Source organism: Thunnus albacares, chromosome 18, assembly GCF_914725855.1.
Source record: "Thunnus albacares chromosome 18, fThuAlb1.1, whole genome shotgun sequence".
In the NCBI taxonomy this organism is placed as follows: domain Eukaryota; kingdom Metazoa; phylum Chordata; class Actinopteri; order Scombriformes; family Scombridae; genus Thunnus; species Thunnus albacares.
In genome coordinates, this window is record NC_058123.1 from 19,232,588 (window position 1) to 19,461,436 (window position 228,849).

At 39.2% G+C, this 228,849-nt stretch overlaps 5 protein-coding genes and 1 long non-coding RNA gene across 9 annotated transcripts; 4 read left to right on the forward strand and 2 right to left on the reverse strand.

The window, feature by feature from the left end:
* The first annotated feature begins 58,358 nt into the window (after positions 1-58,358).
* Positions 58,359-152,433, forward strand: mmp17a (matrix metallopeptidase 17a). The gene is made up of 10 exons (XM_044334634.1): positions 58,359-58,879; positions 104,857-104,989; positions 108,065-108,200; positions 128,564-128,850; positions 136,476-136,652; positions 137,282-137,384; positions 138,895-138,977; positions 139,710-139,862; positions 140,095-140,352; positions 150,581-152,433. Exons 1-10 carry the CDS (start codon positions 58,745-58,747, stop codon positions 150,904-150,906), a joined length of 1,791 nt encoding a protein of 596 aa, XP_044190569.1. The 5' UTR covers positions 58,359-58,744; the 3' UTR covers positions 150,907-152,433.
* A 7,747-nt stretch (positions 152,434-160,180) lies between these two features.
* ulk1b (unc-51 like autophagy activating kinase 1) lies at positions 160,181-187,612 on the forward strand. Of its 2 annotated transcripts, none has more exons than XM_044333548.1 (27): positions 160,181-160,844; positions 161,871-161,963; positions 162,483-162,524; positions 165,542-165,574; positions 168,079-168,115; positions 170,056-170,229; positions 172,598-172,671; positions 173,087-173,188; positions 174,330-174,388; positions 175,057-175,139; positions 175,484-175,534; positions 175,994-176,085; positions 176,268-176,433; positions 176,542-176,593; positions 176,800-176,886; positions 178,237-178,380; positions 178,484-178,632; positions 179,806-180,065; positions 180,208-180,413; positions 180,748-180,869; positions 181,161-181,286; positions 181,858-182,042; positions 182,422-182,606; positions 183,214-183,332; positions 183,492-183,649; positions 184,095-184,230; positions 184,500-187,612. In XM_044333548.1, the coding sequence occupies exons 1-27, from the start codon at positions 160,755-160,757 to the stop codon at positions 184,553-184,555; spliced, it is 3,081 nt and encodes a 1,026-aa protein (XP_044189483.1). In that variant the 5' UTR covers positions 160,181-160,754; the 3' UTR covers positions 184,556-187,612. The 2 variants fall into 2 exon arrangements, with proteins under 2 accessions (XP_044189483.1, XP_044189482.1); XM_044333547.1 differs by having other exon boundaries at positions 160,182-160,844; positions 176,539-176,593.
* An 839-nt stretch (positions 187,613-188,451) lies between these two features.
* Positions 188,452-193,651, forward strand: si:ch211-222n4.2 (uncharacterized protein LOC101885505 homolog). 2 transcript variants are annotated; one of them, XM_044334611.1, is made up of 7 exons: positions 188,452-189,063; positions 189,985-190,032; positions 190,404-190,521; positions 191,384-191,579; positions 191,707-191,800; positions 191,914-191,973; positions 192,222-192,360. In XM_044334611.1, the coding sequence occupies exons 1-7, from the start codon at positions 188,772-188,774 to the stop codon at positions 192,245-192,247; spliced, it is 834 nt and encodes a 277-aa protein (XP_044190546.1). In that variant the 5' UTR covers positions 188,452-188,771; the 3' UTR covers positions 192,248-192,360. The 2 variants fall into 2 exon arrangements, with proteins under 2 accessions (XP_044190546.1, XP_044190545.1); XM_044334610.1 differs by having other exon boundaries at positions 188,455-189,063; positions 191,707-191,807; positions 192,222-193,651.
* Positions 193,652-197,212: 3,561 nt separating this feature from the next.
* Positions 197,213-209,751, forward strand: crkl (v-crk avian sarcoma virus CT10 oncogene homolog-like). Of its 2 annotated transcripts, XM_044334151.1 has the most exons (4): positions 197,213-197,919; positions 198,149-198,461; positions 199,272-199,746; positions 207,220-209,751. In XM_044334151.1, exons 2-4 carry the CDS (start codon positions 198,151-198,153, stop codon positions 207,352-207,354), a joined length of 921 nt encoding a protein of 306 aa, XP_044190086.1. In that variant the 5' UTR covers positions 197,213-197,919; positions 198,149-198,150; the 3' UTR covers positions 207,355-209,751. The 2 variants fall into 2 exon arrangements, with proteins under 2 accessions (XP_044190086.1, XP_044190084.1); XM_044334149.1 differs by having other exon boundaries at positions 197,214-198,461.
* A 3,549-nt stretch (positions 209,752-213,300) lies between these two features.
* LOC122968773 (T-box-containing protein TBX6L-like) lies at positions 213,301-216,740 on the reverse strand. Its single transcript, XM_044334248.1, has 8 exons — positions 216,595-216,740; positions 216,226-216,328; positions 215,499-215,663; positions 215,240-215,386; positions 215,021-215,097; positions 214,819-214,892; positions 214,364-214,577; positions 213,301-214,145 (listed from the first exon to the last, which is right to left on the reverse strand). The coding sequence occupies exons 1-8, from the start codon at positions 216,720-216,722 to the stop codon at positions 213,953-213,955; spliced, it is 1,101 nt and encodes a 366-aa protein (XP_044190183.1). The 5' UTR covers positions 216,723-216,740; the 3' UTR covers positions 213,301-213,952.
* A 2,967-nt stretch (positions 216,741-219,707) lies between these two features.
* On the reverse strand, positions 219,708-220,772 carry LOC122967895. The gene is made up of 2 exons (XR_006398706.1): positions 220,689-220,772; positions 219,708-220,140 (listed from the first exon to the last, which is right to left on the reverse strand). It is a non-coding gene; the product is annotated as an uncharacterized LOC122967895 (long non-coding RNA).
* Positions 220,773-228,849: the final 8,077 nt, after the last annotated feature.

Consider the following 228,849-nt stretch of genomic DNA (forward strand, 5'->3'; position numbering starts at 1 on the left):
TCAGATTAAGTCTCAAGTGAAGTCCTCAAGGGCAAGTCACTAGTCAAGTCTGAGGGTCCTCATACAGAGAGCAAAGCATGTCCCAGATTAAAAAAAAGAAAATGAAAAGTTGGTATGATATCAAGTGTTAATACATCTTCAGGATGACTTAAGTCCTGAAGGATATTATTATTAGTAATTTTTGCACACTGCTATTATCATTAGTCATATTGCTATTATTGTTGTTGTTGCTGTGCTTTTCTGTCTCTTTCCCCCTCCCTCTTTCTCTCTCAACCCAACCGGTCAAGGCAGATGGCCGACCACCTAGAGCCTGGTTCTGCTTGAGGTTTCTTCCTGTTAAGTGGAGTTTTTCCTTGCTGCTGTCATCAAGTGCTTGCTCATGGGGGAATGTTGGGTCTCTGTAAATTGAAGAGTACGGTCAAGACCTGCTCTATGTGAAAAGTGCCAACAGAAGATAACTTCTGTTGTGATTTGGCACTATATAAATAAAATTGCCTTAACTTGACGATCTTAGATTACGATTTGAATCATTCAATCATACAATTTTTAAACATGTAAGCTTATCCACTATTGGTTAAAAGATAAGGCTGGTAATTTTCTATATTTTTCTTGTCAACTACAGTATTAAAAATACATCAGTGATTTAAACTGCTGCACTGGGTGACATGTTCCTTCACCACGAAGAGTTTGGGCACATTAGTTTGTTTAGAAACAGCTCCAGTGACTAATAACAGTGATCATGTTTTCAGTCTCCACAGAGTAGTAGTAGTGTATGTTCCGTTTACAGAGCTTCATTAGCTTGTTGTGCTACATATCACAACCTCTTGACTTTATACTGAATTTACTTGAGAAATTTACGATGTACAATGTAGTACGAAAGCAGCATAGTCCCTGAAAACATGCTAAATATAAGAAGGGAAGAAAACTGTTAAGCTTTTCATTTTATTTAGCTCATTGATTTCCAGAAATCAGCCACAGTCTTGGATAATAGGCCTAATGAACAAACACACAAGATTCTCTCATGCACACCCTTAAAAATTAAGGCTCAAATAAGTGTTGTGGATTTTCGGAGCTGATGCACTGGCAGTTGTCAGTTTTAAGAAGAGAAGACCAAACCAAACTTCGTATGATGATTCTGGGAAAACTTTAATGAAGAACCTTGCAAGGGAGAGCGACTCAAGGGACACCTCCTGTTCGTACGGTGTCCCCAAACTCGTCTGACCCTCACAGTCCAAAACCAGCCTTTAAGCCAATCATAGAAACTAGTTCGTCAGTTCCGAATCATAAACCTATGACCTAAATCTGTATCTTTGGTTTGTCTTGTTGCGTCTGATGATGACCTGCATTCTGGCCTTGGTTCGCCTGTGAGGCTCCTGGTTTATTAAACAACATGTGTTATCTTCTGTTTGAGAGAACAGAAGAGTACAGCTTGACATTCTGTTGTCCTGGTCAGTTATGGACTATCCATAACAATAAGAACTTAAAGTGGTCTCTCATAGCCATATGATACTGTTTTTAAGTACTCATTCATAGCCCATTGGTTTTTCAAGGAATGTTTTGTATTTAGAGCTTTAAAGAATTTTATAAGCAGGTGTTTTCTACCAGCTGTCATCAACAAAACACCTGTTTTCACATCACTGAGTGTTGTGTGCTTACATTTCCAACAACCTTGAACGTTTCAGTGGAGAATGTTGCATAGTTGCATAGCTGTGTATGATTTAATGTGGCTTGTCTGACAGCTCTTAATCAAATTTTCTCTAAAGACCCATTGATAGGCTAAAAGGTTCCATGTCTTTTTGTTTGTTTTTAGAAGGGTGTGTGCATGCACTATCACAGACGGATCATTTTAGCACATTTAGGCAAAGGCCATGGATGATAAAGTTTCTTATCATTCCCGGGTATAATATACAGATGAAAGGGCAGTAATGGTAATCTTCAACATTTTTCAGAGATAAAAATAACAGTTCTATGAATAACAAAAAGGGGAATTTAGCACATAAATAAGAAATCTGTGTGCCATTATTAGATTAATTTATCTGTCAAACTCTGGCACACTGTCTGAAGTTGGTCAAGTTTTACAGCAGAAGTCCAAGTCAAGTCTAAACTGTACAGCTTGGGGAAGGTAGACAGACAACTGGACAGGATGCATTATGTTCTTTCTCACAAGACAAATTGCAAGAATAACAGAAAAAAAAGTTTCTAACATGAATTATTTGGCATCCTGGATCAATTCGCCTGGGATCCCCACCAGCAGTGGAAATGATTAAGTACCTTCCATGTTAGTTTTATTTCGGCTTGACGTTGTGCTACATGGATGACTGAGATTAATCAACACATGTTTCTCCACATAATTAAACATTTGGAACAGATAGTCAAAGCTGCTTTATAAATGAATCCATCTTTTGGCATATGAGTGCACAAATTGTTAGATGAGGCATCTCCATAATAAGTTCATGAGTTCATAAAAAAATATACCAGATTTTTGGCATTCCTTTTTTCCTATCGGCAAGTGTCTTGCCTACTGTAGGTACTGTACAACACATCTAGGCAAGACCCATGCGTATGACACATGGGTCATAAATTCAGTAAGCAGGACATTTTTTTTTGCCCTTTATCTGTGTGTACAGCTGCACTGGCTTTGATAAGGCAGGCGAGTGATGCCTTATGCAGCATTTTTCAACGGGTAATTGTGTGTTACCACTGAGGAATAGATAAGTATGAGTCAAACAGAGTCTAGTGAGGAAGATTTATATGAGGGATGAGTCCATGTCCCTTTATTACTAAAGCAGATACTCTTATACTCTCTAAGCATGTATGAAGTTTATGTTAACATTCAGCACTTATGGCCCATATTCCAGATGTCAAAAGGAGGTGAAAGAAAGGTCGTTGATACAGTAGACTGGGGTATGCCTCAGCTTATCATTACCTTACTCGTTTACTCATTTGACATGTTTAGCATAGTTGGCAAATAACACAGTACTGATTATTCTGTTGTAGCTGTCACTACAAATCAGAGGTAATGGCCTACAAGGTTAAGACATGCTTGTAGAGTTAATTGCCATATGCTGGCAAAAGGCTGTAGAAACTGAAGAGAGTAGATTGTAGCAATGCACAAACAGGGTCAGCCTGATCTGTTCTTCTCTTTAGGACAATTAGTGCCATTTTAGCTCCTTTTAGCATTTCTAATTAAAGTGTACAGCAAAGATGATAGGATCGTATGCTTTGTTTTTTTCTGAGATGAGGTAGCTGAGGATGATTGTTTGGTTTGTTGCTAAATGGGTTGAGCAGCATGCTGCATGTAATGCTTAGCAGTGGTAAGACTAGGGGAACAGATGAACAGTGATTGTGGTTGGACAACAGAGCAGGCAGTGGGATTCAGATGAAGCTGCCCATCAAGCTAGTTGGGCTGGCCACTGTAGCTTAGCCTTGCGTTTCACTTTGATGAAGGTAAGGACCATTTAAAGGTGCATTTCTTCAGAGAATGATGTGGAAGGTTTTCTGATATAATATCTATTTGTAAGACAAGTGGAACTTGATAAGAGGGGATGACAGCTGGACAAGCAGGCAATGGATTTCAGATGAAACTGTTCCTCAAGACAGTAGGGCCATCCAATGTAGGTTAGCTTAATCAGATACAGTGTAGACATTAGGTCGGGTCAAGTATCGAGTATCTGCTTTTTGCTTGAATGAGAGCAGGATTAAAAGACAGCAAGCAGCTGCTGAAGCTCTAAAAACCCAATAAATGCTACATGCCCAGCACCCAATAGCAGAAAGACAAAGTAAGTGACTAGCTGGTGAACATATGAAGCATTTAGCCACTAAAGAGCCAGTTATGTCCCTCAGGAGTTTGTGGACACCAACACAGAGTTATAAGGTGAGTAAATATTGGACTAACATTCATCAAGTAGCCAAAAACATAACTCCAGATGAAGGCTAATGTTGCCTGTTGGATGTATAATAAGAAACATAATAAGAAACTGTTACGATGGATGATGTTTTGAGCACAGCTTCTTTGTTTTTCTTTTGGCAAGTGGCACATTGTATAATACACTCTGACCTGTCCTATCATAAAAAAATATCAGATTCACCTCCTTCTTATCCAGTATTTTTATATATCAGAACACCTCATCAGCTATTATTACTTACAAAAATACTGAAAACATACATAAAATGATCCAAACCAATTACTGCAATCAAGTTGACACTGAAACCCATAGGAACTGGTTATCTCTTCTACAGCAGAAGTTCGGTAAAAATATGCAGATCACTATGAAAACACAAAAAAACATTCTGAAACAAATGTTGATAGAAGACAGTTTAAGAGTTGGTGTTGAAACATAATGAACTAAACTAAGTTCATACTATTTTTTTTTTGTTATCTGACAAATTTAGAAGACAATATCATAGTTCCAAAAGTCTTCAGACCATATAAAGATCTTTAAAATCTTTATATACAGTGTATGCTTTAGACTCACAATAGTCTAAACACTATATACTTATTACACTGACACATTATGGGAATAACCCATCAAAAGAACAAATAAATCACATGAATAGCTAACTTGTCTTGCCTGTTCATTCCCCCATCAATGGTGACTATAACCACAAGGCCCCAGCTGAACATTAAATCAAAATTGTATATGTAATCAAATCAAGCTCATCACATCTGCACTGATTGATTCTAGACTAAATTGCTGCCTGGCATTTGCAATTTCATTAACTCATACTGGCAGAGAGAGATTGTGTGCGTGTGAGTAAGACATTGAAAGCATAACGGAAGAGCGGGCAGCGCATGGGAAAGTGACTCAGGAAAGTAGTTAGAGAGAAACATGGGGGCGGGAGGGTGATTTGTTTGTTTTACGGGACCTGAATGCAGTGTAATTCAGTGCGACAGCAGAGGAGATGGCAGTAGGAATAAAAGAAGTTCACTGTAAAGAGGAAGGGCTCCATTGCAAAATGCATTTAATGTTTATTAAATATAATACTACTCTGTATTTATGGCTTTATAGCCAAACATTAAGATGATTCAAACCTCAGTCTAATCCTTTTGTGGGCAAGTACTGAGCTTATACTGCTAATTTAATTTAAATGACACAACCATGATGGGATTTGACATGAAGCTGATCTACCATATGATTTCCTGTGTGTGGCTATTAGATGTTTCATTTCAAAGAAATATTGCTGTACCTTAGTGTAATCATGGTTCACGGCTCCAACATATTTCAAGGGGTACTGAAGTGGCTTTGACAGATGTGGTCTGACCGCCAACCAGAACAGCTACTGCACATGGAGTGAGGACTCAGGGCACCTTGGCCAAAGACCCAAGCAGAGACACAGTGGTCTAATTAAGACATATGGCAAAAAGAAAGAGAGGAGACTGGCAGAAGTCCCAATGGTAAAGTGGTGTCTATCTATCTATCTATCTATCCATCCACCCATCTATCCATATACCTACGTACCTACCTACCCACCCACCCAAATAAACCCTCTGCCTGATCCTACGCTCTGTTTACCACCATCTCGCCAGTGCGACTTCTTTTACATTCCTGTCTGCGTTGTTGCCACCGGTCTTAATTAGACCACTATCTCTTTGTCCGGGACAAAGGTGCCCTCGCTTTTCACTTCATGTAGCTGTTATAGTTAGTGGCTCAAAGTCAGTCCCACTCACTCTGAACAGAGGAGACGATCTGCTTCATGGCCCCCGTCAGACCCAGTTAATGTGATTACTGCCCTTAATGCTCTCCCTGTATTCAGCACGGTACCCTGGATATTCTTCTCCATGATGGGTTGAGCTGAAAGGAACGTTTTATTTTAATACGCGTTGACCTGCTGCATAGTGTCAATGTTTTGTCATCATAAAGATTTATTAAAACTCCACCTGACCACGTTTGCCCTTTGGAAAAACAGAATAAAGTATTCAGAGGTCACAGGTGTCTTTATCTGCATCCCATTGGGACTTTTCAGAGAGTCCCAGTGGGACTTGGAGGATTTGTATTTATTTCTTCAAAATTTGGCTTTTGATATCAACTTTTTTGTTTATTTGTTGCTGGCACAAGGGTGTAGAAGTGCTGCACATACTGGTGGACTGTCTGCTCTTTTATTTTTTTAGTTTTGTAGTCTACAGTATCTGTTCCTGCCTTTACACAGACCTGCATGCTTTAAGATTGATGGAGTGGCAGAGCTGACAGCATGTCAAAGCACATCGAGTGAGGCAGAGCAATTTTGGCATCTATTTTGGCATTTCATCTGTTTCACACCAGAATTTTTATGCTTACAGAACACTTCTTGCTTTACTTCGGCATCAGTGTCACCCATGAGATTTGTCACTCTTTGCTGGAGTTTTGGTGGCTTTTTGCCCACCAATTTTTTTCTCTTCATTTTTCAACTAGGTAGCAGTGTTTATTTGTGTGTTGGGTGAGGGAATGAATAAAGACAGAGAAATATCATCCCTGAAAAAACACATACATGATTTTAACAAGCATGTGGACCTGAAAATGAACATCTGCCCAAGTTTTTTAGTTATTCTGTTTTAGTCTATTACTTGTTGCCTGTCTGAAATCTGTTTTTTTCGGTTTTGATGCCTGGCTTACTTGCAGATACTCTTGACAAAAATTCTACATTTGAATCCCAATTCAAAACTTGTCCTGCAGGGCTTCAGTGCATCGTTCAATATTGCACGTTCACCACACATGACTGCTGCCAGGACTGCACCTCTGTGGGAGCTATTGAAAAAGAAGGGCTCAGGAGTAAATGGTGTATTGTTGTGATGGATAGGGAGTACATTCTGCTTTTCCCAGCCAGATTTTCTGGCCCACTGCTACTGCTAGAAGTTTAACTTTGGGACTTAAAATAAAACAGGCTCATCTTCAGTCTAAACCCTAGATTTGTGGCACTTGTAGGATATTCCTGTTTCTACAAAGGTTATTGTAAAATATATATACATATATGTTTTCTTTTTCTGATAAGAATATCAGCAATCGCAAATTTGTAAAATACACTTTAGATTTGTGGGATGTGAGTATGCAATGGTGTTAATATGCAAAACCCTGAATTGACCACTTTGTACTGTATTTGTCAGAAATATTTTAAATATGAAATATATTAAATATCTGTTAGAAATAATTCACTCAAAGATGTGTAGAGACACTGACTTTTGTGCACAATATGTATTTCGTACATCAGCAGAGTGACAAACAGTGCAACACTCACGAACACACCTGTTGTTATTCCATGTGTATTTAGTCACATCACATCACTGTCTCTCAGGATAATAGCCCCTGGGATCTGAAAGTCAACAGATCTTTTCTTTTATTTCAGATGGAAGAGCCTGAAAATACAGAGAAAACCATAATGTAGAGGGAAAAAAAGTGTGTGCGCCAAGAATCTTAGTCAAAACTATTCTTATCTTTGAATAGGGGATTTGGAGGACTGTCATCACTGACATACTTGATTGTGCATGGTAATTACTATAACTTGAGTCGTGTTGTGAATCCCGTGATCTAATCTTGGCTCCATTGGTGCTGTAGAGTTAGCAGCTATTGTCAGCTGTGACAACTGTTATCATTACAACTCACTTGTCTGTCTTGTCAAGGGACTGAAAGCAAACTGGAGCTGTACCCAAAAACAAGTCATCAACCAGGTTTATGCTGTTACCTCAAATTATGATTTACTGGTTTTATTGCATGCGTGTCATGGTAAATAGGTGAGTAGTATTAAGCTAGATGTTACAGATACCTACTGTATACACCGTAAATGAAGATAAAACCTTCTTTGTCCTTTATTTTCTTTATTCATCTCATTTATTTGCCTGATGCAATGCATAAAATTCCCTCTACCTCAACATTTGTGCAATTCAAAGTGCTTCACAGATGACTGACAAGCCGATAAGACAGAACATATGTAAACAGTGAACAGTAAAACAACAATACTAATGCACACAAGAAATAAAAATTATGAAAATGTAATAAAAATCAATAAAATAGATAAAAAATCTTAGAGTAAAATAAAAACTAGATAAAAAGCAATGACAAAATATAGCTGCAAACGGCAATTCGCGGGTTCCAACCTTTTGCACTCTACAGAAGGAACCTACAGAGCCCCTAAAGTCCCAAAAGGTGATATTTTTTTTATCTTATATATATATTATATTATATCTAATATATTATCTTGTGCGTACAGGATAATTATTTTGTGGTAACAAGTTATTATAATAAAGGCATGATGGGCCAATGCTTTGAAGACCATGGGGGGTATGTTGCATTTATATCTATTAATAGTTTGTTGATTTCTCAAGTATGTTAGAAACATGACGGCGTTCATTGCTTTATTTGAATAGTCAATTTGTTATGTTTTTTACAGAGCCCCTAAAGTCCCAAAGGGTGGATTTTTTTTATCTTGTGCGCACAAGTTAATATCATGTGGGAACAAGTTATTATAAAAAAAATATCACCTTTTGGGACTTTAGGGGCTCAGTAGGAAGCCACTCAATCATCCAAAATTAAAGCTGTGAGCAGCAACAAGCGGGCTTCAGGCTTCACAAAGGTGAGTAGAGTCACTTCAGTTAATTTAATTCTTTTTAAAGGAGGAGTGAGACCAAACACATACTTGTTTCTTCATTATGATACATGCAGCATTTGAATGATTGCACACTCAGAGTTCTATCATTCATCCTCCCATCATCAGATGTGAATGAAACTCGGTGTGTGTGTGTGTTCAGGAAATAGCGCAGGATGTCTCAAGTGAGTTCAATCAGGATTGCTCAAAGGCATCTTGAGTAATGTGCAAATATGTGACAGGCCACGCCCACTTGCACCGATCAGTATGACCCTTTTTGGTTAATACTTGTCCCCAGAGCATGAACACCAATGATGGTGAAATTCTGTCCACCGGGTTTTCAGAATCACATTTGTGGCTACAAGTGACTTTGCATACATTCTCCATATAGTGAGATATTTATTTTTAAATCAATGTTCTGATATTAATCAAATTCACTTCAACATTCATCCCATGTTTGACCTATTCACACCAGACTGCTGTCACAGGCTTATTACCAGTGGCCAACAAGACATTGACTGTTTTGCTGCATTTCGTGTCCAAGGTCAACAATGGACTTTCAATCTGTCTCTGAAAAATGAAAATTGAAACATATATGACAACTGGAAAAAACTAAATTTGCGGAGGAAGATTGTGTGCTATAACTGAAATTGCCAGAAACGTTTCTGTTGAGTTTTTAGTTTTAGAGACCATGTAGTAGTTCTGTAGTTATAATAGAAACATGTGATATCCATTCCATGCCAAAGCGGAGCAGATCTGTGTAAAATCCCAGTTGGTAGCAGTATGAAAAGAACTCTACCCCAGGTCACTCTGTGAGTGCTAATGACAGATGTAATGAAAAATGTGACTTTTAGTGATTTTTTTTTTTGTTGAAAGGACCTGGTCAATCAACAGCTTTTTTTGTTTTCAGTGCCAAATTTACATTTCAATGGGTCTGGCAGAGGTCCTAGTTTCAGAAAGGTGAGACAGTGTTCAGGGTCGATGAGCAGGAAGAACACTATAGATTAGCTTCTTCTGGTTTTTGCCTACATTTTATTGACAGCAAGCCAGAAACCTAGCACAGGATTAATTTTGTTACACCACTGTTTGAACTTTTTGTGATTTAATTGAAGTCTACGAAGAAGTATCCTTTTTCAGATACACTCTCCTGACCAACACTTACTCCCTACCTGCCACAGAAAAATTTAAAAAAATAGCAGAGATACTGCAGAGAATTTCAGTCCCGTTCACTGCTGAAAGGTGTTGGTATAGAAGTCAGAGAGAATACTACTGTAGTGTTTACCGTGGAGAATGTTTGGTGTTGGTAATGATGCTTGTAGGGAGAAGATGAAGGGAATTCTTGTCTACCTTTCATTGCTGAGAGCTGCTGTTGTTTAAAGCTGTCAATGAATATATAGCAGTCTACCATTTGGAAGCTGAGGATAGCACAATAAAGGGCGTTTGAAGTTGGTCGGTTTCTTATTTTCTTGCTGTTACTGCTGGAATTACTGTATGGATTTTGCCATGAAATATCTTTTTTTTTTGTCAGTGCTTTCTTTGAAAGTTGGTGCAAGTATTGACAATAAGATTACCATCCAATGGACTCACATTCTTACCTTCCTTTTGAATTGTGCTCTGATCTGGGTCGTGTCCACACACTAATGTGAATAGAGTTCAAAACACTGTTGTCAATGGTTTTCCGGCCACACCAGATATTTCAGACTGTCACTCTGTTTACACCGAAAGCCCAAACTAATACCACCCAATACTGTCTGCTATGGAGTGGATTGACATTGTTGATTACTGTATGTATTGGTCTGTGTATGACAGCATTTTCAAAAAGATCCATTTTCCACATCAATGTTGTTGGGAGTGTGTATGCACACTCGAGACTCAGTTTTCTATTGTATTGTGATATCAAAAATATGTAAAAATAATGCTGTAAAATATGCTGTAATATGTATAATTAATTTACCCTGTATGCATGTTTTTTTTTTCTTACTTACTACTTACTAGTACTTTGACCCCTTTAGTACAGATACAACTGTGTGCTCATATTATACTGTATGTCTGGTAGCACATGAATGTTTTGTGTATTTAGGTCATAACATATTAGTATGTTGGAGTGTCATTATGAGCTCTTGTTTACTTACATATAATTACAAAGAATAATGTAGTCTGAAATGTTTTTTGCTATTTCTTCAAATGGGTTGAATGATAATGTTGCTATTCCAACAGACAGACACTGTGGACATGAGTCAGTTCCACTAAATACACACACTCACTTAATGCAGTCTTGTGTGTCTACAAAGATTCTCAGTAACCCAGGTCTTCTCAGTAAACATTATTCCTAAGGTAGAAATATCTAATATAAACTGTCCATCCCACTACATTAGGGACCCAGCCCTCTCATCTGTCTTAGTCTCTCACCCAGACACATGCACACATTCTCGTACATACTACGTGCAGACAACAATCATTTTCAACAACACTGAGTAGGAAATTGAGCAAGCAGCATTCCTGTGCCAATTTTAGCCCTTATTTCAGAAAGGTCCATTGAGAATGCATAAAATTGTGTTTTTTGGCATTTATTTTCATCACAAGCAAAGACAAAGACAAAGATCAGAAAGACAAGGAGAAAGTACATAGGTAATAAGAAAAGATGGCTGGAATGAAATTTTCCAGATATGGGAGGAAGACATAAAGACAATCTATAACTCATCAGAGTTAGTTTATATACTCATTAGTCAGAATCTGCTTAATGTCCAGCAGGTACACAGGAATTTTTAATTTTGATGCCACTGGTGCTGTGATACTGACCATTAGGCCAGTACTGCAATAGGCTTTCAGGGGAAAAAATCGGGGCCATATATACAGTATATAGCCTACAGTAAAAAACAAGAACACCTCACAATATAATGCAATCCAATCCAGCAACACTACAAATAACAGCATCAAAAATGACCAGAATAAACCTCTGTCTGACACGAGTAAGCACTGTGAGTTTCACAAAGTCTTTACTGCATTACATAATAGACAGATGGTATCTACAGTACTTACATAAATCCAACTGAAATCATATACAATCATCACTTTTTGCAGTAAAAAAAAAAGATGTCAACATGTTTTTAAAATGCATTGTTAATAGTTTTGTATTGTAGAATGAAGAAAAAAGGTCTTCAGAAAAATATCAGAAAAATTCCTTTTTTTTCCCAGCCAGTTTTCAGAGGTTTGTTTGATGATATTAGCTGGCAGGCTTCTGGTGTTACATCATACAGAACAGAGACAAAGTGAACTGTTGTAGCTACAAGTAGCAGGAAAGCTAATGTGGGTTGTTGTTCAGAGTCTGTGGCTCTTGTGTAGCAGGATGCTATCAGGCTCAGTGTGACTGTCTGCTCTGCCTATGATCGAATGCCACATTATGGCTTTACTAGAGATTTGATTTGCTGTATCAAATAAAGACTCACAGGGGGGCACAAGAAATCAAATATTTTAAAATATACATTTCCCCATTTGGTTTTTTATTTTTTTCTCAAAGGACAATACAGAAAAAGTGATTTACAGAGCAAATATTTATACTGTAGTAGACAAAAAAGGCAATTTAATTTCAGTTGGATTTCTTTTTTTTTTTCAACTTAGGCCTAGTCGTTTGAATTATTAAATTTAATGTTGAACTTTGGACAATCCCAGACTAGCTGTTTCCCTTGTGTCCAATTTTTATGCTAAGCGAAGCTAACCGGCTGGTCATGGTGTCGATCTACTCAATGCTCGACAAGAAAGCGAATAAACTCATTTCCCAAAAAGTCTAATTATTTCTTAAAAATTACCAATGTTTACCTTTTCTTTACCGGACACTTTTGGCAGTTGTGGATATACTGACTGTCCTCTCTAAGTTGTAAAGGAGGAAGTAGCATCCTATTGTTATACTGCCAAAAACCTCTTTTGGACAGTGATAGCCTGGCTTACAAAGTATGACTTACAAAGTGTGAAACACCACAGATTGCAATTTGTGCCCTGTTTTCTATCAATAGTCCATATGGGTATCTTTAAACCATGAATTTATCTTTTAATCATTAATTTATATGCTCTGTCCAATGAGTAATTTTTGGGAAGGTCATGTGGGTTGTTTTAGAAGGAAACAACAAAAATAGAGAAGTATTTTTGTTGTTTGGTTGTTAAGGACTTGTTGGATATATCCAGGTTCGGTCTGACTCTGGCAGTTTTAAACTAAGGGGATGTGTACAGCTGCCAGGACATCTGCCTTACCTGCTCTTCTTTTTGCTTACACTTGTTCCAAGGCTTGACATCTTTACCTGCCCCCCATCCGAAACACCTCGGCTCTCTTCCCACTGCTTGACGCTTTGCCAAATAATTACCACTAAGAAATTCCAGCTAACAAATTGACATCAGAAAAGGTGTTGACACAGCTGCCAGCAGAAAAATTAGAGTTCTGGGTAAATACACTGTTGTGTTAAAAACAATGTTGAATCAGTTTAGAATATTGTCTATTCTAAATATTTTCCCAAGGTGTTTTAATACAGTATGACTTTTCAAAAACTGTGTAATCATATTTTGAAATGTTCTGGCCTCATCAGGATATCATATAAACCTAAACTATTGGGCTTTTCACCGCTTCCTGCTGTTCACTATGTATCAAATCCTCATGGGTAAAATGCACTGCAAACACTCATACACTGAGATGCTGTCATAAAATGTACTAAACATAGTCACACATACACACTCTATTGCACATGCGGACCCTGATACACGTATTCATGTAAGCACAGCTCTTTTTTTCCCTTTGCCTTTCTATTTCTTCAGTATCTATTTTACAGCCAGCCAGAAAATGTCTGAGTGCCTTTAAGTGCATGCTTCAATTGTTTCATTCCTCTTAGTGGAGCAACACAGCAGGGAGACGTCTTCCCTGGTGCTTTTAAAACCTCTTACCAACTTGTGCACTGTGCACACATGAGTGTAGAACTTGGATAGCCATTAGTTTTAGTCCGTATTTAGTTTGTATAGCTCTTATTATGAATGAACTTCTCCGTCTAATCATCTTTTGTCTCATTTTTTGGTTTCTTTTTGTCTTTCTGATTATTTGTTTCTCTGTGGCAATTTGGCTTCCTTGTTTTCTCTCGTCACTCACTCTGTCTGTTTGTGTGTCTTTTCTCCTTTTGTATTCCAAAGGAAGATGCAGCCCAATCCATCTATGTGATTCTCTTTTGCTGCAGTGCTTTTTTTTTGTTTGTTTTTTTTTTTAATCTGAAAGTGTCTCAGCAAGATGTGATCCTGCTATGTATCCCTTTTTTGGAGGGCTGTTGTACTCCATTTCTTTTTTCCCTTTCCATGGTGCACGTGAGACGGCCAATCAGACTATGGGACAACACAAGGGGAACACTTTGGCTTTTGCCTGAGTGAGAGAACAACAGCAACAACAACAACAACAACAACAACAACAACAACAACAACAGTGCTGTTCCTGTTTTTAGCCCACTTCTATCCTCTCCTGGTGTCTGTTGCAGTCTCTTGGCCTGTTCTCATAGACAAACAGCCCTGCTTCTCTGGACCCCACTCAGTGTAGGACAGCCATTGTTCCCATAAAAACATAAACTCCTTCATATCCATCCTCTTAGGCACCAAACTCTGGAACATGGGCAGAGCTCTTCACACAATGGCCCCTGAATAACCGTGACGCTGGAAATGCAGACAGCTCTACTGTAATTGGAAAAGACCTCTAATGAGTAAGGCTGAATGCCTGACCGTGGGCCACCAAGCCTGAAGCCTGGGAGTTTGCATTGTCTTTGGATGGGACCGTTTTGGCATTGCCTGTGCATGTCTGCTCGCATGTGAGGATTTTCTGTGAGAATATTCATTTGGGGGAACGGGTCATTCCCACACTGCACATCTTTGGTCTTGCCCGATTTGCATTCACACTAAAGGCTATACTCCTATTCAATGATCCGATCACAGGTCTCTGTGAATCTTAATTACCTTTCTGGGAACGCACATGCAAATCCTTTTTTTTTTTTAAACATTTTATCAAAGACTTTTTATATTCTCCTTCCACGAATAGATGTGGTTAAGGACAGCTTGCTGAGGTAATGCAGTTTTTTTGATAATGAGCTTCCAGTCAGTGGAACTGCCCAGTCACATCTAATATCTCCTAATAAAAGGTGAGTGGTTGCTTCCCTCTGCAGGGAGTGCTATTCAGCTCAAACTTGTCGGTGTGGTGGGAGAGGAATGCCTGTTAATTAGGGGCATTATTGCTCCAGAGGGAACACTAAGAAGCCTGCGGGTGCCATATAGCCATGTTTCTTGTTGACCTCTGACCTTTAATATTGTATCATCCCGTAGACTTTTTGTTGGCTGCCAAAGGATTATGGTGAGACACCAACCTTTTCTCTTCCTTGTAACAGAATTTCATACTCTCTGTGTCCCAGCTTCTTTCTTTCACAGTGGAGTAGCAGATGTGTCCTGCTTACTCTGATATTACACACCAGCCTCTCCACATTCAACAAAGAGTGAGGTCACAACCTGTCTGAGCCTCATTCTGACTGGCAGTCATGATGGCCCCAGTGGGCTGCGTCTTAATAGTAGTAACGTGCATTTGATCTGGCTTTTGACCAACCAGCCATGTGTGTATCTATAACAGCATAACCCCTACCACCTACGTAGCAACAAAGCAATAACAGAGCTGTGACACTGAGCCCCTCTGTGTTTTCTACAGAGAAAGGATTTTCTGTTTTTTCTTTTCAATCTGATGACTGCTGTATTGACCTGTTCCCCTGCTGCACTTCCTTTATATTATTATTGTATAAACACCCCATGTTGTTCACTGTTAAAATATTGTGGTTGTAGGAGCTCCTCTTGACAAATCCTCAGCAAGTGAGACGAGCTAAAATCAGCATCCCATAGCAAGAGAAGTGTTTCTGCAACCAGCTGTGGTCTCCGGCAGGCAGGACCACTGAGAGTTTAACAGCCGTGTCAGTGCTTAATTAGAGAGCCAGACCAAAGGAAACAGCTCATGTTCCTTGTTAAACATGCTGAAGGCCATAAGCTCAGTGCGCAGACTGTCTGGGGGTCAGTGGGTCAGACTGGGATGATGAAGTTTCCTGTACGTGTTTCCTGAGTTCGACTGAGGTAAGTGTCTGTAGAATGTGTTATTATTCACTGACTGAGATTTGGCCTGCATAGACTGAGTGGAGGATCAATGAGACAAAATCATCATAGACACTTCGAGTTCTACTTTTGGTTGGTTAACCACTTTGGTCCAGGCTGCAGTATCACAACAACAATTCTATGGTTTGACATGAAATTTTGTACAGACATTCATGGTAGCCAAGGGGCAAATGTTACCAACTTTAATGATACCTTGAATTTTCCTGTAGCACCATCAGCACATCAAAGTTCTCACTTATCCTGAGAAATATCTTAACATATCTAAGATGGATTGACATGAAATTTGGTAGTTATTCATGACCCTCAGGATGGATTGTAATCAAATTAGTGCTAATCAGAAAATTAACCTACTAAGAGTCAGCATGTGAGCACTGTCATTGCGAGCATGTTGCAATCCTAGCTTTAGCATTTAGCTCAAAGCTAGCAAATATTTTTTTAATATAGTGAATCAAGTGTGTCTGGTTTTTCATACTTTTCATATGTATCTAAAGTTAGCTTAAAAGTTTTTCAACTACATATTCCAATGATATCTGCATGTAGCATTTGCAGTAAGTTCAGTTGAAGTTTCATTATTTATTCAAAACCAGAGGATCAAGTTTAGCAAGACTTCAGGGTCATAAATAATAAAAGTGTCTGTATTGACTGTTATAAGACTGTTACTGTTAGTGTCAAAGGCAAAGTGCTTGTATCCAGTGTGCAGACTTCCATGCACTTACTTTTCGCTGTATTATGTGAACATCAAACTACTTTTTGTGGTGCCACTACACAAAGATAAACTGGCCCACAACATGTGTTTACAGTGGCTATTTATGCAGGAGAAATGTTAATATTTCAGTTTTAGCTGCATTTAGTAAGCAGTACAGTTTGAACCCAGAGTAGAGTTCATGCAGAGTTCATTAAGTTTGGGCAATGACAAAGAAACATGTGCCAACAGGCGATTATGATGCACATATTTTTGCTAATAAGTAGCCATACTACATACACTGTCATGCACACATTTACCTTTTCAGTAGCACTCCCACACTGTAGCTCCATGGCCCACAAGACAATTGTTGTGTGTAATGACCCGCTGTCCTGTTACTCTTGGCTGATCCCTTTCTACCATCCCTGGGGTGTTTTATTTTGCCAGCCTGATCGAGTCTGTGCAGTCAGTTGGATGTACCAGACAAAGAATCATAAAACTTGGATGAATTGTCATCTTGGTTCTCCTCCAAAACTACAGTTTTACAGTTGGTACAGATAAATCATATTTAACTGCTAAACAAAGGAAGGTTTTGAAATTATATCAGATCTATCTATCTATCTATCTATCTATCTATCTATCTATCTATCTATCTATCTATCTATCTATCTATCTATCTATCTATCTATGTCTGTCTGTCTGTCTGTCTGCCTGTCTGTCTAGATTGTCTTTTAGGATAATCAGTGGCAGTGCCATGGACATTTCGAAAATTATTCTGCCCTAAAACCTAATGTCCCTAATTGTGTTGAACTAACAAGGGACATTTTGTCTGCCAAAAATTCCCTTAATTACTTAATTCCCAAATGACAAATTACTTAAATGATGTTCCTCGTAGGATTTAGCGCACATACCCTCCAAACAGTTATGATGGATGGCTCTTAGCTGTTTTAATTCATTTTGGGTCCTTGATGGACAGGTGGGCATTTCAAAATGTAATTACTGTGCAGCTGTGAACCAGACTACACTTGCACTAGACTCATAAACTATACATTTTTATATATTTATATCTTTAGCATCCAAGTGATTCTCTTGGCTAAAGCAATTTTAAATGAGTGAAATGATAGAATAAGCTAAAACTGATAGAATACCAACTTCAGTTCCCAATCATGGAAAGATCATCTATGGGGTAAAATGAATTAAAGAGCGATGTAGAGGGGAGTTTTACAGCAATTAGATTTTATTTGATTCAGTAGCTAAAGAAATGCATGGACTTTAATAAAAATGTTTTCAGCTTGTAAGGAAAGATGAGGAGTGAATGTGCTGCTGTGAATAGAGTGAAAAGGTCACTTATCTACTGGGGAGTCAGGGGGGACATCGCAGGGGAAGAAGAGACAAGGGGCTGAAAGCAGCACAATGTTGGTGTTTAAGACTGCACCGTGGCCTGGAGGTTTGGGAATGTGTGCCAGCACCAGAGGTACGAACTTGACATATAAGAAGCCAGTGGGGAGGGGGTATAGTAGTAACACATGGGAGGGTACAAGAGGCTGACACGTTGCAGTGCTCCCAGGGAATAGAAGGGGCTGATTGGAGTTCAGGAAGTCAGCTAGGAGAGGGTTTTCTGTACAAATGGGAGATTACTCAATGAGGCAGCATCCCTCCTGAGTAAGGATGTTATTTAATCTGTGGCACAGAGTGCAAACACACAGTAATGGATCAGATTTTAGCTGAAATGTGGGGCTGGCGTTATGCTTCAACATCTAGAATCATACTGAGAGGATATTTAGGGGTTTTTGAGATTGAATATGGGATCTATATTTTTGTTATTGTCAACAAATCCCATGAATGGACCAAAAGCAACAATGCATTAGTCCGTCTCTCAAAACTTCCCTATCCTGTCTATGGCACTCAGTCCTAAGCCCATTTTTTTATACTGAAATCTGTAAATCTTTAAAACCGGTCACAAATATAGAATTCCAACTAAAACAGCTTATCACCAGCACAGAATATCACTAGCCTTATCTTTTATGGTAATGTACCACTGAGCATAGCATTGTAATAGTACATAAAGTTGTGAGACATAATGACAGAACCAAGTACTGTAGTTTAGATAAGAGGTCAAGGAATGAACCATGTGGTTGCCTAGCTCAAGGGGTACATACAGCAGTAAAGAGAAGACCTGACAAACACAGGAAATCACATGAGAGCACAGGTATCCTCACCAATAGCACTGTACTGTATAAATGGAAATTACTGGTTACTACCCTGTCTAGAAATTGGTTAAAATTCCCTGGACATCTGCTTGATTGGCTTTGCAACAACTACAGCAGATTGAGAAAAGGAGGACATAGTAACTGAAATAAATCAAAGTAACTGAACTGAATGTATATCATATTTTTTCATATTTTGAACAGGTTTTCTAATTTGATGAATTTTCACATATCTTTATTCAAGTGCAAAGTTCAGTTCGAGGTAAGACCAGTGAATAGACATTTGGAGATGATGTATCATTAAACTAAATGTTGGATTTACAAAACTGCCACACAGTAAATTATTCATTTTGTTTGGTTTGTGAGGTAGACGGGAGAGTGCGTCATGGAGGAGTTGTGTCTTAAAATAATAATTCTTCATTAAGTCAAGTGAGGTCAAGCTTGTTTAAGAACATAATTCCTAACATTCATGGTACAATGTAAGATGCCTCATTCAAAATGTTATTTCCATAAGACTATATTACTGCTTAACCTTAACCTTACTCAACCTGCGTGAAAGGGATAAAGAAAAGCATCCTTTTTCATCTCAGAGCACCAGAAACAATAAGCCGCCTCCTTACTATAATATGGTGTGACTGTAACAGGAAAATTGGAAGGAAAGTTGATGTATTATAAATGCATAAATTAATACATAATACATTTGAGATGTTATATAAAGTTATTGGATTTTTACCATGATCTGACAGGATGAAGGAGATTATTTTACGACTGGTCAAAGGACCAGCGTGTGAGATTTAGTGGCATCTAATGGAACGGATATGGCAGAAATGGAATATAATATTCATAAGTATGTTTTAATTAGTGTATAATCCCGTGAAATTAAGAATCATTGTGTTTTTGTTACCTTACAATGAGTCCTTTGTATCTACATAGGGAGCGGGTCCTCTTCCACGGAGGGTCCCTTGTTGCACCGCCATGTTTCTACAGTAGCCCAGAATGGACAAACCAAACACTGGCTCGCAGCCAACATTGGTTCTCCTACATGCTTGGAGGAGGAGGGGGAGGAGAGGGGTATTTAGTTGGTTGCAATCTCACCACTAGATACCACTAAATCTTACATACTGGTCCTTCAAAAAGTTGTCACACATTTCATGTAATAATTTTTTTTTCATGTTATAAAATTATGTACAGCGGGAATTCTTTTACATATCAGCCATACGTATTTACATATCTAATCTCCCATTTTCCACTCCTTATTTTGTCTCTATCCTAAAACTAAACTCTCTTCTCTTCATGCCCCCCTTGTTCTCCTTGTGCAGGGGCCTCATGCGACCCTGATGAAGTTTTAAGCCTCAAAAGGCGGTTTCCCCCTTGAGGATCCTTGATTTGTTCGACCGTTCCAGCCACTGACTTCCATACTCCACAGTCATCTCAGTAAATGATTGTGCAAGCATTTCCTATCTGAAGAGTGGCCTCTGTAAATCAACAGATCTAAGATTCTACAGCCAAGCTAGTGGCTCTGTGTGGCTGTACTAGCTGTGCTTTGAGATAAATACTAACATCAGCACAACCACATTGCTGAGGTTTAGCAATTATGTTTATCATGTTCACCATCTTAGTTTAGCATCTTAGCATGTTTATATTTGTTAATTAGCACTAAACACAAAATATAGATGGGGCTGATGGAAATATTATTGGTCTTGCAGATATTTGGTCAAAACCGATGTATTGAACGAAGTATGATGATAGCACCAGATGAAAAGTCAGGGGCCAATAGTTGTTGAGATATTTCATTCAAAATCACAAATTTCTACTTCATGGTGGTGCTAGAGAAAAAGTCAGGGGATCACCAAAGTAATAAGAGACATACATCATCTGTAAAACATGAATATCTCAAAATTTGGTGCCAATCTATCTGGTAGATGTAGAGATATTTCATTAGATATGTGAAAATGTTGACCTTCTGATGGTGCTCAATGAAAAGTAAAGGGATCAAAATCATTGTCTGTGGATCAGGAAGGCTGGTACAAAATTTGATGACAAGCAATCCAATGGTTGTTGAGATATTTCAGTTTTCACCATTATGGACAGACCATCTGTCTGACTTAGCCATCCTTTGCTAAAAACTGTAACTGTATATCTCTCCTGATATCCCCATCCAAACACAAAGAACAAAATGTTTGGTACAGAAACTGAAAATGCATTACCAGTATCCATGGAACAGGCTGCATTATGTTGCCTGGCTTGAGGGAACTACCCCAGATCTGGCTTTTGTTGTGGTCGCTGGCAGGCAAGAGGGTATAATCATTTTCAATTCTAAATGGAAATGTAATCAAAAGATAATGAAAGCATCACAAGTCTTTGTATGAATCAATCTGCATTTCAAACCTGCATTCATGGTGCATTGGTTTAACAGCACACTGAGGATAAAAATATTGTTCAACTTGACTTAAAAGCAGGTTCTATGAGAACAGGAAGCTGTTTGCTCTAAGAACTGTGCCTCAATTAAAGCATTCTGAGTCACTTAAATAGTTGTTTCAGAATGTTAAGTGCAAAGCCTGGGGCGGAAATGAATACCTTGTTTTAATGCTGACAGATAAGTGCATCTTTACACAGGGTAGCCCTTGGAATGTCCTTGCAGATGTATGAGACCAATGAATAGCCTTTACTACAATGGCTCTTATCTGCTCTGTGAAACAGGGCTGCATGCAGAAGTTGGCTGCTTCAAGAACATCCCAAATGAACGGAGGGAAGGGAGAAGAGCCGTCAAATCCTCTCCTCTGATCCCATTGATGTCTGAGCTTAACTCTAATTGAGGAGGTGCTCACTTGACAGAGCATGAGTCCCTCCTAAATTACTCACTTAAGCAGCTCTCCTTGAGCTGGAAAAGATGTCCTTTACTCCCTGGTGTCTCGCAGTTAACTTTTAAAAGATCAATTGTAATTTGGGCTGAATAACCTCAATGATTTCTGATGGATTGCTCACATGGGCTCATGGGGATCAAGGGATCAATACATTTTAGAAAATGAAATAGGTGAATGAGTGTTCTATGTTTACTAGGCTACTATCAGAGTGAAACACATACTCTATTTAGCTAGATCCCTACTGAGGCTGGCTTTGAGTTACAGATGAATGAGTTCACTAATAACACGTTGGTGTAACAGCACGGCTGTCTCATGTGGGGCTGTGGGAGTCTGTGCTGCTATTTGTTGATTTGGAGGTGCTGCCTGTTGACATTCATTGTGATTTGGTTTGGTTAGTAACAAAGACCAGTAGAGTGTGTGGAGCTTGACAGGGTTTTGTTGCTGTTTTTGATTTTTAGTGCTTGTAGGTTTAAATTTATGATGGTTTGATACCTAGCTGAATGGAGAAAGAGAGATGCTTTTCCCATGTTAAAGGCTCCTGAGAGAGGACCAAATTACTCTGGTTAAATAGATGGGCTGACTCAGCAAAAGATTAAAAAATTGTGTACGTGAAGGTTCTGTTAATAATTCTACATGCATTGACCTATACCATGATTAAAGACAAATATGAAAGGCAAGGTAACTTCTAATTCATTTGGTGAATAAAAAAACAGTATCAGAGTGCAGAAAACTAACACAAAAAACCCACAACATCTCTGTAAAGAGAGACTCAGTGGGACATTGTTATAGTGCTGCCAAAGTGTCACCATAGACTGAATTTCGCATATCATGTACAACAGCCAATTGGTTTCGTTTGACAATGACAACAATAATTCCTTAAAACCTGCAATATATTCACAGGTGGTGCAACAAGCTGTAAACACAACATTGATATTATCACCAATGTTAAAGGCATACTATGCAGGATTTGTCAGTTGGTGTTTGTAAACACAGCATTTAAAGTTGGCCCCTTCCTCCCCAGCTTAACGAGCGAGAGAGAGAGAGAAAGAGCAGCAGTGGTCGAGCAAGCTAGAGAGTGAATGCAGAGAGGGAGCAGCACTGGCAAGAACAAAGCTGTGAAATAAAAAGTTGTTTTCTTATTGTTTCATGGCGGTTATGTTCTAAAGCACAAATAAACACACCCCCACCTCCGCACAATCCTGAGGGGCGTATTTTGTGTGAATGCAGCTGAAGCGCAGATTCATCCTGTCCACTGTGGCCTCGCTGCTCTGCAAGTCTGTGTGTGTGTGTGTGTGTGTGTGTAGCTCAACCTCGCCCTTGATCAAGCAGACACACAGACCTGCAGCTCGTTAAACATCCGTGACACAGAGAACAGAGCGGAGCAGAGGAGAGAGATGGAGACAGCGATGTAACCTGGTCACTATGCTATGAGTCCCGAGCTCACACCTCCACGCTGTTATTGGCTGGGGGCTACACACTGCCCAAAGGTTGATGCCCAGAAACATCCCGAATACAGCAAAATAATAAGAAAATAGAGGCAGGGTCTTTGTAGATATATACACTGCCACACACTTCTAGTGGGTCACAAGTGATGATTGAGAGGGATTATTTTTGTCTGAGTCTTTTATCTTTTTGTCTTTTGTCTTTACATTGTTTTTTTTGTTGTTGTTGTTTTTTTTTAGGAAAACCCTGCATAGTATGCCTTTAAATTTAAATTAAATTAAATTAAACACGTACTCTTAAATTGCTCCTTTGCTGTGACTATGTCTCCAGCCATCAAGGAGATTCTTTCTACTGGGACGCTAGTACCTGGGGTACAAAGGTATCTTTTCCCCAGCTTGGCCAGGAAAGGATAGACTTGCTCATGTGCTTGCCACCAGCTTAGTGGGTCTTCTGTGAGTGCCAGTGGTATGACCTGGTATCTTTTCACCTCCTCCTCAGCTATGGCTGATAATGATTTTGGTTGGGCTCCATAATCACCATAAGTCCGGTAGCCCTCATGACTTCCTCATCTTGGCTGGTATGACAGGTTGTCCAGGATCCTCTTCAGTGTAACCAGGTTCCTCCTGATGTTCCTGGGCTTCTGGCTCAGAGATGAACTGCTGCCTCATTTCTTTCTGTAGAATACACATGCACGCACACACACAAAATCAGAGAGAGAGAGAGAGAGGGAGAGAATAAATATGTTTAATACATCTTTAATTAAGTATTCAGCAAATATCGTTTCTCTTTGGTAAAGTGATAGCTAAATAATATTATAGTTCATTTGTCTTTAAGTTTTAAATAAATATTTACCACTATGACTACAATATTAGTAGAGCAACGACATTTCTTAAGTGGATTAGAATACATTCTACCATTATTATTTAAATGTTTGTGTACCTGAAGGCTTATAACCTCAGCAACCACTCTGGCACAGGTTTCCTGTCTCTCCTCTTGGGACAGGAATGGCACGGCTTTAAACGTGGGAGATGATTTGTAGAGGGTGTTCTTCTCTGCTGCACTGGCATATCACTTCTTAAGATCTTGACTGATGCTTCGTTTGTGGTCTCTTACCAGCACTGTGTCAACAGTGTTGTCCTCTGTGTCATGCAACAGCTGTGCAAGCAGCATGTGATAAATACTGCTTAACCTTTGGGGGCACGGTTTAGTTAGTTACCTGCTGAATGACCTGTAATAATGACAGCATTCAGCATTCAGTTCAAACCCTGCTTATTTGACCTGTTACTCCATGACTGAGCAAAACGATTTTAAAGAAACCAAAGCTTTATTTCTTAAAAAAATAAACCTTTTCAAAAAACAAATGAAAATACATTGGCAACAAATTAATGAACAGGATCTTAAACTGGTGGTCTGGGACTGGCCACGGGAGGGTCCAGGAGCAGTAGGGGCCAGTGAGTTGTTTACGGATCGTGTGCTTTCACTTTGCACACAAGCAGATCCGTTTCCTCTGCAGAGAAATGTCCCTTCATTGCATGGACGCAGGTCTTTGCACATGATGTAGGTGATGGAGTTTGTCAAGCTATGTGTGTCCAGTGTTGGTTGATTTAACATTGGCTTTGCCAGTTAATACAATCTCTGGATGGTGGCATGTGAGGTGAGCCCTCATGTTTGTAGTATTCCTAGTCATTTATTTTCATACAACAGTCCTTGTAAATCGCATGTTATATCCATGTCCTTCTTCCCTACCTTGTTAAAAAATCCAAAATAAGTTTGACTTAAACATGGACGACTCGTTTCTGATTTCTTTCTCCAATGTCTCCATCTTTGTTTTGACGAACTTCCTACCAATTCTACCTAACCTCTACTGACCTCACCAGAAAAAACTCAGCATCCCCTAGTGGACTGAAAAAGCAATTGATTTTATTATTCTAGTACCTAAAAGTTCAATTTGTATTTGCAATATTAATCATTTATATAAACAATACTTGGCGTCTGTGTATCAAAACAATATTGTCAATATTGCAAAATATCACAATCCTATGCTGTATCTCTTTTTTCCCCCACCCCTATTATTTACACTTCCAGCAGACACGGAGAACATTAGCATTCATTTTGGGTTGTGTGTCTGGCCACCTGATGAATACAAGTCCAATATTCACTCAAACTCTTGAGAGAAAAATATGGCTATTTAGCTGCTTGATGTTCCATTTTCTTATAGTCGCTAACTTTGTCTGTCATTTATTGCTGGGCGGGTAGTGTACAGGTAATTTGAGCTTTTTGCTGCCTGCTGCAATTGAAAATAACACTGATGAGTGAGGTGAGACTGAACCAAAACAAGTTGCACCAATGAGTTTGAAAGATGATCTTGGGTTTTATTTTTGTACCTTGGACCTTCAGTTCCGCCGGTTATGATAATATTGTACTCAGCAAAGTAACTACTGACATCTGGGAACACCAGAGCATTGATTAAAAAATGATCCAAGGGAGTAAAAAGTGGTCAGATGAAAAGACAGGCTTTCAGCAAACTCTCTGGTTTGTCAAACTTATTTGGAAAAGAAAACAAAGGCAGTGAAAACTAAGTAAAGTTATTACCTGAACTGTTTTTTGTAAACATCCATCACAGATTACAGACCAACTACTTGGAGCAACTTTGACCTGCCCTACCTGCACTCAATGCTGTCTTGTGCAGTGAGGGATCATTACAAAGGTTGTTGGTGCGCTTACTTTTGTTTTACCCTCAAGTAAAGTTGTATGAAAAAATCAGCCAAACTCTGGCCTATTTACAACCTGCATGAGTCACTCTGAGATCTCAACAGTTACCTTGGAGAATACAATGTTATCATAACCCATGATAACCAACAGAACTGTTAAACCCAGATTGTAATAAAACATAGTTGTCCTTTAACCTTGAGAGGTGACAGATTGTTTAGATATACCTGTTCACACATACATATTTTATTTATAGACTCATTCTGGTCCAAATACTGTTACAAAGTCAGGATGAATCAAAATTCTCTGAACTTGTAATTTTTTCCTGTCATTTTATTACCTTTATACTGCTCATCATGACAACAACTGCCTGAAAAATAAATAGATACAAACGAAAATAAATAATAAAAATTGTAAAGCCAAATCAGTATGACAGTGCTAAGCAGGAGAACATTTCGAACTCTTTAACACATACTTTGAAAAATGACACATTGACAAAGCAACCGACAGTTAGAGCACCCCTCTGTTCCCTCGTTTGAACATGAATATGTGCAACACAGGAACACTCAGTTCACCCCACATAAGCCAGTTATTACAAAGAAATATCTTTTGCTCCACAGGTACATAATAGAATGAGCTTCATTTAACAACTTCTCACCGGTAAGGGATTTTCATTGTTGCCTTCAGCTGGAGAAAGAACTCTTGTACACAGTATACAAAAAGACACTTAATCACAGGGACTAGATTAGTGGATATGGAGTGACTTTGTGTGCTGCCAGCAGAGCCAGCAATGGGGAATGGGATAAAAGATGATGTATTCCTTTTACAGCCTGTGAGCAACTGATCCTTCCAAGAGGAAAGTACAGATGCAATCATGAGCTTGCTTATTTCCAGATAAAGTCACAGTAATAGGCTACACATGCAATCAAACACAACATGACACTTTCTACAAATCAAGGAGCTTTTACAGTGAACCAGGCTACAACTCATCTCAGGATTAAGGGATTAAGGGATCAAAGGTTGTGTGTGCACATGTGAGATAGCATGATCTCTGTATGTGTCAGTAGGGTATGAGTATGTAGCGACATCACACTCCTCAGTCCTCAGACCTGACATATCTTACTGCCACAGAATAGGAACAAAGAAGAGCGGACTCTTTGAGCATCTGTAGAACAACAATCACTCTTCTTCTCTACTTTAGCTCTCTGCAGATGCACCACGTAGTTGTTATCGTATCTCTGATCCATTCCATCCATGGCCAGTGATGCTAGACTAGTGGTGGAGCCACCGGCCCATCACATCTATTATTCAAAAAACCATGTGTTAGCAGCTGTTTCCAGCCTCATTAGACAGAGATCATACTGAGACTGATGATACAATTTTAGTTGTGATCTGACTTTTGCTTTCTGTCAGACTGTAAGGATGCGATAGAGCTCATCATAACCACCATGAAACAGGGACTGAGAGGAAAGGATATCAACAGATGTAGCCATTTGCAGATATTGTCGTGTTTTGTCACTTGCCAGAATAATCTTAATTTGAAATCATTTTATGAATGACAAATGATCAATCTGCAGTATTTGCACAATATGAATTTTATTTGTTACATTCTGGCTGAGGGTGTTAATTTAGAAAATTCAATTTGGAGGTGAGCAGATGCTACAGGAACATAAGGCTTTTTGGTGCAAGTTATTTTGTAAATTTGGAGTGCATTGTGATATGTAAGATAATCTTTTTTTGTAGTTTTATAATCAAACCATGTCTTGCAGGATCCCACATGAGGTTGCAGGAAGATATTCAAATTTAAATCAACCACAGACATTTATTGATGTCTTTATTAATACTTTGCTTAGCTGCCATTTTACTAATGCTTACCTAAGCTAAACCTCTGCTGACTAGATCATGCTCTACAAACTTGAAGGGGATGTATCATGCGGATTTTCAGGTCTGTGTTCATATTCTGGGATACTACTGGAATATCTTTGCATGATTTACAGTTCAAAAAACTCCATCTTTGTCTTATACTGCCTCTTTATGCAACACCCTCAGTTCAACCTCTGTCTGAAACAGGCCATTTTATCTCCTGTCTCTTTAAAGGATAGGTTCACAGTTTTTCAAGTCTGCCTTTTAACAAGTCACAAGCCCATATGAGCACTGAAAGAGGTTTTCCTCACCGTAATCATTCCTCCTGTTCATACTAGCTATTAAAAGATCTGCTTCAACTGCACTTTCAATGTAAGTGATGGGGGCCAAAATCTACACATCAATCCAGATAGAGCAGCTGCAGTTTGTTAATGGTGCTACTGCTCTGATGGATTGCTCATAAACTCAGAAAAACAACTTGATGTCAAGATTGTGTTATGCAAAAAAATAAAACTAAATACCAAGAATGTGCTTCCTTGAACATCTCAAGCTGGATCCATCACACAAGAGACAACCCTGCGATCGTAAAGAGGACCATATGTTTCCATACAGAGACTGGGACATTCAGCTGAAAAATCTGCCCTGCTGGTGTTACTGAGTCAAAATTCCTATGCAATGTCTTCAGCATTTTGTTGAATCTATGCCTCGCAGAAGGAAAAATGAGGTCCTATCATGGATATCTCTGACTGTTCTACCAATGAGATATTTATTTACTTTGTGATGCATTATGTGCCACAAATGAATTAAATTATCACAAAACAATACACATAAAACTAGAATACATATTTATGATATGAAAAGATTGGGAACAGAACAGAAACGGGAATCTGCATTTTAATTGGTTGACATCTTGGGAGAGGACCCCCTTGGGCAGGGGTATCCAATGTGCAGAAAAACCTCAAAATCAAGTTTGAGGATTTAAATTCTATAAAAGGGTATAGTGTGGTATGTGCTCATTTTTTTCATGTTTGTTTTACTTCCAATGACTATGGTCGGGCTCACTGAGGGGCTTCCCACGCCTCACACTCAGGTTCTTCTGTTGATTTGAAGGTCAAACAACATCCAGTTGTCGAAACTCAAGCCCCTAGATGTTTGACTGTAAATATTCAAGATGTCTAGGTTACATATTTAATGTTCTTTCAACAGAATTCCACTGAAATGATAGAGCTAATGATATACTGTGTGAAACCTAGCCCATAGCCTGTATGAAGTTGTTATTTTACGCATAAATATTTTACTGAATAACCTAGTGCATGATGTGCTCATAAAATATGATGCATTGCAGAGATAGAATCACTCACAGGGTATTTTTCTGCACAGTCTTTTTACTTTTCATATTGAATAACATTCTACTAATAATACTTATGTACTTTTACTTAGAGTAAGATTTTGAATTCAGAATTTTTACTTGTAAGTAATTTATTTTACAATGTGGCTTTGCTATTTTTACTTAGTTTTTCGTTAAAACCAGGCAAAATCTGGCTGTCTTCCATACATCGAAATTACATATATGTAAGCTAGATGCCCAGAAAACGTTCACTCTTCTGCCAAATATAGCTTTAACCTTCCTTGACACCAACAAAATCATTAAGTGAGTGCCTTCATGTTAGAAAATCCATGCTCACTGTGTGTTGAGCTTTTTGCGGGGCATTTGGCAGTATTTTCAATCCAACGTTCTGGGAGACATAGCGTCTTCCCTGGAGGTAGCCCCAGCTTTTCAAAGCCTCTGCTGACAATGGGTGGTTGGACAGTGGGGAGGACTTGGTCCCACCCTTAAGCCAGAAGGTCGATAGGTGCTGCTGTGCAGAGGTAAGCCACTGTGACGTTCCTCTGGAGCCTCAGTGGCTGCCGATGGCTGTGTGTGATGTTGACAAGCCAGTCTCCATGCCTCCAGGAAGCAAACTCACCTGCTCTCCTTCTCCTCTGCATATTTGAAAAGGGTTGTTTGTGTTTTTTAAAGTCCAATAATCATGAATTAGTCCATATGCAAAAATATTGTCTCTTTCCCAATGAAAAGCCTTCAATGAAATCCTAAAATGGGCTTTATAGATTTAAATAATTAATAATGGTAATTCATTTTGTGCGTGAAGTTATCATGACTTTGGAGAGGTCTGAGTATGCGCTTTTGCCAGAGTTTGTCTGAGCGGAGGGAAACACAAGTGACCATAATCTATTGAAAACATGGAGGCTGCTTCTGCCTCCGCAATTTGCATTGCACATGTCACTATTGTTTGTTTTTTACCATTTATTTCCCTTGCCATTGTACACCCCTGTACCCTGTGATTACAGGTCAGGTCAGGTCTTACTACACATTATTACTGTAATGGGTCAAGTCAGGTTCATACTAGAGTTGGAGATAATTGCGATAATGGATTGGTTCATGTTTGTTGTGTTGAGGTGTGTGGGTGCGAGAACAGGCACAGGTTTGTAAACTGGACTTGCGCAGAGCTCTAGTCAGGAGATAAAAACATCCTCACATGCTTGAACTTTCAAAGTGTTATACAATATATACGATGGATAATAGTGAGTTAGCTTCTTGAAGTGTGTGGCTGATGCAAGTCTACTCTGGTTAGAAGTACCACACGCAGCAGAGAGCACACGGGGGATATCATGACATCAAGTGACTTTACTTATCTATTGGTAGGGAGGGGACATCTCTTACCCACCTTTATTCTCATCCATTCACACTCTCAGCGGTCCTTCAGGGCCTTGGTTTTTCCCTCATTTACCCAAAAATGACTGATGTAGGCAAGTTCATTGCAAGTGTGTAGTGGCTTGTATGGAATGAAAAACAGGAGAAATGGAATGAAGGACTACGAATATTCAAAAAGGCTCAAGCACATAATAAAATAATTTCTTTTAATTTAAAACTGTATTAAGGCACAGGAGCATCTGTTACACTGCTGAGAGACACAAAAGCTGCAGAAAAGATACAAATGATGAATAAATCCTCTGCTTGCTTGGTTGGGTTGTGTGGGTTATGGACTTTATTACACATGCTCTTTGATGCACCTCCTGTCTCCTCAGACGCCAGAGTTAGTGGGGTAATTAAGAGAAAAGCCCTAACCCCCCACTAGTCCTTTCTGCTACGCTCCGCCCTACCACTTACCTACTAATTAATGAAGTGCTATGAAAGGGTTACCCAATCAAATCACTGGACAAATAAATCAAGGACTTTTTCTTTTCCAGCAGTATCATCAGAATGACTATTTATATTAAATTTATGTTTATTTTATAATGTTGAATGACTGCACCTACATGTGTTTGAATGTTTCTGGGAATATGCATGAGTACAAGAACATTTCTATTTGCCACGCATGCATGCATATGTTAGTGCAGAGGTGTAGGTTTGTGCATATTTTTGTTTGCAGGGCGGTACGTACACATTTCAGTGGCAGTTGCTCTGCTCTGTTGCACAACGGCTGGGCCCATTAACCAGATTAATTTGAGAGATTGGATGAATGTGAAAGGATGGATGAAGGGAGAGGGGACAGAAACAATGACAGCAAAGAGGGAGAGGGAAGATGAGAAAGGCAAAAAGAATGATAGACAGCTGTGTGGGACAGCAAAGAGGCCCGAGAGGAAGAGAGAAACAGAAAAAGAAAAAAAATAAAGAGAGATGAAGTGAAATGGCTAGAGAGGAGGGCAGATTCGTGGGAGAAAGAGACAGAAAAGAGAGAGCGAAAACAGGTAGGCGGCAGAGGAAGATTAAAAAGTGAGACAAAAGGAAGAGGAAGGGGATATGGATGTGCGATCTTCTTGTGGAGGATAATGGCTCCCCTCTCCTCTCTCCTCTATTGCTCATGGAAGGGCACATAAGTGTCTGTGGGCAAATGTGTATCAGAGTCTGGGTAGCTTAGGCAATTTCATGGAGCTAAAGAAGATGATGATAATCCAGTTAAATTGAAAAATGGGAATGTCTATGGATCCTCGTTCATCCTGTAATTAATCCTTTCTTACATTCATGCACCCAGATACTTTATATGATTAGGATTGACTGGAGATAATACCTCCCTCAGTGCTGCCCTGCTGAAATACTCCTCGCTGCCCTGTGATGAACAAATGAACGTTTATTTCAAGCTGTACATTTAACAAAATAGGCCTGTATTTGTATAGCAGACTTTTAAGTGCGCTTCAGTGATGCTTTGCCATAAATAAATCACTACATTTTATAGGCCCTCTAGTGTTTAATGGAGTAGTTAAATGGAGTGTGTATATGTGTGTGTGTGTGTGTGTTTTGTCTGTTCTGGGTCACATTTAAGGACCAATTTTACATCCTAAACCAGTTGATTGAGGAAAGTGTAATTAGGGAGTAAAACCGGTGTTCCCATTTTGTTTCCACTGCACTTGAATTCAGCATACAGTTGTTTGTGTCTTCACTGAGGTGAAGATAGGGTAAGGAGAAATGTAAAAATACCCAAAGAAAAAGTATTTGTAGTAAAAATGTTGTCATCCAAGCATAATGCAATTGCTTTTGTAAACAGATGTCCCACGCTTCATTTGTTGCCTTGTGAGCCTTGATTAGCATTAGCAAGTTTACCTTTTTGCAAGTTGACTTCTCTGTTTTTCACACACACACACACACACACACACACACACACACACACACACACACACACACACACACACACACACTAGTGTCAGCATTGTGCTCTCGTCTAGTCAACCACAATCATCTACAGACCTTCAATCAACCACATCACACAAGCAAGTTGACTTAAAGAAATAGTTTAACATTTTGGGAAACGCTTAGAAGCCTCCCTAAATTCCCAACACGTAACACTTTCATGATTCCTGTTGTTTGTTGTTTTTACCCTGCAATGCACCTTGAAAACCTTGTTTTGGAGTTTATTATTTACAAGACAGTGACTTGGAAAGTCTGTTCTCATGCGCCTTTGAGGTGAGTTTTGCTTTAAGCATTCATGTTTGTGGTGTATTCGACTTGATTTACTAGCTTCTGTTGTAAGCTTGCATTCAGGGTGAACATGAAGCAAATTTTAGAGGTGGTGTGCTAGCAAAAGGAAAACATTGGACATCAAAAGACGCTAGTTTGCTCTAAGCACCAGGAGGTTGAGGCAAAGACATGTTTTAACTAACTTAAACCTTAATTTGGGCCAATCTCGAACCTGTAGGACTCACCTTTATGAATAAACAGAGACAAGATGGTAACGGAACATTTCAGGGGGAAATAACTCTCAGAATAGGAGTTTTCCACGTCCATGAGCGTTATGCTAACTAGGGGCTAACTACATATTAGCCATAACTAGCAAGAGCTAGTAACTGTACAGTCAGTGCATTTGGCTGTTTGTGGCGTATAAACATGAACCATAAAAGCACCCCAGGGTTAAAATTCACTCCAATCAAGAGACAATTAACTCTACTTTCAATGTGAATATAAATTCAAGAATAAATGTGATGTGTGTGTTTTCGACTGATTAAATGTACAGACATTTTTTCTTGGCGACACTGACATAGAGACCATAACAACATAATGGATTTCACAAATAAACAAACATAAAAAAGGCTGATGAGCATTACATAAAATCCTTATGGACTATCCTCATGAATGGACTGATTCATCATCTTGAAAAAAAAAAAAAAGAAATATGTACTCAGAAAAATACTATTTGATGTTTTTTAAAAAGCCCAGATCTTCTAAATGATGTAGGCAACATTAAGGCAGCTCCCTTTTAGAGGTTATGCAATAAAGTAGCTTAAGGTGATGAGCTGTATGTCAACAGAAACCTTTGCCTTAGTCTCACTACACTCATTTGTGCCTCAAAGAAAGCACAGAGGACATTTTCTAGATTTATGAGGGACAACAACTTCTTAGAGAAGCAGCTTAAGGATTGCCAGTGGGTTATGCTTCACTAAATCTAACTGACATTTTGAAGGTCTGACCCTTCTGAAGGGTACATTTATCTTTTCAAGAACATCAGATGCTATTGTGGGGCCACTCTCCTCTCTATCTCAAGTCAGGTAATAATTGTAGCCCATTGAAATTTTAGGTGTTTTAGACAAAGAAATGGCAATTTAGTTTGAGTGACTCATAATTTATATATAGTGGCCTCAGATACCACTCAGAATTTACTGTAATTTTTGTTTTAGACCTTATCAAAAATGCATTATTTGCCAGCAATTTGCTCCTCTCAAACAAAGAGAATAAATAAATTCATACAACATTAAAGGTTCGCAGGAGCACAGCAGACTTGATTATTGTAATGATATTAATGATGTAAAAAGTGTGGAACCACCAAAACTCTTTGCCAGGGCTGGCTGACAGGCTCCGACAAGAAGAGTGTTGGTCAGAGAAGTAACTGAGAACTCACCACTCTAACAGGGCTTCAGGGCTCCTTGGAAACACTGCAACAATCAAGAATTTGCAGTAGAGGGGCAAGATTTTGAACACTAAATCGCACCTGACAGCACAACTGGGATTTGTAAGGCACTTCAGGGCTTGGAGCATGAGGAAAATGATTTCTGGGTTGAATGCAAAGCTCTACATTTGGGGAATGTCATGGACCATGCATCATTGAATTTTACAATCCCTATGGTGGATGTACTGTATCATATAGCAGAGGTGGGTGATTACATGTTATGGAGGACCCAGAGTCTGCTGGTTTTACTTGATTTGAGCAAAGGCAACAGGAAGGAGGACATTAACTATGAATTCAGCAGGTGGAGTGCCTTTTAGCACTACAACAACAATACTTGTGTGGCTTAGGGGCAGGTCTCTGAAAATCCTTGAGTGAGACTGTCAAAGTCTGGACTCTATAGCCTTTCTGACAAAGGTTAAGAGGATCCGTACAGAAGAATGAGAGATTACCACAGTCACAAAGTTGTTTGAGGCAGACTGGTTTTTGCTGTAACAACATTGTTGCTTATGGTACCTACTGAATAAGCACACAAAATATATTTATTTATAAAAAGAACATTTCATTATTAAAGCATTTTTTAAAATTGCACAAAAAACACAAAACCATTCATTTAGTTTCTTTCCTGTCATTCCAAGAACATTGTGTTTTTGAAGGATTTTAAACAAACAACTGTGTAAACACAACACAATGCAGAAAAAGGTAAAAGGATCGAAATATTTTCAAAAGCTGCTGTGGATGTGGTTGATGCTGCTTGAGCGACCGAATCCACAAAGCAGTCTCTCTAGGCTCCAGGATGATTTCTCTCTTGCTACAATTGACTGAAACAGCCAAAAATATTACTTCTTTGCTCTTCATTTATTCCCCTGAGCAGCCTGAAACAAACACTTGCATCCATTGAACACGCACACAAACACATAAACAAGCAGAATTTATAAGCTGGACTGGGGAGAGATGAGGATGGGGTGAGGAATAACATTATTTATTTATCAAGCCGAATGGAATTTCAATATGCGGAGCTGTGTGGATGGCTGGTCAGTGCTCCACATGTCGAAAAATAAAATAAGATTATAAATTCTCATCAAATAAAGTCAGTTGTTTAGCTTAAAAACACCCTGGACAGTAAGATGATGGATAAACAGAAGAAAGACTGGGAACAGAGCTGTGTTCACTCGAGCAGCACAGAAACGCTGCACTCTGTTTATTTGCACTCTGATGATTCCATTAATGTTAATTTAAGGGAGGAATCAAAAGAGGAAATGGAATATTTTAGAAAGCCCAGAGCTGAGCACATTTATCTGAACTGTGTTCATATGAATAAGTAATCAGGAAAAAGGTTAAGACAGGTTATTATTGTATGCATGGGATGAATCTCCAACACCAGAATCACAGATTTTGAAACTATCGTATTAATGATATAGGAACCACTGTTGCTGGGAGAGTGCCTTGGATCTCCAATGAGCATGCCTTTTTATAAATATGTGTAACTTTTCTTTTCTAATAAATAAGTAAGTAGGAACAAGGTTAAAACATGGTTTTAATTCATTCATGGGCTCGCTCTGAAACTCCAGATTGACAGACTGAATAATGATCGTTGTACAGATTCTGACAACCTGTCTAAACCCCACTGCTAACAGACAAATCTATAAAAGATATAACTGTGCAGAATGATGTTCAACTTGTTTTCTATGCACAAGTAATCAGTAATACAATGGTTAAACAATGGAATAAGGAAATATAATGCATTAAAGCAGCATTAAGTACAGCTACCAGTGAACAAGGAACTGCAACATTTTCTGACTCAAAGGAGCTTCTAACACAACAGCAGCGTGTAATTACATGCATAATGAATTCATTTTCTGGAGTTTGAATGTTTTTCCCATGCCTGCATGGGTTCTTTCCGGGGGCTCTGGCTTCCTCCCACAGACCAAACACCTGCAGGTTAGGTTAATTGGTGACTTTAAATTGCCCATAGCTGTGATTGTGAATGGTTGTCTGTCTCTATGTGTCAGCCTTGTGATTGATTAGTGACCTGTCCAGGATATACTCCACCTCTCGCCCAGTGTCAGCTGAGATTTGCTCCAGCTTCCCCTTCAGAGCAGTGACTCTAAACCGGGGACGGTAGAGCCCCCCCAGTGGGTGTTAAGGGAATGTCAGGGGGCAGTGGAAGTCTGGCAGTGGTGAGGGAGGCGTATGGATGCTAATGGTTGGTGCTGGCAAAGCGGAGGTGTGTGTTAAGCGGTTTTGTGCCTGTGAATGCCTGGTTACTGTGCCTGGGAAAATAATGGCACAGACAAAGAAACAGTGACGCCAGTACAGTGTGAATTATCTTCACTTCAGTAATCTGAAGTTAACATCCCTCTGTCCACCCATAAAGAAATTAGCAGCAAATCACCAGGCACTAGGCTCCCACTAATGTGCCTACACACTGAACACTCTCCTCTGGGCAATATTAATCCTGGCAGGCATTGATTTTTTTTTTTTTTAAGTATTAATTTTGAGTGTTATATTTGTTCAAAATGTAATGCAGATGATGCTGATTTTCATTTTATATATGTATGTTGATTCTTAAAGAATATAACTTATGTTATATTATTTATGAATTTATGTTTGAGGTTGACAAAATACATTTCAAAGTGACTCTTCAGTGTCGTCTGTGTGATTTCTACAATGCAAGTTTTAGTTGTAGCAACATATACATTGTGTGTGTGTGTGTGTGTGTGGGAGTGGGAGTGGGGGCGGCTAGAGGTTTAAACCTGATTTAAGGGGGAGTTCACCCAAAATATGTTGAGAACCACTACTCTAGAGGATAAGCAGTATAGAAAATGGATGGATAGATTAATTAATTTTCTCATTTTCATTTTTTTCATTAGAAGGTTTAACCTAACTAACTAGAACAGTGGCCCAATAGAGTATCCTGTAGAGAATGTATCACATTGTGCAAAAATACTGCCTTTTAATTTGACTAAACAAGAAAACTTTAAGTGTGGCGTGATTGATACTGACCAATGTGATGGCTCCAGCATCTCAGACCATACTGCATTACCAGGATTTTTCATGAACCACATTATCTAGAAATTACAGAGAACAACACTGTAAATATGTCATCTAGAAATTTCATTTATATAATACTAATTTGTTTCCTGCCTGGATTGTGTACATGGGAAACTTGTGTAAGAAGTGTTACATTTTTGTAGCACTCACAAGTTGAGGGTAATACAAAGCTCAGCCAGTGGTTAAGATTATTATGATTTGGAATTAATCCTTTACATCCATTAACAATGTTTAATGGATGCATTGATACTAATTTAAAAAAAAAAACATTTCAAGAGTTCATTTGCAAAAACATATCTCCATTTTTAGTAATTTTCATAAATCATGTTTTTTTTTATTGTGTATTCCAGGTACTATCAATCAAACTGCAGTTGGGTTTGATAGTGTAGTGTTGTAGTATTGACTAAGTGAAACTACCTAATAAAGGTAACTTACAAAATTAGACTTTATTGATTTTTTTTCCACTTTAAAGTTTTTTTGGCAAAAGCAGATAAATCCAGGTCTTTTTTTTTTTTTTTTGCAACTAAATTGCAACAAAAACATCCCTGTAATGGGCAATATTACACATTTACAGGATTATACCTTGAAAAATCCCAGCCAGACTACAAAACCCCTGAGCATGAACTTGCCAATGTGTCTGCTGAGTGTCTTTAAAGACCACAGCTGTCCTTTTTTAAACTGCGACCGCAGTGGTGATCAGAAAAGCTTATTGCAGAACTGACTCATTAAGCCTAAAGTTTGCCACAGTTTTGTGTCTAAAATCAATTCTTTGGGAACTACAGTAAATTGGAAAAAATATACAGTGACTATTTTACAGTATTACATTTAGTATTCAGTGTAAGTCCATATTCCATGTTACTTATTGTTACTCAGGATTTCAGTAGGGGAGAACGTTGTAACATGAGCCACTTTTTGAGGTAATTTTGAACTTTATTAATGCCATCAATTTAACAAAGGCAAAAACTCATACTTTTCAGTAAAATTATATGTTTGTGTCCTGTTGTTCAACATGTTACTTAAACATTTTCAGTAAAGATTAAACTGTGATCATTGTGTGTTAGCCACAAAAAGAATGTGTGTGTAAATGTGCTTTTGTGTATACAGACAGGTGACAAATTAAAGGAAAAACTGGTCCAGGTCTGAATGCTTGACCCCTACAGTGAGGGGATCTGGTGGCTCTGTTATACTTTGGGGGCCATTTTTCTGGCATGGTTTGGGTCCACTTGTCCCCTTAGAGGGAAGGGTCACTGTGAATCAATACAAAGTAGTTCTGAGTGATCACCTTTAACATTTCTACCTTAATGGGAGTTGTTTCTCCCAGGATGACTGTAGTAGAAATTTAAGATGAATTCACAGAGAGCAAGTTGTCTTTCAGAGTTTTATTGCAATATCCAGAATACATATTTGCAAGTCCAGATCTCCAAGTTTGCTAGGCTGAAGAGATATTAAATGAAGTTCAGTGTTAGTACTTGCATATACAGCCACATTCATCACAATCATCCCATATTCATCACCAAACAGTTATTTTTAATTAATTCACTATATCTCTAGGGAATTTCTTTCGGTCTCTGCTGAGAATTAAGAGTAGAGGGCCAAATCCTTATCAGCCTTTCCTCCCTGGACATTCCCTCTAAAATTACAGTGACCGAGTCCCACACCTCACCTTTGACAGTACCTGTTAGGAACATTTTCATATGGGAAGCAGATCATACAGTCTATGTATATGTTTCCATTTCAATGGCAATGCCCCCATTCAAAGGGCACAAAGGGTCACTGAATGGTTTGATGAATATGAAAATGATGTGAATCATATGCTATGGCCTTCACAGTCACCAGATCTCAACCTATTTGAACACCTATGGGAGATTTTGAACCGATGTGTTAGACAGCATTCTGCACTACCATCATCAAAACACCAAATGAGGGAATATCTTTTGGATGAATGGTGTTCATCCCTCTGGAGTGAGAGGGACTTGTAGAATCAATGCCAAGGTGTATTGAAGCTGTTCTGGTGGCCCAACACATTACTAAGACACTTTATGTTGGCTTTTCCTTTAACTTGCCACCCATCTGTATATACAGCATGTTTGTGTGTGGCTTAAATTTATCATCAGTCAACAATTAGGTATTTATTCATCAACATTGTAACAATTGTAACAGTGATCAAACATTAACATGAACAGGGTCTCTAGTCTCTAGAATATCAGAAAATAATTTTGGGGGGTCAATTGAGCCATTGACTCAACTTGCCGCAATGTCACTGGCACGTTTTACCCCACTACTTCCATTTTGACAAAACTGTTTCATACAGTGGCTCAGATCCACAGTAATGCTAAGTTTATGACCTTGTTTTGTAGCTTACACTGACTTAAAATAACATGTAATAATGTCCAAAACTTATCTTTATTAATTAAGATACAAGACTGATAACTTTAGTAACATGATGAATTCACTTGGCATGACAAAAATCTTTTTTGCTCTGTTTTGCTGACCACTCTCTCCATGTGCTTGAGTCCAAGATGGATTGAGTAATGTGAACTATACTTTCTTAATTTGTGATCACATGATTACTTTTGCTTATGGTTACCCAGATAAAGGGGGTGGCTCATTTTACCCTGTTCTCCCCTATTCAGTTTAACTCAGTATTCGGTGTTACTCAGTGTTTCACAGTATTCAGTGTTTCACAGTTTTGAGTATTTCACAGTATTTAGTTTAACTCAGTCCTCCATGTTACTCAGTGTAATTCAGTAATCGATTTCAACCTCACTCAGACCATCACCATGGTCTCTACCTTGAATGATGCCTTAGGAGGCTTGGCTAACCGCCAATAAGAGCATCCAGGTGAACATGCCTCCTCCTCTTTGCTTTAATTGCCTAATCCAAGACCTGTAGGTAAGATGTGTACATTTGGGACTCCACTATCAACATTCTGTCACTGTGGTTCAGGTGCCTGGTGTCCCTGTGGATTGCACATGTGTTTTTCCCTTTCTATGTTCCACTATTGTTGATAATAATTCATTGGTGAGCCTTTTGTCATTTTCACTGCTTGTTGTAACCTCTTCGTTTCATTTCAGGGAGCCTAATTTGTTGCACCTGGCGCTAAGTAATTACTGTAGCTTGCAGCTTTGGGTAAGTGCTGTTTGTCTTATACTGCTTATTTCATAGAGTTTTTCCCTCAGAAGTAAGTTAAAGAAAAAGTTTGGGCGTGATTACTAAGTAATCTCTTCCTATATTAATTTGAGCTGGGTTCACTTATTCTCCTCGTTTACTCACTGTTCGCAGTGGGTGGTTTTTTTTTGGGTTACCCACCCTTGTGTGTTTGTGCACAATGAGTGGGGGAGGTGAGTTTTGATAAACTGTTCCTTTATAATTAATTCACTATTGCTAATTTCCATTTTTTACCTCTGTGCGCAGCAGGTGGGATAGTTTACTTTCTTCTCCCTGTATATGAAATACATTGGGATTTAAGTTGGTTATTATTATTTTTGTTAAGTGCTGATTATATTGCCCTTTGCCCCTGTTCGCAATGGGTAGGCTTCTAATTGCTACAGTGAGTGTTTTCAGATTAATTACATTTATTTCACCTTTTATTTTACAGTAAGTGATTGTGGCCAGCTGTGAGTGGCCTGATTATTGGTTCCCCTTTTTCAGCTATCTATAGCTGTTTGGTACTGCTGTTACATTTCAGTTCACATAAAAAATTACAAAAAATTGCAAAAAAAAAAAAATGGTCATGATGGCCATAGTGAATGCCCTTCTTGTTTGGGCATGGTACATTTATTGGAGGATATCGAGAACTCGTGTGGGGCAGCAGTTGAACTGCCTGTGGTGAAGTGCATTCAAAGAGCCAGATGGGTGGAACAGTCTATTCGTGCTGGGGCAGTGCAGCCTCCACCCACCCAGCTCAGTGAAGGGGGACATGTTTCTAGGAAACACTCACGGAAACACAGACATGAGCACACCCCTGATTGTTGGTAGGGGCAGGGCCCAGGTAAATTGCATGCTCCCCAGCCTTCACATAGACCTGCTGGTGCTCTGGGAGACCAGGGTCAGCAGGATGACACTCAGCTTCAAATCCTAGTTGCCATATGTGGTCTTTCAGAGAGATTGGGTAGAGTTGAGGCCCAAGTGTCCTGCTGCAAGAACCACATCAGAGCCAGTAGACTTGAAGGGATACTCCCCTGACAGGTTATCTTCTTATCAGGAGGGGAATATTGATCAACCTGATGTTCTCTCTCCAGTGACGGACTGGGATCAAAATACGGCCCTGGCATTTACAACAGACAGGCCCTATTTTCAAACCCAACACCAACCCCACCAAAATGTCAACTTAAAAAGCTTGAGATAAAACCATACAGACTGACTAGAATGCAGAAATTTGCCACAGAGAACACACACTCAAACGACACACACCACTATAATTGCTACAGTCGCTGATGGATGCTGACAACAATTGAACACAATCTGAGAGTGGCATAGCACTAGGTGCTACAACATGATACGCTCCACTAAAGGCACATTCAGCACAAATACATAGGCTTGACATTAAGGCACAGTACATAATAATACAATAGCTCCACAAAATCATGATAAGAGCAATGCACACCCACAGTGCATATTACAATAGCGTCACCAGAATATGAAAAGAGCAATGCACAGCCACAGTATATGATAATAAATGAATGTGTCTTACTTTCATGTAGTTAACAAGCTATGAAGGAGTTTGCTTTTCTCCACAACCTTGTCAACCACATCATCAGAGTCCAGCTTCATTAGGATTGCTTTTTCTGTTGCCATCAGCTAGAAGGCCTCCAAATTGTCTTGTGACGTTCTGCTCCAGATGCGACGCTTGATAAACTTCAGTGTGAAGAAACTTTCACTTGCCACTTGTGTGCAGGAGAGATTCATCAAAAATTTGTGTGATACGCATCAGTGAACAAGTTCAACTGTTACAGGAGCAAATAGCAGCACAGTGTACTGTTCTTGCACGTTGCACATCTTTTGCTCACCAGATCACTTTCTCCTTGATCTATCTCCATCTGATTGTCCTCTACCTCCATCTCTGAGGCAACAGGCTGTGACAATCTGACTGTGAATTCATTCATTGGAGACTTTTTCAGAGTGTCCCAGTGTGTGGCAAGGTTTGACAACTCGGACCGTAAATTCTCAAGTGTGTGTGAAACTTGAAAAACAATTCTAGTGTGTTGTAATTTGGGTGCCTGAAAAAATCATATTTAGCATCCTCTGATGCCACACTTGTAGCTGCTGCCCCGCTCCACCACCCCTTTTTTGATTGTTCAGTGCCTGGATTCATTTTCTCTTAGCCTGGCGTAAATTTCATACCCACTCGATTTCCAGTTTCTGCCCTCACCTGACCTTTCCACTAGCTACGTTGGAGGGATCATGGGAGAATGTGTTTAATTAAAGTTACAATTGGGCCAAACTCAAATGTTTTGGGCTGCATGCATAAAATAACTTTTTGAATCAAAATCATCAAAGAGAAAATCATTATATATATACATATATTTTATTATTATTATTTTAATCAATGCAATGACCCTGAGTGGCCCAGGTGGCTATTCTGGCATTTGCCCAATTTCCAGATGGCCAGTCTGTCACTGTCTCTCTCTCTATGCTTGAAATTCCCCTTTTGGAAGTGATTAGCAGTCTGATTGCACTGCTGGGTCAGAACTTCTCAAATCCTTGCAATTTGAAAGGGTGTCCAACCTTAGCAACATGGGTGACAGTGAGCCCTCAGCCATGGACATCATCTCAATGTTCAAGTTGAGGCTCCTGCTCCAGCAGATGAAGTTTGGGCAGGCATATCTCAGTCCCAGCAATCAGTTTCTGTTCCTGTGGCTGGAGATAGATGCAGGTTGCCGGAGACTGACTAAGGTCCAGTATGCTCCCAAGACTGGAATGGAGGATATGCCTCCAGGTGAGCAGGAGATGGCAGCCTTAACATCTCTGAGTTAGGAGTGTGTGACTGCTAATCTACGCTGTCCAATGAAAGAGTGCGATAAAACTGACTGACTGGTGTGTCGGACTTACAGTGCAGCCACATGAGCAGCCTGGTCAGGCAATGCACTCGCCATTTTATTTGCAGCTAACAGGAGAACGGCCAATCCACAGGACCAAGACACCATGAACCTGATAGACTCTGCCCTTGTCACTCATTCCTAGCTTACAAGGGACATTGGTGTAGCTATGTCATTTGCCATGATGTCAAGATAAAATAGGTTAGCGCAGACATCTCTGCCAGATAATATTAGGAAAGAGCTTACCAACATGCCGATGATGCCAGCAACACTGTTTCACTGTGAGTCCCAGGGTGTGTTGGATAAGGCTAAACAGTGTCCGCATGCACCCCAGAGGAAGCCCCCCCACAAAGGTTCAGGGCCTCAGGGGGGTGCCACTTAAGGTTGGGGGAGCCAAAGCTCATCCCAACTATGCCTGGACAGCTGGGATGAAAAAGTGTCAGACCTGTGGGTACTGGATACAGTGTCAAAAAGGTACAAAATTCAGCTTTGGTGGCATCCCCCTCCTTTCTCTGGGGTGCATATGACAATGGTCAGGGACCCAGTCCAGGCTCAGGTCATAGCTGAGGAGATTTTATCCCTTCTGCAGAAGGATGCAATCATGAAAGAAGGTCCTGATGAACAGCTCGCTGGCTTTTATTCCATGTATATCCTTGTGCTGAAAAAGAAGGTGGTTTACGTCCCATCTTAGACCTAAGGCAGTTAAACACCTTCATAAAGATACTGCCTTTCAAGATGCTGAACACAGGTCAGATCTATGGAAAAAGGGGAGTGGTTCCATAGATCCCACTTCCATAGATCTAAAAGATGTGTACTTCCATGTGCCCATCTATCTAGACCACAGACCTTTTCTTTATTTGGTTCAAGGTCCTGCCCTTCAGCCTTTCTCTCTCATTGAGGGTATTTAACAGGGTTGTGGGGGCTGTCTTGTCTCCTCTCCAGATGTCAGGGATAAAAATCCTTCCGTCTTTGGACAACTGGCATGATTTGTGCTCCATCTCTCAGCCAAGTCATAGAGGACACAAAGACAGTGATCTGACATATATAGTCCTTAGGTTTCAATGTGAATGTAAAAAAAAAGCAATCTCGAGCAGGCGGTTTTTGTGGGACTCTGCCTGAATTCCCTCACAATGTTGGCATCACTCACCCCTCAGTGGGTGATAAAAAATCCTAGCCCTCCTGGACCAATTCTGTCTTGGCAGGAAGTTAGAGATGATCCAGTTTCAGAGCCTGTTGGGCATGATTTCAGCCACAGTGGCTGTTGTTCCTTTGGGTCTCCTCAGGGCTTGGCCGCTGCAGAGGTGGCTGAATGCCTTCAACCTCCATCCGAGGTGGGACGGACACAGATGACACATACATGTCTTCAAGTTTTACACCCATGGAGGAACAAGGCGCTTTTGCTCCAAGGAGTCCCTCTCAAGAACATTCCATTGAGAATGACAATGGCAACCACAGACGCTCCCCGGACAGGTTGGGGAGCAGTCTGGGAAGGCAAGGTGCGGCGCCGTGTATAGAAACCCCCTTGGAGTGGCAAACACATCGATGTCTTAGAATTGAGAGCAGTTCACCTTGCTCTGAAGGCTCTCCTCTCCTCCATTCAGAGCAGGCCTGTCTTAATGAGAACAGACAGTTCCTCCACTGTGTATCACATAAATCACCAGGGAGGCACCAGATCCCCGTGCTGCCTCCAGGTGGCACAGAATCTCCTGTTTTTCAGCATCTTGCTTCATCCAGGTAGCTCTCTTATGGAGTGAGTTTGGCATGGCTCAGACTGACCTATTTGCATCAGCAGAGACAACCCATTGCAGGATGTGGTTCTCCCTGAAGGGTCATGGAGGGCCCCTGGGTTTAGATGCGCTGTCTAAACAGTGGCTAGAGGAGTTGTTGTATGGGTTTCCTCCATTTCCTCTGATTCCCCAGGTACTCAACAGGATCACCCTGGACCATTACAAGGTGCTGCTAATAGCTCTCCAGTGGACAAGGAGGCACTGGTTTCCAACGCTCCTTCACTTGGTTCACAGTCAACTTTGGGCCCTGCCAGTCAGGGTGGACCTTCTCTCCCAGGTAAAGGGTCAGATATGGCACCCCAAACCAGCCGTTCTGCTGCTCTGGGCTTTAGGCTGTCCTGAAGATCAGAGGTAATGCCAGGGCTCTCTCCATTCATGTTAACTATGACCAGAAGTGGAGGGTGTTCTCTGCATGGTGTCACAATAGGCAGGAAGATCCAGCTGCCTCATCCACTTGCCACATCCAGCTGGTTCTCTGCTTTCTTCAGCCACTCTTCAACTCAGAAAGGGCAAATAGCACTATTAAGGTGTACACTGCCACTACATCTCTCTTCCATGAGGCAATAGGGTGTGTTACAGCGGGGAGACATCACTTAGTGTTTCTATTCAGTTTCTGTCCCACAAAACAGCTTTCCTCTTGGCTATATATTCTGCCAAGAGAGTGAGTGAGTTACATGCTCTGTCTGACGGTCATTGTTTGGTCTCATAAATCCATAGTTTTAGTCATAACTTACATTCAGTATGTCACTATATTTAGTCTAAATTCAGTATTCAATGTGACTCAGTATCTCATTTTTAGTATTTCACAGTCTTCTGTGTTTCACAGTTTAATATTTCACAGTTTTTAGTACTCCAGTGTTTAACATTTCAGCACTTTCTGGATTCATTATAATTCGGTTTTACTTCACTTATTTTTATGCACTGAAGATAACATCACAGGCTCTTCAGTTTCATCCATATTACTCATTTTTAAAGATGACTTTGAGCCCATGTTACACTGAAATTCATTTTCAGACAGCACATCTCCAGATGAACATAGTCGCTGCCATATTGCGTCACAGGACCTGAATGCTGTGTGCTGACATGCTAAACGGATTTATCGAGTTCTGTTCAAGAACAGCACTGGCGTTTAACGTTCTCTACTGTAAAAGATGAACTTGCAATGCAGTGACAATGGACCATAATGGTTTTTTGACAAAATATATTGAGGATTTAGAATGTGCTATGTGTGAAGAATAACTCACGACAGTCAATTCATTTTTTTTTAACAAATGGCGTTTATCAGTTTTTGCAAATTAACTTTTCATTTGCAGTTGCAAATTAACTCAATTTCTAGGAGACAGGGTTGCTGTGCAACAGCAGTGTGCACAAAGTCATCTCAGAATGCATAACTCAACTCAATGAAATTTGAAGTGGAAATACTGCAGCAGGAGAAGAACATGCACTCCACTCTTGGCAGCTAAGAACCTTGCCTGAAAAATGTTACATTTTGTAGGTTTAGAATATGGTGTGAACATGAATCCATCCGACTTTGTGATGGAGTGGGAGTGTTTCTTGGCATAGTGGACTCTTTAACACCTGGTGAGGATCATTTAAATGCCACGGCTTACCTCAGCATTGTAGATTAGGTTTATCCCTCCATGGTCACAGTGTTCCTTTTGAATGCTTCTAGCCGAATAATGCACCATGTCGCATTCATCATTTCAAGGTGTTGCAGTGGCATGCACAGGCTCAAGGTCTCAACCAACACAGCACTTTGAGATATAGGTGGATTAAGAAGTTTGTACTGTAGCATGAGTGCAAAACTGAAAAATATGCAGAAACTGCATAATGCTATAAGACAGCATAGAGCAAACATCAAGTACAGTAAACTGCCGTACCTCTTTGAATCCATTCCTTAAAAAACTGGCTTTTCTAGAGGCAAAGAAGTTCAACCCAGTCACATTTTCCCTGAATGGCATTTGCACCTAATGTGCATTTCATCTCAGCCCAGATGTGGTGTTGAGTTCGTGGAATGTCTTGCACCTTTCTCCGATATTTTGTCATCAAAGCCAAGAGATCTTATCATGCAAATTTTCAATTGTGATTACCACATTGTGAGTCAGTGGCTGTCTTTCAATTAGTTAGTAATTGGCTGATTTTCAGGTGGGAGCAGGTAACAGAACATGTAATATTCATTAGCTTTGTTCAACTGTACTCCAAATGACTTCAAATAACCTTGATTACCAAAATTTACAAGAGATAAATAAATGTGTATTCTCACTGAATGCCTTTAATCTTTATTCAGTAAAATTGTATAACATTACTGTAAACTAATTGAAGGGGTGTGGGCTGATTAATTGTTTCCCTCTTTAATAAATTTTAATTAATTAACACAAGGTGGCATGAATGTTTTATACACTTATGATCTTGGTGGTTGATTTCTCTGTGTTTATATGCCTAAAATAAGCTGGCCAGGGTAATAAGTCTTCCATGGGGTGGCTGTGACTCAGGAGGTAGAGTGGGTCGTCTCACTAATCACAAGGTTGGTTGTTCGATCAACGGCTCCTCCATTCTGCAAGGACAAGATACTGAATCCTAAATTGCTCCTGATGGCTGTGCCACTGATGTGTGAGTGTGTGTGTGAATGGGTGAGTAAGCATTGGAAACACTGTAAAGCGCTTTGGATAAAAAAGCACTATATCCCTCTTGACGAGCAGGTTGGCACCTTGCACGGCAGCCTCTGCCATCAGTGTATGAATGTGTTGTGAATGGGTGAATGTTGGCATGTTTTGCAAAGGTCGGCAAGACTAGAAAAGCGCTATATAAATGCAAATGTAGTCTAACTACATGTCCAAATGCAGTCCATGAAATCAAGGGGTAATGACTGCAACACAAAATAGCCTTTTTTCAACACCTTTTCTTGAGAGATTTTTCATATTTATTTTATTATTCTTCAAGGATGTCACTTCCAGATTTGGATGAGGACACATACAGTAGCAGAGCACCGGCAGCCAATGTGGTGAAGTCAGAACTTCTTGCTGTTTTTTCCCTTATCAGCATTTGCTAAGCTGCCAAAGGACATATCAAGCCTTTAATATGGCCTGCAAAATTGTCAAACCCAAAACATTTGGCACTGTAAACACCTCCTTCAAATAATGGGCAATGCCTTATGGACAAAAACAATAATCTCTAATGTATTTTGTCTCATTATCTTTCCCTCTCTGTCTCCGTTTAGTATTTCACTCTCTTTTCTTATTGTGTCACATTGTTTCCCTTCTATTCTCCATAATTAGTTTCAAGATAGTCATTAAATTATTTTGAGGATATTTTTAATATTAGGTCAAATCTGCATCCCCTGCACTCTTTGCCAGTATAAGAGATAATACTTGATAGAATGGCAGGTCTTTCAGCTCACAGTGCAAATCTGGGCTCTGTAGGACTCGCAGGAGGCTGCAGGCTGGTAATTAAGCTGGATAACTAAATAGCTATTAACCCCACTGTTTTTACTGTTACTTGCTAATATTGGAGCCTTTAATTGGACTCCTAAGGGTGTTTCCATGCCCTAATTCTGTCTGTTCCATAGAAAGTGAGAGGGCACTTTAGTGTAGAGAGTCTACCGAGCTAACATAATACATTATAAGCAAGTCTTTAAGGGGACCATATATTTAGTTTTCTGTTTATAATAATAATAATAATAATAATAATAATAATAATAATAATAATAATAATAATAATAATAATAATAATAATAATAATTATTATTATTATTATTATTATTATTATTATTATTATTATTATTATTATTATTATTATTATTATCTCATTAAAACACTGGGTTTTTTTTTATTTGCAATGTATTTTTTTCTGTTGCTTAAAAAATCCCTTAAGTGATTACTCTTGTACCGATGTCGCCTGGATAAATTCCCAATAATTATTCTTGTTCCTCTAACTACATGTACTTTTCAGGGCACCATAACTCCTCTGGTTGTAGAATAGCATATAACCTTGTAGCACTTAGGCACTGCCTCACATACAAAGGCTATGCAAATGAGGTAGGATTGATCTTTTCTTTGAACTGCTCTACTTGCTAAATACTAGTTACTGATGTTTTTTATTGTCTTGCAAGCGAGACGCAGCAGGCCCTCAAAGGCAAGCTGCTCACACTGACAAATACAAATTATGGGAATGACATGGGCAATGGAAGAGCGGGATGTGTGAAGAGCAGATGAAAGGGGAATATAGAGAAAGAGGAAGGAGGGCAGGGTGACTAGACCATTTCTTCCATGATGCATTGCTTTGCCGCATCCCCTATGGTGCAGCTGTTTGTTATCTGTCAGAGTTGCAACACCATCGAACTGAGAGAGCACTAGCAATGCTAACTAGTCCTCCCTGTGTTGACACTTATTGACACTGAAGAAAAGAAGCTAAATAGACCACCTAACACATCAATATATACACAGGAAAACAAGCAATATTAACTGCTACAATATATAGGCCTTAAACGCAGTTTTCTTGCCCTCCATGCAATTTGGGAGGAGGCCCTGGAACAAAGTTTCTAGTTGATACTAAATCCAACCATTTGTGATGTTTGTGAAATACATTCGAAACACTAAGAAGAACCTAGTGCCAAAGCCTCTCAGGTCTTTAAAAGTTGTGGAAAGTCTCCAACCTCAAGTTGTTTCCTGTAGTGGAAAACTAAACAAGGTTCTCCTGGGTGGAACAAACACATTGATTTTTAGCCAAATACCAACAAGAATCACTTACAGTGTGCCATGTCCACTTGTGTGTGTGTGTCTTCTCTCAGTGTGTCAACCTGCAAATCACTATCACAGAGCCTCTGGGCATGAGTACCCCTTGGGACTACACTTGAGTCCGATTAACATGGAAAGATGAGAGATGCATATCCACAGCTTACAGGTCTACAACCTCTTGACCACTCATGTTTAAGTATCTCAGGAAGTAGATGTGACCCTACATGCAGGCCTCTTTCAGTCAGGATGTCCAATTTCATTACGCTGAGAATGGGCCATAGACACAGATTTAATCAAGCATGTAATCTTACTATTGCCACTAACAACAGATGGAAATGCATTCTGTGATCAATATGCATGTCATGAAAGCAAAATAATGTAGGCACACACTGTAACACTCGTTCTATGATCACCCTCTTACCGGCCCTCTTAAAGCTTGCCCACTCATCTCCTCATCGCTACACTGTGAAAATTTACATGTAGATGCTTTGACTCTCTAACCAAATCGAAGTCTCTCTTAGCTAGTGGAATAGCAGAGAAGTTAAGTAGAGGGGTCCAGAGAGGTCCAGGTGTTCAGAGAACTAGAGTTGCACTGCATAACTTGTGTGCTTCTTAGGCTTGGAGGGCAAAAACTGGTAACTGTCTCCTCTGCAGCTAAACTAAATCCCATCATTTAACTTTAAAAAACAATGTTCTTTCCAGGACAATGCAGATATATATTGTGTACTCATTGTGCAATCTGTAAACATCCCAAACATTTCCACGGCTTACACCGAAACAGTATTTCAATGGATTAACAGCATGTCACTTCTCTCTCTTTTCCTGAAATACAAACAGGAACAGAATATGAAGATTTTAGATCATGGAAGATGATGCATTTTGGCATTTAATGAAGCCAGCATACTCCCACTCTTTATTAACCAGCCTGTGAGTCCTCTATGTGTAAATATAAAATATACTATAGTTAGAAAAAAGATCTGAAGTATTAAATAGGAGCAAGATAGACATACATTGCCTATAAGTGCCCAGTGTTGGAATAAACAAGAATCTAACCAATCCTCATTATCAAAAGAAAAATCCTTTTAATCACAGCTCATTAATTACATTTGTTTCACCACAGTAGTTTGTCAAGTGGACAGTATGATTAATAAAAAATGATGTTACACATTGTTAGGGAAACAGGGGGAGAGTGAAGGACTGTTGCCTGTAGTGCCACTGTAGGAAAATGGAGAAGAGCTGATCATGTTTCAGTGATGAATGATTGTGCCAGCACACCTGCGGATCCTGCTGAGGAGCGAAGAGAGTGCTGTTGATCTAAATCATTGATGGCTCTCACTGATGGCTCACGCTGAGGTCCTACCGATGAGACGAACAAGTTCTTAACACAGAGCACGTTTTCTATTAGAGCAGTCACTGTAGCAAGGTGGGAGCAGGTGTGGGGCTCTTTCCGTTGCTTTGCCCGCTGTAACACTGACAGTTACAGACACCATCTTTAGAGGACAAGGAGGGAGACGTGTTCTGGGGATACTAGCGTTGTTTCTCATACCTCATGTATTTCCTCCTCTCTGGCTATACATTATGCCCACAAGCCAAATTGTTATTTATTTATTTTGTACTGTAATCTAACATTGGCGGCATGTCTTTGCAGTGAAGCTTAATTGTCAGTGTATCTTGGTTTCATGGAGGTATAAACCTGTATTAACCATTTTTTTGGGCTACTTGAGGGCAGCAGAAACAAGCTGTAAACACAACACTGACATATATGTATATCATCTTTTCAGGTGATATGGTGAATTTGTTAGCAAACAGTTCCCTGTATAACATCTAGAAGATACAGAGCAACACAAGCATTCATTTGGATTTGTGTTTCTGGCCACCTGATGAATGTAGGTCCAATATTCTTTTTAGTTCTATTTTTGGTCTCCACCAACCCCTGAGGAAAATATCTGGATTTGTAGCTTCTAAATAATCCACTTTGTTTACTAGTTAGTCCTTAACTTTGTCAGTGTGCTGTTTGGTTCTGAGCCGGTAGCTCAGAAAGTAGCTCCCTGCCATGACCAAAAATGATGTTGATGAAAGCTGTGAGTGTGAACCAAAACATAAAGTTGTGTGCCAGAAAGCCAAAATAATGAGCTGAGAGACTCATAAAGCACTTTAGAGCTGAACTGCAGAGTTGGGTGATAATTCTCCCTAAGTTCATGTGATTCATTCTTAATATAAAAATGTTGATAACAGCCACTTTAAACAAATAGTTTTATGTTTTTGGAAACACATTTGCTTTCTTGCTGAGAGATAGATAACAAGATCAATACCGCTCTTATATCTTTCCATTAAATATCAAGCTACAGCCAGCAACTGGTTTAGCTTATCTTACCATAAAGACTGAAAACAGGGAGAAACAGCTTTAAAAATGTATCTAAAAAAAGAAGATATAACGTGTTAATGGTTTTTTTTTTTAACTATAATATATTTTATATTTACACTTTAACGGCACTAGCAGGCAGATTTTGTTACTGTTGGACAGAGCCAGGCTAGCTGTTTCCCCTTGTTTACAGTCTTTATGGTAGGCTAAGTTAATTGTCTCCTGTCTATAGCTTCATATCTAATGTACAGACATGACAGTGGTATCAAATCTTCTCATCTAACTCTCTGCAAGTAAATGAATGAGTGTATTTCCCATAATGTCAAATTATTCCTTTAATTTAACTAAGCTCAAAAATGTGTAGTTAATAAAGGAATCTCTAGAAAAGCAAAGCAGACAAGTCCCTCTCACCTTGACTCTCGCTTCAGTTTGGTCTGTCCTTTGTCTTTGGAACAGGAGCAGCTAGGGCAATGAAAAATTTCAACAGTCTTGCCCCCTGTTCAGTATGAGATACATTTTATTGATACCACAAGGATGAATTTTGAAAATGATCCTCATGTAGGACTTGAATGGATCTTAGTATTTGCATGGGACAATGCTATAGATGGACAGATAACTATTTGTCTATATATAGATACCTTGTGTATTGGTGCAGAATAAGGATGATGATTCATCATCATGGTACTGGATATACAGCAGCTACAATTGTTAAATGTAGCTTGAATCTTACTGTTGGAAAACACACACGAATACACTTTCTCTATGTAAAACAATCCTGTGGTGGAACGCAGCTCTAGAGCAGCTATTAAAATGAGGCCCCGATGGTATGAGCAGTACAGTACTTCACATACTGAAGTGGCACTTCTCTAGCCCTGAATAATTTCAGCTTTTCTGTCTCAAAAGGGCAGTTTTTTTTTTCTGACTACCAACAACAAGTACTGACCACTGAAGTCGTACAATCAAAGATTCTCTTAGCCACTGATTTCCTGTCTGGTTTTGCACCATGTAACATTTATCACTTATCTATTGCTACCATTGATTCTGAAACACTTTAAACTGAAGGTAAAAAAGTAAAATCCAACATTTTTTTACAGAATGCATTTGCAGAATGGCAGACTACAAAAAAGTCTTTCACATTCAAACGTCCCCCAGGGTGATAGATATTGGATTTGCATTTATCAAAACTGAATTCTTCTCGACCCACAATACACTGGTGACCTCTCCATGGTGTTTCCTTGAATTTTACCCAATGCATGCTGGGATGAATAGATGGAATTATTTTTTTCTAATGCCCTGTGCTCTCTCTGTAGAGGACAGGAGAAAAACCGCATTATGAATAACTTAAGAGTCTTTTGTATAAGAACAACCTGTATTTTTTCTTTGCTGCTGCTGCACCTAAATGACTGAGAAAGGAGCAGTAGAATCTGCACAGAAATGTGACAAAAATGCACAATCGTTTGTATGAAAAAGTTGTATAGGACTTTAGATAATATGACTTGGTCTCTGAGGATCAGTGTGGAAGAAGCCTTTTAATAAATTCTTTGTCACTTCCGCAAAACAAACCAACGAAAAGATTGTTTCTTATTTGCTTTGACTGATACATTTTGTGCCAGGAGACCTAAGGTGAGTTTAGTCAGTTATGGATTGTCATGGAAACTTTCTGAATCACATTTTTTGCAACATACATGCATACACATGCGCACCACAGTGTTTGCATGTACATTATGTTGAATTGTAGTATGTTGTACTGTATTCCTTCTTTATACAATATGTTTATTTACAGTTGAATGATTATGGGCTTGAATAAATTGTACGTTTATTAAAAAAAATATTTTTACATCAAGTTGAGGTGAGTCAGTGCTACTGTACAATGAACTACTGTACAATCACCCATAAATAGATACTTCAAAGCTCATGACAGTCACTGTGAGACACACAATACATCACATGTTATGACAGATGTCCAAAAACATACTGACAAATTCAAAGATGTTCTTCAAGAGCCAATAGACTATTTCAGGAAACCTGTCCTACTGCATTTATAGCAAACTGAAAACCTTGCAACAACAAAAGACCAATGTGAATCTTTTTTTTAATTTAATTTACCACAATTAATAATGCTGCTGTTATCATTTTACATCTGCCAATAATGTTTTCCCTCTCATTTCCCAAAAGGGTTCAGTTAGAGCCCTTAATCCTTGGAAGAGTCTGCATCTCTTAGAGCCAAATCTGAGATCTTAAAACCAAATCAGATTTTACTTATAAATCCCATTTAAAAACCTTCCTCTGGATGCACAGGTGGTGCAGGGGGAAAGTTCCTATCCATCACCACAGAGACTTAGGGTACAAATCTTGGTACCTTCAAGTCGGCTGTGCAGAAACAAGTTCTTGTTACTGCATAAACATCCTTCCACCTATTTACTGTTTACTGAATTATTTTTGATGCTCAGTTATTGTGTGATTTCTTTTGTTTTATCACGACTAAAACTATCAGGATTATTAATATTTGAAACACCACTGACACTAATTTCTAGGTACCATTTAATAGAAAAGAAATATGATTGGCACACGACATATTTCATGGGTTGTTTCATCATTCAAATTATTGATTACATTGGTTAGGCAAGTTTTTTTATTTTTTTATTTTTTTTAGGCTACAGTCATTTACATACACAATGAGGTCAGGTGAGACTTCATCATAATCATGATATTGGAAGCTCTGCCATCTAGAGCGAACATCACTTCAGTTAACCTCTTACTAATAAAACAAGGGAAGTTATGGATTTCAACTGATAATTCGACTTTTGAAAAATATGTTTCCTCTATTCAACTCATTATGTAGTATTGTGCGATTATAACTAAAAAAATATAAACTACAACTAACACCCCTCTCTCCCGCCCCCCCAAACACACACACACACAGATAAAACAAAGAGATTAATGAATGCAATAGCGGTTTTTAACATGACAATGTTAACTTGACTAATGGGAAAGCCCATTAAGTAGAGCTGACAGTGTGAATGCAGAATACATTAGGTATGAATTATGTTATTAACAATTACAATCAAGCACTGTCTCCATAATCAAACAACATCTCAATAAGCCACACAAAATACGTTCACATCAATCATCTTTGATACTACATGACATGATGCGATTGATATATCTGACAATATTGATTAATTTTCAGCATTTTAACCTCAGCAACACAAGAGGTCTGTAGTCAAACTTGGCGCAACAAGCTACAACAAATAGTAAAATTCATGTATTCAGTCTTCAATTTGGTCCACGTCCACACTGGGCAATGGGTTTTCCCTGAATGATACATTCTGACCAAAGAAAATTAGCTACATTTCTCTGCCAAATAGTCTGAAGATGGTGAAAAACTTCAGGTGAGATGTGCAGAGCAGACCAAGAAGTGAAAATGGATGTTTTAACCTTCTGTTAATATAAAACTCAACGACTGAAGCCTCTTTTTGCCTGCAGACATGCTGTGAGACACAATATTCAGATGCTACAATTATCATAGTGTTGTGACTACGACATGTCTGACTGGGACTGGAAGCAGTAAAGTAAAGCAGTTGAAAAGTTTTAAGCCTTAAGCACTAATACAGAAGACCTTAATGATACTTCAGTCAGGAGGAAAAAAAAACATATTTTTCATGTCTTTCTTGTCTGGACCGGTGAGGAATGACTGCTGTAATGGATCTGAATAAGAAATGGGACCAGCAGAGGAAGTATGAATGTGTGTATTTTTGTGAATTGACTGAGTGATTAGTTGATTGTTCATAAAATGTTCCAGGATTAGCCAGCAACTGTTGATGATTATTAACATAGAATATATAAATAAATACATTTATCTCTTCTCAGCGGAAGCAAAGAGAGAGCTGATGGGGTTGTATTAACTGCCAGTGTGTTCCTCACTGCACTCTTTTCAAGCAGATTATCTCTGCAGTTCAGCAAATTTTGCGCATTCTGGTGATGTGTTCTCAGAAATGGTGAAAATAGAAGTGTAATGAGGGGTACAAAATCTATGCATTTCAGAGACATACTGTATGCACTTTTTTCCACGTGAAGGAGCGAGCTTCTGCTGATATATGGATTTAATTGGGTGTCAATTCATTCCTAAGTGTAATTCGGTATATTTTGGGGCTCCTGGACTTTAATGCCACAAACAGCCACATCCTGTAGTGCCCGTTGTCTAGACCTGCTAGTGGGAAATAATGATAAAACTATTAGATATTAGATAGTAAAGTATTTGAAATGGAAATGTAATAGTCACAGCAGTAGATCAACTGGATAACCCTAATTTGTGTGTGTGGGTGCTCGTGTCCATGCACTCATTACGCATTTCTTTGCAGTCGAGTCATGAGGCTGTGGTACAATAAAGGAGAGCTGTGAATCATTAGTGACAGTGCAGTGAGGTTAAGGAGACTGTCTATCAAAGTAGACATAGAATAGTTAAGATGCATGTATGTGTGTGCCTGCGTGTGGGTGGGCACCGAGGTGTGTGCGTGCATCTGCATCATGATTCAAGATTTAAATGGATAATTCACCTTGATGTTGTGGAGGCGGTAAACGGTGATTCTCGACAGCACTAACAATAATGTTTTACTGTTTAAAATTCCTACTGGAAAATGTTCTTTTTACATGCACCCTCCACGGAGAGGTCTGAGTGCAGTGGTGCAAGGTCATCCTCAGGTCAGCACTGCTAGAACTAATAAAGATTCAGAGTCTGGCTCGAGGACATTTGAGGAGCGTAGATAATTGCCATATTGGGGGCTTGAACTTGGTTCCTCCAGTTGAAGGAGCTTGCTTGTCATTAAGCTACCATGATGTCCTATGTTTCAAATAGAGAGAATAAAGTGTAATTGCTTGTTGTTCAAGTACTTCCAACTAAAGACTGTTAATTGACATCAGACTTTATTTATTTTAAATGAGGATTTTATGATATTAACCTTGGGCGTGGCAATCATCCTTGTCATTGAGTCATCTCTAGGGAACAAAACTCCACTCAAACTATTTAGCAAAATCATTTGGCTCTGGAGAAAATGGTAATAGTAGTAATTATTATGATAGCCCTACCAATATTATTATTCAGCAGTGGCAGCAGTTATTAATCACGATGTGTCATCTATTTTCCAGCATCATCTTACATTAAATTATTACTGTAACAACATGATAATCCTTTAGTTATCTACTTCAGAACATTAACTGTTTTATCTTTTTGATGAATCATGATTAAAAGGCCAACGGGATTCAATGAAAGGCACCTCAGGGCGAATTCAAATTCTCTCACAGCTGTTTAAATAAAGTCAGAAAAAAACTCAATAACAGCCTACTGGAAGTTGGAAAACCAAATTTCAAAATAAAAGCAGAAGCTAAAACGTGCAGGTGGAGGGTGGTAAATATGTTGTGTAACAACATGAAATTTTCTTTATTATATCAGAGGAGAGATGATTTGTAAACACATGTAGGAAAAGTTGGTTACATTCTGCAACCTCACCATTAGATGCCACTAAATCTTACACACTGGCCCTTTAATGTCCACCTGCAACAAATGATTAGTTTCAACATCTTATATCTAATATAATTTCACTGATTGATTACAGTGATCACATAACACCAGTATTGGCCTCTCTCCACTGGCTTCCTGTTCGTTTCAGGATTGATTTTAAGATTTTATTGCTTGCTTTTAAGGTTTTAAATGGGCTGGCACCACCTTATGTAGCAGAACTGCATCATCATACTCCAGTTAGAGCACTGAGGTCAGCCAACCAGATGCTCTTGGATGTTTCGAGATCCAGGCATAAAAATAAAGGCGATCAAGCCTTTGCGGTGGCTGCTCCAAATCTCTGAAACAGCTTACCTATTCATATAAGAACTGTTCAGACCCTAGAAACTTTTAAGTCGCTGCTGAGGACCCACCTCTTCTTGGCATTCAGTTCGAGTTCAGCTTGACACTGTGACTCCATCTTCTGTTGTGTCACATTCTTTTATTATTATTATGTCCATTGTTTTCTTTTATTCTTATGTATTATTTACTTTTATATTCATTTATTTTGATATTTTAAGCCTGTTCAGAACTTTGGTCAACTGTGGTTGTTTGAAATGTGCTGTACAAATAAATTTTGATTTGAGTTGATTGAAGTTATCACATATTGTGATCAAATTGTTCAAACTGAGAGCCATTTACATAAATTCAACAGGTTATTTTTCATGAATCATTTCAGCACTGTTATCTTTAATATTACTATGGTCAAAAAATGTTATCATCTGAGCATCCCACGTCATATAATCATGCTTAGAAGCTTAATCTTTATATTTTAGATGTAGGGATTTAAGTCCTAGAGTTGAAGTGAAAATAAATGACGCATCTGTCATGTCATTATCGAGTCCAACAACGAGGAATATTATTTTGAGCACTGTGTCCGGAAGTTGAACAGGTGATTGCGTCTGACTTGAAGCTGATCTCTGCTCCTCGCGACACAACCGCACGCAGCTGCTTTCATCTTCCAGAGCTGGAGACGCAACGACCGAGAGGGGAGCTCGCGCTTCTTGCTCCAGGGATATTACCTTTGATGGACTTGATATAAGACAAGAATATGCAGTTTATCTCTTATTATGACCACTTAGGTGTTAGTTCCAAGTGCAGTTTTGTTGGAAATAAATTGCTCTGATGCTTTTAAGTGTTTTCAGCTGCGCCGGTTTTAATGTGTTTTATGTGTTTGCGCTCAACAGTGAGGTAGACTTATCTGGCCAAATTTTACAGGAGGGTCGGTGTGTGATTTATCCCGCGGATGCGGCTGTCGGGGTCGATGTTTAAGCCCTGCAGGATCAGCCTGTCATAGGGCATCATGCTTTCCCCGGTTCTTCACAAGTGGATGAGGAATATTTCTCCGGAGATGCTGCTGCTGGTGCCGATTTTGTGGTTTTTACCTCTGACAGGAGCGGCTCCTTCTCTGACTACCGAGCAGCTGGACATGGGGGTGGTAAGTTTTCTACCTTTTCTACCTACTTATGCACGAAGGGGAGTCGGAAGTTTTTCCACCTGCTGGCACCAGTAAAGGTGGGAAGGTGTGTGTTTTTTTTTCGTCTTCAAGTATACCACTACTACACTGTGGGGCACTGTTATGTCATGTTTTATCTCCTCTCCTACTTGTGGGCTACTCTTGAACGTCCAGGAAAGAGCAAGCGCTGTCTTCTCCAGATACTTGCTCTGAATTTTAACAGCGCTCTGCAGTCCAATGCTCGGGTCAGAGTCGCTGTACAGGCTGTGTGATGATGACAAATAAAAACGTGTATATGGAGCTTATTCTCCAGAGCAGGAGTCACCTCATTCAAACAAGGGAGGGGGGGGGGGGGGGGGGGGGGGGAGTCAGTGTTCCTCAAGTTCATTGTAAAACATAAATATTTGTTAAGGGGCGCCTTGGATCTCTTCCACAGTATGTATGCTGACATTGTACATATCCTGAGCTAACAAGACGACTGGAGCTCACTAAACCCATAAGTAATTACAGGTTATTTTATCAAGGCTTTGCCTCAGAAAGCCAAGTTCAGACAATCGCTGTATTTCAACTAAAGGATAGGGGACTCCACCGTTTGAAGGGTATAAACGAATCGATTTGTACTGTGACTGCTTATGAAAAGAAATATCAGCCGATTGTGGCGAGTCTAAGGCATCACTGATAGCCTTGGGATTTTGTGTGTGTGTGTGTGTGTGTTCAGAAGCTTTTCAGCTTATTAATTGTCACAGTCACCACTAAACATGTAATAAACAGCTCACTGAAATGTATTTCCTTGTGTCTGCTCTGCTCATGAGTGATGAAGGAAGCCACACAGATTATAAAGTAGGCAGTGGCTGTACATCATCATCACAGACTCGCAGCATGTGTGGCGTATAGTACAATCAAGACAGGGGTTAAAAGAGCAAAGCACTTGCAAATAGGAAGAGTATATCCTGTATGTGTGTTCATATTCTATCCATTCATCCAGATAAACGGAGAGCGCTGTACGTAAAATATTGAGTATTCAGCATTTTGTTTGAAAAGGTTTTAGTTCTTGACTTTTAATCCTTCATCCATCATCATTTCATTCCCATTAAAGATGCATTTTTCCTCTGGGCAACATCAGTTTATGTTGCTGCTTTTCCCTACTTCTGTCTCTCTCTCTGTCTCTTTTCTTTCAGCGCTCAAAGTCCTCTTTCTGAAACCTACGCTTGGGGATTAAGTTCTTAACAAAGACCAGAACAAGAGCTCTAAAATAGATCATTTCTATTTGTTTACTTTTTTTTTTTGCTTTAAGTTGTGTGTTTAAGTGTCCTTTTTTTTGAGTCGCTATGTTCTGAAACATTTAACACTTTATTTGCGAGGTCGTGTTGTCCATCATTTTAAATCTAGCTAAGGCTGCGTGTGGGCGAGACAAAGATCATTTAAATGTGAACAATAAAAAGTAGGTAGGCTACCTGAATTTCAACTGAAGTCACATAATCTAAGAAATTGTTCTTAAGAGAAGGCAGCACACACATTATGCCCAGTAATCTTACGGTATCCACATTTTCTATCTGTGTGAAATACTGTGAATCAGTGCTGAGGTGAATGCCAACAGCTCTGACATCAGGACACGGTCTGTTGCACTTAGCTCCGCATCAATGTTTTTCTGGTTTTCCAAAAGGTCAGTTTGGCCACGTCTGACAGGGTGTTCATCAGGACTTGTACAGGCTTATTCTGTGCTGTGTAGTTCTGGCCAAAAACAACCAAAACATTGAAACGGGCTATTACATTAACAGAATAGCCCTCCTAACCTTGGACTTCAACTTCTTGTTTAGTTTTTTTTTTCTTCTGAGTTAAAACTTATTCATCTTTGGTATACTATCTGTCACTTCTTTCTTTCTTTCTTTCTTTCTTTCTTTCTTTCTTTCTTTCTTTCCTTCTTTCTCATAGCGTACACATAAATTTAAACCAGTCAGTCAGATCATCGGTTGAAAAATAGACAAAGGGAAATGATGGTGCTCCAGTTGCAAAGCAGATTGAAAACACTGAGGACTGTCATTAAGTGAAAATGAGAAAATCTGTTTTTTTGCACAGTCGGACCTGTGACTGACAATCAGTGTGTCAGCGTCTGTCTGTTCCCTAAACATTTAGAGCAATCGTTGTTATCGAACATTAATACCTTTCTCATTAATTGCCTTCACATCATTCATTTACAGCTTTGATGTGCTGACATACTGGGTACACAAAAAAAAAGTATTTTACTGATTGAAGCTATAGTAACTTGCAAAAACATAGAGGACTACACATAGGGCCAAATCCACAAAGTGCCCGCTATTAGCACAGTGAATTACGCAGCATTTGCACCCGCAATCTTCCCCGTTTTGAGGTCCTATTCAGAAAAGATTTTGCGCAAATGATATGCCGACACAAACACGCCCATAAAGTTTTGCAGCTGAATGCAATTTGCCCTCATTTTGCATCTGGTTAGTGAGCGAGTACGAGTAAACGGAGCTGTTTCCAGTATTTCAAGCTTTTCTCCACATTTCAGCACACAGATTGGTCCATAATGAAAACTGCAGAGAGCACAAAAGCCTCAAATTGCGTGTCTTTAATTAACAGAGGTGCACACACACTAGCGCTCTCTACAATCACAAACAAATTTTCATGTATTTGTACTTCTCTAGTATTTTGCATCTATAACATAATCTACTGAGATTTACATCAAAATACAGCTATTAATATGGCTCAGGTAGGTCTGAAACGTGTTACAAATCTTACAATAATGTTGTTCAGGTGTCGTTGAATGCATGGACCACGGAATACATCTGAACAAGGGGGGGGGGGGGCATAATTTCAAGGCACGAGGAAGGGGGTGGTGGGCACAGCCTATGCACTGACACAGACATAGGCCTATATTACTAATTTATGAGTATTGAGTAACGTTACAGAACGCTTTTTTAGCCCAACACCACATATCGCCACATCTACATACAGTACATGATGAACACGCACAACAGGCCAAGCCTATTTACACATAAATGTACAGATGAAACAATATCGAACAACAAACATCCACTCCACAACCGAACGCATCCTGCAGCAAGTCTAAATCAACATCACATTCATTATCATCACGAGTCAGCACTCAGGAGATAAATATCTTATACACACAGAGACAAGCAGTGTGTGCAGAGTCATCCACGCACCCACACACTTGAGACAGGCGCAATGAAATTAAAAGTAACCGACACAAGAGCCACACCATAGAAAATGACTATGACAGTAATATGATGGTTAAAAAACTGACTTACTTTAGTGTTCCTTGAGCTTACCAAAGACCAGTCTGCGTCGCTTATTTTGCTTATCAAATTCTCTTGAGACAGCAGTCAGGTCCGCTTGTGCAGTGCCAGGTTGTCCCAATGTATATGGCTGCCCATCACACTTTTGGGTTTAAAAGGAATTATGGAACCGCTTTTGTCAACGTTCATAACCCCTTTTTGGTGTAATGAATTATTCAAATATCAGCAAGTTGCGTTTGGAGTGTGTTTTGAAAACCACCACAGATGGATGCGTGACATATGGTCAGGATATTCTTGTAATTAACAATCTGTGTTTTGCTTCACACCTACAAGTCAACTGTTAGACACACGTTCCAAGTTTATATGGTGGAATCCTTTGTATAAAGCAGCCCCTTACTGTATGGATGAATCCTGACCTTTGTCAGCGCTGTTATTTTTATTTTTAAATCCGAGATAAGCCCGCAAACCCACTTGATCCCCCCATGTCTGACTAGTAGATTTTGCCTTTAATATCATTGAATATCAATTCAATATCATTCAAGCCTCACAAGCTTGAAGATTTGAAGAGAGAGAGTGAGTGAAGAGTGAGTGTGCATGCAGTTAACACCAACTTTCTGAAGACACTAACAACTCCACCCTAATTGCGAGTGGCAATTATCGCTGGTCTTTGTTAGTAAGACTGTTTTTGCAATGAGGCTAATTTGCATAGAAAGGGGCCAATTTTGCACCAAATGTATGAATATGACCTAATTTACATACATGCAAATGGCACAGGTGCACCATGACGCTATGTGCTTGGCAGCACAGTTTGCGGTGCATTTCACCCTTTGCAGGTGCTTTGTGAATTACACGCTATCTTTTTCGTCTCTTGCACAGGTTTAGCAGCCGCAAAATCCGCACAATCCTTTTGTGGTTTTGGCCCTTTTTTTTTCTTTTTTCTTTTCATTAGGTGAACCATGACACTACAAACACAGCGATGTCACCAGATAAAAAGCTGTGGTAACAGCAGCGATTTTCCTCCATTTACCATGGTAGAGAAAATGCTACTCAAGATAGAAGCTTTCTGCGTTTCTAGATAGAGCTGTGTGATACGCTCAGTCCAAAGTGGTACTGCACTGCAGCCTCCACACAGCCTGTATCTGAGAGCCATTACTCTTTTTGTGATGTCTGAGATGCCTTGCCCCACTTCATGTGCCAGTAAATGCAAAGAAACTGCCAGTCCACTGATGGGTACCGACCTGAAAATGTCCATATTTGTTCTGTGGACTTGCACTTAGTATTCTTCTTGGTGGAGGTAAGACAGTTCATGCAGTAAAAGTTATCATTGCCTCAATTTTTACTCTTTTCCCTGCTTATTTTTGATGAGAAACCCTTTCAAACAATAATTTCACTTGACACTTTGGCTGTCAAACTCCTAAATAAAGTCTGAGCATTAATTTGCTAGAAGCCCCGATGTGAATGACTTTAGAATCTGTGCCAATGCACAAAAAATATTGAATCTTTGGTACATCTATATTTAAAAGTATTTTTCCAGTTTGACAACTCCACACTCTTAGAGTCTGATACTCTTTTGAATATCAGACTCTGTAATCTTGAAGTAATACCCAAACCAAAATCTTTTGAGTATCAAGCACTCACACTCTGTAGGCTGGCATGGTGACCGTATTCTGTTTGTAGTTTCCTTCTTCTAGAAGAAGAGCAGCTGTGGTGACACATTTTCACTATAGAAATAATGATATAAGAAATAGAAATAGAAATTGCCATAGAAATTGTTCAAACCACCCTTTTAGCATATTCCATTTCTCAGCTCTCCCTTGGTATATTAAGTAAGACACAAACAATCATTGCTTCACCAAAATATGGCTTAATACACTGCTTCCGTCAGAGTTTATAGGACAAAAATGACATCCATTCCCACCATAGTGTATATATCACTTTGTCCACATACTTTGAAAAAGGAGCAACTGAGAAGTAACTTGCTGTACTCTTAAGGTCCACCCTAAAAAGTAAAATGTAGGATCTTCCTGTGCCAAGAAACCACAAAGACATGAAAGTGCCTTTCAAGTTTATCGTTTTGAACCAGTCACACAGCTTGACCAGTTCTTATGAGTAAGCATGTGAAAGGATCTTTGGACAGTTCCTGCAGGTCAGAATAGGTCTTATATTTTTTTTTTGGGGGGGGGGCGGGGGGGGGGTCAGATATGGATTCTTTCCTCTGTCCTTTAGAGAAGGCACAGAAATAAATTCTTTTTGTAGAAGCTCTTGAACCTCCAAGGGCCTGCTTCAGATAGCAAAGTTCATAGTTTTAACTCTGTTACTAAAGTAAGTGATCACGCCACTGCAAATATTACCATACCAGCAAGCTGAGGTAGCAGATCTCCTTGAAGCATTTTGACCAGAAGATGATGGTAACCCTGTATCATTGATATGTTGATTTTGAGGAGGATACACCTTATTAAGTTAAAAAAAAGTTAACTCAAGAGTATGCTGTTCTCAGTTATTCGTTTTTGCTTTATTTGTGGTAAAAACAGAGATTCTCATGTTTGATCACTGATCCTGAAGACAAGACCTAGACAACATATCTAACTTCAGCTCCTAGTTCATAATGAAAGACAGCGAGAGAAAGAGTATTAATGTGAACAGCTCCATTGAAGAGTAGTTGGCCAATGACTGATTTCTTGTCACTGAGGTGCAGCAGGGAGCGAGAGGACACACAGAGAGCATCATTCTGCACCACTGGAAGAGCTGTAAAGTACAGATATGATCAGATGATTGTATACATAATTCTTTCTCTACAGTTGATATGTGTGTTTGTGTGTGTGTGTGTGTGTGTGTGTGTGTGTGTGTGTGTGTGTGTGTGTCCATGCTTGTAATGGTGGTGTGTTTGTCAGCATGAGTCTTAAAACTGCTATTCACTCAGGACTTTAAACAAAAAGACTACCATCTAACCATAAAACAGTCCTCTGATCTGTATCATTGATCCTATCCCATCCTTTCCTATCCTGTCCTATCCTATCCTATCCTATCCTGTCCTGTCCTGTCCTATCCTATCTTATCCAATCCTATCCTATCTTGTCCTATCCTGTCCTTATCCTATCCTGTCCTATCCTATCCTATCCTGTCTTGTCCTATCCTATCCTATTCTATCCTATCCTATCCTTTCCTACCCTGTCCTATCTTGTCCTATCCTATCCTATCCTGTCCTATCCTGTCCTATCCTATCCTATCATTTCCTATCTTATCCTATCCTATCCATTCCTATCCTATCCTATCCAGTCCCATTACACTTCATTGCTGTGATGCTCCATCACTTGGCATTTAGTTATGGTTGTGAATCTTATGTATGGTATGTGTCCTCAGTTAAATAACTGGACCATACACTCAAGCACAGATCAGAGGTATTCATTTTATAGCTTTGCTGCTCTCCAGCTTGATATATCACTGCACAGCGCCAATTTGCAATTTCAGCACTTGAGGGAACTGACTCATAACAACTGAAATGTAATACGCTCTATGTTTTCTACTCATCATATTATGTTCCTTGTGAGGAGTACTTTCTCAACTGAAACAAAACTGCCAAACCTCCCAAAGGAGCCATTTACCTGAGCACACAGGGCTTTCCCTTTTGATAAGCAAGAGTGAGCTGACCAGATTAGCAGTTGATAAAATAGCTAAATTGCGGTACATTCAGCCACCTGTAGAGATTTATTCATTAAAGAAACATGGACATTACGCATTTGAGTAAGGATCCTAAAATCTTAAAACTATGCAAGTGTGTGTGCCTATGAGGAAAACCACCATCAGTCCATTTCTCACTCTCATTTTGCTGTTAAATTTCTTCACCATCTGACCTCAATTCCTCCTTATAGAATCATAATGATTTGAAACAAAGTCCCTGAAAAACAAACATGTAAATAATACTGGTTTAACTTCTAAACCAAACCTAAGAGCTTTCAGCGCCAAATTTAAATCTGATCTTCAAACTTTGGATCCCAACTAATTTTCCTCATGTACCATTAGTCTAACAATGGGTGAATAGTTCAGAAATCTTGAGTGTGAAGCTGGAGCGCAAGATGGAAAATGTTCATTTTAATAATTCAGTTTTTGTTCAGAAGGGAATAATAGGGAAATCATTTCATTCCCAAGCCCCGTTTCTCATACAGCCAGCTTGGCTGCCAACAGTACCACCGCCCTCATTAGCACTGCGTTTCCCTCAAATTTGTATACATTTCACCAGCATTATATTCAGTCCCCTCACTCTCTCAGTCTCTCTCCTTCAATCTTCCTCCTGCTCCTCACGTAGGAGGCTTTCTTCTATCAGCACATCATGGTTTTTCTGATTATACCCAGGGGCCTAGAGAGAGAAGGAACTCAAAGAGAAAACTGGATATGGTGACAGTCAAGGGGGTGGAGCTGCACTGAAATACTAAGGGTCAAGAGAAGAAGATATATGTTGAATAAAGAGGAAGAGGATTATTCCACCAAGAAATGGAAAACATAAAAAAAAAGAAATATTTCTCATTTCTTCAGTCCGTTAGATATTCTACAAGTGAGATATTTATTGATCATTTGGTTGTATGCAACAGCTAAGCGGGTGAGGAGTTATGAAGGGATATTAAACCAAACAAGAAAAGCACTCCGGATGCTAGTTTCCATGTAAATCTGTTATTACACTCTCAGCCTGGATCATTAGGATACTTTTAGCACTGCTGTCCCACTTCCATCAAGCAGTGTGACCTTCTGTCTGTAGAAACGCACCATGGGACTCATATTCAGGGCGAGGAAATTATTTCAGGAACAATGTCATGTGGGAAAGAACTCGAATGTTAGAGAGAGTATATTTCTCCAAAAAGATTGACAGAGAGTGAATGTCCAGCATGTAATATATAGCACATTCTCAGCTTCTCAGGAAGAGGGAAATCAGTCCTTCAATCTGCTCTCTATCCAATCTGTCACCTCAGAATTGTTGAGTGTAAAAGTTCTCCAGAGACTTGCAAGTTTTTTTTTTTTTTAGGATATTGTCAGCATTACTGAGGAGTTTATGATTTCCTTGGAAACCAATTCAATAAGGGTCTCAAGACACCTCATTGGTTTCACTGTAGCATGACGGTGTGGGACTAATCTGTGGAAGCTGCAAGACTTCTGTCTGATGCCTTCCGTCAATGACAACATATTTATCTCAATATAAAATTTGACAGCATGAAACCAGAACTTAAATTTACTGTAGCTGATCCTCATGTTGATTTGTGAATAGAAAAGAATTGTAAAATAAGAGACCTTTGGCCATATACTCTTTACTTTAAGGTACTAAACTTTATTTACTTTCAACTTTAAAGTATAATAGTATGAGTAGGAGAGACGTTGCCTCAAAGATTCATTAGCAGTCATGGGGCAAAGGTAATATTTTTGGTAAAGGACAGAAACCAGATGAAGACAGTGCATATCCACAAAAAACATGCATACGCCATGTTCTGCACACAAAATAGTATTAATAGAAGAAGAGCATGGCATCACAATTTGTACAGGCATACTTCAAGTCATATGTATGCACAGTTGAAAAATTATTTGAAAGATGGCATCTAATATTCAAAGTAATTCTTTGAGGCTATTAGTCAGTCAGTTTCACTGTTTAGGCATATTACTATTCACCTATTCATTTAAACTGTGCTAGTTAAAGGCACATTATAAAGTTCATTCTTAGGGATGTGGTACACTCAACTCATTACCTTTCCAACATTTGATGACGTTGACGACAGTTGATGATGACAATGAAAATACATTATTTCCGCCAGTGATGGCATGGCATGTCAGATTATAGGTGCTATTACATCAGGCCTGTGCACATGTGCCCAGTTTGACCTTGAGTGAGATTTATAAAACAGAATGATGTATACACACATTTTTATTTGTATATACAGAGTTTTCATCTTGTTTGCACAGGCTTAACCTAATGCCAGGTTAAGTGAGTTTACAGTTGTAATGGACAAAACTGTGAAGCAGGGGTAACTTTCTTTGGCTGCATATGATTCTTCCAGTCTCCCATTGACTCTTACCGGTTTCATGACTTACTGTGAGGGTTGGAAGCAAGCTGCTTCACTCCCAGGCTCCCCACGCAGCAAACCCCAAATCAACTCCATGTGGTCGTCCTATTTTAACCAGGCATCCCACCCCCTTTCAGTCATATACTAGATCAAGGTTTTGGTTGCCAATGCTATTCAAAGGACTGACTCGATCTTGTAATTATGGTGGTTTCTAGAGTTCTGCTGCTTGCATGTTAAAGTTAAAATAATCCAGAGACCCACCAACTGAACTGGAGGAAACCCCAAAGTATCAACTAAGCTCCTCTGAAGTTTGCCCTTTGAAACTGACAGAATTGTAATAAATGCAGTATGTATGCGTGTTTGTATGTGTGTGAGGATAAAGAAAAAGGCTGTTGCTCTACGGAGCAAGAGGCATACTGATTTTCATCATACAGGAGTGATGGGCACTTCTGGCCGCTAGTTTATTTCTTGCCAAACTGAAGGACAGCTCCCAACCCCCCTCCACCCCCCCAAAAAAGGAGTAAGCAAAGGAAATGCAAAACAGTCTCTGAGGGAGCATTTGATGCTTGCTTTGGAGTTAACTTTCAGTGTATGCTCTCAAAATTAGGGCACGTTTGTACTGTATGTCTTAAGTGAAATAAAGAAAGAGAGAGACAGACAGAGACAGATTGCACATTTGGGAGACATTGGGTGTTTGCCTATTAGTTCAGCAATTATTCATTGGCAAATTAGGTATTTGCAGATTTTTTTTCTCTCTGCAGCCCATGGCAGACAAACAAAAAAGGGTTATTTCTCAGCAGGCCTCTCCCTAAGTGGCAATTAAACTAATTACATATCCTTCACAAAAGGAACAAGTAATTTAATGATCAGGCTGTTTTTCCAAATACTGTAAACTATACTTGAATTACCTAGAAATGACCTCAAAGTTCAGGATCATGACAGAAGTTGTTTGGTGCAGGTAGCCAGTATATACACTACTTGCATATAAAGATACACTGAGCATAATCAAAAGAAATTCCTGTTTGACCTTGATCAGTTATTAATAAACTGATTATTACATTGGAATAAAGACAGCAAAACCGGAAGCGATCTAAGAGTCTCCTTATGAGCTTGAGCCTGGACGAGAGGTGTTCACAGGTCCTGGATTTTGGACCCAATCTGAATCTCACTGGTAGAAAACCTACCTGAACCTAATGTATATTCATTCATTTTCAAAAGAAAAAAAACCCCACATGATCCGAAAGGGACCTGAGGATAACTAGACCTGACCTAGACCTCAAAAATTTGGTCTACCTGAACAGACCCAAATACTGTAGAGAGACACCAACACCGGTAACAGTGTGATACTGCACCAATTAACGAACACTGGTAGTTGAAAAGAAAAGCAAGACATGTCATTTTCCCTGCAGTTTACAGTTAACACTCCATCTCAGGTCAAAAAACTTTATCTCCATGGTGATTATTATGCACCACATGATCAGAGCTGATAGTATCCATTCAGGTATTAGACATATTACCACATACTGTACGAGACCCACTGCAATGTACATGCACTGCACACAACCCGATTAGATGGATTTGGATCCTTCCCGCCTTGGGGTCTAGGTCAGGTCTCACACACGGGGAACGCAGTAGCACTCCTCAAAGTTTCATATTTTTCATGGAAAAAACTGATTCCTGAATCCTTGTGATTCTGTCTTGATCGATTGGTGCATCGGTGCAGAAAACTCGTCAATGTGAATTCAAAGAGTTCCCCAAGCACCGGCTGCCAGCTTAACGGCCAACAACTCACCTCAGTCTGTCGGTTTATTTTAATACACCATGATAAAGTCATGTTTTGTGGGAGGACGCGGGATTCTAACAAGGTTATTAACTGATGGTGATGGATGTAATATTAATAAGGGACATCCATTCTACTTCTTGATCTTGTTTAGTTTAGCCAAGTTTAATTAACTCATCCCGATAAGCAGCTCTTCCAAAGACTTTATTCTTTACCCTTACTGACAAAGACGTCACCCTGTGCATGATAAAGGATGTGAATATGTGTAATGAATACAGTTTGATTCAGCTAATGATATTAACTATCTAGATAATTTAACACTTAATTGTTCATTTTTTTTGTTGTCACTTTGACAAAACCTATTCGTTCACACACAGACTGACGCTGCAGCTGTTGTTTCCTATTTCTCACACTGATGAGTTTTTGAATGTATTTGTTCTTTAAATGAAAGCCAATTCCGGAAAAGAGTCTACAGCTGTTTCTTTCTGGCTGAGACTGAGCTGTTTTCTTGGATTTTTCATCAATTCAAATTGACACATTTCAGATTTTTACGAATTGGAGGGAGAAAGAGAGCTGGATAAGAGCCATACTTTATGCAAACTGGGTCATGAAAGGATGAAATATTTCAGCAATACAACTAACATTGACGTTACACATTTCCACCTGGAGTTTGAGGAGTTGTCGATGCCAAGCAGAGAGGCCTCGAGCAAGTGTCAAAGCAGAACACACTTCTTTCTCTGTTGAATATGTACATTGTTGATGATACACTGATGTGAAACCTTATCCACAAGTTTCAAGTAGGCTTTTACTGTGTTTTTAGATGATAATGGAAGTTAATTCATGTGATTTCATCATGTTATTATGAATGTGGTCAAAGCAAAAGGGTTTTTTGTTATAGAATCGCAGCCTTGTTAATTGAAACTAAATCTTAAGGTCACATATTATATACAGAAATAGACGCTGTAGTTCACTGTCTGAACATTTAACAGACGCTGTGACTGTGTATTGATTTTATTTCAGATGCTGACATTTATTTAACTTAGAGGTGCAAAACAAATCCTCAGTTCTGACAGCATGTCTGTAATCCATGGTTGCTTTGACGCTCACTTTTATTAATATGGGCATAGAACTGAAGCTACACTCAGTGAGACACACGCTTTTTGAGTGAACCCTGACAGAAACTATTTGTGATTTTACAGATTTTACATTTTTTCATATTCATTAGCCGAAAAAAGATGTATGTTGATTTTGATGGGTAGACTTTGCAGGCAGCTTTGTGAATGCGGGATCACAAAGCTACGGTAAGCAGTAGCTATTTGATCACACTGACTGACCAGATCTAACTCAATCAAAGACAACTAGGGCTGCAAACTAATGATTGTTCCATCATCAATTAAATCTATTTATTTTTCATCCAATTTAAATGATTAAATGTTCATTCTATGATTTATCAAAAAAAAAAAAATGACAAATGGTCATTGTGCATTCCTGAAGCCTAAAAACCTCAAAGATTGTTTTTAATGATCTAAGATAAAGAGAGGATGGAAATGCTTTCATTGATTGGATTCTATAAATGCTGAGCATTTTTGCTGATAATCTTCTACAAATGACTGATTATTTAAAATGTTAGTTTTCCCTCAGTCAACTAATTGCTTAATCAGTCATTTCAACATCAAAGACGCCATTATGAACCCTGTGTTTCTGTGTGTGCTAGAAGCTCTTGTCTATTGGTGCATCTCAAATCTCTGACCTTTCTTCGCTCCTCAATCCTCGCGTTGAACCGGAAGTTGTTCTGGTCAGCCATTTTGAAGGCCCTCTCAAAGCTCTTATTTCTGATCTGAGGAGTGAGGAGGGACCTCTGAGGACCCTTGAGCGAAGATACATGAGAACAGCCTTCACAGAGGTCTTTTACCAGCCAACATGCCCCCCTTATTGGAAGGCAGAGATCTGATACATCACAGCGTCACCGCAGTTTCATACTGGAGTGGAGACAGATAAACTCAAGTGTATCACTCCCAAGTTTTATATTTTATTTGTTTTCTGATTCACCGTCTAGTTAAACATCTTTTAATTGTTTTTCTAATCAACAAAAGAACCATAAACATCTTTCTTCATTTATTAGAAAGATGGTCTGTTCATGATCTGTTATTTCCCCCATTAAATTTTATTATGAATAAATTAAAGTCAAGGAGAGTCTGTCTGGCAAGAAAGACTTTTTAAACACATTTATATTTTACATCATTTATCCTCATTTCCATTCAGTCACAGGTGAGGCTGAAAATTCCTGAGGGTTTGATATGAGTTACATCATTTCCATTTTCCCTGAAATATTTAGTCTAATAAATAATTTCCAGTGTTCAAAAGACACCCTTATCACATTCTGGGTTTTTAAACAATGGATTCACAGTGAGAATATCAATAAATACAGACGCAAATAATTAATTAATAATATAAAGTGTAATAATAAATAATATAAAGTAGAAATGACTCATGTGTCTCTGATCAGGACACAGAACACAGTATAAATACAGAATGCAGGTTTTTATTCATGTGCAGGCATTTGTTAAACAGGTAACAGGCTACAGAGAGAAAACAGCTGCTCTGACAGTGATAACTGCGCCTTTATTAGTAATAACACAGCGCACATGTGTGCAGACACAAACTCCATCAGAAGTCTCTTCAACTGTTAAAGCCGACTGACAGCTGATCCAGCTGTGATCAGCTGCCGCCTTCATCAGAAACGGACGTCACTGCACGTGAAGCTTTAGAGGAAAGGACATTTCATTTCTCTAAAAACATATTTACTCATCTCTTCTCTCCTCGAATGGTTTCTTTGTGTCTCTCCATGCATCTTCAGCGGGAGGGACTAAGATGCAAGTGAGGGAACCGTTGAAGCATTAAGAGACTTGAGATGTACCTTAAATCAAAGGGATTAATGCTTTGCAGTTTTAATGCATTTATATTGAATGTGAAATTAGAATAAAGGTGCATTTTTACATCACTTTGCAGAACCAACCAAGTACTCTTTGTAACTGTGCTTACTTAAAACTGTTCCATTGTTTGAAGTACTGCTGAGGTAGACGAAAACCCAGTAGCTCCACAAACTAAGCTATACTTCTTAGACTTCTATGTTTCTCCGAACTCTTATCTAGTGGTCTTATCTGATTTTGTCAGCAGGATACAAAACATACTCATTATATTCTGGGACTGTGGGGCTCTCTCTATTCTTTATCTGGCTTTCTCTATTTTTGTTCCTTGAACACAGGCTTTAGTCTTAAATCTTTACTTTTTTCCCAAGCTGATGTCAAGCAGATTTGGATAGATAAGGAGTTTCTGCCTGAGGTGACAACAGCAAACTGTTCTGTAGTTTCTATGCATACATGTTTATGTACTTGCTTATGCATGTATGCAAGTACAGTGTGTACTCTCTTGTGATTGTTGATAGGTTGGTTGGATGTTTAGTTGTTTTTGTTGTCACTCATTTGCTTTGGTTAATTTGATATTTGTTGATTATTGTAATGTGGCAGCCTTTTACTATGGCAACCAGTTTTATTATGCCATCTTTAGCATCCTCCATCGTCCTATCACTTAGCGGCCTTCCCACAACTGACAAGAATCAGAGGGGACCTCCCCACAAGATAATGAATTATTAAGAAGCCAATGTTATTATGTATTCTTGTATGTATAAGTAATACAGCTCTATATTTTTGCAGTACTTTATTATGATTGTTTTTGGGGGATTTCTGGTTATGTTTTTAATACTGGACTCAATCAATACAGGGTATAAGTAGATGTTTGGTATATAATTTTGTATTTGTTTGTATGTATTGTGCTTATAGTTTAAATGTTCATGGTTTTATATTTAATTGGTGACTGGAAGGAAACGCAAAGTAAGAATTTCATTGTACAGTGCAACTGACTGTTCTCTGCGCATATAAATATAGACAATAAAGATTTGATTTGATGTTTAATATGTAGAATTGAGCAGCACCTGCATGTTGGTTCCTGAAGCAGTGATTTTGCTATGACTGTGAAATATCAAATAGTGCCAGAACTTTGATTTAACCAGGACAGGTGCTGCATAAAGTTAAATCTCCGTAGGTATATTGTATCCTCCAGTATTGTTTTCTGTTTCCTTCCTGTGTACCACCTGTGCAAACAACAATTATGAAAACAGAATAGATTTTTTCCCCATCTCTATTTCCTACCATACTCTGGCTGTCATGAGTGTAACATGAGCTCCGCTTGGATCTCACTCCGACTACTGTCTAAAATTCTCTGAGTATACAGTTTCACACTTAGCTATGCAGCTGGGCTGTACTCTGTAAGACAAGCATCGTATTACCATATAGCATCACAGCTTTATCCACAGGAGGTGAGTTGAAAACACACACACACACACACCGCTCCCATGACATTCAACACGTAGAGAGAGATGCATCGGAATGGAGATGTAGAAGGGTAACAGATAGGCCACAATATAAACTGGTTCATACACATGCCTGCTCGTACACACATGGACAAGCCGCCTGTGTCAGTCTAGAGGTGTGGCTATGTGTGGCTCATAACACCCTGTTTCATTCCCTGACCAGATGTATTGCTGAAGTTTGAACTTTGACCCCATTTCCCAGACTACAGCTGTATCAGATAACAAAGCAAGCAAACTCCCTCTGCACCTCATTTTGTCATGTTCAACTGTCCATTCTTCAGTCTTGAAGTTAGACTTTCTTGTGGTATGAACTCACTACTGCAGGTTTCTGTGTCTGGTTGTGAAGGAATCAGCTGATCCACAGCAGGGCTGTCATTTCTTTGCAGCGGTTTTATTGCTGTAGGTCCAGCTCCTCTCAGTTTCTCTTGCTAATGAAACTGCACATATCGAGACAGCTCATGTCTTACTGCAGGTGTAACACGCACACACACATACACACCAGCATCCCACCTGTTCTTCCCTTCTGGTACGGTTCCTCTTTTCTCAGATAACCCCTCAGTGGTGTCACAATAACTGCTCATCACCTAGTAGTTTGTGTTGTACTTTTCACAGCTGCAGCAGAGCTTTGGGGGTTTCTAAATAAAAACCTGACTTCTTTTCTTTGTTTGATGACATTTTGGGGGAAAGCTACATTATAGCATGTGATGAAGTTTTTGTGTGCTAGAGGGTGAAACAGCTTGCGTGTGAAAATGAACCAACTAAAGTTTGAAGCCTTGAAGGGATGAGAAGTTTGTCTGACAGGTGAGGAGGTGTTTTGCTTTTGTTGTCAGACTAGCACACATGAGGTATCACACATATGCTCATAGACAGACGGCATACACGGATGCACCCTGTAAGGCTGCATTCAGAGCGACAATATCTCTGAGTGCAGCCTGAAACAGACTTCAAGCGAAAAAGCTCAAGATTGTCTGGCTAAAAATGTAACTTTTGTCTGTTCACCATCACTGGGCAGCGTGCTGCATTTGCAAATCAAATGCATGCAAGTGCACATTTCAGGTAGTTAACTTAGTGGCATGCACCATGTAGGATTGTGCTAATTCTACTGTTTGCCAGGCAAGCTTTGGGACGGATCAGCAAATTATTGCTGCCATTGTAACTTTCCAGAATGGCAAAACCTTGCCTCATGGGAATATGTCCCTGCATTCACACCAAAGGCAAAAGTGCGACATTGCACAAAGCAAAGTCAGTAGTTTCACTGGAAAGTGGGGCCACGCTCTCCTGAGCAGCTGTGTGAACGTACTGTAGATGCGTACTCAGCTAGTTTCGACCTGACTTTGTGGTCAAAGTTGAACTTAAATGAGCAAGGTTCAACAGAATTTGAGAACCCAAGAAGTACTACATTAAACTTCGATCCCAAATATGCTGACCCCCATGATGTGCATGCAATCGCATTCCAGCATCAACAGGAGGCTGGTGTTATGTCGTCATATAGTTATGGTGCCAGTTTCACTGTTGAGAAAAATGGGGAAGAAGTTAGTTATGGAACTCTTAGTCGATCAACAGAAAATTAATTGCCAACTATTTTTATAAGTAATTATTTTGAGTAATTTAAAAAATGACTTAATTATCTGATTCTAGCTTCTCAAATGTGAACACTTTTTGGTGTATTTAGTCTTCTATGATAGTAAACTGAATATCTTTGGATTATGGACTGCTGGACGGGACAAAACAAGATATTTGAGGATGTCACCTCGAGCTTTGGGAAACAGTGATTGTCAGTTTTTCCCATTCTTGCACATTTTATATGCTTAATCTCTATTATTCGAGAAAATAAGAAAGCAATTAACAGATTAATCATTAATAAATTGTTAGTTGTTGTTTTGCAGAATTGAAATGCTTTAAGTTATACTTGTTATTCTAAGCGCTACCTCACATAAACTATATCTAAACCAGTGTAAACCACTGTTCATTGCCTTGCTTTACTGACTTTCAGGTTCATATTATAACTTCTCATCGGTACCCATAGCAACATGAACTTTCACTAATTTGATGCACATCTTATTTGCTGTGGACAGCTGTGACTCAGGAGGTAGAGCGGATGGAGCGCGTCGTCCACTAAACGGAAGATTTGTGGTTCGATTCCCGGCTCCTCCACTCCACATGTCGAATTGTTCTTGGGCAAGATACTGAACCCCAAATTGCTCCCGATGGCTGCGCCAGCACCCTGCATGGTAGCTTGCCACCATCAGTGTGTGAGTGTGTGTGTGAATGGGTAAATGTGGCTTGTAGTGTAAAAAAGTGCTTTGAGTGGTCGAAAGACTAGAATGGTGCTATATAAGTGCAGTCCATTTACCATTTGTTCTTAATATTTTATGTTTTTTTTAATGGTGAAGCAAATCCAGCATTGGAAAAGGTCTGGATAGTGTGTGTGTGTGTCTGTATGTCTAAGACCAGTTGCCACCAGTTCTCAGTGTGTGTTGTCATTCACTGGCCCCTTAGCTAAACCCCCCTGGCCTATAAAGATCCATAAATACACCCATATATATTCTTACAGCTTGTTTGAACTTGAGGCCGACAGAGAAACCGTCTCTCATAACTTCACATGCAAAATGAGCCAATAAACCGATAAACTAGAAAAGAAACACATCTGTCTTAATTCAAAGGATTTATTTTGACTGTCACACATTAAACTTTTTGCATACTGAAATCAGAAATCCACCCTCTCAGACACCCACTTAAAAGTTAAGGATTATTTCTGGGAGAGGATTGCATATGGGACCGTTGAGCAGATCTGTCATGCAATCAAGTGCGCGTGTGTGAGTATGCATGTGTACGTGCGTTTGCATGCATATCTGTAGGTGTGTGTGACTTTGCATATTTCTTCTTTATTGTGGCATATGGGATATATAACACAGCAGGGACACTGGGCAGGCGTTATTCAATCCTTGTGTTTGTGGGCTTTGGGTGGTTGCCATGCCACATTACCGCCCACCGAGAGACGAACTTCAAAGAGGGTTTGGGGGGCTTTTTCCCCTTAGTGGAGCCACTGAACCTTCTGCCTGTTAAAATAAACTCCAGTTATAGGGGCATGTCCTAATTGGCTCCAATAGCCATCAGTTTGTTTATCTTTAAACCTGGGCTGACTTATTTTTTACTGTGTGAATCCCCTCTGGAGCTAATATAAAATATGCCATTTGGTGGATAATTTTGTCCAAAGTTCCTCAGAAGTCCACAACACTCTGACAGCTGTGGAAAAACAACTTTGCAGTGTTAGTGCAGGTCTCTACATTTCGATGAGACCAAAAGAACAATTCATAAACCCACTCATAGCAGCTCAGACATAAAAACACTGAACTCTACTTTGTTACTCACTTCAATTGCTACTTAATGTTGCATTGAAATAATATACATGGAGAATTTAATTTTGCAAGTAATACAGATATCTATTCTTTTCACTATGGTGACTGTGCCCTTTCTTTTTAAATTACTTCACAGTATTGTGTATCCACCACTAAAAAGCTAGTGACGTCACGGAGGGCAAAGAGGGACATCCTATTTGCTACAGAAACAAATGGAATTCATGGAAAAGTGGTTTTGAAAGTTATAATTAGAAATCTACATGTACCACATCTTAGGGTTTGTGTTACTGAATGTAAATTGTAAAAGTGGAAAAAGTCCAGACATCAGATTTCCCAATAAAATCAGACTAAATTTAAACCACTGCCTTGTGGAAACATGTGGCAGTGGTCTTGGCCTGCATTATGAAGTACTTTATGGCAGTTTACAAAACAGTTGTTTACAATACACATTTGGTAACATTTATACCTGGCATCAACACACTGAATGTAATGCAATGGCACTTTTATGAGCTAGATGGCATTTATGCTTGATAATGTTGATAGCGCTGCCACATGGCACTGCCTAGACAAGCTTGTCTTTCTCTTTGTTGCATTTCATCACTGGATTCTAGCTCATACTTTTTTTTTTTTTTAAAAAAAGAAAAATATTCAGATTTTTTTTTTTTTCACAACTCAGAAAGGCTAATGCGTTGAACAAGTTCAGCTGTAGTGACAATCTCAGAAGAAGAGGGGACGACCGATCTCCTTGTAGTTCCTCACCCTTCCACTGACATCAGAAACATCAGTGAAGGGTGGATATAAACTCCTAAAGCTGGTGACAGGGTTGGCTGTGGGCAGCTGTTGCTCAGGTGCAAGGTCAAAATGTCCTTGAATATGAAGCTGAACACCAAATTGCAGAACAAGCTAGCAGCTCTTCCGCCATTAGTGTGTGACTGTGAGTAAAGGAAAGGCGCTGGGAAGCAGTTTATCCTGCTCACCATGAAAACGTTATGTAAGTGCAGTCCATTTACATGAGTACGTATGGGTATGATATGAGTATGACTACTACATGGAAGTAGAGTTTAAAACCGGTAAAATGTTCAGCAGAACCGATATGTGTCAAAGGATACATGCAGTGTTGTGCAGCTCTTTATGTCACAAGACGTTGTCTGTAACCACTAGGTCACTCTGCCCTGTGTGCACAGCTTGAGAGTCATTACATTACATCGGTGTCTCTCTCAGTTACATCCAGCACTGCAGCCTTTTAGATCAATTCCTTTCATTACCAACTCTCTCTCAATCCCTCCATCCTTCCCTCTTTCACTGCTCCATATTTAACAGGATTGAACAAATGGCAGCCTCCATTAACCAGATGTGTCTAGGTCACTTAGCGTTGAGGATCAAGGAGAGAGAGGTACCTTTTCTTTTTAGATCTCTCCCTCCTTCTCCTTCGCTATCTGTCTCTCTCTCTCTTCTTCTCTCCTCCACTGCCTCAGTCAACAGACAGGAGTTGTGTCTCAGCTCTCTGTAGAACCAGCTGTCTCTAAGCCAGGGATTAAATGATTCACTTACCAGCCGCATTTTAATCCTCGCTGTCACACTCTTGCTCTCAAGCAGACACACGCACACTTGGTTGCTTCACGTGGGTCCACTAAATTGAATTATATTTGAATTATATCCGAGAGTTAGATATATGTAATTAAACATTGACATTTGGCTCTGAGTGGAAACTGGGTGTTAAAGCAAGCACATCTAGCAGAATGTATCCTTACAACAAGACAGCCATGTGTTCCATTATAAGCACATTAGATGGAAGTACTTGTCTAATGAGGTGATTGAGTGCTTCAGCAGGCTGGGGTGTGTGCCATCTGCTTGCTGCATAGTGGTTTTCAATCCAGCAGATGACTATTATTGTATGTCACTCCTTGTCTGTCTTTATCACTTCAGTCCACTGCCTGTGTGACAGTGTAGTGTGGAAATGAATTTATGTCATTGTAAATTTTATATATTTGGGTTTTTGTTCCATTAAAACAAGCAGTTTGAAGAGATCTGGGAAAAGGTGACATTTTACAGACCAAATACTGGACTAATTTATCTAAGACTAATTGAAAAATCACTTATTAAAGGGGACAGATTATCTATATTTCCAGGTCTATATTTTTAAACAGGGGCTCTACTGGAATATCTTTGCATGATTTATAGTTCAAAAAACTCATATTTATCTTGTACTGGCCTTTTATGCAGCCCCTCAGTTCAGTCTCTGTCTGAAACAGGCCATTTTAGCATCTGTCTCTTTAAGGCCCCCCTCCCGATGAGCCCACTCTGTTCTGATTGGTCAGCTTCCAGAAGCTGTCCCTTGGCAGACTTACATTTATGGGCATAAGTGACGATCTAACAGCTTGTCAGCTTGTCAGCAAGGTAGAAAAAAATGTTGCAATGTTGCAAACGCAGCGTTCAGAGCAGGTTAAAACCTGGACTTTTGACTTGTAGGAAGCATTTCTACATGCATTAACCTCAAGTTTTAGAACTTTTACCATGTTTAACATAGATTTCAGACATTAACAGTATATACTGTCAATAACAGAAAACCAGAAAAAGCATAATGTCCCCTTTAAAATAATTGTTAGTTGCAGCCTTAAAGCCATGCAAAGAAAATAGTAAAATAATATGAATGCAGCATCTTTAACCAAGAGTCTTCATCATGGTTTTCTGAAAAAAATATTTTCTTGGTGAAGAGGAAGATAAATATTCAAACACTGATGAACAGTGATTATGGTGCCAGCCTTGGCTCCTAGTGTTTTGGTGCTCCTGCTTATTCATCATTTCCTTCTATGTTTGTTTTAACTCTCTGCCATGTGCTTTATACTCATTCAATATGAGCCTTTGAATGTTCCAGCTTGCATGGCTCTTGATTTTCTGTTCTATCCCAAGGATATTATACGACTAAACCCATCATTTGGTGAGAAGGAATATACGACAGAAAAAGGAGAAGAAAGAATGCTCTTCACCGCTTGAGGAAAGACAGATTTCATGTGGTCTTTTATGTGGTATCAGAACAAGATGCCACATAAAGCAGCAGCCAGCCCTGCTGCACCACAGGGTGCTCTACTGATTGTACTGTATATGAAGTCTGGTACAGTTTGTCAATTTGTAAGATGATACAACCCTACTGCCCTCCAGATGTGAGGTTGCCAACTTGGCGATGCAGCGCACTGAAAAAAAAACACACGGCTCAGCACACTTTAAACACTTGAGCTGAGGATTGACTTATGTAAAAACCTCTCACCTCTTCCCCTGTTAATCAACATCACAGCTGTGAATGTGGTGGATTCCCTCTTATCCCTGGAAACCAACATTTCCAGCTAACATTCACGGGAGGAAACCAAGCTGTCATTGTCAGAAAAGCCACTCAGTTTGTGTGCACCATTACTGTGTTGTTTCTCATGACCTGCACTTGCACCAAGGACAAACTGCAACATGTACTGTTGTACACGAGATAAAGAGGTTAACCGGCCACAAGCTTCTCTCAAGTGAGAATCTGCATGAGGGCTGAGCCAAGAAATAAGCAAGAAAGCACTTGGCTGATCCTTCCCACCCAGGAAACCATCTGTTTTTAAACCCCCCTCAGGAACATGATAGCAGTATCAATATCTATCACATCAACAGCTCCTTGTCCAATTTAGTCTCTTAGCTCAGAAAGCCAACAAAGATGAAATGAAATCATATCAGCTGAAATACAGTTATGTTAACTATTAGATTTTATTAAATGCAACTCTTACAATAGAATAGAGTGCATGAAACTGCAAAAGTGATACTATGAGCTGTTAAATCTTGCATGAATTGCTTATTTGTAACATTATCTGGTAACAAAACTTTCCAAATGTGCCCAGGCTACTTCAATACACACAATCAGTTTAGGATAAGTGAGAGAACTAGGGTTACCAAAATGGTAGAACATCTAGTCTCATATCACATTATCAATAATTAATTTACAGTATAAGTTATATAAAATCTATTTTTCAGTGGGTGAGTAGCTGGTCTCATGATGTTGCAGCAGCACACACACACAGATGATTGCATCCCTCCTCTGTTTTCCATTTCGCTTACAGGAAGGCATAGGCAGTGCAGATTCCTGCGGTGCTGTTAGTGATCATTTGCTCTCTGGTGTCCACTTGTAAAGGGATATAAGAGCTTATATGTATCATCTCTGATGCCTACATTTTATGAGATAATGATGGCAATTAATCAAATTTGGACTTCGAGAGCATTATGGCCAGTGAAAGCACATGCTGTAAGTGTGTGTGTGTGTGTGTGTGTGTGTTTACTCCTCTTACAATCGGCACATTCACCCCAATGGACTGTTTGCTTCATGTGGGTAAGCGCAATTAGTGAAAGTATCTTCCCAACTTGCATTACTTTTACGCTTTGTGCTCCAGCAAACACATCACTGGGACTATGAATTCAGAAAATAATCAATTGAAAGTGTTGAAGCGCACCTACATGGGAGATAATTTAAAAAAAAAATTTTCATGAAGTTTGGTCACTATGCACATTTTTACTGATATAAATAATAGCTCAATGGCAGAATAACAGACATGGTCCTCATGCATTTACATGACACCGAAAGTAAAAAGGGAAAAATGATAAAACACCAAAATATATGCAGACCCCCTCTTATGAGCAAAACTCTGTACTTAATCTGCAATTCTAAGAGTGTGCTGAACAATTTGCAGTCAGCTTCAGTAAACACCCTGGTAAACTAAAATAATAGCAGCAGATATTAGTATCATGTAGATAGCAATAAACCTGAAATATCCAAAAGAGACAAAAACCAGACCACTGCCTCTGCAACAGGATATCCCTTAAATAAAATAAATAAATAACTAAGAATGTTGCTTCAGAGATAGCGATCATATCATTTGAAGTTTTTGGGAAAAAAAAGTAGTTTAAGCAGTGGCATTAAAGCTGCAGATAAGCACAAACTGTGGAAAGACATCCCCTCGCCGTTAATGCTGCATCAGCTGGAAACTACACAAGGAAATGAACTGATGAATAAAGAAATGGTTTGATTTAAAATTTTATATGTCTTGCAGCCAAGAGAGGACAGGAGAAGGTCAACGCAGTAGAAATGGATGATGCGTATTCGTAGTGGTTGTATTGATGGGTTTGAACTCCAGTTGCTCTGTGGATTGAATTTATCGCACTGCACAACAACTAGACTACAAAATGGTGAAAAAATGATGAGGCGCTCAAAGTGTTTGCATGAAGCAGTCCAAACTGTGGAGCCTCTGAGTGGAATTTGGCTCACTTGCCCACTTCTTTTACACTTTACATGCCCTTTTTCACGTGAGTTTATTATATTATACTGGAAGATGAGGAGTATTGTTAATAAAGTAAACTGAGTCAAACTTAACTTATTTACTCAACTTTTGGCTCCAGTTTGGCATTCATATTAAAGACTGTCTTGTTCTTTCATAATGTAAAATAGGTTTAAACAACACTGCTTACATATACCATGGCATGGATTGCACCATTATTTATGCTAATTGAAACTGGTGTACGCTTGAGCATCCTTAAAATGTAGTTCTTACCTATGAACAAATGGAAAAGAAGATAATGTTGATGAATGTTATTTGAACTCTTACTATACAGTTTGAAGATAATCCAAATTGAATCAAATATCTCAGTCTTGGGAAGATTGCTGAGCTCTGCATGGATGCTGACTGCCTCCTTTAAAAGGTGTGATTCTTACCACATCCCAGCCCAATTTCATCCCTGAATAAAAAGTCAAAAAACGTATGAAGTCAAGTCTGTGTTGAAACTTGCAAGTGCTTTGGTCTCTAAGTGTGATTATTATCATGCACATTATAAATGGATTTAAAGTTTATGTGAAATGAAGAAAGTGTTGAAATGAGGCCAGATTTATATCCGTTTTTGAATGAATGCCTGACACTGCAGTCAGTTACCCATAATTCCTCTATTGTGTTTGTCTCTTTTAGAGGCAGAGGTGCCTTGCCCATTGACTGTAAAAAAAAAATGGACCTAGCCACTGTGACACTGGTTTTGAAGCCTCAAGTTTGCCAGAAGTCATTAAAAGTGACCACATTTGGACGAGAGAGTGGAGCTGACCCTAACACTAGCTGCTAGCTGCTAGTTTGGTTAGCCTGGTGCATTTACAATCTATGGTTAACTGTGATAATGTTAATGCTGATGCTAATTTTCACTCGTGAAAAACAGGCTTAAAACTATTAAAACAAAATGTACTTAATGGAAAAACTTTCAGTTAACAGTTAACTTTCATGAACTGAAAACACACTGAAATAGCAACGGCTACTGCTACGCCTATACTCTGTGAATCTAGGGTTACACCATTGTTAAGTTACCTAACCAATGTTGTTGCCGTAGTAGCGGCTTGTCAATCACAAAGTACCACCACGCCCTAAAGCATACCCTGGTTTATCAAATTTAAATTAAATGGACATTATGCTGTATAGAAGAAGACTTTAAACTAGCAACTGAGACCATAAACTGAGAAGTGTTTACTGAGGTAATAAATCAACCGAGAAATAGAGTTATTTTCTCATAGACTTCCATACAGTTGGACTTCTTTTTGGAGTCAGTGGAGTCGCCCCCTGATGGTCATTAGAGAGAATGCAGGTTTAAAGCACTTTGTACTGGCCTCACTTTTCAGACCCGGAACTACCAGCTTGGCCTTGCCCTGCCCTCAATCTGTGGCCCACAGATTGTGTCACTTCTTTGTATTCCTTTTCTTTCCTTTCTTTCCTTATTTCCTTTCCATATCAAACTATTTCTTTTTTTATCTACTTGCAAATTGCTTCGCTGTTGCCACATTTCCTGCATTTCATATTACCACCACCACCTCACCATGCCATCTTTTATTTCTTGAGCAAATGGAATCCAGAAGTAACATCAGTTATTTATAATACTATATCAGATGTGGAAGCCAGCATGACTTTTCAAGAGCAGCATGTGCTCTGGTGACACTTTTCTCGGAAATAAAAGTAAGACGAATTTCAGATTTTAAGTTTGGCAAATCAGAATCAGTATGTGTGATCATGTCAAATGCAAATGCATCAGAGGTAGAGATTTAAACAAAAGGGCTTTTGCATATCTGACTCTTCTTACTGACAGAAATAGTGGAGTGAAAGAGCTTTACCAAAATGTCTTACAAAAGAAACGTTTTTAGGTCCTTATATTTTACATTTTAGGAATATGCTTTTGAAAGCTATTGAAACTGGACGACTTGATGACCTCCTTTATAATAGAATGGCTTTGTGTAAAAAAATACAATTCAATGCTCTACAATCAGCAGGGACAAAATGTATCACTATAACCCCTGTGACAATAATATCTTGGATGGATGGATAGATGGATGGATGGATGGATGGGTGGATGAGTAGATGGCGGACCACTCCCTTGTCATCAGCAATTATCAGTGCTTTTAAAAGTGTTTCTTATTCTATTTTAATCTAGCACATCAGTCACACACCTTCCTCAAATGGATCTGTGAGACATCAAGAGAGAGACACTCACTTTATCTAACACAGGAATGATGGAAAGGTGCAAAAAGAACTGATAGTGTCTAGACAGGCATTAACACTTTTTGTTGCCTGCTCCAATTATATGTGGGGTTGAATGTGTTGCCAAGGCAGCACTCCCATTACCTTTTCAGACGTCAGAAACTGACAATTTCCCGGTGTATTCCAATAGGATCTATGTGTTGAGGAGTGTCATAGATTGACAGAGTGCAGTTCACAGGAATAATGTGACCTACTCTTCCAAAAAAAAGTTTAGAATTCAATAACTTTAGCAGGTGAATTTAATGGAACAGACGGCTTCAAAGCATTTCAAGTTTTGCCCACAACACCACAATTTAATATAGGTGGTTTCATCACTTTTCGGGGGATGACGGATATCAAATGCTTTATGTGAACTCTGCCTACAGTTGTTTACTAATGGCACTTTCCGTAATATGGCAGCTGAAGGTTCAATAATATGTCACTCTGCCTGTTTACATTACATATTAGAAGTGTACTAACCTCACATAACAGAGGTGTATAAACTGTCAAGCTTATGTGTAGCAGCATATAATTCTTATATATTATATTAAACCAAATAGATACAGCAGCCTTTTGTTCAAAACACATTTTTAAACATTAAATTATGCCTATGCGTGTTTTTCTAAAGTCTCCTCAATTTGTGTCCAAAATACCTTAGTTTTGGTATGAAAAGTTGAATTGTAAGCCACAGTGATACATTGTGTGACAGATCCATCATAGGAGATCTGTTTTTCACTGCATACAACCATATTAACCCTCTGCTACTTTAACCTGCAGTGTGGAACTTTTGTCTCCCCCTTCTTGCAGCGAGAGTAAATAATAGTTACCAGTCCCAGCATCAGGAGAAAGTAACTGGTTGGGCATTAGGCTTGTAAATTGTCAGTGCAGCTATAGTCTATCTTGTAATTTCATACCATTATCCTCAATTGGAAAGTGGCCCATATTCAACTGATTAACCTGCTTTGTTATTGTGCACACACTAAAAGTAGAGTTTGTGGCTAAATATTGTGTAAACTGTGTGGTCAAACAGCCAGTATTGACCAGGTTTGACCAGTCTTCCATCTGATTAACTTTCAACTGACCAACAGTGTGATACTGCAATGAGATTCAGCGTTTCCTCTCAAGCAAGCTATTTAAAAAGAGTGATTTCAGAAAAATAAGTGAAGAAATGTGAATGTTGGGGACACCATTTCATTTACATAAAAAGGACCAGACGAATATATATTGTGTTGAACATATTATAATTTTAGACTTTTAGGAGGACAGGTACATGTTCTGTTTGTGTTTTCAACAGCTGCCATCACCATGACAACCACAACACATTCAGCTGAAAGTCACCAGTTAACATGGTCACTGGTTAAATCAAAACACTGGCCAGCATGCTAATCTCAGCTAGCTGCTTTCAAACTTCCTGTTGCAGCGTCACACGCCAACAAACAACCGCTGGACAATTAAAAACTCTGAGTAACAGTTAGTTACTGCCGTGAACTGAAGCTCCAAGGGTTAAACAAGCTTCTTAGAAACAGAAAGAGACAACAGAATGATTTAAAAAAGATCTAAATCCAGACACCACAAACAGACAAAAAAACGGCCAAGAAGACATACAAACAGGGCAGGATTTATTTCATCTGTCAAGTTAGTGGAGGGCAAAACCTGAAGCTGGCTGGCTTGGCTGGCGGAAGCCTCTGGTGTACATGCTCTATGGGCACACTTCAGCTCTGGTAAACCAGTCACTGATGGTTGATATAAAACGCATCACTACCGGTGTGCCAGCACAGGAATATCGCCACAGACACTACATCAAAAACTCCGGTATACTGTGAAATACAGAGAGATTTACCTGGTGGTGATAGGCTTAATCAGCATTGTGTGAACTCGTTTGGCAAGGGCTTGAATGTAACGGATGTTCATTTATATGTAAAAGTCCTGCACTCCAGCTTAAATACCTGGCTACAGTCGATATTACATCTGTAACAGTATTGATTTTTGCTACAGTAAATTAAATAAGGGCTAGTGTTATTTTTTACCGTTAGAATACATGTTAGAACTTAAACAACAAACAATCATAAGAATAACAGTAGCAAGTCCTATTTATTGTATAAATTATGCAATATAATAATAAGCAATTAGCAGTATAATATGCAATCTATCTTTGCTACCACAAACTATGAACACAATATGCAAAGAAAGGAAATAAATTGGACAGTTTAGCAACTATCTGAGAGAGACAAAGTGTTCATACAACTGCATGTCATCACTTTTGGTTTATAGATTGTTTGTAGCCTTGGAAACCTTTGATCTTGGCCAGAGTGAAGAAGAGGGAGCATGGCTCTTGGGTCTGTGACCTGCAGAAACTAGGTGGATTTAAAAAAAAAAAAAAGAGGATGAAAAAACGATAAGGATAAACCGTGGGTATTTTATTCATATCTGTCTTATCTCCTGTCTTCCAACACCTGTTGAAAAATTGCCATTTCAGGTGTGGAGTCTGTTGTATCCACTCTTTTTTTTGTATCCAGTCTTTTTTTTCTGAAGCAATAAAACTGCATAGCGAATATTCCCATCGTGCCCTGACCAAGACAGAGAGCTCATCCATCTTGCTTCAGTTTTTGGCCCTATGTATATTCCCCAAGACAATGGATGGAGGGTGAGGTTTAAATCGTCTGTCGCTCCTTCTCACCTTCACGCATCCTACTCCATCTCACGGTTCACTGAGTTTGAGCCTTCAGACATGGGTGGGGGTGGGGGAGGGGGTGCAGTGTCAGTACAACAGGTAGAAAGCAAAATAAGTGGAGTGGAAGTATTAAAAATAAAGAGAAATGCTGAATGTACACAATGGTTAAAGCTGCAGTAATTGATTTTCTTGGCAGAAGAACTCCGTAAAGATCTGAAAAACACATAGCTTTATTTGACACAACACATTGTGACAAATATAGCAAATAGTCGCCTATTTACACATCCAGCAGACACAGAGCTACATTAGCATTCTTGTGGAGTTGTGTTCCTGGCCACATGATGAATGTAATCAAATATTCAGTCCGTCTGCTCAATATTCCTCCTTCTAGCTCTGGTTTGCATCCACCAACTCCTGAGAAAATGTTCTGCTATTTTAGGTCACTAGGTGCTTCACATCAATGATCAGCTTCCTGCTAACATTGTTTTAGGGCCCTATGAGTTCCACATTGTGTAAAACATGGACAGAATCATGGAATTTGATAATAAAAATGGAATCAACTGTAAAACGCACAATATTGAGGAATTTGCCAAAACGTGGATGCACCTAAGCTGTCTCTACCATGTTTTGGTGTCATTTACAGGCATTTACAGGCACAATACTTCTGTCTTCTGCTGTCTGTGTCAGAGTTTGACTGAGGGCAGGGCTCAGCTCCACACACACACACACACACACACACACACACACACACACACCGTGGTGCACACAGTGAACCAGGTGATGTGAAAGATAAAGTTTTACTCGAGTCGACAACATGCTCGTTACTTAAAGTGCAATAAAAGCTTTGTGAGTAAAAACCCAATAAGCATCATTTATCAGAACACCTGTTCAACAAGCATAAACATGTAGAAAAGTGGTATTTTCAACTGCTTTGTCCGTAGCTAATTGTTATGAACAAGCTCAAATAAAGCTGTCTGTATGTAGCCTAACCGTTCAGCTTAGTTTGCCACAAATCTGAAAATATGGCAAATTCCTGTAAACTTAGCTACTGGCTGAGACGGCAGCCCCCCTCCCAAACCAGCCACTCCCTCAACCAGCAGCAGAGGGAGGACAGGAGGAAGGACTGATACTGATTGATGTCTGTGTTCTTCATTCTTTCCAAACTTCACTCAGTATTTTGATGTCAGGAATATTATTTATTTTATTGACATTTTAGATTTGTTTCCAGTGAGATATTATTGAGTTTATATAGTGACTTTGCTGTTGTAAACTTTACTGTTGCCGCTCTAGAACCAATATTTAGTTATATTTAAAATATAAATCAATTCTAATCCTGTTCTTAATGTTTTCTGATTTAAAAATAATAATTCAAAAAACCCCAATTCTTTAGTAAGTAAAAAGAACCTGCAAGAGTATGAACCTGATCAATAAGAGTATGGATAGGTCAAAGATAAAATCCTAATCATTCCCTTCCCTACAGCTGGACTTTGGGAGGATCTGCAAATCACTGTTCAGATCTCTTCACAATAAGCCTTGTTTTACCAATGTTATTTTGTGATTGTTATTTTTTATGGCGCACAGTGTGATCAGAGTGCTTCAGCCCATAGCGCTTACATAGCTGTTTCATGTCTTCATGCTAATGTCTGAGTGTACTGTGTATTGAAGCACTTTCTTTGATTAAGTGTTGTGTGGCATCATTACAAATTCACTAATATATATTCATTTCATTCAATGTATGATTAAATTTTGAATACTTTCTTTTTGAATTGTTGAAATTTTATTCATCCACCACATCATTAGACACTCTTTCAGATGATAAAATGTGTTTAAATCGTTAAACACAAAATTCAGAAAAATTAAAATGGAAAACGTGGAATTTAGGAAAAAGAAAACAGAATCTGGAAAAAATTGGAACGGATTTCATAGGGCCCTACGTTGTTTTTATGTCATTGGGTGCCACACACATAGGTTTATCAAAGTTTTTATTTTTTTGGAAACAGTTGACTGCTGCTGCCAGAAACATGGCTAATGAACATGGAGTTTGAGGGCTGTAAAACCCGAACAATAAGCTAAAAGACTCTGAAACACTGTGTAGAGCTCGGGGGAACTGCAGAGTTGGGTGAAAGTTCTTGGTGTTTTTTTTTTTTTTTCATTACACATAGTCATTAATGTCCATTGTTAACATAGAAATTAATGAATCGAAATAATAGAAGTTGATATGGGAAAAAAACAACACATGGGAATAGTTATTTGTATTTGGAATGAATGCAAGAGCCCTGATATTATTGGTCCAGTAGTTCAAAGATGTGACTGCAGCTACAGTCTGTGCAGTGCAGTCCCTCCAACCATCCTCACTTATTCTCTTTGTGCAGGGCCTCTATCCTTTAAAGCACACATGCCATTTGATTAGAAATGATAGTCCTCTCTCCAAGTTTCCATTCAAATATGTCCTTCTTACCCTCTCTGACATCATACTTGCAAGTGAATGTCGCACACCCACACAGAGGCACACAGTGTAGGAACATCTCGGATTAAGCGTGACCTAGGGGGTCAACATATGCTGTTAGTGTAGTGCACACACGGCACTACTGTTTCAGATTCTCACTCAACACACTGTTTCACACACACTAACCAGCTATGCACAAGGCATCCAAGAGCCTTGTTTTGTTTTGTCTTTTTTTTATTTTGAGATTGAAGATGTTGACACTATAGATGGATTAAATGACTCTAAACATTAGTATTTTAACTGATAAAAACACAGTCTGTACCTTTGCCGTACACTTAAAGATATAAGGGCATTTGTGAGTTGTTTACCTTTTTCCAGACTTGGCCATAAGTAAAATGACCTCCATTCTGCACAGAGAAAGAAGGGCTTTTAAGTTAAAGTTTAGGTAATTTATTATCATCTGCATTGCAAGTACTGCTGTGAATTTCAACCCAGTAAAAAACTTGTGCCCCGGCTGCTCTCAAGGACAACATATAAGTAATGAAAGAAGAATTTTGCACAGTCTCAAGACTATGCACAAGAATATTGACTTCAGAAAATGGAGTCACTATATGCTGTAGGCTACACCAGGTACACAAACATTCAGTCTATCTTAACCTAATTACAATCTAACTGCTGGGATTATACATGAAGTAGTGGTTAAAAATACACAACATATAGTAGATAAAAATAGTACCATATTAGACCACAGTAGACTTGGAGTAGAGTCACAGGGTCACAGATATGAGTCACTCTAGTAGTGACTCATATCTGTTGGCACTACAGCATCCTACTGCCTATGAATGGGAGCTAAAAGCTAAATGTGTGGTGTTTGCCCAGAACTATCATTATCTAATGGTAATGTGAATAAAGGATGGCCTATGCTCATGTGAACTAAAAATCTATGGAAGCTATCAATTATTCTGCAAGCCAGGGCAATAGTTTTGTTGAGATACTTAAGATTATTTACGTCAGAACACTAACATGCTCACAATGACGATGCTAACATGTTGATATGTTGCAGGTTTTTGCTAATTAGCACTAAACACAAAGTATAGTCAAGGCTGATGGGAATGTCATTAGTTTTTCAGGTATTTATTCATAAAACGAAATATTGGGCAAATTAAAATTTTGACCTAATGATGGCGCTAGATGAAAAGTTAAGAGATCACAGAGTGATTGCAATTCATCCTCAGCACATCATGAATATGTGTCCCAAATTTCATGGTAATCCATCATGGTGGCGCTAGAGGAAAAGTCAGGGGATCATGAAAGCCATTAGGCATTAGGGAACCATGAATGTCTGTACAAAGTTCTGTGGCAATCCATCTGCTATAGCCTAATTTCGTTGTACCGGGACCCGCAGTTTACTTTTTGACCGCCCGCTTCCACCTGCAGCAAAGTTAAAACTGCCCGCTCCCGTGAGATTTACATCCCGCGGGACCCCAATCCTAATGCAGTCCTCTAGTTCCTGGGTCATAGCTAGTAGAGCTAGAGAGTTATTGCTATTTCACTGTCCCTGTAAGATGACGAACAACATGTCTGGTTCTTTAAGACCAGACATGTTTGTTTTCTTATATGCAGTTAGGTATGGTAAATTTGGGAGTGGTAATCTCAGCTGCACATGGCAAATTACTAGAATTTGGGTGACTTTCTTTCTTGTAATGATCTCTTAAGTTTTGTAGACACTGAGAAAGAGTTTATCTTCACACCACTTAGATAAATCCTTCGCTTCGCCATGTAAGCGTTTTCATCCTTGTTGTAGATCAGACCAGTCACCTGCAGGCTCTCAAGCTCTCTCAGTCACTGGCTCTTAAATTGGCAGTCAGTCTAGTTAATCTTTCTAAGACAAGACAGTCTGGCTCCCTAGTCGGAGCCTGTTTGTTTGTGAGAAGTGACACAACAGGTGAGGGAAATGTATCACAGAAAGAGGATAATATCAAGGCTCAGTTTAATTCTCACTTCTTGCTGCCTGGAAATCTGGCAGCAATTTTTCTTTGCGTTTGTGTGTGATCAAACATGTTTCTAAGGCTGTGCAACCATCCTTGTACTTTACCCGCAATTTCTCCAATTTCTCTCTCTCGCTATTTCTTATATCGTGTTTTTTTTTCACCACCTCTGTTTGCACAGGTGAGACTAAATCCTTCATTTCTTCAGGAAATAGTGTTTGGTTTAAAAGTCAGCCATTGGTTTCGGTTTATAGGAGCTCCTTACTCAAACACACAAGCTGTCATTGCTTACCTGTTATATCATCCCAGCATAATGCTTTAAGTAAACGATTTCTCAGAATAAGCTGGTGATATAGAATGGAATGCTTTGGAGAATGATAGCATCGCTGCTGCTATTGCATACACTCTCTGGGTGTTATGGAGAGAGACGGTTTAGAGAAATCTCCTTGGCAGAGAGGAGAGATTTTGTTTTGATTGATGACATGACATAGAAGGGGCAGGATTTTTTTTTTTTTTTTTTCTCATAGACTGCATCTTTTTAGTGGACGAGGGAATGTTTTTGAAAGAAAAGTCAATCTTTTATGTGTGAGACTCTGGGTATTTGTGTGCCATTTTGAAATAACACCATACATACAGTGTTCAGATTTGAGTCCACATTTATCATACTGTCATAAGAAACTTTAAAAGTGAGAAAAAGATAAACATAAATATCATAAGAACAAAAAGTATTTATAAGCACCAGAGTTGGTTTGTGTCCTAATAGGAAGTGGTTACATACAGAGAGGTGAGTATACACCCTCTGAGACACATTTTGCAATGACTGTAATCATGGCATTCGTTACAATGAACAAAACATCATCTGAATAGTGCAGCTTTACCAGTTGCAGCTGCTGCTCTCTTGTACGCTGTTAGCTACAGATACTCTTTGGATAGGATGTTACACCACTATCTTTCTCAAGGGCGCAAATGACAAGAATAAAGCTGACTTTTTTTCTGCACTTGTCACCATGGTAGTAGATTCTCCTTATGATACAGTATAGTTTTGCTGATGTATCTCCTCAACCAGCAGCAAACCTTTCCTCCAGTTTGTTCTAGACTTTTTACTCTTGTTTACTTTCTACTTTCTACTTTCATTCCTATTTAGTGTACTGTATATGGCTGATGGATACTTGTTGATGATTCCATGTCTTAAAGGTACTAGTAGCATTTTTTGAACTTTTGAGCACTTTTGTTTTTAGGAGTGGGCCCCCAATTTTGTTTGCATCATGCAGCACAATTTAAGTCCTGCCTGGTTTAACACTATTACACTGATTGACAGTTGATGGCAGTAACATAGGAACAAATGTAGCAATGCGCCAACAGAAACAGTGAAGAAAAAGAAGAAATACAGGTCCAGAGCTTGTATGGGTTATTTGTTAGTATAAAAAAAGCCATTTAAACAAATGCACAATGAATACTGCAGTTGTCCAGCACAACTTCATATAAAGCAGTTTCTCAATATGAATCCTTTTCTTTCTGCTTTATATTAGCACCTTACTGCTTCATAACCTTTTAATAGACAGGGAGTAAAGGGCTGCCCTTGTCCCTGAGGCATTAAAGAACAATGTAAACACTGGAGTGGCTACTGCTACTTCGTTGAACTTTGAGAGACAGTGAGGTCGAGGGGGTTAAACGTCTCCCGGTAACTCATTTCTTGTCAATAAGGCAGAGGTTGAAAGGACTCAGCAGCTGTTCATCAGGGAAAAACAGAGAGAGGTTTTGTTAGATGGAGGAGCTCACAAGTAGGAAGGACGAAACAGATTGAGCTTTATGTAGAGGCTGAGGGGATGGTAGGTGAACTTTGACCTGCAGGGGAACTGGGAAGAGAATTTGTCCCATCTGACAGGATGTGTGGTATGATGTTGGAATGACTTTAATCAGTAATAGGAGGACGATGGAATGTAGTTGAGTTAAATACAGCATGCTCTGTTGAAGGGCTGTATATAGGCTGTACTCAATCTTTCTGTCTCACTGTCCACAATCTTTTTCTGTTCTCTTTCTATTCTTTCATCTTTACAGGGTGTAGCACTCTTATTTCTCATCATACATGCCGGTATACATGAAGCATTGCTCAAACAGTCAGGGCAGAAGGGCGTGAGTCCATAGAGAGAACCAGAAGTGAAAATGAGAAAACAGGTAGAGAAAGAAAGAGTGAGTGAAAGAAAGATCAAACAGAAAACAAGAAATATCTATTTTTGCTGTTTACATGATGTCGTCCTTACTGTATAATAGGATTGCAGTGACCAGAGTATGGGATTTCAGAGAAAACTATTTTTATTTCACAGATAATGTAGCACAAAATAGAACAAACAAAACCTTGGGTGATGTAATACCCACTTTAATACCCACTGACAATTTGTATGATTATTGAGAGAGAGGCTAAGAAGCATAGAGAGTGTGGGCTTGTGTATGTGTGAACTATTCAATTATAACTGGACAAACCTGAGAAATACTGAATGAATTGATTTTCATCTCCTATTATGAAGAACTGCGGATAAAACTGGATTTATTGTTTGCTTTAGCGCTGTATCAAATATTTCAGAATTGTGTTATACACTCCGGTGACTTACTTGTTGCTTTGCATTTTCTGGGGATGTTTAAATGGGTGAGACCTGGACTGATGATTAGATTAGTTTCAGTAACATTTCTATTAGATAACTAAAGTGGTAATATCCTCTAAAACTAATGTTTCTCAACCTTTTTGGCTTTTCACACTAAAGCAACATAATGTCTACTCTCAGCCCTACATCACAGGATCATTTATCTATGAATGATGTTCCTTTCACAGATTTTTTTCTCTGTTGATAATCATTCTGGGACTGCTCAGATTTATGTCACAAGTAAGTAGTCTGAGTCCTGAGTGTAATAAAAAACATTTAATATTGCATGGATGACACACGTTCAGGCTTCGGCAGGGTGTTTAAATACAAACACTGCTTAAATCAGATTTATACCTCTGCGTTGAAGGGTTACACTGTATTAGGGCTGCAAGTAATGATTATTTTCATTATTGATGAATCTGTCAAGTGTTTTCTTGATTTATTGATTAGTCGTTTGGTCCTTAAAATGTCAGAATAGGGTAAAAAAAAAAAATGTCACCGCATCCAAAGCCCAAGATGCAACCTAAAACATCTTGTTTTGTCCTCACCAACAGTCCACAATCCAAACATATTCAGTTTAATATCATAGAGAACTAAAGAAACCAGAAAATATTTCCATTTAAGAAGCTATAACCAGAGAGTTTTAGATTTTTTTTCTTCAAGAATGACTAAAACAGTTTATCAAATATCTAAATAGTTAGTGACTAACTTTCTGTCGATCAACTAATTGATTAATTGACTAATTGTTGCAGTTCTACACCGTTCCTATGGCAACTACATGTGGCTCCAAGGTTACCTGAATGGAATTTCAGTTCTTTGAGTATACAGTATGTGAAGCTCAGTCACTCTGTATCACAGCACATTTACCATGAGGAATATAATCATGTACAATACGTGTGTAGTGATATAAATAGGATATAGGAAATCTGATGCTCAAGTATAAATCAGAACTTAAACCACAGGTATCTATGGCAGGACTTTATACCCAGCTTAAAGGAATAAGACATGACACAAATGAGTCACAGGATAAAGTGTAACCCCTTAATCATCTTGTCATTCATAAATGTGTGATTGTGTACACAATAAATACAGAATATCACACATACTGTGTACACTGTATGCAATCATTTCTACTGTTGGCAACGGCTGAAAGATAAGCGCACCACACACATCTCACCCAAATGAAAGACATGCCAAATCACTCTTCCTCTCCATGAAGTCTTAAACTTTTCTGTAAAGTTTAAGGCTTCGACAGATCAAACAGGTCTTAGTTTGTTTCTGGCAGACTGGTCCTCAGCTGGTATACTCTGTATATGTTTACAGGGCTTAGTGTAAGTAAGTGTACCTGCTCTTTTTGTGGAAGATGACACTATGCTCAAAAGATGGAAGTACTAAAAATGTAGTCAACCATCCTCTCAAAAACACATTTCTTTAGAGCATGATAAGCAAGCAATTATATGCTGTACAGCTGTGACTTTGGTCGTCTGGGTTTTTGCATTTGTGCAGTATGTTTGCACAGTAAGCCTATGCTGTCTACAGTATAAAGTATACAGTCTAGCTCTCCACTGTAGAACATCACACAACACAGAGTGTACCTCCTCACAATATTGTAGCAAGATGTTTTACAGCCACCCATTGAAAAGCAACGTATAATTAAAAATGTACCATCTTAGTGGCGCAGTGAACTGTATGCCTAGAGATGGGAAATATAATGATGTTACTTAATCACTGTCATTATCAGTGGACACTTTGTTATTTCAGTCAGGACCACATTAGTCAAAAGAAAACTTTTATTGTCATTTGCAGTATATAATATATTTGGCAGTATGACTCTGTTCTGGGAGCTCCTTGCCCTTCCATGTGCTTGCATGAAAAGCCTGAGGCAGGGAGAGCAGCCGCAAAAACCCCAGGTACAGAGCCGAGCAGGCAACAATGACAACAGAAGTGACATTGTTTGAGTCAGACACAGCATGTAAGGAGGAGCTGGGATGGAGGAGGGTTGCTTGCAGATGAAGATGAGAGTAAAGGTAGGCAGACTGAAGCAGCTTTAAATAGGGCGCCCTGTATGAGATTTGCCAATTGAATGCATAGAAGGGAATCAGCTGAGCCATCAGCCGGTGTGGGCTGTCTTTGAGATCAGCTGGTGAATGCTGGGTTTGTGAGCTGAGCTTGACTTTGTGACCTTTTTTGTCACATATCATACTTGTATGTGCATGCCTTTAACTGACATTTAAGGTGAGCTCAGAGAAACTTACCCCCCTCAGCAGATGAATGCATCCTTCAAGTGTCAAACTGTGCACATCCATCATTCTGCACAGTGAAGCTCAAACACCCAAGTAACAATAAGCAAAACACATTTCTGAGTGGAGAGGGGGCTTTAAAACATTTTTTTTGTTTAACACATTGATGCTGTGTGCATTTATGCTCTGCACATTCTTTCATCTTTACCCTGCTGTTGCATAAGTTGCTCAGTTCTGCTTCATTTCCAAATTAAAACAACAGTGGGAGATCAAAGTGTCTCGTTAAGAGGCAAATACAAATCCCACAAAAAGAAGAAATGTCAGACAATCACACATTCACACATTGCACAGTGAATGCAGAGTGATTTGCACAACAGTTCCAAACATCCTTAATATTCAGTGGCTGATTCTACAAATAAACATTAAAAAGATTTTTAAAAAAATAATTAATTGGTTTGCAAACTTTATTCAATGTCTTTGCTGTTATATTAATTCAGTCAATTTCCACATACTCCCACTGCAGGGAATGCTCCTGCTCAGTACAATGTATATAATTTGTCCCTGTGTCTGCTATCTTTACATCATGCCACATCACATCCATCTCTCTCACCTCTTTTTATCTGACACTCACTCGCTGTCTTTGTTCATCTCTAAGATCTACTCTCACTTATGGCCATTTGACTCCTTGACCTGGGAGCGATAAGAGGAACCAGCTGACAAAATCAGCTTTGTGATTCCATCTCTCTCCATCACCGTTCTCTCTAACTTGCTGCTCTAATCTATTTAATCTACCCTTTTTTCACACTCTGTTTCGTTTCTCTTTCCCCTTTGCCTCTGTTTTGTTGGAGACCGATTCAAATCATGTCCGCTTACTGACCTCATGTCAAGATCTGCCAGAGCAACACTGAGTCAGTGTGGGATGGAGAGATAGAGAGATGGGATGTGTGAAGGAGCTGATGTTGAAATACACGGAGGGCTGAGGTAGAAAGATGCGTTATCTTTGTAGCACATTACGTTATTCAGCCCAGCACTGTGATAATAAGCATAAAACTGGAAGAAAAGCAAAATAAATGTAGCAGAATCAAATTATATGACATAAAAATGACCTGGTCAATGTATGCAAGAGATAAAACTAGGAATAAATTAAATTACATGGATATGTGTTAATTATACGGGTAGAAACTTATGCCAAAGAACAATCACTCTTCATAAAAAACAATGTATCAAGGAGGTTTCCTCTTTTTCCCTCTTACTTTGTAAGTTTTAAGGTCATGAAAACATCTAGATTTTGGGACAATGCAGCCAACCCATCACATAATATAGACCCTTCGTCATACTTATTCATATTCAAAATCACCCTGGGTACCCTGCTACCCTTTCCTGTTTATTTAGAGACTACGTTCATTTTTGTTTTTACATAATTTGTGGATGCTTTCCACATTGGTTACTTTTCTTAACCCACTATACCCCTACTGTATATTCAGCTAATATTCTATTTATAGAATATAATCATGTAATAATGAAATGTTTATTTTCCATTGCTTCTCTGCTGTTGAAATCCATATAAAGTCACTACTTCTGATGTTTGATTGCATAAAGCAATAGCAAATATACATTCCCACACAGTCAGCAATTTAGCAGGACTCATGCCAGTGTATGAAACAATAGTTCTTTTTTTGTTTTCTGGATGATGGACAAAAACATATCACTTACACTCACATCTTCAGCCAGCATGTGGGCTGACCATATCTGTGTACATATATATATAAATATATATACACACACATATATATAATTCATCAAGGTCTCCATCCATCACTTGAAGTCTTCAAAGTGGCTCTTATAAAATTGGTGGTTTTGTCCTTCATAGAAAACAGCAGTTGTGGTCGGCTTAAATTTGTGTCAGTTAAACTGTATGCCAATGATTTTACAATGGAAAAAAGTAGTGAAATACCCACAGAAACTTATAAAACCAGTCTGCCTCTGAACAGACTCTACCCACGCCACACCACATTTTTTATTTAAACTGAAAAACACACCATGATGCAGCTACCTTCCACACACTGACCCGCGATCCACCCTTATTCTGAAAGACCATACATCCATCTTTAGATACAGTAGGTCCTTTATATGTGTACTGCATGTGTATTTGTGTGTTTTTTCTTTCTTTCTTTCTTTCTATTTTACATTGACGCACATTTACACACTCTCTCTCGTGGTGTGTGAAATCATAGTCAGTGGTTTGGTTTGATGTTTACAAGGCTGTACAACAGAAGGCTCTCTTGAGGATGAGTAGATCTTAAGACTCAAGAAGTCCTTCTCATCAGAGGTCTCTCTCTCTGTGTCTCTCCCACAGTCTTCTCTTGAACTACTTGTTTCCCTCTTTTTTCTCTCTCGTCTTCTCTCACCTTTTTCCCGTGTGTGTCTATCCTGAGTGAAGTGGTTTGTGGGGTTAAATTCTGACTTTATTTTGCTTTCACACGCATTCACTCACAGTCACCTTCCTGAACAGTAGGCAGTCCTGACAGTTAGATAGATGACAGAGTTTGGGATTCTTGACAGTGTAGAACAACAACCTTGCTCTGTGTCCACAAACACCCAACACAATGACTTTCTAATAAACAAACCCAGTGCCAGATAGAAAGTTAGCACAGGAAGATTCTGAAAAAGTCCAGATTACATTCAATGACAAAATATTTTAACATTAACTGGCCTTAAAGGTATTGGATTGACATCAGCCTCAGAAGTACTCTCTGCGTAGTGCTAATTAACAAATTTTGGCATGCTAACATGCTAAACTAAGAGGATGATCACAGTAAACATTAACCTACTACACATCAATACAACAGCGTGTTAGCGTGCTGACATTAGCATGTGACTCAAAGGACTCACAGAGCCGCTAGCAGGGCTGTGGACTCTTAATCTTTAATTCATCAGAAAAGATCCTCCAATGAAAACAGCTGCAGGGCATCAGGGCCAAAATACATTTATTAAACTCAACTTGGGATATAGAGATATAGAGATAATTTTATGCAAACATACTGAATGCACACCTGCCAGTCTGAAGGGCAGCTGGAGGATAAGATCGATAACCAAGTGAGGCATTACTTTTTTAAAGAATTTTATTGGCATTACTGCCTTCATTTAACTGGCGACAGTGTAGAGCATAAATAAAGTTGCTTAATTTGATAGAAAAGAAGAATAGGCAGTTTTTATAAATTGTACCAAAGATAATGTGCCAAGGACACTCTGTTCACATTTCTCGAATAAATGTGACACAAGAACCTCTAAGTTAGTGAGCCGGTTGTTGTTTACTTGTTAGTCGACTCATTTCTTTTTTGGTTCTGCTCTAAAACTCTTGGACAAGAAATGTAAAAAATCTACACGACCATAGCACAGCAAGGGAAACACGACAGCACACTACAAAAAGAGATTTGATTGTTCAGACAGAGCGCTCACTAAAGTGGCAGCGGGCTCAGCAGAGTGTGTTTTCTGAATACACGCTGCTCATTTGAGGTACAAGAATATGGGAATAGTGGAGTGTTAGACATAATTTTGTGCCGTTATGTCTGTGTCTGTGTGTCTTAATAATGCATGATTAAAGAAGACTGGGAGTCTCGGCCATCTGCGTCAGCCTCCTCATGCTGCAGTTAATCACAGATTTAGAGAGAGTAATATAGGAGTCATACAGGCAGCTCCAGTTCTTTCATTATATACTGCATCTCCTGTTTCTGCAGGAGAGCGAGGCGTTTGCCCTCTCTTCACACTACCTTTCTCTTTTATCCTTTTTTTCTTTCGGAATTTAGTGTAATCAAATGTTGCCTTTAGCGTCATGCATTTTACTATTGAACATTTGTTCCAAGACATTGTGACTGAGTGGTTTACACAAGCTGCTGATTGCTGCAATATGGTTTCTTACATATATACTGTACATACCTCTGCATTTTTTTGGTGTATTGTTTGCTACCAATATATACAGTACAAGTAAATACTTATATACTAAAAGCAGCCTTTCAGTTGTCTTTCATATGAATTTCTGTCTTTTTATTAGAATGTTGCGATCTTTGTCATCTTTAGTTTAAAAGCTGCTGTAGAGTTACTGCATTGAATCCCTTATTATTTGTCTGTTTCTATGTTTACTTTCCTCCTCAGTATGTCTATAAATGCTCTAATGCATATACTGTAGGTGTCTTATGTAAAGCACTTTGAATTGCCTCAGTGTTTGAAATGTTCTACACATTGCTTTGCTTTTTTGCTGCTTTATAACAGAAAAAGACAGAGCTTCAGATTGATGCTTTCTGTGGTTTCAGCACCAACTGATGTGCAGAAATTGCTTAGTTGTAGTCAAAAGATCCATTAAGGCATATAATCTTTTATATACAGTATTTCTATATTTTCCTTTTTTGTATCTTTGTGAAGCACATAGTAATTTATATGGATATGCAGACCCTGTTATTAGTTCATGCGGCACTCATGATGTTTTTCTTTTCTGGTCCATATTCAGAAAAAAAAATTAGCAGCAGCAGGGTGGTAAAGTGAAATTGTCCTTCTAATAAAGGGACTCGACTCAAGTGTTAGCAAACTGGTCCTTGAGCAAGAATCTATAGCAGCTGCAGGGACGTTATTCTGTATCTGACCCTGTGTTCTGACGTCCCTGTGGACAAGGAGAAACTGACATGGAAATTTTACAACAGGGATCAATATTGCCTCATATTTTTTTTCCTGTAAATCCTGCCAAAACATTCAGTATGCTAACATATCATTCAGTCACTGGAAAGTGGACTAGGTGACTTTTGAACTTTAAAGTGCTTAGCTGGAACCTCCAGCTCAGCAATACCTGCCCCAGAATCCCAATGGACTACTGTACATGCCGACTCTGACTTCTAAATCATCTGTTTCTCTTTATCTTTCCAGGTTTTACAATTCACATTTTTCTTACTACTAACAATTTTTCCACCATTACATCATTTTTTCATCATATTTTCTTTATTTCTTTTTTTGGCTCTCCCACAACCTTTTTTTAAGCCAGGTTTCGACCACCTGGCTCAGATATTGAAACTAAAAGCACATCATCAATAGATAGTGTTATGAGTAAATGAAAAGTGGCCTGTCTCCCTGGCATTTATTAGGACATTAAAATATAAGGTAGTGTGTATAAACACAGGGAGTCATTATTGTGTAGATGGCAAAGATGTGATATAATTCAGGGCTCACACACTATGGTTACAATAAAGATGAACTTAAAGAATAGGTTGTTTTTTTTTTAAGTCTTTCTTAATGCAATACTGATGTGCCATAATGTACGTGGATTGTACTCGGGTCTTGCTCGCTGCAAAAGTTCCTACTCTCCATACTGGCCCTGAAACCATTCCCCCAGGACTAGACTACACTTTACAAAATCCACAGCCCTTATTCCCTTTGCCTAAGGACGCAAAATTAATTTCAGCATAAGCTGAAAATAACGTATCATATCGTATTGTATCATATGGTATTGTATCGTATCGTATCGTATCATATCGTATCGTATCGTATCGTATCGTAGTTCAGCTGAAGCAAATATGATGAGCAGTTTCAGTCAGCCAAATCGAATTCATATCTTCCAAAGTCTTTTTAGAATGAAATTCCCTCTTTTTGTTTCCCCAGAATGTTACTTGGATACATTCTAGTAGTCGCATGTAGAGTTGATGTTGTTGGAACTGGCTTATTACACACATGTTACAGAGTGAACCACATACTATATATTTATTTATACTTACCCCCAATAAACTGTTGTCAGCTCAACTGGTAATGACGTAATCATATTCAGACATTTTTTCACAGCCCCTCTTCAGTCGATGTCAAAGCAGGTTGTTACAAAAATATTTGTGTCCATTTTTCTTCAACTAAAATTAAAAACCTTTCTTATTGTTACTCAGTTAAGTTGTTATTCAGACTGATACAGGTTGCCCTCTGCATCTTATATCTACATTTTCAAACCTCAAGAATTGTTGTTCTTTCTCATCATCCTGGATGACACTTGAGGTCATCTGTATTCTGTGAACTGTCCCTATTGGTTAAGCAAATCCAATCAATAGGGTGAAAATACCAGTCAACAGTCAGCTCTAAGAACTAAAGTCACTTCTTTATTTATTTTTTAAATTTATCAATTTTCCCAGTGTTGTCAATAGAGAATTGGTGCCTTGCTATCGATCTGTGTCCGTCATCTCTGATGAGTGTGGATCAAAAACCCATTAAAAATCAGTGTTGTCTGACTGACTATCAGATTATGGAGGGGTGTAGCTGAGATAGATGGAGGACAGAGGGAACAAACGACAGCAAAAGCAGCAAGAGAGAAAGAGAGATACAAAGAGAAACAGCTAGAATCAATTAGAACAAGGAAGACAGTGGAGTTGGCTGTAATTGGGGCCGATGATAATTGACTCAAAGTGAAAACAAATCTCCAGGAAACTAATAGATTTCATTATCAAATTGACACAGTTTCTGTGAATAAAATACCCCATACAGTTGCTAACTGTAGTATTATCAACAGAAGGAATTATACTATTCACACACATAACAAAACTCCCTTTTTATTTATTTTTTAATTTTTTAACAAACCTACTGTTTATGTTCATATAGAACAGCCATTCAAAATACAAAATCCCATTGAGAGATGATGTAATTAGTAACACCTACGCTTTCCCTACTATGACAAGTCAAAATGTCTGGTATGAAAAAGGCCTGTGGATGAACAATGCTTTCGATTCCTGTGAGTAATCACAGACTTTTGTGGGCTCTTTTTTCCTGAACCAGGGAACAAACGCAAGCAAAATCTCTGCACATCTCTGCACAGTGGTGTGACCAGCACATTTTGCAATTTTGGTGACCACAGTTGTTGATGCAAACAAGGCCCAGTTCGGTGCAACGTAGAGGAGAGACTGAATACTTTGCTAGTAGGAAGACTAAAATAAAAAAAAAACACACAACACCCCAAATATCAATTCCAAATATGCTGTCAATGGTAGAATGAACAGGCAGATCATGTTTTGGTGCATACCTGCAGTAGATGAAAAAAAAATGTAGCAAATTTACAAACAACAGAAAAACTTAACATATGTGAAAGGTGATTTGTACTTTTGCTTTGATTTGGATTGGTTTAAGTTTGTTTGTGTGCAACTCTGTCAACTAAAACCACAAAATTGCCCTGCATTTTTGATAAGAGGTGGTCTGAGCAGGTTTTAAGGCAAACACAATTTCATGCCAAAATGAGCACCAAAATAACACTGCACAGACTAATCCAATTGGGATTTTATTGTGTTCACAGTAATAGTGCCATTTTGTATGTGTACAAATATGTGTACAAACTGTTGCATATAGACACAAAGCTCTCAGAACCTGAATGCACAAATTGTATGTGCTTAGCCACGCAGTATCCACAGACAGCAAACATGAACAGGTGTCAGATCTTCTCAGCAGTGTTTGGATACTTGGAGTCTTTGAAATTCCTAGGATGATTCTTGAACTCTGTGCTGCTGTCTCCTCTCCAGGACTGGCTGAGCAAGTTCGGCTACCTCCCACCCCCTGACCCGGTGACTGGCCAGCTTCAGACCAAGGAGGCCCTGACCAAGGCCATCAAAGCCATGCAGAAGTTCGGAGGGCTGAAGGAGACCGGAGTGTTAGGTATGTGGCTATGTGTGATTGTGGTGAAAGGAAGGGATTATGTGTGAGAGTTGGTGCTTTATGTGAGAGAGGGAGTTGTATTTTAATGAATCTACTGCTCTGAAACTCTGGGAGCATGTCCACTGAAGGTGCTGAAAGCACGGCCCAACTGAACAGCTTCTGAGTTAACAACGTTCAAACCAAAGTCCCATATAAAAATACACAATTTAAAATAGGCCTTGTTTGTAGGTGCATGAGCAGATGTTAAATTCAGCACATATTTTGTAGGTAAATGTGGATTTGTTTCAGTAAAAATGTAACTTAAATGACTAGTTAACAAGTTGTCACCAATCATCGTTATGTTAAATTGTTGTTTTTTTCAATGGAGTTCGGTGCACTTAATGTAACTCACTTCTTTGCTGAAAAGTCCTTGGCGACTTCATTGTGGCCATCACCCTTGGAGCAATTGCCTCTCACACCGTGCTTTTTGGTGAAGTGCTGCCCGGCAAATGCTTTCCCTCTCGCCAGGGACCTTCCAGCCACACAGCCGGTGCTGAGGCTGAAGCTGCTGGTGGCTCTACCCATCAATGAATGCCTCAGCTGGATTTAAAATAACTCCTTGAGCACTAACGTTGACCAAAAAAGGCCCCATTCACCAGTCACAGCGGATTATCCAAAGTGAATACTAGTTGTGTCCAATGAAAGTTTGTAAAACTACCCAGTGTAAAAATAGTAACTATGAGTATGTGCACTCTAGTGTTTATATAGTAGCAGGGGGAGGTCATGCTAGTAACCCCTCTATGTCGTCGAGCCACCATTTCAAGCCCATCCAAAAAATCCTGAACACAGAGATGGTGAAACACATTTTAACGCTCTAACTCCATAATTCAGTAGTAAATACAGACAGGTGACAAATTAAAGAAAAAGTGGTACAGGTCTGAAGGCTTGACCCCCACAATGAGGGGATCTGGTGGCTCTGTTATGCTTTGGGAGTCATTTTGCTGGCATGGTTTGGGTCCACTTGTCCCCTTAGAGGGAAGGGTCACTGTGAATCAGTACAAAGTTGTTCTGAGTCATCACCTTTATCCTATGATGAAACATTTCTATCCTGATGGGAGTGGTCTCTTCCAGGATGACAATGGCCCAATTCACAGGGCACGAGGGGTCACTGAATGGTTTGAATATGGTATGGTATGAAAATGATGTGAATCATATGCTCTGGCCTTCACAGTCACCAGATCTCAACCAAGTTGAACACCTATGGGATATTGCGGACTGACGTGTTACGCCTGGGACACACTGGATGTGTGAACCTCAGCAGTGCATGTGCGTCGCTGAACTTCTGCGTACACTTGCAGCATCCACACAGGAAGCGTGTCTGCTGCGACGCTTCTGCCACTGGCAGTCCTATCTTTCTATCGTGTTCCCTGTCTATTTCTGCTGAGAACCGCGCGCGTCACGTGGAGAAAATAGGCAAGACCTCGAATCTCTAGATGACGCAACGCAGCAGCCTCACGTGACACACGTCTCACGTGGGCTGTGTGACTGCTCTAACCTGTTAACATGGGCGCCAAAATGAAAAGCAAGAGGTTCCGCGATGCACACGCGCTGCTCAGGCATCCAGTGTGTCTCAGGCGTTAGACAGCACTCTCACACATCACCACCATTGAGTTTGAGATCTGGTGACTGCAAAGGTCATAGCACATTATTCACATCATTTTCATACTCATCAAACCATTCAGTGACCCCTTGTTCCCTATGGATGGGGGCCATTGTCATCCTGGAAGAGACCACTCCCATCAGGATAGAAATGTTTCATCATAGGATAAAGGTGATCACTCAGAACAACTTTGTATTGATTTGCAGTGACCCTTCCCTCTAAGGGGACAAGTGGATCCAAACCATGCCAGCAAAATGCCCCCCACAGCATAACAGAGCCACCAGATCCCCTCACTGTAGGGGTCAAGCATTCAGACCTGTACCAGTTTTTCCTTTAATTTGTCAGCCGTCTGTAGGTCACAGTCTTTTCACATGTTTTCAGCATTTATTTTCTAACATGTATAATGTGTTTAAAAAGAAATCTCTCATTTTCCTTCACACAGACTTTAATGTGTTTTTTTAAGTGTGCCTGAGGGACAAAATGTTATCAAACCTTACAATATAATGCAATATCATGCAATCCAGCCAACAAAAACACACAATCTATGGCTTTAGAAATTGCCATTGTATTGAATGGAATGTCATTCTGACAGTCTCAACAACCATTCAACGTTAGAAAGATGATGTTTTTTGCACTTCTTTTGTATTGAATTGCTTTCGATTGCACAGATTACACTTATCTCTGCACACCATGAGATTCCTTATAAAGATGAATCACTTTTACACACATTGTAGAATGATAGCACTGTATATGTGAGTGATAATAGTGCTATGTGTAAAACAGAATAATAGTGTATTACATTGTATACATTCTACTTTCTCTCTCACTTGCAGTACACTATCATTATTTACGCTCACTTGCACATGCATGCTGCAATTCTCTCCTACAAATAATCGTATTTTTTATCAAACAGACCACTTCTCCGTCTCACATATATGACTACGGAGGGTAGAGAGCGTGCTTCGAGAGAGAGAATGATTTTAAGAGAGTACAGTGATGCGTGTGAGCAAGTATAATTTATGGCCCCAAAGCTAGTCTGTGCAAGAGTGTGATTGTGCATATAAGATGGTATCTTAGAGAGCATGTATGATTTATCGCCTTAACAGCCTCTCGTAACCTCCTGTACATCCTCATATCTATGCATATAGGAGCACGTACAGTATGACGCTGCTATTTTCAAATAAATGTTGAACCGTGGTGGTGTTAGGTCAGCTGTCTATATACTTTATACATTTACTTTATGTTAAACATAATCATTATTAATTCATTGTTTACTTTGTTTTCCAAAAAATAAAGTATTAAAGTTTTAATTGTGGTGTTTGTTTGTTCCCTCCTCTCCTCTCCTCTCCTCTCCCCTTCTCTCCTCTCCCCTCCTCTCCTCTCCTCTCCTCTCCTCTCCTCTCCTCTCCTCTCCTCTCCTCTCCTCTCCTCTCCAGACCAAGCCACGCTGGGCCTAATGAAAACACCCAGATGTTCTCTGCCAGATGTGTCTGAGGCTGAGGTGACAGTGGGCCGCAGAAAACGAGGCCTGACTCCCCAGAACAAATGGAATAAGAGGCATCTATCCTGGAGGTAGGGAACAATGAAACAAACAAACAACTAAAGACTGTGTTGAAAATGAAATGATCATCATGTCCAGATATGATCAGAGTCTCTGTTAGGGTGCTTGGCAATGTTTATTGACAATGTGCAGATTACACACTGAATTTTGATCAGTCACCTGTCACATCTGTAGTAATGCTGAATGCTTCCACACACAGATTGTGGACAATGGACTCAGAATGAGTTCTGATCCTGATTACATTGGTGTGTTTTTGGCACTGAGAGGCGTCTTGCTGTTGTTTGGCAACCACATAATAAGCGATGATTGTATGTACTGGCACCTGCTGTACAGGCAGCTGCAAACACTGACACATACGCAATCCAGCAGCACTTTTAGTATAAAGAACATCTATATTGTGAGACCAAAGCTTTTAAGCTTGTGGCCTTCATCCGGGTCAGAAACGTATTGCTCTCACAATAAAGTTGTTCTTTATACTACAAGTATTGCTGGAGTTTTGTCTCTGATTGATATTGCTACCATTTTACCCTCATATTTTTAACCACAAACACTGACATCGATAAACTTGTTGTTTTTATTGTAATAATATCTTTCTGTAAGAATTTTTCTTGACAATATTGGAGCTTCGATATCAACATTTTTCAACTTTTTTGTCGCTCAGAGCACTCCTCCTCAAAAAAACCTGATTAAAACCCATAAACAAGTAGAGCAAGTTACCTTCCACTGTCCAATTCATCCTTCTTACTACTAGGCTACAAAACATTACAATTCAGGATACAATTAAGTACTACTTAAGTACTGTTTTAGTACTTACCTCTTTTAGTTACTTACTGAGTTTAATATTGTACAAATCCATATCACCATGTTACACTGTTTCTGTTTCTGTATAAATCAAAGTGTTTCAAATGAGAGCAGGTTATCTAATTGGCCTGATTCAGTCCAATACTTCCTGACTCAGCTCAGTTCAATTCAGTACATTACATCAGTGCAATACAGGGAGTTAGAAGTCATAAACAGTCGCTTTTTCACATTTTTTCCCTCTATCTCTGCATCCTTTGATAGATTGGATTAGATGACTCTTCCTCAAGGCGGAAATCTTCTGGTTTCTGAATCAATTTTTTGCTCAGAGGAAGAGCATTTTGTAAAAGTGGCATGCTGGTGAGAGAGTCCTTTAATAAACAACAAGCACTTCCCTCCTCTCAAATGATATTCTGTACAAAGAAACACATTTCTGTTACTGTGTATAAAATGTGGAATAAATAAAATAATTGTGAAAATTCAGTTAGAGTTATGTATGGAATAGAGAGGTTTATCCACATATAAAGATCACCAGGTCTATGTAATTCTACTCAGAGTCATTTGTATTATTCCTAAAGAGCAAAAAGTCATTCTGCAGTTTACACTGAACATGATAAAATAATATGGTCATGCTAAGTGCAGCTGGTCCATCTGTCAGGGATACAGCTTAGTGTGAGACAGCAGAGGAGGAGGTGCCAAAACATATGGTTGGCCCGTGTTGATTCACACACGTTATCAGGGTGTCAAGGAGATGATCTAAGCTGGTGTGTCGGACAGAGTGTGTGTATGTGTGTAGCCATGTGAGAACAACCAAGACATTAGTATAGTAGATACACATGCACACATAAGTGCATGCAAACATACAGAAAAAGACACATGAGCAATGCATACAGAGTAACAGTGGTTTTCTGTCTCTGTTCTCTCACTCACTGCTGGTAAGAGGTGTTTGTAAAGGGTCAATGCTTCTCAGTCAGCCAGCCATCAGACACAAGTCATGACAGGCCTACCATAACTTTTGATAAAACTACTCTCTTTACCCATTCATGGGTGATGACCTCTCTCAGATTTCAGCCAGCAGTGCTGATGCTGATGAAAGGAGTCAGTCTTGAACTGCTTAATGGTGTGACAGATCAATTATTATTAATTGTGGCTGGAATGGACCCCTGTCATTTTTTTTTCTGTGTTGCATTGTGGTGACGCAACTGGCCAATCCCAGCTTGACCTTAAACAAAACTTTGTATTGTTCTTAGCCAAACTAGTGGTGTGGCCCTGACTGAAATATCTCGACAACTATTGGATGGATTAAATTCAGTTCAATTAAATTTTATGCAGATAGTCATGGAGGATGATCGTATTGACATCAATGATCCCCTGACTTTTCCTCTTGGGCCACCATGAGGTTGACATTTGAGGTCCTTGGTGAAATGGCTGTGTAGACTCTTAGTTTTGTTGAAATTCAAGTGACAGTTAACTCGTGATTTGCAGTGCAATTCAGCCACAAATGTCTGCACAATCAGCTGCTCCTTGATAATTTATTCCAACACCACACACAGCTCTTTCAGCTTGTATTGAGTGTTGATTGCTCAGCCAGTGTTGCATTGTTTGATATAAGTTTGGGAGTTGATTTACACATGAAAAAGCTGCTACATATTATAATAATACATAGGAGAGCTAACAGCTGCAGAATGTATTAAATTTAGGTATGCTAATGAGACATTTTGCACATTGAAAAAGCCATGAAAAGACAAGAAACACACAGTAGAGTTGATCTGTGTTTCTTGATAGGTCAGGTGAATCATGTAGTCATGCTGATTTTTGTACTATCTTACAGATATTCTGCATTATCTGTTTAGTTTGTTTTATTGTTCTTCTTTCACTGTACACTATAGTGGTTAAATTGCTTTAGTTAAGATGAGGAGCAGGTTGTTTACAGCTGACAGGTCAGCACGGTATCTTAGTTTAGCAGGGTGTTGCTTTACCATTGGCTGCAGTGTGTACCTGACAGCAAGAACACACTGCAGTAGACAGGTAGGTTGTGAATGTCTTGGCTATGCTCTCAGAATATGTGATGCTGAGATAGTGTTTATAAAGAAAGTAAGTTTTGTTTGCAAGCGTATACACAGTGCTTCAGTCAGAATGAAAAAGATGCTGGTACTGTAAAGTAGCAACATGACAAGCTGCTTTTATAGGTAAGGGCTTCTTTTGTCTGGTTCTCTAGGATGAATGACCAACTAGTTTGCCATATCCAGACATGACATATGAACTTATCTAATCAAGCTGAAGGACAGGATCAAAAAAAAGTTGAAGTGGTTTTGCCATTTTTTTGCTGAAAGGCGTTGCCAACTTCCTTTGGTGGGCTCACACCCTCTTCTGACTGAATGTGCCTGCTGTCACATCTGCAGTAATGTGACATGACAGCAGGCCATTGAATAATACAGAATTTTGGGGATGAGAGCAAGATTTTTAGCTTTTCTCAGCAGCTGTCAGACAGGCAGCTAAAGAGAAGAAGCAATTTCCTCCTCCTCCCTGCGCCATTTGGTCATGAAAATGAACAATCTGAATCTACTGTAGTTATTTAAAAAAAGCTAGAATATGCATATATTAAAGTCATCAGTAAGCTGTAGTATGTACTTTGAAGTAGATGAATGCATGTTAGAAAAATTGAAGTTTGCAGTTATCTGTTTAGTGGACAAGTGCTGATTAAACAACCTTAAGAAAGTCTTAGGTCTCATTTCTGCCAGACTAGTCTACAGTTAAGGACATTGGTACACACAGGCCAGATGGGATGAAGCAACCGAGGAGGCAAATAGATCTAAGATAGAACAGAAGGAAAGCAAAATGAAGCAAGGTGCGATGGGAAAGCAGGACATCAGGGCACTGGAGGATTGAAGAAACAGGTCGATAAGCAGGAGCTGATGTGAAGTTGTTGTGGTACTTAAAAGCAGAACAGAAAATAAAGTAGAGCTTGGACTGAGAGAAGATGGTAAATATGATGAAGCAGCAGGATGAAGGTGAGTTGTGGAACATTGAGTTGAGTTCCTTTCGACCACACCACAGCACTGAGACTGCTCTTGTTAAGGTCTTCAGTGACATCCACTTAAACACAGACTGGCAGAATTTCAGTGCTGATGTCAGTGCTACATTCAACACAGTTGACCACAACATATAAGTAGACCGACTGGAAAACTGGTTGGGACTTTCTGGCGCAGTATTAAACTGGTTTGAATCCTACTTAAAGGACTTAAATGACTACTTTGTGTCTATAGGTAATTACACATCTGAGTGGACAAAAATGACATGTGGAGTTCCTCAAGACTCCATTCTGGGGCCTCTTCCATTCAACATCTACATACTCCCACTGGCTCAGATTACGGAAAACAACAAAAGTTTTACTATAATTATGCAGACAACACACAAATTTACATAACTATATCACCGGAGGACTGTGGTCCAATAAAAGCAATGAGTAAGTGCACTGAACAAATCAACGATTTGATTTGCCAGAATTTTCTTCAATTAAACAAAGACAAAACTGAAGTAATTGTTTTTGGAGCCAAGGAGGAACGATTAAAAGTCAGCACTCAGCTGCAATAGGTAATGTTGAAAACCACATACCAAGCCAGAAATCTTAGTGTAGTCATGGACTCACACCTGAATTTCCAGAGCCACATTAAGACAATTACAGTCAGCCTGTTATCACCTTAAGAATGTATCAAGAATTCAAGGACTTATGTCTCAGCAAGATTTGGAAAAACTTGTCCATGCGTTTATCTTCAGTAGACTGGACTACAGTAACAGTGTCTTTACGGGTCTCCCTAAAAAAATCGATCAGATAGCTGCAGTTGATTCAGAACATTGCTGCTCTAGTCCTCACTAAGACCAAGAAAGTGTATCATATCACTCCAGTTCTCAGATCTTTTCACTGGCTTCCTGTCTGTCAAAGAATTGATTTCACAATACTACTGTTGGTATATAAACCACTGAATGGGCCAAAATACATTTCTCATCTTCTGCTATGTTATGAACCATCCAGGCCTCTCAGGTCATCTGGGACTGTTCTGCTTTCTGTCCCCAGAGTCAAAACTAAACATGAAGAAGCAGCGTTCAGTTTTTATGCTCCACATATCTGAAACAAACCCCCAGAAAACTGCAGATCTGATGCAACTCTTAGTTCTTTTAAATCAAGGCTGAAGCCTTTTTTGTTTGTGGCTGCCTTTTATCAAACCAAATAATTATCCATTTCTTACACTGCACTGTAACTTTTATTCTAATATTTTGTCTGCCTTATTCTATATCAGCTTATTTTTATTTTCAATTATCTTAATTCTTTAATAACTATTTTTAATTATATTTTAATGTCCTTTTATAATGTGTTTCTTTTGCATTTTGTCTTAAAGTTTTATGTAAAGCACTTTGAATTGCCTTGCTGAAATGTGCTATACAAATAAACTTGCCTTACTTTGCTTGATAGAAACAAAGTCTTTAGAAATCTGTATCTGTCTGCTTTTTTCCTGATCCAGAGATCTAAAAATTGGTTAGTTCACAGATTGACATTCTGAGAGAAACTAACATACAAAGAGTTTTCTGTTTTTGCCAATCCAGCTTGGAAAGCACAGTGCAAGTACAAACACCATACTATATACACTCCCTGGCCAACTTGTTAGGTACACCTGTATAATCTAATGCAATCCAATATGACAGCTCTTCCATAAATTCTACCTTTACAAGGCTTATATATATATATATATATATATATATATATATATATATTTATTTCTTTTTCTTTTTTTTTCTTTTTGATACTGTCAGTAAGTGATTATTTCTAAATTATGTTTATTATTGACGTGGTTGGTATGTTGGTGTTGTATTAGACTGAATTATACTGAATCATGAAACTGTAATTTTGCCACTTAGGTGCAGCAGAAACAAGTTGTGAACACAAGATTGACATATCTTCACCTTTTGAGTTGATATGGCAAACATGTTTGCTGGCACATGAAAGTCCATTATTCACTGTTTTGGCTCTGTTTTTTGTTTCTACCAACTCCTGAGGGAAATATCTGGCTCTTTAGCTGCTTAGTGCTCCACTATGTGCACCAACTCGTTGGTCAATGTGTCTGTTTGCCATTTGGTGCTGAGCAGGTAGCATACAGTGGGTTTGTAGAGCTTTTTCTCTGAAAACAGCTGCATGCAGCAGCTGAAAACAATGCTATGAGAGCAATGAGAGTGAACCAAAACAGTACAGTTGCAGGCCAGACAGCTAAACAATGAGCTGAAACTCAGTGCAGAGTCAGATGATAATTCATCACTATGAGTGCAACCTCTTACATCACACATTGTCATTTGACACAATGTTTTTATAAACATATCAATTACAACTGCTTGAAGGTGGGGACATGACTGTCCTTATGGCAAAAGAAGCATCATTAAACTATGGTTCAAGTACGATTATGGTTGGGCAACCAGAACACTTATGGTTTAGGAAAGATTGATGTTACGGTCAAAAAAACATTTACTGTGAAGGGACACGGAACATTTAAAGTTACCCTAACTTTCCATCTCACTACATAAAGGGCACATTACTTCCTCCATTGGCACTGAACGTTGGCACTGTACATTAATCGTGAAGTGCAGAGTCGTTTAATGAAAACGCATTTCAGGACTGGTTCATCCAGCCGGGATCAACTGGGGAGATCAAGTTTCTTCAACACAGGGAGTTTTCTGCTCCTCACTGGTTTGCACTGCAGCTACAAAAGTAACTGCTCAGACTGCGAGAATGATGAATCACTCGTCACTGGGGGCACAGTGGTTATGGCTTATTGATAACAAATTACCTGATGACTTTGTCTCTGTGGCATAAACCCCCTCATCCACCCACTGGAGCTTTTCAATGAGAAATACAGACTATTTCCTTGGGGGGGGTCAGGATATCATTGTCAGGGGCTCTCCCAGCTAGAATTGCAGTAAGGTCTCAGCTGACCTGGAAAACCAGGTGGCAGCAATCCAGCATCACACTGCACAGAAAGTGTTGTGCGGAATCAACATCTGCTTCAGGGAATCAGCATGTACATTGCTGTCAAGACCTGCTGTTTTATGACTGGAACATTTTGCTTTTTCTCATCACTCGCTCTCTCTTTCTCCCTCCTTCTCTCAATCCCACTACTGCCAACCTACTACTGCCAATCATATGCCTTACGGTGCCTTCAGCTTGGCCCCACTCGGCTCTGCATGTCTTTTCAGTTCAGTGAAGCCACCTCTCTACTCGCAGAACTCACATTTGTGTAACAGTGCAAAGCAGCCAAGTTTTACTGGAAATTGAGATATACGGACCTTGTAGTTTTTTCAAAGAAGCAGATGGGGGATTTACTGCACTTTTATTATACATACTTGTGGATTATTTGTTGATTTTTAGGGAAGTTTCAATATGTGGTTTGTCAATAATAAAATAGAATAAGAAACATAGCAAAGCATTAATATTCTACACAGCACCACCACAACAAGAGTGTTGTTTAATGCAAAAAAACACATCCATATATGCTAGTTTGCTTATTCATTGACTTGCTTGCTTACTTCTTTATTATAGATATTTATTTTGGTCCTCCATTTATTTCTGAGGTGGAAAATCATCACTTACACACTCAAACACTCAGAAATGTGAACTGTACCCACACACACACACAGTCTTCCACCTTTTGCTTCGTTCTATTGCCTCCTGCACCTTTATTGTGCTCCAAGGTTCCTGTATTGTTGAAGCCAGGCAGAGAACATTTATATTCATCTACAGTAAATTAAGTGGAGAGATACTGAATTGTGAATACCTCTGTGTCAGTTAAACCTTACTCGAGAGGGAAAACACAGACGGTGTCTCAAATAATGAAATGTGTATGTTTTCTAGAGGAAGTAGCATCCCAATTTAGAAAAGCAATATATTATAATTAGACTACTGTTTTGGCAAAATGGCAAAACAAATTTTCATTCCTCATTACATATTTATAACTTTGTTTGGCTAAAGACCTTGCAAGGAATGTTTCTTTTATACATGTTCACTGAAGTATCTTTCAGTTGGAAAACTTCCTCTATAACTGTGAGAAAGATCCCAGATCCCCCACAGCCATTAAATTATCAGGATAACTAGAAGATTTATTGTGTTAACTTCCAATAATAAAGCTGTACTTGCTACTCTCCTGTTATTATATCCATTATCTTGATTCTATGAAATTTGTCTCAATTTATGTAGGCTGTTCCACTGCCATACAAATGCAGCCTACTGAATAGATATGTTGTGTTATTATACATGTGTATTTAAGGCTTTATTTGCCTGCTTCTCCATGAACTGTTGCTTATGCATTACTTTTTTGTTGGGGGGATAGGAGTAGTTTGTGTGAGGGTTAATTAGCCCAAATAATGTGTTACACATGAAATGCATTGTAAAACCACACCTCCTCTTATTGAATTAAAGGTAAAATGATTTGAGAGATCCCAAATCCTGGAAATTATTTTCTTACAAATTGGTGAATCGAAGATTTCCCTTTTAGACACGGGAAATTAAGAGAGACTAACTCCTTCACCAATCCATTTCTCAGGAATAAGCATACCTTAGGAATAAGCTTTAAGAGAGGTCAAGTAGTGTGTTACTTTCAATTTAAATGTTGGATATTATCCACATTCTGACTACCACTGTTGGCATGGTAATAGTGCTTTTAATATGAGTCAGAAACAGGTAATTTTTATGTGTATCAAGACATTTATGATTTATATTAGATTTAACCCAACATTATGTTACTAGTGTTTTTTTAAGAACTTTTTTTTTTTTAAGTATAGACACATCTACAGAACTAGCTTTACTCAAATACAATAACTAGAATAGTTCATTGTTGCATTAGTTAAAACAAATGACACATATACAAAACAGCAACATTACAAATATTAATTTCAGTCGATTTTGACTGTCAATGACATAGTTGGGTTGAAATTGACTGCGACAAATTTTAATGAATGCGTGAAGAAGTGTAGAATCATCATGAATACTGTGACTTTTCACCTTTTTGCTCGTTTACTCGCTCTCATCCCTCCTTCATTCCTGTCAGTCTGTGACAGTTGCCTCCCTCTCTTTCCTTCCTTTCTTCCTCATGCCGTCTCCTCCTCTCCCAGCCTCGTGTTAAGCACCATAGCGAAAGATTCACAGTCTGTCCAGGGCTGCCTGCTCAGTAGCGTCGGGGTGTTCTTTGATGTAAGCAGTTCTTTATGTAGGTATTATATTTGATTGATGTGGAAAGGTCTGACAGTACACTCTGTTCTCAGATATTTATTTGTGAGTCAATGATGCACACTCAGGAGCTCTGTTGCTGCTAAACAGCCCTTCAGCCACTGAGCTGCTGATGACTCCGGCTTTATGCTCCAGCCCAAAACTCTTACATCTGCACTTTTTTTTTGCTACAAACTCTGCTGGCTCATGCACTTATCACTCTCTAAGTGCTTGTCAGTCACGATCATGATATTTTCAGAAAATAAATATTTATGTTGTGATCACGCAGCTTGATCATGCAGCTGGATTACTGTTTTAGAGCTGAGCTTAAAAAAAAACAAACAAAAAAAAACTGTTACAAATATGGCTGCGTTGTTGCCACAGAAACTTAAACAATCAGGTTCTTTTGTTCTTACATTGTTCCCAAAGTAGTGAAAACAGATCCAAAAATAAATATTCCACTTGTAGTAGCCAAACTTGTGTAAAAATATTTCAACATAGTTCAGTCAGCAAGTGGAATGCATTAATGTTTGGTGTCTAGGTTTTGATCTTGTCACTTGTGGGAAACAACAAGCTCAGCACAGCATGGAGTGGGGAGTGATGATAATCACTTCCCTTAGGGGAACATAGACTCAGAGCCTTCAGGTAGATGCTAGGGTAGAGGTGGGGCTAATGAAATAAACAGACAGCAATGGTGGCAGCAGCAGTAGAATCAGAATCAGATTTACTGCCAAGTAAGTTTTCACATACAACGAATTTGTCTTGGTGTAGTGGCACATAACAATCAAAAAACAGAAGGTAAGAGAAAAAAACAAGTATCTATATAAAGTGAGAAAAATACAACAACCACAGAAGACAGGTGGTATAAATATATAAATTCAATTTTATGATAAAGAATAAGAAATATGTCCTATGTGAAGAGAGCTGTAGAATTTAAAAAATATTATGTACAAGATGTTGATTGGGAATGTGCAATGTTCACAGTATAAACAGTATGTGTAATATGCAAGTTTAATAATACAAAGAATAGAAATAATTGCATTAATGTAACGCGCCGTGTTAGATGTGATGAGTTCACAGATGCATAGTGTAAGATCATAGATTTAACATTAATATGACGAATATTGACTATGAGTGGAATAGAGTCCATGTCACTGGGGGTCCCAGGCCTTGTTGATGAGGCCAGCTGCAGTTGGGAAGAAACTGTTCTTGTGGCGTGAGGTTTCGGTCAATATAGATTTCAGCCTCTTGCCGGATGAGAGTGTTCAAAAAAGTTTATGTCCAGGATGGGAGGGGTCGGCAATGATCTTTCCTGCTGACTTCAGTGTCCTGGAGGCATGCAGGTCTTGGAGGGATGGCAGATTGCAGCCACCCTCTCAGCCGAGTGAATAATGCGCCACAGTCTGCCCTTGTCCTTGGTAGTCGCAGCAGCGTCAGATGGTGATTGAGGAGGTGAAGATGGACTCAATGATGGCGGTGTAGAAGTGCACCATCATTGGCTTTGGCAGTTTGAACTTCTTCAGCTGCCACGGGAAGTACATCCTCTGCTGTACCTTCTTGGAGAGGGAGCTGATACTCTGCTCCCATTTAGGGTCCAGGGTGATGATGGTTCTCAGGAAGCAGAAGGACTCCACAGTGTCAACTGGGGAGTTACACAGGGTGATGGGTTCTTTCTGAAGTCCACAACTATCTCCATAGTCTTTAGAGTGTTGAGCTCCAAGTTGTTTTGGCCACACCAACACAACAGATGGTCAATCTCCTACCTGTAGGCGAACTTATCCCTACCAGAGATGAGCCCAATGAGGGTGGTGTCATCTGCAAACTTCAGGAGCTTGACTGACTGGTGAGTGGGGGTGCTCTGAGGTGGTCGGTTGAGCAGCCCGGCCCCTTGCTGAGGTTGGAGAGCTGGAAATGATAGCTGGAGTGAGGGGGGATGTGTCAAGACTGTCCTTTTGTCTTTTAAAATCAACAGTAGAACTCATTCAAGTTAGTGGCAAGGCATGAGTTGTTAGTGGAGTGGGGGCTTTCAGTTTGAAGTTGGTGATATGTCTGAGGCCAGTGTTGGAAATTAATGGGGTGCAAGGGCAAAAGTGCCCCAAGAAATCTCCAAATGCCCCCAAAAGCCATGATCGAGGGGCAAAAATTGCCCCCGAGATTTTGAAAAAAATTTTGAAAAAAAAAAATCCTAATCCTACATTAAGCCATCGTTTTATTTTCATTCATTTCATGTAATTTCCATTTCCGTCTCTAACACACGCTCACACAAACAGCGCTGTTGTTCACACAGTGCTGCTGTTACAATACCTGGCCGAGGCCATGCAATCCTGCACCTGCGGTGAAGTTGGCTGCCGCGATGGACTGGTACCTCATTAAAAAAGCTCCAACTGTTACCAAAGAAAGCAACCCAAATCCTGGGCCCATCACCAACACCTACAAACCTACAATTGAAAAATGGAAGATAGACTGGCTTGGTGTCAAAAAGGTGAATAGCCTTTGATAGCTAAAAGCTAATCACGACTTTGTTAAAGGAAGCAAACAGGTTAAAAAGTATTCATCTCATCGTCACCAAACAAGCAAGCATCATCAATTTGCTTATAGTAAGTAACATTAACACTAACGCTAGACTTTAAAATCTGTTTGGTCTGGCGCGTTAGCTAACATTAGTGTTAGCAAGTTGGCTAGATAACATTTATGTTACAGCCTACATGTGAGTCTTGCCGACGGTTGGGGTGATCAGTGCCATTGACTAATGTTACTGAGCTCAGTGCACCAAGTGAAGTAAACTTTTTAGTCCCAAATCTAGAACATTTTTTCAGTTTACTAACCAATGATGCAGTGCTGGATAGTCGAGTCTATAATGTTATTTTGTCCATGCTCAAAATATCAGCTGGGCTAAATTTGGAGATGAAATCAAGCATCCAAAAAAACTTCAACTGAAGTTATTTCCAGAACTGCATCAATAAAGAAAAAATATTACACTCACTTTGGCTCTTTTGACAGTACTTGTAGCTACTAGTCTGTAATTTTGTGAAACACCTGAGGCTGTGGCATGCAATGCATCAGACCTACAATGATGAAATCATCGAAGTTAGATTGGTTTTGACTTGTAGGAGATCTGATTATGACATTATCACAAATGAGAAATTGTTTACTGAGGTGGTTGTGGTTACACATGATTACTGTATGCATTTTAATCTGGGCTCATTTTACATCAAAAACAGCAACTTTATGCACCAATTACTATTTTTTAAGAATGCCCCCCAAATTTTGTAAATGACCCAATTTGTGTGGGCCCCCCAAATATTTTTTTAATTTTCTACACCGTCTGAGGGCCTTCCAGACAGAGGCCAAGTTGTTTTCTGATGACTGCTGTTGAAGTTTCTCAGAGAACAGATGTTTAGCATCTCTCACTCCTTGCTAAACCTATATTTAGATTCTTAAAACCAGTCCTTGTCCCCACCCCTAAGCCCTTGCTCCTCTTCCAACCTTAGCTGCCTGAGTTTAGCTGTAAACCAGGGTTTATCATTGTTGTAAGTAAACCTGGTGTGTGAATAGGGCTGGGTTAGTTTCACTGGTCCACTTCTTAGATGTCCTCACAACAGGTTTAGAGAGTTTTAATTTCAGCCTGTATGCAGGAATCAGGTGGACTATGTTGTGGTCAGAGTGTCCCAGTGCAGTTAAGTGAATGGTGTGATATGCACTGTTGATTGTAGTATAACAGTGATCAAAAGTATTCTCCTCTCTGGTCAGGCATTTAATCAGCTGATGGTATTTAGGGAGTTCATGGCTGAGATTCCCTTTGTTAAAGTCACCTAGGACAATAATAAAAGAGTGCGGGTTTGTCCACTCCACACACAGTATCTGGCTGGCGAGCATGCGCTGTGCCTCCTGCACGTAGGCCTGCAGAGGAATGTAAACACTGACCAGAATGAATGAAGTGAACTCACAGGGGGAGTAAAAGGGTTTACAGTTGATGATAAAAGTTTCCAGAACAGATAACAGTGCTACAGCCACTGTTAATATAAAAACTACCTCTAGCCTTCGTTTTGCTGGGGAGCTCTGTGTTGCGATCCACTCAGAACAGCTGGAAGCCTGCCAGTTGGAAGCCTGCAGCTGCAGCGCAGAGTCCGGTATTGATCCACACAGCCAAGTTTCCATGAATCACAAAACAGAAGATGAAGAAAAGTCTCTGTTCTTCCCCACCATTAGCTGAATTTCATCTAGTTTGTTGCGCAGGGAACGCACTTTAGAGAGAAATATTCCCGGTAACAGAATGCGTAGTCCACGTTTGCGGAGATGCACGAGGGCACCATAGTAGGGAGTATTGCTGCGGATTTGAGATGATTGCCTGAACCATCCCACAGGTTTGGCTCCATTAGACACTGAAAAGTTCAACTGCACATGTACACATGAAAAGCATTATGCAAGAATAAATCGCATTGTATGTAGGAATGAGAAAATAAAAAAATATACATTTTTAGCAGTGTCAGTAGTGTGTGTGTAGTGCTTCATGTCCAAAGTAAAAAAAAAAAAAAGTGTATCTCGGCAATATATACATGACACATTAATTCAATATAGGCAACAATTCACTAACCAAATCAGCTAATGATGTACTGTGTGTCAAGTGAAAAAATACATAACAAATAAGGTTGATATAGGCATGTAGGGCACCTTGCAGCCTTTTCTTTAATTAATGGATAAAATAACACTTCTTTAATCTCAAATTGAGGAGGTGAGTGAATCCCACAGAGACATGGCTTAGTGCCTCACACCTGGAACCCAAACTGACCTCTTTGCCAATTGGGGATCTGACAACATGATACTGACCAAAGTTAAACACTGTGACAAAATGGCAATTGAACAGACCTCCTGAGAGACCATTTCTGACTTATAACTAAATTATGACTTTGTTTTCATTTTACATGTAACATTAAGTCTTGTGCTTGCACAAATGTATTTCATTTTTGAAGTTTAGTTTTGAATAACAATTTGAGTGTAGTCAGATTAAAGTTTGTTCTGCACTCAACTAAGATTACAAGAAGCCAGCTAAAGCCTGAATCCTCAGCTCAAATGTTGCTTTGAAGAAGATGGTGATTCTTGGAATTGGATCTTTGCCTGCTTGCTGAGAGCAGTACTGCAAACTGGGAGTTCAACCGACCAAAAGACTCTTTCCAGAGCAGTCTGAGACGGCTTGACTCCTCTTCACCGGCGGTTCAACACCGCTGCACCCACGAAGACTTGCTCACAGTCCACGGCTGAGCTGTGAGCTGTGCAACTACCAAACATCACTGATGACTCTATACCAGCCAGCTGCAGTTTAATCCAAAACAAGGCTGGACCTGCCAACATCTCTGCAGCAACAAAACTCGTCAACAGTAAGGCATAACATGGCTTTGTAATCAAGGTTTGATGTCAAATAACTTTAAAATTAAAAGATAATTTCTTTAGAGAAGTTGAATTAGCTTTCCCTTAGCATCCTCTGTTGCAGTATATTAGCCTAGAGTCACACACTTCAAGGCACTATTTCTCTTTTCTTCATTATGTCAATTTATTATCATTTAAAGGCTTTATTATTCTTTTATTTATCTTATGCTTTATGGTGTATCCTCAAGACGTTTAGCTATTAATAAATGTCTTCATTGATCCAAAGAAGTTGTTGTTTTCTTTGAGCACAGCAGACAGAGGTCATTGCTTAGACAAGCACTTACGGTTATGAGACTGATTCATTGATTAAATTGAATAAGGGTTAGTGCTTCCTCCTGGCACTAACAAATTCTAACCAAAAAGGGAGGTGGTGCCCAGATGAGGTTTTATATTAATAAAAGTATTAATATTCCTACAGGCAAATACAGTATTATACTCAATTAGAGAAAGAAACACAATGTTTTTTTACAGTGTCAGAAAGACTGAATTATTTAACAAGTAAAGCATAAATAATTAAAATTATATAATTTTTAAAACCATTAGGTGACTGTATTACATTGTAGCTCTCACACAGGTGCTGTATACTATGAAAAACTGAAGTTTTTGATGAGTTTTGGATGAAACATTCCACCAATGCCCAGCATTGACAGTTTATGCTTGTGATAAATGAGATGTTGTAACAAATGACAGGTTTTCTTTAACAGTGGTAGAACAATATTTTTTTTAATTTAATTTTCAGAAGCGATGTGGAAAAATGAATTCTGATATTGTCATGGAGGACAATTTTTCTTTATAGTCGTGTGGAGACATGAAGAACGATGAGGATGAGGAGGAAAGAAAACTATACTGGCATAGACTTAATGAGGACAAGCTGATTAAAAAACACATCAAATCTGACAGCAGTTGGGTGCTTGATTAAAACATAATCAATAAGGTTGTTAAAATCAAGGTGTGAGATTGACAAACTGACAATATCCCTGCCACGGTGTGTAAAGTTAATCAAATCTAAAGGAGGCACCATAGGGAAATAGCACCTGGTTCATTCTTCATGCACCTATAGTCTCCTTATGTAAACACAAGCAGGTCCCTGGGACTCCTCAGTTCATCTGGGATTCAGGGCAGGACTGCTCTGACCTTGGCAGACCTACCTACAATTACACACAGACACACACTCTCAAGCCAACACACGCAATTTAGATGCACATGCGTACTTACACACTGACAAAACCATGCAGTCGGCCTCTCAATCTTTCTCTCTCATCAACATTCTCCCACACACACAAACACACAGACATACACAATCACCCACTCTCGTTTGTCTGAGTTAGGACTAATAAGCAGGTGAATTGTCTGTGGAGGTTGAGCCATTTGCAGTGACCTTGGTTAACTGTGGTTTGCAGTCAGGGTCAGACGCTCAGGCAAAATGTGGACTGTGTAGGCACATGTTTGTGAGCAAATCAATGCAAGAAAAAAAAAATCAGTTCACTTACTGTACACCTGCAGGTCTCCCTACAGAATAGATGATCTGATTAGATTGTGAAGTGACTTGCTGCATACATTTGCATATTAATGAGGCAAAAGCTAATTTTCAAACTACTCCTTATTGCTTGAAGTTAGGGTTGCTAATACCACCCATGTGCTTTGTGACAACATGTTGACGTAGATTTGCTAATTATATAGATTAATTAGTTACACTTGTGAATTTATTCACATCGCTGGGTGTGTTAAAGACACCATGGTAACAGCAGAACAACAGACAGCTCAAGTTTAGAGTAGGAAAAAATAATATCAGCTAATGTAAGCTAAATTATGGATATTAAGCAGCCACCAAGATGACCTTGCAAGGACTTTATTGGAAAGACATGATGTGAGAGGTGACAATTATAAACAAAAATGCTCATCTCCGATACTTTTTTATACCTTTTTATACTGAATCAGAAAAGGGTGCTCATCGCACTCTTCAGTGCTTTCATATGTATAGCAGCAATCATGGCTATAAGAGTGAGAACCCAATGGTGGGAGTACAGTCAAAGTGAAAGCCGCAATAACTGATATGTTAACCACTTTGGGGGAGCAGAAACAAGCTGTAACAACACTGACATATTAGCAAGTTTTAAGTTGATATGGCGAATTTGTTAGCCAACAGTTGCTTATTTACACATCCAGCAGACGCAGTGCAACATCATGATTGTTTCCACCTGATGAATGATGAAGTCTTGATGAAGTAGTATTAATTTTGGCACCTAATTTTGATTTAGTTTTGGTCTTTTGATGAAAATGTATATTAGCTTTGGTCAAATTTTTTCCATTTAATTTTTGTTAGTTTTAGTCCAATTTTAGTCAATAAAAACTTTGGGGCTTCAGCCATGGCCATCTTTGCTGTGTACAGTTACCATGGTTAAAGGTGTTGTGTATAAGAAGGTGTATAAGAAAATGCTTCACAGAACAAATAAAACAAACGACCAAATACAAAGAAGAACAAAAAATAAGCAGTGATGAATGGGAACAAAACCGAAACAGAGATAAAAAGACAAATCAGAACTCGCTTACTACAAGTGTTCTTTGAGAAGTGATTTAAAAGATTAAAGAGATCGCGCTGGTCTGAGCCCCTCTGGCAGGTGTTCAGAAGTCTGACTTTGACAACAAAGGTTTGGTCACCCTCAATTATAGGTTGAGATGTCGGAGCAGCTACTGCTCATGCTCATGCGGGGATGAAAGGTCTTGAAATGTATTGTGGCGAAAGTTGTAATTTAGAAGCTATCAGTAAAACACACTTTTATATCCTGTGCTATAGAAGACATCAGCAGATCATCAGGATAACAATGGCTATAAGATGGATAAACAAGGTCTAAAAACAACATACAACATTGTTGGATAGGTTTAAAATAGTTTCTTTGTCTTGTCAAATGAGCTGAATTGTTTTTTTCTTCATTAATTTCAAGTGAAGTTAATTTCAGCTGTATGTAACTTCCAACCTGGATAATTCAAGAGATGTTTCATCAGAAGCAGGTAGGTTTGTAGGCTTAATCAGGCATGCTGACAAAATTGGTTTGGTCATGTTGGCAGCTATTAACTGTGATATGTTAAAGTGGAATGGCCCTTGTTTTGGGGGCATGTGCAAATTCTTTTTTTTTCTATCAGTCTGTAAAACAACTGAACATGCTGGGGTCATAGTTTCATTATTGGTTGATACTTGTGTTGGGTCATCTATAACCATAAAAATCTAGTAAGATCTGTAGCAGCAGTAGTTATTTAACCCCAAGAACAAAAAGTTAGATGCATTAGACCCATGTCTGTGTTAAAATGCCTGTGTGCAACTGGTGTTCAGGAGTCTCCATTGCTATGGCAACAAATGACTGTGTGAAGCTTACAGCGCTGTTTGTAATAAGGAAACTGGAAGTTCAGAGAGGTCCTTGAGTTTCTGTCTTGACTCTGACGCAGATTATCCATTGAAATCAGGTCTGTAATGTTCTCAGCTGTGTTTTCATTGTGTTAACTGACTAATAATTAGTCTTTATGTAACAGATGAGACTCTGCTGTGAAGGTGAACAAATTAGATAACTTATTTATTAGGGGTGGGACACCAAAAACAATATTACAGCATATCATGATATTTCCACTTCTACATTGTCAATACACTGGTGGCAAGTATCGATTTTTTTTTTTTTAAATACAGGACCACTCAGAATTGATTCAGTTACTTTGGCTACCAGAGCACCACTACCCTCCACCTTCTTATGGAGGTGTTGGACAGATTGTTCAGATGAGCAGCAATAGTAGATGACAGCGAAGAAGAAATGCAAGCAAAATAATGAGCCATGAGCAACTGCTCTCAGACTGTCCGTGTCCATGCTGGAAACACATGGAATCTGCTGGAGCTTTGACAGTCACTAGAAGCACATTCATGGTCCTTTGTAAAAGTTTCTGAATGGTAACTTTGTTGTAGCTGAGATAGCGGCACAGCACCTAGAGGCTGTCCGTTGTGAGTGTCTGTGGGGGAGTGTCAATACGTAGCTGTGGCCCTGCTTTATCATGTTAATGTTACCGTAATCAGCCCTGAATATCTTTTAGAGCTCTGAACACAGCACATTTAGTTATTGGCGGGTCCATGTGTTGTGTTTACTGCCACAGAAAAGGAATAAATCTTTGGGTTATTAGCACATTTCCTCTCTGTTGTCTCTTATCAGACTTGCTAACACTACCAGCAGCTGTGTGTCAGAGGCACAAGCTGAGGCTTCAGTAAGCAGCGTTGTGATATTTATACTTGGCAGCATTTGTTTTCTGTGAAACTAAGGTACTGTTAATAAACATCACACATTTTCTGACTCTCTCCTGGTCTTTGAAATATTTTTATCTTCTTCAGTTATAGTATCGTGATACATCTTAGATTATTTCTTTGTGATATATCACCTATCGCAGAATCCCCTTTGTTGTGATATATATTGTTATCATGGGAAGAATACTGTGATAGCATTGTATCATGAGTTCATCTGTTATTCCCACCCCTACTATTTATCTAAATCATACTTTTTGAGGTTGAGGGAATGTTAAAGATTTAACCTAAACTCCTGTTCACTGATTGTAAAAACAAGTATATTCTCTGGATATGTAAAATATTTATCTGTATATATGAGATGTGTTGTAAAAAGTAAAAAAAAAAAAAAAAAAAGTAAAAGTAAATTTGTACCCTTTTAGATAATAAAGCAGAGAGTAAAATAGCTGTCAGTGTAATTTTCAACTAAAAGCTGAAGGATTGAAATGTTTTCTTCCTAAACACAAAAGAAAAAGCTCAACTTAGAGGGTACAATTTATTTCAGTTAAAAGCTGCATCGGTGAGCCTGAGTCAGTGCCCCAGGCAATACATTGGAATCACCTGTGTCAAAAGCTGTACTTACATCAAGTCAAATCAGACTTGAAGAGTCACCTTTATCAGGTATCATTCATGAAAGATATTATTTGAAAGTATTTTGTTGGCTTGGCTAAAAATGGCAGTTTAAAGGTCGAGTGGTAGGACTCAGGATGTATTTTTTCATTTATTACATTTTATTTTTTCATGTAAAGATTGGACAATGCCAGCCCATCCTCACAAGAAAAATGACAGTATAGGTCTAAAATTCAGGCCGGCAAAAACGACCTATAGTTACGTTTACGCCATCTGTTGTAGTTATGACCCAGAGAAGTGACACAGTTCATATGATGTCAATATAAGGTGACTTTACACTGATAATTTGCCTTATTAGGAGAAGGCAGGTTGAGTGGATAACTAGATATATAGAGGTATATGTCAAAAAGTGGACTTTGTAACGGGAGACTGCTGTTCGCGTCCCGTTTACAACCAAGTTGGGAAATATTTTTAAAAAACGTGATGTGGTGTTTACTGTTGCCGTGACAATGAAGGTTGCGTAACTTTAAGGAAATAGAAACCACATTTCAAGGGATCATTTTTACCCAAACCAAGATCTTCTCCCTAACCCTAACCAAGTGGCTTTTGTGCCTAAACCTAATCAGACCTTAACCACAACATTGTCACACCATAAAAAATAAGTATTTTTAATGTTTGTAATGTAACGGTTTTGGAGAGCAGCATATTACAGTCCTGTATGTGGTCAGGTGCTCATATATGTTGTTGTGGGAGTCCTTGAAAATAGACCTATTCTGTTGTTGTGGTATGAGGACTAATTGTAACCACTAGGAGGTTATAACAGGTGCAATAAATGTTTGGAAGGCATCAAGGACATGAATTTTATGATATGTGTGAAATGATGTCTGTTCAGATCTAAAGGTGAATTTGCTGTAAAACTGCTACAAGGCTTTCTGTGGAAGAAAACACAACACACCTGAGAATATTCACTACTACTTTTCTTTGTTTCTTCTATATATCCTCTTTCTCCCTTTCTTCTCTCTCAGAGTGAGAACCTTCCCTAAGGATTCAGCCTTACTGGGCAGGGACACTGTTCGAGCCCTGATGTACTATGCCTTGAAGGTCTGGAGCGACATTGCACCGCTTAACTTCCACGAGGTGGCAGGAAGTGATGCAGACATTCAGATCGACTTCACTAAGGCCGACCACAATGATGGATATCCATTTGATGGGCCAGGGGGCACCGTGGCGCACGCATTTTTCCCTGGTGAGAGGTTCACAGCTGGGGATACGCACTTTGATGATGACGAGGCATGGACCTTCAGGTCACCAGGTGAGGAACATTTCTTGTGTTAGTGGTGTACATCACTGGTTTGTGTTGGAATGTTACTGTACACATACACTTGAATAACATTGTGTGTCTGAATCAAAATAGTAGAAAATGGAAGGATGATGAGGAAGGATGGAGAGGAATTGATGCTCTGGGAAAGTTTTCACCAACACATTTTCTTGGAGACTCCCAAAGTACTATAAAATGAGAAGATTGAAACAGCCTGTGACTAGAAAACTTAAAGAAAATGAAAAAGAGCCTGAAAACTGTTCTGAACTTGCATGCTTGCCAAGGTTTCTATATCCAAAACTAGAACGCTAACTGTATTTTGGATCCAAGCTGTGCTTCTATCCTTTGTTCATGTTCCAGATTCTATAATTAATATTTCATTTGTTAGAACTATGAATATAACATACAATGGGCTCTGATACAGGACTCAGAGAAGTGATTAAAGCAGTGGTGATTGTTATCACATGCTTATTAGGAGTTATAAAAGGCATCCTTTCATTTCCTCCAACTGCCATAAACAAACAATCGACTCTTATACACCACTGATACCCAAGTGTTTTTTAAATAATAAATGTTTACTGCTGACTTAATGATCCACCTTGATTGTTAATGAAGCCATAGGGTTTTCTCAATAATTGAGTCTTTTAAAATTGTTAATAGATGAATTATTGGGAAGGGAAAAAAGAGGAAAGCACTATGTTTAGAATGATTACAGCAGCAAAAAAATTTCTTCAAGTTATGGCAATAAAAAACTGAAAAGAACTGACAGCTGCTCCAGTGACAATCGATAAAAGAGTGATTTGGTCACAATGACACAGTGATGAGATTTCCAGGGTTATGAACACTGTTTTGTGCAGGAATAGTAGTCCATCTTTGTAGTGAGGGATTGTGGTGGAAAGTTCTTTACTTAAAGGGAACCTATTATGCTCTTCCTTATTTTCAGTAATATATATAATTTTACAATGTTGGATGTTCATATTAAACTTGGCCAAAGTTTCAAATAATGAGGTAAATGTATGTAGAAGTAATGCCTAAAATACTCTTATTTCCGCTTTATACAATTTAATGCTTAAACTCTGCAACATTTTAAAAGGAAATATTGTACTTTTTTTGTAAGTTATACTCTAATGTTGCTACTTTTTCAGACAGTAAGTAAAGAATATTTATTCCACCACTGGTGAGATATCACGGTGTAGTGGGTCAGATAACAAACTTATTACTATGGTCACCATAACAAAAAAATGTGGTCATGTGCAAATACTGTGATGATCACTTGATCTTAGAGAAATTAAGACACATATGCATGGCACATAGTCAGACTCACAGGCTCACTATGCCATCCTGCTCAGCTTGTAATGTGGTTGTAGATGAAGTCCCAGCTGGTAAGTCCATGATGCATCCAGGGCCTGTGTACATCTCTATCTTTTCCTTTTTCCCTGTTAAAGATGTGAACCATATGTTACAGGACAGCAGCTCAGTGTGCTCCAATTAGACTTCCCAGCAGGCAGCAGCAGTGTCAGGGCAGGTAGAGGATGTTGTAGTAGTTTACAGCATCATCTGCATAGACAAAGGTTTGGTTAATGGGAACAGGGCAATGAGGAAGGGAGGGGGCATAGGTGTGTTCTTTTCTTTTATGACCCCAATCTGTTCCTCTCTTAAAATCAGAAATGAATTAGCAACAGTAGTTATTTAACCCCAAGAACAAAAAGTTAGATGCATTAGACTCATGTCTGAGTTAAAACGCCTGTGTGCATCTGGTGTTCAGGAGTCCTCATTGCTATGGCAACAAATGTGTGAAGCTTACAACACTGTTTGTCATAAAGAAACTGGAAGTTCAGAGAGTTCCTTGAGTTCCTGCCTTGACTGTGACGCAGATTATCTATTGATATCAGGTCTGTAATGTTCTAAACTGTGTTTATATTGTGTAATGTGAATAATACTTAGTCAGTATGTAAGAGATGAGACTCTGCTGTGAAGGTAAACAAATTAGATAACCTATTTATCTAGATCATACTTTTTGATGTTGAGGGAACATTAAAGATTTAACCCAAACACCTGTCCACTGATTGTAGAAACAAGTATACTCTAGGTATAACTTTAATCTGCATGTATAACACGTGTTGTCCCTGATAAATAAATGTACCCCTGTAGATGATAAAGCAGAGAGAAAAATAGCTGTCATTGTCATTTTCAACGAAAATTGAAAGAATTTCTTTGAAACACATATTCTCAAAGCTGAAGGACTGAAACTTTTTCTTCCTAAACAAAAAAGAGAGAGTTCAACTTAGAAGGTACAATTTATTTCAGTCAGGAGCCGCATCAGTGAGCCTGAGTCAGTGCTCCAGGCAATACATTGGAATCACCTGTGTCAAACGCTGCACTTACATCAAGTCAAATCAGACTTAAAGAGTCACCTTTATCAGTTATAAATCATAAAAGATATGATTTAGAAGTATTTTGGTGGCTTGGCTAAAAATAGCAGTTTAAAGAGGACAGGACAGGCAAAGGATGCTGTAGTAGTTTATAGAATCATTTACATAGACAAAGGTTTGATTGATGTTAACAGGAAAGTGAGGACAGGAGGGGACACAGTTGTGATCTTGTCTTTTATGAATTAAATTAAACAAATGTGAATGTCTGTGCAAAGAATTGTTTGCAGCCATAAATTACTTATCAGTGATGATAAGTAATTGATGATGATAAGTGATAAGACATACTATAGCGTTCACTGTGAGAGGATGCTGTGGAAAGATAAATTGTTCTGGCTGTGAGTCATTTTACCTAAATGTTCCTGCTTTCAAGGTTACTTCATTCGTTCACTGTCAAAGAGTGAAATGTATATCAAATACAACACATGAAGACTTTTCCATTTGTAAGGCATCTTCCTCTCACTTCTTGGCTGGACTGTAAAAGCACTAAAGCCTCCTGTTTCTTATGGCCAATCAATGCCAGTAAAAATGATCCGGCGCTGTTTACTGCTGCCTTTGATTTTGTAACATTCTTTTATCACAGAATTAAGGTTTATGTGATTTTAGATATAGATAGTATACTAGAGACAGCGTTATTTCTATGCTATAGAAACAAGATATTGATCCTATCCCTGAAAGTTTTGCCTCTGCCCTTGCACAGTCAAAATGCCCTCAAAGTTTGAGACCGTCTACTCAAATGCCTTTAGCAATTTGGGACTTACCTCTAGGCCAATGTCCTTGCTAATTATAGAATTTCAAATATTCTATTTCTTTCAGATGCACTGGAAAGGATAATAGCTACCCAATTAACTGTGTAACTCTAAAGCAATGTGGTATTCAAATGTTTCAGACTGACATTTAGGTCAAATGACCTACTGAATACAGCACAGACAATTCTGCCTCTGAGTTTTAGTTCTACTCAGTTTGAGCCTTTGATACTGTCACAGTATACTTGTATTTTTCCTTTTTCTGTTTCTTAAACCTGCATTAACTGACTTTTTGGCCACTTGGGAGCAGCATGGAAACAAACTTTAAACACAATGTTGACATATTATCATCTCAAAAAGTTGATGTAACAGTTTCTTATTTACACATCCAGTAGAGACATTAGAATTTGCATTCATCTGAAGTTGTGTTCCTGATAAATGTAAGTTCTTCTAACTTTGTATGTGACGTCCATGAGGAAAATAAATGCTCCACTATAGTCACCAACTAGTCGCTAACTTTTGTCTTTGTTTTGTTTGACTTTATTATGTTGAGCAGGTAATATACAGTGGATTTTTAGAGCTTTTTTGCTGTAAGCAGCTGCCTGCTGTGGCTGAAAACGATATTCATGAGAGTTTGAGGAAACCAAAACGGTAAAGTTGCAGACCGAACATCCAAAACAATCAGCTGAAGCTTGCTTAGAAGCCCTATAGAGCTGAGGCTCTAGGCGTGATACATTTCTGTTAGTTCGTCACTACAAGCGACTCCTTTCAAACAGAAGCAGTCATGTGATCTATTCTTAATATCAAAATATTTATTATAACAGCTGTAAAGAGACAATTTAACATGAAGCAATTCTGGATTTTTTCAGTTTGAGATATTTTGGTTACTTTTATTGTTTTGGACCATGAAGAACAGTTGATACTGAATTCTAAACAATGCTAGAAACAAAAATAAGATTTTTCATTTAGCATTGTGTCCTCATTTTATTTCTTGGCTGTAGCTTTGATCTGAATCAAAACATACTTAATGTTACAGGCAGGTGTTCTGTTTGTCAGGAAAAGCAACACATTGCCTCCTTTCTTTTTCCTCCATTTACCCATTGATGGCGTTGAGCCAGCTCCGCCTAAATGTTCATTCTTGCTCACTGAAAATGTCTTGATTAAATTTGGACCATTGATGTGACAGTCCCACATCTCCTGTTTTGTATAGCTGCCATCCAGTCTGTCCAGTAGCTCAAAGGATCATTTTTCCAGAGCTGCCTAATTTAACACACTACATATTCACAAAAGGAGCAGATGCAGATTTCCATTTGTCTCAATTAGTTTTTGACAGGTTTTTGCATCCACTGTGCCGTGGGCATGTAAAAATCACAGAGGGGAGTTGTCTCTAAATACATAGACTAGCTTAAGAAAAGGGAAAATAACATTTAATAACATTCTCTATTGGAGCCCGACCAGTACAATTGCTTGGGAGATATTATCAGCTGATTTAGTTTATCAAAAATATTGGTATCAGCATGTATGCCTCTGGATAAGTCATAAGAAACTGCAGTGCAGAAAGGCCAAAGACATGTAATTCATAAGCAGTGTTGCCATTACATAGTTCGTCCACCAGAGAGCACTGACAAATGTCCCATTCAGTACATATTTTGTTCACAATTTTTTGATTTCCAACTTTGAGGTACCTCTAGAAGATATTATATGAGCTCATCTGACGGAGTTTTACTTCTTGGAGCCCAGACAGAGTTCAATAAACTCTGATAAATATTTCAAAGTACACATGCCATATTTTCATTTCTCTGGACACCTTTTTGATATATTTCTAAGGATTCAAGACTATTCCTCCACAGAAATATTAATATCGTGATCAGCCTTCCCGTTTGAGTTTTAGTGAGTAGGGGTTGGACTCACTACTGGAGCATGGAATAAAATCATGGCTTCACTGTACTTTCCAATAATGTAGTATATATGAGTAATAGCACCTTCACTCGGAGCTTTAAAAATGCTGGCACCAGATATGTGGGTCAGCTGTGGCTGCAGATATGGCCAGAATGTATTTTTAGGGACCTCATGAAATTATTTCAGTACCTCATACTGCAATTGTTCTACATGAATTTCCATAAAAATTGAGGCCCCTCAATGTTTTCTCTTATTCCTTTCTACTATGCTAAAGAATTAATGTTTTCTTAGGTTGAATTCATTATATTGACTGTCTGAGCTCCTGTCAAAGCTGCTACCTCATATCACTGCGAAATGGGAAGTGTACAATACTTGACCTCTCCATGGTTGTGTCTGCAAATAGCTTTACTCATATTCAGCTTTGCTTCATCTCTTGAATTGTGAAATCCAACACATTTCCAGACCTTTGATTTAAACTGAATGGGGGCTGCTGGAATTGCTGTATCATCATCCTCTGTGTTTGCTTTTCATCTTCTAATTTCACCCACATGCTCATGAACAAAAGAAGTAAATGTGTTGTTTCATCCCAGCGCTTTTAACATGACCTGCTTTAAACATCATTAAAAAAACAATTGTATACCTCAAATATCCTGATACAAACACAGATTCTAGAGTCATTGGCTCCAGGTATTGCAAGGTGACAACGTTACAATGATTCACATCAAATAAAAAGGATAGCCCTCGGCTAGTTGGGCTCCTGCTTCTTTCTATCCAATATATGATGCACCAACCTTATTAAACTTTTAACCAAATGCTGCAGGCTATGTTTTGTAGCATTCTGGATACATCGTGCTGCATCCAAGGTAGAAGCACCCCTTAATATATTGTATTTACTGTGCATCTGAGTAATGAGATTTTTTTAATATAATATCTTTTGATACCCTGAGAACAGTTCCATTAGTTTGGTGTATGTTACTGATCATGCCCTCTATGATGTAGTGATATCATTCTGCTTGTCACTGTTTACCCAGAACCTTTCTGTCTGTCTTCCTCTCTCTCCTCTCTGCTCTATTTCTGTCTTCCATGGGTGTCTAACTCAATGAATCTCGTTCATCCACCCAAATCTGTCCGCTCTGACTTTGTCCGCAGGTATAAGGTATTTTCTGTCAACCTCAGATGGACTGTAAATACGATGACATGGTACCTACTTTGTTCTGAATCCCTGTTCTCTCCCCCTCAATCCCTCCTTTTATCCACCTTCCTCTCTGCACCGTGTGCTGTTGTAGATTAGACTTGGCATTTGGCTTCTGAGTATCCCAGGTGTTGTAAGCACAAGTGCATGTCTCCAATTGTCCTTTGTCTTTTGACAGAGCACAGCACTGAGTTGTTCCCAAGTCGAGGCCAACATAAGGTTAACAGAATGAGCCTAGCCGAGCCACCAAGGAACTCTAAGCTAGCTTGGCTCGACACGCTGGCACTCACATTTTTGCAAATCTAAATCTCTAAACCCCTGGTTTTGTCTTGCTTAGCAGAGCCAGACAAGGAGTTTTTGGAGGCTTTGCCTTTTCTTTTTAGTTGAACATCGAGGGAAATGTGCTTTAATAGCCTGCAGCCTCTTTAGGTGTCTTTCCACACTCAGGTTTTGATTGGCAGCCCAGGGGCTCAGGCAGTATTACCATAGTTATCTCACTACACCACACGCCTAACAGCACTCACAGCCACCAGAACTGCCTGTCACGCCTCTTAACTGACAACCTATAGAGTTCACATATAAAAGGGATAAACATGCAAACAGGGGTCATGTTGATTCTACAAAAGTCACACACTTAAAGCAGCAAGGTGATCTCTGTCAAAGCTGAAGCTGAGATTGTAGATCTTTATTAAATCTTTATCATGTCTCATTGTGGCTCCTTTAACAGTATCTTCATCTCTTGCATCACTGTCCGTTGTGACTGTTTCCTCTTATCACACCAAAAGGAAGCAGGTTCGTTTCAAAATGCTGAGAGCAGGGAAGAGGAGTTGTGTCTAAGATTTTAAGTGTGCAATTTCCTTGTTAAGTAATTTACTACCATGGTGGACAGCAACGATTGTAGGGAAGAAATATTTGCTGTGTGCAGCATTCTGCAGCTGCTTGTTTGATTGGACTGACTGCTCACCTAAATAACTCCAGTTTAAAAGATGAAGAGGTGCAAATTTTGCAGTTTTCAAAAGTGCAGGGTGTATGTCTTCTTGTTTTATTCCAGTTCAGTTTCAAGTTCAAGTTCAAATATGCATTGTTACAAAATATATTACACAACATATTTATTCATGTTAATTTAATTTTTAATTCAGTATATAAATGTTATATATCAGAGCATTTACATTTACTCATAGCCGAACAGGAGAACACATACAAAACAACACAAACAGTGATACAATAAAGAAAATACAATAAGTCTTTAATAAAAGGCACACAATCATCAATTACTAATCAATAGAAGATGAATAAAAACATGTTTAAAAAAAGCATGATGATATCTTCTCTCTCTCCCTCTGTCTCCTTCAGACTCTCATGGGATGGATCTATTTGCGGTTGCAGTCCATGAGTTTGGTCACGCCATCGGCCTGGGCCATACCTCAGCCATGGAGTCCATCATGAGACCATACTACCAGGGTCCTGTAGGAGACCCTCTGAAATACGACCTACCCTATGAAGACAAGGTCCGCGTCTGGCAGCTCTACGGTGAGGAATCATCCATCCCCTGATTTGTGTGTGTTTGTGTTTGTGTGGAACAGAGAGAGAGAGCAATTGATGAGCTCTGTAGAGCAAGTTCATTGATTAATGAAAACATGGATGGAGTTAATTGGACCTCTTTATGGCATATGACCTTATCACATCATTCGTTGATATAGAGAGTAGCAGCGTACGGGAGGGGGAATAATGATTATGAAGGTGAGGATGAAATGCAGGGAAGAATAGTGAGGGACAGGACTGTGAAGGAGGAAGATGATTTTTTTTAAAAAGCACAGACACTTAGACAGAAAGTACACCTTTTATGTAATATATACCAAATTAAAAAGAGAAAAGAGGACAAACTGAGGTAACAACTTAAGATTAGTTCAGTATCAATTAGTTTTTCCATTAATCGAATAATTGTTTAATTTACAGAATGACAAAAAACTGATGATACCCCACATGGGTATCCAGTTGACAATGATATAAAACAAAAGCAGCAAACCTTCACATTTGAGAAGGAATTATAAACCACTGAGTTGTCTACCAACTAATTAATAGATCAATTAATCAATTCAGCACTGATGTTTTAATATGTTTATTTGATTCATTGTGACTTAATCACATATCCCTCCCAGGTGTCAGAGACTCAGTGTCCCACACCATTCAACCAGGCAACCCCTCCCAGACAGCTGAACCTCCTGTCCTGCTGGACCTCCCTGAAAACAGATCCACTGTCCTGTAAGTAGATGATCCAGTGTCCTTTTAGTGCAGCACAAAGAACTCAACTCTTCCGGTTGTCAAACACATGAAATAATCCACCTCAACCCTTTCATCCTCTTTTTTTTTGTGTCTCTTTCTCGGCTTATTCTTTTCCAAGTTCCCTCAGGCCCTTGTTGTCTCTGCCTTAGTAAAGATGTTGGAGCAGAGGCTGGGATAAATGCCCCCTGTAGATAAACACTGAAAGGCAAAGTTTAAAGTATAAAGCCTCACTAACAGCCCGTAAATGCTGCAGTGTGGAGCCTCTAGGAGAGCTAAAAAGGAAAGATTGGCTTAAGGGTGGCACACACAACACAAGCTCAAGGGCTCTTCATCTCAGGAGCATGAATGTGGTCAGTGTTATTGCAATGTGCTGATGCTAAAGACCAGCAGATTACCATAGTAAGTAGGTTTTATCCTCTGGCCACCATGCCTACAAATTTAATGCAGTAACTGATCATTTGGCGTTAAAAGAGATGTTATGTAATAGCCAATGAGCAGGACAAAATAGAAAAATCACATCCTATCCAGTACAGTCTACTTTGATCATTTATACTCTAAACAAGAACTCCTTTGTATTTTTGTTAACTTGCCATGGTGCTAATGGTATAGATTTTGATATGTTAATTACCAACTAATATAAGCAGAGACTGTTGTTTTTCAAGTGAGTTAACTGTACTCTGATGTCTCTTGAATTAATGGAGGGCAGCTTACTTAGGGAGTAATCAAACTATTGCGGTTACATTGCCAGCAATGCCCAATGCTTGCTGACCTCCATGCATACACACATACAAATATTAATATACCAAAGACCCACTTTTCCTCATCACTCTGCCTTTTACTGCCATCATTACTCATTTTTCACCTCCTCCGTCAGGACATGATGCGTGCAAATGCTGGATTATGCTTGACAAGGGTCACAAATGCTGACCACTAGGCAGCGGTGCTGTGTTAACAGAGCACTGAATGGAGATCTTTGTTGATAATACGAGGGCTGGTGGACTCTCACTCACAGTGGCAGCCCTGTGGTGCTAATGGCTTCATCATTGGCAGGCCAACCACGTCAGTGCTTTAAATCACTTATTAGCCCCTGGGATAAATGCACTGGGGGACCTCGACGTGTCAGCGTGATAGCATTTCACCTAATGTTTAGCCTATTTAATTGAAGGAACACATGCACTTGCTTGCACACATTCAGACTCTCTCCGTGGGTGACTGCAATTATCACATGGTTGGTTTTTTTTTTTTGAGTATGCAAATTGGATTTACTGGGTTGGAACTTTCTTAGTTGAAATGTATACCTTGCAATAAGCGATGCTTCATTTTATGTCAGAACTTTTTATTTGGTAACTTTTCTCCCGTTTTCTCTGTTTTTTGATGGAAGAAAACTTTGTATTTCTCCTGTCCCCTTTGTCCTGATCTTTTTCTATAATCGTCAACTTTTCTGTCCTCCTTCCTCCACCTTTCCCCGCGGCTCATCCATCTCTCTAAGGCTGGCGCGAGATGCCCCAGACAGATGCACCAGCCACTTTGATGCTGTGGCCCAAATACGAGGGGAGGCCTTCTTTTTCAAAGGTATTCAAGCCTAAAAGGAGAAAGTGAACAAGAGAGACAGACGGACAGGCAGATGGATAGAGGGTGATAGCGAGAGAGAAGAGAGAAAAAGAGGTGAATGGAGAAGACATAAATTGAAAGAGTAAGGGACAGGGTGGCTGGGTATAGGGCAGACTGGTGGCTCCAGCGATCAATAGAAAGCCAAGTCATGTGTGGCTCCCAGGGCTCTACTCACAGGCTTACACACAATCACATAATCTGCAGTCTAAATGAAATGTTCCTATAGGGCCCAGACTGTCTTGTTGTTATCGGCTTAGCTTGAAATTGATGTTTCTGGCTCATTAGCCATTGTGGTTAATACATTTGCAAAGTAAGAGAACTCTGTTGTTTAATAAAGTCATATGGACAATTATTTTTTATAACCTAACAATTCATCATACATATTAGCTAAGGTCCCCTTTCTTGCTAATCTGTTACACCTCTGCTCCCAAGCACAAGCCCAACTGTAATATTGCCAAATCCTTTTTTTAAAGGTATATAAAGTTAGTAAAATAAAGGTGACAATGTAGTAAAATTATGATTTTTAAATAGAAATTTAGACTGACTTGATGGTATTGTTGTAACCTCAGTTTTTCTAATAGTAAGACTTGCAATATGATTATACACTAAAAAGTAAACATGGCTGTTCTTGTAATAGACACCTAAAAGATATTGTGAGGAAATTCACACTGACCTTGTTCCTCTCTGTCATAGGAAAGTATTTTTGGCGACTAACAAGAGAGAAGCACTTGGTGTCTCTGCGCCCGGCTGAGATCCATCGTTTCTGGAGGGGCCTTCCGCCCAATCTGGACAGTGTGGACGCTGTGTATGAGAGGCCCGGGGACCACAAAATAGTCTTTTTCAAAGGTGAAGTGCAGAAGTATTACAATTTGATTTCAAGATTCTCTTAGCATCTCCTTTTCATTTGTCTGTGTGGATTTAGTTAACTGTCTTTTGGTATGTCTTTGTTGCCATGCAACTCCATATCAGGCACAGTTGATATTAATGTTTTTATGTGTTTCAGTTATAACTGGATGCATTCCAAACTATACAATTTATTTCTTCCTTCAATTATTACCTCTTTGTCCACCCTCTTCAGGTCTAAAGTACTGGATATTTAAAGACAATAACGTGGAAGAGGGTTACCCACGTCCAATCAGTGACTTTGGCCTACCCTTGGAGGGTGTGGATGCGGCCTTTGTTTGGATGCACAACGACAAAACCTACTTCTTCAAGGACAGCCATTACTGGCGCTACGATGACCACCTGAGACGTATGGACCTGGGCTACCCTAAAGACAGTACACTTTGGAAGGGGCTGCCGACACAACTGGATGATGCCATGAGGTGGTCTGATGGTGAGTAGCCAGAAAAAGGCACCCTTAATTCTTCTTTGCTTTTCGTTTTACTTCAGCTAACTGTCAAATCGTTGTAAAGCTGATGTCTCTGAATATCACAGAGATTTAAAAAAACATACAAATAAATACCAAAATCTAAACAGAGCCACAAATAGAAATTTCCTTATCACTGGAACACTACTCAAAATGTGACGTTTAGAAAACCTTTTGTGGCCCTAAAGGGAACTGTGAAAAGTCAGGGAAAATTGCATCACTCTGGTAATCCTGACTTGGAATTGGAGACCAGAAATTTTATATGAAAAACTCACTTTGACAAACTGTTTGTTTGTCATTATTCAGGTCTGAAGCTGGCAGCTGGCAGCTCCTCTTCTAAAGGCTACAAACAATTAACATAGCATAAATGAAGTAGCTGCACACACACACATACATACACACAGAAATCCATCCAGACATATAGATATCTAGGTTCTTTGCAAATAATAACAAATAATCAGTGACCCATAAAAAGTGAGCTGTGGTTATGGAAAATGAACTGCGCAGCAGTATGTTTGCCTTTAGGGACCTTATGCATGCAAGCTGCTCAAGTTTCCAGACAGCAAACTTTTTAGATTACAGACACTGAGTCAGTCTACCAGAAAGTGCTTGTAAGACTGGCATCTTGGCTCGCCTACAACAGCCTTGACCTTTACACTGCAAACACAGAGCCGTGTTGGGTGTTATAAATCCACAAGCTGGTCTCCCCATTAATCCAAGCTGCCACTGTGAGCTCAGGGGAGTCAGTGAGGTTCATGGGGAGCACCGTTAGGAAAACACTAAGATGGGATGACAAGATCTCTAATCTAATCAAGGAGGTCCAACAGAGAATATTCCTCCTGTATTAACCTTAGTTACCTTGCAAGGCAGCTGGATTCATGAGATCCCAAGATCACTCGAGAATCTATGTTGTAAGGCTTCAAGTTATGCGCTTCTGGCCCAATCAGCGTCCTAGAACTACTGGTAGCAATGGATGTGATGACAATGAGAAGCAATAGCTCGTGATAGATGGTGATAGACAGATGGTATATCCAATCACCAGCCAAGTATTTTTTAAAAGTGCCTGCCATCAAACAGTTTCTAAGGATGGTTTCTCAGATGGTTCTGTGTAACAAAGCATCTGGTGCATCAGGTTATAACCTTATATCACAACCGATGTCTCATAGTCAGTCCTGATCTGGTTCTACAGATCCATCGCAGCCTCTTCCTGCTCTGAGACTATGTCTACGCTATGCTGTCTAATTTGTAAAACATTTTTGTGTGAAAATGACTTGCATGCAAATTTGCATTTCCAGACTGATTTTGTAGATACCATCTCCCACACATCTAAATCCTCTCTTCTTCGTTCTCTTTTATCAGTTGGCAAACTGCATCATAGCCAACATCTGGTTAAGAGTAAGACAGGCAGCCCAGCTAACCAAATCTGCTATATCAATATTTTAAATGAGTGATCACAGAGAAAGTTAGAGATGACATAAAGTCCTTTTTAACTTTAGTGCCACACAGCCCTTCACTGGGCAGCTTGTGTCATCGTTTTGCAAAACCTCAGTTTTCCCCATACGCACAGAAACACCAAGCTGGCGTTTTAGTGTGAGCTTTACACACTCTGGAGACTGTTTTGGAAAAGCTCAGTTTTTGGGAGAGAAAACCACAGTTGTATTCTGGATTGAGGGTTGAAATGGAGAGAAAAAGATGTGTTGACAAATTTAACCGGCTTAGTGTGGATGTACTCAGTTTTATCTCAGCTGCCCACAGTAAGCTGGTTAAATTTGCTGAGTAACCGTCTGTGTCTGTAGCTGCCCAGTTACAGTCAGCTGTGTGGCAGTAAAGTTAATTTCTCCGAAATCTCTCATTTTCAATGTCAATATAGCCAATTACACAGCTTTTGTGTCATTAGCCTCTATTTATGTTGATTTTGTCAACCATAAAATAACAATTTTGTCAGCTGAGCTGTGTGTCCTACTCTTTATCAGATGTTGGCTGTGACAGACTGAAAAGAGAACATAGAAGACATTTAGCTGTTTTCTGTTGTTCATGTGTTTCAATTTGGGCAGAGATCATTACAAAATCGGCTATAAATGCTACGAAGAAGCTATTTTAAAATTCATATGGCATAGTGTAAATTTAATCTGAAGTTTGCCATTTGAACAATTGACCAGCCTGCCAGCTTGCAATTGTCCTCCGTAAAAGACATGAATGACTCTAAAGCAAGAAAAAAGGCATTAAGAGCATCTGCCGAGTTTGTCTCTTTTGGGCAATCATGCATTTTATTGAACGCTTCAGTGAGTCAGACCTCACAGTATCTGTCTCAGCATCAATTTCTTCCCTATAGCAATCAACCCTCTCAGCCAGTCACAGTGGCTGTCTCACATACATACAAACACACCAGTAAACACACCATATGAACTACATTGCATTGACTGAATCATGCAAAATTAATACTAATATGAGCTGCTCAGACTATGATAGTTTTGATAGTTTTTTAGGTTGGTGTTTGTTTTTATTATCAGTTTAGCTGTGTTTTTAACATCTTGATTTACATCTCTATATACTTGTAGGTCGAGTCTGCACTTTGTTTGCTCCTATTATGATTTGACTCACACATAACATCTCAGTCCTCAATCGAAACTATCCTGATTAAATAACTCAGTAATGAGTAAATGAGCAAATATGTCATATTACGTATGCACCCAATGTAGCATGAATTTGCATTTACTCATGCAGAAATGTATTGCTGTAAACTGATGTAAAGCTGCACCAATAAATGTTTTCATATTAAAGGGGACCTATTATGCCTTTCCCTATTTTCAGTCATATATATAATGTTACAGTGTTGGATGTTCATGTTAAGCATGGCCAAAGTGTCAAATAATGAGGTAAACGTATGTAGAAGTAATTCCTGTGAGCAAAAAGCACCGGCTTCAGACTACTTTGAACATTTAGTGTCCAACTTTTTTTTTTACTGTAGCCCAAGCTGACATCGGCTCGTGACAGATTTCTTTATATGGACATCTGCTCCACGCACAGCGCAGGAGTTCACTGCTCCGCTCCGCTAACATTATGGCATTTTTTCACTCTTTTGGGTGTAGTCTAGCTGACACGCTGTGAGTGTTTTTCAATTGCACAGCACGCCAAAGTAAAATAAGTTGTTTTTGCTGGTCATCTGCTGCTCTTCATCAAACATCATCATCACCATGGCTGTTTGTATTATTCTATTCCTCCCTGCATTATTTCTAACTGATGCGCTGAACAAAGAGATCTAAATATCTCCATATTTTGTTGTGTCGTGAACTGTTTTCTTAGCACCACTAACCAAGCTCTGCTAATTCGGTTAGGAACACATTTAATTTCCTGTAAATTCTTCACAATAAAAGTCTCCCATTATTTTGTATTTTAAAAGCTTTTAATATGAAGCAGTAAAGCAGGAAATGTTGGGTTTTCATCAGCAGTAACTTAACAGGACTCAGATGCAGCTTCCCCTTGGCAGGCCTCCGGAAAGCTGGCCAATCAGAACAGAGTGGGCCCATCAGGAGGTGGGCCTTAAAGAGACAGGAGCTAAGACTGCCTGTTAAATACAGGTGCTGAACTGAGGGGCTGCATAAAAGGCCAGTAAAAGAAAAATAAGGAGTTTTTTTAACTGTGAATCATGCAAAGTTACTCTAATGGAGTCCCAGAATTAAAATATAGAGCTAGAAATGAGCATAATAGGTCCCCTTTAATGACTCAAATGACAACTTTAAATGTGAAAGGTATCACTCATAGCGATAAACCCATAGAGAATTATTGTGTGTCTGCTGGATGAATAGATAGGCATCTGTTAACAAGTTCATCATATCTATTTTATTAAGTGATAATATGTCAGTGTTGTTTTTACAGCTTATTTTACTGCTACAAGCCTGAAAGTCAGTTAATACTGCTTTAAGATTTATGTTCTTCTCTTTGTGAACATAATCCCCAATTCATCATTCCAGTTTGGCTTTGAACTTCCACCTGCAGACATTAGGTTGATCAATAATTGAAATGTGTTGGAAATTCGGCCAACTACAGTCAGTAACTGATGTTAATAATTTATAAACAAGTAATTACAACTTGTACAGTAGATGTTTGTAATGTTCCTCTGTGTGTATTTGTGTGTTAGTCTATATCTATCTGTTTGGTTGATCCACATGATTTCAATGGCATAATTTGTTAGTGTGCTCGCCATGACAAAAATACACAAAAGAAGAATCTGAGAGGTTTTTTTAAGTGCATTAACATAAGACAGTATTTTAAATCACAGTTTCACCAAATCACTGTGTTGAAGACTTCTCTTCACTGTGCTGCCCTCAGCTTAGCCCCAAGTTGTCTCTGCTCATCTCCACTCTCAACCTGACTTGTTTGTTAAACTTAGATGTGCAAGTCCAGTCCACACACAGATGGCAGACAGCATCATTTCAGCTATTCGTGGCTCTCAGTGACCACAGCAAAGACTCCATTCTTTTTGAGTGGGTCTTACTTATCTGTTGCCACTGAACAATAAAAATGTTTCTCTGTGACAGCATGGGCACTACCTTCTGTTCATATACAACTGAACTGGTTCTAAAATATAATTATAATGAGTGGAATCTCTGAAACACATCAGGGAAGAAGTGTCAGTGCCAGATGGATGTCACGAGTATTGGCTGATACTTTTTATGACGTGGTCAGCCACTGGCCCATCCACTGTGTGACAACTGTCACACAGACCACACTTTACCTGCCCTTGTTGAAACTTTCTAATTAATAGGCTAAAGTGGTTGGAAGAAAGCAGATTAATCTAGTACAAGAAATATGTCCATACAATGATTACTGATTAATGGAAACATTCACAGCAGAAGACACTTGAAGTACTGAACACATGTTCTTGAAAATGTACTGAGTTCACATTTAAAATATGGCTCTCATAAATTCATCCATGTACAAATAATCCCATCAGACATTTACTGGCGTCCAACTCACTGAAATGGTTTTAACAACATAAATTAGACCAATCATTAAAGAAAGCCTGAGGTGATATTCACATGCAATTATATTAACCAGTAAGACATCTGTTCAAATGCATAGTATATATCATTCAATTAGTGTGTGTGCTGATGCATTTGTGTTCCTCCCGTCCTATCTCTCTCTTTCACCTCCCTTTTAAACCTTCTCCTAACCTTCTCTTTTTCCTCCTCCTCGGTAACTGAACGAGACTGAGTTTATGGTAGGAGGTGGGGTGATGTGATCATTACTGGAGCATGTCATGGCTGAATCTGCCATGTCGGTAATCTTTACGGACTACAGCATAGTGCCTGTAAAACATTCTTGTCTCTTACCTCCTATAAAATATCTAGCGCCTCTTATAAAACCCACATAGATAAGTAAGCATGAGAATGTATGTGTGCATATGTGAGTTCACAGATGGCCCTGTGTAATTATGTATGGTGTTAGACTGACATTAACCATTATAAAGACTCATTATTAGTGTGTGTTGCAATAACATATAAAAATAATCACAATGTACCACTTAGAAATATACTGTAATAATACAGTTTTGCATGAGGTTGCATGAGGTTGCAGTGTAAAGACTGAAATTATTGAACAAGTTGTGAGTTTCATTGAATATTTCTGCTGTTGTAATATTTGTGCCAGCATGACAGTTTGATGCCTCTGGTCTGCTTTTGGTGTACATAACACATACGATTTGTGGCTGCAGCTTACTTGTTTTGACGTTTCTCTCACAGTTAGTACTTGCAAAGTAAATTCGTCATGTCATTGAGATTTAGACTCCCTGGCTAAATAGGTTGAAGCTTAGGGAGCCTATTTCAAAACTTGATTTAATCACTAAGCAGCACGTATAGGCAGATGTGGAGGATAATAGTATAAGATTTAATGAGTCACAAAATGTGAAAGATGAAATAACTGTGAACGACTCAAGTAATATTAACGGCAATGAACACTAAGGCCATTTCTATTCCAAAGACATAAAATTTCAGTTCTTTGAAAAAAAAAACCATTGAGCTTCATCATATTGGGTTAGACTGATTTGTGTGAATTGACCCTTATAAACAGACCAAAACAGTTATGTTTACTCCGTCATATTCTGTGTAAAATGGATATTTAAAATACCTAAAATCATTTTTTACATACATATGTTCTTTATAAAACCAGTTTAACCCTATCTGTCCCAGCAGAATGCAGTGTGAGGTCCACTGTTAAAGTGAGACTTGCGCACCAACCAATTTGTGTATCTTGCTGTCAATCAACATATCAATAGTTCTGATCCTTAATCCAGTCAAGCAACATGTGCACATAAAAGTTTGGTTGTTTCCTTTTGTCCTTAATAAGGGACGAGAATGTTAAGAATTCACTCAGTAATTGCCAATGTTATTTATTAGTTTTGATGGATTAGTGAACTATTCATATTGTTGACTCTTGACCCCTGTGAAGAAAGGTCATGACATGGTCTGACTATAAAATTTGTGTAAAAGTTACTTTGTTGTACCACTTCTGTACTTGTCGCGTTTCTCTAACACGTCTGTGTTATTCATAGGTCATGATACTCTTAGTTTAACCGAAAATCTCTAGATTTCACTGGTTATCTGTGCTACTGTTTTTTTTAACCCTGTGATGCACAACATATTCAAAACCTTTTAATGCACAACACGGGTCAAAAATGACCCGCATTGATTTTCAATATTATTCGATACAAAGCAGAATGTTTCATTCATCTTTGAAGCACAATCATGTGCCACCCAGGATTTTAAGAATTCATTATTTTGTTTTTATTATTATGTCATTATATAATTTTCTTTGCCTTGCTATGTAGAGAAAAAATGTTGTGTACACAACTTAAATTTGCAGACATGGGTGAAAAATGTCCCACCACCAGTGGTGACTCTTTAAGAAGAGTCAAAAAACATAATCATACTTGTTTCAAATGTATTGTTTTTGCAACAATTCTGACTATACAAAACAATTAATGCTTGAAATGTATTTGTAACTTTCCCTTTATAATATACACATCACTATAGCACATCACATAATTGATTACAGTGTTATTGATCTAGATTGCAATTTTAATAACCATTAAGACTGTGGTGAACAATACTTACAAATTTAACAGTGTCAACATCCATCATCATGGACAATCATATCATATAACCTCGGTGTGTTTGTCACCATGATCCTTGCACATAGGTCTGTCATACTGAGAGCACCAACCGCTGACTTTTCAAACATTGTAGTGAAATATGCTTTTAGTAATCATGTGAAGCTGATCCCTCAGGAACACTCACTACATTTGGATCCTGTGGGGCACATGCGGGATCATCATCTTCAGAGGGCTCTATTTTCATGAACCCAGTGGACAGATCATAGTCAAGTGTGCCCTGCTCAGCCCGCCAGGGCTGTGCCCAGCGCACTTTTGCTCTGTCCTGTGGCACACTTGGGTATGGGGCGGGATCAAAAAGAATACATTATCATACATTATAGGTGGGCGTGTTGGGGGCTATGAGAATTGTGGCCAATCCTATTTGCTAATTTGATCCCCTTTAAACACAGAGCTCTCCCCATCACGACACTCTGACAGTTTAGGAATCCTGTGGAGAGTTTTCCTCACAGGAAACCTTAAAAGTTTGAGGCATAAAAAGTTTCAAATATGAATACAGCAGCTTAAATATGCTGCCAAGAGCAGATGATGTCTTTTTTAAGTTGAATTCCCTTTTCTGGAGGCGCACTCATGAATAAAGATTGCAGTGTGCCACTGGATTGAGCTTGCCACACCCTCAACTGCTTCTCCCCTCCCCCTGTGGCGCATGGTGAGTCACCAAGATACCAAACTAGCACTTGTGACGAAATAACCTCAGTCCGCCGCAGGAAAATAGCAGCTCGCCACCGCACTTCGCTCCGGCACAGATACTGAGACTTCAGATACTGAATCGGTGCTCTGAATTGCCTTCTCATCTTGTACTTGTACTGCAAGCATCACGTCTATAACCATGTCACACAAAAATTTGGCATGATTGCAACCATCCTTGTTAACTGTCATGTCACTGACCTGTGACACAGTTTGATCTGACAGAGGGTCAATGATACTGACACGTGAGGCGGTTTGATCAGAAAGGAGGTCACAAATTCTTATGACTCAGTTTGATTGGACAATGGGGTATTAACTTTGACCTATGATCCATATTTGCTGGTGGCTGGTCAGTTTGCCTGTTTTGAGTCTGTTTTGAGGCGGTAAGTCTTTCCTTGGCAGCACTTTGGATCATGGTGCTATAACAATTATTCTTAGTTTGAATAAACATAAGTAATCATAGACTTAACCACCACTATGTGCCCATAGTTTAACTATGTACTACAACAGTAAAATCAGACAAAACAGTTAAATAACACTCAGAAACACTGATTGTTCTTACAAAATACATTCCCGAATCCCTCTCCTTGGAAGGGAGCAATCTGCAATAAAATAAGTTCCTAATTACACATATGTAAACAGATCAAAGGTTCCTATCAATTCCATTGAGAATACATGCGGGTCATTTTTGACCCATGTTGTGCTTTTATGGGGTAGTGATACAAAAATGTTTTTTATGCAAAAATAAAATAACATTCAATTAGTGTTTGTTATGTTAAAAATAACTTAGTTGAGGAATTCATGAAATATTGAATAAAATGCATAACATACACAAAATCATTTGCTCAGGTCAGTTTTGACCCATGTTCTGCCATTCTCTTAAATGCATTTTGTAACAAAATATTTCTAGGCAAACTTTAATTCTACATTCTACATAATTGTATTCATACATAAATGCAATTATTCATTACTCATTTTCATATAGTCCTGGTTATTCTGAAGAAGATACAGTACACCCATATTTGAAGCTAATAAGAGACTTTGAGAGGCACATAAATGGAAATATGACAAAACTGCAGTTTTTGGCCTGGGATTGAAGGGGTTCAAAAGACATGTGATATAAATCTTAGGGTAAAAAGTAATGTATTCAGTACATTTTACATTAAAAAAATATAGAGAGATCATATAATATATTGTGATAGTTTAGTCTAAGAATATCACACTATGAAATTATTATATCAGCATGTGCCTGTTTTTGACATTTCCTTTGACTAGACCATAGCCTCAGATCTGGAGTTGGTCCCCCTGGTCCTGGAGAAAGGTTGCCTGCTGTTTTTTAACAAATAGGTCAGATGCTGAGGACATGCTTTATCATAGGGATTCATAATGTTTATTTGAAATTACATTGTTTTGGTAACCTTTGCCAAGCCAATACCCTTTACATTCCCTTTATATGAATGCTCCCTCCAGTTGGCTGTCTAGATTAGGCTTTGATAAAGCAGTTGTTGATGTTCAAAACTGGCAAAGAAACAACCAATTAGCAGGAGGTACTCAGTCCTTTAGGGCATTCTCACTGGGAGCAAGCAACATCACCTCTCTCCCCTACAGAAAGCCCCAGCTGAATGTATGGAAGCTCTTTTCCCAGGTGTCAGGTGTTTAGAGGTCTGTCTTGTGTCTGAGCTTTCGCCAGCTTCAGAGGTCTTTGTCCAAGCTCTTTGATGTGTTTGTGTGGGAACAGGCCACGTGCAAAAGAGGGGAGGGATATTCCCAGGGGAAAAAAAGCCTAATTCCACGGAAAGACGCATAGAAATACATATATTTATATAAACCAAAACACACATATACACAGACCTTAGGGCCAGGGAACTGGAGGCACATCAAAGAATTTATCTGCCTTTAGTCTGCTTCCACAAACCCAGGATGAAGACAGAGCAGTGAGATAGAGAGATGAGAGAGAAACGAAGATGTGATGACCTCTTAAGATGAGCAGTGACTGAGAGACAGACAGAAACAATGGAGAAATCACAGGTTTAAGAGATGAATAAAAAAGGTGATGAGAGAGAAATGGCATGATGAAAACAATGCTGTAGGCAAAAGCAAAAAAAAACACCTTATATAAAGCAGCATAAGAACATTTTTAGTAATACATTGTCTTCCTCAATAATCCTGCTAACATATTTGTGTTTGCAGTATTTTAATACAAGGTCTGCATTAAGGGTGAAGACATCTTCCCCGCTTTTTGTGAAGTTTTGTTTATGTTCTAGTTTGTCACTGTCTCTACATAAAAAAACGTGCACACATACCAACCCTGTAACCCCTTTCTTCTCTCTCCTTGTGAAGGCTCGTCCTATTTCTTCAAGGGGAAGGAGTACTGGCGAGTGCCGGGCAGTGACATGGAGGTAGAGGCAGGATACCCCCGCCTCATCGCTAAAGACTGGCTGCTGTGCACTGAGATGCAGTCGGACTCTCCAGACACAGAGCCCAAAAGCACTGAGACGAGAGTCAACGTGCACCATCACCCAGACCACGCAGAGAATGGATACGAGGTGTGCTCCTGCACCTCTGACACTGCCTCGCCTTTAGGCAACCGCCCCTCCCCATCTCCCATCTGGCTACTGCCGCCTCTCTGGACGCTCTCACTGGCCCTCCGCTCTGAACTGCTATGATGCCAAAGCATGGGACAAAGTTCTCAAGCTGGGTGCAAGAAAGAGACTCACTGATGGAGTGCCAGAGGACACTCAGTCTAAATACAAACTGGAAAATTTTGTTCATATAAATATCAATTAGTATGTTTTTGCTCTTATTTTTGTGTTATTTATTTCACATGCCATTTAATGGTCATTTAAAGAGCCTTGCAGTATGGGTAGTACATACAGTTATCATAATATCATACTAGGGTATGCCTAGTAGGCATCAATCTACTGGCGGTGGCAATTCTAGTACCGTGCTTTACATATTGAGTTACATAAAATCACAAGCTCTATCTCTTAGTTTCTTCTTGAATGGCTAAACTGTCATCTCTGCAAGGAAGGCTAATTAATGAGTGGACTGATCAGAAATATGTTACACATTAAATACAGCAGTACTCTAACAGCGCTTATATTCATTACTTTTTTCATATACAGCAAGTTTAGAGCAATAATGAAGGGCAGGTAGACAGGTGAATGGCATCCTGGGATGTAGATTTTCAACAGTTAGGTAGACAGGTGAATAGGTAGATGGGTACATTTTTACCATAAAGGAATAGTTCAACATTTTGAGAATTTAAGCATACATATAAGCGTACCACTCATATAAGGGAGAGTGGTATAAATCTTCTCATCTAACTATTGGCAAGAAAGCAAAAATGTGAATTTCCCAAAATGTCAAACCATTGCTTTAAATAAGCAAACGTCTGCCAGGCTGCTTACCACCTTCCAGCATCCTCCACCAATCAAACAGTTAGGTTCAGGTTGGTTACAGTTAAGGTTATGGTGATTTACATGGTTGGCGTTTTGGTCCACCAATCCTAGAGAAAGAGACGTGTTTTTTACTCAACAGAAAAGTTTTCTGACAGACTCAACCAGGGCAAAGAATAACACATTGGGATATAGATGCCACAGTTAGACAGGTGAATGTTACCTTGGGATATACTGTAGATAGTTAGGTTTACAGATGAATGGCCCCCTGGAATGTTGAAAGGAAGACACATGAATGGCATGCTAGGATGCCGACAGGTAGATGAATGGCATCCAGGTCTGTAGACAGGTGAATACCATCCAGTACAGCTACATAAAGAAAAGGGTGCCCCGGCATGAAGGAAGCAAGATGAGTGACCTCATTTGCCATTCAGAAAGTTCAAATCCAAGAACTGCTTAGAACTGCTGCTCATGTATCTCCATGAATTCATCACTTCCACCCCTGGTGCAGAAGCATCCCCTGTCCTTATCAGAGGCAATATTGGTTTTGTTGTATATTTTTGTAATGAATATGGATAGGTTGTGACTCCATATTGCTTTGATCAGATTAGAGTTCACTGAGCCTTTTTCCTCACCGCTGGACAGTTTCCTTCATCAATCCAAGCTCCTTCTGATGATGTCCGTAGTCGACCTCACAAGATAGCAACTGGATTTATTCTTGCTCATATATTTACCTTTAAATATAGACACAGATATATTTGAGTTGAAATGTTGCAAGTGGAGTGTATATTTGAAGGTGTGTTTTCTAATGTAAAATATTTTTGTAGAAAAATAAAAGAATCTGAATGACTTGGCCAAGAGTGGTCACATGAGTTTGTACTGAGATATTATATTTTGAGTCATCCGGCTGTTAGGGCTGAGTGTGTAATTATTTAGTGTCATTTAAAGGGAGCCGGGGCTTGAAGACAGATGAAGGTAACATGACAGCTTGCAGACAGCAACTGGGGAGCAGTTCTCCATCTCTCTGATGTTGTTTAAGCACGTATTCTCTTGTGATGGTCACTGCTGTTCATCATGAACCACGCCAATCTCGCCACACTCTCACTCTGAGTTGTTTTATGAGCCGATTTGATGGCAGAGGATATATATATCCACGTTTCTTTAGGGAATCACAGCAGAGAAGTAATGCCACCTGATCCAAAAATATTCTGCAGCTCAGATACCACTAACTCAGAGATCAAAGTGAACAGTTGGTGGCAAACAAGTAAGACAAGTGCTCGGGCACATTGCAACGTGATGTCGGTCACAGACTTCCCCCTCACTTCAAAATTACATGAATTATATTAACTCAGAGGCTACAGATGACCTCCACCACAATATGCACTACTAAACTTCTTTTTTTTATTTAAAATAAGCCTACAGCTTGATTGTTAGCTCCCCATTTGTTCTGTTTATAATTGCATTTTTTTTATTCTCTGTCCTGAGATTATATGCAAAAACACAATTATGTTTGTATTTTGTTGTAATACTTCTGTTGTGCTATTCAATATTTTTCCCCCCAAATTCTCATAATTTATTATCATGTTGGTTTAAAATGGTTTCATTGTTATTCTCTCTGCATCTCCCCTTTGTCACGCCTTGCAGGCCGGGGTGTGACACCACTAAGAGCAGCAATTTTTCTTCCCTCCTCCTGACACACTTGAGTGGTGTTAATTAACTGGTATGGCTCGGCGGCCACAGGGAGAGCGGACCTACTCCCAGGGGCAAATGCAGCACGATGGGGTCACTTTCCAGCAGTTTGTCCAACTGATCCTATTTTAGCAGCTATTTTAGTCAAACTTAATTGTTAGAATTAAAACAGTGTGTGTATACTGTAGGTATTTGCTTAAAGAAACATAATGAGGGCAGTGTCAAAAAGTATGTTTTAACTGTTAAATTTTGATTTTAAGCTTTTTTTTATTCCATTATTTTATCAGCAGTTCCGCATTCACCGTATTTAATTTATACATCTAAACCTGACAATTCTGTGAAATATTTCCGGTCACCCAGATTTGCATCATTAATCTTGAGACTTCTCTGTCTCCTGAGGCTCTGAACTGTGACAGTTTTGTGATTTAGGACCTACAGTATAATTTATGAACTGATCACAAAAGTGCACACACAAAATACACAAATAACATATTATACATGGTATTTTATTTCTTTCATAACAGCTTTATGGAAAATTTACCATAATTATTATGTTTTGTGATGAACATCTGGACGGAAGCATGAATGAAACCACTGGTACAGCTTTGATGATGAGGTTTGGGTTTTAGTGGGGAGACATTCAGAAAAAAAAAAAAACAAAGAAATGAAAGACAAAGAGGCACAAGACATTTAGCTCGATATAGCTAACATCTGGAGAAAACTAAAGATCTGCAGTAGATTCTTTTTTAATTACAGAAGAAGAACATCACTGCTGTTTGTTGTTGATCATATAGTTCCTTAGCAGAAACACACAACCTTTGACTACCACAGTAAATTGAAATACAATGTCAAGAGCCTTTGCAGAATAATAGACCTGTTGAGTCCTCTGTTAAACAGTGTGTATATGTGTGCACCACTGTTCCCACAGTCACTGCACCGTGGATAGGTGATGCTTCAAGAGCCCGTCCCCCAGTTGATGCATGGCAGTAAGGTTGAGCGGAGGGTCTGCAAAAGGAGCTGGTTCAAGCTTGAATCATTTGACAGACTTGTCAGACTGGGCTCTGCTCTGGCAACACTCTGCAGCTGCATTCCACAAAAGGTCACTGAATTCAACTTTTGCCCAGGCAAGCCAGGGGAGGCGGCCAGGAGAGTGGCTAAAGGAAAGGTGCACCTTTACGTTTCAGTCCAAACTTTGAGTAGAAGTATGGCTTACACTCTTAAAAATCTGGTTTGACAAAGTGACGGTGCAGGACATGGGGATTGTCACTTTGATGGTGTTGCAAAAATAGAGACATGGAGTACAGGGACAAAGCTGTAATGTCATGTGGGCACATGTAGAAACCTCTCAAAATTCATCATTATTCTGCCACAGTTACGCCAAAGAGCAGAGCAGAGAGGGTACTCAGGTTGATGTTATTATGACACACAGGCAGAGTGAGCAACAGAATTTAAAAAAAGCCCAGCACAGAGCAGAGATACTCCTGATTTCTCCAGACCATCAGTCTGGCCTCTCTCTGGCAAACAAACTGACACATTTTATCAGTTGATGACTGTGAAATGCCCCAGAGGCCCTCAATCCAGAGATAAAATGGCAGCACATGACTTTCTGAGGCTTATTATTCTCATTTATCATTCAAGAGGTAACAAGTCGAACGTGAAACAAAACAAACAGGGTGTATTGCTTTGCATGTAAATGATTTAGAGGTGTGCAAATGTGTAGACACCGTTACTACTTCAATTCTGATGAGGATGATGACCCCGTAAAGTGAATTTCATATTCCGAGAAAGGCACTAGCTCCTGCCTTTTTTTTTATTTAGACGAATGAAAAAAAGTCACCTGTTAGCTTCACTGAGATTAAGAGTTGTGGAGAATGATCAGTTTTGAAAGTATTTACGAGAGCGTCTCTTCACGCAGCTAATGTAATATTTCAATAATCTATAATGTGACACTAATAAAGTCTGATAGTTAACGACGTGTGTTTCCAGCAGCAGGAGTTGGAGCTATTTGATGCTTCAGAAGACCTTTATATCCAGTAGTAAGTTATACCTAAGTCTCCCCTGAGTCCGAGGCTCCTTCAGTTGTAATAGAGTGTATTGAATTCCCCTCAGCTTCTCAGTTTAATTATCTGGCATGACCTATTGGCGGGGATCACATGCTTGAGCATAGCAATGCAGTATGCAGACAAAACTATTATGCTGATCAAGTCTTAAAAGTTCATCTCAGAGCGGAGATAGGTTTGAAAAAGCAGTGACCTTCACAGCAAGATTCGCAGCTATCCATCTACATGAAAAAATTGGCGACCATTCAGCTGTGCAACCTTTTCAGAAAGAGGGTAGTACAGTGTAAGGGTGGATGTTAGAGTGAGGAGATGAACAAGGCACAGTGCCACACTGCCACACCCCTTGATGTTAGCTAAGTGAAGAGTGGCCATAAAGGAGGTGGCTGCCCTCTGGCCCTCATTCAATGGGGTTAAGTCCTTCATGATAATAGCAATGAATATTAATAATAATAAATATGATTCATGATGTACAAGATATGTAGCTCAAAGTGGTTCACAATGAGGAGAAACAAATACTCTCGCTCACCAAGTACTTTATTAGGAACACCTGTGCAATCTAATGCAATCCAATACAAGAGGTTAAGTAGGTGATAATTCAACTTTATGTTAGTGGGTGGTGGTGGTGGTGTACTGGAGTGCATTATATTGAAACGTGTTGATAACATTTTGCCCCCCTCATGTATGTTAATGGGGTGGAGAAAACATTAGGAATGCTTTTCAGTATAATGTACTTCAGTAAACTACCGCCACCCACTACAACCTCAATAGCCTAATAAACATAAAGTAGAATTACTACCTTTCTGACAATGTCAACAAAATCTGAAAATGTATGAGCTTTGTAAAGGTAGAATTTATGGTAGAGCTGTTGTATTGGATTGCATTAGATTGCACGAGTGTTCCTAATAAGTGCTCAATGAGTGTACATCCAAAAAGAAATGAGAAAACATATTAAACATATTTTTGTAGTGGTTCAACTGCAAAAGCAAAAGCAGCATTTAGCCACATGAAAATTCCAAACTTAACTAAAAAGGAATATTGGGCTTTTGTAAGTGAAAAATAAAACAAAAAATATCATAAATTAAATTTCATAACAATACTGTATATATGTAACTTAAGTTATGAGCTTTTTAACATTCATTGTTGTCTTTGGGTGATCATTAGTTTTAACACTGCTCAAATGCATCACACATACGGTACAATGTGCCCTGACAAAACAGGTCATTATGCCCTTGCATGGATGCGCTGTGTGTGTGTGTGTGTGTGTGTGTGTGTGTGTGTGTGTGTGTGTGTGTGTGTGTGTGTGTGTGTGTGTGTGTGTGTGTGTATGTGCGAGTAAGTGTATTAATATGCGTGAATGTCAGTATGATCCGTTGTATAAATATCCAATTCAAAGAGAAACTTAGCAGATGACTTCCATTAAGTTTGTATATGTCGCTACAGTATATTGGGACATTTCTGGCTGTGGTGTCTCTTTAACCAGAGTGAACACCTGAAGGCCATTTCACCAACTGTCACCAGCCCAGACTTAATGTGGGGCAGTAAGAACCAATCAATCATTCTGAGAGAACCACAGAGCAGATAAAATATTGAAAGTCAGATCAAACCCCTGCAGATTGGACACCTGTGATGGTGGCTGGTGGGCCGCTTACCACAAAATACACCAACTGTCCTGTATAGTCAAACTTTCTGACACAATGAAACTGAAGAGAAGAAGAGTGAAAACTGAATTACTTTTTTTTTTTTTTAATATATGAATGTATCACAGTATCAGCCTAACTTTAGCCTGTTGTCAGCAGTGCATCATTATACAGACCTGCACTGCACTGTGAATGTATCCAGATTCTTGGCTCAGGAAAACCAACATGACTAATTCATGATAGCATGCACCAGTGTTGTTGGATAATACTGCACCAGTATTATACACTAACTGGCGGCTATCTCACTTCATATCAGCTAAGGTACATTAGCTCTTTGATATCAGATTACCAGTGGGACTGAGAGTGGAATGTTTCAAGGTATTCTCACTGGTCCTTCCACTGTATGCCAAAACATCTGAAAAATGAATAAAAGAATAAAAGTCTTCGCTTAAATAATTGATATTAAATAATGGTGTGACAATGTTTCCATCACAACTCAACTGATGAATAATTATTATCATATTTTAGTATGAGATCTAATTAATGGTAAAATGACAAAATGACTCAAGATGATTACTTTTTGCAGTGTTTACCTGTATCCTTAATTTTAACTGTGCTTAAAACAGTGAACAATGTGATCAAGGTCCATTAGACTCTTTTACAGTCCTCCACTGCCCTCCTCTGGTACAGAGAGTGTGCTAAATGCTAATCCATTAACTCACTGTTGAGCTGCCTCAAGTTAGAAGAATCTGTCAAGTCCACAAAGATCATGTATCTTTTTGTCTGTCCTTTCTGCAATACATCCACTGAATAATCCACCCCTCACAGACAGTACGTGTCTGTGAAACGCTGGTATTTTGTGTTATGAATTCATATCACAGTCTTTTTTGCTGTGCTTGTAATGCTAATTATATGCACATTTATCATCTGCACCTGACTGTGAAAAGGCTTTCCTCTTAAGGACAAAAATCAATCTTATATGATAATTACTGTTTTTGCCAGAAATGCACCAACTCATCCAACCAAATAGAAACCAAAGAGACTTCACATTAGATTTAGCATCTTATTAACTTTTGCAAGTTTAACACTTGAGATTCCTGCATGAGACTGGATTGAAGGACAGTAAGTGGATGGTCTCTGTTGTTTATAATGAATAATAAAAATCCAAAGTTGGTTTATGTAAAGGGGGAGATAAAATATGGGAATAATGGCCTGAGTGGGATTTTAGAAATAGAAGTATTAGAAATAGTACACATAAAAAAACTATTTCCATTCATCTTTGCTTACTATATGAATAAAGAAATAAATTAAACTGATTTTTGAGTCTGTTTTTGTGTGTTTTCCCCTTAAATGCATCCTGCATGTTTTTAACAGCTACAGTAGTCTTCATCATTCACCACACATTCCGTCTTTTCATAAGGGCAGATTATAGAGATCCCGTCGTTCAGATTCTTTAGACAGCCACCAGTCCCCATAAGAGGCTGAACCCTGCACATCGCCTCCTCAGCAGCCCTCTTCTTCTCCTCTGCATTACTTGAAAGGGCCTCCATTTTTCTTCTATTATTCAATCTTTACCCAGATGTCCTCCAGCCTTAAAAGAGCCTTTGGAAAGTTGCCTGCTCAGAAGAATTAAAAGTTGATCAAATACTCATTATACAGCTTTAATAATGCTGGATACTGACATAAAAAAATGAAAAAAATGTGAATATATTTCACACATAATATAGTTTGTGGCTCCTATCCTCTCATAAAAGCCCTCTAGATCTTGCTGTCATCATCTTCCTATAGTTTTTTTTTTTGTCCATTTATTTGATGTTCTTCCATCTGCGACTGATCCATATGTCTCTGTTTTTATTCAATTTTTTTCATTATCTCAGCCCATCTAGCCTCCAGTCTCATCCTCTCTCCTGTACTTTTTCTCCATTTAAACATTCAACAGCCTTCCCTCTCCTCATTGCCTTTCACTTTTCTCCTCATTTGCCCTCATTCTCCATGTTTTCTCCCACAATCCTATTTATTTTTCTTTGCACATTGTTTTCTCTCTCTCTCCTCTCTCTCTCTCTCTCTCTCTCTCTCTCTCTCTCTCTCTCTCTCTCTCTCTCTCTCTCATCAGCTGTGGGTTTCAAAGCACAGTACAATTTTTATTTTTCCCCTTTTCCCCCTCTCCCCCTCTATGGCTTTGCTGGTGCTTTAATTCACAGGGAGAAAAACTGGTGTTGGAAACCACCCTGTAGGCCACCCTCTATAGCCCACAATGATGACACTTACAGTATAATGAGGATGATGGTGATGATAAGGATAGTCCTTCTCTCCACCCAGTGGTGACTTTACTTTTTAAAAAATGGTGTGGTCACCATTTATAACTTTAGTAAGGGGAAATATAGTATTATTCCCTCTCATTCTAAAAGAAGTGAGTAATTTTAGTATATTGTTGGACAAATTCCACATACTTAAAACAAAAAATAAAAAAATAGTTTTGTTTAAATTAGCCTACCTCATTACAAGGATTCCCCAAAAGGAGAACCTAGTGAAAAAATGTCAAGACTATCATGTCAAACATGTAGTGTCAAACTATATCTGAAAAATGAATTTATTTTCTAAATAAGTTTATTAATTATTTTACCATGTTCTGTGAAGTTTTTATGTGTTCTGATATGGAATTCTCTACCCTTCTCTCAAGTTTTGATATATTGGTTTTGCTAATAAGACAGAAAGAGAAAAAAGAATGTATTATTATACAGACTATGATGAAAAGTGCTTAACTGAAAATGCAAACAGCATAATGCTGTGCTATAAATTGTTTTATACATTTATTTTTGTTGCATGTAGCTTTAAGCTCAATTTAGATTGTTTTTTTTATCAATATGTGACACACTCCCTTTTACACTGATTATTAGTTTTCTCTCTCCACATTAGTTTCATCATTTCCCGACCATACATAATTTAGCCTACATATACACACATTAAGCGCGCATGAACGTATAAATCCTTATGCTTTTTTCACATTGTCGACAAAAAGAGGACTTTTAGATTATTATTTTCAAGTCCGAACTAGTTTAAGCCAACCCAAACGTCTAACACTTTCGTTTTATGACAGGAGACCTCTAAGGAGCCTCTGACGTCAAACCTACAGCTGTAATTGCCCTGCGCATGCGCATGCGCTTTGTTGCAGACTACACCGTCTGCTTTGTTGGGACCATCGATGCTGCTGTGACTTTCGGCGAGTTAGCTTGTAATTGCAAGAGATTACGGGGAACATTCACGGTTTTTACTAGTTATTAGACATTTTAAACTTGATTTCAAGTCCACAGCGACCGCTTGCTTTGCCGTGTGGACGCTTCAGACGACAGGAGTGAGGCTGCCCTGTATATAAACAAAACGCAGCGAGCTGCTTTTTAAGGTGGCCCGTCGTCATCCAAGACAGCTGTAATAACAAGGCACCCGTTTGTTAAGTTAGCTAACTTCGTGTTGGCCGCGCTGTCAATGATGGAAATTGCCGCACAACTTTGTTAGGAGTCAAACTCCAAAACTTATGCGTGCTAACATGAGAGAAGAGGACAGTTTGTTGTCAGGAAGGCAGCCCATGGCAAGTGAAAGAGGGGGTGAACATCCCTGCTGCTGCCCCTACTTGACAGAGGAGAAAGGAGCACTTGCTAACAAGAAGGGTGACCTGAGCCCTCCTGGTTGTTTGTGCAGGTCAAAGTAGTATCAAACCAGACTTTGGCTGAATATGGAGACAGTGGGGAAATTTGAGTTCAGTCGGAAGGACTTGATAGGACATGGCGCATTTGCTGTCGTCTTCAAAGGCAGACATCGAGAGGTGAGTGTTGTCCTTGTCCACTCTTTATATTGCTTTTTAAACAATATATAACGTACTGTTGCGAAAAATTGGCGAATTGACACGTCATTTGGATAGTTTGGGCGTGAATCGCCTTTCATCAGCCATCCAGTGTATTTGTTTTCATTGTACGGCCTTAAGAGGCCTGGAAGCACATACAGGATGTTCCTCGAAATAACAGGCAGCCAGTGGATAAAATAGTTATTACCCCTTCATGGTCAATTACATTGTTTAAATGATGCACTGCCTAATTTTGGCAAGTTCAAATACACAACAGTTATGTAATTGTTTCCATTGGAAAGCTCAACACTGAGGCTATTAATGGACATGTTGAAACATGCCCTATGTCTGGAGTGAAATAATATAAGTTATAACGGCTATAATTTGTTTACACAGTGATAATACAGCATCTACTGAGACAAATAAACACCATTTCATAGGTAAACGGGAAATATAGGCCTATGGCATCTATGTTGCTGGCACACAGATCATTTTCATCCACAGAGGAAAATGGCATCCCATAATACAATACATGTGTCAAAGATCCTGTAAGGTCAGGAAATGAATCTGAGTCAGTGTGGCCTGACTTTGTGTCTTACTGCAATCACAAGGACATTGCATTGGATTATAGGAAATGTAGTGTATAAATAAAGTTTCATTGGCTGTTTTGCAAAGCTGTCTCATAGTAACCAGACCACCTGTCTGATTGCAGTCACAGTGGGTGATAAGTAATCAGCACCATATTCCATTAAGAAACCCATCTAACCAACAGCATGAAGGAGGGAAGCAAATACACCAACAGTAAACAATAGTTAACAAACACATGCTTTAGTGTGACACCTTAAATATCCAAGTATGATACATGTAGTAGAATCAGTCATTTCAACAAATAGAAATGCATACATGTTGTATCTAATTTGCTTTACATCACTGACACACACTTGTACTGTAGCATCAGGACAGCAATTCTTCATTTACCAAGCAAAGACATGTACTATGTCCTTCTAGAAACATGACTGGGAGGTGGCGGTAAAATGCATAAACAAGAAGAACCTGGCCAAATCCCAGACACTGTTGGGGAAAGAGATCAAAATATTAAAGGTAAGTCAGAACCTCTCAGAAAGTACTCTTTGGGGGGTGTTCACTGGTTTCAAGTTATTAGGTTACCATAACTACATAAAACATTATTGTAAGGATCACATGTAATAAGGTATGTAAACAAAAATTAGTTTTTTAGACCAAATGGGAATGGTAACCAGGGTAAAAACATCACTTTCTGTCTACACCAGCACTGGTAAACATCAGAATGACTGCTGTTCCTTTTATCAAATATGCAACCTTGATATTTCAGACACGTGTAGACACATTTTGTTGTTCTGGCTGCTACTGCCATCAGAACTGGAGAGGTGCAGGAAGTCAGAGTGAAATACGAGCAATGATCATGAACATGGAGATGTCATAGTGAAAGTGAATGTTCTTAAATTTCTCACAGACTACAGGTGGGATTAAATGGGCTGTAAAAGACATATTGGACATCTGCTTAAAGTTAAACATGTAGAAAAATTGAGGATATACTAAGCAAATAATAATTTTCTATGTCATTCTATGTTATCTCTGCAGGAACTGAAGCATGAAAACATTGTTGCTTTACTGGACTTTCAGGTATGTTATACCGCACTCACAAATGGCATCTAGATCATGTGAGGAACAAGCTGACTGAACGGTGTCAAGGCTTGTGTTTACATACATGATTATCTCACCTCGTATTGTCCCACTTTTCTCATCAGTCTGTGCACACAAAGTAGAGCAGATGGGTTGTTGGATGTGCCTGTTCCACATGACCCACTTTTGCCTTGTGCAGCTTGAATGGTTTTGTTTTCCCTGCTTGTTAAAAGAGGTTTTGCTACATTTGTTTGCTCTAAAAACACTTTCATTTTGATTCTGTTCAGGCATGTTGTCCTTTGCTCCTCCATGTGCTGCAAATCCTTGTAAAGTTTCAGTGAATACTTCTTCCTTTGTGTCCTGCTGAACTCAGACATTTCTGGTGTTTACATTCTGTCTGCAGTCACATGGCCTGTTCCTACTGGCCTTCTTGCTTAATGCTTTGTGGGAAGTGTACTGTCTTAACTTTTTTTACTTGCTTCAAGTATCTTTGCTCAGGTTTTTTGCTACCCTTTCTGGGCACAAGTCTGGTGCCAAGGGTGCAGACTAGGTGTTATGCTTCCGTATGACATGTGCAGATATAAATACTAGTAGTAACTAGTAGCTCAGCAGCACAATAGAAAGGTGTTGCATTGGAGGGTGATGATGTATAAGACACCACAGTCACAGAGAAATTCTTGCTTGTAGCCTAGTAACCAGTCTGAAGCTCACAGTGGCAACACCTGGCAGATAGTTTAGACAGCAGGACCCTCCCACCCCCACACACATTTATATCTTAACTCACCAGGTGTTTCTTTTGTCTTTTTGATCCAAGACTAACACATGCCATCTGGGAACAAAAAAAAAAAGAAAAGAAAAAGCTTATGCTTACTGGTTCTATATGACAAGACTCAAATGTTGCAAAATGAAAGTAGATCAATCGCAGGCATGAGATGTTCTGCTTTTGCAAAAACTTGCATAACTCATAAGGATAAAATGTTTGTGTTTAAACTTTAAAACATTTAAATAATGTAAGTGTTGCAGGAATGTTGACATGTACAGTATAAGTGAAATGAAAACTGCATTTTAAGTCCAGATGAGAGCAGATACTGTAGGTTTCATTGCCAGAGCTGCAGATTCGTTTAATTAAGTTGACCTTTCACCCCCTGCCTTTATCTTCTTTTGACAAAAAGCTTTATCATCATGCAGAAGGTTACAGAAAAGTCATGACAGGTGACACTGAGCACTGCTATCTGCTCAAACATCCCAGTGCAGTCAACTTGTTGTACTGGTGGCTACTGCAGCTCCACTTTAGCAAATATGGATTTGATGCTTTACTGCTCTGCCCAAGAAAAGGCATTTGCAACCGGTTATCATGTCTCTACCCATGCAGAACTCAAAAATACTCCTATCATTTATCTTTATTCTGACTCACAGTGTCACCTCTCTCTGGGCAATGAGGATAGTCGGAGCTGGGCTCTAAGATTACAGGTTTGTTTTTGTACAGCAGACAGTGTAGATGTTCTGAGCAGGAGATCCTACCAGCCAGCTACCTAATTGGGTCAGGATGAAAGTGAAACCATACCAAACACTGGACACCAAAGAAATGCATTCACTTTGCATTTTACGTTTGATCTGATTTTCTTACCCAAAGTGGGTTAAAAATAGTTTGTGAGTTGAAAAATCTTAAAGTGTTAGCTTGCCAGTGTAACAAACACTAGCGTAACAGCCTCGGCACTGAAAGAATTTGGCAATGCAACAGATTCTTGTTCTGTATCTTAAGAGGATTTGAGCAAGAGCAAATAGCAGGTAGATAGATAGAAAGTAATATTTTATTTAAACACACATTTTCACTCAGAGAGAAAGATAGGGTGCATGTGCAGTCTTAACTCTACCTATCTAGGACACTCTACCCTTTGGACCAGGAAATAGTTGCCACTACAAAAGTGACTTGGTGTTCACTGTAATTTTATGCAACGGTTATGTCTGGGTAATTTGAATTTTTGTTGCACACCTGCCCGCCTGCTCTGGGCTCAGTATTTTATATTATTGCAAGTTATTGTACTATTAATTTGTTAATCATGATATCTTTGTCATGATAAACCTTCAACATGGCACCAAACTTTTTATCTAACAGTGGCGTGTCGTTGTATTACTTTAAATGCAACACAGAGAACCTGTGGAAACCAGATGGTTGAGTCTCTGGTTGAAACTGACTGACTGTCCATCTTCAACAAAGCCAAAAACAACCAACTTCAGAGGCCCCGACCCAGCTGAACTATAGAAAACAGTCTGGCCTCTGACTGGTGGGTTCAGCAAGATACTGAGACTAGGTCACAGTGAGAGACCGCAGTCATCTGTCTTCATGTGATAAGAAACTTTTTTTCAAGTAGGCCTGCACTATGTTTTTCTTAGACAGGTTGTCTGAGAGAGAGAGAGGTTAGAGGAAAGTAGATAACGGATGTGAGAGGAGTGTCTGTATTTCTAAATCCTCCAAATGTGCAATATCAGAATGCATTCAAGTTGTTAATAAGTCAATAGAGATTTTTATTGTTTGTCGGTGTTGTTTTGGATGCTAATGAGTTAAAGTTTGAATCAACTACTTCTCGCAGTCTCTCACTTTAACTCAGTGATTTTCCCATTGTTTTTATAATGGTGTTGACTGCAGAGCCAACTGATTCCCTATCTGTTTTGGCTTGGTATTAATGTAGAACGGTAGATTGTTTTCATTATTTCTGACTGCAAATGCGTGCAACACTAACATTTCTTTTAAAGCCCCAGTGATGTAGGAGTCTGGGATGGATCAGCTTTTACAAAATTTGTATTTTCAATCAGCCCCACTAATACTGTGGAAAGCTTTTTGCTTTTTTGATCTAAAGTACGTTTTCTATACCACTCTGGAGTGTTGTACATTTCTCCAATCCGAATCACCAATTTAGCTTGAATGTGATTGGTGAGCACAAGTGCCACCTGTTCCTTTCTTTGTCTGTCACTGACTTGTGTTTGTTTACCCCCTCTCTTATCCCCTCTCTCTTTAGGAAACTGCCAGCTCAGTGTACCTGGTAATGGAGGTAAGCTTGCTGGGATGTTTGGCTTTGTTTGCTCAGCGCTGTATTGTCTCAGCTTTTGCAGGCAGCTCTGACAGGGCCTGGGCTATAATTAGCCATGTGCTCAGGCATCAAGGGGGGTAAATGACTGCCAGTCAACATCCAAATGCTGCTAGGTTTTTGCAATGGCTTTATCCCATTTACTTGACGAAAATCCAGGTGGAAAATAATGTTTGTGAATCTCCTAACTTTTGCCTTTGACCTAAAATGCTTTTTTTGTCTCTTTCGTGCCAGGAAACCACATAGAACTCAGATTTAATAAGTAATATTGCATGGATGACAGTATGGATTAGTTTTTTTTCTCATTAAATCAACTAAAAATAATTGTCAATTTCATCTAGCCAGTGAAAGAGCTCAAAACTCTGTCTCATAAATATTAGTCATTCATGCAAAGAGTGTCAAAACTTTTTTTTTGGTCATGCTAGCTCTTTCTGTTTTGACAACATAATTGCCCATTTCAGTATTTTCACATTATATATATATATATTTCCCAGCCTGCTTGTTCTGTTAGTGTCTGTTGTAAAGATACATGCTATATTGTGTATTTGTCAGCCAAGCAGACACAACTTCAACATAAAAGTTAGCATGCTCAAATGGCTGACTATGGCATGACATGGAGGTGTCTAGCAAGGTAACATACAGTGATGGCCAGAGGTATCAGATCTCAAAATTATGTACTGAGAACTGCACGAAATCTGAAAATGGTTGGAATATGACTTTAAGCACAGAGGTTCTTAATATATTATTCGGTTGCCCTTTAGTTTTCAGCAGTTAAAAATCACATTATCAATGGAATGGCAGGATCATGACATTTACTTGGTAAATAACGGGTTCGTTTGAAGGATATTAGCCTCTATAAATACATATAACATTCAAAGTTTATATAATTTCTCCAGTAACCATGACAAAATGTTCAAGCTGTTGAGTATTTTTCATAAGACAGTTTCAAAGCATAAAAATGAAAAATGCTGCTGCTTATTGCTGTTTAAAAGCAACATTACAGAAGAATCAAAAACAGATGTAAAATAGAGCCACAAGAGGCAATCAGTGGATTCAAACCTTTTTGCGCTCCACAGAAGGAAAAAGCTCGATTGGCCAAAAATTAAAGCCACAAGCAACAACGAGTGGGTTTCAGGCTTTACGAAGTCGAGCAAAGTCACTTCAGCTGGTTTAATTATGTTTAAGGAAGGAGTGAGACCAATCACACACTTGTTTCACCATCACAAAGCCTGCAGCATTTCAGTAACTGCCCACTCAAAGTTCCGCCATTCGGCCTCCCTTTATCGGATTTGAACGAAACCCGGTGGGCATGTTAAGGAGATAGCGCAAGATGTCTCCAGTGGGTTTAATCGGGATTGCTCATGGCATCTTGAGTTATGAGAAAATATATGATAGGCCACGTCCAATTGCACCAATCAATATGGCAGATTTTGGTTCATACTTGCTCCCAGAGTAGGCACGCCAATGTTGGTAAAATTCTGTCCACTGGCTTATCAGGTACATGTTTGTGGCATTTGTGGCACCCCCTATGGGTTGGGTTGAAGTCACATACCAAAATTTATGATGATCGGACAAATGGTTATTGAGTTATGGCCAATATAATATAATATAATATAATATAATATAATATAATATAATATAATATAATATAATATAATATAATATAATATAATATAATATAATATAATATAATATAATATAATATTAACAATAATAATATAAAGCCCTGCCCTTTGCAAAGATATTTTGGTTGATGGCAACCATGTTTTTCAACCAATCTTTATCTCAGTCCCTCAAGGCTGTGTACCAAATTTGGTATTGATCAAGCCAAAATCCAAAAAGTAGGTGTCACATTACTGTTTTGGACATTATGCAAATTAGCAAAAAATACATCATGGCAGACTTTCATGGTCCAAGAGGCTTTTTTGTAGCGTATAATGAGCTGGACTTGTGTGTGCAATTTCAAGTTAATCAGACTTATGATGTGAGGGGCATGGCCTTTCCAAAATTGAATTTTTGGGCCTTAATTACAGCGCCATGATCTGGCCGATTGGGCTCATATTTCTTGGGAAGCACATGCATATCCTTTCCAGTTATTGGGCCAAGTTTCATGATTTTTGCTCTTTCCAGCTCACGGCAATATGAGCTGATGCAGCAGCAGAGAGGAAATGACTTGTGAGGCAGGCTTTCATAACCTCACCTGTCATACAGACCCCGTCCTTTCTTGGGTTCATTCATATTAATAGTGGGAACTAGAACAAGGGTATAAATCTGTTACCACATCACTCTTCAGCAAATCACTTCTCTGATCTCTTTTGCTCTCTAGTTGCTTCAGAGAAGCAAAAGATGTCAGACACTTATTCACTAGGGTTATACACCAGCCCTCCATGTTATATGTGTTTCCTAATGTTATTCCTTTTCATCTCTCTTTCTTCCCCTCTCTTTCCTGTCTCTCTTTCTAATCCCAGTACTGCAATGGTGGCGACCTTGCTGACTACTTACACTGTAAGTGGAACCTTTTCATTTTCTAAAAGCTCTTGGTGCTTCTCAGTAGAAAAATCAATACAATTAATGGTGAAATGTCATCTTTGTTGCTTGATGAAAAGAGAGTGGTTGTCCTTGCTCTATGAATGACAGTCCATCATGCTTATGTCTGCAGTGACTTTAGCCAAGATCATAAATGTTTCCAAACAAAGGAGGTAAACACTAGACATTTTAAATATGATTCTACAAGTATGTATTGAGGGAGGAATCCGTTTAGACTATAAGATCCAAATTTCACAGTTAATTTTAAGCTTCCAGATGGCATGATAGTACTGTTTATTATGGTGTTTTTTATTATGATGCTCATGGGCTTTGAAAGTTGAAAGTCCAGCATAGCTTACAGCTCCTACATCTTCATATTGAGGTTCATGTTCTTAAAATGGCATATGTACAATGAATCCACAACGTACAAAAGTACATTTTCTAGGTTGAAAATGTTAGAAGCAACCAATAAAGGCTTATAAGTCATAAAACCAACCCTCAAAAAATGAGCAAATCTTCCTGGGGTCCTAGAATAATGAATAATCTTTGTAAGGGAAATGCTTGTTAAGACTTAAGACTGTTAAGATTAAGTAGTAGAGGAGGAAGAAATATTTTTCAGTTCTGTTAGATCTACCTAGAAGATTGGGCGATTGCAAACAAAGGGGAACTTTATTATGTATACGCCTCAAGGCAGCTATTCAGGTCACAACTCTTCCTGTATGACTGCGGGAAGCAGCCTTTTATCTGGGGGCCCTGAAGACACAGAAACAGATTTGGTGCTTCAGTAACAGCTTCAGGAACTTTGAAGGACCTAGGGCTTAAGATAGACTTTGACATACAGTATAATAAAACCACAGAGAAACCTCCTGTAGTATTCCTCTGTCTTTACTCATCGTGCATGCAGTATGTGAGGCATGCAACACATCACCTCTTGCAAATATGATTCTAAGTCAACATGTTGCTAACAAGCTGGGAGAATCATATCTTAAAATAAAGTCTACAGTTCTGTCCAGGTTTTCCACATCTCATAAATTACAGGTTCTCTGAATAGCCAGGACACTAAACTCGTCTGAGGTGAGCCTTTGCCTGTCAGTGTGAACAGGGTGGGAAAATAGACATCAGCCACTAGCTGTTTGCTGACAAATTATTGCTGTAGCTGCTAACTTTGTCAGCCAGCTACCAGAGTCGAAATAGAGGTTCTATTCCAATTATAGTCTTTGCTTGTCTGGTTGAAAAAAGCTTCAGGAGTGTTTTTGAATCCACTCCCTACTGTGGTCAGTGATCTAAACTTTTTTTCCTGGCTGAAGTTGAACCTGAGCATGGCTTTAAAAATGTGTTGGGAGGGTATGTGGAGCCAGAGAGAAATTCTAGACAAGGGAGGGGCTTTCACATAGAGCCATACTTTACCACCTTGAGACCAAGGAGATGATTGGAGGGGAGGAAGAGACAGGGAGCAGTAGGTGGCAGTGGGGTGATGTGTGACAACAGAGGAGCAAAACACATCTTGCAGATATTTTTAGAAGTAAAATGAGGTGATGTGTTTTGTGAAAAGTAACCTGACAAGACTCCAGGATTTGTTGGGAAAACCAGAAGCCTCACTGTCCAAAGAAAAGTAAATATCTCCAAATTTGGACATTTTTCAGATAAACTGAATGAGTGAAGTTCCATTCCTGAATGAAATTATATTGTTCTTTTATGTTTTGAGAGTTCTCTTTGTCACAAAGCTAAAAATAAAGCTGTTTTTCTGAACTCATGAAAAGACTACATTTTGGAGATACATGGTTTTCACCCTAGATTTGAGATCTAGGGAAGAGGTCTACTATACCCCGACTTTGTGTCCTACGTGCTGTATACCTAGTATACCAAAGTTAATTTGTAGTCAGCTCACCTTTATTAATTTACCTCTTGTTTCTCTGCAGCCAAAGGCACACTGAGTGAAGACACTATTCGGGTTTTCCTGCAACAGATTGCAGGGGCCATGAGGGTCCTACAGGCCAAAGGCATAATCCACAGAGACCTCAAACCCCAGAACATTCTGCTCTCCTACCCACCAGGTCGCAAGTCCCACTCCAACAACACCTGCATCAAGATAGGTAGGTTTGACTGTGTGACAGTCTGCGTGCATGCACAAGTGTGACGGCATGTGCACATTTGTACATACTGCATTGTACATGTACTGTTTTCTGCTGTTGCTGTTGAAAGAGTGACAGTGAAAATGGCAATAATTTCATTCCATGATGACCTTTTAGGGGGTACTAGTTAAAAAAGTTAAAGAAAAATAAATTAAATGTAATGTAAAAGTAAGAACAATAGGTCAATGATCATCTCCAGTAAGTCAACTCTGGACATATACAACAAATAAACAAGTAAACAAGTACAGTTCATAGTACATAGTTAAAATTGGACATTATTATTTGAGATAACTCTAATTTGATTACTAGATGTTTATTAATCACATTTTAAGATTTAGCACTGCTTGTTCTAAACCTGTGTTATCTTTTGATGAACATAGGCAAAGGTCTAAATAAAGATAGTCAAAAATAAAAAGAGCAAAAACACTTCAGTGTTTCAGATGTGAGACCAGACCTTGCGGGTGTACATGAGATTTAATAGGAAAGCATCTGGACCCTACACAGGAGCAAAAACTCATTTCATCTCATAAAGCACCAAATGGAAATCCCTACTGCATAATCAACCTCTTTACAGGCAGTTTTTTTGCTACAGGACCTAATAATGATTTCCCCAAGGTAATTGATTTCACTAAGACTATAAAACTAAACTCATTAGAGCAAGTTGACTAGATTATATATATAGAATTTCACATTTTGCTTCAGCAGCATTTGTAGTCTTCCTCTGATAGAGCACACCGTTGAATAAGTATCAATAAAGCGAGAACTTATTCACAGATACATGTTGTATGTGTGGTGTCAGTTTGTAAAAATTTAAAGAGATGATGTTGGTGTAACAAGAAATCACCATAATGAAAAGTGTCAGGACCAAGTATAGAGTGAGTGTTGCTGAGCTGTTTGGAAACTCTGCTAATCCTTAAGCCTATTTATTCGTTTTTTTTTTCCTCTTGAGAAAATTGATTACCCTGTGGGACAGAAGTCTGAGGCTTGTGTCAGTCCCAGTCACAGCAGAATGTTATAATCCTCATGACTCTGGGAAAACCGCCTCAGTCACACACACATAATCAGAATGTTCACATGTTGTATCCACAGGTACAGATACACAAGCACATCCATAGTGGGACAGAGATTACTTAAAAATGATTTTTGTTGACTTGTCGAGGATTTTAGGTAATATTAATTGATGTTTTTAATTTAATAAATTTAGTAACATGATTAGTAGAATCACCTTAATATTATAACCAGATTTGCTCACTCTTTTGATAATTTAGTGACACAGAAGTTGTTTTCACTGTTTTCAGCCATGCAAGTGGAATCGCTCTATAGGGATGACAGTGTCATGTCTGTTGTTCAGTCGGTCAGCCCATCCTTTCAGTCCAGACTGAAATATCTCAATAACTATCGGACGAATTGTGATGAAATTTTGTACAGACATTCATGGTTCCCAGAGGATGAATCCTGCCAACTTTGGTGATTCCCTGACCTTTCCACTAGTGCCACAAGTAGGTTGACATTTTTGGTTCAGAGTAAAAAATCTGGACAAATATAAGATGGATTGCCATCAAACTTGGTACAGACTTTCATGGTTGCCAGACGACATATCCTACTGACTCTGGTGTTTTCCTGACTTTTTCTCTAGTGCTCCCATTAAATTGACATTTTTAGTTTTTTGCAGTTATTCATGGTCCCCAGAGGATGATTTGTAATAAATTTGATCCCCTGACTGATAGCGCCAAAATAAGATCAATTATATTTTGTCCAATACATTGGTTTATGACCAAATACCTAAAAACTAATGACATCCCCAGCTGTACATTAGTAAAGTATAGCATCACAGAGCTGCTAGCATGGCTGCAGACTCTTATTCTTGTTCTTATCTACTGTATGTGCTCTACTGTAGAAGAAACTTTGTGGTTGGAAAGTTTTGTTTTTTTTAAATTTATTAAGCCTTAACTCCCAAGAGGGTCAACTCCAATGTGATCATGTTGCATTGTCATCCTGTAAAAGTGAAGGTCTTCCTCTCATCTATTACAGACAGTACAATGTTTGTTTTTATTGGTTTTGAAAATAAATAGAGCATTCAGCTGGGACCCTGCAGCAGACAAACATGACTTTTTCAGAGTACTATGGATTTTCTTTTGACATCCATCTGCAATTTTTTCTGTGGAATTGTTTTCTAATATTCTCCAATGTCCTCAAGATCTGCAGATTATCAGTATGAAGATACAACCGCATTCCCCTATTGCACCAAATGTGAACTTATCCTCTCTTGCTTCTTCTTGTTCTTTATGCCCCCTACTTTCCTTCACTCCCTCAATTTCTCCCCTCACAGCGGACTTTGGCTTTGCCAGGTACCTTCAGAACAACATGATGGCAGCAACACTCTGTGGGTCTCCAATGTACATGGTGAGCAGCATTTTTTTTATAAATATAAGGCATAATAATTGCCAACATACTAAATGTTTCTTTTAAAGGTTAAACACAAGAAAATGTAGACTTGATGACTTAAGTTTTCATTTGGACCCAGAGTTTGTTGGGCTCATTGTGGACAGAAAATGTTTTGTAATGTTCAGCTTAAAAATAAGTCATTTTGAAAACACCATTCTTACATCATCAGCATCAGTCCACCCTAAGTGGATGATTGCTCAATTACTTCTGTCATCATTTTTCCTGTGAAACAGCAGAGCTCTAGTTCTTTTGATTATACAATACAGCATGGGCAACAATGACTGCTTAATCAGCTCATTAATTGTCCATTAAGGAGTTCCAAAGGGATGTTACACTGAAAATGATCTCACTTCTTTTTTTTCCCCCTCACAAGGCTCCTGAGGTCATCATGTCCCAAAACTATGATGCCAAGGCTGACTTGTGGAGTATAGGAACCATAGTGTTTCAGTGTCTGACTGGGAAGGCTCCTTTTCAGGTAAATACACTAGAGTCATGGGTTGTATGCAGATTGATTCAGGGCAACATTATAGAGCATACAGGGGTTTTTTTGCAATGTGACCTTCTTCACACATATTTACATTCAGGGACGAGCAAACCAGTACCACTATCAAAATCTGTCATTAAAAGACTAAATTAACAACAACCCTTAGGTTATGTAGGATTTGCCATGATAACTTGCCAGTATAGTGTATGTATGTGTACAGAAATCTGAAAAGTGAAAGTGAAAATGTTTTTATACATCAAGATACTTTATATAGTAAATTATTATTTTTACTCACAAATTTAGTATTTTAGTGTGAGTTTTCTTCTGCATTTCTTATGAGAAGTAGCAAGTTGAAAAAATGCCTTTTAAGGTCATTTGCTTGAAAACTGTAACACAACAGCACTGAACTGTGTCTCACAACAGCAGTGCAGATCAACAGGGAGTAAAACATAACAAGTCATCCATCTTGGCCAATAAAATTCTGCCACTTTCTCTCTGCCAGCTACAGTACTGCACTATTTCTTCTCCACTATCTTCTTCATCCCTGTCTTTACTTAAAAAAAAAAAATCAACATTCACAGTTTTATAACACTCATTGTGACATTATTCTGTGGACTGGTGTATTTTGGAGATTGGCAGCTTATCTGGATTTTTATTGGTGTTTACATGATATTTGTTTAGTCAAATGAATGTGATTCACAATTAATATAATGTGATAAATATGTGAAAAGTATGCTTGTTATTTTTTGCAAGGTAGCAACATTCAGTGTGAAGTAATGGATAAGTACACAGTGGTTTAAAATAGTGACGATGCATCGACACAAAACTTTTCTGAATGTTCCTTTAACATGTTTTCATCCTTATCCTGAAACCACAGTTCAGTCTATTTCTTGGAAGTAACCAATCATGTGAGAGATGAGCAGGAACCTGAACAGCAGGCTATTTGTCTTGACTGACTTGACTAATACTGTGAAGGATGAAACGCATCATTGCCTACCATAAAAATGCCTGCAACTATAGTATGAAATGGTGCTTTGGCTAATGGTGCTCATACATACACTTACATTTGCAGACAGCTGCTTGCTTTCATCTATCTATTTCATCTATCTTTCTTACCATTTGTCATTTTTAGGCTAGCAGTCCCCAGGACCTCCGGCTGTTTTATGAAAAAAACAAGAATCTCAGCCCCAAGTAAGAAGTTACAGTGAGATGACAGCATGCTTATTTTTTATGTAATTAACAGATGTTATGTTAAAAGACTGAAAAAACATGGTGAAGATCATCAGTTCTTTCTGCAAATGTTAGATATTATATAGAAGTTGCTTTTAAGTAATTTGAAACTTTGGTGTACACCCTCAGAACAGAATAACCAATGAAATCTGAAGCTTTGACTGAAACTCTTCAGACAGACCCATCACTTTTGAAAATGTGTTTGTCACCAAAAGTACAGTTTGTATATCTCCCTTCTAGAGAGGTGCTACCAATCATGCAAGCTGGGCTGTTTTAACAGTTGAACGGCAGTTAGTTTACAACATCGTTAAAGCTGACAAGCACCCAACTGACTGCTTTTTATTTACAGCACAATGTCTATAAAAGCTTTACGTTTCAGTTTATCAAAGCTATACAGTGTTATACAATGTTGACAACCAGCCAACTGCCAAAGATAGTATAGAAAGCATATTTCAAGTTTAATTTTCTGTAGGGTATACAGATAGATGACCATGGAAATCTTTGGTTCTGGAAAAAAAAGAATGAAATCAAAAGTAACAATGTTTACGTATCATCCATTGTATTATTTGACCTTCAAAATCAAAATCTGAACAGCAGCACAGAGTGATTGTGCTATTATTTGTTTGCAGCATCCCCAGAGAGACTTCAAGCCATTTGAGGCACCTGCTGCTGGGTCTACTGCAGCGCAACCACAAAGACCGCATGGACTTTGGTTAGTGAAAATCAAACACAGTAAATGAAATGAAACAGCTGATGCAGACCTACACTTACAACTTAAATAGTACATTCTGCCCTATGTAGTATTTTGTAGATGATTATTTAGTCACATCAGACAATAATTGTAACAGATCTTCCTGTGAATATAGCATTTCTGTTTGATAAAGAAGTGTAATGTAAAGAAAAAAAGACCCACAGAATATAAAATTATGCACATCTGTGCGCACACAAGGTCATCATATTTGTACCTTGTTCTGATGCATACTGTAGATTCTGATTGTAGGAAATGTTGCTCTGTTTCACCACCCCCTACTAATTTTTTTCTTCTTGGGTTGGTAGATGAGTTTTTTTGTCATCCTTTCTTGGAGGCTAGCTCGTCCATGAAAAAGAGTAAGTAAGAATAAACAATACACTTCATAATAGAACTTGTATGAATAATTGGCAGTAATACATAAATGAATGACTGTATTTGTATTGTACTGTTTTTAAGCATGAATTAATGTATGAATATACAATGTATTGCGCAGTCATCTGCGCTGTTGAACCATACCACATTTTATTAAAACAGTCCAAATGCAAAACCTCATATCTCTTCCAAAATATAATGTATTCCTCAGTTTAATTCTGTTTCGTGAGGACTGAATCTTTAATACAAATGATACATTTATTCCATCGTAGGATGGTAGTATACCAGCCACATAGTGATATGAAGATGATTAAAAATATTTCTCATTGACATAATAATAGATGAATGCAAAGATGAGTACAGTTTCATTTTATACCAGTGTTTTAGTACAAATAATAATATTTTTAATATATAAGTGTGCTTCTGTGTATTTTTTGTTGCAGCAACTCCTACTGTGACCATGACCTGCTTCCCGAGCTCTGCATCAGCCAGCTCTTGCAGCAGTTCTTCCACCTCACACCTCGCCTCACCACCGGTTTGTCATAATTATTGTTGTTGTTTCACATGAGTAACAAGATTGTGTGTTTATGTGCAGCTAGTCAAAGAAGCCAACCAAGCTAACACTTACTTGGCCTTCCTTCACTGCTTACTCTTTTATTCTTTCTTTTGTGCTTTCTTTTTGTTTATCTTCTACTTTCTGTCTCCCCGTCTCTGCAGCAGTCTCTTGCTGAGGTTCAGCATTTGCGTGCCAAAGCTCTGGCCTCCCCTACACAGGAGGCCACTGGTTTTCTCCTTAAAGACTCATCTGGAGGCGGAGGTAGCAGCAAGAACTCCTCCTCATGTGACACAGATGACTTTGTCATGGTGCCTGCTCACTTCATCAGTAAGAAAAGATTTTTGCATTGGATCTCTACCTCAATGTTTATTATTCATGTAATATTGACTCTTCTTTAATTTTGCTGTACTTTTGATTATCCTGGTTTTCCAGCAGGTGAGCTGACATGTGAGAGTAAAGTTTTGCAGGACAGCCTGATGAACAGCGGGTAAGAAACAAGGATTGGTTATTCTTTAATTGCTATTAATTGTGTGGCACTACTTAAATGTAGTTGTGTGACAGTGTCAAAATGAGGATAAATGACTGTCAGCAATTGAATTTACATTAGAAGTAAGAATATATGGTGTATTACTTTCTTAAGATAGCATCTTGATGAAGTCCTGATGATGTGTTTTCCTTCTCCACTTTCATCAGTTCTCTTCTGGCTTCTGCGGGTCTGTGTAGCCAAGCCAAAACACCACCACACTCCCCCTCCTACAGTGGGTCTCCAAGTCCTGTCAGGTAACAGCACAAAGCTGAATGTTTGGTTGTTGCGATTCATGTGGTGCTGTGTGGCTCAGAGGGCCAGACACTATTAGATATGCAAATGGTCAAGGATTGAAATTCTACGTGAGGAGTAGGGATGTCAGTTTCAGTTCATTTTGCTTTCAACAGACCGACACCCATTAATTGGTAACTAACTGGTTAATTTTTAAGAAAAGTTGTGATGTAGCTTTCGATTGTGAGAGCTGTCCAACAGTCAGTGGTCAGAGCTATTGTTAGTTTGACTTTTAGCTCTTCCCTATTCTCCTTAAAGACTTTTTCAATGCGTTTAGTCACAGTAGCTCTCAATGGCATAATGTACTCTGGCTCAAGGTACGAATATAAATAATGATACAAATATAAGGCGACCCTGATGTGACCCCCTGTTTTCCAACAGCTGTTTTTGGAAAAATAATGTTACTTTGTGAATATAACTTACATCATAGTATAGTTACATACTCCCACACTCTCCTACCAGGCTCTTGGAAGCGGTCAAGAATTATTTTCTAGTAGTTTTTGAGCTCCTTATCATCTATGACAGTGGTATTTGGTAGCTTAACATATTCCGTTTCTGCAGTAGAGACATCGCAAGACGCTTACGACTCGGTTTCACTCGTTATGAATTTATCACCTCTGTGACACAAAAACATGTTCTTCAGAAACTCCTGCACATTAAACTGGACTAACCAAACACTTTTAGTGCTGGTTAGTCCAGCAACAGTAATGCTACAAACAACCCATAATGCAACACTCCGTGTAGAAGAAGGTTTTACGCTGGTACTTTGTCCGTTCAAAAAGAATATCCGATGTTGTTAACATGTAATTATCTAACTGTTAGCGGAGTGAGTATGCAAATTAACCAATAGACCGACATGCGTAACCAGGCAAAAATATTCTCGGCGGTTAACAATCGGTTAACGGTTAACTGTTGACATCCCTAGTGGGGAGTTAAATATCCCCAATATTGAAGTAAGAGTCGATCCAGTGTTTAATCTGCATAAACATATGATGTTATGTATGTAAGTTGAATTAAGAATTCCACATAGTTTTTTTAATTACCTCAGATCCTGTCATGTCAATGTTTATGCACAATTTAATATGTGTACATATACAAACTTGTTTTGCTGTATTGTCAGTAACACTGAATGTCTCATCCCAAAATTTGGTGTACTCATTAATGATGTGGAAAGTGTTAAACTTGTCTGTGTCCTCTCTCTCTCTCTCTCTCACACACACACACACACACACACACACACACACACACACACACTCCTCTCTTGTCTAACTGTTTCCTTGGGCACTCTCCGTTCTTCTCACTGTTGTTGGCAGGCCCATTGAGTTCTTGGGAAGTAATTATGGTGGTAACTATGGAAACCATGGTCAGTCATTGCCTATCCCAGTCCCCACTCAGGTCCAGAACTACCAGCGCATGGAGCAGAACCTCCATTCTACCAAACAGGATGGCTCACCACGGTCTGTATCCACAAACTCAACTCACCGTTGTAAATGTAAATTATTAATCAGCATTTACATGTTTTAAACGGAATGCAGTGACTCATGCACTTTACATTATTAGGCTGTCGACACCAGTGCGTCGTTGCAGCAGTGGAAGCTTGCTAGGCTTTGCTCGGACCGGGCCTTCACCACCCTTTGGGCAGGGAACGGTGACCACCACTCGCAGGCTTTCCCTGGGAGGTGCCAGAACTTTCCAGCTCTCCCCTCAAGGTAGCTTAAAGGTTTTACTTTCAAGTCTTCACTTTGTAAACCACTTTCACAGATACACATCACAGCTTTCTCTATACTGTATCTACATACTGAATGAAAATTTGATGAAAACAGTGTAGCAGGATCAAAGACTTATTAGGAACTATGTGGTTGTTAGATTTATTGTTGTGTAAAGGTGAGAAAGGTGTAGCATTTAAACAATTAGTCGGCTAAATAAGTTCATTGGTTTTTAGCCTTTTTGGCTTGTGACCCCTTAAAATGAAGCAGAGTCTTCTTGTGAAGCTTTATCACAGATTAATGAACATGAGTTGAAAGCAGTACAACCAAAGAGGAATTTTTCTATCTAAGTTATTTCATTTGTAGGAGTAAGAGGAAAAACTAGCTTTTCTTTCTTTCTTAGCGTTTTAATCATATTGTGATGATGAGTTCTCAGATGTCTTTTCAGACTCCTCAGATTAGTTGAACGAAAGATTGATTTATGACATCACTTAATCCTTTTAATCCTTTATCAAGTGGAAATACTAAGCAGTCTCTGGTTTCAGCTCCTCATATATTAGAAGAATGTACTCCTTTCTTCTGTTTTACACTGTAAATTGACTATCTTTGCATTTTGAACTCTTGGTTTAACAAAACAAGCAGTCTGAAGAAATCGTCTTGGGCTTATATTAGTTGCAGATCTAGAAATGTGATTGGCTTGTGATATGTGTTGTTGCCCAAAATATTAACTGCAGAAAAAAGATTTACAGTGCCAGTCAAAAGTTTGGACACACCTTCCCATTCTCTTGACTGAGAAAGTGTGTCTAAACTTTTGACCGGTCCTGTAGATTATGATCGTTACAAACATTTGTCAGTGCTTCTTTGTGTCAACCTGGTCAGTAGTTTAAAAAGTTATTGGTTGATAAAATGAATCAACTTCCTACGTACACAAATACTCTTTTTCTCACCACCGGTTGCTTGTCTCTCCTCTGAGCCTCATGCTGGCACTGTCCATTAGCAGTCTGAACATGCTTGCCAGTGGGGCAGCGGGGGAGTTAGCCAGGACTTGTCCATCTCTGCTATCTCTTGATAAATTTATTGTTTTTATTGTCCTGTTTGACATTTTGTTTTGCTATGCCACCTGCTGTCTCAAAGCAGAAATATTCAGACCTTCTTTTGTCCCACTTTCCTTTCCAGCTCCTCAGCATACTGAACTCCGGCCGACTTCTCTCCAACAACCACAGGCAACGGGACTGGGCACACGGCTCCACAGTGCCCCCTGTCTGTTGGAGTGTGCCAGTGGTGGCGGTAGACAAAAGATCAGGAAGCAGCACTCGGATCCAGTGGTGGCCCCTTCGGCAGGCCTGATGACTCTCCGCCCCCTACACTCTTCCCCCAGACTGAGTGAGCTGATGCAGCGTAACCCCCTTCCCACCATCTTGGGTTCCCCTTCTAGGGTGAGTCAGCTGTGTGTGTGTGTGTGTATATGTGAGAGCGAGGGAAGTATATGTGTGTCGAGATACGCAGAACAAGACTACCAAGCAGTTTTAAAAAAAAACTCTGGTATCTCTCTCCTCTCCCTCTGGTCTCTCTCCTCAGACCATCCCTCCATTTGAATTCCCCAAGCCACCCAGCTCTCCGAACCTTGTGACCTTCCTGACACAGCAGGGTTTGGTCATCGGCTCCCCTTGCAGCAGGACTGCCCCAGCGGAGCCCAGAGACGCAGGACAACAAGCACCTACACAGGTCACCCAGCCTGCCCACTGCATCCACAGACTGAGTGATGATACCAAGGGATTTGGAAGGTAAGAGCTTGAATAACATTTACAGCATAATATTGTGTTTGCTGCTGTTTTCTATTTGTTATGATTGTCTCACTGATGGTGTATATACAGGAAGAATTATTTGTCTACAGATACAGGATAGACGGTGCAATGCTGGGGTTAAAATTAGTTATGTGGATCGCCCTTTTCATTCATTCTTCTCTTCTGTATGGAGAGAAAAGGCCACCTAATGGAGTAAATAGAAGGACAGTTAAATATAGCTAGCAGGGAAAATGTTAGTAAATAAGTGAAGGAAATAGGCAGCTAGTGAAAATACATGTTCAGCAAGGCTAATTCATCTCTCTCTTTGGTGCAGGTCTCAGAGCGCCGGTCGTCTGTCTGACATGCTGCTGATGGCTGCATTTGGACCAGGTGGACCCATGGGTGACCGAGGCAGCTCAGAGAACCTCAACTCTGAAAAAGCCATAGACATAACAGGTAGACATGTCTGACATGATGATTGAGGTTTACAAAAGTGTGTATGCTGTTAGGGATTTTTTTTGTTTGAGCGGCTCAGTCTGACCGGCACACACACCGGTGTCAGTATTAGACACAAATTAAAGGCTGTAAAAATGACCTTTGATATGTTGTTATATACTCTATGTATATACTGGCAAAAATTCAGAAAAGCTATTACCATCAGAAAATGGTCAGTAATATGTCCGGTTGATTATCAGGTATGCTGATCTCCATCTCCACTATTAATCTTTCTTATTCTCTGTTCTTTAGTGCCCCCAGGTGGTGGGGGAGGCCCCGCACCTGGCTCCAGCAGCCCAGCACAGGTGGTTTTCACCGTTGGCTCTCCTCCCAGCGGCAGCACCCCACCTCATACCTCCAGACAGAGGAAATACTCAGGTAGTACATACACATCATAACAGTTATTTGTCTCCACATCCCTTAAGTTGTTTTTTTTTAGTAGGTGAGAATAAAATACGATCAACACAGCAGCATTACTTCTATGCTCTGCACACCATACAGCACAGAGGCACTGAGAAGCTATTTTCATTTTCCATGATGTGGAAATTGAATTAAATGTCATGGAGTTAAGTATAAAAGGTTGACTGTCCACTGGCCAATTGATCTGAATGAAACCCAACTGTGGAGAGATGTAGTTACATTTAGAGGGTAATAATCCAACTGACTTGGTTTTATGAACACACAGTTTTCCATTTGGTAACTGGCACTTGTAGCTGTTGGCAGATGTTGATCATTAACTGGAACACATCTCCACTTAATACAGTGGTCAGCAATAAGTGTTAATTCCAAAAACATAAAGCAACCGAGTTGGTAGAAATGAAATCCTCAAACTGTTATTTCAGTTTATTTATTGTTGTTCATGATGATTTTTGCTTGATATTTGTAGAAATGAAAGGTCCATGCCATTTGATGAAATAAGTTTTACCATTTCTTTTTCTGACTCCCGCAGGCTCATGCACTTCAATCAGCCCTGCAGGCTCCTTCACCAGCCGCTATCCCCAGACAGGCACCTATCTGGATGGCTTCGAGGCTCCTTCTAGCCCTCGTTACAGTTTTTTTGATCCTATCACAGCCAACATGGGCGGTCCTGTAACCTTCGAGGCTCCTGAGCTGCCTGAGGAGACCCTGATGGAGGTGAGAAGCCGGTTTCCCACACAGCTCTGGAACGTAGCGAAAATGGAGTCATCCCTTTGATCCTCTGTATGCGGCTATTAGTGTCAATCAGTGGTTCATTCTCACACAAAGTTGAAATGAAAAATACTTAACATTCCTCCTGAGAAAGTGGACTGTGTGAAAAATAGAAAAAGAAAGCATGGTGTTGTCGAGGTGTCTTCGCCTAAGATGGAATCTGAGAATGGAATAATACAATTAACTGAATGACATGCCTCCTGTTAGTGCTTTCCACCAATGTAGACTGAATGTGGAATCGCACTCTGGTGTCCTCTGTGTATTTTATGTTCTATCACCTCTCTCTCTCTTTGTCTGTCTTTTTCCTGTCCCTTTCGGAGTGCAGCAGGAGCATACGGATATTGTGCAGAGCCTGCGTTTCACATTGGATTTCGCCCGCTGTCTGATGGAGGTGGCTGGAGCCCGTGGTGTTGCGTTGGTGGAGGAGCAAGGGGACGCTTCTCAACCCTCCCTCCTTCAGCAGCAGAGCCTGGTAGCGGATCAGATAAGCTCATTGAGCAGAGAGTGGAGGTAAGGTAGTTGTATCAACAATGACTGTGCGTCTTTGTTGATGGCAGTGATACTGTTTACCCAATTTGGATGGAATTTATTTTTAAGGTGGATCGCCTGGCTTTGCACCATGTTTGGTTTTTAAGTGAAAAACTGAAAGTTAACCAAACAGTTGTTTTAAAATTGTGCAAATTAGAAAACAGATCTGTCAAGTCAGACTTATATGTTGCAGTTAGCAGATTTACTCAGGAGTATAGGCTGAAATATGTCTAAATGTATGGGGGAAAAAACTGTAGATGGGGAGAGTGTTGTGTAACGGCCAAGACTTTGGACTTCATGTGGACCCCGGAGCAGTTAGAGATAAAGATAGAGTGTCTTCTTCACCCTATATTCCACAATCCAAGAGCCACTAGCCAGTGGTTACATTCATGTTTTCTCACTTGAGATTGTTTGTGACTGTTTTAATGCATAATCATGTCTTGCCCATACACCTCCTGTACAAATATGTCATAGAAACATTTAAATTACTTTCTTTTGTTCAAATTTTGTAGTGTTTGTGTTGCATGTTTCAATGGTCTATTCATATGTGGGTTTTAAGTACTCTATGTGTGTTTTATTGTCTCCTCAGTCATGCGGAACAGCTGGTTCTCTACCTTAAGACTGCAGAACTCTTGTCTACCGCCTTACACACAGCCATGGATCGAGTTAAACAGGGCAAACTCTACCCATCCGCTACAGTCAAACAAGGTATGAGCCATTTCATCTTGTAAGGGAGAGGGTCTTATTAAGGTGTCAAATGTGTATTTTAGCCAGAATTAGAGTAACTTAATTGAAACAGAATGCCCACATTCAGTGTCTTGGTAGCATATCAAGTTCCTTTTTTTCAAATGTTCTGTCCATTTACAGTGGTGAAGAGGTTGAATGAGCTGTACAAGTCCAGTGTGGCATCCTGTCGCTCACTCAGCACCCGTCTGGAGCGCTTCTTTTCCAAGAAGCACCGTCTAATGGACCAAATCACCTCTATCACAGCTGAGCGGCTGCTGTTCAGCCACACTGTGCAGATGGTAAGCCAGAGGAAAAAAATTGACAGTTGGAAAGTGGAATAGGAGATGAGGGTTATTGACCAGCAGGCCACAGCATAACCATTCAGATACTGTATCTATTATTAGTTAATTAGCCCTAGTATTTGTCACTACTTCTCTTTATTTCTCCTATGCTCTAAACATTTCCTCTCAAAATATTGCTTTATGGTCACAAGAATATTGAAAGGCCACTAACGTTAGTAGATTGTCATAAAGTGTTATTTAAATTGATAAAATGTAATGTCATATGTATATATCTGCATTGGTACATTCACTTCATGAAAACAAAACTTGGTAAATTGAGCTTGTTTATCAGCCCAAGGACTGTATATATTTCTCTCAAGACTAATCATATGTGTTGATATTTTAATCTTGACTAAAATCAAACATACAGTACAATAACTTTGGCCTCCTGATGTCATCTCAGGTTCAGGCTGCTGCGCTGGATGAGATGTTCCACCAGGGGGAAGCATCGATTTTACGTTATCATAAAGCTCTCCTGCTGATGGAGGGCCTGTCTCTGCTGCTAACTGAACAGGACGATATCCTCAGTGTAAGCAAATGTAAGTATGTCTGTCAGCTTGTCTTACAAAAAAAGTAGGGATATCACTTTCTATTTTAAGAATAATTTATCATCTATGCTGTGATGTTAAAATAATATCATTCTGGGTAGGTAGTTAATGCACATGAACAAAACTTAACTAACTGCATGTCTTCAGACTGAAACCTGGAGCACCTGGAGGAAAAACAAGCTAACACAGCATGGAAATGACTTGTTACGCTGACTCACCCGCCATCTTCTTTTTCTTTCCCTTTCTCTTTCTCTTGGCAGGTAAGGAGTGCATTGAACGTCGCCTCACAGCCTTGCAGTCAGGACTCTGTGTTTGATTGACCTACGCTGTCTCTTGGAGTGTGGATATGATGTCAGCCATTTGCACCCCGCACATTACCAGTGAACAAAGTCTCCACCCGTTCCTCATGGTGTTCACGTAGAAATGCTTTAGTTTTCAGGAGAAATCCACAAGGCTTCAGTTTTCGTTAAACCTCTAGGATATGTACTCACGGAATGGCTTGCCATTCATCTTGAGTTTTGGACAGTCGCATTGACTTCCCCAACACTAAACCTGGACCGGTGTTGGACGTGAAGCGCTTGTGCTGTGAAAGAATGTCTGCATTCTCGCCTGTGTGAGAGGACTCATCTCTTGGCACTGAAAGTTGTATTTTTTGCCAAGGTGAAGATTCCCCTCATGAGGCGTAACACATGCAGGAGCATTTATTTGCCAAACAGTCACATACCCACATACAGTACTTAAAGAGATAGCATTTTAAGATGGACAAATATACAGAACATGCTACAAATTTGCAGTAGGCATCTCTAAACAAAACGTTATCTTTTACCAAGATCGGTAGCTGGAGAGAAAGAGAAAGTACAGTGTACTGCTGCACACCTGCATACAGTAAGGACGTGTGCTGAAGAAGACTGGGAATGGCCAGGTATCATTCTCATCAAATGTGTTTGTCTTATACACCTTGTTTGCTTTCCTGTGCTTATTTTTTGTTTTGAATCTAATTGTTACTTGCTTGCTGAAGAGAAGTATATATAGAATTGCTACAGGTGGTGACTGGAAGCGCATATAAGCACTAAAACAAAACTGTTGCCAAAATTACAAAAAAAAGTAGTTTTGATTTTGTGTTAGATTTTATTTTAGATTCACTGTAGATAACAATGCTGGTTTGGAAGAAAAAAAAACCCTGTGTTTGACACTTTAATGATTCTATACTTTGTTAATACGAGCGACCATGTCCCCTAATTGAAACAATGATGTATCAGATTTTGTTTTCTATACCTACATGGTGGCAGGTGTTGAAGCAACAAGCTGGAAAATAGGTCCTGAAAACATTCACTATCCTACTGCTACATGCAAAGTATAGCTTTTTATTCAAGAGGGACTGAAACTAGCATCCCTGATCACAATCATGTTAAAGATGCTGCAATAAACTGGGATGTTTTCTTCAGGTATACAGACGCTTAGAGGCTGCTGTTGCTAGTAATCTCTTCACAAGATTCCATATTCTGTCTGTCCGTATTTTATCTATCAATAATGTTGGAGCTAAGCAAGTATAATCAAATTTGAATGTAAGGGATAGAAGAGAGTCAGTGTTAGATAACTAACACTGTGGCTGATCCGGGGGTTCGTGTCTGAATGTTTTTGCACTGTTGAAGTACTGTATAGAATGACCTTGAGTGGAACATGCGATAAATGTCAAGTTTTTGTTTTTTTTTAGATACCTTGACAGATTTGCTTATTTAGATTTTGACTTCCATATTTTTTAGTGCTGTTTTAGTTGTATTATAGTTACTGTCAAAAGGTAATGTATGTTAGATGTGAGAATGTTGACAAAGAGATGGTATAAGCTATGAAGCTTTCAGAAAGATTTCTTTAAGAAGAAAAAAGGAAAAAAAAAGCTTTACACTGAAAAAAAAAAAGATTTGCTTCAATTTTTTGTGTTTTATTTCAGACTATTCAGTGGGTGACGATTGTGTCTGATTTTGAAAAGTGACGTGTTGAGTTGGAGTGCTAGTTGAAAATGTGTATTTTACCTGAAATATTTGTGTATTGTCGATATTGACCTTAGCCATACATCCCCAACGGGATCCTGTAACTCCCAAAAAAGAAGTTTGTGCATGCATGCATGTATGAAGTGGTGTTATTTGAGGTGTTAATGGACAGTGGGGTTTGTTCTGCACAGAATTAACGACATAGCTTTGTAACAAGATGTGGATGACTTGATTTTTGACTCCATGGATGTGATTGACTCCACTGAAAATCAAGGGTTCCTCTGGTAACCCACTGCCAGGCCCAGTACTACTTTCTTTATCTTGAGGTGTCTTTTCCCTGCCTTTTTAAGTTATTAAGATGGTGAATGAATTCATATTTTAGAAAAAGGTGTAGATTTGTGGTCAGGGCTAAAGATAGTTTACGCAGAGAATAAGAAGCCAGTATAGTAGCATTGTCAGCAGAACAGAATGGAGGAAAGGTTTTTCGCAGTCGAGAGTTCTCTAAATATACATTATGTGTATTTGCTTTGTGGCCTTTTGTCTTTTGTCAGAGAACTTAAACTGAAATGTTTGTAGATGTTACTTTAATAAGAGCATTCTGTGTGTGTATAATGTCTGTTTGAGTGTACATTCCTAATATCATTCACCCACAAGTTCTGTCTCACATACGTGCTGTTCAGTCTGAATATAATGGCAATGTCTCAAAAGATGCAGGTAGCAGAAAGTGAGGACCTCTTTTGTAAAACTGATGCATGTGTCACTTTTTATTGTTCCTTGCAATCATTGCTATTGGCCATCCTAATGATTATTATCTTCAGTAGGAGTTTAAAACACCATAAAGATGATTTGTGCAGCAGTAGAAATAACTACAGAGTACAATGTACAGTGACTAGCGCGTACACACTCTGCTGAAGTGTCCTTGAGCAAGATATTGACTCTCTTATCAGCTCCAGGGCTGCTGTTATATTAAAGATGAAATGAAATGTAACCATCATGAAGATTCAGCCTTTGCCATGTGCACTCCCACAATAGATCTGTCGTTGATCTTTATTTTTATTTTTGTATGTTTCCTAAGACCATGCCTGAATGTTTTCATTTTGTGTTTTCACCTTTCTCATTCTGTATCACCTGTAAATATTGTAAATTAAGTTATTGCTGTCACTGTATATATGAATCTGCAGGCATGGAGAGAACAGTACCATACCACCTATACATTTCCAAAGAGTAGGCCTTCTGCTGATCTTCCATATTGTCTCTTACTGTTTCAAAGACATTTTAATGTTGTCATATCTATGACAGACACACTATCTTGTTGTCCTTGTGCGTAATGTAACCTTTACTGTTTGAGTTGCAACATGAATAAAGTGAAAGGAAAGGTAATTGGACTTAAGATAATGTGGGTTTTCTCCTTTGCTGTTTCACCTCAGTTATGGCGATTGTTATGTTTTGCTTGAACTGAAGTTTTACACTCGCTTTTAGAAATCGTGCTCCTTTTAAAACTGACAAATTTCATGATCCTTTACACCAGTTGAACCTAGTCGACCATAAACGTCACCATGCTTTATTGGCCTTGGATGAATCCAGATAACAAGTTAGTCTTTAGTCTTAGTCCCTATTTGGAATGGAGTATGGGGAAGGCTGGCAAGACACTTAGAGCTACTATCCTGCCACTAACCTGTTAAGCTTGCTAAGACCAATCAAACTGAATGTCAGGGACTTTAAATTAAGCCTACTTAAAGGAACATACTAGTGTTTTGGCATGGTTCAGACAATTAATTATTTACCAGTACTTAATGTCACTCACTACTGGTCATTTTCCAAGCACATTTGTGTTTTACAGTTGTCAAAATGTTTCCTTACATTCCAAGAAGCCATTAATCTTAAATTCAGTGCCCTTTTTAATTGTCAGTGAATAAATGTGTATAATTTATGTCTCTCTTTATTTGTTGCAAAAAATACATATAATGTATAACAGAACATATTAGAAGATATTCAGTAATGAAAATAAGTGCATATTTTTGTGGCCTCCAAAACCTGTGGTTATGGGGAACATCCTCTGTAGTATATCTCCATTACATCATTTCCTTGAGATCGTTCAAAGGCTTAGCACCGCCCCCAACAAGCTCTACCAATCAAACGTTTAAGTTTAAATGCATAGCCATTGCACCTCCGATTGGCTGCCTATCCAAACCCATGAGGCGGGACTTATAAGCTGTTTGCCTGAGAGGTTAAACTCAGGGCAAAAATAGGAAAAGCTGTTGTCACGGCAACGTTGTGTATAAATGGAGCGCATGTCAAGTGAGTGCAAAAGTAATTCGAAGGTCTTGAGCTGTTTACATGCGACAGACTTCAGCTAATAACTGGCGTTTGTCGAATAAGAATGATGGTTAACAACCTGTCCACACTGGAATACAATGGTGAAAGGAAACTAGCTAGTTACCGGTGCTAGTTTGGTTGCTAACTTAATTCGTGCGGAAACAAGTCGCCGTTACCTTGCTAGCAAAAATAGGTTCGAATGGTTCGTTAGCCGAATGAACCAAAGCGATGTCAAGTAAGAATCTTCCACCGGTGCGCCATTTGCCACAATGGAGCCGAGTTGGGCGTCTCGGGAAGCCTTGTTCTCCACGACGTTTACCGGAGAACCAGCTGCAGCCGCTGCCTGCTGTCCCTACAGCGGACAGAGGAGTGGTGAGAGCAGCAGAGGTGTCCTGTCACGGACAAACGGACCCCCGCATCGCCTCATTGCAGAGGAATATCCAGTTCCTGCAGCAGCAACACAAGGACACTCTTGAAAAGCTCCATGCAGAAATAGAGTATCTCAGGCGGGAGAATAAAGGTGAAGAAAGCAGTGTTGGGGAGGAAAAATGTCATTAATGTCAGCTGATATAACGTTAATGTAATAACGTTGGTTTTCGAGAACTAACAGATGATATATAAACTACATTTGTTGATAGTTGAACTAAGTAAATGGCCAGTAAAATGGTTTATGCTGGTTTGCTGGGTAAGCTACAAAATGATGCTATACTATATGTTGAGGTATGTGAGAGGAGTAGCCTAAATCAAGTTTATTTGGTTAGCTTTTTCGAAAACGGTAGTTACAATGCACATTAAAGAGGTGAGAAAATAAAGAGGAAATAAAAGGACAGACAAGTCAGTATAAAAATAAGGATATAAAGTATCAAGAAAGACACTTTAAAGACATCGAATGGTAAGATGCTTTTCTGTTTTGGCCTCTGTGAGAGTAATCAATATTCTGTTTCATCAAAATTTATAGAAAAGTGGCACTTGGCCCAAAAAGACAACCTCTTGATTGTAAGCGTTATATTCCATTTACAAGGGGTGAACTCATTAGCCTGTTACGGTGTCCACATCCTGTACGTAATGAATTCAAGTTAATGACAAACACCTGACTGACTCCTGATAATGTGCTGAAAATAGAGACATTCAGCCTAGGCACTGTGGTCGCATAGCAACTCCAGAGTTTCGACTGGGGAAAATGAAAGGTGAGTGGTTTCTCAGTAGGAGGTGGATGGAGATCCGGTGTCACTTTACTGAACAGGCCACATGTTGTTCCATATAACCGCATCTCACCACCCCCTAAAGAGACTCTCCTGTCATCTGTCTTCACACTGTCACAGCAGTCAGGCCTCTATGGATACATGGGCTGTTTTCTGGGACTGTGTTACAAGATTGTGTGGCTTATGTGCCTCCCTACAGTGTATCGTACACTAAAATTCTCTTAATATGGATATTGCAGAGTTGCAGTATAAGCTGATAATGGAGACTCCCAAGTCAAGTAGAAAAGGTAAGATGTAATCCTGATTTACTGCTGTTTGTACGCCCTGCTATGCATGATTTGATCTTTGTTATGAGATCTTCTAAATCCAATATTACCTTAAAGCAATGGCCTTAAACAACCAGTTATTAAAAGGATGCTATGTTGGTAAAAACGGTATTTCAAAGTCTTGACAGTTGGCAAATTTCTGTTATCTCAGTGCATGTCATCATGTAGTTCAGAGGCATCCCAAGAATAGAAAGTCTATGTTCTAGTTAATAGTATGTCATGCTCGGTTAATTATGTTTCCATTAAGGTGAAAGACAGTGTGCCAGATAATACTTTGAGCACAGCAGTCAAAAAATTCTTAGTTTCTTTGTTTTGGGTGCTCTTTCTTCCAGGACTGACACACAGTCGACCAGGTGTTAGACCACCCACTCAGGGAAGTGAAGACCGTGCAGGAATCTACCTGGAGGAACAGCTGCAGGACACGCGACCAATACAGGACCAGGCGCTGAGGTGAATGTCCACCCACTTAACATCTGAAAAACTGCTTCCTACTTCAGTACTGATGTAGTGTGCTCATATTTTTGGAATGATTTTGGGGCTTTTTTTCAAAAAATGTTCACAGGCAAGAAAATTGTGAGAGAAAAAATAATTAGGAATATGGATATGATGACAAAAAAGGTAGAGGCATTCATTGTTAATGTTACTCTGACAGGACAGTCCAGCGAGCTCAGACATTTGTGTCACTCTGCTGTAACGCAGCCAGGAAGACCAGGAAAATAGCTGCCATATGTGGATTTTTTTTTTTTTTTTTTTTTTAAAGATACTGTTCATTATTATGGAACACGTTGTCAGGTTTTCACAGCTCGCAAAGTTATATTTGTTTAAAAATGAGGAATTGCTTCTTTTTTCCAAGGTTGTTAGTGTTCGCTTATGCAAAAGCCCAACTGATTTTACTGGGGAGCAGTTAGCCTGTAGCCAGCTTGTGAAACAGAAACTCGTGCAAAGAGATGCTGGTCTCAACACATGAGATTTGTTACCATCCAAACATTGGACAACTTTCCAGCAACATTTCCAAAGATGGCATAAAGAAAATTAAATGTAATAGTTAAAATGTTTTCTTTGGGTGCAAAATATACATATTCTTTTTGTTCTGTTGTTTAAGTCACATGTTTAGACACAATCAAGAAGTTTCTTTTAAGTCCTTTAGTCCACCATCTGGTCTTGTCACACAAACAAGGCCATTGAAAAGGTCTGAGTCTCAGTCTGTCTCCAACCTGTAGGTACTGCAACTAGGGTTTTACAACTGAAACTGGCTTTAACAGTTTGTATGTTACTTTTAACTGATATTATCTTACTGACTACCTGGGAGAAGCATTGGAGAGTGCAGCGAAACTCTTGGATCTTCCAGGCAGGACCATGGCCCAGAACCAAAGGGGGGTCTCATCACCTCATTACAGCCTCTACGAATTCACAGCAGTCCGTTCCATCCACCGCGCGCTCCCACGCTACAGGAGTGCGAGGTCATCATCCGACAGCTCTACAATGCTAACAGTTTGCAGTCTCAGGAAGTAAGTACCCATCATCAAACAGTATTAGTCAAAATATATTTGATTTCCAGTGTTGCGGCACTTAAAAATACAGCATTCCTGTGGAAATTAATATTTTATGACTTCATGACAACTCTGTGTCATCTAGATTATACGTGTTAAGGCATTGCTGAGAGATATTGTGCTGAGCAAGAAAATCACCCCAGAAAACTACATTCTGACCAAGGCCTACCTTGTTGATGGTACCCGGTAAAGTTACAGAGAACATGATCATTTTTATCATCACCAACATACAGTATCCCTTCAAAAAACAAGCACAGTTGTGATCAAGGTTTCCCTTTTTTGTACTTTTCAGCAAATCTTCAGAAGAAAAGAAATTTCCAAAACTTGGTCTGCAAGCACTCCCAGAAAAAACGTATGTAAATCTGTAGCTTAGTGATTTTTATATGAAATAGATCTTCTATACACTTACCAGCATGTGTCAGTGTATGCAACACTCATCTTAAGCCTGCGTAATTCTGCTTTTCACAAAGGTTGGTTTCAGTGTAGTAATAGGCCACAACTGCCTCTTTAAACCATTGTAGAAACCTTTCATGACGCCACTCATCTCAGAAAGCCATCTTGGCCCTCTCTGCTTAAATCCACATATGTTTCCTTTCCCAGACCTGGACCCTCTCAGTCTGGGGTGATCTTTCCAGCACTGAAACAGAGCCTTGGTTCCACCATTGCAGAGAGACAGAGGAGGACTCGCGCTGTGCAGAAAGACCGTTTCAAAAGGACGGTGCGGTGACAGGATCAAAACTACCACAGCGTCAGCTACTGTACATCCACCTCAGGACTGGTGCTTTTTCACAGGTTCTTCTGAAAAACCTTAGTCACAAATGAATATAGATTCTCAGTAATGGATATTCATTTGAAGTCTTGGGAAGATCTTTGATAGGGAAATGTACTCAAAGGGCTGTAACAAATCATATTTATTGAAAGATATAAAACAAAGATGAAAGTGCGTAGACTTTTCAGAAGTTTTCAATTTTCCACACAAAGAGAAGAGGAATGAACAGAGTTACGTGTCTCAAATCTTGCCCGAGAATGGTAAAAAATATTTTATTTTATTTTTTTTACCGAAGTTGGACAGTTGGACACTGTTGCATCTCCAAGTTTATACTTGGTGCTCATTCTAACCAAGAAACTACCAGGATTATTTCTCAGGCACTTTTCGCAACAGGAACAGTCTCATGCTTTAACTGGCTGTGTCATAAGCCACACACCTACAACTCAGCAGGATTAACACAGAAAATCTAATAAATTGCCTAAACACAAAATTGTGCCGTTGTTTTTTCCCTCATTTTTTGAAAAAAAGAATAAAAGTTGGCAAACAAAAAATGTCCTGTTTAGTGTATCTTAAGTGGTGGCAAAAATAAGCAGTGGGCATCTGATAATAAAAATGTTGAGGTCTATCTGCGCCAACAGAGCTCATACTGATGTCTCAACAGACAAAAACAAAAAGAGAGGACCTTGAGTGATAAGGTCTGTAGTGTATGATTATAGTTAGGGCTTTTAACCTTTTAATAAGGTTCAGCAACAAATAAAGCATGTTATCATCACAGCACATCAGTAACCATGTGCTTCAGATCTAGAGTATTATCATCATTATTTTAACTGTCCTGTTACTGATTCAAGATGAGAGAAGTAAAATATCTTTCAATGGCTGTTTTCAACATTACAGACTTCCCAGACCATGCACAATACAACTGTGATTATTAGAGCAGAATTTCCTTCATGAAGAAATCAAAACTGTTCATTGTGTTGTTTATTTGGAGGATAACATTTGACGAAACCTGTCTGTTTAGTTAAGCCTATCTTTGATCCTGCTACAGTATGGCTTACTGGTCAACATTTCCTCATTCATGAGCTACATTTTCAGTATTCATTCTCTTGTTGAAGAAGTCTTCAAGTCAGATTCTGTGTAATAATGGGCGTAATGCATATATACAACATGTATGTAGTGCAAACACTGCATACTTGAATACTAGCTTATTTGTAAACCACAAATCTCCCATATTAAATGTAAATGTTCATTTTCTTTTCTTGAATCTGCACCTCACGTGAATGTTTTAATGAAAAACTGAAGTTAAAGATGACAACAAAGTGAAGTGGCCACTTTATGGTTCAACGCCTTTGCTACACTGACTTGCGACATTGTCTGTTCCACCACAGCGCATCCCACTGTTGCTCTGTATGAACTTTCCGCCAGTCGTGTGTGTGAAAATAGTGACACAAATAATAAAAAAAAAGTGTAGCAGGGGAGGACTTGTTTCAGTCCATGTTGGACTTTCCTCAGTGAAAAATGAGGCACGCATGATAAGTCACCCTATATATGGGTTACTCTACAGGTGATCTAGGGCTTGACTGAACACCCTTGAAGCCAATTACCAGCAGATCAGGTCATTACAAACACATTAGGATAATATAATTCGATAGCATCAACACGTTCTCATACCCATATTGGTATATAGATATACATACAAATGTTAGCTTTTACACTGGGAATGAGACCCACCAGTACAGAAAGACAATAAGGTAGTCACAGAAAACAGGTCACATCTTATTCTTCATTTAAGCCACCAGGGTGTAGCGTTTGTCTCAATACATGTTGTGAAGAAACACAAAAAAACCTCTGGACACACACATGCTGCAGACAATTTGCACAGTTTAAACTTGTAGCGTGAAGAGATTTTGCTAAAGCTATGAGGGAGTGGTTATTTAAGAAACTGAATAGAAGACATAAGAAACTGAAATTTGATGATGGAATAAATTGGATTCCTGCTTGTGTCTCTGAGGCACTTTTCAACCTTCTACTCTGATAAGTGCTCCAAATAACACTATTATAATATGTGGTTTTTGCTTTTGGAGAAGCCTACTATTGAAATCTCACACATCTTTGTGTTGTTATTGTGACTCATGCAAAGGCATTCAATTAAAAATCATAAAATCAAGTTCACAATCCAGGTTTTGTTTGAACAGTTATCTTATTAACATTCCTCAATAGATACATAAATACAATTGATAAATAAATTACTGTTCTATATACAGTATTACTGTTCAATTCAATTCCCTCAGCAATGAAACTATGCTCTGCAGCTTTGGCAGTCATGTAAGCATTTATCAGTGAGATGGTGCAGAGCCATGTGTAAGTCAGTACATTTAAAAGCACCTGGCCTAACCTCCTAACTATGAGTCAAAACTTAGCTTCTAGTTGTGCAACAAAGTAGGGCAGGTTAAGAACTGCATAAGGCCAGGCGGGGCAGACAGTTCCCCTCCTTCCCCTGTCTTGTCATGATTGTGGTTATTTATTTTCCCTCTGAAATTCTGATGAAAGCTCAACATAATGAATTTTGCCAACATAACCATGTTTGAATAGATAAGAAATGTTATGTTTAACAAAATCCATTACAATTGCAAAGAGTGTTCATGTCTTTTTCTATTTGCAGTTTGAACCAATCACAGTGCAGTTCCCTCATATAGCCCAACCCAGGAGGCATACTCTTAATACAGCAGTAATAGCCTAACAGGGATTAATGGTTACAAAAGCAATCCTGAACCTGAGGGACACTAATTTTGCTCCCAGAAGTAAAATCAGAGGAGTGGGCAGGATACCCTTATATCCCTTGGCAGGAATTCTTGTCATTGTATGTGTTTTTTCTTAGGCAGATATGCTAAAGGCTACAGCTGTGCTAGACAGCTCCCGTGTCTCTCAGTTTGTATTTTATCTCCTTGCATCAGTCTAAAATGAAACATGTACAAAACTTTAACTTAACCTTTAAATAAAAAAAAAACTGTTGTATCAAGCATTCACCCACCAGATGGTGGTATTTCTGAAGAAACTCTTCACTGTGCATCCTTTCAATGTAAGCCTAGAAATGTTTGACAGTGGTCACCCACAGGCAAGTTTGTCATAACCTTAGCCTCATTTACAAAACCTCATAGAAATAGTTTTAATGTAACTTTTTTCCTGTTTAGCATGGAATATGTGCATTTGGGATGGTGACACCCATTTATCTTAATGTCCAAACTATAATGTTAGACTACCAAATAAATCCATCTTAAAGAATGTTTCTCACTATGGTAACTAAATCAGAGTATACACTTAAAACAAAGGTGTAAACCTATTGTATAGTTAAAGCAAAAGCCTTTTGTAAAACAATATGTGTCCCTAAACGTCATCCTTTTTTTTTACCTATACTTCTGAGTAGGAAGAAGCCCTGTTTGTTTTTTCTTTTCAATTTGTTGCATCGCTGCGCCTTTGTGGAAATGTGGGAATTGGCAGGCATTAGCCAGTAAGACCCAGTGGGTGCAAATCTATTAACATTCAGACAGTGTTGCAGTGATGAGAGCTGCTCTGTGACAGCTGCAGCCTCATGAGGCATGGTCACTGAAACCTCAACAACCAGAGGAACAGAACTACCTTTTTTTATGTATCTTACTTTCATCAATGAGCAGAAGTTGTCCCGCCACACTGGAAGGCTTTTCATGCTCAGTCAGTGTTTTCTAACACTTTTTTTTCCTTCTGTTTGTGTCACTTCTTATTAAGGCTTCTTTGGAGGCACTGCCCCCTGCATTTAAATTCACTCTCTCCCTTTCAGCATATTGTGTTGTGGGTTGGGTAGGTTGGGGAGCTCCAAATCGATGTGTCACAGTTCTGTGCCAGATAATGCTTATTATGAGATTGAATTGAGGGGAAGTTGGACAACAACAGGAAATGAAAATAGGGAAATATGTAAAACTTTTCACTGGTAGCATGAAAAAGCTGTTGACAGAGCAAATATACTGTATGTCTTAATTGTAGGCAGGCTATGCAAAATGTACAAACATACAAATTATATTTATTTTAATCTAAAATACAAAATGTGCAATACATTTCACTCACTACTATATATCTGAACAGTACAGCCTGTTCAGATATACAGGCTATTATATGTATATAGTAGGTGGTTACCATTCAATATTTATCTCAGCATTCTATGCACTCTTCACTTCTTTGCACTATTTGTATCTTGTGTCACAGAAACGGTTTCACCTGTATATAGACATTTCCTTGTGTATATTTCTGAAGATTGTTGTGTTGTTATTCTGTGTAAGTACATTGAGATTGTGTGTAAACATACTAAGCCAATGAAGTTGATTCTGATTCTGATATAAGCTACGTACAAAGACACATGGAGGCTATAGACATATGATAGGCTACAGTTTTTTCTGTATTGCAGCACTTTCACTTTTCTTTTCTTGATACTTATATGTTACTTATATATTTTTTGATAATACTATGTTAAGTGACATTTTTAATACAGGTCTTTTTGTCTTGAGAATATTTTTACATTGTGGTATTGCTATTTTTTGGGGGTTTTTTTGTTACTTATTGCACTTTTTAATTGCGTAAGATTGTACAGGAATTAAGAGCAAAAACATGGGCGCGTGCTGTTATAAATAGACCTGTAAGTGTATGTTTGCCCTATATTCTCTATAGCTGTGTCATGGAAACATGATTGACACCTTGCCACCATGGGGGTGGCTGCACATCCTCGTCACCCGCCTACCCCAACCCCCCCCCCCCCCCCCCCCCCCCCCCCCCCCCCTACTAGTCCAGGCGTCTGTGACATGCGGATAGAAAGCGGGACCTGCCCTCCCGTCGCCATTTTTCGGTCTCGTACTCGCACTTCTGCTGGCTCGGGTGAGGGGGCGACCAGCCGAATTAAGGGAAAGTATTAAAAGATAGAATCTTTAAGCCCGGGATCCCTCGTGAGCAGTTTCGGGATGCACGCGGGAGCTACAGCTAGCACCTGAGATGCACGCGCAGGAGACAAACCGATGCTCTGAAATAATTTTTTGTGTGAAGACGTGTTGCGGGCCGCCATTTTTCTGCTCACAAGTCTGCTCCGAGTCGAGAGAGGGGATTCAAAAACGCATTTCCATGACGTGTGCCTTACCGTAACACCAAGAAGATACAAATTAATCACTTCGTTATCCGACCCGCGGCTACTGGCAACCTTTTTACAGACATGAGGATTTATCAGATGAAAAACTGAGGCCACCTTTTCCGCTCTCATAACTGACACTGACTGGAGGAGATAAATTATTAGAAGAGAAGCTCTGTTTTCTCGGAAGGCGGAACGAAAAGGGGAAGCTTCATTGATCATTTTTGTTACTTCGGCCTTCGTCGATGTTTGCCTCTCGTATTAAGTTTATATGTTTTATATTTTGGCCGCTCCAACAATAACTCAGCCGTTGACTGCTGAACACAGGAACCACATTATGCTTCAAAGTTGGATCCAGCCAGTCGCAGCCTGTCTCTGAAAAACGTCAGGTTGTTTGTGTTTTTTTTGTTTTTTTTAATGTTGTATTTTTTTCAATAAGAGGTCTCTGGAGCCTGCAGCATTTTTGCAGAAATCACTCAGAAAAAAACCTCAAAGGGCGACGGATGCCCTGCTCTGCATCTCCCAATTTCAACCACGCATACACGTTTTAACTTATTGTCTAGTCTGTTTTGTAATTTTTTTTCATTTGTAGACTGATATTAACTTATTTTTGAACAGAAATGTCAACTGCTCGGTTTGATTCAGCCGATCGGTCCGCCTGGTATTTTGGACCCGTGTCGCGACAAGAGGCACAGAATAGGTTACAAGGACAGAGACATGGCATGTTTCTTGTTCGAGACTCGTCGACCTGCCCAGGCGACTACGTGCTGTCAGTGTCTGAAAACTCCAAAGTGTCTCACTATATCATCAACTCTTTGCCCAGTAAGAGGTTTAAGATAGGCGACCAAGAATTTGATCACCTCCCTGCCCTGCTGGAGTTCTACAAAATCCACTACCTGGATACGACCACGCTGATAGAGCCAGCCCCCAGGTAGGAAAGTCACCCAGTGCCCCTCCACTAACTACCATGGCTGTAAGCATGATACAATATCTAAACACCTGGCCCTCACAGATGTATTTTCCTATCAAAATACTTAGTAATCTAGATTGACTAGGTCGTCTATTTTTATCAGAACTAACCTACTTTTGAGTCAGACTGCAGTATCCTGCGGTTATGCCACGAAGCGTCCGGTTTTTCCAAATCTGAAACTGTCGGACACACCAGTACTATCACCACACTTCTAGTTCACTGTTTTTAGTAAGGCCGTGTGGTGTCCCAAGACCCCAGGTTGGAAAAATAAACAATCACCAGCTAAGATACTGGTAAAGTCTGTGGCTTGTAAGTTTATCTATACTGTTAGCAATGTTTGCCTATATACAGCCACAACTCTTAACTAGAGATTCCGTTTTGCTACTGTAGCACTGATTGTGCCTTTCAGTGTTTTTATATCATCCATCCTATATGTCGAATTTGTTGTATCTTGCTCTAAAGCATTTGATTTAAAGATGGGTGTTTAGATTTAAGACTTTTTACTTAAGCCGTTTTGCTAATGACTTAAATACGCATTAGAAAATATTCACATGCAGGTGTTCTTCGGATAGGCACGTGTAAATCACAAAGATGGGCCCTTTAACCTATCATCATCCAATAAAAAATATCTGATGCATGAGGGACATCTGTCCCTGATTTCATTAGTCCCACCATTTCTGAGTTTCCATATTCTCCACTTGACAGTAGCCTTCTTTTTATGGTAACCACATTATGTCTCCTTCCTTTGCCTCATTACTATGATCTCCCAAGGTACCCAAGCACAGTGAGTGTTCCTATCCAGCCCATGGGTGTCCCAGAGGAGAACCAGGAGTATGTGCGGACTCTATATGACTTCACAGGCAGCGATGCAGAGGACCTTCCTTTCAAGAAGGGGGAGGTCCTTTGCATCCTGGAGAAGCCAGAGGAGCAGTGGTGGAGCGCCAGGAGTAAAGACGGACGTGTCGGGATGATCCCTGTGCCCTACGTGGAGAAAATGGTACGACCCACGCCCCACCCTGGCCAGCCTACCCATGGATCTCGCAACTCCAACAGCTACGGGATCCCGGAGCCCTCCCATGCCCTCGTCCATGCCTACGCCCAGCCGCAGACACCTTCGCCATTGCCCCCTGGCACACCTGGGGCAGTTATCACCCCTCTACCGTCCACGCAGAATGGCCCTGTCATGGCAAAGGCCATCCAGAAACGAGTGCCGTGCGCCTATGACAAAACAGCTCTTGCTCTGGAGGTATTGTGAAATTTCTATCTTAAAGTCTGTTGGTTGTCATTTCTCTCTCTCTCTCTCTCTCTCTCTCTCTCTCTCTCCTTCCTCTCTCTCTCGTCTAGTTCTCCCTGCCCTGCCTTTGTAGGGGATCACATGCTTGTAGGGCTTCACCTGCTGTTTAAAATTACTCTGTAATGGATTGCTGCTTTTGTTAGCTATTAGCTGCATTGTTTAACCAAAGACATTTGGGTCCAGCTCATCCTTGCCTACACAATTATGTTTATGTCAGTACCCCAATTTTCATCTTTGTGAAGACACTGTGGAATTTTGCACTATAGAAATATTTCATTTTAGTGAGAACATCTGCTGCAGATGACAAAGGTCCAGAGTCTGACAGAAGATTTAAGGTTTTTGGTCCTTGCATCATCACAATTTGGCTGGGACAGTATTTCCCCAAGGTTGACAGCTTTGGGGGGCCCATGCAGTGCCTGGGCTGTGTCTTGTCTCTCCTCTGTGTGTGTGTGTGTGTGTGTGTGTGTGTGTGTGTGTGTGTGTGTGTGTGTGTGTGTGTGTGTGTGTCTTACTCACTGACTCGTCACAGTGCTTATCAGAATCAAAATCACAGATTTGATCAGCGGAGTAGCATCACGTGAGATGATTTACGTTGCATGCAATTGGTCTGTGAGTTTCCTGGGCTGCTAAACCAGTGCAGGAAAAGCTAGAAAAGCTGCGCCATTTAAAATAGAAACACTCTGTCAAAATTTAATAATCCTCAGTAATTTATCAGTTATACGTCCAGGTCCAAATAGGATGGTGTCTGTGTCCGGGCCTGGACCGCGGTCCGCCTATTAGTGGCCTCAGCGCTAGTCAATGACTCAAAACAATTCTATGATAACATAGGGCGTTATCATGCTCGCACACTTGTGAGAGTGAAAATTATCAGTAGACCACTGATATTAAAGATTGTGTGAAATTTTTATCAGTGGCGCTCATAATTCTGCAGAATGAATATAGGGGAAATACTGCTGTGATCTCTAGTAAGGAAAGCTGAAAGCAATATGTTGACAGTCTTCAGCAATATGCATTGCATGGATCAAGCTCACCAATCACAAGAGATAATGGGGCAACATTTCATTTATGTTTGCTCTGTAACTATTTTGGAATATGTCTCAAATGTGGACACATGTCAGAAGTTCAGTACATAGTTAAACAATTACAGGATAGAAATTTTATATTTCACACCTTAAGCAAAATATTTCTGGCACTTTACTGTTTCTTGTAATGTTAAATTGCACTCTTCTTTGAAATTGCAGTAGTATGAAGATAGTAATGAGAAAAGGGGAAAACACCAGTGCTGCCTACAGAGTTAATACTGCAATCTTGCTTGAGATGTGTGAAAGTGCCTTGAGATCATTTGCGGCTCCTCCCCAGTCCTATAATATGTAAGACAAAGTTCTTGCTGTATGGTCATATCGAAACATTCGCAACCAAACAGCAGCCACTCTGGTTGCTTGCTGCCTGCCACCACTACCTGTTGCCACGGGGTGCAGTGTGAAGCAGTGCTTCAGGTAAAGTCTGCCTGTACCCACCAATTTTACATATTATCAATGTTAATTCTTCAGTAAGCACCTAGTGTTTTTAAGTGCATTGGGAGATTTTTAGGTTAGGAGAAAATAGGGCCTATCTGCAGGTGATTCACATAGGATTTTCATTAACTTGTTGCTCCGGGCACTGGTGTCATACTGCGTGCTGATGCTGTGGTTATGGGCTACTACCTGTAGCCAGCATTCATTGAAATGAATGGATGTATATTAGACAGTAGGGTTTTTCTCCTAGGGGGTGGGTGAGAACTCTGTGATGAGACTGACCACATGTTGTGGTTCAGTTTCCACTTATGAGCGGAGCCCAAATTCTATCAGCTGTCTCTACCTCCCAGTGGCTCAGGCTCAACCTTTCAGCTAGCCGCCAAACAGGCTTCAGCTCTGTTGCACTTCTCAACAGTGCACTCTGGCTAATACAGATCTGCTCTGACTGTGGCAACATGTTGAAGCATGTGATGTAATGCATAATGTGCACTTCACACATTCGCCGGGGCTCGAGAACGCCCCACTCTGAAAGCAGACCGAGCGGTAGTGAGGCCCCCCCAGGGGAGGGATGAAAATGAAAGGTATCTCTGCTACCATTCACTGACATCAGAGTGTGTCGGAAGTAAACTAGGCTGCCCCTATGACTCTTGCATGGAAATAAGGGTGTAAATTAGACAATGAACTATCCTGGTGAATGGTTTTCACGCTAAAGGTTAGACAGCTCCCTGTAACAACGCTAGTCCTGTCTCCTCTGCTCTCTCCCTGCGGTCCTTTTTTTTTTTTTTTTTCTCAATATCAGCATCACCTCAGGAAATGCCTAACACCTTATTCAGACTAACACGGTGACGCCAGTTGAAAAGGTCAACATGACACATCAGCCGGCCTGGGTCTGCACCCTCCGCTGTCTGTCACTGCCCATCTTTTGTCAACAGCTGCATTGAGCAGAGATGGAAACTTTCATTCAATAATAATGATAATCAAGTGTTCATTTAACCAACACCACAAAGAGAGACAGAGAGAGGGCAATCAAGAACGAGCAGCATGCAGGAATGGGCAGGCAAAGCAAGCGTTGGGGAACTGAAACTGAACTTTATTTGGGATTTAATGTTGTGCAATTCTGCGTAAGCATAGTTTTACTTTCAAGTGTCTCTGGAGGAGCGAGTAGAGATTAACCTGTGACTGTGGTCCTGTACTGTATGAGTGGGTCAAACACATGTTGAATACGTGTCAAGTAGGAACATGTCAGATGTGTTTCACAACTAGGAAAAAAAATGATTTGAAGTGTGTTCACAAGCATCCTCCCATTCCAATGCACCTTTGATTCCCTGAAGATGATTCAAAATACAGTTCCACATTTATTAATAGAATACAACTGAATTGTGCATCTGAGTGGAAAATTAATGCATTTATTATTGCAACAGCAAGTACTCATCTTATTCCTGTATTAATCATAATGGTTACTCTAGTGTTTGCCCAACTTGTTAGTTACGCTTCATAAAAGTTAACAAGAGATGGCCTGAAAGATCTGTATTTGAGCCATTGTACATATTTTGCATTGAATTATTACCCATATTAGGCCCAGTCAATTCCACAGTTGCCAAAAATGCCCACTGATGTTTCCAAAACACTAGAACCTGTTCTTAACATGTGAGCATAATGCAGTGTCAATGAAGATGTTCATTCTGTTAGTGTGCATCAGTGATCAGAGCTGCTCTGGGATTAAGTCAGTCAGTCAGTCACGTTGCCTCTTCAACAGAATTTTTCAGGCATACATTACCACAGCCTGAATGTGCCACTGTTGTACCTGAACTTCCATATTTTGTAATTTCTGGTGACGAAGAGAGCCTGTTCAAATCTGTGCCACACACTTTTATACTACTCCATGCACAGGCACAACAGGAAAGACAATAGGAAACATGTGAAGGACAACTTTGATGCAAAAACTTCATTGTGCTTCCTTGCACATTGTTATGGCAGAGAGGGATTGATTTTTAATAGTAGTCAATTTTGAATCTGGAGTTGAACTATTAAAGAACATTGTAGACAGGATGCATTATATAAACATAGAAAAGTGCATTATATATTAAGTATGTTAAACATGACAATAAGATTAAAAATTCATGTATCGACAATAAGCTACATTTACAAGTTCAGCGTGAACATACTGTAGGTCTGAATAAGTGTCAGTGTTGACTATATATATATGTGTCCAGTCTGATATGGCTTGGTTTTGTGCACCTAAAATTTAAGACTCCCAGTGTGTTGTCCTGGTGCATCGTAGTTTACGCCATTTGATGACGTTGGCATCAAATGGATTTTAGGAATTAGCGGATATTGTGGCTGTGGCAAGCTTGATATGTAGTATGGTGCTAGTGTCCATTTGTTTTCAGTGGGCAGAAGTCATTGGTCATCCAAGTTGATTTTTTTTTTTTTTTTTGGTCCCTTTATCTCAGAATGGGTTAAGTTATGTCTCTGTTTTTCATCATCTCTCTCCTTCCTGCTGTACAGCTCAAAGATGAGCAGAACATCCCACAGAGAGCAGTCGATGCTGCAGAAGCTTCATTTAGATTAATGGAACTTTTTGCTTGAGAATAGCTTCTGTTTTTTTATGCCTCTGTGTCAGTGACAGCCGTGGCTGGAGGCAGTATGTTTTCAGATTGCCTGTCCGCCCCCTTCTCGTGAACGCTATATCTCAGGAACGCCTTGAGGGAAATTCTTCATATTTGGCACAAACATCCACTTAGACTCAAGGATGAACTGATTATAGTTCAAGATTATAGTCAAAGGTCAAAGGTCACTGTGACCTCACAAAACATGTTTTTGGCCATAACTCAAGAATTCATACACTAATTTTGACAGTTTCACACAAATGTCTAATAGGATAAAATGAAGTGATGACATTTTATATCCAAAAGATCAGAGGTCAACTTCACTGTTACATGATAATGTTCTGCGAAAACACTTTTCTGGCAATGATTCAACACCATGACTCAGGAACAGAGGGGGAGATTGTGACAATATTTCACATTTGGTCAGATACTGAATTGGTGAAGCATCATTTACTGTCATGGCACTAAATTCCTTCAAAATCTTCACTACAAATATTATGAGTCTGGACAAACATGGATGTAAACTGCAACTTGACTGGTTGGTGGAGGCATACACCACAAGGTGGTATTTCTAGTTTTTTGTTTCAGTGGCAATGATTCAGGAATAAGGATACTATTGAAATTGCAAGCGATGTGTGTTCGTGGTCCCCTGAACACTAGCAAATAATTATGCAGACATCTGTAGGGTTTTCTGAATGCATATGTACTGAATTACAGTGAAGGTACAATTGCTGCTCTTCTGGCCTAAAATAGGAGTACTGGGGAAGACCCTTAACAGGAGCATATTCTCTGGATTACTGCTTTTGATAACCATAAATCCATTATCTGACTGCAATAAATTCTACATTTTAATATGCTAATATTTCATTTAATATTTCAGTACCTTTGCACAAAAGAACTAGAAACCATACCTTAATAGATCAGGTCGATTGTTTTGAGACCTTTTTTTAGTAACTGCACTTTAGCAGTATTGAGTAATCAGTGTTCGCAATCATAGTTATTTAAATTGAAAGAAGGAAGCCACCAGACACCCTAGAAACCAGTTACTATAAAGAAACTAGCTAAAACCCAAATATTTCCTGTGGTATATTTGATTTACCGCCTTAAAACTTGCTTAGCACTATAAACGCATACCTTCCCTCGTCTCATCATGTCTCTTCTATCTATCTCTGTCTTTGGCTCGGAATAAGTCAAGGCTTACAGTAAAAAGCCTTCAGTTTTGTACTGTGGCTATTTTGGTGCCTCTGGGGTTCAAGAAGCAGAAGCTATGAGTCATTATTTATTCACTTCAGAGACAGGCAGTCCCCAACAAATGAAATCAGGTTATGTCCTGCTATGTTTTAGGATTTGACATTTAGGCTACTTGGTTTATTTTTATGACATAGTATTAGTCTACTTTTTTATGACTGCTTCTCAACAAATCCTCTTAGAATGAAGCTTTATGCTGATGTACCCTTGACGTATAATGAGATGCATCTCAACACTTGGAAATTGAAAGTATGGAGATTAAAAGGTGAAAATGTATGAGGGGCAGCTATTTTTTCACCTTTTTTAAGTCTTTTATTAAACATAAGTGATAGTGATCTAATTTCAGTACATCCTGGTCCTTTTGACAGACTCATTCAATGGAAGTTTGTCAGGCTGATTCAACAGCAGCTTTCTATGACTAAGTAACATTCTTGTCATTCCAGAGTAGCGTAAAGGATTATTGTTACAGATAATGTGTAGGACTAGATGTCCTTGAAGTCTCATTCTGAAGTTAAAGCTACAGATAGTGTGCCCTCTCATTCTCTTTTCAATCATGGTTTTGATGATGGAGACTTTTCCCTTCTAATCCTGATGAAGAACATATGGCTTAAACAGATTGGGGTCACATTCGGTGTCACAGGCCCATCTGAGCGACAGCTCTCTGTCATCTGTTCAAACCACACTGTAGCATGTGGAGATCTGACAATCAGGTTTTATTTTAAAAAGTTAATAAATCAGCGTGAAATGTTAATATTTGGAGTAGTTTTTAAAGTCAACATTGGTCATTTGACAAATGCATTTTGTTTTTATCTTGGGCTATGAAAAATGTTGACTCTTCTTTTTTTTGTAAAGAATAGGCTAAATATTGGCGTTTTCATTTTATCTGCTGGACATTATGTGGCAATTACACTAAGGGAATTTCCATTCACATGTTTATGTTCTCATTTTGCTCAATGTTACAAACATTTTTCACGCTTGGCTGAAGTGGGAAGGTTGGTGTGACAAAATGAGACAAAGTTCAATGGAAACAGACTTACCAAATAAATGATGATGTAGGCTACATGAAACATGTGACTATAATGTCACTCCAGCTTCAGCTCCACTGAAGAGATAATGGCGTCTCAGATCAGATCTGTGTGGAGCGATGAGGAGACTGTAATGTTCTTCAACTTAATACATGAAGCAAACATGAATTTAATGTTTCCACCATCTTTTCTACATGGTTTTCCATCAATTGAAGTTTGACTGGTACTCTTTTAATTAGGTTATGTTGTTGTTGTCATATCTTATTGCACTGGGTACCGAATAATGTTAATTTAATTCCTTTACGTGTACAATGTGTCGGAATGACAATAAAACCTTGAAATCTTGAATTTTAGAAAAATGTTGTTGCACTGACTTCTGCATTTATGTCACAACACCTAATTGGACAATTTGCACCACCTAGTGTTCATCTCGATGCACCTGACTCCAAATTTTTTGCGCAACAGTAGTAGATGGAAACACACATTCATTTGCATTATCTTTTGCTGATTTTTTTTTTTTTTTTCTCTCCAGAAATTCTGTTAAAATTTGCACTACATTTGGATTGAAAATTGATTTGTTTGGTTGTTAATCTACCTCAAGCGTTCCAGTGTCAGGCTGTCAGGATGTTTTAGGGAGTTGTCGTGTTATAGATAAACTGTGATAAGTGGGCCGGTAGTTACTTTCACATCATGACCACTTCAACAAAATGTGTCATTCGACATTTAAGCTAAATATGGCCACGAAATGTTGCGGTTCCATGGTAGCGTGATTAACTAAACTCAAACTTCCCCTCCCCTCCCCCCCAGAAGTGTGTTTTTAGTTTGCCTGCACTACATTTTTTAAAATTGTTATCTAGTAGAGTATCTGGAGACTGACATGACTGACAGCAATGTAAAACTCTGTAGTATTTGTATTTGTATGTAATATATATGTTATAGATATATAAAATTTTGAAATTCATTCAGTTATTCTGCAAACAAAACCCTGCCCCTCCTGTAACTCAGCCTCCTGTCTCCTTCTCTCCTCAGGTCGGTGACATTGTCAAGGTTACACGGATGAACATCAGTGGTCAGTGGGAGGGAGAGGTGAACGGACGGCGGGGTCTCTTCCCATTCACCCATGTCAAAATCATAGACCCCCAGAATCCAGATGAGAGTGACTGACCCAAGCGTTCGACTGGGCCCTCTCGCCAGTGTCGACCCGCACCTGAATCTGCTGGCTGTCTCCACCTTTCCCGCCAGTGTCACCACGGTTACGTGCTTGCCTGCTTGGGGCTGTACCATGATAGCGACCCTTATGTTGTTGCCAACCGTTGCAAGGCTTTCTGACTGTTTACAGTTTTGGACATTGGATCAAAACTAAAACCTGACCCCTCTTCATCCCAGTTCCCTTTCCCACGTCTTTGTTCTGGGCTGGGCAGTGTTTTTTTTGTTTTTTTTGTTTTGTTTTTTGCATTAGTATCCTTTTTTGTTTCCAGGTCACTGGGCATAAGAGTGAGAGTGTATGTGTGTGTGTGTGTATGTATAAGTGCATGTGTGTGAATGGAGATTTACCACATTGCAACTTGTCCTTTTTTTAGTTTCTCTGAATATTTGTTATTTTTGAAGTCTTGGGAACTTTAGAAAGTGTTGGTGTGTGTATGTTTTGTTGATGTGCAGATATTTGTACGAAGTAGGGAGACACAGTATCCCTATGGACTTGGGAGAGCACTGAGGCAACAAGGAGCTAACCAGCCAGTCAAATGTTATTTCTCCAAACAATCAAGTCACTGTTGTACCTTAACCATTACACAAGCACACAATTGTGCACACTTATTGGCCGTGCGTTCTTCGGGTTAACAGGTTTTTGATGTGTATGTGTGTGTGATTTTTGTGTCAGGAGGAAGCAGGAGAGATGGGTTCGTGGAGGATCATGTGGAGTATCGAAAGTAGATCCCATTATTCCACCCACTGTACATCCTGGCACAAGTCTGGCTGATGAGACTATTTATCTTTTTGTTAATAAGACATGACTCGGTTATAAGTGATTTATCATATTTTTCCTAGTATTTGTGTCACATTTGTGCCACATGATCAACATAGTTTTTGTTTTTGTTTTTGTTTTTGTTTTTGTTTTGTTTTGTTTTGTTTTATTTGTAACGGACAAGTTATATGGCAGAGGGGTGACTTTGCATGTCCACTGGGTACCTCACTGTACTGCCCTGTACATTATTTTCAACTAAACGGACATTGCTTAGAGATTAGCAGGTTTTTTTTTTGTTTGTTTGTTTGTTTTTTAGTACAAACAGCACCAAGCACTAGAAAATAAATCTCAACGTTTTGCAGAGTAGTGCGAAGTTTTTAACAGATTTTCAAAAAATCAAATAGCAACAATAGCAGTAGCCCTGGCCAGCACTTAAGCATGTGACTACAAAGCTTGCTAAAATTCGCAGTGTCACGGTCTGAGAACGAGGACCGAAAGTGAGAAACCCCACTTTCAGTGGCATAGGTCAGGGAAGGAGGAAATGTCTCAGCAAGCCAATGAGATCCCATTAATGCCTTTTTCAGAGAGTAAGATAAATGCATCTTTTATGCATCTTATGTTTTTAATGTGCTGTTACTCTTGTCCGTATAGGATATTCTACTAGCTTTATTCCTCAAATATTTGGTCTGTGCACAATTTCTGATCCCTTTTTATGCAAGCGGACTCTTCATCAAGAAGAGTGGAAAGCATCTTTGTTCATACTGTGCTGCAACCGATTCTATTTGATCAGTAGAAGCTGAGGATTAAACAGTCGTGCGAACAGTGCTCACCCCTAGATTTCTGCTGTAAAAATGAACTATTCCCACCCCCCTCTCTCTCTCTCTCTCTCTCTCTCTCTCTCTCTCTCTCTCTCTCTCTTTCTCTCTCTCTCCTCTTAGTGCTTTTCGTTCAAATCATTGCTCAGCTGTTCACTCGGAGTAGTATTGTGCGGCTTTAGTTGTATTGCAATTTCTTTTTTCTTTTTTTTTCTTTTTTTTTTTTTTCATTTTCTCTCAATTTGTAGTCGGCTGTTAAATCAAGCATTTTTGTTAAAATGAGTGATGTTATTAAACAAAAAGTACCTAAGGGGACATTTACAAAAGGGAAAAAAAGCCTGCTGGTTGCCTCTGTGCATGACCTCTTGGCCACGGAGATGGTTCTAGGTGGCCAAATGCTGCTTAATGTCATTTATTTCCTTATTAAATAAAGGTTTCTCTCATTTTAATGCCTCCTGGTCTGCAACATCACACCAGTGTGGCTTTTCCTCGTCAGACATAATGAAATCTACTAATTAAGCAATACACCCTGATTCTTTACTTTCTAGAGGTGAACTTGCTTTTCTCATGCTTCTGAGTTGTTTTGTAATGGCATTAACAGTATTACTGTGCTCTCTTCTCATATTCTAGGAAAGCCTGTCTTTTACTTAAAAATTGAAAATTGTGCCTTTTTATTTTCTTATACCATTTACATGTGTTAATATTTCCCATGGTTAACACCTGTGCTGGTATTGACCCTTTATGTACAGAACAGTTAAATAAAATCTACGTCTACTTCTTTAAGCTGCTCCGTCTGGTATCTTTTATCCTCTTGTGTTGTCTTTTTTTTTTTTTTAACAACATAAGAGATGTGTTTGCAGTAGCCTGGCATCACATGTTGTGTATCTAGAGCACAGGACAGTTGCTCTTGCTCTAATTTTTGACAGTTCCAGTTTAGATTCTGGCTGCGCCCAAGAGAAAGGAAGCAATTAATGAATTTTAATGAAGTGCTAATAAAAGAATGTCAGCTGACCTAGAGATGGGGAGTGGAAAACTTTTCAAGGGCAATGTTTCAGATGGGCACATCCTGTGGCTGCTGTTTGTTCAGTACATATATTATGTATTCTAAATGCTTCTGGTGATTGACAGGCAACATGCAGGTGCTTATACATACAGAATGTTGGTTTAGCTAATTCAGGGATCCTTCACTAGGATTTTATTGAAGCAGATATGAATATGCTAGATTATGCAACTGTTCCCATTTGTACTAGCCGTAGGCATACAGTACATGCTTCTACAGTACATGTACCGTGACTATGGTATGCTACTGTTCTACGCAGATAGCAGGGGTCTTCATGCCGTAAAGCACGTCAACAAAGTGCTGACATACAGATGATACAGCAGCCTAGACATAATTGCCACATCATATCATCATAACCCACAAGATGAGTTCTTAAGATTGTGTCTAGGAAGTCACAAGCACAAATTTAATCAAGTTTAGATCACAACTTATGCTCAATATATATAAACATTAACTGATGAGATCTTATACATTTTACATAAAATCTCAAGCAAGTGATGTACTCATACTGCATCCGTAGTAATATCACAGTCACAAAAACAGTTTTGTTTTTCTTTGACTTCCTTAATCATTCTCTTCCTTAATGTCTATTTGGATGTGATGAGGAAGAGGTTTGAATATTTAATTTCTATCTGCTTTGTTTGCCTCAGTCTACCTGTTGCCAAGAATAACATCCAACACCTCTGATTCAGATAGCATTAGCGAGTTTTTGACTGGTGTGTCAATTGTGATCTGTTTTATGTTCCTTTGTTTGGGCATAAGGTTTTGAAATTATGATCCTCACAGCTATCCCACCATTGAGGGAACTGTGTATGTACTGTAGTTCTTTCTCTGCCCTTTATCACTGGATGCCTTGTGCTCGCTGTGTGTGTGCCAGGTTAAATTGCCATTAAAGGCAGTCGATGTACACCTCTGGACTGCGATAGGCGGTGGCTGCAGCAAGAACGACCATAATAAATCAAACTTAGTTGAATCTGACCTCTCCTCGAGGCACAGTATGGGTGTGTGTGTGTATAAATGGATGTGTGGTATGGTCGATGCAGGCCTACAGTCCATTACCACCACCGCCCTCAAGCTAGCTGTGATGGCAGCTGCCACACTGTAGAGTGTTTGACCCACAGAAGTAAATGCACAGTGTATCTTTACTGTTTAAAAATATGACGATTTATGAAGATAATTTATTTCTTAAGGTAAACCAAAAGTATTTTATCACTGATAACTAATGTAATTACTTCTGGCTCCACATTGATTAAAATATTAATATAATATAGATAATGTGCTCAGTATAGTCTAGCAGTTAAAACACTGTCCTATGGAGGAACATGTAGTACATGCTCTGGTAGTTTCCTGTTTTTCGGTTGAGCTTCAATGCAAGAAAATGTCTCTTTATACAAGACAGACAGAATTTAAGCCCACAATCTCTTTGTTTAAGCCTGCGTCTGAACCTGCGAGCTATCAGTGATTTTAGAGCTGCAGCTACAGAAGCCCTGACGTGCAAAACACAACATTTCAGACAACACAATAACAAAACGGAAAAGGTACAGACTAAATATTATTATGTTTTCCAAAATGTCGTTGTGTTTTGTGAAATGTGTTCTCTAAAATGTGTTTTTCCACCTCAGGACCACTGTATACATCAGCTCTGAGACAAACAATAATTAGATATAGTTCAGAGTTCAGGTTTAGACCAACAATCATAATGTTCATCAAAAATAATGAACATAAAGTGTAACATTTTTGAGTTTACGTCAATTTGAATTTACGTCTGAATGTGTTCCAAAGCCCACAGTCCTGCAGTTGTTAGTAATCAAACATGATGTAAAAGATGTAATCTCACTCATTAATCAGCATTGCAATCGGCACAGTCAGGCTTATATTTAACCCTCACACCTTCTTCCAGGAACTGCCAGTCATCTCAGTCCATCTGGTTAAATAAACCTTTTTGAGCCTATAGATATTCACCTCCTTCAGCAGACGATAGGACTAAATGTTCCAACTGAAATTAGAACACCCAAAACAAGCAGTACACTTTTAATAATATATATTTTTTAATTGAATGAACACACACAAAATTTTATCGAGCATCTCACAGAGATATTTTGCATAAACTGTAATTTTTTCTCTGGATTTTTTTATTTTTATTTTTTCATAGTATTTTTCTTAGTATTGTATAGTACAGATCTTACAATCATAGGTTGACTCTGGTAAATGCCTTCAATAAATGCCTACATGCCCTTTGGTGCTGGAATTATAAATCAAGCACACTAATTGACCCCATCTGTTTTCTATAATTCATTTTATAGCGAGGTGAGAGGAATCCGGGATGAGCTATGTGGGTGACCCAGATGACCCAGGGTACCTCAGGAAGAGCCGGAGGTTACAACGGCCATCACTTTAATCAGAATGTCACAGTTTCAAACTTCTTCACAGCCAAAATGTCTGACATTAATGAAGTGTCCTTTAGAGACACAGTGACTGATGGTACCATACCTACTCTTGGTACGGTATCAGACATGACTTCTCTCTGGTGAAAAGAACACATCTAATGCATTTTTTACAGTGATGTTAAAAATTGCATTACACAAAAACATGTTAGTTGATGTGCTTCAGAAAATTCCTTTGCAGTGTCTGCTCCCTGAAGCTTTATACATGTCCCAGATATGGCTTCCCTCTCTCTCTCTCTCTCTCTCTCTCTCTCTCTCTCTCTCTCTCTCTCTCTCTCTCTCTCTCTCTCTCGTAAAACATTTACAGCACAGACGTTCCTGCCTTCTGCTGGGGAAACTATGCCAGACTATGATGGTAATTCCACACTAGCTGTCTGTCATGGTTTTATCAGGTCAGACTCCCCCGCTCTTGGACTGTCTCTCACTGCTCCATCCTTCTCGCCCCTAAGTTCACTGTTGTGTAATATTTGTGCTCAAAAGATTCAGATGCAGTTGATGAAAACATACTTGGTGTTCTTGTGACATTTAATAGCTGAACTCTCGGTTAGTTGTAGTATAGCAACATATTACTAGAGCAGCAGTGTTATAATCCCTCAGTGTAGTTTCATGGACATGTTAAAGTTGTTTTGGTTTTTTCTCACCAAGTTTTGGAGGGATTGACACTAAACTTTGAAGACACTTTTCATCTAGTACCACCAGGCAGTGGGTCAAATTTTGGACATATCCAGTGAAATATCACACACGTTTACCACTTGTTGTTTATCTGCATTTATTGTGATATATTTATTTCCTCAGCATCTAAACACCAATATACAAAGATTTAACTTTTTGCTGCAGGTATTTATTCTGATTTTATATGACTTATCGGATATGACTTTAAAACTATATATTCCTCATAATTTGATGTTGAAAGTACATTTTGTCATGCATGTCATTTTTAGGCTACACTGTGTTTTAAGCTATGCCCACTCTCAGCCATAGATGAGCACCAAATTAATAAGGGGAAGCTTTTTGAAGCTTTTCAAAAAACCTTTGATACCTCAATATGATACTTCAACAGTCTTATTAAAGGTCTGTTATAATACAGATGGGTATCTTTTCATCAAATCTGCAGATGAAATTTCCCACTTATTTCCCAGATGACTTGAAACAGAGCAATATACTGTACATATAATGTCTCAAAACACATACAGTACCTACTTTAGCACAAGCTCAGCCTGAACTTGCATGATCAGGAATATAAAAAATCAGGAAGACATGGATCTCCACTTTAGATGAATAGAATTTTTGTCCAGGTTAAGCCCCACATACATTACACGTTCCTGGAAATACATGAAACTTTATACATATTTATACACTTTTAACACAGACTGCTGAAGTAGTCAGTCAGTTGCTTGTTCACTCATAATAACAGCATTCCTTCAAGGCTTTAGCGGTTTTATCCTCCACCAATGATGTCATCATCGCAAAAGGTCAAAGTTCACCAACAGGAGTATGAGAAAAGCGGGTACTGGCTCCAATCTGCTGTGTTGCTGTGGTGGTGGTGGTGGTGGTAGCTGTGTTGTTGTGTGCTGTGTTCAGCTGTGGCAAGTGGATGGGGTACAGGGTGGACGAGGGTGTGCGCTGTATCAACGTCACTGGAAGGGAATGGAAATCTGGCATATTCCACAGATCTGGAGAAAAGAAAATGACATTATGGTTTATTTCAATGCATCATCATGTCCATGTATCTTAAACCAATGAAGGAGTCTCATTCCTGCCTCCCTTCCTCTTGTTACATTCTGATTCATTTCTTTTATCTATATGTGATAAGACTGTTTATATATTTTATTTTCCTTCACTAAATCCCACCGGATTATATGTATGTCATCCTGAGTATCTTAAATCAGACCTGTAGGGCTGGTATGCCACGGATGCAGGCACCATCTGTTCTTCACAGCTGTAGTCGTATTCGTGCAGCTCCAAGGGCTCAGCGTGCAGACTTTCAGATGGGTCTTGCTCCAGAGCCCAGGCTGAAAGGTGACCCCCCTTCAGTGACTGCTCTGTAGAGGCCTGATTCTTCCCTGCCTCCACTGACTGAGTGGTAGAGGGCATCCTCTGCAGGCCTGAGAGGGAAATACAGTGTTTAAGAGGATGTGGTGTGAGGATGTTGGCACATTGTTCTAAAGGAGCATATATTCATATTATCTAGACAGTCTTTTGGCATGGTATGATTTCATGACAATGATGCTTCAATTTGGGAATGAAACTTATTTTATGATTCAATTAACTTAAATGCAGACACTTTGATATACATACAGATGATATACTGTATTAATGAATATCTCAGCAATTACAGAAACTTACCTGGAGGACTCTTGCAAAGAGCTGCCTTGTCCAGTGTGGCCCTCTTTGCAGGAGGACTTCTATTTGAACGACACCTATGAAAAAAAGAAAACAATATTTTAGAAAAGCATAAGAGATAATGTTTTAGCTATATATGTGCTTATGAAGTAGTGGAGAACCTCTCTGCAACAAATTTCTTCCCTAATAAAAACTGTAAACATACCTTTTACTGTGGGAATGGGTGCCACCCTCCCTGAATCCTTTAGCGAAGGGGTTGTGGTCAATCTTTAATTTGGTGATCTTAAAAAAAGCGATAAGAAAAGTTAGTTGTGATGAGATTAAAGGTTTAATCATTCAACATCTGTAATACCCAGTTTGCTCCTGCATGTGTTATCATGTTAATGTTATCTTTTACTCTAGATTATTGTTTACATGTTTATACCTTTGGGTTCTGGTAAGCAGTCACCGCAGTGAAGGTCATTTCTGGGAAGGAGAAAGTCTGAAAGGGGCCCCAGCGGACAGTGTAAGGACTGTCTGCCTGGATGACATGAAATCTGGGGAAGTAGCGATGCATGGAGTGCAGGATGATCTGATGAGTGAAAAGAAGGGAGTGAGCAAAATATATGGTCAAGCAAGCCAAAGGATAAACACAGCATGTTATAATCACTTCATCTCTGCAAGAAAGTAAGATGGTTTCTTACATGTCCATGCTGGTCCAAGGTGTTGTTGGTGAGTTTCATCTTGAGAAAAGACAACGACTGCTTCATCCAGTGACTTCCTGTGGCAGGCGAGTCTGGATGCATGTATGTCCGACGGGGGGGCTGGGGCTCTGCCTTCGCTGCGACCTCCCACTGCTCCTTTTTCCACTACAGAGGGGGAAAAAAGTAGGGGGTTGCCAAGTGTGAGGCTTCAGGACATGTCTAATTAATCAGAACTCTTCATGAATTATTGAAATGTTTTTGGGTTTTTTTCATAGTGAATGATAAAATGTGAGAGAGTTTGTTAGTAGCATTTTCAAAATGTTTCAAAATGACCACCACACCAAATGAAATTCTCTCAAAGTTCACTCCATTCATTTTGTTTTCAAGTGTATGCTAAAAGCAATGTCTGTGACCAAATGGGCCAGAGTAGTTGATGTAAGAGCCGTTGGATGTATGGATGACTCACTGCTCCATCCCATTCACTATCAGTGAATGAGATGCTAATTGATTGGGCCTCCAGCCGAGAGTACACAAACAGGAAGCATTGAAAGGCTTTGATATGCAGCGGTGAATGGCCCAGAGTGGGAAGGCCAATGTCTGGCTGCAGACTGCTGCATTTTACGTACTGCAGTCTGTTGGTTTTAATCCAATTTTTTTGTCAGCAAACAGAACAAAATGTAGAACACTGCGAAAATAACAACTCCAAAGATGTTGCGTATGACCATACCTTGTATTTGAAGCTGTCTACAGGAACCATGTCCATCATGATGACATAATTGGCAAAAGGTTGGAGCCCAGATAGACTGACACTGCAGTGTGGAAACATTCTCCTAAAACAAAAACACATACAACTCATTAGTTATGGATTGGTTTACATGTTTTTGCAAAATGATTGAATCAAACCCTGTAATTTTTGAAAAACAATTGCATGCTATATGTGTTGTAAACTTAGCATATAGGCAATTTCCTGTAGGTTTTGGTGATAAATGATACAAACTACTACTGGTATTTTCAGAAAGCAGGGAAATACCCTGGTAACTGGAATGTGTGTTAAATCTTAAATCAGTAGCCAACTAAACTGCACCAGCGTTGTTACCTTCCATGCTTTGTTATAATCATCTCTGTTCCGATGCTGTGAAAGGACTTCCAGAGATCAGAGTTCTCCAGTGTCATCCTGATGCAGCCCTGCTGGTATGAGTCAGCTGCCGGGGGGGAACGGGGCATGTTTGGATTAGATTTGGAGTCTGTAGAGACAAGACAAATATATATATAAACTTACAGACCTATTTACAGAACATGTAACTTGTTTATCCCAGTATGAAGTTTACAGTAAAGATATCAAATATAGGTGTGTGATCAGGATAAGACAGCAGAACTTAAGACATCATATATTTTAGTTCTACTTAAATGTTTTATACTAGAGATAAAGGGTGGGAATTGTTTTGCACATCCTTATTTTGATCTCAGTTTTCATTATTCAAAATATAGCAAAATAAAAAGTTAAACATTCATGACAATTTAATTGCATTTTTTCATGCAATGGAATAAATGAACAAATCCTTACAATGCATTTTCCCCTCTTTTAACATTAGTCCATTTGCACATGCATGCTCATACAACAAGGTAAAACTTACCGGACATGTGTTGCATATTTCTGTCTCCAGCAACCAGCGGATCCTTGATGCAGAAGTTTGTTGTGCTGCTTTGAGATGTTCAAACACTGAAGTCAAATACATCAGGGATCTCTACTCTTGAAAGGCCTGAGCCTTGAACTTGATTGGTCATCCCAGAAAGGGTGGAGTCTTAACAGCCAAGAGGGTGTAGTCGGAGCAGACCGAGGGGGCAGGTGAGAACATTACCTGATGTGTTGAGCTTTTGTTGTGAACTCACAAGTCAGTGGCCATACTATGGGACTGTATGTAGATATTGGTTTCTTATTGTTTCATTTCTCATACATGGGCCATCTCAATACTGGTATGTTGTGGTGTCTCTTTTTATGCATATAAAACTGCAAAGTCATTAATCTTTGACATTTTGGCATTTCTCATCCCAAAGAGACAACTATGCCAAAGTTGCAGTGCAGGAGATGCTTGATTTGATCCTACATATGGATGCTAATCTATTAAATGGGGACACAATCATACATCCTTCATTTGGCTAGTCTGAATGAAATGCAAACAGACTTTTAGGGACTCCAAATATTAATGGATTAAACAAAACAATCAGTTATGATTAGTCTTCACACAGACAAAACCATCTACCTGAGACTTGATTGTGATAAATCCAGTAGTGTTGCAACTGTACACAGACAGACACTATGCAATGGGACTGAAATAAGTACTAAGTCCAAGTTGAAGGACAGTAAACAGAATTTCAATGTGCCTGGGGGGGATGGAAGAGCAGACAAACAGGTCCCTTCCTGGCAGCTTTGGTTGTGTATTGAGAACAAGTCTAGAGATTACAGAGGTGATTGGAGTTGGGGTCTGCCCTTGACAATGCTGCTAATCCTAAGAGGCCATCTGCCCCCCCTCATGGTACCTTTCATTCATGGTACCCTTGCATTCACATCAAATCCGGCACTATGATGCAAGGGGCTACAAGGGTGGGGGCATGTTGTTTGAGGTACTGGTGAGACAATGAAATACGGTACAGGAATTCAAGTTGGAATTACAGATGAATTCATTTATCAGAAGCCAAAACACAGCAGTTTGTAAAACTCACAGACAGGATTTTACAACAGCAACTGTTTTATCTTTAGTTGCGATTATCACAAAGTAAACAGCCAAAGACATTCACATTACAAAGTAATCCACTAGGAATGTGCGCTTGCATGTATGTGAATGGTCACCACAATGTGACGTCGAGTTGTGTTTCGGCAAAAGTTGAGTCTGGTTCACCCTCTTGCCGGATGACCAAGAAGGTCCAACAGCTGCACTTCCCTCCTCAGGCCCCTCAGACCTCTCTCTTCAGGCCCCTCAGAGCTCTCTCCTCAGCCCCTCAGAGCTCTTTCCTCAGGCCCCTCTCAGGCAGGTATTATTGCCCTGGCAAAAAAGTGGACTTCACTCCAGGAGTCCACTGTTCACTTCCCATTTCCAACCATGAGTGTCATCCCAGATAGCAAAATTAATTTGGCCCATACATGGACTACATGTTTGCTTTTCTTCTGGCCCCGTATACACCCAGTTCCTTGGCTCAAGTTTGGCCCATACATGCATAACTGTCATAAATAAAAAACAAATAGGCCTGCCTTGCCCAATGTGTTTGACACAATAGTAAAAGGCTGTGGTCCAGTTCTGGCCCACATATTGTAACATTCTAATTTTAATATTTTGGCCCATCTCTGATATCAAATTAAAGATGTGCTGCTGGCTCAGGCCTGGACCATGTACTGCATGAAGGGTTTCCTTGTTGTCATGGAGATCCAAAGTCCCACCCCACATCAGTCACTGTTCCAGAGTGTATTTTTGCATTTCTTTCATCAGTGTTTCTGAAAAGCTGAGACATGATACTCAGGTTTTCTGTTAATATTCTAGATAAATTGATCATACAAATACAATTTAACTGAGCTGCAGTTGTTGAATGCCAAATAATGCCATATTATAGCAAGTGCTAATAAATAGTAGATGGCCTGTTTCTTAGAATATAACAAAATACCAAAATAATTTGGTATCATTTTTCAGCTTTTCAGAAAGACAGATTAAAGAAACACTATGTAAAAAATACATTGTGGAACAGAGGGTAGTGCAACACAAATAAGCCCTGGTTGGCACAGAAATATGTTGATATATACAGACAGGTGACAAATTAAAGGAAAAACTGGTACAGGTCTGAATGCCTGACCCCTATGAGGGGATCTGGTGGCTCTGTTATTCTTTGGGCGGCATTTTGCTGGCATGGTTTGGGTCCACTTGTCCCCTTAGAGGGAAGGGTCACTGAGAAACAGTACAAAGTTGTTCTGAGTCATCACCTTTATCCTATGATGAAACATTTCTATCCTGATGGGAGTGGTCTCTTCCAGGATGACAATGGCCCAATTCACAGGGCACGAGAGGTCACTGAATGGTTTGATGAGTATGAAAATGATGTGAATCATGCTATGACCTTCGCAATCACCAGATCTCAATCCAATTGAACACTTGTGGGAGATTTTGGACTGACGTGTTACACAGCGTTCTCCACCACCATCATCAAAACACCAGATGAGGGAATAAGAGTGGTGTTCCTCAGCCATGGCATTGATTCTACAAGTCTCTGGAACTCTTCTGGAGAAATGAACACCATTCTTCAAAAAGATATTCCCTCAATAGTTGTTGAGATATTTCAGTCTGGACTAAAGGGTTGGACTGTCCAACTAACCCTGGCCTGTTGCGGAGGGGTGGAGGAGTACTTCACATTCTTGAACTGGATCAAAAGGATAAATCAGGACCCCAAATTCATGCCACCAACATGGCTGACAATCAACAATACAACTGAATTTCTTTGATCAAGACTCAGTGCTTTCTTGAAATCCCATTTCAGGGTGCCTCAGAGATTCAGGCTCACTGTCTACTCCCTTCTCTATCCACTGCAACCACCTCTTCAGGAACATCTCTTATTTCATGTTCAGAGGCCTTTGATGTCAGAGGGCTCTTCCTTACGGCAGCTGATGCGGACAGAAGTTTATAAAGACATAAAAATTCAGTTAGTACAGGGCTAACACAATGCGGCAAAATTCTATGATCCAGCAAATATTTTGAATAATAAATTGAAAAATATGAATATGAGAAATATTTACAGCCCATTGTAACACTAGTCCAACGTTACAGTTTTGCCTATTGTTTCTCTGTTTCTTACAGAAAACTCAAACCATTTAACTACTAATTTTATGGAAATTATTCCATAGTACCGAAGCCAAAGCACACAGCACACAGCGCACAGCTTTAGCGGTTAATGATGTATGCTTTGGCTTCAGTACTATGATCACTAGCTGGTTCAGTAACATTAGTTGGGTTAACCTTAGCCCAACTAATGTTATTGAACTAGCTAGCAAGGTTAGCTGCAGCTATTAAGATTTTAGCTTGGAAAGAAAAGGTTACCTAATGTTACCCAAACTACGGTATAAACACAGAGCACACTTAAGCACAACTAGCAGTGACAACATTTCAATTGTACGAAACAAAATACGATTTTCTACAAAGCAAATATACTCACTGAATATAGCCTGTCGACAGGCCTCCCGGCACTCTGGACAGGCCGTCTTTTTTTCACAACAAGGTTGAAAGGGGCGCTGGGTTTTGCTGGCGGTGTGCCCGGCATGGACGATAGTGCTTGCTGCCAGGGAATTGACATCCTTTCCTTTCATTTATGATTGTGGTTGACTAAACAAAGACTACAGGGAATAAAAACTAGCGAGATGCACTATTTTAAGAAATGCATGTAACTTGCAGTTGGCTTGTTATTGTTGAATTGTGCTTGTCCATTTGGGGCATACTATGGTTAAAAACAAACAATGTCACTCTCTCCGCCATCCCTGGGATTTAAAAAAATGCTGGGTGGTGTAGTATCTGTTGGTGTGACCAGTTCTGGCCCAGCAAGGACATGTGCACATACGAGCAAGGTGGATTCAGTCAACATTGTAAACTCAGCCGACTGGTTAAAGACAACCAGAATCGGCCCAGAACTGACTGCTATCTGGAATGTTTCCAACCATGAATCAGGACAGTGACAAAAAATTGTAACAACGTTGTTGTGGTGTTTAATATTGCCATGACAATACCAACCCAAACCATGATCTTTCCCTAACCTAACTAAGTGGTTTTTGTGACTAAACCTAACCAGACCTTGACCACAGCATTGTCACACCATAAAACATAATTATTAGTTGTACTTGTCTGAGGCTTTGCTGCTTCACTTCGGTGTCCCCCACAAGCTTGAAGCACAGCTAAGAAAGCAGTGGTAACTGGCAGTGCAGTAGTGCACTTGCCTTATGAGGGTCGGAACAAACTTTTAAATTATGCCTTGTAGATCTAATGAGTGACGATTCAGAAGCTCGTTTGCTTATTTCTCACTTCAAATTTGTTCAGAAACAGATTTTGGTGGTTTCTTAAGGTGAAATAAGTGAGAGTTTATGTACTTCATACAACGGAACCCTACTACTCATGCTCAAACCTCATTGGCTCACTGAACTGGGGCCTCAAGAGGGTTGTCTGCAGTTGGACCCTTCTCTAGGAAGGCCACTGTGTTCTTTTGCTGAGACCTATGTGGTCCCCACTCCTGCAGCGTAAATGCACTGCCCCCATTGAAATGAACTGGAAGACTGCAGTTTTTCATGCATTGCTGGATTTGGTGTGAAGCTGGTTGCATTCGTGACAGTGTCTCTGCATGCAGCCTGAGACAGACTTCAATTGAAAAAACACAAGATTGTCTGTCTAAAAATTTAACGATTGTCTGCTCACAATCACTGGGCACCGTGCTACATTTGCAAATACATGCAACCGCACATTTCAGGTGGTTTACTTAGTGGCATGTACCATGTAGGATTATGCTAATTCTAAGTGTCCTGGGAGGAGAGCGGGCTCCCTGAGGGAGTTAGCAGTTAGCAGCCCGTTCACATGAAAGACTGATGGGAGGAAGGGAAGAGCAGCAGTTCAGACTTAAGAGGACAATATTCAAGGATTAAAGCCCAATGAGTTTAAGCCTACATGAATTTCATTCTGGAGAGGTTTTTAATCTCAACAGATGATTTAAATAAATGACCTGCCATTGTTGTTCAGCTAAACTCTTTTCAAACTCGCAGAACTTAATTTCAGATAGTTGTGGGGATCCCAAAGTTTCCAAAATGACCAAATATATCAGGGAAGTTTTGGGAAAAATGTGTCTAAAATAATGCACAAAAAACCCAGAATATATGAATTTGATGCCACAAAAAACATGGCACATATAGGGTTTACATACTGTATATTTTGCACTCAGCCCCAGTGTCATATAGATATACTTAAGAACTGGAACAAACTGATACAGAATATACAGTATATTATGCTGTCAGACAGAGCACAATAAGAGGATTTCTACAAGCTACCTAAGGGGAAAAGGAACAAAATAAGATGAGAAGTTAAAACTTAATCATTCACACGACAAACAAAAGTATCTGCAGATGGGTTAATGGTCAATATTCTGTCAGAATACAAGTTGAAATAAGGTTTGCGCGTCTATTTTTAAAAGTCCCATAAACACCAAACCAGACGCCTGGTCAATAAGGTCCAAAATAGGCCCAGTGAGGCCCATGAGGTGCTTGCCTCAAACCTTCAACCTCAAAACCCCTGTGGTCAAAGAACACAAGATGTTCAGAGAGAGTCCTCAAATGTGCAGAATTTCTAACATGATAGTCCAGGGGTTTCACAGATAAATCAGGAATATTCTGAATGTGTTAATCTGAGGGTGACAGGCGTCTGGTTTGGTGTCCACGGGACTTTTAAAAATAGACATGCAAACCTCATTTCAACTTGTATTCTGTCTTAAAAACATATTAAATCTATCTTTAGTTTTCTCTCTCTTTTTCAAAGTAAATCTAGTGCCTTCTATTAATGTTTGACTTAGATTGAATGGCTCAAGGGATATCTGAGCAATTCAACGAGCTGAATTTCAAACAAAAACATGAATCTGTCTTTCAAATGTTCCATTACAAGAACCCAGTGCTGCTGTGTATGAGTGTGTATTTTGGGAAAGTTGTGTTTGAGGATGTGCATACTGTACAATATTGTCGTATTGTTTATCTAAGTAGAATGATTCACCTCCCCTGATTTTACAGTACTCTTGGAGAGGATGGCTTACTGCCTCTATTAGGCTAATCCGCTCCAACTGTAGGCATGTTGAAACATTTCTTCTTTGCTTAAATCAACTTCAGACTTGGAGATGGAATTCAGTCTGCTCCTGCCTGAGGCATGTGTCACCTCTGCAACTATACTACAGTTAATAAAGAAAAGTCTGCTTCTGCTGATGGTATTTTAGCAGGATTGTCAACGTTTTAGATTACATTACAGATTAAGGTTAGAGCAAACTGTAGATCGCCAATGATACTGCAAAGTGCTATGTTATGTTTAAGTGTCAGAAGCATTTCTCTTGCTTTAGATTTTTGTGTCTCTGTGTTTCTGCTATGCATCAGTTCTGCTGCAGTAAAAATATCTAATGGTACAGGAAATACTGTGGTTTTAACAGTTTCAACAAGTGAGTCTGAAAGCTGCAGCTGGAAGATGCAGTGCATGACCCTGGCGGCGAGTCTGGTGATGTGGCTCGGTGATCTGATCACCGCTTAGATGGCGTGGGTTTGTATTTCTGTTTGTGTGTGTGTGTACGTGTGGGAATGCATTGCATTTTACTCCCCTTAAAAAAACACCTTCTGCAGAATCTTTATCACCCAGAACCACAGTGACAACCTCAGACACAAAACTGATAGGCCAAAGATCAAGACTGAATCATGAAGCTGCAACATTAAAGCTAAATTGTTCAAATATTTAAATGTAATAATGATACCTAAGACAGATACAGTACATATGTCTTATACTATTTTTCTGTTTTTTAATAACACAAATCTAGGGCTATTAATTTCACCTTTACCGCACAACTGTCCAGTTAAGAAAAAAATGTCTAGAAATCACAATGAAGTTTCACTATGGCTCTTCTTTGGCAATACTGCCACCTACCGGATAATGCATTAGAAACTCAAATGACTTTCAATTAATCATACATATACTACATATACTTGCTTAATGCTGTTGTCTTGTCTAAAATATGTCCTGGTAATGAGTAACATACAAATAATACAAATAATGTATTTAAATGTGTCTAATTTCTTTCTTGCACTCTTGTGAAAGTATTTTGTCATAACATGCATGATTAATGGAATTAATGGAATGTATCATTCACAAACACCTAATATAGAAATGCATGATGGTTGGTGAATTATTCTATTTATTCTCAGTTTTTTGGTAAAATATCTGTTTCGGTTAAGTTTCATTACAGGCTAAATTGCATGTTTGTAAATGCAAACTGACAGACAAATAACAACATTCAGCTCTACATAGTAGCTTCTAGAGCTCAAGCTTCCCTTGTGGTATTGCACTGTAGCAATAACACTTTATTGTGCTGTTGTGTTTACTCTCTTATGCATTCAAAATGTTAATAGTATTCTTGACTAAACATAAAATAAATATCCATATAAATATAAATGTAACTACATGCATTGGATGTCCAGTTATTACTTAGTTTTAGTTGAAGGTGTCAGCAGACAAGGAGGAATGGAGTGACGACAGGAGAAAGAAATTTAAAATTCAATGGTAGACAAAGTAATAAAAGTGGGGACAATAATTATACTGTAAGTGCTGTAAAGGTCTGATCAAGGACATCTTAAAACTTGGAAGAGGAGGGAAAGATTTCCATGCAAAAGGAATAACGAGTCATCAACTTTTAGCTTGAAAAGTGTGACAAATGAAAGGAAATTGAGAAAGAATTGATGGAGAGAGAGAAAAGAGAGAAATTAATGAAACAATTAAACTGAAAAATTAGAGGGGGAAGAAAGGAAAGTAGGCAAGACAAAGAGAAGGGCAAGAGAAAGTAAAGGCAGAGAAGAAAGGGATGACAGATGAGGAAACAGAGAGAGTGTGAGCAAATGAACATATGAACCTCTTGAAAAAGGGAGACAGGAAGGGGCAGCTGACAAAAAGGTAGAAAGAAGCTGAAAGATGAGGGACATTTTTTTCATCTGACAAAAAAGAAAAAATGATAAAGAAAGAAGGCCCAAAAAGTAAAAATAAAGTTAAGTTTAGTTCCAAAAGTTCTTAAGTATATATTAATTAACAATAATACACACACACACACACACACACACACATATATATATATATATATATATACGAATAAAACTCAAGTGACTGTAGATCTAATAAAAACTGTCTAAAGAATGCCCAGAAGGACAGCCTTTAGTCAAAACCTCTGAAAAGAAGAATAACGAGACTCTGGAGGAGATCAGAGCTGAGACCCCCACAGAAACCTCTGGTACAAGGACTGCTCTCAGCTGGCTCAGGAGGAATCTGAAGGAATGCTGAGAGAAACAATGAAAGGGTTTTAGCTCGCTTCAGTCAAAGGTAATTTTTATTTCTTGCTCTAGGACCAAATTATCACATGTGGGATATGACTGAGCTTTGTTGACAACAATTAAGCACAGATAAAGAAAAGTCAGCAGAGTTCCACACATTTTGTAAAAGCCCTTTTGTCTACAATTATGAGATTGTAGCATCTTTCAAATTAATCTCATGGCTTTTGTAGAAAACAGTTGGTTTTTTTTTATATTACCACTTGGTGTCACCAAAGTTAGACATTTTCAAATCATGTATACATGTGTTTTTGGTTACTGTGCTCAGTGTTGACTGAGTAAAAAAGAAAATCATACAACACACAAGTTCCTCCTTTAGGTGAATTACAGAAAACAAATCATGATTGATCTGTCTTCATAGACTCTGTCTCCACTTCTGTGAAATTAATCATCCTGCTGGTTTGGTAACTCATGCCAAAATGTTATATTTTATTACCAGCAGAGAGCAGCAAAGCACCAACAAATGTTAGATGCAAATCTTGTATACGTACCATAGGTTTCACTTTTCTGCATATTTACATTTAGACCATTGAAACAGGTGTGAATCTTATCCAGTACTATTATTAAGCTTTAAAACAACAAGAATTAAAGATAAATTTCTTAAAATCCGGGGTTGAGGTTATTTAGAAAAATACAGAGAAGTCAATTAACCCATGGAATAAAAAAACAAAACAAAACAGTCGCATGTCACAATGGGCACTTTTCAGTATGAATTAATAATTACAGTATAAAGCAAAGTCACGTTGCTCTGAGTCACGATGATGTTTGCCAGCAGTGGGCAATTCAGAGTCTGTAATTCACTTGATCACAAACACCTGCATGTGTTTGGCTTGAGGGGAGAGTGCAGAACCTGCAGGAAGCTCACACAAACACCCACATGAAAACGACCAAAAACCCTCTTGCAATGAACGACTGAAATTTCTTTTTTATTTTATATTATCTGCATAAGCCATGAAAAATAAAGTTGCTTAGAATTCAGATAACCACAATATATTTCAGAGTGTTTAGGAAGCAATGCTAAGCTCTTTGCCACTACAGCAGGCAGTGCACCTCACAGTTAACATCCTCTCAAAACCATCCCACGACACACTAAGTTTTGCAGGAAAATGCTCTGGCAGTGAATATTTCAGCTTCAGTGTGGTTCACTTCAGACTGATTGATTGGCTCTGCTCAGCCCACAGGAACTCTGCCATTAGTAATAGGCGCAAAGGCCTTCAAGTATCATTTCTGGTTAAAGAAAAGGCTTCATGACCAGCAGCATTTCACACATTTACATATATGTAATACACATGAAGGCACCATGACTGAACACACTCATGTCTGACTTGGTTTTAGTCAAGCTTGCAGTGTAAGAGAGAGAGTTAGATTCATAACTTATGAATCATCCATGTGCATATATACCTGGATTTTACAGTACTGTATAACCTACAATTGGGCTTTGCCTGTTCAAGATATTTTGTGGAATTTCACTGTGGTCCAAAAACAACTACCCTGGCATCCCGTCTCCTCGCAGCATTTCCCACGGCTCGAGCACTTTTCCCTGTCAGGTGTTTAGTGGACTGGGTTGTGTACTCTGCACCTGTGCCAGCTTCATGGGTCCTGCTCCGAGCTTTTTGATGTGTGTGAGGACGGGTGAAATGCAAAAAAAAAAAAAAAAGGACAGCCACAACAACAGCTGCTCTTCTCCCCCATGACCACCACTCCCCTGGTCTATGGAGGACTATCCTGACAGCCAAAAATCCACACAGACACACACAAACACAGAAATAATCATATGCATGTGTCTGCGCGGGGTTAGCCAAGCTACCAGCGGTACAAAGAGAGTGTGAGAGTGTTTGATAGAGCATGGTTCAGAATGCATATCACTGCAGAGCATTAGCCTCCCTTGTCTGAGGCAAGCTCTCTCTCTCTCTGTCTCTCTCACTCACTCACACACACACACACACACACACACACACACACACACACACACACACACACACACACACACACACACACACACACACACACACACACACACACACAAACTCACATAACTCAGACTCATATATAGATGTGATTGATTTCGCGTTGCCCTTTTCTATTAGTAGCACCTTGTCATATCTCTGACAAGTAGCATCTGTTCAAACAAGAGGACCTTTGGCTTTGACACAGCTCTCTCTGCCAGGCTTTCAGTTAGAAAATGCTATGTCAAAGTGTAATTCCAGTGTATTACAACTTGGGTCTTATTTTTGTAGTTTTAGGGATCAATCCTAGATCTGGGAACGTGGCAACTTTGCTAAAAAGAAGTCAGATGGGGTAAGAGACATGAGCAATCAGATGATCATAGGCCCCTAAGTTATAGACATCAGAGTTTACTGTCTGATCACCTGAATGCTTGTGTTTCTTGCCTCATCTGACTTTGTTGTAGCGATGCCATCTTGTACCCAGATATGAACAGTGGCTTTGGTGAGTATATTGTTGTCATAACTGAAAGAAATGATGACCAAAAGTATCAAAATAATGCCCAAGTTAAATACAGAATTTTCCTTTAACAGAGTGCATGAACAGCTCCGAGTGGAAACTGTTCCTTATCTCCTCTGGATTATTTACATACTGCTAAATTGCTTCCTTATCTTTCCATCGGCTCTCTGGAGATGATATTTCATATTTTTTTTTCTTTCTTCACATCTGTCTGTCTTTTTCTATGTTTTTCGGTGGTTTTGTTCTCTGGCCATCAGTTCTTTCAATTTCCAGTTTGCCTGTTTGTCTGTTTCTAAGGCCTGTATCCATCTATGAGTGTGGCACTAACTGTTCATTTCTCCTCTTACTGTACGATCCCTTGCTGTAAACCACCCCGCTGCAAGTTCTCAGCTTTGCAAGCAGCTCCTCCAGCCTTGCATATTTTAGTTACAGAGTGATTGATTGGTTCTGCCTGGCCCATCTGGAGACTCGAGCATTGAGAGTGTGTCAACTACAGAAGAGACTCCATGTGTGATGGAACTATTTTAGCATATTCAGAGAACTTGTATTTTGTAAAATGAGAACTTTCACTTTTCAGGAAACATTCCAGATTAAAACATTAAGACATATAATTGGTCTGTTAATGGTTTCTTACTAAACAGAATGTAACAGCTAGAAAGTGACCCATTCTGCTGCATTTGCCTGTGGCATCAGGTGCTCTGGTGGCTGCTGAGCCACACCAGTTAATTAATACCACTCGAGTGTGTCAAGAGGGAAGGAAGG

Excerpts from the sequence above, each read along its gene's own strand:
- mmp17a (XM_044334634.1), top strand. The coding sequence starts at position 58,745 with ATGCTTTCCCCGGTTCTTCACAAGTGGATGAGGAATATTTCTCCGGAG. Across the intron at positions 137,385-138,894 it reads GAAAACAGATCCACTGTCCT|GCTGGCGCGAGATGCCCCAG; the intron begins GTAAGTAGATGA and ends CATCTCTCTAAG. Across the intron at positions 139,863-140,094 it reads CAAAATAGTCTTTTTCAAAG|GTCTAAAGTACTGGATATTT; the intron begins GTGAAGTGCAGA and ends CACCCTCTTCAG.
- LOC122968773 (XM_044334248.1), bottom strand. The coding sequence starts at position 216,722 with ATGCCCCGTTCCCCCCCGGCAGCTGACTCATACCAGCAGGGCTGCATC. Across the intron at positions 214,893-215,020 it reads ACCCATTCCCACAGTAAAAG|GTGTCGTTCAAATAGAAGTC; the intron begins GTATGTTTACAG and ends TTTTTTTCATAG. Across the intron at positions 214,578-214,818 it reads TCTTTGCAAGAGTCCTCCAG|GCCTGCAGAGGATGCCCTCT; the intron begins GTAAGTTTCTGT and ends TTTCCCTCTCAG.
- si:ch211-222n4.2 (XM_044334610.1), top strand. The coding sequence starts at position 188,772 with ATGTCAAGTAAGAATCTTCCACCGGTGCGCCATTTGCCACAATGGAGC. Across the intron at positions 191,580-191,706 it reads ACAGTTTGCAGTCTCAGGAA|ATTATACGTGTTAAGGCATT; the intron begins GTAAGTACCCAT and ends TGTGTCATCTAG. Across the intron at positions 191,808-191,913 it reads TACCTTGTTGATGGTACCCG|CAAATCTTCAGAAGAAAAGA; the intron begins GTAAAGTTACAG and ends TGTACTTTTCAG.
- crkl (XM_044334151.1), top strand. The coding sequence starts at position 198,151 with ATGTCAACTGCTCGGTTTGATTCAGCCGATCGGTCCGCCTGGTATTTT. Across the intron at positions 198,462-199,271 it reads CTGATAGAGCCAGCCCCCAG|GTACCCAAGCACAGTGAGTG; the intron begins GTAGGAAAGTCA and ends TGATCTCCCAAG. Across the intron at positions 199,747-207,219 it reads AAACAGCTCTTGCTCTGGAG|GTCGGTGACATTGTCAAGGT; the intron begins GTATTGTGAAAT and ends TTCTCTCCTCAG.
- ulk1b (XM_044333547.1), top strand. The coding sequence starts at position 160,755 with ATGGAGACAGTGGGGAAATTTGAGTTCAGTCGGAAGGACTTGATAGGA. Across the intron at positions 170,230-172,597 it reads CAACACCTGCATCAAGATAG|CGGACTTTGGCTTTGCCAGG; the intron begins GTAGGTTTGACT and ends CTCCCCTCACAG. Across the intron at positions 176,887-178,236 it reads GGGTCTCCAAGTCCTGTCAG|GCCCATTGAGTTCTTGGGAA; the intron begins GTAACAGCACAA and ends TGTTGTTGGCAG.